The 288358-nt window shown below is 40.0% G+C and overlaps 5 protein-coding genes, 1 long non-coding RNA gene, 1 other non-coding gene and 1 pseudogene across 8 annotated transcripts; 5 read left to right on the plus strand and 3 right to left on the minus strand.

Moving 5' to 3' along the window:
* The first annotated feature begins 37455 nt into the window (after positions 1 to 37455).
* Positions 37456 to 43880, plus strand: LOC121393633 (protein kinase C delta type-like). Its single transcript, XM_041562657.1, has 8 exons — positions 37456 to 38326; positions 39807 to 39913; positions 40023 to 40184; positions 40647 to 40801; positions 41207 to 41345; positions 42759 to 42950; positions 43056 to 43184; positions 43531 to 43880. The coding sequence occupies exons 1-8, from the start codon at positions 37678 to 37680 to the stop codon at positions 43642 to 43644; spliced, it is 1647 nt and encodes a 548-aa protein (XP_041418591.1). The 5' UTR covers positions 37456 to 37677; the 3' UTR covers positions 43645 to 43880.
* Positions 43881 to 56553: 12673 nt separating this feature from the next.
* abhd12.L (abhydrolase domain containing 12 L homeolog) lies at positions 56554 to 127374 on the minus strand. Of its 2 annotated transcripts, none has more exons than XM_018262874.2 (13): positions 127244 to 127374; positions 86272 to 86396; positions 83176 to 83281; positions 78458 to 78577; positions 76413 to 76443; positions 74572 to 74617; positions 67606 to 67735; positions 66741 to 66778; positions 63923 to 64002; positions 63328 to 63410; positions 62772 to 62850; positions 60231 to 60358; positions 56554 to 58170 (listed from the first exon to the last, which is right to left on the minus strand). In XM_018262874.2, the coding sequence occupies exons 1-13, from the start codon at positions 127270 to 127272 to the stop codon at positions 58140 to 58142; spliced, it is 1026 nt and encodes a 341-aa protein (XP_018118363.1). In that variant the 5' UTR covers positions 127273 to 127374; the 3' UTR covers positions 56554 to 58139. The 2 variants fall into 2 exon arrangements, with proteins under 2 accessions (XP_018118363.1, XP_018118367.1); XM_018262878.2 differs by lacking the exon at positions 127244 to 127374 and adding an exon at positions 103836 to 104076.
* uqcc2.L (ubiquinol-cytochrome c reductase complex assembly factor 2 L homeolog) lies at positions 116456 to 127259 on the minus strand. Its single transcript, NM_001085916.1, is given in 2 exon segments — positions 116456 to 117185; positions 127244 to 127259. A coding segment is annotated over 1 exon segment (375 nt). The 5' UTR covers positions 117077 to 117185; positions 127244 to 127259; the 3' UTR covers positions 116456 to 116701.
* Positions 127375 to 127489: 115 nt separating the features above from the next.
* Positions 127490 to 135445, plus strand: LOC108716619. The gene is made up of 4 exons (XR_001935718.2): positions 127490 to 127755; positions 130365 to 130461; positions 132869 to 132929; positions 134738 to 135445. It is a non-coding gene; the product is annotated as an uncharacterized LOC108716619 (long non-coding RNA).
* A 2822-nt stretch (positions 135446 to 138267) lies between these two features.
* On the minus strand, positions 138268 to 219233 carry ninl.L (ninein like L homeolog; the record flags this gene model as incomplete). The annotated part of the gene is given in 29 exon segments (NM_001092955.1): positions 138268 to 139991; positions 140436 to 140549; positions 141204 to 141416; positions 142341 to 142454; positions 143795 to 143908; positions 147246 to 147320; positions 147442 to 147726; positions 148119 to 148370; positions 150533 to 150817; positions 151963 to 152032; positions 152493 to 152597; positions 155690 to 157006; positions 161985 to 162331; positions 165185 to 165303; positions 166108 to 166173; positions 166257 to 166416; positions 169740 to 169826; positions 170530 to 170640; positions 170775 to 170949; positions 172044 to 172184; positions 173079 to 173215; positions 174534 to 174701; positions 175456 to 175602; positions 175953 to 176143; positions 179555 to 179621; positions 186474 to 186652; positions 187580 to 187676; positions 195678 to 195882; positions 219127 to 219233. Coding segments are annotated over 28 exon segments (5511 nt in total). The 3' UTR covers positions 138268 to 139799.
* Positions 206507 to 206693, plus strand: LOC121393976. Its single transcript, XR_005961437.1, has one exon. It is a non-coding gene; the product is annotated as a U2 spliceosomal RNA (small nuclear RNA).
* A 22384-nt stretch (positions 219234 to 241617) lies between the features above and the next one.
* On the plus strand, positions 241618 to 249806 carry LOC108716108 (annotated as a pseudogene).
* Positions 249807 to 252305: 2499 nt separating this feature from the next.
* tmem87b.L (transmembrane protein 87B L homeolog) lies at positions 252306 to 279839 on the plus strand. Its single transcript, XM_018262879.2, has 18 exons — positions 252306 to 252816; positions 257693 to 257753; positions 259092 to 259183; positions 259986 to 260126; positions 266125 to 266218; positions 266705 to 266766; positions 267440 to 267623; positions 267707 to 267806; positions 268751 to 268844; positions 269880 to 269951; positions 270445 to 270553; positions 270886 to 270944; positions 271373 to 271476; positions 273408 to 273475; positions 273575 to 273642; positions 273761 to 273813; positions 274729 to 274759; positions 276895 to 279839. The coding sequence occupies exons 1-18, from the start codon at positions 252700 to 252702 to the stop codon at positions 276934 to 276936; spliced, it is 1551 nt and encodes a 516-aa protein (XP_018118368.1). The 5' UTR covers positions 252306 to 252699; the 3' UTR covers positions 276937 to 279839.
* Positions 279840 to 288358: the final 8519 nt, after the last annotated feature.

A 288358-nucleotide genomic window follows, 5' to 3' on the forward strand; every position in this document is an offset into this window, starting at 1 on the left:
GGGGGGGCCAGGTCTACTTCCTCTGTACTTTCTCCCTTCTGCTCCCTTACCCTTGATTTCCCTTCTTCCTAATCTCTAAACAACACCCCAAACTTCTGTTTCTCCCTTATTTCCTTACCTGTGATGGCATAACTATAAAGAAAGCAGACCCTGTGGCCGCGGGGGGCACTGGTCTACTTCCTCTATACTGTGTCCTCCTTTTCCCTTTCCCCTGATTTCCTTATTTACATTTCTCTCAATCCCTTTCCCTATTCCCAGCTTCTTTACCATCCACTTTTAATCCCTCCAGGTTTTCTTCCATACCTTAACCCTAGCACTTCCCATACCCATGCCCTCTTTGTCCTCTCCCCAACTACTCTCCCAACTCTTCTCTGTGAGTGTGTGTGCTCTATGTATTTGTGTGTGTGATTGAGTGTAAGTCAGTTTAGTCATTTGAAATGCTCACCCATTTGTTGAACAGGAGAACACAGATATATTTCTTATTATTATCCACTAGTATTTCTAGGTGCGTCTAGAGTCATTTTACTTGCAGTCCATAGCCAGTTCAGAGGTCACTGTATTTGTAGAGCTTGCATTAATAGCGCAGCAGCTGCTGACTGTACTGCAGGTGAAATTGGCTTAGAAAATGCCCCTGTGTGTATCATCCTTACTGTTCTCCTGTTCAATGAATCAGTTACCAGTGCCAGGATATTTTTATAACCTGGTACTTTCCCAAATGTATGCCGATACTGAACCAACCCATATGCCCTGAAGGTAGCATTGCACTTACTGTACAAAGCTACTGGTTTTAGTAGAATTAGGAAACCATTGATCCAGGGATTATACCGATTGCCATTTTGGAGTCAGGAAGGAATTTTTTCCCCCTTCTGAAGCAAATTAGAAGCTGCTTCAGACGGGGTTTTTTTGCCTTCCTCTGGATCATCTAAAAATTAGGTAGGATTTGTTTCAGCAAAAGGTTGAATTTGGACACCTTTTTTCAACCAAAAGATCAATGCCACACCTGGCTGAGAAAGCTCCCATTCACTCCATGGTATAAGTGCACTGACAGTCATGGAACAGATTTTGGTGTGAAAATGTATATTTATGCTTCTCTGCACCAAAATCCACTCTGTGTGTATCAATGCACTTACACCATGGAGCAAATGGGAGCGGATCTGTTTTTTCACGGCCTGGTGTGGCATTAGCCTCACTACTAAGTAACTGTGTCAGTGCACATAAGATAATTAAAATCACCATTAGAATATAAATTAAACCAACTAAAACAAAATCTCCTAAAAACAAAAGGGGTACTAAACTGAATCAAATAGGAGGGGGTTCAGTGCTGGCTTTTTCAAGCCGGCAATTGGCTACATATGAATCTAGGATTAGGGACTATTCCAGCAAACCACAGCAATTATATTAACTTTAATATACCAATAGCTCACTATGTGATTTGCTTTAATATGCATGTATGTTGTATGGCTTTGTGAGACGTATGAGCATTGTAAAAACAAACCCAAGATATTGAGGGCTGTGTCTGGCATAAAATGCAGGGAAGAGCTTGATTAACCAAAACGCTGCCTAGGCACCACCTGTTTTGTACCCCCAAGTTTGAATAATTTGATCTGCTAAATAGGGACATCATTAGTCATTCACCAGTATTTATAATCTAAAATCCTTACTGGTTAGGGGAGTATTGCAGCAAACCATATGGTTAGCCAAACAGCAGAGGTATAAATCCCACGTGCTCTATGCGTCTCAATGTGATTTTACAAAATAGTCAATGTATGTGTGATGAAAGTCAGTTTTGTGTCTGAATGTGAACTTAAAAAATCCCAGTGAAGAGCTTTAGGGACTAAATAGGGAATCATTGCAGCAAGTCATATGGTCAGCAAATCAGTGAGGATTTCATCCTCCTTATGCCTATGATCACCAGCTGATTTGCTCCAACAAATAAAATTAGCTAGCGTATGTTTGAATGAAAGCCAATACGTGTATGTGGGAATATTTAGCTTGTGCCTCTCAGTCATTACTGAGCAGGAAAGGTCCCATGACGGTTTGTCACTCAGTGCTGGACCAGCTAGGGAACTATTGCAGCAAATTATAGGGTGAGCCATTTGCTGCAATAAATGGACAGTAACAAGAGTTGAAGCCTTGACGTGGCGTTACTGCTCACATGGGTAACCATGTGCCAATTCAACCATTTATGAGGCTGTGATAGTGATTGTGGAGTATATTTAGTATTTAGACTATTGAACAATTCTTCATTTTACTGAAAAACGAATCTTACGCTTACATTTTGTTTTCTAAGCTATTTTTATTTTAACTGAATCTATGTAGAAAAAAAGGAAATATACAGTTTGCAAAGTTATTCAGTTCCCACACTTTAATATTCTGTAAAGTTGTCTTTTGGCGCAATAACAGATTGAAGCACTTAAGTAAGCATATACCAGCAGGAGACTTGGACTGCCAACAAAAGGGACTGGGCTTCCTACATAAGGTGGGAGGCTGGTTAGGGTCAGAGTTTTGGAGGATGAGGGGATGGGATTGAAGGATCAAGGCATTTCCAGGTGGGATTGAACCCTAATTGTAGGGCAATTATTACAGGAAAATTAAACCTAAACTCATTAGGGGTGGCAAAACTTGAAGTACCCCTGTTTTATGACAATCTGTAAGTTTTTCTCTGAATTGACAAGTTTAACTTTCTATATATGCCGCAACCTTTTTCCCAGATTTAGACTTCTGCCTGCACAGTAGAGTAAAATCAGTCTTTCCTGATGAAAAGCAGCTCTTTAGGAAGGACCAATTCCGTCATTGCTGCACTCTGCTTATAGGGAGTGGAACCAAATGGAGCATTTCTGATTGGTTTGTCATTGATAGCATGTGCCGTGGATAGAGTGTTTCCTACTCTATTTTTGGGACATTTTTACTACCTGTTTTCTTAGTATTTCATTGAGCCAGTTAACAAACAGAATCAATTTCTAGGCAACTACAAGAAACAGCTGCTAATCTGCAGGTTTAATATAAAAACCTTCATGAACTTCTTCCTCTGATTCTACCAAAATATTTATACAACCATTCACTATTAAATTCAAGTTATATAAATTAATTGAAATCAATCTGGACCAATCTGTGTTTGGAGCTTATTAATGGTATTCACAACAAATATGTATAAAAATAATTTGCTGACCTCAAAGCAAGTGTCAAATTGTGATAATGAAAGGTCAAAACACAGCACTCTACTTTTCTTGCCTCTCTTTCATTACTAGCTTCATATTAGGGGTGGGTTGATTATTACAGTAGTTAAAGGGTTTTTTTTTAACCTTTAACTTTTAGTATGATTTAGAGAGTGATATTCTGAGACAATCTGCAATTGGTTTTGAGTTTTTAGTATTTCTTGTTTCTTGAGTTATTTAGCTTTTTATTTAGCTTTTTATTTAGCAACCTCCAGTTTGCAATTTCAGTAATCTGGTTGCTAGGGTCAAAACTATCATAGCAACCATGCACTGATTTGAATAAGACACTGGAATATGAAGAGGAGATGGCCTGAATGGAAACATGAGTAATAAAAAGCAGCAATAAGAAGTAGAAAGGGAACTTCAGGTTGGTTTGAAAAACATGCAAAGTTTGCATTAATATTTAAAGAATGGTAGGAGTTTAAATTTAAACCAATGAAAGTCTATAGGTTAGATCTGATTGGCAGTTGTTGGTTCCGCCCACTTTTCTAACCTTGAAACCGTAGTCACCCAGTGAGTGACTGTGCAAAGTTTGGGAACCCAGGCACAAATAATGTGAGAATGGGAGTGTTTTAAATGTAAAACAAGGAAATTCAATGGATGAAATCTGATTGGCTGTTAGTGGCTTTGTCCACTTTTACTAACCTTGACCTGCAGTCCACCAGTGACCAACCGTGAATAGTTTGGGGACCCTGGTGTTAATACTGTAAAAATGGCAGCAGGTTCAATTCCCCCATTGAAAGTTAATGGGTGAAATCTGAATTGCTGTTTATAGCTCCACCCACTTTGGGGCATCCAACAAAAATAATCTTTTCATTCAGGTTGACCCCATGACTATTTGATTCCAGTTTTGTGTAGCTTCAAAGATGTAACACTGGCAGCAGTTTAAATTTCTCCATTAAAGTTAATGGGTAAATTTGGATTGGCTGTTGTTGGCTCCTCCCACTTTGGGTCACTGTTTCTTTCATGATTATGTGATTCAAGTTTGGTGAGTTTAGCGTCAAAGCTGTAAGAGTGGCAGCAGCAAATTGGGGTGTTCTAAGTGGCTGAAAATATACAAAATAAACAAATTGTTTAACCAGTATCTACTGCATTTGAGAAGGTTTTATATGAGCTTACGGCTGTAACCGTTGGGCCCGGCTGCACATGCCCCAGACCTTCAGCAAGAGGAGTCAAACACCAGAAAAACTTCAAAAGAGACTGGCACAAGCCTGGACCCACGAAGTAGTAAAGCCGGAGTCAAGTTGTAAAAGAGTTAAAAAAGCTTACATTTTATTTTCCATAATTAAGAAAACAGCCCTGACGCGTTTCGTGTCTACCAGGGACACTTACTCATAGGCTAAACATGAAACAAGTCATTATTCTCTATAGACTGTTGTACACAGCTGATAGACACGTACATAGAGAATAATGAATGTGGCAGAAGCAGGAATGAGGTGAGTGTAGCGCAAGACTTGGAGTCCAGGCCCTTGGGGCTCTACAGTCGGGCAGGATAATATTATGGGATGTGTATTTCATGGGGACCTGACAGAACGCTGTGGAAGGCAGTGCAGGCTGCAGTGACACATACACAGAGAATTAGGGATTCCTGGGTAGATGAGAGCAGAATGCAAGACATTTGAAATCATTTGCCCCTTCTTTGTGCACGGACAGTAATTTCCAGCTGGGGCAGCTCAGAGCCAGACACTGACAGTGGGAAATGATTTAGCAGGCCCGGGTGGGATTAGAGCGGAGACTCTTTCTCCTCACACAGTCCTTCTCTTTCCCCTGTCACGGGAGAGGGAGGGCCGGAGCGGTTTATGTTGTTCACCCGGGGACCCGACTACCTGCGGCAGATCACAGTGCCTGGGGGCCCTATTATCTATATTATAGACTAGAACGATATGGAGTAGTGACCCGGAGCCCACACAAGACACACACCTTTAGTGTCACAATCACACTGTGTATAGTGTCACACTCCCTGGCACAGATGTGATAGTAACACAGAGTGAAACACAGATGCGCCTCTAATACAGCAGCAGCGTTAGCATTGTGAGAGTGGAGCGGGCGCAATACAGTGTGGAAGAAGACTCTGGGGAAGCGAGGTTTGTCTCCCCCGGCTCCGGAGCTCTTCCCTGGTATGTGGCAGTGCAGGAGTGGGAGGCAACGGAGAAGTTGGCCCCGTGCTGTGGGGGTGAGGGCGATGCACTCAGGCTTGGGGAAAACTTTGCCAGTTTGGAGCATCAGTCAGTGGCCAGCAGGATCCAGCAGCAGAGAGCCAGGGAGGAGAAATCGAGCGCCGCTGGATGGATGGTTGCCCTGTCGCCTTTTCTGAAGAGGAGCGGAAGCTGAGTCATTTCTTAATTAAGACTGCAATTCTAAAGTATAATTTGTCTTCGTGTTATTTATTCGTTGTGTACTAACGAAATTTTTTTAAAAAAATTTGATGTTACTGGTCCTTTAACAACATCAGTTATGACCTTTAATATAACCTCATCAAAAATGCCAATATTCCTTCCTTAGGTAATGTGTGATTAGCTTAAGGCAGGAAGAAACTATATTGAATATTTCTTATGTGTTTGACAATAAATGGAGGACAATTCTACGATCAATTTTGTGTAAACATGAACTTGTAGTTTTATTCATAAGCTTAATTGTATTTTATTAGCAGTGAGCAGTGTCAGCCACAAGTGGGAGACATTTACGTTTCTGCTCAAACACAACATACATCCAGCTATAGATGCAATATACATTTTAGCTGCTTTTTTTAAGAAATTGGGAGAGCGTATTTAAATGGAAAAAAATAAATCAAATCTATTCAACCCTGAGTCAAAATAATGATTAATCCAATAGTGATGCAGTATTGGAAATAACAAAATGCTAAAACGCTTTACCTACACTTTGAGTTGGCACGTATTGCACAGCATGAATGCCAGTCCAGTCAAATCATGTTTAAATGGCCACATAAACCATGGGTAATTAGCATTAATTAATCTGTAAACATGGTGAGTATTAGCTGACAATATTCTTGGTCAAATGTGTGTATTTATGATTTGTTCATAAGCTAGAATGTACTGGGAATTTCAGAAAAGAAAATCCAGCTCCATAAATAATTAAATAAAGCTATACACATGCATAAGGCACATTCTGTATATGTAATGTTTGTTGCACAAGTGATTTCCCACGTGCTGCATTGCACTGACCTTGTATGTGTTCATAGAGCCACCAAATGAGAGAATGAGTTCGGAGCATAAGTGCATTTGGTCACTGTGCTAAGGTGACAGTTTGTCTTTGCTCAAGGGGCCAGCAATGCTCTCTCTGTTCTCATTATAAAGTCTGGGGAATAAGCTGAGAAACCATAGAACAGCATTGTGTTTGTGTAAGCTTCTGGCTCTAATACAGAACTGTTATGCCCTTGTGCTATTGTGCCCCCTGCACCTAATGGTTCATGTGAGGCAAGGCAAAGAGAATTATGCAGCATAGCCCTGTACTTAACAACTGCCAGGTAATGGCCAAGTCCCACACATGTGCTGCCCCTCCTGTATGTGCAGGATGGGGACAACTCTTTGCACTTCATTCAGAAGCAGCTGCTTTTAAACCCCATGAGCTTGCTCAGGGTCGGACTGGGGGGCCCGGGGCCCACCGGGACTGCTGGTCCAGGGCCCCCGCCCCCTACTGCGCCGCACCGAATTCGGCCGCTGGAACGCTGCCATGCGCATGCGCGATCGGCGCTTCTCTTGCGCATGCGCGAGTGGCGCTTCTTGTGCGCATGCGCGAGCGGCGATGCGCATCGGCGAAAACTTTTTTTTCCCGAAAATTTCTATATGTACGGGGGTCTGGCCCGGCGGGGGCCCACGAGGTTCGGGGCCCACCGGGTTTTTTCCCGGTGTCCCGCCGGGCCAGTCCGACACTGAGCTTGCTGGACACTTGCTGCTATATCCAGTAGCAGAGTCGAGGGGACTGGGGGACACCATTCTCTTCTGCGACTGTGCCAGATGCAGACTGTCCTGTCCTTCTTTATATTGCTATAACTGAGTGTAAATATGTTACGTTTTACTACTGGGATTTTGTAGTTAAATGACTGTTCACACATTAAATTATATTAAATATAAATATTGTGATGTCCGGGAAATAAATAAGAAGCATCAGACTGGGATAAAGACGCTCAGAAAGGTTTGTTCATTGAGAATGGGTGTGGGAGAATGTGCCTTATGTTGCTTCATACAGTGCTGGGTGTTGCACTAGGAGCCCACGGATGCACCTGAAACACAGGACACCTCTCATTTGTTGTGTTTGCTTGTCTTGTATTGCTACTGTGGAACTGAAGAATTGCAAAGGCAGAGGGGTCAGTCTATTAGTATGCAGGCCATGTGCTGAACTGTATTGGGATTCATTCCAAGTGGGAATTACCCAGAATTTCAATTACTAAACCATTTGTGCTTTATTCAGTTACAAGTTGGCTAGAAGATGGAAAGGTTTCCAAGCGCCTTCGTTGTTCTGTCTGTCTAACTATGCTTTCCTTGTGTCTTTCTAGCTAGACGTTAGCAGTCAATTGTGGAGTGTCCTGTTGTCTGGTAATAACACAGCTAAACTAACAATGTTCCCCCTTATTTGTGCTACTAGCCAACTTTATACAAAATAAAAATATTTATGTTACCACTGGTAAATGCCCCTAACTCTTTACTTACTCCTTGGTGCAGATTCAGGGCATCGGAATTCACGGGCGCCATCTTCTTCTCTTCAGTCTTCTTCAGGAAGTAAGTGCTGTATCGGCGCATGAGCAGTTGGAGCAGTCTTCTGGTTTTTGACAACTGCGCATACGACGAAATTAAAGCGCCGGAAAAAGACCCGAAGATTAATGAAGAGAAGAAGATGGCGCCCCGTGAACTTTGATGCCCTGAATCTGCACGTGGGGTAAGTAAAGAGTTAGGGAAATTTACCAGGTGTAACAGCTAGCCTGGGGGGGAGCAGGGAGGGGGTTCTATGTAGGGTAGGGGGGTAGGGTTTGTTTTTAATGTTTAAATTATTTTTATGTTATGGAGATCCACAGAAAGAACCCTTATCTGGAAAACCCCAGGTCCCGAGCATTCTGGATAGCAGGTCCCATACTTGCACTATATATTGGGTGGTCAGCTGGTATTGTCTTTGGAAGTACTAGCCTCCATTCTCTGCCTGCCAATAAAGCTTAATAATATTCCTTTTCATTTGTACATTTTTAATAGCATAGTTTTGCTTTTATAATGCCTTTACCTAAAAAGTTTCAACCAGGTTTTTTAAGGTTCAGCAAATAAATCCCTAAAGGATTATTCTGTCTATTTTTCAACACAGCAATCTACAATCTCCCCAAAACAAAAATAAAAGTTAATATAGAATGTTCAGGGTCACTCAGACAATGAAGAGAGTTGAGAAACTTGTCTCAGGCGGCAGCACCCCCCTGGTTGCCAGGGGCAGCAAATTAGCTTCTCCTGGTAAGTTTAAGAGCCAAATTTCCATTTTTCAACCAGGAAATTCTGCTCCTTTAGTGTAGCGAGTGCAACTGCGCTCTTTGCACTAGTGACATGGACCCCCCGACCCCCTCCGCCGCTGAAAAGGTGAGTGCCGTGGGGAGGGACGGCAGAACAAAATGGCCTGGATCGCCCCTGACAATGTTGATCTAGACTTCCATATAGTTTAGCTCTTACGGAGAGACACTACATTAGCAGTGGAATGGGGACCCAAATAACTACAGTGTCTAGGGCTATTCTGTTGTCTTATAAATTAAATTGACAATTTCACTGATTAAGACCAGTAATTAAGAATACAATTTCAGGTTCCACTGTAATTCAGTAAAATTCCCATGGTTGAAGTGCTCAGTGTAGAATTAAACAATACCTCATACCTCATTAGTGAATGCAATGTCACTTGCAATTTCCAAACCTGCTTTATAAGAAAAGACGTTTCTGGGCACCCGATAGATTGCTCAGTAGGGATGTAGCGAACGGCGGAAAAAATGTTCGCGAACATATTCGCGAACTTGCGACAAAAATGCGAACGGTTCGCGAACGTCGCGAACCCCATAGACTTCAATGGGAAGGCGAATTTTAAAAGCTAGAAAAGACATTTCTGGCCAGAAAAATGATTTTAAAGTTGTTTAAAGGGTGCAACGACCTGGACAGTGGCATGCCAGAGGGGGATCAAGGGCAAAAATGTATCTGAAAAATACATTGTTGACACAGCGCTGCGTTTTGTGCTGTAAAGGGCAGAAATCACACTACGTCACTCAGGTGATGTTTCTGGACACGGAATGTGAAAAAGCTCACACAGCTAGGTGGCACTTGGTTAAAGACTGGGCAAACAATGCCTGCAAGGGCAACGTATACAGTAGTGGGTACGGAATATATTATTGCTGCTGTAAAAACATCACTCAGGTGATGTTTACGGACACGGAATTATTATTGTTATTTAGACAGAATGTGAAAAAGCTCACACAGCTAGGTGGCACTTGCATACCTCCCAACTGTCCCTCTTTTGACCACTCAACCCCCTGTCCCTCTTTTGTACTGGAAAGTCCCTCTTTTCTCTGAACTAACAGTTTCTAACTTAATTAGCTTTTGGCAGAGAGCTCAGAACAGCTAACAGGTGCAAATAAGATACTTTGTAACAATTTTGACTCTGGTTGGTGCTGGTAGTGGTGAACTACTAGGAGGAGCAGCACACCAGTCCCACTCCCCAACACAGCTAGACTAATAGCACTGGGCTCTTATAGTAGCAAAGTAAAAAAACAAAAAAGAAAATAAAAGCAGTCCTTACAAGGACTATTGGGTTATTACAGTAGTCAGCAGATGAGATCAGAAGCAGTGCCCACTGCAGCTACATACAGAGCACTGCAGTAGAAGGTAGATTACTAGTCAGCAAAGCTAACTAACCTAAACTCACTGTCCCTCAAATCCCTGCAGAGTTCTGTCCCTACAATACAGAGCAGTATCAAGTAGATTACTAGCCAGCAAAGTTACTATCAACTGTCCCTCAAATCACTAAACAGCTCTCTCCCTACACTAGCTCTTCCAAGCACACACAGGCAGAATGAAAAAACGCTGCAGGGCTTCAGTTTATATATGGAAGGGGAGTGGTCCAGGGGGTGTGGGGGTGGTCCAGGAGGGAGAGCTTCCTGATTGGCTGCCATGTATCTGCTGCTCTGGGGTGAGAGGGCAAAAATAAGCGCCAGCTAAGGCGAACCCAAATTGGCGAACGTCGCGCGACGTTCGCGAACATTCGGCGGACGCGAACGGTCGATGTTCGCGCGAATTAGTTCGCGGGCGAACAGTCCGCGACATCCCTATTGCTCAGTACTTAAAAGGAAGAAATGCCGGAAATGTACATAAGATGTGAAATATGTTTTATAAATTTTGTTATGAAACTTTATAATGTGGACCAGGTGTTGTAAGAACCCCATCAATTATCAAAAATGCACCTAATGGTTCACCATATTGCAGGACATGTAAGGACGAGTGTGTATATAAAAATCCAAATTTATTTAGAATTTTCCAATAAAATCATTGCATGTGGACAGACAAATAAAGCAGGCAGTGGAGATCAAGGCTTAACTCGTTTCGTGACTGTGCTAGTCACTTCCTCAGAAGCCAGTGCGCCCTCTGCCGAAATAACACCCTTATAGCCACATATATAAAAGGATTGGTCTAAAGGCTGTTATACACAGTCACATAAAGCGATAGAAGTCATGATAAATACTGTGGATATCGTAAAATTAATTATTATCGCTGTACCATACCCTAATTAATATGTAATAAAACAGCAATAGTTATTGCAGTAGTGAACAGTCAAACATACTAAATGGAGCTATAAATATTGCTATAAATACATATAGGTAAGAAATCCAGGCAAGGCAGAAAAAATATAAATATATATATATGTACATGACAATTTGCAGTATCCTCAATGTGGATTGAAAGGAATGGGCAAATATGGAAATTAAAAAAAAAAAAGTTAAAAAGAGTTAAAAGCATTTAAAAATGTTTTTAAATGTAAATTGATCTGGTATAAACGTGTTAAGGGATTACAGCATATATAATAATTTATTATACTGGTCCCACCTAGATCCTACATCGACCTAAATGCCCTCAAATTATATAATGTGTCATGGGGATCACGGGGGGAGTATATGTATAAAGAGGAGAATATAAGGAAAAACCATCAAGTTAATACATAAATGGCCACGTTTATAAAATAAGGCTGAAAAGAAAAAACAATATATAGTTTACAGATGCAGCCAATTAAAATCTCTTAGATTATTTCTTGCCGACCCCTTCACAGTCTCTCAACTGTATATAAGTCCAAAATCAAGCGTATATATACTCCCAAAGGGGTATGTATAAGAAGAGATCAGCGCCTGTGGCAACAGAAGCTCTCCTGGACGATCTGGACCCTACTACACCCAGAAATGCAAATGCACAGGCACATACACCCCAGAAACATACAGATCTAATAAGTAAAGTATGTCAGATTAATTGCACAGAAGACAAAGCAGGGACCTGGAAGGAGCGGCGAACCCTGAAGGAGGGACCAGAAAGGGCTTCTCGTTGTATGCATAACACCACAGCAGTGGTTTGTAAGTAGGCATTTTACATAGAAGGTGGAGGCGCTTCACCCCTGGAATATATTTCAGTTAACAGGAAAGGCATCGTCTTTTCTTCACCTCTATCGCTAATTTATCCCCCCATTAACAGTCACCTGAAGGGAAAAGGGGAGAATACACCTATTTAACATCTAGTGTATGCACGGGGTGATATCCCATATTATGAACGTATTACGCTATGCTTGTTTTTAATTTCTGTTGCCACAGGCGCTGATCTCTTCTTATACATACCCCTTTGGGAGTATATATACGCTTGATTTTGAAAAGAAAAAACGTTGATAAATTCATTATTATACACCCAAATTAATCAATTAAGCCATTAATATCCCAATCTCCATGAAGCCCTCCCAGGGTAACTGTGCCAAGCGTGTAAATCCAAAATGCTTCCCTCTTCAAGAGGGATTTTCAAGGTCTCCTTTCCTAACCCCAGGGGTATCACCCTGTCTATCACTTGAAAGGTGACACGTTGTTTTCCACCATGTTTTTCTATCAAATGTTTGGCAACTGCTGAGCTCTTATCCCCCCTAGAGACACAGCTCATGTGCTCAGAAATACGTTTTCTCACCGGTCTGATCGTTTTACCCACATATTGGACCCCACAAACACAAGTAATTCGATATATTACCCATTTTGTACTGCAATTGGCATAAAATGTCATCATATATGTATGAGAGCTATCCCTAGAGGCAAGTTGTTGTATTATTCTTTGTAAAAGGGGGGTGTCCTTTGAGTATGTAGTAATTATACAGGGGCAAACTGGATTGGCCTTTGCGGGTATATGTCCAGATGAAATAGATGGATTCAAACAAGAAAAAAAAGTAAAATGTCATCCTACAATGCAACAAAATCCCACAAGGTTATTTCTTAAATAAATACAAATAACTAAAATGTAGCTCTTTGTAGTTGATGCCTATATGCTTGATAGAAATTTCAAATGCCTCAGACCAAGTTTCTGGAAGTTTTGGTTTAGTCTTCGATTTATAGATATAAGAAACAGACCAGGAAAAGGCAGTACTTCAGTCTGCAAACACCCTTTATTGGTGTATTCTCACTCACGACATGTTTCGGGAGCTAGTCCGTTTTTCAAGAAGGAACTTGCTGCTGACTCCCTTAAACACCCCTTGGCTGTCCAGCCCACCTTCTGGCTGCTTAACCCTCTGGTGTTTCTTAAAGGGAACATTCTTAATGGATGGCTCAGAACCTAAAAACCGGGGATACATATCTGCCATCCACTATAAATCCTGTCCAGCTTATATAACATCCATTGAACTTTAACTTCCTGCCGTATGCTAATTAGGTAACGCTAGCGAAACTTTGCTTCGCTTGGCACGGTAATGCTAGCGCAACTTCTCCAGCGTTCAGGGCCCTGGACGCAATTTCGGATTTTAGCGAATTAGCGTTGTCCTGGCGAATCTACACTTGTCGAAGAATTGCATTGTGAGCGAAGCCGTAACTGGTGAATTTTCGGAGTTTGCCGCAAATTTGCCCCTTTGCGTGTTTGAGCTCTGTCTGTAATTTGTTAACACGATGTTTGATGTTATCCAGCCCTTCAGCTATATCCACATCAGCTTCCCGTTTCAGCAAGGTGGCCATAGAGCCAATCTCTCCCCGATATGCCCACATTGAAGTTGGCGATATCGGGCTGATCCGATCGTTGGAATGCATTCGAAACGGGCAGGCGGATTGCGGGACCTCATACACTCAATAGATGTGGCTGCGCTCCAACGGTATTTTTTACCCTGCCCGATTGAGATCTGCTCGACTCTCAGCCAGATATCGATCAGGGAAGCCCGTCGGATAGCCTAACACACGGACTCGGCCTGTTCGCAGCTTTTATCGCCCCTCCCCCCCCCGTATAGCTTATCTAGTGACTCGGCCAGCTTTGGGATCCCTGTTGCAAGCTGGGATGCCCACTCCGGGATGTCTTGAGCACTGGAAGAAGAATTGTCCGTGGAAGTGCTTGCCGTACCCAGTCGGAGGGTCTGTTGTACCTGAGGAGGAGCAGGCCCTGCGGGTTCTGAACCCAGCTGGTGGTTTGCAGCTGGAGCAAATGGGGTATTTGTGCCCTGAGAGCAAAACATTTACGGCATTTGGCACGTGCCAAAAATTTACTGGATGCTGTAGAAACTCTCTCTGCTGTGTCCCTCAGACATGGCTAGGCAGTTTAGGTCAATAGGTGACCTATGGATAATGTGCCTCTCCTATAAAAAGTGCTAGCCGTGTTCTGAACGTGGCCTGTATAGGAGGAAATAGGCAGCCTAAGGAGCAGAGCAGATTTGGATTCAATGACTCACGGTTGCTGTGTCTGCTGTAGAAGGCGCAGCTAGACCCACCGTGCGCAGTGTGACCTGATCCGCGGTGCGTTAGGGAGGTTTGGCGCCACAGAGTGATTTCCTGCGCATTATAGTGTGTGACGTGCTTCCGGCTGCGAGGGGACTGAGGCGTGCGTAACACCATATGGCACCAATTTGAATTTTTCGCCAGCAACGTACACCCCCCGATGCGACCCTGTTTAATACTGGGAGTGGTGCGGTAATGAATTTAGCCCTGTTGCTACCTCATCCTGTATTGCAGGATCAGTGCAGCTAAGTGGGTTGCCATAGCAATGGTTCTATTCGGAGGAACTGTTTGTAAGGTGCCTGAGTTGTTCCTCTTTTTAAAAATGATGTTTCTGTGTCCCCTCTGCTTCCCTTAAGCTGGCCATAGACGCAAAGATCCGATCGTACGAATCGTGGATTCGTACGATTTTCGGACCGTGTGTGGAGAGTCCCGACATTTTTCGTCCGGCGGAGATCGGTCGTTTGGTCGATCGGACAGGTTAGAAAATTTCTGTCGCCTGCCGATAATATCTCTGCGTGTATTGCCGATTGTACGATTTTCAGAGGGAGACTGTCACTAGTGTTGTCAGACATAAGTATCGTACGATTGCTGTCAGGGGCAGAGCATTGGGTGATCTGTTCTTATTTGATCGGAATGACTTTGATCTGAATGGTTAGTGGAGGGTCGGGAGATGGGAAAGTCCGATCGTACGTTGATTCGTACGATCGGATCTTTGCGTCTATGGCCAGCTTAAGTCAGACTGTAGAGCAAGGCTGTGGCAGGTATAGGCAAGCAGAGGACATAGGGGAGAGACTAGCATACTTACCTATGCCAATTTCCTCTCCCTGCATCTCATTTGGCCAGTCAATTCTCCTTCTGTGAATGGATGGAGAAATTAGTGGCATTAGTCAGTGGAAAAATGGACTAGTACCGAGAAAGAAGGAACTGCTGGAGAGAGTTAATAGCGTCGCACAATCTATAACAAACTAAATGTAAATTGACTGTATGTTGCTGGAATAATGTGCAAACTTGAAAATCACCAATCAGTGTAACTGATTCACTGTGGCCTCAATTAACAAATAAATTCATTTTGTGAAAACCAAAATTCTGTGTCATTTTTAAAATTGTTGTGAGAAAAGAAAAATTAGAAAAACTTAATTGATAAATTCATGTTTAAAGTGCGGATAGTGCTTAATTATTGGTTGGCAGTTCGCAATCCACTACTAAATTACCCAATTAAAACGTAACATTTAATAGCTCCTTAAAAATATATATAAAGGAAAAATTCATGAGTTAAAAGCATTTAAAAATGTTTTTAAATGTAAATTGATCTGGTATAAACGTGTTAAGGGATTACAGCATATATAATAATTTATTATACTGGTCCCACCTAGATCCTACATCGACCTAAATGCCCTCAAATTATATAATGTGTCATGGGGATCACGGGGGAGTATATGCGTTGCAGTAATTACAGTGGTTAATGTTGTAAAAAGGAACAGCGGAAAGACCATTTTATAGAGTATCAAATCCTTAAGTAAAAATCACTCCAGACATTATATCCAATATGGTGTGCAAAAAAGGACCTCCAAAAAGTGCGGGAGGGGATGGCGGCCTTGGAGCAGAGAGTTAGATCGATGGAGGATCTATGCCATCCAATCCCTAACCAGGTCCAACAACTAAATCAGGCTGTCGAAGCATGCACATTAAAGGCGGATGACCTAGAGAATAGGCTCTGCCGTAACAATCTCCTGTTTATTGGTTTCCCTGAGAGAGCGAAGGGAGCACTTCATATAGACCTGTCTAATAGAGCAATTCAACTTTCACAAGTTTTCACGGTAGAGCATGCTCACAGAATACCAACGAGACCACCTATACCCCGCAGCTCCACCACATCCATTAATTGCCCGACTACTGAGCGCCAGAGATAGAGATCGAATGTTAGCTAAGAGAAAGGATACCCTTACCTTTCAGGATGCCCGGATTTCGATATTCAGTGATTTCTCATCCGAGGTACAACAGCAAAGAGCCAAATACCAAGACGGAAAGCGGCGCCTTTGGGGCCTGGGATTACAAACCGCTATGCTATATCCGGCAAGGCTGCGTGTGGTGACAGATGGATGGCCAGACCCGATTCTTCACTGACCCACAAGATCTCAGCCGCTGGCTGCACACGCAGGGCAGACCACCAGCTAACCCCTAACCGGATGGAAGGAGACCGCAACACTACCCTGTGACCGTTTGCGGACCTAGGCCCCAGATCTGCATAAACTGGTAAGCCTGACCTGAGCTACTCCCCCCCCTACAACCTTGCTGGGCCCAATACCTGTTGACTAGTAAAGACAAAATCGGAGCCGCTGGGTGGCCTCAACACGCAAAACAGGTACCTCATCCGGTGTAGGGGGCTGCACTTCTCCCGCAAATTAGTCTGGCACACACACAGGGAAAACATGCACCCTTCGACTTTAAGTCTTAGCCCCCTGAAACTGACATCACCTACGCACAAAACCCAGACCAGGGACGGTGGGTTCAGGTTGGGCTCCTGTCTACGACACCCTCGTCCACCACAGGACAAGTGGCCTAGTGATTGTTGGCACCCCCATAGTTTATTATGTGTTACAGGTTGAATTCTGCCAAAATTCCGGGCAGAAAGGGAGGGCTATGGAGCTTAAGTTGGGGGAAGCTCTAAGGTTAAATGTTACATGTTCATCCTAAAGCAATTTCAGGTACATTACATATGAAGAATGCTACATATCCAAAGCCTAAGGCAAAAGCAGTAACATATCTGACATTGTATTTACTACTGTATATAATAAGAGATTCATGGCTGCCAGCTGGTAAAGGTAAAATGCGCATGATGATGGTTTTATATCCAAAATCTAGTACATGTTATTTTATTCATAAATGTATGCAATATGGGACTTAAGGTTGTAAGCTGGAATGCTAGGGGTCAAAATGATTGCATAAAGCGCAAGCTAGTTCTGGAATTTCTTAGGAAAACAGTGGCGAATGTTATCATGCTCCAAGAAACCCACCTAGCGGGATGCAAAACGCTGGCCATAAAACGCCCCTGGATAGGATGGTATTACCACGCACTGTACTCATCTCACTCCTCAGGAGTAGTGGTGTTAATAACTAGAAACACCCCCTTTAGAATGGACTCAATAAAAACAGACAGTAGGGGCAGATTTATCTTTATTCATGGCTACATTCAAGCGCAAGAGGTTATACTGGCTGTCTGGCTACTATATACATACCCCCTCCATTTAAAGATGATTGTCTGGTGCAGCTAATCAGCTTCATGGCTCAGTATGAACATGCAGTGGTTTATGCACTGGGGGACTATAATACAATCCTAGATGCCACACTGGATAGGCTAAGATTGACAGCCACTAAAGGGCAGGAGCCTCCTATCAATATAAATGAAATTACATAAGTGGCTGGGTTAACTGAGGCATGGAGGCACTTCAACCCCGCCCACAAACAGTATAAATGCTTCTCCAGCTCACACACTGTGTTATCTAGGATAGACCACTGCTTTGTTAACCAAAAGGCTCTGACACAAATCAGTAGAATTAGATACTTTCCCAGAGGAATATCGGACCACGCCCCCATTGAGCTTATTCTCACATTAGAGGAGAAGCAGAATAGGCCCAAGTGGTCCATTAACCCAACTTGGCTGAACCTACTAGATAACTATGATACCCTGGCAGCTGAGATCTTAGAAATCACGAGAATATGCCATGAAGGCTTACTTGAGGGGGTGTTGCATGCAGAAATCTATGTATAAGAAACAGGCTTCAAGGGAGGTAAAAGGAGTAGAGAACTGAATTACATCCCTAGAAAGTGAAAGTCCTGAACCCTCAACCGCAAAAGTTTGAGGAGCTTATAAAAGCGCAAGAGGATTACTCTCGATACATGAATGAAAGGACCAAATATAAGCACTTATTTGGGAAAATTAATGTACTGGAGTATGGAGAGAAAGCTGGTAGAATGATAGCCCACCTCAATAGAATACACTCACCACAGATCCACAAGAAATCCAAGAGAGCCTAACTAAATTTTATGAGAAACTATACTCCTCTACACTTCAGGGTACTGAGCTAAATACTATAGATGTTTTCCTAGAGAACCTAGACTTGCAACAACTACCGGAGGACTATCAATCATACCTAGACTCAGAATTAACACTATTGGAGGTGCAGGAAGCCATTGACTCGTTTCCCAGCGATAAGGCGGCAGGGGCTGATGGGCTTCCTATTAAGCTATACAAAAGACATAGCAAAACAATGGGGCCCATGCTTCTAAAAGTGTATAAACATACTATACTAGCCACAGCCCTCCCAGGCTCCATGTAGGAAGCTGCAATAGCCTTAATAGCAAAACCTGGCAAGGACCCCACAGAGCCAGAATCATATCGTCCCATATCGCTCCTCACAGCTGATGTTAAAATATTCGCCAAAATAATAGCAAACAGATTAAGAAAGGGAATACACAAACTGGTTAAGGACGACCAACTGGGGTTTATGCTGGGGAAAATGACTGCACTCAGTGTAAGGCGTCTTCTTCTTAACCTCACCTTACATCATGAAAATACTGGCTCTAGAGCAGTGGCAGCACTAGATGTTGCTTTTGATCAGGTTGAGTGGGCCTACCTTTGGAGAGTGCTGAAAGCAATGGGGTTTGGGCAGGGCTTTGTCGCAATGGTGCAATTACTCTATGCCAAACCAATTGCAGATCTTAGGAGTGTCTGAGTTGCCAAGCCTAAGTTTGCTCTGACAAGATACACCAGACAGGGCTGCCCATTGTCGCCTCTGCTGTTCTCTCTGCCAATAGAGCCCTTTGCAGCTGCAGTCAGACAGAACCCCCGAATAAAAAGGGCTGGAAATCTAAATAAGGGGTTGATAAGTCTTCTTGTTTGACAGTCTAAAAAATGGTCATACATAGGCCAATAAGACAAAGTCAGCTGCTTACAGGCCTATGTATAAAGCCCTTACAACAGCCTTCCCAACAAATATCTTGCCAAAATTGAAGATAGCGATCTGGAAGGTTAGAAAATCCCATGATGCAAAGCCATGAGCAGAGGTCAACCAGGTTATTCATTCATTTTTTTGTTATCCTGAGTGGCAAATAGAAAGTAACCCCTTCCTCTCCTCATATCAGTACTATGAGTCTTGCAGCAGTAGATCCAATTTTTCTAATTTAAGGCCTCTTAAAGGCAGGGACCTCTATTATATGAATAAGGTTGACATGGCACATTTGGTTTTTTTATGACAATTTAAGAGGTGTAATTAATTTCTGCAATCCAGTAGGAAATGACTCAACTCACTATACAGAAATATCAGGAATACATAAAAGAGTAGCAAAAAAATGGCTTACAGTATGTCCAAATTGCACATTCCTCCCTGACTTTTCTATTCTGTTCAATGTTTTAAAACAGCAAGTAATTTTGTAATATAAAATCTTGACAGATCAGATGTTATATTGGTCCAGGAAGAGCTTCTACAAACTGATATGAACCACACAGCTCCACCAGGGCCATCTGATCTGGGTACAAAAATGTACAGAAGGGTATGCTGACAGTTTAGCTCTTTCTTAACCGCCACTGTTTAACAACAGGATGATGAACTGGGGGAACATTATGTATGAACAATAAAAGTGCAATCATGGATAACAATGTCTGCAAATTAGAAGCCTACCTTGATACAACGTTTTTCCAGAAAAATATTTGCTTTCCTTTGTGCTCCACTGTATGCAGACTGATGAACTCTTGACTCAAGTTTACCCACTTCTTCACTGGCTTCGTATCCTATCACGATAGATAAAACAATAAAACTCAACAGTTTATTATGCATCCGATATAAGCTTGTTAGGACAGACGGTACAATGTGACTTTATACATTCAATGTGGCCTGTAGTGCTATCCCATAGTAGCCAGACTTGCTACATTTTGGCTAAGAATTAAGTCTTATAGGGATCTAGGCAGTTTTTATTGATATATGTAGGCACCAGTAGGGTTAATTACCCTCCGTTGTTGAGAACATGTTGGACTGAGCTATGGGGTTTCCCAGGGGCTGGACAATGGGGCCAGAGTTTTTGGTCTTGCTGCTGACTGTTATTTCACTGAGGAGAAAGTGAATCTAACCGGCAAAATGTAGGCTAAAGTGGAGTTCAATAGGCCTGCCAAGGCTGAGGCAGGATCCTCCAATGCCTAGAAGCTTAAACATGCGGGTTTCGAGTTTGGAAATGCTGGTTTGTGTGCTCACACTACAGAGAGTGTTGGGAGTTGTAGTTCAGCAATTGAGTGCTCGCGCTATAGACAGTGCTGGGAGCTATGTCTGGAGGATAATACAAGCTTCATATGTTCATGGAATGGATTCATCGCTGTGGATGCCTGCTCCAGCTCTGGGTGAGCCTACCCGTCTGAGCGAATTCCCAGGATGAGTGATGCCAGGGGAGGGTAGAAAAAGAGAGGATCCAGCAATATTCCATTTGTGATATGGGCTTTGTTTATGCCTGCCACGAGGGAGAGGTATTTGGGCCGCAAGTACTACTTGGGACCTATTGTACTCATCGGGGATAAGGGACTGAGACTCTGGCACTGAGGGCCAGGAAATGGACTGCCGCAGGTTCCCAGGGGAGTGGGTCATTATTGTATGATGTAAATTTCGTTTTACTTACCCTTTAATTTACTCTCTTTATATAAAGTTGATGTTTTTATAAAAGCAAAGGGTGTGTTGAATGTTATTCCTAATGGTCATCTATCAAAAGAAAAGCACCCAACACTAACCTCTTGAAAGCCATCTTGAAAATGAGGATTTGGCCCTTTATGTAAACCTCTTCCACGCCATTTAAATTTTTTCTGGTTGCCACGTCCTTGTTCATAAGAAAATCCTGTCTGTTGTTCATGTCCTAAAATTATTTATGTGCATTGTGTGAATTGTGTAAAAATTAATTCTGTAGTGTAATTTTTGCATTAAATCAAACCTATGTCTGCTAGAGATATGTTGGCACGTCATTGTAATTTAAATTACTGCACATTGTGAGCCAATTTAAAATAATCCAATCCTTTCGCTCCCGAGCCAATGATGGGATTTTAATAAGAGCCTATGCAGACCTGCTGGAAAATGCCAGAAACTAGCTACTGCAAAAAACAACTCAGTTCAATCCCCTGCACAGTCCAATAAGCTACTGATTCTATCTGGAGGGACTGAATCAGCAGGTAAAAATCATGTTGCCCCTTAAAACACTTAGCTTTTTGAGGATGGGGCACTCCTCTTTCTGAATACAAATTAATTAACAAGCTGAAAAACATTGACTTGTAGTGAAAAAATCAAAGGGAAAATGCATCTTACCCTGTGTTTCTCTCGTCTGTGACAGTTTCCTTTCTTTTTTTACCCTTTGTTTTCTCTCTTTGTTGACTTCCTGTGTGTTTCCTTTATTCCTCGAGGCTTCTCTTCTAAACCTAAATCTTCTATTTCACCATCTTCCAATTCCCCGTCTTCTCTGTAAGATAAAAAAAAAAAATTATAAAAACATATAATTCATAACAAGATCTGGGGCCAACTCACCAGAACTTATTAGAGGTAAACCTTGATTTAAAGCAATTCTACTGTGTGTAAGTATTATTGGTAGAACAGGCAGATCAAAGGGTGGCCTACTGAGTTTTTTATAGCACCCAGCCTTGACAAAAGTCACTATGATAAAGCAGTATTTAAGGGGTTCAACTAGGAAAACTGCCTACAACTCTACCCACATAATAGGTACAGCAAGGACTAACATTTCTAGAAGACCAGGATGACGACTATTTATATCTATGTTCCAAAACTATGGCCCTTCAGCTGCTGTCAAATTACAACTCACAGCACCCACCCACAGTCTTTGAAGTACTAAGAGCTGCCATTCTACAAATTATGAAGGACCACAGATTCAATAATTTTACTATATATAACGGGGGCACTGGTGGACTGGATTATACGCCCAGAGAGTTTGGCATCTCTGAGAATTTATGCCAGGCCAGGGGTAGGTTAGCCAGGCCTGAACTAACAGAACAGAATAATGTGTCCATTAATATAAACAGTATGGTAGCCATCTATTCAGGCACAGAAACACTGTTTGCTATTGATAAGAATTTGGCAATATAATTCATATTTGACAGTTTTGGACACAAATCTGCCTGAGCAAAACAATACATGGGCCACTAGCCTAACATAAATAATGAGCTCAGTATAAGCAAACAACTCCCTTCTCACAGCTGCAAATCAGGCTCTGAGATAAGGAGATGCTCATTATACAGAGGACTTATCTGAGGCCTGGGTCATTTATTGGATGTAGGCTTTAAGTTACAGTAACGGCAAAAAAAAAATTTAAGCGTTTTAGTGATTAAAATATAATATACAGTTGCTCTTCACTGGTACAACTGGTGTATTTGCTTCAGAACTTCTGCTATATTTATATAAACAAGCTGCTGTGTAACCACGGGGGCAGCCACTGAGAGCTGAAAAAGGAGAAAAGACAGAGGATACACAGTAGATAACAGATAAGCTCTGTAGTATACAATGGGATTCTTCACAATTTATCTGTTATCTACTATGTATCATGTGCTTGAAATGCTGCCCTCGAGGCTACACAGCAGCTTGTTTATACAAACTATATTAGGGTTTCTGAAGCAAATACACAGTTTTAACAGAGAAGAGCAACAGTACATTTTGTTGTTGTTTCTTTATAATACTTTAATTTTTAGATGTTACTGCTCCTTTAAATGGAAGGAACAATAAAAAGGTGGCTACACCTTGTATGGTATCCATCCTTTTATACAGTCGGCCAATTGGTTATATACCAAAGAGTATCAGCCAATGTATGGCTACCTTTAGTACAAAACATAGAAATTTCATTGCCCCTTTAACTCCATTTTCCACCATTGGGTTTACAGTCAACTGCTTGTCAACACAGGTAAAGGCAGTTTTTGGCCTGACAATTTGACCATTTTTGAGCCAAACCCCCAGCTAAATTATTAAATTAATACATTTAATATAAAATTAGCTAAATTATCCATTTAACAAACATGAACACTGGTGGATTTAGGTGTTTGTGCAGCAGCAAAAATAAAGGTTAAGGTCACAATTTGCGCTTTTCCTGCTGACTCGTTAATGCCAATAACATCAAATATGGCTCTGCGTCTGTAGGGAGTGTCACTGATGGGATTCTCCTATCGCTGCACATAGGGTGGATTTTGGCAGGAAAAGTGTTCATTTGTGCAGTTATGCCACAGTCTACTGACACAGTTAGGCACTTGGTGGTTCTCTGCCAGATAAGTCTGACATTGACTACTTTATGAATTTAAGCCATTTTTTCTCAGAGTGAATAAAGAGACATGATGCCAGGAATTAATTTAAACAACTTCTCATCATAGGTAATAGGACACAATTGGGGTTATATACATACCTCCCAACTGTCCTGTTTTTAGAGAGACAGTCCCTCTTTTCACAGCTCAACCTGCAGTCCCTCATTTGTACTGGAAAGTCCCGTTTTTGTCTGCACTGAACAGTCAGAAAAAGAAACAAAGTTTCTTACTTAATTGGCTTTTGGCAGAGAGCCAAGAACAGCCACAACAGAAGATAAGATACATTTGTAACAATTCAAATGTATCTAGATAAGCAAACTAGCAAATAAGTAATTGTAACAAGATAAGATAACAGGTCCCTTGGGAAAGGTTAGACTCACAGCTTAAAGGGCAATTCACCTTCATTAGCACAACTGTAATAACTGGGGAAAAAACGGGGGGGCGTGGCCAACTACTGATGTGAGCAGTCGCACGCCGTCGGAGCTCCGCTGATTTACCGCTATCTCCGGTATTTATCCTGACTTACCCAGCCTCTCTGTGACTCAACAGTTACTTTACCTTGTTTCCTCTACGCTTATGGGGAAAAAGAAGCACCCGGTGGCACAATCCCCTGATATTCGGAGACATTTGCGAGACTCTGTGAGGCCTTCCAAAATGGCGGACGAGCCGCGCCCTGAGTCTCCTAAGGAACAGCGTGTGCGGCCTGTGCACTCACCTCCTGCCTCGACTCCACACTCTGAGGCGTTAGAGACCAACGATGCGTCCTCAGCGGTGAGTGCCCCTGCTTCTTCACCTCACGCTTGTGGACAGCCCTCGGGCCTTACTGGCGAGGAAGACCTTACCCTGGCGGAGGTAGTCGCGACCCTCCGCTCCACTATCCAATCCTGTCACGTGGCGACGATGGCTAAAGTGGACGAGCTCCGTGTGGACTTTGCGATCCTGCGACAGGACCTCCAGCGGGTCCGGGATCGGACCACTGAGGTGGAGCGCAGGGTGAGTGACCTTGAGGACACCTGCAATCCTCTGCCTGAACGCATTGATTTATTGCACCGGAGGCTTGAGTCGGTGGAGGCCAAATCCGACGATTTGGAAAATCGCCTCAGGCGAAATAATGTCCGGTTTGTCGGGTTTCCTGAGCGATCGGAGGGACCTGACCCTGCTAAGTTCTTGGAAAATTGGTTGAAGGCGGAATTTGGCGACGATACATTCTCCTCTGCCTTTGTTATTGAGCGGGCGCATCGCATCCCTGCTCGGCCGCTGCCACCGGGCGCACCTCCTAGGCCTTTGATAGCCCGTCTCCTGAACTTTAGAGATAGGGATGCGGCTCTGGCCGCAGCACGGAAAAAGGGTGAGCTACGCTACGAGAATGCAGTTATCTCCCTTTACCCGGACTTTTCGAATGATCTTCGGAAACAACGCCAACAGTTCATGGGTGTGAAGCGGCGCTTTCGAGATGCTGGCATACAGTATGCTATGATGTACCCTGCGAAGCTGCGGGTTTCCCTGGATGGCAAATCCCTCTTCTTCAGTTCTCCTACCGAGGCATCTCAATGGCTTGATCGACGTCCTTGAGAGAGTTATGGAGGGTACTCTACACCGGGCAGGAATGGCCCACTTTGCCTTTGTTACTAATGGCTTGAGGATCCATTGGTTTATGTGCCACCCAAGTGTCTCCTTGGGCTCGTACCCTACCTTTGAGCCACCCTTGCTCCCTCTGTTTCAGTTTAGTCACGGTGACTTTGCTGGGGGCTTAATCCGCCATAGCGGTGTCAGGGAATTACGCTTTGGCATCTGTTTCCACTTTCCTGGCGGAACACTATTGATCATTTGCTCCCAGTGATCACTACACATATCCTTTATTTGTTTGTTCAGTTGTTATTTACTTTGTACTTATTGTTGCGTGTGCTCATTGTTTCGGCGCACCCCTCGAGAAATTGTTATGTTTCGGGCTCCAAGCTTCTCCACTATGGGAGCAAGTAGGGTGGGAAATTTTGGGATTGCTTCTCTCCTTCTTCTCTTTCTCTCTCTTCTCCCTCTGTTCTCTCTCTTTACTCTTTTCTCTACCTACCCTTGCTATGGGGGGGGGGGACATCGACAGGTATTATTTCACTTTGTTTTATGTCAGAAATCACAGCTATAACGTGGAATGTTAGAGGGCTGAACTCCTCCATGAAGAGGTCCCTGGTATTAAACTTCTTGCGAAAATATTCCCCCCATGTTATTTGTCTCCAGGAGACCCACCTTTCCAAAACCTCTAGCCCGCAACTACTCAAAAAGTCCTGGATAGCGCATGCCTATCACGCTGTTTACTCGAATTATGCCAGGGGCACTTCCATTTTAATCAGCAAGGCGCTTCCATTCCAACTTCTCAGTATACAGAATGACCCTGATGGGAGGTTTACAATCCTACATGCATCCCTTGCAGGAACCCCTCATATTATAGTAAATGTATATATACCTCCGCCCTTTCAAGATGATATTCTCTATCACCTGTTACAGCTTCTTGCTGCTCTGAATCCCGACCCAGTACTGATTATGGGCGACTTTAATGCGGTCATGGACCCCGAGATGGACCGTCTCTCGCTGTCTTCTACACCGAGATTGGGTCCATCTGCACTAAAATCGTGGGCGGATACTTCGGGGTTTGTTGATGTGTGGAGGGCTCGCAATCCTAACAAACGAATGTTTTCTTGCTATGCACGGGGTTCTATGTCTAGGATTGACCTCGCCTTTGCCTCGCTCGATCTGTCTCCCAAAATCCTCAAATCTGAGTTTCTCTCCAGAGGCATATCTGACCATGCCCCTTTAGTAATATCTTGGCGTATGCACTCTAATTCCGTCCACAGATTGTGGAGACTTAATCCTTACTGGATTACTCATCCTGACATTCAGAAAGAGATTCACCAGACAATTGAATCATATTTTCAGGTTAATTTGGACAGTGCCCCTCTCCCCTTTGTCTGGGACGCCATGAAGGCTGTGCTTAGAGGATCTTATATTGCCAAAATAGCTTATGCCAAGAAACTGGCGAGACGATCGATGTCTGAGCTGGAGGATGGTCAGAGAGAGGCGGAGGCGCGGTACATCCAATGCCCCAATGAACAAACTAAGCTTGAACATGTAGTAGCGCAGCGGAAATTTGCCCAGGCGCAATGGAAGGTGGCCCACAAGGGACAACTCTATCACAAATTTGCACTGTATGAGAAAGGCGACAAAAATGGTAGGATGCTAGCTCTCTTGGCTAGGGATGAATACACTAGGCCAGCCATTCACGCCCTAGAGAATACTGATAAGGAGCTCATCACCTGCCCGTTTGCAATCAATAAGTGTCTAGCTGATTTCTACACGGAGTTGTACTCCTCCAAACTTCAAAAATCACCCATCGAGATTGCGGAATACTTAGAGACCCTTGATCTCCCTACTCTCCCTCTGGAATACAGGGCTATGTTAGATACCCCTATTCAGGAACAGGAAGTATTAGAGGCCATATCAACTTTACCTACAGGGAAAACCCCGGGCCCAGACGGTATCCCCAATCTCTGGTATACCACCTATGCCCCTCTGTTAGCCCCGCACCTCACTGCTGTGTTCAACCACACCCTCGCCACGGCCCAACTCCCACCTTCCTTTAAGGACGCCATCATAGTGCTTATATTGAAGCCTGGGAAACCCTCGCATTTAAGTGCCTCCTATAGACCTATCTCGCTTATCAACTCTGACTATAAGATTTTGACCAAGGTTCTCGCCAGAAGACTTAACCATGTTATCACTTCCATAGTGGCCCCAGATCAGGTTGGGTTCATACCCCATAAAGCTGCGGAACTTAACATCAGACGCCTTTACACCAATTTAACTATTCCCCATGACAATATGGGCTCCAGGATTATAGCCTCACTCGACAATGAGAAGGCTTTTGATTCTGTTGAATGGGTCTACCTTTGGGAAACCCTTAAAAAATTTGGCTTTAGAGAAAATTTCTTAATATGGCTTCGGGCTATCTATACTAATCCCATGGCCAGAGTCATGTCGAATCTGGATATCTCCCCCCCTATATCCTTGGCTAGGGGGACCCGTCAGGGGTGTCCTCTCTCCCCTGGTCTTTTTGCACTGGCTATGGAGCCCCTGGCGTGCTTGATCCGGTCCTGCCCAGAGGTTCGGGGATTTGAGTTTGGCCAACTCAGGGAGAAAATATCCCTCTTTGCTGATGACACCCTCCTCTACCTCCATGATCCTGGTCCCTCCCTAAGAACGGCCCTTCAGCTAATTAATTCCCATACCGCCTTCTCGGGCCTCAAAATCAACTGGGCCAAATCCACCATTCTCCTTCTTGACCCGGACGCGGTGGCCCTCCTTGACCCAGACCTCCCGTTGCAGCAGGTTCCTGTTCTGAAATACTTAGGTATCCATATCCACCCCCAAATAGGGAGATTCATGGAACTCAATATAGACCCGCTTATGGCCTCCCTACATAAAGCAGTTGATAGATGGCTTAGGCTCCCACTTTCCATAATTGGCAGGATTAACCTTTTTAAGATGAAGTTTCTCCCTAAATTTCTTTATTTGTTTCGACAATCACCCATTTGGCTGCCCCCTGTTTTTTTTAAGCATCTGCGCTCCTTGCTCATCAAACTTTACTGGTCCCCCGGGCCGGTGAGGGTCAAATACTCGGCACTGCTCCCCCCCCTCACTGCAGGTGGACTAGCAGCCCCTGACATGCTGGGTTATTTTATTGCCTCCCAATTATTACCTATAAAAAGGTGGCTTGAGTCTACCCCAGAGGACCCGGTTACTCTCCTTGAGGCCCAAATAGTTGGCTCTCTGGAAGGGCTTAGGAACTTTATTTACAGGGATAAGCTCCCTCTGACTTCATGCACATCTATGATGAGAAATGTGGCTAGGGCCTGGAAACAGGTGCACCCGGGGTGTTCTAACTCTGATGTAGCTCTTTCACCGTTCACTCCGCTATGGTGTAATCCGTATCTTGACCAACTGCTCACTATACCTGACCCCGCTATTTGGGCACAGTTCAATGTTAAATATGTCAATGATGTTTATGCAGATAATGTGTTACTCACTTTTGATCAGCTCAAGGACAAATTTCACCTTCCCAACAGAATGCTTTTCCGTTTTTTGCAATTGAGGCATGCCCTCACCCAACAATTTCACTCCAAAACCCTACAGATCAAAACTTCCCCAATTGAAGACCTACTTCGCAAGCAGCATCTCTGCAAACCTCTCTCGACTTTATATGGCCTGATTGGTCGAGCCAAGCCCTCATCCGCCCAAGGTCTCTACGAGAAATGGATTGTTAATATCCCTGACCTCACCATTGAGCAATGGACTTCAATCTTGCAGGATACCCTCTCTCCCCTTATTAGGTCTCGTGACAGACTCATTCAGTTCAAATATCTTCATAGGGCATATTATACGCCCTCCCTGCTCCACAAAATTAACCCTGCTATACCTGATCAATGCAACAGATGTAAGAGTTCACAAGCTGACTTTTTCCATATGGTTTGGTCTTGCCCACAGATACATCGGTTCTGGACTGATATTGTTACTTATCTCACACAGCTCATGGTCTTGCCTATAGAACATCATCCAACGGTCCTCCTTCTCAACTATCTCGCGGACACTGTGATCTCACGATCAGAAAGGAATCTCCTTCTTTTTTTGCTTTTTCAGGCTAAAAGGCCATTGCTATTAAGTGGAAAGAGGAGCAACCGCCTACAATACCCTTTTGGATCAGTCTGGTGGAACAAACCCTGCCCATTCTGGAACAAATTTATGCAGCCAGGGGATGCCCATCTAAATTTACTAACACCCTGGTCGCTGTGGATTTTACATAACAACTCCTACTCCAATAGACCTGGAGACTCACACTCCCCCCACATTGACTGGCTTCCACCAGACCCCTGATAGCCGACTGCTCCTCTTTCTTATTTCTTATTTCTTATTACTTATTTGGGCTGAACGGACCGAGGGATGTGCCTCGCGGGTCATGGATCCTTTAGAATGTTTGTCTCCTAGTCTATATGTGCACTTGTGAATGCACGATGGTGAATACACTGCCCATCTATTTATATCTCGCAATCTCCTGTAGCTGCTATTTAGCTCACTGTCTCCCTCCCTCTTTTCATTTCTTTTCTTCTTTTCTTTTTCTTCCTTTCTTCTTCTCCTCTCTCCTTATCTCACCTTTTTTCTTATCTCCTTCTCGCTGCTCTCTATATGACCTTTCGACTTTCCCCGGATGCCTCTTTGCATCCTCTTTGTTTTCCCAGGGGTTTAACAAAAAATCTTCCGATGCGTTGCCAATTGCATTATTTGTTTAATATGCTGACTATGCTACTTTGTATGGCTTTGTATAGGACTAATAAATAAATCTTTTAAAAAAAAAAACTGGGGAAAAAACAGAAATATGTGCAAACTTTTATAACCTGCGAAATTTTGTAAAATGAACATGGTAATTAGGGGGTGTGATGACTAAAATGGGTGTGGCCAAAAATATTTTGCGAGGCTACATGCAGCAACTTTTTTGTCCCTCTTTTTATTTCCAAAATGTTGGGAGGTATGTATATAATAAATGGCACTAAGTTTGCCCAGGGGCAGTTACCCATAGCAACCAAACAGCAGGTAGAATTTATTAGTCACCTGTTTAAATGCAAGAATTTTATTGGTTGCCATGGGTTACTGCTCCTGGGCAAACTTAGTGCCATTTATTATATAACCCCTTAGTGCCTTATATTACATATGAGGGATATGATTATAATGTAGCTACAGTGCCACCCGCACTACAATCACTATTATCTAAAATGGGAAACTATATGAGACAATTCCTCTGTGGATTTTCAAAAGTCCTTTTATATTTTTTTTTTTTTTTTTACACAGTTACACAATTCCATTGATTTGATTAGTGATAACATGGAACAATAGATGGTGAAGATACAATGCTAAACAGCCTCTGGTAAGATTTGCAAACACCTACATATACATTCAGATATGTTATTAACTTGATCAACTTGTTATTTTTAGGATTTTTGTGACCTTTTAAACACTGGTGGGTAAGAAAGGGAAGGGTTAAACTATTTGCATCTATTAATCACAGGGAGGAGTATGGGAGAGACTCGTATCACTACTTGCCACCAAAATGAATGTGAGCAGCTCTGCAGCTCTGTGCTGTCCCACAAACACACATGCATTTTCTTATAGATAAACACGAGTGCTTGCAGTGTACAAATTCCCCACTACTTAGAAACAGTCAAAAGCCCCCCTAACATTTCTCCCCTACAAGTCGTTTTGTTTTACACTGAGGCGCACACACTGCACCAAAAAGAAAAGGCTGCATCCCCCACACAACTTCCAACAATTTCCAAGACATGAAAAATAAAGAGAGAGAGAACATTACTGGACCTTTCATCCCCTGCATGCTCACAGTCTGTCATGTTTTTGTCAAGGGCTGGGTTTGGGGGTCTGGATTAGAAGCTTTCAAAAGCCATGTCTGATGGATAATGACAGGCCCTTGTTTCGTACTTGCTTCTTGTGCAGCCTATATAATGATGCCACTGTATTTTACCTGAAGAGACGTCCCCGTATTAAAGGGGCTTTCCCTGGATCAATTTTGTCCCATAAAGTCTACCCGTTACGCCTGTGAGTCCAATTAAAACCGGGGCCGCCATTTTGTTTGTTTATGCGCATGCTCCCAATCTAGGCGCGCGCATGACGTCAGGGCGCACTAAAAGGAAACGTCGCCGCAATAGTGGGGAACCTCCCGCTCTTGGTTTGTTTAATCCGCCTTTACTGAGGGAAAATGCGGTGATTGAAGTATCGCGTCAGAGATAGACAGAAAATGACTGTATTGCGGGGAGATGATTAAACTGAAATGGCAGGGACTCGGAGGGTCTGACAGGGATGGCGGCTCTTACAGGAAGGTGAGGGCGATGAGGGAGCGCGTCAGGGATCGGCACAGGTGGATCAACAAGGGAGATGGTGGAGGTGCCTGAAATACTATTGGCAGGAGAAATGTCGTATAAAAGGTCCAATATGGCCGCTATTAGGGTAATTACGGTAGACAGGGATGTGATGGACGAAGCTGATTATGTTTTCAGGGGACCATATAAACACATGTAAAATCCATGGAACGTGTAAAATCAGGGAAATGCATTATAGATTATTTATTAGTAAGACCCACAAAAAAAGAGAGTAAATTGAGGGAAAACTTAAAATGAGGGGATGTATTTTTAAATTTGTGAGGGAAAAACACAAGTGATTTGTGCCAATACCACAGATAAATATTTGTCTGGAGATTCCTGACTTGTATGGAGACTCACAGATTCCCAGCAGAACACTACCAAGCTTTAAAGGCACAGCAACACAAACTGCCATTGTTTCGATTGCAAGGCCAAAAATTCAACTCGTAGCTTCACCACAGGACATTCCTACAGGTCTGGACTGGGATTTAAAATAGGCCCTGGCATTTCAAGTACACAGAGGCCCAAACAGGCCCCCACCAGCCCAGCTGGCTATTGCAGTTTACAGCAGCCCACACATTGCCAGTCTGGGCCTGACACCCTATATTTTTGGATAGTACACTTTCTGACAAACAATGTTACAATTTCCATTGGGTAGCAGGATAAAACACCCTAAATATGAACACTAGGGGGCACATTTACTAAGCTCGAGTGAAGGATTCGAATGAAAAAACGTAGAATTTCGAAGTATTTTTTTGGGTACTTCGACCATCGAATAGGCCACTACGACCTTCGACTTCAATTCGAACTAAAAATCGTTCCACTATTCGATAGTCGAATAACCAAACTGTATGTGTTGGGTTGCCACCTGTCCAATCAAAATGATTCTTGAATACAATGTTATTAGTAGGGATGAAACTGTGTATGTGGCATATACAGACACCCAAAATAAAAGTAATGTATATGAATTATCATGGCTGTGACTTTTATTATTGGAATGATTCAATTTATTTTATACATGGTGACAACAGCAAATCGTAAGGTCACTCCAGAAAACCTACATTTTAATATTCTAATAAATGTAAAATGGGTAATTATGCTTTTCTACTCCTCACAACCAAGCTCCAAAGCTTTGCTAAACATGGAGACATATTTATTAGTGTTTGAGCAATTGGTTATAGACAGCGCAAGTGAGTTTCTGAAGTGAATCGCATTTTCTATTATTGATTACTTTGGCTGATTATTAAAGAGACAAACATGCTGGGAAAAAGCTTTATTTATTTTACAATCTGTTTGCAATTAAGCTAATGGGTTATACCTTCTATAACCGAATACTCATTTATGGAGGCTTGAGCAATAATAATAAATATGCTCTTTGAGATTTTTGTAAAAAATTCTGAAAATTGCCTCATATCTTGCAATTTACAGCAACTCCCACATGTGCTCCCACAAACAGACTAATTCCACAGTTGGGATTATACAGCATTCATATCAGGCCCTGTCCCAATAGAGCTTGCAATCTATTTCCAATGAACTATCCAACCAAAGATTCGCCTCACGTTGTAACTGTCATGAAATGCTGTGGGGCCACACAGGTGTGTTAGTGGGTGTGCCATTGAGTGGGGATTGTTTTATGCTTTTCTTTGAGCTCTCATTCCAAACATGTGGCTCCTGTGCCTACTGATCCCCCTTCCAAATATTATTGATCCTGGGATGCCAATACATATTTGATGCTACTCACCTCATGTGTTTTGTGTCCATCTTAATATAATAAAGTAGTTACATAGCAGTTGAGTTTGAAACATGCAACCGTCAAGTTCATTCTTTTTATCAAATACACAATTCTCAAACTTCTGCTTGATCCTGGGGGAAAGGTGAAATACATCTGTAGCTCTTTCCAGCGGAAAATCCTTTCTGAAGGCAGCCAGTCCGACAGTATCCAGCCAACAATGCAAGACTACTTTTAAGAGGTAGCTTGTATATTAAGGGTACTTTTGCTATTTCCACATGAAGGGGCAGATTTACTAAGCTCGAGTGAATGGTTCGAATGGCAAAAAGTTCGAATTTCAAAGTAAATTTTTGGGTACTTCGACCATCGAATAGGCTATATTTGACTCTTCGACTTCAATTTGAACGATTCGAAGTAAAAATAGTTCGACCATTCGATAATCGAAGTACTGTCTCTTTAAAAAAAACTTCGACTTCATACTTCGCCAAATTAAAGTGCAATGTTAGCCTATGGGGACCTTCCACAGCACTTTTCTAAGTTCTTTTTGGTCGAATAGAAATCCTTCGATCGATGGCTAAAAATCGTTCGATCGATCTTTGTTGAAAACTTTGAATTCGATATTCGATGGTCGAATTTCGAAGTTTTTTGTACTTCGAAATTTGACCCTTAGTAAATCTGCCCCCAAGAATGGCTTTAGCAGTGCTGAACTTCATCCTAGCTCTGGATACTGATAGAACATGTCACATGCAGAAACATTAGGAACCCCTTAGTCTCCTTAAGAATCATTAGTAAAGATATTCCAGCAACAAGTAAGTCTCTTGGCTGCACTTACTGCTGACACCAATATGGCACTGGACAGGGGTCTTCTTTACTAACAACAGGTCTTATTAGGCTACTGCTCCTACACTGAGCCTTGTGTTCTATAATAAAGACAACAGGTCGGGAGTTGGTTATCTTTTCATAATAAGCAGTTGTACAGAAGCACTATTCATTGTATTTTGCAAAATAACACATTGGGATTCTGCCATACTCATTTTGGCTCAGCTTGGTTTTATTTTGACTTTAGTTTGCAACCTATAGTGCAGTAACATTTAGCAACCAATCAGACTTTCCCTAATTTTCCTAAATCTGCTATACTTGTCAAACTGTATATTTATATATTTTTATATTATTTTTAGGTAACAGCAAAATAAAGTGTTGCCATGATGATATTGATATGGCCATGTTACAGTCCCTTCATACATGCTGTCTACACTGTCTATTTAACAACACGTACAGGTATGGGATCTGTTATCCGGTTGCCCATTATACAGAAAGCGACACTTTTTTTGCTGGAAATTCTCTCACCACAGTTCCCTAGATGAATTTGACAGTTTTGACCATAAAAAAATTCCAGACTTTGAATTTGCCACTTAGGGGCAGATTTATCAAGGGTCGAATTTCAAAGTAATGGGAGATTTTTTGAAATGGTCAAAGTCGAATTTTTAAAGACACAATACATGCTGAATTTCGATATTCGAATTTTCACATTTTCACATTTCACGAAATTGGACTATTCCCTAGTCCAGTACACAAAAATAGCTCTAAATTCCCCCACGTGTCCTTTGACCTTTTCAGCAGTTACAATCCATCCCAGAAACTGAACTTGTAGCTCTTGTAAAATATAATGTGTGAGATTCTTAAGGGTATTATCTTTTATCTATATAGCAGTGATCAGATACTTATCCCTTTTCATTACAACTTATATGCAATGTAGAAGTCAGCAGTTTCTGTAGGAGGGACTAGATCCATACAGAATCCCTTCATTGTATGAGAGCTGTTCTCTTCTTTTTTCATTTGGTTAGGGGATGCTTTGGCATATGCACACTGAATATAGAACCTCTAAGCATAAAAATATGGCAAACTTTGTGCACTTTACACCTGATTTTTCTCACACCTAGCACTAATGCAGCCATTGCCCCTGTAATGTGAAAGAGGCAAAATGTGCGCAAGAATTCAACTGAGCCCTGTACTTTACCTTTACCTGCGAGTAAGGGGACAGGGAGTAGGCAGACAGGGTTCAGGGAGTAGGCAGCCATCTGGCAGGGAGTGGCAGGAGGGCCATACAGAGAAAAGGGGAAGAAATGACACCATCTCAAAAACACCTTTTTATACATTATCCCATATGTCTTGAACATTTCATGCGTTTTTTTCCATTACTAAGCAGATTTCTTTGTTGCAAAATATTTCAGTGGGTGCAATTATTCTGAAATTCAGGGTAAAAATGCAACATTGTGAGGTGGACCAATTTATTACACTTTGAGGGCCCTGCTTTGTATATACGTATATGCCTGGATTTTGGTGCTTTGAAAAAACCCAGACAGCTTAAATTTGTTTGTACCAGAAGCTCTATTATACATGATAAATATACCTCTATGTGCCTATGAAACTGAGGCATGGAGTCCTTGGGTAAGATCACCTATGTATGTGAATATATACGGAATCCTGCATAGCTCCCAATTCTGCCCTTTTTGTGGGACAGTCCGGATTTTGAGCACACATCCCGCTTGTGTCCCATGTTGCTTGGTTCCTCTTTTGTTCTTCCTGGCCAGCACTTTGCTTCCTGCATCTGAAGAAAAAACTCAAGCTGGCCATGGGTTCCACTGTGGAAGACTTGGTCATCTTCAATATTTTAATTCCAAAGCAGAAAGTGGAAAAGAGGGAGCCAAACCGTGTGGAAGTTAGGAGAGAAGAACTTTGGTCTTGGCATTCTTCTTGTGCAAGTGTAGGGGAGATGATGCTTTCAATCTATCCTTTTCTACAGTGATCTTACTGGCATGTCTGGTATTAATAGAATCCTCACTGGCCATTTTGGCTGTGATCTTACTGGTTTGTCTAAATAGGTGTGATAAAAAATAGGTGTGATATGTAGGGGCATGGTCTTAAAATAATGCCACCAGATACCCTTGTCTCTCTTTCTCAAATGTTTCTGAAAACAACTTGCTGGGATGACAGATCTAGACTTATGATGTGATAAACTATCCTCGTATCCCTTTTCCTTCCAATCTCACCATAATAAGCTTGCATTCTACAAATATACTTTACTTTATTGGAAACTCTTTCATTTCACACCTTTATTATGGTACCATACATTTAGAAAAAAAAGCTGTACAATGAAATAATGAAATGTTTAATATATATATATATATATATATATATATATATATATATATATATATATATATAAAATAAAGAAGAGACCAGCAACACCAGGGTTTCTGTGAGTAAAAAAGTGTTATTGCATATGATTATTTATATGCCATAACAGTAGCTTTTAAATGGACACTCCCACGTGTTTTTAGGATATTTTATTTTTTATATGAATTAAGCACTTTATTGTTATCTCATACCAACCAGATGATGTTGATGTAAACTGTTTATTATGAAAGCACTAGCACTTTTGCACATGGAGCATTGTTTGTTTTTATATGCTAATTACTGAAGGGTCACTTCCTGTCTGTACTTGGGAGGGGAGGGTATTTATTCAGTGAATTGTTTGGCACATGTTTCACCTTGAGAAAGGTCCCAATAGGGACCGAAACGTAACGTCGGTTACATATGCAATAACACTTTTTTACTCACAGAAACCCTGGTGTTGCTGGCCTCTTCTTTATTTTGTATACTAATCTTACCGAGCACCCAGGTAAAGGACTTGGAACGGAGTGCTGTCCACTACAACAAGATATATATATATATATATATATATATATATATATATATATATATAGATATATACGCAAAAAGAACCGCACACACAGGTCTTTTAAGTGAAAAACAAAAATAGTAGGCTTTATTACAGTAATAAAGCCTACTATTTTTGTTTTTCACTTAAAAGACCTGTGTGTGCGGTTCTTTTTGTGTATGGATTACTGTTTATAACCAGCACCTAGGCATTAACATATAGTGACTGGTGCACCAGCTTTGAACTATATATATATATATATATATATACACATAACACACACACGCATATGAATATGACTTTTGGCACTGGGAGTTACAGCAAAGCATTTTATCTAAAGAAGACAACCAACCAATAGCACCAACCAGTATATATTTTAGCAGTTCAGATTTAATCAATATTATGGGATACCTTACAAGAACTCAAGCTTACAAGAAAACAAGTTTTGTTATTACTGATCTTTTATATACTTTAATGTAGAGCAGCGTAAGTTGTATTTTATTTGAGAAAGGTTTGTAGTGCCATAGTAATGTCTTCTGCTCTCAATTGCATGCTTGTTGCTCCATGGTAAACCCAATGATGCCCGCATGCCACTGCTGGTGGTCACATGACACACCTAGCTTAACTGTTACTTGCTGGATCAGACCAACCGCCGTTTGGACAGTGAGTAGGAGAGAGTAGGAGTTTCTGATCAGCGATTGCTAAATTTATCCAAACCGTGAGTAAAAATAAAAAACCGTATAGGAGGAGTAGTATAGGAGTAAAGACCAACATGGATTTGAGTGAGAGAAGGAGATGTCCGGCTGGACAGGTAGTGAAAAGCTGCATAGAAGGTAAGACCAACAAGGATTGGATCAAGGAGTCAGGAGAAAGAAAATCAGATGCAGCAAATAATAAAAAGATTTGCAGAAATGCACAGACAAGTCTGGATAGGAGCATTAAAAGGAGATGGAGAGTAGAGAAACAGACAGAAAATAAAGAGAAGACCATTAAAAGGATAAAAAATGAAAAAAGACAGATTGAAAAAGAAAGCCAGGCAGAGAAAACCAGTGAAGATGAGAAGATTAAAAGGAGAAGATTTGAAGAAGGAGATATAGAAAAGGAAAGCCAGGCAGAGAAGAAGACCAATGAAGGTAAAATGATTAAAAGGAGAAGATTTGAAGTAGGAGAGGAGATAGAAAAGAAAAGCCAAGCAGAGAAGAAAACTAGTGAAGGTAAGAGCATTAAAAAGAGAGCAGTTGAAGAAGGACAGTTACAAAAGGAAAGCCAAGCAAAGAAAAAGACTAGTAAGCTTGAGAGAATTAAAACAAGTCAGGTTGCTAAAGACGATAAAAAAATCAAAGAAGACAACAGTAAAGAAAGAAATTTAGAGCAAAATGAAGTGAATAATAGAAGATCAAGACCAGAAGACCTATTAGAAGGTAAGGAAATGACATTACCCTTGTTGTATGTATTTAATAGAAGCATATACTGTAGGTACATAATCACTGAATGTGAAATTGCTCAGTGCCGTTATAAGCACTTTTGCTAAGTCCCTATCACATTACAAGCATGGGACCTGTTATCCAGAATGCTTGGGACCTGGGGGTTTTTCCGGGTAAAGGGTCTTTTGGTATTTTGGATCTCTACACCATGTCTACTAAACATTTATTTAAACATGAATTAAACCCGATATGATTGTTTTAGGTCAAAAAAAGATTAATTACATCTTAGTTGGGTTCAAGTACAAGTTACCTTTACCTTTATTTTTTTAAAATATAAATTATTTGATTAAAATGTCTATGGGGGATGGCCATACAGTGATTCAGAGCTTTCTGGATAATGAATTTGTGGATAACTTATCCTATACCTGTATTATCCATTAGGATGAACATACACATTTCTTCAATTCCTAGCTGAAATTGAATCTAAGTCCCCAGTACTACAACTGTTGTCCCACCATTAATAGTATATGGGCTATTGTAAATTGAAAAAGTGCTTATAATAGCAGGCTGCGCAATTTTACATTGTACTTATGTACATTTTATGTCCCCTTCAACCTATCCCCTCACTTGCTAACAAACAGCAAACTCAACTGCTAATTTCCCTATATAACTTGTGCTGGAAAATTCCCATTGATCCTTATTGCAACACTGACAAACGTAGGCACATCCATTTCTGGATAAAGAGAGAACGGCACGACTCCATTTTGGGCCCTGTGAACAGATTTGGAGAAAGTAGAAAAAACATGGCACTTTGCAGTACAGCTGTTTTCTACAATTTGCCCCTCACATTTGTAAATGAGCCGTTGGGTCATAAAATGAGGTTGCGAGTGGCCATACATATAAGTGGGTAGGTATCACCTTCTCAATTATATGTTATACTGTAAATAAGTACCTGCCAAGAAACCATTTATACATTTAAAAAATACATTTAAAATACATTTAAAAAGTTTGTTTTGATTTTCATATGTATGTTTGTTTTTTAACATATACTATTATGTACATTTTATAAGTTTTTCACTAAAAAAATTGAAAACTGCAGCAAAATTAGCCAAATGGCGAAAAATTTGCAAAATGCATTACAGTCTATGGGTCACAGCGACTTTTTGTTAGCAAAATATACTCTAGTCCAAATGGGTGTTTTTTCTCACTCCAAGTGCATTGTCAATGGGTGTTTTTTCTTACTTTAAATCCATTAAAGCCAATGGGCTTTTTTTCAAGTTTTTTCTCACTCCAAATGCATTGAAGTAAATGGACGTTTTTTTTGATTAATTTTGTCGTGGCAAATTTTTGCTGCAGTTTCTTGAAAAAATTCACCATTGGCGAAATTTCATTACAAATCCATGTGTGTTTAAAAAATTGGCTTATCACTACAGTTTGTGGTGTGATCTGTTAATGGAATTTTTTTCTCTTTAACAAGGTGGAAGCATACAGAAGAGACCCCGTCTGGACATTGAAAGACCTGCTCCCCTGGATAGTAACAACTACAAGTTCCACACTGTACTGGGACAAGGAGGCTTTGGCCAGGTAAGTGAAGGATTTCCCAAGTCATGAAGCATGTTTGCATAGCAAGTTACATTGTTTCTGTCTCTACGAGAGACCCTATGATATGAATCTCTTTTCTTATTTTTATTAGGTGATGTTGGCTTCTTTTAGACCAAATAAACAACTGGTGGCAATTAAGATCTTGAAGAAACAGAAGAACGACTGCTATTCCATCGCTAAAGAAGCTCGTGTATTGAAGATCAGCAGAGAATGTGCATTTTTATGCCATTCTTATGCAACTTTTCAGTCAGAGGTAAAGCATACTGATCCTTATGCACAATAACAGGTTAAAACAGCACTTTGTATGTGTGTCTGAGATTTAATTCTTGGCACTCCCAGTCCTTATTGTCATCTAGTACTAACAGCATAATCTACTTGGTCATTGTCAATATATTCTTGTTGGTATAGAGTGGTGGTACCTTCATGGGGTGTATTACAGGGGTACTTATTTAAGATTTATATATGTTAAACAAAACCTATTGATATGACTTTGACTCACTTCCTGAAATGCAACCACACAGCTCCCAATACTGCCCTATTTGCCCTGTTAATGTTGATGCAGTTGGGGAGGGGGTATGAGATCATTGCAGGGGGCCCAAGTTACATAGATGGTTTTGTTCCCCTTAAACAAGTCCCTTTAGCCCTTCTTTTAACCAGCTCTATTTCTGTATAGTAATGTTTCATGTCTCACATTGTTCTAACCTGCACTTACCAGCTTGAAGCCTTCTTTGTCCTGGAGTATGCCAGTGGGAAATCTTTATGGCAAATGATTATGCGTGAAGGAGGTCTGCCAATGTCGACAATCATGTTCTACACAGCAGAGATGGTGGTTGCCCTCCAGTTCCTGCATTCTAAGGGAATCATTCATCGGTCAGTAAAATCTCAGTGTATTGTGTTTGTGTTCTTTAACCTTCTAAAGTTCTTTGAGGTCAGCTAATAAAATACAGTTTGTCTGGGGGGGATTAGATGCGGCTACTTATCAACTATAAGTTGCAATCGTGTAGAACACTCTATTATGCCCTCAATCAATCAAGAGCAGTGGCACACAGTGGGCTTTGTTGTACGCTTAATTTAAATTAGTTTATCACCTTCTTTTGTGGTTCATTTAATTGAGGTTATTTTTAACAACAATTAACTTTCTTAAATAGAAGGGAATGAAATATGTGATCGCATTTAACTTACAAAGACTTCACTTATGTGATAAAGCTTGACCTCTTTCCCAGAATTCTTTCTATATTTTTCTGAAAGTAAATTGTTCTTATGTTTAACCTACAGTGATCTGAAGCCGGACAACATATTAGTGGATAAAGACGGCCACATAAAGATCTGCGACTTTGGCATTGTAGAAGAGAACATCTTTGGCCAGAGGAAAACCTACGGCTTAGCAGGAACCCCTGGATATCGGGCACCAGAGGTAACATAATTTGTTGTAAAATATTTACAATATATGCATAATAGCATATATATTAGAAAGAAAGGTGTGTATAAAAAAAAAATGAGAGAATAGTATCAACATCTTTGATGATCCCATTCCCATCTATCCCAATCTATCACCTAACAAATGCTGGCACAATGCCAATTCAAGCAATTTAGTTTCTTAGAATCTATTAGGGTCCAGTTTAGATGTTAGAATTTTCACTGATCTGAACCCAATGTGACCTTTCCATGATTACAGGTATGGGATCCGTTATCGGAAAACCCTGTATCCAGAAAGGTCCAAATTACGGAAAGGCAGTGTCTCCCATACACTCCATTGTATCCAATTAATCCAGATTTTTAAAAATGTCCTTTTTCTCTGTAATAATAAATCAGTACCTTGTATTTGATCCAAAATAAGATTTAATTGATCCTTATTGGAAGCAAAACCAGCCTATTGGGTTTATTTCATGTTTATATGATTTTCTAGTAGACCTAAGATATGAAGATCCAAATTATGGAAAGATACATTTTGCCAGAAAACCCCAGGTCCTGAGAATTCTGGATAACAGGTCCTATACTTGTATTGAAATGAAAGTGAAACTGTCAGTCCCAATGTTATAACCTTTAAACTTGTATCAGAAAATAGACCAACTTTGTACTATTAACATTTAAACATGCCATACTTCAATATATTTATTAAACAACAGGTTAACACTACTTCCCACCTTAAAATCACTGGTGGCTAATATAAGGCACCCCTCCTGTTGCAATTAAACCTTAATTAACACAAAGCATTCTAAATGGCATTTAATACATTTTATACAGCACAGAAATGTTAGTTATAGCTACAAAGTCTTATATGGGATCTTAGTATTAATATGTACTTTGTAACTGCAGAACTGTAACTCATCCAGCTGCTCAGGCTCCTACTGTGGAAACACATTAATCCACTAGTAATTCCTGTTGTACATCCAGAACTCCAGTGCAAATATATCTAAAGCTTGTGTGATTCAGTTTGTTAGTTGTCATAGAATGTTAAATTGCAAATTAAATTAAATGCGACACCCCTGGCGTCTTTTTCCCATTCTCATGTGTTCCTCCTAATTACCCGCCAGTGATTTAAGAGGTCAATTAAATTCTTAGGCCTGTTGCTTAATAAATATATTTGTTTTAATATTGAAGTAAATTGTTAATATTACATGTAGTTAAATTGTTAATATTACATGTAGTTAAAATAACTGAGTCCATCCCTTTTCTGATGTAGTTTAGACGTTCCAATATGTTGCAAACAGACATGTCAATGTACCCTTGTAATTAACTTTCAATGCTTGGATCTCTTTACTACCACAAATATAAGGCATAAAGTTGTTTGTTGCTATAATTCATTTTATTTTTTTTCTTTTCAAAGATTCTATTAAAGGAAGACTACAATACAGCCGTGGATTGGTGGTCTTTCGGGGTGACAATGTATGAAATGGCCACAGATGAATTGCCATATTCAACATCAGGCAGCATTTTAAGGCAGCGCTATATGATTTTGAACAAAACACCAAAATATCCATGTTATATGAGCGAGGAAATGCTGGACCTCCTGCCTAAGGTAAATAGATATACTGGCATACTGCTTATGTGCCTGCCAATAATGCAGGGAGTTCCCTAGTATAACATCTGCAAAACTCTAACATATGACTATGTTTCTCTTTAGCTTTTGGAGATTGATAACACCAAACGAATTGGACTGAATGGGAACATCAGGGAGCATCCTTTCTACAGCACTATCAACTGGGATGATCTGGAAAATCGAAGACTGAAGACACCTTTTAAGCCAGAAATGGTAAATAAATGTGATGGAGCAATCAATGTCTTATCAATACTCTTTCATGAAACAGTAGGGCAGAGGTCTTCTGACTTATTATACATGTATGATTAGTATGAAAACATAGTCATAAGCATCACTCTCCCACTGCATAAGACCCCTGCTATTATTGGGATGGAGGACAGGTCAGTTGCATAATAACACCAGGCAACTGAGTTCATCCTTTTGTTCCTTGTAGTTAGGAAGCCCTCAGTGACTAATAAGATGTGATAACAAATTACATTTAATCACTAGTGAAATTAATACAAAATTCTGCCGTGTGAAATGTTGTATAAAAGGTTAAGTTCTTTTTCTTTGTTCACAGCCATCTGCGGACGACTTAGATGAATATCCGCTAACATTCTCCCCTCATAGTTGCGATGGAAAGAATTTGAAAGATTTCTCGGAAGTTGATCCCAACTGGAATTGGCAGGAGTAAGGCATTACCTCTGTTCTAACATGGGATACCATCATTAGTTGCTGCCTGTAACAACCTGAGGCCTTTAACATCTGTGGCAAGCTGCACCCCTAAACAACCAATCCACCTGTTGTACCAAACCTAAATCATCTCCTGTGAATGTCAACTGGTTCTACCATCAAAGCCAGCACCAGACGGGATCTCTGACTGTAGCTTCTAAAGGATGGAAAATAGGAAGGTACTATGGTAAGGTTACATCTTGAAGGAAAATTGCTAAATAAAAACAGGTTAACCCCACCCTCCCCCAAACATCTGCCTCCCTCCTATTCCCTTACCTGTGATTAACCCCTATCCTAAGTGGCCCACTCCAGTGGCATAACTATAAAGGAAGCAGACCCCATGGCCGCGGGGGGCCCAGGTCTACTTCCTTTATACTGTCTCCCCCCTACTCCCTTATCCCTGATTTGCCTCTTTTTTAATCACTAAACCACACCCCAAACTTCAGTCTCTCTCTTATTCTCTTACCCATGATTGACCCCCTTCCTAAGTGGGTCACACCAACAGCATAACTATAAAGGAAGCAGACCCTCTGGCCGCGGGGGGCCCGGATCTGCTTCCTTTATACTGTCTCCCTCCTACTCCCTTATCCCTGATTTGCCTCTTTTTTAATCACTAAACCACACCCCAAACTTTAGTCTCTCTCTTATTCTCTTACCCATGATTGACCCCTTTCCTAAGTGGCCCACTCCAGTGGCATAACTATAAAGGAAGCAGACCCCATGGCCGCGGGGGGCCCAGGTCTACTTCCTTTATACTGTCTCCCCCCTACTCCCTTATCCCTGATTTGCCTCTTTTTTAATCACTAAACCACACCCCAAACTTCAGTCTCTCTCTTATTCTCTTACCCATGATTGACCCCTTTCCTAAGTGGGTCACACCAGCAGCATAACTATAAAGGAAGCAGACCCTCTGGCCGCGGGGGGCCTAGGTCTACTTCCTTTATACTGTCTCCTCCTACTCCCTTTCCTCTGATTTCCTTCATTCATAATCACTTCACAATACCCCAAACATCTGCCTTACTCTTATTCCCTTACCTGTGTAACCCCTTTTCTAAGCAGTGGTGTAACTATGAAGGAAGCAGACCCCCTGGCCGCGGGGGGCTCAGGTCTACTTCCTCTATACTTTCTCCCTTCTGCTCCCTTACCCTTGATTTCCCTTCTTCCTAATCTCTAAACAACACCCCAAACTTCTTTTTCTCCCTTATTTCCTTACATGGCATAACTATAAAGAAAGCAGACCCTGTGGCCGCGGGGGGCACGGGTCTACTTCCTCTATACTGTGTCCTCCTTTTCCCTTTCCCCTGATTTCCTTATTTACATTTCTCTCAATCCCTTTCCCTATTCCCAGCTTCTTTACCATCCACTTTTAATCCCTCCAGGTTTTCTTCCATACCTTAACCCTAGCACTTCCCATACCCATGCCCTCTTTGTCCTCTCCCCAACTTCTCTCCCAACTCTTCTCTGTGAGTGTGTGTGCTCTATGTATTTGTGTGTGTGATTGAGTGTAAGTCAGTTTAGTCATTTGAAATGCTCACCCATTTGTTGAACAGGAGAACACTGAGATATATTTCTTACTATTATCCACTAGTATTTCTAGGTGCGTCTAGAGTCATTTTACTTGCAGTCCATAGCCAGTTCAGCGGTCACTGTATTTGTAGAGCTTGCATTAATAGCGCAGCAGCTGCTGACTGTACTGCAGGTGAAATTGGCTTAGAAGCACCTTCAAATGCCCCTGTGTGTATCATCCTTACTGTTCTCCTGTTCAATGAATCAGTTACCAGTGCCAGGATATTTTTATAACCTGGTACTTTCCCACATGTATGCCAATACTGAACCAACCCATATGCCCTGAAGGTAGCATTGTACTTACTGTACAAAGCTACTGGTTTTAGTAGAATTAGGAAACCATTGATCCAGGGATTATACCGATTGCCATTTTGGAGTCAGGAAGGAATTTTTTCCCCCTTCTGAAGCAAATTAGAAGCTGCTTCAGACGGGGTTTTTTTGCCTTCCTCTGGATCATCTAAAAATTAGGTAGGATTTGTTTCAGCAAAAGGTTGAATTTGGACACCTTTTTTCAACCAAAAGATCAATGCCACACCTTGCTGAGAAAGATCCCATTCACTCCATGGTATAAGTGCACTGACAGTCATGGAACAGATTTTGGTGTGAAAATGTATATTTATGCTTCTCTGCACCAAAATCCACTCCGTGTGTATCAATGCACTTACACCATGGAGCAAATGGGAGCGGATCTGCTTTTTCACAGCCTGGTGTGGCATTAGCCTCACTACTAAGTAACTGTGTCAGTACACATAAGATAATTAAAATCACCATTAGAATATAAATTAAACCAACTAAAACAAAATCTCCTAAAAACAAAAGGGGTACTAAACTGAATCAAATAGGAGGGGGTTCAGTGCTGGCTTTTTCAAGCCGGCAATTGGCTACATATGAATCTAGGATTAGGGACTATTCCAGCAAACCACAGCAATTATATTAACTAATATACCAATAGCTCACTATGTGATTTGCTTTAATATGCATGTATGTTGTATGGCTTTGTGAGACGTATGAGCATTGTAAAAACAAACCCAAGATATTGAGGGCTGTGTCTGGCATAAAATGCAGGGAAGAGCATGATTAACCAAAACGCTGCCTAGGCACCACCTGTTTTGTACCCCCAAGTTTGAGTAATTTGATCTGCTAAATAGGGACATCATTAGTCATTCACCAGTATTTAAAATCTAAAATCCTTACTGGTTAGGGGAGTATTGCAGCAAACCATATGGTTAGCCAAACAGCAGAGGTATAAACCCCACGTGCTCTATGCGTCTCAATGTGATTTTACAAAATAGTCAATGTATGTGTGATGAAAGTCAGTTTTGTGTCTGAATGTGAACTTAAAAAATCCCAGTGAAGAGCTTTAGGGACTAAATAGGGAATCATTGCAGCAAGTCATATGGTCAGCAAATCAGTGAGGATTTCATCCTCCTTATGCCTATGATCACCAGCTGATTTGCTCCAACAAATAAAATTAGCTAGCGTATGTTTGAATGAAAGCCAATATGTGTATGTGGGAATATTTAGCTTGTGCCTCTCAGTCATTACTGAGCAGGAAAGGTCCCATGACGGTTTGTCACTTAGTGCTGGACCAGCTAGGGAACTATTGCAGCAAATTATAGGGTGAGCCATTTGCTGCAATAAATGGACAGTAACAAGAGTTGAAGCCTTGACGTGGCGTTACTGCTCACATGGGTAACCATGTGCCAATTCAACCATTTATGAGGCTGTGATAGTGATTGTGGAGTATATTTAGTATTTAGACTATTGAACAATTCTTCATTTTACTGAAAAACGAATCTTACGCTTACATTTTGTTTTCTAAGCTATTTTTATTTTAACTGAATCTATGTAGAAAAAAAGGAAATATACAGTTTGCAAAGTTATTCAGTTCCCACACTTTAATATTCTGTAAAGTTGTCTATGGGCGCAATAACAGATTGAAGCACTTAAGTAAGCATATACCAGCAGGAGACTTGGACTGCCAACAAAAGGGACTGGGCTTCCTACATAAGGTGGGAGGCTGGTTAGGGTCAGAGTTTTGGAGGATGAGGGGATGGGATTGAAGGATCAAGGCATTTCCAGGTGGGATTGAACCCTAATTGTAGGCCAATTATTACAGGAAAATTAAACCTAAACTCATTAGGAGTGGCAAAACTTGAAGTACCCCTGTTTTATGACAATCTGTAAGTTTTTCTCTGAATTGACAAGTTTAACTTTCTATATATGCCGCAACCTTTTTCACAGATTTAGACTTCTGCCTGCACAGTAGAGTAAAATCAGTCTTTCCTGATGAAAAGCAGCTCTTTAGGAAGGACCAATTCCGTCATTGCTGCACTCTGCTTATAGGGAGTGGAACCAAATGGAGCATTTCTGATTGGTTTGTCATTGATAGCATGTGCCGTGGATAGAGTGTTTCCTACTCTATTTTTGGGACATTTTTACTACCTGTTTTCTTAGTATTTCATTGAGCCAGTTAACAAACAGAATCAATTTCTAGGCAACTACAAGAAACAGCTGCTAATCTGCAGGTTTAATATAAAAACCTTCATGAAATTCTTCCTCTGATTCTACCAAAATATTTATACAACCATTCACTATTAAATTCAAGTGATATAAATTAATTGAAATCAATCTGGACCAATCTGTGTTTGGAGCTTATTAATGGTATTCACAACAAATATGTATAAAAATAATTTGCTGACCTCAAAGCAAGTGTCAAATTGTGATAATGAACGGTCAAAACACAACACTCTACTTTTCTTGCCTCTCTTTCATTACTAGCTTCATATTAGGGGTGGGTTGATTATTACAGTAGTTAAAGGGGTTTTTCACCTTTAACTTTTAGTATGATTTAGAGAGTGATATTCTGAGACAATCTGCAATTGGTTTTGAGTTTTTAGTATTTCTTGTTTCTTGAGTTATTTAGCTTTTTATTTAGCAACCTCCAGTTTGCAATTTCAGTAATCTGGTTGCTAGGGTCAAAACTACCATAGCAACCATGCACTGATTTGAATAAGACACTGGAATATGAACAGGAGATGGCCTGAATGGAAACATGAGTATTAAAAACTAGCAATAACAACTAGAAAGGGAACTTCAGGTTGGTTTGAAAAACATGCAAAGTTTGCATTAATATTTAAAGAATGGTAGGAGTTTAAATTTAAACCAATGAAAGTCTATAGGTTAGATCTGATTTGGCAGTTGTTGGCTCCGCCCACTTTTCTAACCTTGAAACCGTAGTCACCCAGTGAGTGACTGTGCAAAGTTTGGGAACCCAGGCACAAATAATGTGAGAATGGGAGTGTTTTAAATGTAAAACAAGGTAATTCAATGGATGAAATCTGATTGGCTGTTAGTGGGTTAGTGAATTGCTGTTTATAGCTCCACCCACTTTAGGGCATCCAACAAAAATAATCTTTTCATTCAGGTTGACCCCATGACTATGTGATTCCAGTTTTGCGAGTGTAGCTTCAAAGATGTAACACTGGCAGCAGTTTAAATTTCTCCATTAAAGTTAATGGGTAAATTTGGATTGGCTGTTGTTGGCTCCTCCCACTTTGGGTCACTGTTTCTTTCATGATTATGTGATTCAAGTTTGGTGAGTTTAGCATCAAAGCTGTAAGAGTGGCAGCAGCAAATTGGGGTGTTCTAAGTGGCTGAAAATATACAAAATAAACAAATTGTTTAACCAGTATCTACTGCATTTGAGAAGGTTTTATATGAGCTTACGGCTGTAACCGTTGGGCCCGGCTGCACATGCCCCAGACCTTCAGCAAGAGGAGTCAAACACCAGAAAAACTTCAAAAGAGACTGGCACAAGCCTGGACCCACGAAGTAGTAAAGCCGGAGTCAAGTTGTAAAAGAGTTAAAAAAGCTTACATTTTATTTTCCATAATTAAGAAAATAGCCTTGACGCGTTTCGTGTCTACCAGGGACACTTACTCATAGGCTAAACATGAAACAATTCATTATTCTCTATAGACTGTTGTACACAGCTGATAGACACGTACATAGAGAATAATGAATGTGGCAGAAGCAGGAATGAGGTGAGTGTAGCGCAAGACTTGGAGTACAGGCCCTTGGGGCTCTACAGTCGGGCAGGATAATATTATGGGATGTGTATTTCATGGGGACCTGACAGAACGCTGTGGAAGGCAGTGCAGGCTGCAGTGACACATACACAGAGAATTAGGGATTCCCGGGTAGGAGAGAGCAGAATGCGAGACATTTGAAGTCATTTGCCCCTTCTTTGTGCACGGACAGTAATTTCCAGCTGGGGCAGCTCAGAGCCAGACACTGACAGTGGGAAATGATTTAGCAGGCCCGGGTGGGATTAGAGCGGAGACTCTTTCTCCTCACACAGTCCTTCTCTTTCCCCTGTCACGGGAGAGGGAGGGCCGGAGCGGTTTTTGTTGTTCACCCGGGGACCCGACTACCTGCGGCAGATCACAGTGCCTGGGGACCCCATTATCTATATTATAGACTAGAACGATATGGAGTAGTGACCCGGAGCCCACACAAGACACACACCTTTAGTGTCACAATCACACTGTGTATAGTGTCACACTCCCTGGCACAGATGTGATAGTAACACAGAGTGAAACACAGATGCGCCTCTAATACAGCAGCAGCGTTAGCAGTGTGATAGTGGAGCGGGCACAATACAGTGTGGAAGAAGACTCTGGGGAAGCGACGTTTGTCTTCCCTGGCTCCGGAGCTCTGCCCTGGTATGTGGCAGTGCAGGAGTGGGAGGCAACGGTGAAGTTGGCCCCATGCTGTGGGGGTGAGGGCCCTGCACTCAGGCTTGGGGCACATCGGGGAAAACTTTGCCAGTTTGGAGCATCAGTCAGCGGCCAGCAGGATCCAGCAGCAGATGAAGAGTCCTTGGACTCGAAACATGTTGTGTATATTGAAATAAACAAGACAATGGTTTTAAGGTTCTCCAGGGTAAGCTTTATTCATTGATCCAGCAGCAGAGAGCCAGGGAGGAGAAATCGAGCACCACTAGATGGATGGTTGCCCTGTCGCCTTTTCCGAAGAGGAGCAGAAATTGAGTTATTTCTTAATAAAGACTTTGCAATTTTAAAGTATAATTTGTCTTGGTGCTATTTATTCTTTGTGTACTAACAAAAAAATTTTGAAAAAAAATTTGATGTTACTGGTCCTTTAACAACATCAATTATGACCTTTAATATAACCTCATCAAAACTGCCAATATTCCTTCCTTAGGTAATGTGTGATTAGCAGGAAGAATCTATATTGAATATTTCTTATGTGTTTGACTTCCAGACTATAAATGGAGGACAATTCTACGATCAATTTTGTGTAAACATGAACTTATAGTTTTAGTCATAAGCTTAATTGTATTTTATTAGCAGTGAGCAGTGTCAGCCACAAGTGGGAGACATTTACGTTTCTGCACAAACCCAACATACATCCAGCTATAGATGCAATATACATTTTTAGCTGCTTTTTTTAAGAAATTGGGAGAGCGTATTTAAATGGAAAAAAATCAAAGCTATTCAACCCTGAGTCAAAATAATGATTAATCCAATAGTGATGCAGTATTGGAAATAACGAAATGCTAAGGGGTTCTATGTAGGGTAGGGGGGTAGAGTTTGTTTTTAATGTTTAAATAATTCTTTTAGTAGACTTAAGGTATGGAGATCCACAGAAAGAACCCTTATCTGGAAAACCCCAGGTCCCGAGCATTCTGGATAGCAGGTCCCATACTTGCACTATATATTGGGTGGTCAGCTGGTATTGTCTTTGGAAGTACTAGCCTCCATTCTCTGCCTGCCAATAAAGCTTAATAATATTCCTTTTCATTTGTACATTTTTAATAGCATAGTTTTGCTTTTATAATGCCTTTACCTGAAAAGTTTCAACCAGGTTTTTTAAGGTTCAGCAAATAAATTCATAAAGGTTATTCTGTCTATCATTTTTCAACACGGCAATCTACAATTTCCCCATAACAAAAATCACAGTTAATATAGAATGTTCAGGGGCGCTCAGGCGAGTTGAGAAACTTGTCTCATGCGGCAGCACACGCTGGTTGCCAGGGGCAGCAAATTAGCTTCTCCTGGTAAGTTTAAGAGCCAAATTCCCATTTTTCAACCAGGAAATTCTGCTCCTTTAGTGCAGCGAGTGTAACTGCGCTCTTTGCACTAGTGACATGGACCCCCCGAACCCCTCCGCCGCTGAAAAGGTGAGTGCCGTGGGGAGGGGCGGCAGAACAAAATGGCCTGGATCGCCCCTGACAATGTTGATCTAGACTTCCATGTAGTTTAGCTCTTACGGAGAGACACTACATTAGCAGTGGAATGGGGACCCAAATAACTACAGTGTCTAGGGCTATTCTGTTGTCAGATAAATTAAATTGACAATTTCACTGATTAAGACCAGTAATTAAGAATACAATTTCAGGTTCCACTGTAATTCAGTAAAATTCCCATGGTTGAAGTGCTCAGTGTAGAATTAAACAATACCTCATTAGTGAATGCAATGTCACAATTTACAATTTTCCAATAAAATCATTGCATGAGGACAGACAAATAAAGCAGGCAGTGGAGATCAAGGCTTAATGCGTTTCGTGACTGTGCTAGTCACTTCCTCAGAGACAATTCCAATTAGACCGCACTTACTGAGTAGACCAATATATCATCGGGTGCACGTCATATGGCCTGTTCATCAAGGCTCCATTGTTGTATTAATTCTCTCCCAGTAGACAGCACTCCAGTTTTCGTAAAACCGTCTTTATTGTGTATGGGACAGCAGCATAAAATTACAACGTTTCGAGTGGCACTCCACTCTTTGTCAAGTATAAAAAACACACATCACCACCTGACCTTAAATACAATGTATCACAGTGCCCCCTTGTGTCAAGACATAAATACATAACATACTTTTAGTGATTAAAAGCTTTTCATATGTATCCAAATAACTTCAGCTGTACTTATCTTTCAATGTATCCATCAAATACAAAATCATTGAAGAATATCGTAGTTACATCCCACTCCCAGGAAGCGGATACAAATGTCCATGTAATAACCTATAAATAAATAAGATCAGTAGCACATTAAAAACTATTTCAATAAAAATGGATTCAGGTCATACTCATGGTTCAACCCATGTGGGGATAGAGTCCCCAACCTCCTGATCCACTGAGCTTCCTTACGTAGTAATTCTTTGTCCCGATTATCCCCACGTCTCCTTCGTGGAACTGTATCTAAGACTTGGAAGCGTAACTGACTAATAGTGTGGCCACTTTCATTGAAATGTTTCGCAATAGGCTGGTTTAATTTATTCCTAATAGCTGACTTGTGCTCGGTAAGTCTATCCCTTAGACAGCGAATAGTTTTTCCCACATATATTTTCCCACAGGGGCATTTAATACTGTATACAACAAATGTGGACATACAAGTAAAAAAACCCCTGATGGGAATACGGGTACCTTGTAAGGGATGATGAATCCATTCTCCTTTTAGTACATTGCTACAATGACTGCATCCACAACATGGAAAAGTTCCATTTTTAGGGGTTTTCAAATGGGTCTGTACGTATTCTGTTGATGAACCTAAATCTGCCTTTACCAATTTGGTTCCTATTGTTTCTGCCTTTGAATAGGACATCACCGGTGGAGATCGGAATATCATTTTATCTGGAAAATTTCTAGTTAATAAACTCCATTCCTTCCTTACTATTTTAGAGATTTCCCCACTCAGTACATTATATTGGTTAACAAATGGTATTCTTTTCGAGATTCGCTTTGTTTGACGTTCACTGTTTGCTGATTCCCCTTCAGTCACCCTATCTATTCCATCAAGGATTTTAGATGGATAACCCCTCGTTCTAAATTTATCCTTCATTTCCTCAACTCTATCTGCTTGTTGTTGTTCATTTTGGACAATGCGTTTCACTCTCATCACTTGAGATCTAGGTAAAGATTTTTTTATATGTGAGGGATGAAAGGAATCAAATCGTAGTAACGTGTTCCTGTCAGTTTGTTTAACAAATAAATCGGTGTCTAAACGGCCATTCATGGTATTTTTGACCAACACATCCAAATAGGGTATACTGATCATATCACAATGCATAGTGAAACTAATAAAAGGGGAGCATTTGTTCAATCCATCTATGAAACCAATGAGCTCAGAATGTCTACCCGTCCAAATCATGAAGATATCGTCTATGTAGCGATACCAACATTTACAGTTCTGTAGAAATTGGCAATTATTGTATACAAATGTAATTTTATGCTGCTGTCCCATACACAATAAAGACGGTTTTACAAAAACTGGAGTGCTGTCTACTGGGAGAGAATTAATACAACAATGGAGCCTTGATGAACAGGCCATATGACGTGCACCCGATGATATATTGGTCTACTCAGTAAGTGCGGTCTATTTGGAATTGTCTCTGAATCCAGGATTCGGCCTTATTCAGCAGGATTCAGATTCAGCTGAATCCTTCTACCTGGCCGAACTGAATCCTAATTTTCATATGCAAATTAGGGGCAAGGAGGGAAATCGAGTGACTTTTTGTCACAAAACAAGGTAGTAAAAAATGTTTTCCCTTTTCCACCCCTAATTTGCATATGCAAATTAGGATTCAGTTCAGTATTCGGCTGAATCTTTCGCAAAGAATTCGGCCGAAACCAAAATAGTGGATTCAGTGCATCCCTAACCTAAACCCACCCAACCCACGGGTCCTGTAGGTATTGGGCCGGAGAAATAACAATGGTCGTATGCCTAAACACAGATATGGGGTCTTGCTTTTGAGACACAGGACGGTAGAAAGTGCAGAATAATGTGCAGAAGGCTCCCTCTTTTACTATTCATAATATTATGGGGCAATTGTATATTAAAGGGATGGGTTACATTTAATTAACTTTTAGTATGTTAAAGAAAGGCCAATTCTAAGCAACTTTTCAATTGGTCTTCATTCATTTATTTCTATAGTATTTAAATTATTTGCCTTCAACGTCTGGCTCTTTCCAGCTTTCAAATGGGGGTCACCGACCCCATCTAAAACCAGATACTTTGTAAGGCTACACTGTTATTGCTACTTATTATTCATCTTTCTATTCCTGCCCATTCATAGTCCAGTTTCTTATTCAAATCAATGCATGGTTGCTAGGGTCATTTGGACACTAGAAACCAGATTGCTGAAATGACTACTACTAAAAGTACTAAAAGTGAATTGGCATTGGGCTGTGAATGTTTGTCAGCAGCTCTGCCACAGCCTCATTGACTTGATTGTAGGCTCAATGGTTTAAAGGACAAAGAAAGCTTAACTAAAGAAGTAGGTAGAAATGTTGTACATTATGTTTTTGGCTTCTGTACCAGCCCAAGGCAGCCACAGCCCTTTAGTAGTAAAGATCTGTGTCTCCAAAGATGCCCCAGTAGCTCCCCATCTTGTTTTCTGCTGATTCACTGCACATGCTCTGTGCTGCTGTCACTTACTGAGCTTAGGGACCCACTCACAATATACAGTACACATAGAATAGAAATGTCACAATATAAGGCTGATTAGTAATTACTACAGATAATAACTAGATGGCAGCACATAAACCAGTGAAACTAGCATCAGAATTTAATAATCAGCCCTGTAGCATCAGCTTATATTACAGACCAACCTTATTTTCTGATAAATTTGCGACGACCCCTAAGCTTAGTTCAGAGCCCACTGAGCATGTGAGTGTTGCAGACATTTTCCAAGATGGTGACCCACCCCCCTGTGACAAGTTTGAAGACCTTGATCATTGCTGCTATTGACAAACTGAAACTTTAGGCTGGTGCAATAAGTGCAGTATATAAAATATGGCATTTTTAGCGACATTCATTTTTAGGGTTTACTTCTCCTTTAATGCTGACTCCAGCCTCCATTCCAATGTACACCCCAACACACACATGACTCTCTGCATTAACAATTCAAAGAAAAGCAAAGGCAACGTGGCTTGGGCAGAAGTTTTATTTGGAACTACATATGAGTCGAAGACTTCTCTGCACCCGAACCAACTCACGAGAATAAATAACAGAATGTGTCCATGCGTTTCATGACCAAACAAATAATAATAATAAAGGCAATTTGATCTGTAGGGTTAGTAGAAGCAGCAGCGAGACATGGAATGTCAGGAATAGAATATGTACAAAAAATATATACAAAATTATCATTTTAGGATTTGAGCCTCTTTACCCACTGCTCAGCATGTCTGTTAGGGACGAGACACTAAGGAGCAAAGCTGAAGGCAAAGCAGTTGCTGACAGTGTTCCTATTGGGTGGGATTGTGTCTGAGTAGAATGGAATGGTTTGTGTGTATTCTCAGTGTGAGTGCAACCTAACTCTTCTGAACCTCGTAGTTGAGGGGACAAGCAGCGGATCTGTAGTTATGACTTGATCTCCAATCACAGATCACTTCTTGTGATACCTTAGAATAGATTGTAAGCTCCACTGAGACAGGAACAGATGATACTAAAAGGCTGGGAAGGCTGTCGGCTCAGTGCCTGGCTCAATACCATTGATTGGCTTGGGTTTCTGACATGATGTTTAGGGGTCAGAATCTCAACGCTACTTGGATGATGCCACTGAAGTCTTCTTCTAGCCCAAGCCTTCTGTCATGCACTGGAGATTATTTCATGTTTCAAGTTTAGAGATACATTAAAGGAATTGTTCAGTATCAAAATAAAAACTGGGTAAATAGATAGGCTGTGCAAAATACAATAAGTTTCTAATATATTTAGTTAGGCAAAAATGTAATGTATAAAGGCTGCAGTGATTTGATGTCTAACATAATAGCCAGAACACTTCCTGCTTTTCAGCTCTCTTGGTTTCCACTGGCTGGTTACCTGGCAGTAACCAATCAGTGACTTGGAGGGGGCACATGGGGACTGTAACATAACTGTTACTTTTGAATTTGAGCTGTATGCGAAGAATCAATTGCAAACTCACTGAACAGTTATGTCCCAAGTCGCGGACTAACTCAGAGTTAGAGAGCTGAAAAGCAGGAAGTAGTGTTCTGGCTATTATGTTACACATCCAGTCACTCCAGCCTTTATACATTACATTTTTGCCTAACTAACTATATTAGAAACATTTTTTATTTTGCACAGCCTATCCATTTACCCAGTTTTTATTTTATACTGAACTGTTCCTTTTAGGGAAAATATCCAATGGGTGAGCAGCATTAGGATGAGCCATAGTCAGGCTACTTATAAATTACTTTTACATCTCCTTCTTCCTTCTATGTCCTGTTGGCCACACTGCTCCCTCTAATAAACTAGAGTAACACACATATACTCCTCTGTCAGTCCAGTAACCCAGACACAAGGGAACACAACGCAAATAACCCACAACAATGAGATGGAAATGAACAGGTACAAAATATGCAGAAATGTGTAGTAGGGAGTAACAGTGAATTCTCATTAATTCAGTGCAAACAAACGAAGGCAACGCAAGACAAATGTGCATGATTAAAACATGAAATCCCTCAGTGTTAAGGTGGCCATACACGGGCCGATAAAAACTTACGACAAACCGAGTTGGCAGCTTATGCTATCATGTGTTTTGGGAATGTCCCCTGATATGAGCTTTTTGGAGGCAAGCAGGGGCGTAACTATAGAGGAAGCAGACCCTGCGGCTGCAGGGGGGCCCAGGAGGTATAGGGGCCCCACGAGGCCCTAATTCATATACAATTTCAATAAATATTGGAGAAACAAGTCAACCTCTAAACATTTTGGGGGCCTGAAAAATAATTTGCTGTGGGGCCCAGTAATATCTAGTTACGCCACTGGAGGCAAGTGTTGACATACAAAGAGCAGACACTCAATCCCCCTAATATTCTATCCCGCAGCCTGTGCCTCCTGGGAGTCTTGGGAGCGCTACCTAGGGGCAAATACACCAAATCCAGCTATTTACAAGTGTTCTACTTTGCAAAGAAAGCGATACGAATGCAATGGAAATCGTTGGCCCCACCCACACTGGGTTTCTGGAAAAAATGTATTACCGACTCCTTTGCTAATCAAAAACTGGTTTATATGGCTCGGGAGTGACCTGGAGATATGGGGCGCTTGGTTGGAACACTCCAGGGCTTAATCGGCCAACCATACCCAGTTAGATTCCAGTGACTGGCCTCAATATGACCAACTGGGCTCACTTCTTCTTTCCTTTTCTAACTTGCTTTTTATGTAATGTTGTTATTAGAAATGTTAAATAAAAACTTGAAAAAAAATATATAGTTTGGAATATACCCATAAGTTACAGTGCAGGTACAGTATATGCATATATTTTTAATATTTTATGCTTTGGGCATGAAAACTTTTAAATAGGTGTGTTACTTGACCAGCAGAACATGGCTGTTGTATTCTGGGTAAAAATCCTGCACAGCCTCCTAAAACCTAATATCTTATGTTTATCCCATGCACCCCCAGTGCAAATAAATGGAGCTACTGCTGGGACACTTGTGGACTTACACTGCATATGGACCCACCTGTCCAAACCCTGACAAAGGGACGCCACTATCAAACAAGCATCCAATGTGCCCAACTAGCAAACAAGCATAATTCCACGGTAGAGTGACCAATTGCATGGCAGAGATGCCCCAATGACATTTGTTAATGACAGCAGATGTATCAGTTTGGTTCCCTCACAGTCAGGCCATGTATGTTGCAAAGCTTACAAATAAACAGTAATAAAGACACTCATCCTGCAGTGGCCCCAGAGACAGTGGAATTGTTTGTACTCATGGTATTATGTGTGGACGGGGAACCCAAAGTAGCAGCAGTGACTCCCAAGCTCTGGGGTTTATTTGCTGACTGCAAAAAAGTTTCATAGGCTGCTGGTCCATAAGTCTTCATGCTAAGGGACAGCTGGGATGTCTGGTTTTTGGTGTATTTATTGCTGCTCTGTGTTTCCCAGGAAATCCCTGCAAAAACAAAAGGTGTAGTGGGTGAATATCAGGCATATCACAGGCTCATCAGAGACACCATAAATCAAATAGACTCAAATTCTATTAACTTTATTTAGCCCACCTCCTTCGTGCAATGTATTTACCCCCATTCTGTCTGTTTTATTCCCAGTAATATAAACCCCCATTTTAGCTCTTCCTAGTTGATCAATTCTCTTTGCTTTTCTTCATTCTGCCCCAGTGTATTACGCTCCCTTCCCATTCTCTCCCAGAATACGATGGAATGATAATAACAATGGATTCACAGATATGGGAAAGGGCCAGTTTTGACTCTGACTAGGGATTAGGGACCCTTCTATTTTGCTGAAATGGAAACTGCCCGACAGTCCATTGGCTGAGAAATGTCAGTATTTGGCATTTTTCATTCATGTTAAAGGGAGACATTAGGAGCAGCCCTCAAGCTTTAAAGGGGACCTGTCACCTTGAAAAATAATTCCAAACCCTTTTTATGATTTTAGTCAAAATAAACTTCACTTAACCTATAAAAATGTGGGAGTGTGAATGTGGGGGTGAAATCTAGAAAGTGCAGAATCAAAGTGAAAGTAATGCCTGCCCCGCCCCTATACCATAGAGGAGGGGCAGGCAATATATGATTGACATCTGAGAATTTTAAAGAAGTTTATAACAGGTATGGATGTTTTAACAATCGAAAGAATTCGGTTTTCAGGTTTAATTTGAAAAGAACCTTTTTTATACAGGTTTTTGTGTCCAGGTGAAAGGTCCCCTTTAATGTCCTCGGTGTGGTGGGTTGTATTCTATTTCAAGGTTTAGCAAACAAGAGAACAATGCAGCCTTATCTCTGAACTCTGCACAGGTCCAGCTTGTAGTACTTATAGCAAGTCTTTCCTGGGCTCTCAGCAAGAAGCATTGTGTACATAAACTTGCTGTGAAGTCTCCGAGTGTCTCTAAGTCAATAGCAGCGATTGTGTTAGAGCAGAAAGATTACAAGTGGCCGTGGCACAAAGAGACTTTTGTGCTGTAATGTAATATACACGCCAACTAGTGTACATTGTATTTGTTAATAGGATTTTGCTACTCCGGTGCTTGTTTGTGCTATTGAAGTAATACATTAGCCTATGTATATATCCCATTTTTACAAAAATCAAGATTTCTCTAGGCACTTTTTGGTCTACCAGTGGGGCCATGTACTTTGCAAATGTTAATTAAAGTGGACCTGACACCCAGACATGAAAAGCTGTATAATAAAAGTACTTTTCGAAATTAAACAAGAAATCCAAATTCTTTTTTTTTTTTTAATTTAAGCATTCTTGGCTGTTGTAAACTCATTTAAACTTCTCAGCTGTCAATCAAATATTGTCTGCCCCTCCTCTATGCCTTAGGGATAGAGGCATGGCAAGCAATTACTTTCACTTTCCATTCAGCACTTCCTAGATGTCACCGTACTCCCCACATTCCCCTTCACCATTTAATTGTGTAACCAGTGCATGGGGATGGACATCAGGTCCCCAGTTCTGGTGCACAAACAAGATTCTGAGATGATACAAGGCTTGCCTTAATAACAGTGTCCACAAAATGGCTCCTGCCTGCTTGCTATAATTATGAATTCCCAGACTGAAGGGAACAAAATTCAAATAATTTTTAGTGTAATTAATGTTCATTTTGCTTGACTAATGTGATAAAATAGGATTTGGAATATTATTTTTGGGTGACAGGTCCCCTTTAAGGATTTTTTTCCCTTCATTACATATTTGTACCTGTTTCTGTTTTACTTTTGTGAGAACACTTGAGAAAGGGCTTAGATCCTCCGAAACATAGTGTGGAGATCTCAATAAACCAAACCTATTCAGCACATTTTGCATTCTGATTCCCTTCTTGTTCTGGTTATGTATATATCGCACAGAATAAAGACTATGTGAGTGAGGGCAGAACAGACATATTACAGGACTATACTGAGCTGCCCATTCAAAGACCATTATTGTCTGTCACTACTTTGCAGCTTTTTTAGAGGGTAATGGTGCTAAAAGGACATCGGCCCAAGACAGGTGAAACTGCTTTACCTCAGTATCTGGCGCAACTCTGGGCTTCGGTATATGTACTTGTGCCTGTATCCCAGATCTTTGTGGAATGGAATAAACTGGACTTTGAAGTCACGTAAACTTCGTGCCGGGGCTGCAATGTTGTAAAGCTGCAAAGGTTTAAGAACACGGCCATGAGTGAAACATACACCTGTTGTAGGATCAATTTAGGAAGAGAGCAGAGGCATCCACATGAAAGTTTCCGGGGAGAGTATGAGAAAACGCTTTTTAGGACATTGTCAGGGGAAATCGTTATCCTGCATGTGCTGTCCTAAGCCAGAGGAATGCAACATAGCAAGCTTTTTTACTTACCCATCCTCAAAGGCAGACCTCATACCTCGCTCCTCCCTCCTCAGTCATCAACTCTTGCTCCTCACTCAGCCATCCGTCCTGGGTCCTCGCTCCTCACTTCTCAGCTCTTGCCCCTCACGGTGTGCATATTCAGCCCTGTGCCCTGATTATAGTTACTTTTTTCCTGGCGTGTTTTTTTTTCATGTGATGCCATTTCTTTTAGCCAATAGGCGTTCCTGAGGAGTGAGGAGCAAGAGCTGGCAGCTGAGGAGGGAGAAGCGAGGACCCAGGACGGATGGCTGAGTAGGGAGGAGTAAGAGCTGATGGCTGAGGATGGAGGAGCGAGGACCCAGGACGGATGGCTGAGTAGGGAGTGAGGAGTAAAAGCTGAGGAGGGAGGAGTAAAAGCTGATGGCTGAGGAGGGAGGCGTAAGAGCTGATGGCTGAGGAAGGAGGAGTGAGGAGTAAAAGCTGATGGCTGAGGAGGGAGGAGTAAGAGCTGATGGCCGAGGAGGGAGGAGAGAGGACCCAGGACGGATGGCTAAGGAGGGAGGAGTAAGAGCTGATGGCTGAGGAGGGAGGAGTAAGAGCTGATGGCTGAGGAGCGAGGGCTCAGGACGGAGGATGGGTGAGTGAAAAAGGAGGCGACGTTGCATTCCTCGGACATAGGAGATTGCATACAGTACAGCGATTTTGCCTGAGGATGTCCTAAAATGCTATCCTAGGGTCCCGCCTGCTTACTCCTTCCTCTCTCTGCTTCACACAATGAAGGTGCGTCTCGGGGGGGGGGGGGCAAGTGCCCCCCCTTGCCCCTATGTGCGGACGCCCATGGAAGAGAAATGCACTTTGTGGGACATAGGCACTGATCAGGAGCACTGCTCATACCTTATCATTCTCACTATTCCCTGATAACCTGGACATAAACTGAGGGCCATGCGCTGTAATAATTACAAACAGGCAAGTCGTGTGGAGGACAGAGAACATAAAGGCAGAGTTCTATAAAAATAAACTGTAATATTAATGATGGAGTTGTGCTTTAATAAATAGTGGCCACTCACAGATGAGTCATCAGCTGATGGCACAACTACTTTATCTATACATCTAAAAGCCAATTCTCTGCTTAAAGGAACAGTAGCACCAAAAAAAGAAAGAAAAATATAATTTACTGTTGTGCTTAACTGGTAACACTCATATGCTTGCATCAGAAACTCTACAATAGTTTGTAAAAACATGCTGCTGTGTAGCCATGGAGGCAGCCATTCAAAGCTGAAAAAGGAGAAGCAGCACAACATACTCTATTGTATACAATGGGATTTTTCAGAGCTTATCTCTTATCTGTTATCTGCTGTGTATCCTGTGCTTGAATGCACAGCAGCTTGTTTATATAAACTATAGCTGTGTTTCTTAAGCAAACACACCAGTTTTACCAATGCAAGTCCACAGTACATTATATTGTCATTCTGTGAAAACAATTACATTTTTGTTGGTGTTACTGTTCTTTTAATAGGCCAAAAACAGTAGAAACGATATAGGGGGAGGTGTAAAAGATGGAAGTGTGTATAAAGGGAAATAAACTACAAAAACAAAATTCTGAACAAGTAATTGATAGGCAGAAGCGAGCCCAGGACCAATACAGACATTGCATCCATTTTCCGTAAATAGGGTTGCAACCTTTTCTTGAAAACAAATACCGGCCTTCCTATCGTTTTATGGATTTTCTCTATTAATAACATTGGGATCAATCTTAATTTTTACCGGCCAGGCCGGTAAAATACCAGGCCGGTGGCAACCCTATCTGTAAACTGGTTATCCAAAATGGGGGATGGCCATCTCCCATAGACTCCATTTTAACCAAATAATCCTTTTTCTCTGTAATAATAAAACAGTAACATACTTGATCCCAACTAAGATATAATTAATCCTTATTGGAAGCAAAACCAGCCTATTGGGTTTATTTAATGTTTAAATAATTTTTTTAGTTTAATTCAGGTATGGTGATTCGAATTACGGAAAGATCTCTTATCTGGAAAACCACAGGTCCCAAGCATTCTGGATAACAGATCCTATACCTGTATATAGGATATACTTGGACTCTTTTTGGACATTAAAACTGCAAGAGGTAAAGGTAAAAATAGAAAAGCCAGTGTTTACATAATGTCAGTGAAAGGTGTGTCCTTTAACTACGCTTTAAAATACTGTTTTGTAAACCTTAAAACATTTCGTAAAAAGTACCTTTTTTCCGAGATGAAATGGAATGACAGGATCGTCTTCTGCGTGTAAAATGAGCAGGGGGCAGGAAATATACTTCACGCTTGAGAAACAGAACAGACAAGAGGCATTTGTTACTTTGCAATAATTGTCTGGAATCTATAAAGCAGAATGAAAAGCCAGAGCACATTTTAATTATTTAAAGCAAAGAGTTTAAAATAGGGGAGAGAAACATTACTTCCCTTTAATTCCCGCTTACTCAGCATGGCTGCCGTACAATAGAGGAGGACCTGTTTATGCGTGTACATCTTATTATTTCAGTCCAAACTGCAGCTGATGAACTACAACTGCCAACAACCCAAGACAGCTGTAGCTGTTACTGCTGTGAGCTGGACTCTCTTGTTAAGTAGAATTTTTTTTAAAAAAAAAAAAAAAAAAAAAAGCTTGCTTCCAAAGGAACACTGTTTTCTGTTACTGGTAAGTCATCATATCCAGTTCTCTACAGACAGGCCAGCCAAGACAAGTGTCAGCTAACAGAGGCAGAAAGACCTTCTCAGGTGGAGGCATCATTTTCACTTACTTGTCATCATTAGCAAACTTAATGCCACTTGCTGTGATGGGGTCTAAGAAAAACCAGTCAAAACCTGGGAAGTATCTATATATCTGAAAGAGACAAGAAACAATAGCATTATAGATCAGACTATAATGACACCACACCTCTCCGCAAGCTCTATCCAAAGGCTTTTTATTATAAAACTATGCACACTTCTTGCTGGTTATGCAAGGGACAATTTAATGCTAAACATGCTGAAACCTGGCCCATAAAGATTATTATGTAGGTCTCCATGTTATTCAGGGTCCTATAATTCTATAGGTAGCCATAGACACAAAGATCCTATCGAGGATTCTTATGATTTTCGGATTGTGTGTGGAGTGTGCCGATATTTTTCGTCCGGTGGAGATAGTCGATCTGACAGGTTTGATTTTGACCCGACCGATCCCGCCGGAGCCCATTGCGTATCGTAATCAGATCGTTCGGCGGTATGGCCGAACGTTCAGATTACCCCCCCGATATAGTCATACTCGTTAATGGCATATCGTGGAAAGATCCGCCAAACAAGCGGATCTTTGGGTCTATGGCCACTTTAAGTTGTATCAGCACAAGTTATACTTGCCACAGAAAATGGATGGCTCTTTGCCTCTTCCCGAATATTGGTAAATGGAGATTCAAGGATCAGGGCGCCAGGAGGAGTTTCTGCAAATGTGAAAATAAAAGGGACGTTATTTAACAAGCTGAATGTAGGCATTGTAGGAATGTAGAAGATTATGCCTAGAAATGCTGTATTTTAGATATAAAACTAACTGTCCCAGCCCAGAGGCAGTAAAGAGCCATGAACACAAAGGGGCAGATTTATCAAGGGTTGAATTGAAAATTAGAATTTTCTAATTTTTTTATGGTCAAAACTGTCAAATTCGACTTGGGCTTTTATAAAAAAATTTAATTGGATTTTCGAGATTTATCATACTCTGGCCCTTTAAGAACTCGAATTAGACTATTCACCACCTAAAACCTGCCGAATTGCTGTTTTAGTCAATGGAAAAGGTCCAGGGATTTTGGAGTTGTTTGCAGCCTTCCTGACATTCAAGTTTTTTTTCGGGTCGATTTAATCCATCAGACTATAGAAAATTCTATTTTTTTTTCTTATAAATTTCGATTGGTTGAATCTCGAATTTATGGGAGTTTCGTGGAGTTTTTAAAAACTCTCAAGAATTCGGAATTCGACCTTTGATAAATGTGCCTCGAAGTGTGCCGGTGACACTGGATATGCTCAGAGAGAAGCTGCTGATGATCTAAGTTTAGAAATATGTTTAGAAAAATGAACATTAGAAAGGTTGCTTCTGCTCTAAAAGCTGAAGATAATGCAGAATGCATTGGTTTCTACAGTGTCGCATAATGTGACTTTTAATCAAGAACTTTAGAGACTATGGGGGTTATTTACTAAACAACGAATGCAAAAATCCCGAACAAATTCGTAATTTTTTTTAGTATAAAATCGGACTTTTAAAAAATCAAGAATTTTCTGAAATGTATTAAACCCAGAGGATGTAAAAAATCAGAATCAGAAAATCCGGCATCTCAGACCTGTCGAGGTTGCATATAAGTCAATGGGAGAAGTCCCAATGTTTTTTTGAAGTGCGCTGGGTTTCGTGAAAGCCCCGAAGATTTCGGAGTTTTCGGAAAAAAGCATACAAAAGTTTTCAAGGTGGAAAAACCGAAAAAAATGGTGAAATTCAGATTTTTTCCCGCAAACGACATTTTCGAGGAAATCTAATAACAAATAAGCGGAGAAAAAACTGTGCGGATGTAATCAGTGTTTTTGGCAGAACATGTTGTGATTAATTCGGACTCTGATAAACAACCCCCTATGTATACAGTATATTTTATGGGTTTATACCTAAGCTCAGGTAAGTGACAGCAGAAAAGAATACGGGCATATCTTCTGGAGGCACAACTCATCAGTGCTTTATTTCTCTTATAATGCAAGTTCAACAGGATTTACCAGACTAAATCTCTTGCATTCATCAAAGCGTATCTCTCTGTATAAAAGTGAATCAATAAAAAAAAAAAAAAAATATTGTGTACTTATTTGTACTGTTTATCAGAGGGTGCAGAAGGTTACATATTTGTAACAAGAGAATTGGATCACTAAGTCAGTCGCACCTTTTGTACTCAAGAGTGTGTTTTTAAAAATTCCTGTCCGAATTGAGTTAAGAGTTCAGGCATTCCGACATGAACTATGCCTACCAAGAAACTATTCAATGGTAGGGAGATATTTGAAAACAATGCACAAGTCCTGAGATCTCAGGAGTTAAGGTGGCCATAGACAAAACAATTCCAAGAAAGATTGTTCATTTCAATACACACGTGTAGAGCTGAATTTCAGATATACAGATCAAAACAATAGAATTCTACTTGTATCTGACGATTCAGCACTAACAATGGGCGATATTTGGGTGTCTTTAAAGGCACCCAATATAATTTTCAATCCAGCCTAATCTGCCTATATTGGTTGGCTTTTTTCCCCACCATACACGCACCGAAAATTTGTTTTGTATGATATTATCTGTGCGTCTATGACCACCTTTAAGACTTGTGCATTGTATTTACATGGCATTGTGGAAACCATTGCATTCTGCATCAGTACCCATCAAATACCCTTCCAAGTTGTCAGGTGTGGTTTTTTTGTTTGAATAGGGAAAAGAGTCGGGATCATTTACAGCTGCAACCGCATTGTTGCAGAAATCTATGGCTTTCATGAAAGGTACCTCTGTCTAAAGCTGTTACTTGAATGCTTATTGCTCATAGAATTACACTCAGGCGTCATGATGGGGAGCATAAGAAATTATTAAAACCTGACCCCACCAAAACACAATTGTGCCAGGTACAATTCCCCCTGGTGGACAAAATGATGTTGGAAATTTGAAGATAAACTCTGCCTTCTGGGTAAAAACATGGCACCCAAAAATTAACTTTGAACAGTGCATTTGCGCTCGTAAATGAAATGTACCTAGTGTTCTGGTAGGTGGGTATAAGGACTTCTTTGTTCCATTTCGAATAAGTGTGTGATATGGACATTTCCCATTCAAATGAATGGGAAGGATGTTTAGCAGTGAAGGCTGTTATGAACAAGTGATCCATATTCACAAGGAGGGAGGGAACGAGTGGAACTGCTGGGGAGTAAAGAGGAACTAATGCAACAAAATGTAAATAGGACAAAGGTTGAGATCCAAATAGTGGTATAGAGTACACAAAGGGTGCAGATGGAGGCATTGCAGAGATTTTGGACAGCAAGGGCTGTGGTTAAGTGTTTGGATCCATATATCCAAACTTAAAACTACAAACACAAAAAGACAAAATCTAACAGCCACTGCAGTGCAACACCAGTATCCAATTCATGTCAGTAACACATGGAGACAATATTGGAGCTTTACCTCTTTCACAAAGTCGTCTTACTAGATTGGTTGCAACCCTGAAAGTAAGAGCAAACAGTGAGTAAAATCTTCATCATAACGTTCTTTAATTTTATAAAAAGTCTCATTGACTCAGGGATGAAATGAGCCCCAGCACACTAACCCATAACAGCCAATCAGCAATTTCCTTCAAACAGTCAGCAGCAGTTAAAATAATGAAAGTAAAGGAATACACGGGCAGATATAAACGACAGATTAAGTCAGCAGTTTATTCAGCAGTGTATAGGGGCCCTCCGACAGGCTTCCTCAATCGATATCTGGCCAGATGTCTATCGGCAGGTTTAAAAATCCCATTGGATCAAGGATCGCATCAGTTCATTGATGTGGTCCTCGATCCGACTGCCCATATTCTCCTCATTGTGATCCGATCATTGGGCCCTAGGAAACAGATTGGATCAGATCAATATCACCCACCTCAAGGTGGGCATATTGGGGAGAGATCCGCTCGTTTGGAGAGGTCGCCAAACGAGTGGATCTCCATATGTATGGCCAGCTTTAATCTCTAACAGTTGCAATGGGTTACACCACACTGGGGAAAACATTACTTATATTTGTCCCAGTGGTATAACCCATTGCAACTAACTGTAAATGCTTTACTGATGGCAATAGTGTAAATCGCTAACTGGGGTGTGGAGATGGGAATGTTGAAATTTTTGTTAAGTTTTCACACTTACCTAAAATGCATACATTTGTACAATGTCCACACTAACCTTACAATTTGGTTCATGTGTACTGAAACTTCAGAGCTGTGTTTATTCCTCCCCCTCCCTCATTTCCAAACATCTCATATATCTTTTAGGTTCATTGTTGGAGACTGACATCTTACCCTGTGCCTAATGAGTGTCCCCATATGTAAACTGGATTGTCTCCGCTCCGTGCCTTTATCCAGTCAAAAGCGTGCAGAGCATCATAGGTCATGCCGCTCTCTGATGGAGAACCCACAGAATCACCCCATCCTAAAAGAGAGATTTTTTTCCGTTAGATTTGACGTTATTTTACTCTGTCAGGTTACATAGTTCAAGCAGATGTTAAACTGAGAAAGGGTTGAGGTGATATCCCCAATCTTATACCGAAAAAATGTCAGATAAAGCTTTGCTCAAGCACAGAACAGTGGGGGTCAAAATACTGGTAATTTCCTGTAACCACTTCCCATAGAGTTGTATGCGAAATGTCCTGTCTGTGAACATTCCTGATGCCAACATTTGAGTGGTGGTCCACCTATCACTACAAATATTAGCAAATCATTTCCTATTCATTTCTACAAGATGGGTGATCAGGGGCCTTTTAACTGCTACTACGTTCAACCTGAGCACAGAAGAGGTGAAAATGCTCTACACGCTATAAAACGAAACCAACCTAATTTCTAGATCCTTTCATTTCCTGGCGTTATTAGGCTATCTGGGAAGATGATTGTATGCTATCATAGTACAAGTATGGGACCCGTTATCCAGAATGCTCTGGACCTGGGGTTTTCCGGATAATGAATCTTTCTGTAATTTGGATCTTCATACCTTAAGTCTACTAGAAAATCATGTAAATATTAAACAAACACAATAGGCTGGTTTTGCTCCCAATAAGGATTAATTATACCTTAGTTTGGATCAAGTACAAGGTACTGTTTTTTATTATTACAGAGAAAAAGAAAAACATTTTTAAAAATTTGGATTAAATGGAGTCTATGCAAGACATTCCTTAATTCGGAGCATTCTGGATAACAGCTTTCCGGATAATGGTTCCCCTACTTGTACTACTGTTTGTCAATTGAATTGGTTGTGATTCTACTAAATGAAGGAAATTCACAGGTTTCCCTCTTGGGGTGCAGGAAGATCATTTGCAGGATACAGAGAATAGGAACCATAGAAACATTTAATATTCCAGCATTAATATTTAACATAATATCTTGGCAAGACACTTTATGGAATAAAAATATTCCTCTGTTTGCAGATTTAACTCCCTGCCTGCTTTCTTACTGTCTGTTTGTTGGGGATTATGGAATTATTGATGATATAATGCTTAAGATTACTGGAATATCTATATTTTCCTGCTTATATATGAAAAGGACAAATCAATAAATACACCCCTTTTATAGCCATGGAAAAGCATGGATGAAGAGAGCTGGGCAATATGTTGGCGCTCTATAACTACATTTTAATAATAATAAAGAGAGGCTTACTGTGTGCATAGAAAATTCCTTGTATGTATCTTTATTGTACATAGCTAAAGCATCTACTGTACCTACAGGACATCTCATGGTCCAATTATATGGCATCTACATAAAACAGCTTGTCCAATATCACAAATCCAGCAGTTGGCCCTGGTGTATAAACTCAAACAGGCAGAAGGAAAGTTATTTGCAAAGCCCAATCTAAGTCTTTTAAAGGGGTTGTTCACCTTTAAATTAAAGTTTAGTGTGATGTAGAGAGTGATATTCTGAGACAATTTGCAATTGGTTTTCATTTTTTATTATTTGTGGTTTTTGAGTTATTTAGCTTTTAATTCATCAGTTGCAATTTCAGCAATCTGGTTGCTAGAGTCCAAATTACCCTAGCAACCATGCATTATTATAAATAGGAATAGGAGAGGCCTGAATAGAAAGACGAGTAATAAAAAGTAGCAATAACAATACATTTATAGCCTTGCAGAGCATTTGTTTTTAGATGGGGTCAGTGACCCCCATTTGGAAGCTGGAAAGAGTCAGAAGAACGCGGCAAATAATTCAAAAACTATGAAAAATGAAGGTCAATTGAAAAGCTGCTTAGAATTAAGCATATCATAGCAAAAGTTAACTTAAAGGTGAACCTCCCGTTTTTAAGATAAAACTTCTCTAATAAACTGGGTTCTATTTAAGCAGATGCTTTGTGACCTATTGCTTGTTAGTTACATTGATTCTATTCTGCCTCAGACAAAGACTAATCAGTCTTAAGATTTACTCAACATTTTTATTGATAATTGACACAGTTATTGCTTCCATGGTGCAATATGATTTCAAACCAACTGGCCCAGGGACTGATTAGTCACATATTGTGCAATAGGGTCACATGTACTGGGCCAGTTACTGATATCACTCTGCAGGTGTGACCCTAAAATATTCGTGGATTTGACGATTTTTACTATTTTACTATTTTGGATGAGCATCTTTAGTGTGATCCTTCCAAATACACAAAAATCTGTTGTAAAACCCGTCACTAGACGTGGCCACGCTATAAATTCACACTATATCTGCCTGCGTGTATATATATGAATATATTTTTTCAGCCTACTAATTGCTAAAGGAAAAAAGATGTAGTAGCTCAATCTGAATACTATTTATTAGAATACTTCAGGGGCAAGTCTACTTAAAATGTATTTAAATTATCCCAATAGGATAGTTTTGTCTCAAATAAGGATTCATTTTATCGTAGTTCGAGATCAAGTACAAGGTACTGTTTTACTACTACAGGTATGGGGCCTGTTATCCAGAATGCTCGGGACCTGAGGTTTTCCAGATAATGGATCTTTCCGTTATTTGGATCTTCATACCTTAAATCTACTAAAAAAAAAATTAAAACATTAAAGAAGCCCAATGGGCTAGTTTTGCTTCCAATAAGGATTAAGTATATCTTAGTTTGGATCAAGTACAAGGTACTGTTTTATTATTGCAGAGAAAAGGGAAATCATTTTTAAAAATTTGGATTATTTGGATAAAATGGGGTCTACGTGACGGCCTCTTTCTGTAATTTGGAGGTTTCCGGATAACGGATCCCATATCTGTAAAGAAAAAAGGAAATAATTTTTTAAAATTTAAATTATTTCATTAAAATGGAGTCTATATAATAATGGATCCCAAGTGAAAAAGAATAAAACGTTTAGGAACGATTTAAAAGTAAAAAAAGAAATATCAGCGGAGGATGAGTGTTCCAGCATAGGCTAATTGAGCTCAGCGGTACTGAATCCTGCAGGGACAAGCCTTCACATACAGTAGCTAATAACAGAATATGTTTCTCATTAAATATAACAGATTAATAGCTCATCAGATAGTTTCCCAGCCTGGTTATTCTACTGATCATGCACCCCCCCCCCACACACACTATATACACAATACTGTGCAAATTACACAGGCAGATGTTTTCTTGCTTTTTATGTAGTTCAATTCTTCATATGTAACAAAAGGCACTAAGCGGATTGGTTAGCAAACCAATGGTAAATATTGCACCTTTTATTACATTTCTGCCTATTTTAACCTTATCTATCTATATGGGATAAGGTGAATTCCTGCTCGGTTTGAAGCAGTGGTTGATTGAATCACCAAATCAGTCATTACACAACACTCCTATCATATCTTTCACATGACTCCGCTGTACAATATGATCCCGGCTGAAGGATTCCAGGCAATACACCAGGTTGCATTTGAGGACTTAAATTTTACTTCATATCCTGTATCTGAAAACTGCAGAGAAATGTCACGTACAGCAGGTTAATTGTATTCAAATGTCCTGACAGTGTGTGATTTGTACAGAAGAGGCCTTGCTGAGTCAGCTCTGTGATCAAAGCCCAATTCTGCACAATAATTAGGTGGCCATAGACACACAGATCCGATCGTACGAATCGAGGATTCGTCCGATTTTCGGATCGTGTGTGGCATGTGCCAACATTTTTCGTCCGGCGGAGATCGGTCGTTTGGTCGATCAGTCAGGTTTGATTTTGACCCGACCGATCCCGCCGGAGCCCATGGCACATCGTAATCTGATCGTTCGGCCATACGCCGAACAATCAGATTACCCCCGATATAGCCATGCCTGTTAATGGCATATCGGGGAAAGATACGCTCGTTTGGCAACATCGCCAAACGAGCGGATCTTTGCATCTATGGCCACCTTTAGATGGGGGACTTTAGCCATGGAACAGGCAGAATGATATGCTGGGCTGTACAAGACACGTATTAGAGAGGATTTCAACCCAAAATGTGTTTTTCTGCATAATGAAAGAAAATGTCATTTGTAAATGGAATTGCTACCAAAAGCGATATTTGTTTAGCACTTCCTGTTCTCCAGTACTGACCCTTGAAACAGTACACTAACAGAAGTCAGTTCTCCCGCTGGCTTCCGCTACATTGCTTCATGAGTCGGATCCATAGTGCAGACAATATAAACAGCCAGATGGATAACACATTTGTCAAAATGTGAGTTTACAGCTTAATAAATAAAAACTCACCCACGTTCTATTCATTCCTATGGGATTTTTAGAATTATATTCATTAGGGATGCACCGAATCCAGGATTCAGTTCGGGATTCAGCCTTTTTCCAGCAGGATTCAGATTCCGCCGAATCCATCTGCCCGGCCCAAAACCGAATCCTAATTTGCATATGCATTTGGAGGCATATGCAAATTAGGGGAGGGAAATTTGGAAGTAAACAAGGAAGTAAAAAATATTTCCCTCTTCCCACCCCTAATTTGGGATTCAGATTCGGTTTGGTATTCGGCCGAATCATTAGCAAAGGATTCAGGGGTTTGGCCGAATCCAAAATAGTAGATTCGGTGCATCCCTTGTATTTATCAAAGGGTGAAAGTTGGAACTCAACTTTTGATAAATACAGTTCTAAAAATCCCATAGGAATGAAGAAAACATGAGTTTTCATCTGCATAAAATTTGCTGTCATACTGTTATCATTTGTTTAACATGAAAATCAAATAAAATATTTTCAAAATAAAAAAAAAACATGAGTTTTTATTTATTGAGCTCTAAGCTCACATTTTTATAGATCTGCCTCTAAATGTTCAATAGCAATTAAATTTAATATTACTATAGAACTACCAAAAATTTTAAATTAATATACTTTGGAAAGCCACGAATTACATTTTCTGCATTGTACAAAACAAATCATTTTTTGGTGGTGATCCCCTTTATGAAAAAGCCACAACAAATAAAGGGCAGTCACAATGTAGTAGAATTAGAAGAGTGTATTGGTACCTGTAGATCAGTGCTGTCCAATTTATATGGTACAGAGGGCCGGAATTTTTCTAATCTACATGGTGGAGGGCCGATAATGGAAGCCAATGTTAACCACTCCCTGGTTTTAGATCACACCCACTTTAAACCACACCCATGTTACCGCAAGACCATGTCCACATTAATAGCACAACAAAAAACCAAATGGTTGGTGCTCACTGCAGGAATCAGGGCTGGAACTAGGGGTAGGCAGAGTAGGCGGCTGTCTGGGACGCCATCATTGAGGCGCACACTTTTAATGGGGGTTTTTTTTTTTTTTGTCAAGCGTTTATTTAATAATTTGTTTCAGTAATCATGGTCACTCTGTCGGGTGGAACCCCCTCCTTTACCTTCTCCCTCTTGCCGGCAAGTAATGGCTCCTTCTGTGCGGTGCAGTGTGACATGCATATACGCGTCAATGATGTCACTGATGTGTTGAATGACAGAGAGAAGCAGAGAGCTGGGGGGCTGCTTGGTGTGGCTCTTGCTGCTCTCAGCCTTGCACAGTTGCGCTGAACTGAAGACATTCTTTCTATTACCGTAAAAATGTAAAGCTTCCTGCTGGCACAGCCAGGTACAGATTTGGGCCGGGCCATATGTTTGCTGTTGCTGCTGGGCGCTGGCACAGGTACATAAATACTTGGGGGCAATTTATTGTGATCAGATTTATTTTTGGCTGCTGCTGACACAGGTAAAGATTGGGGGCAATATGATGGCTGCAGGAGGACTGTATGATGGATGGCTGCTGAGTTTGCTTGTACAGGTATGGGGGGTAGTATAATGGATGGCTACTGGTACAGGTATGGGGGTGGGTAGTATAATGGATGGCTACTGGTACAGGTATGGGGGGGGCAGTATAATGGATGGCTACTGCCACAGGTACAGGGTAGGCTGTATTATGGATGGCTGCTGGTACAGGGGGCAGTAATATAAATGAAAAAGTGTTGTACATTTTCTTATGTTAAAAAAGTTGTCATATTAAGACATACGCTTAAATCCATATACCTCCTCCTCCCCTGTGTATAATACAGTACCCAGCATTTGATTAAACAACATACGGGCCCCTAACAATAATTTTCAAAATGCTAACAAACCCCCAGAACAAATACCAGGCTTGTGTTCCATAGGGATCATAGGTCAGGCAGAGTATGGAAAAAACAGGGTGCAAAGAGCAGGCAAAGTATGAGACACACAGGGAGCATAAGGAAGGCAGAACAGAGCAGGAGACAGGAGTAAGGACCAGTCTAATATGTACTACATACAGTGACACAGTGCTGGTGCTCCATTAGCATTTTGAATAAGGTGAACAATGTGGGCAGTTTCAGTCTGGGTCTCAGGTGTGAACAGTACAGGGCTTTAGGATGTTTGCAATAGAGGTGTCACAAGTGTGAACAATACAGAGGGATTAAATGTGTGAACAATACAGGGGATTAGTCTGAATTTGATGTTTAAACAATGCAGGGGGCAGTTAATCTCTGCAGTGATACCTTTTAAAATTTACAAATGGTAAACAGACACAGAAGGCAGACTTTGATGTGGAGGGCCACATAAAGGGGGTCGCGGGCCGCCAGTTGGACAGCCCTGCTGTAGATCATTATTGTAAGTAAGAAGCCTTAGTGTATTTCTACCTGACAATACAACCAATCAATCTGCTGGACCAGCTCTTGCTGGAAATGAAATAAGGGCAATTAGTTGAAAGACTGTCCCAGAATGACGGAAGAAGGGATGTGATGCTGATCTCTATCTGATCACAAGACTTTCCATGTCATTGTGCTTTTAACTGCTGTTAACCAGAAAACAACAAAGCATGCTTTAGAAAGGCTCACCTCTGTAGTCAAATGAAATGACGTGGTAACCCATGGAACTGAGCACCTACAACCAGAATACAGTATTGTTATTACAGAAATTCATTATCATCATCTACAAGAACTGAGTGAAACTTGTAAAAGGTCCGTCATCTGCAAAGTGCAGGGATGGGTGCAGAGTGCAAAGCAAAGGGCACAGACATCTTTTTTCCACCATGTCCTGCACTATTCACCACAAGTACAGGTCTTTGCACTCCAGGGGATAGTCTCTTCTTAAATTGGCACCAAACAAATAATGTGGTTCTGAACTGTGTTGCACAAGGCAGGGTTATTTCATTTTTTTTGGCGACAGGATGAAAATCCTAGCTATGGATTATAACAGGAATGCTCCTTGCTTTGCAATTAACATCGTAAGTTAGGTTGAAAAAAAGACACACGTCCATCAAGTTCAATCTTTTAACTCTATTTTAACTTGCCTAACTGCTAGCTATAAGTGCATAGCTTTAAGTTTATCTATTTATTTTGTTCCCCTGCTGAGCAGCTCTGAGGAATATTATAGCAGCATTTTAAGGGTCAGGGCACACAGGCAGATTCGGGGAGATTAGTTGCCCAGCGACAAATCTCCTCTTCTTTGGGGCGACTAATCTCCCCTGCCTTCCCGCCGGCGGGATGGCACTCGGAGCAATTTGTTTTCCGTAGTCGCCCAAAGTTTCCTCGTCAGGCAACTTTGGAAAACAAATTGCTCAGAGTGCCATCCCACCGGCGATTTACATTTTAACCGTCGGGAAGGCAGGGGAGGCAGTTCGGGGAGATTTGTTGCCGGGCGACTAATCTCCCTGAATCTGCCTGTGTGCCCTGACCCTAAAAAACCAATCCAAGCAGATTAACTCTATGCTGTAAGTACACTGATAGGCATGGTTTTGGCCTGTGAGCAAACACACAGCAGATTTTGATATGAAAATGCATGCTTTTTATATTTCAGCTCCAAAATCTGCTCCACGTGTGTGCCCACAGTCCAACCACATTGCACATTGCAGTGCACTTACAGCAAGGAGAGTATGGGTTTTTTTCCTCCACTTGAGTTTCTACTCAAAAAGCCTGGTGTGCCTCAGCATTTTCTATCATGCCTAAAGGGATAATGCTCCGTTCAGAGCACACATACTAAATGTTCCCTCCCTTGTTTCTATAATACACAGGGAAATCATGAGACTGGTAACATTGAATCATAAGTGAACCTGTCTGTCTGGATACATTTATGCTAATCTGTAAACAGCTCATTGAGGCTTGCCCTCAAGCAGACATTCATTGTAAGGGATGAATTGTCCACTTAGTATTCTGCAGCTTTTCTCTCAGGAACCTCTTCATTCCTCTACCAGCATCCACTGTAATGGATCAGCACAGTTTTACCCCAACAACCCTGTAACGTCTTTCTTCCCTGAATGCAGGGCTGCCATCAGTAATCAGGGGAACCATACTATTAACTTATCAGTGCCCACCAGCTGAAAACCCCAATTATTTGCTTGTCACACACCTTGGCCCCCTGGTTGATGGGCCCTGCCAACAAATAGAATGGGACCCCAATTAAAACAAAATGACCCACACATGCCACTAATCCATCAAGCTCCACCCCTTTATAACAAAGTCCTGGCCACGATCCTCTCAAACACCACCTAATCAACTAATTCTTTGTGACCCATGAATTGTCCCTTTGAGTCTCTTGGAGACCCATCCCTGGCTGGAGTACCCCTGTTCCCCCTTGATGGCAGATGATTAGCACATTGTTTACAAATGATCTACCTAATGACATGAATGTCCAATGCAACCCTACACAGAAACAGTGAGGGAAGCAAGACAAAACATACCTTATAAAGCTGCACTCTGTGATCGCCTCCTCTGTGGGGGAAACAAAAGTGAAAAGCATTTAATTGCTTCTGTAATATGCTCATATTAAATGCATCATATGGATTAGCTGAATCTCTATCTGCAGTGCATGATAAATAGCTACATTTACATGTTCTAAATACAATAGAATGACAGAATCCTGCCAATTAGTGGTACAGGTATGGGACCTGTTATACAGAATGCACATGACCGGGGATATTTCCGTAATTTAAATTAGCCTTGAGTCTACTAGAAAATCAATTAAGCATTAAATAAACCCAATAGGCTGATTTTGCTTCCAATAAGCATTAAATATATCTTAGTTTGGATCAAGTACAAGCTACTGTTTTATTATTTGCGAGAAAAAGGAAATGATTTTTAAAAATTTGGCCTTTCTGTAATTGAGCTTCCATACCCATAGCTGGAGATGACACAGAAAAAAGGACAGGCAAAAAGAGCAAGAAATAGAAGTAAATGATGAATGAAAACAAAGCAACTTTTTTTTACCACCCGATAAAACACTACAAGTGCTGTCAGATTCACCAAGCTCTTTCCCTGCTGGAACAAGAACTTTGTCCAAATTATTAATTTGATTAACACGTATTGCCTTAATTTTAAGACAACGCTCATTTATTTTTAAGGGTTAACAGTTGAGCGGAGTGTTCAAGCGCAGCGCTGCTGCTAAACTCTATCACCCAAAATAATGCACAATAACATACTCACTGATCTTCTTTGATAAGAGTTTCAATTTACTGAATCAATTAACTAATGTTTAGTAAATCTGGTCAATTCAAACTGCTGTGAACTGCACCAAATTCTTCTCCCCTAATTCTGCCTTGCTGTGCACCCACTGTAAAAGCACTGTTGTACAGATGTGCTGTGTGATCTGAATGTGAATAACTAAATTCAGAAATGAGGATACTCCAAGGCAGTGATCCCCAACCAGTAGCTCGTGAGCAACATGTTGCTCTCCAACCCCTTGGATGTTGCTCTCAGTGGCCTCAAAGCAGGTGCTTATTTTTGAATTCCAGGTTTGGAGGCAAGTTTTATTGCATTAAAACCAGGTGTATGGCCAAACAGAGCCTTAATGTAGGTTCACATTCCACATAGGGGCTACTAAATGGCCAATCACAGCCCTTACTTGGCACCCTGGAACATTTTTCATGCTTGTGTTGCTCCCCAACTCCTTTTACTTCTGAATGTTGCTCACGGGTTGTAAAGGTTGGGGATCCCTGCTCCAAGGGAACAAGCTCTATTCCCTCCACCGTGCTATGTGAGGAGTAGATGATGGTCAGACTGAAAAGTTAGTACAAGGGGCTTTTATCTAATTTTTTAACTACATTTATCTAATTTAGTGAGTACATTAAGATCAGTCTTAGGGACTGGGTAGTGCTCTGCATTAAACTCCCTGAAATTATTCCAACATGGGGAGGCCCATTTATCAAAGGTCAAATTCTGAATTCATGTGATTTTTTTTTAAATTTGTATATATTTGACTGGGAGGTTATTTAAGAAAAAATTAGAATGTCTAATATTCGATCGAATGGTTCCAACCCGAAAATTTGAATCGTATTCAATTCACACTAATCAAATTTTTCTCCCAAACAAAAAAAACAAACTCTAACATCATGAATACTATTAACATCTCCAAATGGCTCAACGGAACTCGGCCATTGACTTGTACATGAACTCAGCAGGTTTTAGGTGGCGAATGGAATGAGGACTGTTTCCGGGGTCGAGGGGTGATAATTCTCAGATTTGAATTTACCTTTGAATAGGGGGATTAAAATTCGAATGAATTTTAAAACTCGAAAATTCGAATTTACCAGTGTATGACCTAAGTGTTAAGAGTCTGGAAATGGGTCCATTTTCTTCTTGATTATCCTCTTATCTGATCATTCCATGTTCTCTTCTACACAGAATGGCACTCTCTCTGCCAATTCTCCCCCCCCCCTCCAATTCTCACCTGTTTTGAGAAAAAAGTTAATTTCTAGTTACAGTTGTGGCTGGCAATATAACCACTTACCGTGTGCCGGCATTTCCATGCAGATAGAGGATCACAGGGTAATTTGTAGATAAAACCTCCTCATACCACTCTAGGTGTTTTCCCTGAGCTTCTTTCCATAAAACTGCAGGAATGGTGTGCCTACAATATTATCAGATAGGAATTTTTATTTCAAGAAGGCATGAGATGTTTTAGGATGACTGATTATAATTAGAAGCAGTAACATATTTATAAAGTGCCACCATATTCAGCAGCACTGTACAATAAATGGGTGTATACACTGAATTTACAGATTACATGCAAAAAAAATTTTATAACCAATATAAGAGGTAAAGAAGAGCTTACATTCTAAAAATCGACACAATCAACTAGGGATGCACCTAATCCAGGATTTGGTTTGGGATTTGGCATTTTTCAGCAGGATTCGGATTCGGCTGAATCCTTTTGCCCAGCCGAACTGAATCCAAATCCTAATTTACATATGCAAGTTAGGGGCAGGGAGGGAAATCATGTGACTTTTTGTCAGAAAACAAGGAAGTAAAAAATGTTTTCCCCTTCCCACCCCTAATTTGCATATGCAAATTAGGGCTCGGATTCGGTTCGGTATTCGGCCGAATCTTTCACGAAGGATTCGGGGGTTCGGCCGAATCCAAAATAGTGGATTCGGTGCATCCCTACAATCAACTCAAACCTTCTACCCTTAGAGGCACAATTATCAAAGGTCGAATTTCGAATTCATGTGAGTTTTTAAAAACTCCCCTAAAATCGAAATTTGACAATCGAAATTCATAAAAAAAAAATGTTAAAACTTGGATGAATGGAATCGACCCGAAAACTCTAATAGAATTCCATTTAAATTTTAAAAACTCGATTCGAGTTTTTTCTCTGAAAAAAAGCTTTAATGTGAGGAAGACTGCTGCAAACCACTCAAAATTGATCCCTGGACGTCTCCCACTGACATAAACAGCAATTCGGCAGGTTTTAGGTGGCGAAAAGTTAAATTTCGAGTTCTTAAAGGGCCGGAGTATGATAAATCTCGAAAATCGAATTTGATTTTTTTAAAAAAAAAAACTTGAATCGCATTTGAATAACTCCCTAGTCGAATCAGACAGTTTTGACCATAAAAAAACTAGAAAATACGAACTTTGAATTTAACCCTTGATAAATCTGCCGCTTAGTGAGCAGTAAAGAGAGAGCAATTAATGTAACTATTTCAACAGAAAAGGAGGGAATATGAGCTTAAAATGTAACAATGCAGTGAGTCATGGCAGTCTCTCGGATCAGAAGTAATAGATTGCTCCACAATTTCTCAATAGTATCGAATATTCTTTTCCCTTATTTTGCAATAATGTTTTAATCAGCTGGGAGATTTCTACAGCAACCGACATGTTTTGAATGTGAGATACAACTGTCTTAAAGGGGTGGTTCACCTTTAGGTTAACTTTTATTATGTTATAGACTGTTCTAAGCAACTTTTCAATTGGTCTTCGTTATTTATAGTTTTTGAATTATTTGCAGTTTTCTTCTGACTCTTTCCAGCTTTCAAATGGGGGTCACTGACCCCATCTAAAATCAAATGCTCTGTAAGGCTACAAATGTATTGTTATTGCTACTTTTTATTCAGGCCTTCTATTTATATTCAAGTCTCTTATTCAAAACTATGCATGGTTGCTATGGTAATTAGAACCCTGGCAACCAGATGGCCAACATTGCAAACTGGAAAGCTGCTCAAAAACCATAAGAAATAAAAAATGAAAACCAGTTGTCTCAGAATATCACTCTCTACATCATACAAATTTAATTTAAAGGTGAACAACCCTTTTAATAAATTGGACCTTAAATGAATGATGGCCTGATCTGCTCACAACATGCTCCTACTGTGAGAACACAAGATCCTTTTGGAATGACACAGCATGCTACTCTGGGAACAGACAACTAAAATATTTAGCAAGGTTACAGCAGCAAGGTCTCAAAGCCATACAGGCTGTGCATCAGAGACATGCCTACTATAGGAAGAAGTTATAATCTGCAATATACAGTGCATGTTAAAGGAAAACTATACCCCCCAATATGAATACTTAAGCTACAGATAGTTTATATCATATTAAGTGGCATATTAAAGAATCTTACCAAACTGGTCTATATATTTAAGTAAATCTTGCCCTTTTACATCTCTTGCCTTGAGCCAAAATTTCATGATGGTCTGTGTGCTGCCTCAGAGATCACCTGACCAGAAATACTACAGCTCTAACTGTAACAGGAAGAAGTGTTGAAGCAAAAGACAGAGCTCTGTCTGTTAATTGGTTCATGTGACCTAACATGTATAGTTTGTTTGGTTTGCTTGTGTGCACCATTAATCCTATGATCCTAGGGGGCGGCCCTTATTTTTTAAATTGGCAGTTTTCTATTTAGGATTACCCAATGGCACATACTACTAAAAAAGTATATTATTATGAAAATGGTTTATTTACATGAAGCAGGGTTTTATATTTGAGCTGTTTTATGCAATAAAATAATTTTATGCTATACGGGGTGTATAGTTTTCCTTTAAAATATAGTGCATCTGGTTGTCTTTGAATGAGTTTCATTCTGTGTTACAGCCACTGACAGTTTAAGAGATGTTAAACACACTATTGAGTGCCACGTGGGAAACTTGATCATCAGCCTTGTTGGTAGGATCTTCCTAGTGTCATCTTGCTTGAGAAATTACCTCTTTTGTTTGAGAAATTACCTCTCTTGTTTGAGAAATTGCCTCTTTTGTTTAAGACACTACCTCTCTTGTTTAAGAAATTACCTCTTTTGGGCTTTGGACTGGGGTTACGGCCTATATAAAAGGTATATAAAAACAGCAGCAGCCAAACTTTATAGTGTTGTCAAAAATGGGCCAACACTTAGGGGTCTATTAACTAAAACTCAAATTGATTTAATTAAAACAAAGTCGACCAAACTCCCTTCCACAAACTTAACTAATTTATCAAAATTTTTTCTTGAAAAAGTCAGGGCGAAAAAGACGGTGCAAGAAAATCGAGCGTCTATTCATATAGTACAATGGACGTTCCGAAAACTCGACTATCGAATTGTCGACTTTATCAGATTATCCAGCGCAGATAACGATGTCAAGAAACAACTTCAGGGACATCTGCCATCGACTACATATTTTCGGATTTTTTAATAAATCTCTAAAATTTCGAGTTTTTATTTTTCCAGAACTATCTAGACCCTAGACCAGTCTATTTTATGCTACAATAAATGCTTGCAATACTTATGCTGTACGGAGGCTCAATGTACACTACCTTCCCTATTCTTGTTTCTTCTTACCTGTTCTTGTAAAAAACGCATTAAAATAAAACCTTTAAAAAAAAAAAAAACTTGAGTCTTCCTCCTAAAAAAAACTCGACCAGAAAAAGTTGAGGTTTAACAAATGAGCCCCTTAAAGTGGACCTGTCACCCAGACACAAAAATCTGTATAATAAAAGTCTTTTTCAAATTAAATCCAATTTCTATTTTTTATTAAAGCATACATAGCTGTTGTAAGCTCATTTAAAAATCTCAGCTGCCACTCCTCTATGCCTTAGGCACACATTCCCTCATTCTCTTTACCATTTAATTGTGTAACCAGGGCATGGGGATGGACATCAGGTCCCCCATTCTGGTGCATAAACAAGATTCTGAGATGATACAAGGCTTGTCTTAATAACAGTGTCCACAAAATGGCTCCTGCCTGCTTGCTATAATTATGAATTCACAGACTGAAGGAAACAAGATTCAAATAATTTATATAGTGTAATTAAAGTTCATTTTGCTTGACTAATGTGATAAAATAGGATTTGGAATATTTTTTTTGGGTGACGGGTCCCCGTTAAAGGGATTCTGACACTAAAAATTTAATTTTCAAAATATTAATCTGCTTTAGAAAGCTGTGGGTCTCACAATTAAATCATTAAAAGGATAAACAACCCTAGAAGAAAAAAGGGATGCGGCCTTTTACAGCAGGATACAGATTCGGCTGAATCCTTCTGCCCGGCTTAACTGAATCCTAATTATCTTTTGTCAGAAAACAAGGAAGTAAAAAATGTTTTCCCCTTCCCACCCCTAATTTGCATATGCAAATTAGGATTCGGTTTCGGTATTCGGCCGAATCTTTCACGAAGGATTCGGGGGTTCGGCCGAATCCAAAATAGTGGATTCAGTGCATCCCTAATATATTTGGAGCTTACAAGCAATAATAACTGGAGACATAATATAGTGAATAAAGTACCCCCTTTTGTAAAATATAGGGATATTATAAGTTACCGAGGAGTTTCATGACCGTATAAAAACACGAGGCCGAAGGCCGAGTGTTTTTATACAGGTCATGGAACTCCGAGATAACTTCTAATATCCACATATTTTACAACCGGGGGTACTCTATTTATTATAATACACAAATTTCAATGAGTCATGTGACAGAAATGACATCAGAACTCACTGTTTATAACTGATGACATCAGAACTCACCGTTTATAAGAATATAATTTACAGGATATTCATGGCTTTTGTGTATTATAAGCAAATATAGAATGAACATTCAGTTTTGAGATAAACCCATAGGGAAAATAAACAGCGCAGTTATACTTGGGGTTGTGGTATTACCCAGCAACTAGCATGTGTAGCCTTGGTTTTGCACTAAATTAACATACAGCATCCCAGGAGTTCCATATTCTTTTACTGAAAATAAATCTTCCTCCAAACTAACTTACCAAACTCCAATGGAGACATCCTCCTCTGGCTGTAAGTAAAAATTACACGTGTGATTTAAGCCTTGATCCTCGGGCCTCTTCAAGTCAATAAAATATGGAAACCTTACTGAAAGACAGAACACACAACCAAAGGGTTATATACATACTGAAGAAGGAGTATCAGATCATGCAGTGTTCACATATAAAAGGGATCCTGTCATGGGAAAACACGTTTTTTTTTTTTACAAAAATCAGTTAATAGTGCTGCTCCAGCAGAATTCAGCACTGAAATACATTTCTCAAAAGAGCAAACAGATTTTTTTAATATTCAATTTCTAAATCTGACATGGGGCTAGATATTTTGTCGATTTCCCAGCTGCCCCTGGTCATGTGACTTGTGCCTTCTCAATGTAACTGAATGTGTCTCAGTGAGACATGGGTTTTTACTATTAAATGGATTTCAGTGCAGAATTCTGCTGGAGTAGCACTATTAACTGATCTTTTCCGATGACAGGATTCCTTTAACTAAAGGGGGAACAACCCCTTTAAAGGAAAAGGAAAGCTACGGAGGCATTTTATTGCCAATAGATCAGCTGCAATAGTGCAAGCTAGAATGCTATATTTATTCTGTAGAATGCTTTACCATACCTGAGTAAAAAGCTCTAGAAGCTCTCTGTTTGTTTAGGATAACAGCTGCCATATTAGCTTGGTGTGACATCACTTCCTGCCTGAGTCTCTCCCTGCTCATTTATAGCTCTGGGCTCAGATTACAGCAGAGAAGGGGGGACGGAGAGAGGAGCAAACTGAGCATGCTCACACACAGGGCAAGGAGGTTTAAGCTGAAGGCAGGAAGTCTGATAGAGAAGCCCATGTGTACACAATAGAAGGAAAGAAATGCTGTGTTTCTTTTGACAGAGCAGCATTACTTTGAGGGTCTACTGATGTATTTCGGTGGACCTTTTTGAAGGCTTACTTGGTTTTAACCTTTCCTTCTCCTTTAAAGGGGTGGTTCACCTTCTGGTTAACTTTTAGTATGTTATAGAATGGTGATTTCTGAACAACTTTTCAATTGGTCTTCGTTATTTATTTATAATCGTTTTTAAATTAATTATTTAACTTTTTTCCTTCTGACTCTTTCCAGATTTGAAATGTAAGATCACTGACCCCAAAAACAAATGCTCAGTAAGGCTGCACATTTATTGTTATTGCTACTTTATTACTTATCTTTCTATTCAGGCCTCTCTAACTAGAGAGCTCCTGAATTAAAAGTTAAATAATTAAAAAACCACAAATAATAACAAATGAAAACCAATTGCAAACCATCTCAGAGTGTCACTCTCTACATCATACTAAAAGTTAATTCAAAGGTGAACAAGCCCTTTAAATGTCTTGTATGGCTTTCAGTTTTTGCTGGCTATTTTTTGTTACAGTTTTTAGGTGGAGGACACCTTTGGGTGTTTAAAGTAGACCTGTCACCCAGACACAAAAATCTGTATAATAAAAGTCCTTTTAAAATTAAACATTTCAATTTCTATTTTTTATTATAGCATTAAATTCATTTGAAAATCTCAGCTGTCAATCAAATATTACCTGTCCCTCCTCTATGCCTTAGTATTATCTACAAAGTGATAGCTAATGAAAGTCTTCATTATCTATCTTTGACTTTTTTAATTCTTTAATCTGCTGTTCTTCATCCATTCAATTTACAATAGAGCTTTCTGAATTTAGAATCCAGGAAGCTCCAAATTACAGGATGGCTGTCTCCCAAAGAGTTCATTATAAGCAAATAATTAAAAATTTTAAACTCCAAATACCAGGCATTCTGGATAATATATTCTATACATGTATCTTTGTGTTAACTCACCCTAGCAATTGGAACACTGGCTTGAGTGACAAACTTAAAGATAAATGATATGGTATCTGAATAGAAACATCAGCTATTAAAATAATAACAAAAATGACAATTAATAAAAAAAAGACTCCACCGCGGGATTTAATGTCTGGCAGTGGGTAAAAAATTTACTGTACCTGAAGCTGCTGTCACATGCCCCCAAGAGCATACACAGGTATGGGACCTGTTATCCAGAATGCTCAGGATCTGGGGTTTTCCCGATAACGGATCTTTCCGTAATTTGGATCTTCATACATTAAGTCTACTAGAAAATCCTTTAAACCCTAAATAAACCCAATAGGCTGATTTTGCTTCCAATAAGGATTAATTATATCTTAGTTTGGATCAAGTACCTGGTAACAATTTATTACAGAGAAAAAGGAAATAATTTTAAACAATTTAGTTTATTTGGATAAAATGGAGTCTATGGCAGATGGCCATCCGGTAATTCAGAGCTATCTGGATAATGGGATTTTAGATAACAGATCGCATACCTGTATAGGAAATTAAAACTGGGTGTATGGAAGAGTGCAATTTGTGTACAGAACGTTGTTTTGTTATAACTGTAGCTAAAATGTATGATTAGATCATTATGCTTTCAGTAAATCCCACTTCAACTCTGCGCTTACTTACCCATACCGCCTTATTCATGCAGAGAGAAAAAGTGATTTTGTCAGCACACAGCGTATCCAATTGGCTTAAAGGGGACCCGTCATCCCCTAAAAAAAATATTCAAAATCCTATTTTATCACATTTGTCAAGCAAAATGAACTTTAATTAAACTATATAAATTATTTGAATCTTGTTTCCTTCAGTCTGGGAATTCATAATTATAGCAAGCAGGCCGAGCCGTGTTGTGGACACTGTTATTAAGGCAAGCCTTGTATCATCTCAGAATCTTGTTTGTGCACCAGAATGGGGGACCCAATGTCCATTTCAATGCCCTGGCTACACAATTAAATGGTAAAGAGAACGGGGAAATGACTATGCCATTGGCTTAGAGGAGGGGCAGACGATATTTGATTGACAGCTGAGATTTTTAAATGAGCTTACAACAGTTATGAATGCTTTATTAAAAGATATAAATTGGATTTCATGTTTAATTTGAAAAGGACTTTTTTATTATACAGATTTGTGTGTCTGGATGACAGGTCCACTTTAAGGGAAATGCATTATTTTCTTATCAAGCAAACTGATGATAAAATAAATTGAAATAAAACACTTACCTAAATTTAAAAACACCAACTGAGTTTGAATGGCAGGGCATATCTTTACAAGGAATGGAATAGCTATATACAATCCAACTATAAAGAGTAGAAACATTCGGAGCCGGGACCAGAAACCGTAACGCCTATAAGTAAAAAAAAAAAATCAATAAATAAATAAAATAACCTAAAATGCGATAAAGACAACATTTCCATATCAGTAAATGGCATATATAACATTAAATTCCCTTTAGGGCAATAACATTATTTGTCATCGAAGATTTGCAGCAGCTACAAAAAGCCTGCCATAGATACCCTGGCAAAAATACCCAGCCATAGACAATGCTGAAACACTCAAATTGCGTAAGAGCTTAAAAATGCCTTTGCATGAATCTTTGAGCAATTACGTGATTGACTTGTAGTCAATGCCATTTTTTAAAAATGGGCAAAATAAAGAAAATACATACTCTTGGTAAATCAGCACCAGTCAAACCCCAAAAACGACAGGCTTACTGCCAAAATCAAGTTGATAAATATTTTTCCACTCCTAACCACAAAGCTTTGCTTAAGGTCTTTTTTTATATTTCTAAAAATTAACTCAAAGCTTACATTTTACTGCACTTTATCTCCTTTATCATTACTTACAAAGGTATAACATCAAGGGGCATTATTTATAAATGCTGGCCAAATTTGTTCCTGGGCAGCCAATAAGATGCTTGCTTTCATTGTTCTACCTGCAGCTGGTTAAAAAATGCTAATCATTAATTGGTTGCTATAGATTCGTGCCTAGAAGCAAATTTGCCCAGTGTTTATACATGAACCCCGATTATAAATGTGCGAGGTCTTCTAGACAGTCTGATGCCAAAAGTATGAGCCATGTAGAGGCTCCTTAATATAATAAATACTGGAAAAAAATTCAGGCAAAAAAAAAAAAACAAGTAATCAAGAACATTGTAGAATACAATAAAAATCACAAAATAAAAGATTATAAAGCTATTTAAAAATAAATCACAGTGAAATCAGTGGTTGAACCCCAGTTACACTAATCTCACTGTGTAATGAATGTTTAAGGGGCACAAACAACAAAATTACAAAAAATGTCATAAAAAAAAAAAATGCAGAATGTCCCAGAAAACTTTCTGGGTGGTATAAGCCTTTAGGTAACAATGGTGGTGGGAGGGTTCACAGAATGAAAACAAGTAATGGGAAACATAGAACTAGCAGGAACCCCAGAAGGAACTCCCATGTGCCAATCACAATATCTATGATAAGCAAAGGGTGACCCAAAAAATATAAAAACTTAAATAAAAGCCAAGTAACTGATAGAGAAGAAAATCACTGCTCTTCTTTTATATTTCCAGTTGCATGTTTTACAATTTAGCATAGTGAATTTTAATCTGCAAAGGAACTGAAAAACCGCAAATATTTTTATTTGTTTCACATTGGAGCAGAATGTATTTTAGCTGCAGCCAGTATTTTACAGGCCTGGCCAGTCAAAATGATGGTTGATCCCAATGTTAATTATAGGGAAAAAAGATAAATATATAGGAAGGCCGGTATTTTTTTCTAGAAAAGGTGGCAACCCTAGCTACAGGTGTGGGTGGGTATGCCAAGAGCTGGCCTGTAGGTGAATATTATAATCTGTGCCCATCTAATTTAGTTGCTTCTTACTGATCAGAGTATTTAAATATACCCTCCAAATGTCATTGTAGTTATACTGAAAATAATGCCTTCTTTATTACACTGAAAATAATACTTGTGCAGGAAATGAACTGTGCTATTAATATCCTACCTGGATAGAAGTGCCTAGAGGCATCAGTACTTCACATTCTCATCCTTTCCTGATAGCTTATTATAAATTGTAAGCTCAGCTAAAATGTACTTTAAAGGGACAATAAAAGTCTTTAAGAAGGGCTGCAGAAACAGAATCGACCCTCTTGCTTATACCAAAATGTTATAGCCCAAACTGAGAAAACGGTTTAAGAAAGGAGAAGCAGACACCTCCCTTCCCAATTCTTGCACTGGACACGGACACCATATTTACTCAAGAGTGCCTACCTCTGCCCGTCCATTGAGCTCTGGTGCCATAATTTATTATATGCTGCAATGTCAGCTCTTAAAGGAGAAGTAAACCCAAAAAATTAATTAATTTTTCGTGGCTAAAAAAGCCATGTTTTATATACTGAACTTATTGCACCAGTCCAAAGTTTCAGCATCTCAAAAGCAGCAATGATCCAGGACGTCAAACTTGTCAAAGGGGTCAACATCTTGGAAAGTGTCTGTGACATGCTCAGTGGGCTCCGAGCAGCTAACAGCAAACATTTTCTGGAAAAAAATTTGTTAGTATGCTATGAAAAACAGGGGCGCGCCGCCAATGAGGCGAGCTGAGACGCTCGCCTCAGGCGGCAACGCCGGAGCGGTTTCCAGGGGCGGCAAAAAGCCGCTCCTGCACCTTTAAGAGCCTAATTTCCGGTTTTTAAACCAGAAATTCGGCTTTACGAATGCGAGAGAGCGCAATTGCGCTCTCCGCATTAGTGTTCCTGCCTCCCCTCCCGACAGGTAAGTCGGCAAGGGGGGGCGGCATTGCAGGAGCCGCCTCAGGCGGCCCTAAGGTACGAATCGGCGCTGATGAAAAAAAGACACCAACACATATTAAACTTTTATGTCGATAAGTCTTTATTAAGAAATAACTTACTGAAACTCTGCTTACGCTCCTCTTCAGAAACGGCGTCAGGGTGACGATCCATCGTGCAGCGCCTGATTTCTCCTCCCTGGCTATCTCCTATAAGGAAGGCAGGGAGGAGAAATCAAGTGCTGCACGTTAGATCGTCTTTTCGGTAAGTTATTTCTTAATAAAGACTTATCGACATAAAAGTTTAATATGTGTTGGTGTCTTTTTTTCATAGCATACTAACGAATTTGTTTTACATTTTTTTTTTCCTGTTACTGGTCCTTTAAGAAGATAAGCTTAGGGGTTGTCGCAAATTATCAAGCAGAAAATGAGCTTGGCCTGTAATATAGGATGATGCTCAAGTAGTAAAGCTCTTAAATAACATTGCTTTACAGATTATGCAAGCTTGCTATAATTGTGAAATCCAAAATTACCCAACTGGCATGCAATTTTATAGACATTACTTGCTGGGAGGAGAAACTGGATCTGGTGATAGCTTCATTCTAAATTCAATTATTTTACTTGTAAAGCTGATGGCACATGGGGTTGGGGGAAGAATTTTCCAATTTAACTCAATGGAAGGAGGGTATCTTTCTTGGGGGGGGGGGGGGGAAATCACAGCCTAAAGCTATAAAAGGTAACAGTTGCTTTAAAGCAGTAAAACCATAGGAATCTAAAGCTGGCCATAGACGCCAAGATTTGATCGTACGGATATCCGTTTCGTACGATTTTCGGGCCGCATGGTCGTTCAGTTGATCGGACAGGTTAGAAAATTTCTGTCGATAATATCTCTGCATTCATTGCTGATTTGACGATATCAGTGGGAAACTGTCACCACCTTTGGTTGGAAATAAGTTTCGTACGATTGCTGTCAGGGGCAGAACATCGGCTGATCTGTTCTTTTACTACTTTATTTGATCTGAATGGTTAGTGGCAGGTCGGGAGATGGCATTGAACATTCGTCCGAAGTAAATCTGCATGTCTTTGGCCAGCTTTAGTTCCCAAATAAACAATGCATAATGCACAGGGCATACAGGATACAAGCTGAATGTGTTCAATATTAATATCTATAAACAGGATGGAAGCAGACATTAAACCCCTCTGGACTCCAGTTATCTAGTGGAATAGAAAAATGCCCCGATGATAATGCAGATTTCTCTGGGTCGATAACTAACAGCTTGGATGGCCGCCATGTTGTCCATATATTTACAAAAATAATTTTGTCAAGGGGATTCATTAATATATCTATATCTGAAACATTAAGGAGTAAAAAAAATCAGGTCTCAGGTCACAAAGATAATGAAGGAAAACTGTGCTTGTTTTTTTATGATCAGGTAGCTGGTAAGTTTGGTGATAGCTCATGTGACAGTAGATTTTGCCACCCGAGAGCTCATATGGCACTGAGTTACAGGGATAGCTTTTGCCATCCTATGTGCAACTCCCCACCAGGCCCGGAGGAGCTACTATAAGGTGCCATAGAAAGTCAGTATTTAGTGGGCTGGTGGGGGCTGATTGGGCCTCTGTGTACCTGAAATGCCAGGGCCTATTTTAATTCTTAGTCCGGGCCTGATCCCCACCACTCTTCCTTCAAGAGCAAACAAGAGAGCTCAATCCAGATGGCATGCTGCAGGTCTCTGCATTCTGTAAAGAGCAAACATAATGGCTGATTGCGGCCTATTTTTGCACAATGTATGTGAGGCGCGTCTCTCCTCGCCTGTTGGTGCGCAGGCGCGCTCTTCCGGGTTTGTGTCCTATGTGAAGCGGGCAATTGACGCTGAGCGTCATACAGAGGCGCCGGTTTTGAATTTTTGCCGCCAAGACTCTTTTAAAAGGCCAGTCTTCCATTTTTTCTGTGCCCAAGCTGGTTCCAGTTTACTGATCCTGCTTTAGCATTATTTGATATTGAATTCCTGGTTTTTGACCTTTTTGCCTGACTCTCGACTACAATTCTGCCACCCACCTTGATCCTTTTGCCCGACTTCAACTATGTCTTTTCTTCAACCCTGCCGGTACCTCGCTAACAATTTTTCCACGCACTTCATTGTTGGATTCCGCAGCAGAAAGCCCAGTGAACACAGGGTTCACCTGTGCGTCCACAGGTACTTTCGCTAAACAAGGTTCCTGATAACGTGGTCGTTACAATGTATTGAATATACCATGTAAATGAAGCCTAAAAGCTGTGGTTATTTCCCTGCTGCATGTTAGATAATGATGGAACAAACATGTTTTGATCCTTATACCCATTGATACATGCCCATGGCACCTGGCCTGCAGTCTGTATATGTCAGCATTCTAATTCTGAAAACATTTGTCCTGGAGTAGTTGATAAATATTTCAGTGAAATTCTCTGCTTTTAACACAGGGAATGTGTTGTCAATGACTAATATAAGACATCTTATGAAATACTGGGTATGGGGAAGTGAGGACAAGGACGGTAAGTCATTTTGCTGTGTGGCACCATTATCATCTATCACTGAACCGTTTCTTTGAATAGTATCATCAAAAAAAAAAACTTTATTACAGGTATGGGTCCATTATCCAGAAACCCATTATCCAAAAAGCTCTAAACTATGAAAAGGTCGTCTCCTATAGACACCATTTTATTCAAATAATTCAAATTTTTTGAAAATAATTTCCTTTCTCTCTGTAATAATAAAACAGAACCTTGTACTTGATCCCAACTAAAATACAATTAATCCTTATTGGAAGCAAAACCAGCCTATTGGTTTTTTTAGTAGACTTAAGGCATGAAGATCCAAATTACAGAACTGTTATCTAGAAAACCCCAGGTCCCAAGCATTCTGGATAACCGGTCCCAATGCCGGCTTACTTTTCCAGAATTTAGACTTGTCTGCCCCGCCCCTTTCATGACATCACTGTGGGGTGGGTGCGGGTCTATAAATAGAGGAGAAAAGCAGGTCGGGACAGGGTCTGGTGAGGGAAACTTGACCAGCACATCACTAATGCATGAATCTCTGCTAACTTTTTATATTGCTAAGGAAAACACCACATGACTGAAGCCTTAAAGAGGAGGTTCACCTTTTGCTACCAAAGTGGTAGGACACTGTAAATATTTTTATTAAACAGGAATCAATTGTTTTCATTGTAATAGTAATCCGGGGGAAGAGCAAAGACTGCAGTGGGTATGAATCTCCTGTTTGAACAATGTTTTTGTTCTTTACTACTGCTGCGCATGCCAGGATGACATTCCATTGATCGATTTGGCTGCCAGAGTCTTACTCGCTGTCAATCTCTGCAGTTATGATACAGCAGGAGGTCAGCGACCCCCTTCTGCAGAGGGAGTGTGAGTACTGAGTGAATGCTACCTTTGTTTATAATTAAAATGATAACAATAGATTTCTGCTTAATAAAAAGATTTGGAAAAGTACCTTTTCTCTATCTCTTAGGTGTGGGTTTGCAAAAGGTGAACATACCTAATCCAAAAAATCCTAAGCATCCTATACCTTTAAACAAAATTCATCTTTAATTTAACTTTACAGGGGATCAGAGAGGGTATCTGCAGCAGGCTGTAACACCGTGCCTATAACACTAGTTCATTACTGCACTTTCCATGCAGCCATATTCTTTTATTACTTTTATCATTATCCAGATACACATAATTAAGTAAGCTTTATCAGAAAGGTCTATATAAATACCCCAGTAAACCCTCAACGTTATGCTTCTCTGAGTCCTCTGTCCTCAGAGTAAAAACTCAAAGTAATGCTGCTCTGAGTCCTCTGTCCTCAGAAACACCGCATTTCTTTCCTTCTATTGTGTATACATGGGCTTCTGTATCAGACTTGCTGCTTTCAGCATAAGCCTCGGGGCTAGGGCTTGAGCATGCTCAGTTTGCGCCTCTGCCTCTCCCTATGAGCTATGAGTGAGCAGGGAGGGACTCAGACAGGAAGTGATGTCACGCCAAGCTAATATGGCAGCTGCTATCATACACGAACAAAAAGAGAGTGCTTCTAGAGCGGTTTACTCAAATATTGTAAAGCATTCTGCAGAATAAATATAGTGTTATAGCGTGCACTAGTGTGGCTAATCCATTGGCAATAAACTGCTTTGGCAGCTTTCCTTCTCCTTTAGGGCAGAGACACACAGGAAGATTTGGGGAGATATAGTCGCCCGGTGACTAATGCCTCTTCTTTGGTCGACTAATCTCCCCGAAAAGCCTTCCCGCCGGCTAGAATCTAAATTGCCGACTGGATGGCACTCGGAGCACTTCATTTTCCGAAATCGCCCGAAGTTTCCTTGTGAGGCAACTTCGGAAAACAAAGCTCTCCAAGTGCCATCCCGCCGGCGTTTTACATTGTAGACAGCAGGAAGGCTTTTCAGGGAGATTTGTCGCCCGGAGAAGAGGTGATTATTTGCCGGGCGACTAAATCTCCCCGAGTGTCTCTGCCCTTAAGGCCATAGCACACAGGGAGATTTTTCACCCACAATAAATCTGTACTACCACAGGCGACGGATCTTCTGAAAATGCTTTACCGTCGGCAGTAATGTAACTCAGTGTTAGGAAGACATATATGCAGATTAATTTTTCCAAAATCGCTAGAAGTTTCCCTTGTATTATTGCTGGAAGGAAAGCATTTTCGGAGACAATTTAACACAATAAATCTGCTCCAGTGCGGGCATGTCATCATCCTTACTGTAGATCTTCACTCTAGCTAATAATTATTGAGGGATTTAATATCCCTCTCCTTTATTCCCAGACACTAAATGTACTTGCCGTTACACTAATTATGTTATCAATGCAGGACACGGGTCAATAGGCCCATGTGAGTACGGAGTCAATAGGCCCATGCACTGCCCAAGATAACAGGGAAGAATGAAACTATTACTTCCTGGGCTTTTCATAGACCATTCTGCTGACACATTACTAAATTGGCCAAATAGAGCAATTAGCAAGAGAAAAAGAAAATGATGTGTTGTGTGTCTGCTTTCTTAAGCACATGATTTTGTTCAGCTTTTATCTAATGGGTTTTAGTCAATGTTGCCAGAAGTTTTGCAAAGTCAATTTGAATTAGAATCATGCTCTAAGCAGCACGGAGAAACCACATGTATTGACATGTCGGCTGTAAATGTGTTTTAAAGGAGAAGAAAAGGCTAAAAATAAGTAAGCTTTATCAGAAAGGTCTATATAAATACACCAGTAAAGTAATGCTGCTCTGAATCCTCTGTCAAAGAAACACCACATTTCTTTCCTTCTATTGTGTACACATGGGCTTCTGTATCAGACTTCCTTCTCTCAGCTTAAACTTCCAGGGCATGGGCTTGAGCATTCTCAGTTTGCTCATCTCCCCCTCCCTGCTGTAATCTGAGCTCAGAGCTATGAGTGAGCAGGGAGAGACTCAGGTTGGAAGTGATGTCACACCAAGCTAATATGGCAGCTGCTATCCTAAACAAACAGAGAGCTTCTAAAGCTGTTCACTCAGACATGGTAAAGCATTCTGCAAAATAAATCTAGTGTTATAGCTTGTACTATTGTGGCTAACTGCTTCAGTAGCTCTCCTTCTCCTTTAAGTGACTCGCATTATTTAATAGGGAGTATTGGAAGAAAAAAAAAATAGTAAGAACAGTTTAAGAAGTATTATACTGGCCAGTTAAGGCAAGAAGCCTAATGTTTTTCATCACAATGCATCCATCAGAATGAGATTTAGTCCTGAGAGCGATAACAGATGCTACCATTTATAAACACAAAATATGTAGCTAATACTCAGTGAGAATAAGCTATGTCTGCGTGTTCCATTGAAGATAAAGTTAATCCATGGTGGGAAAACATACTAGGGTTGCCACCTCACCGTTTTTTCCCCCGGGTGGTTTTCCAGGTCAAAACTGCCCATATGGTTTTCCAAAGTAGGAAGATCAAACAGGACTTCCATTGACTGGTGTGACAATGTCAATAGTCCCGCCTCTATCGCCAGCTGCCACGCCCCTGATGTCATCTGTCCCGTGACATCACCACAATGCCATCATCTGAAGGTCAGACAACCACAGTGAATGGATACAACCACCATGCAGAATGGATATAAGCAAAATGGTACTTTCAGATAGTTGCTGAACTGAAAAAAAAGGTTAAGTGAAAGTATTTTAGCTTTACAGTAGATTTAAAGGAAGGAGTATTTTGTCATTAAATTATGGATCCATGGGTTCAGAGATTTGGCTCTTTTAGCAGGATTCAGATTAGACTGGAACCTTTATTGATCAGCCAATCTGAAGTGAAGGTGTCAATTCTTTAAAATGCAGTTTGGGGATTTTACTGGAATGGAAATACGCACATAAGGTTTTGGCTTTTTTTCCTGGAACAAATATTCTGAAAATGATCAACAATCGTGGACCCGTCTCATGATATTTAGTCATGATGTTATTAATCATACAATATGGTTCAGTTGTTTGCAATAGCAGTACTAATTCCCTTGCTACCTATCTTGCACTGTAAGCATGTAGCATCATGAAAATGATCTTTGTTTGGAACCGGTTCCTCATTTTGTTGCTTAAATTATAAGGAGATTTGAGGAGTGGTTTAAGTCAGAGGAAACTACTAAGGCAGACGTGTTTCTTGTTCCCAGAGATGAAAGATCAATGTTATCGAGTTCCCTATGGAGTATGCTAGAGCCCTGCAGGTTAAGGTATTGAAATGAGGGAAGAAAATAGACCACATTACAGATATGCTATTTGCATATAGTGCAGCTGCTCTCATAGAGCAATGTTATGTAGGGCCCCAGCCATACTAATTGTATTGTTTCTTTAAGAGTAATGGTACAGCGGAGCAAACACTCCAAATTGCCCTTCCAAGCACATAGTGCAGTTTCGCTTGAAGATTATCACTGAAAAATTTGTATCATTACATTAAAGCTTAGCTAGTATGGCTTTCACCAAAGTCAGCATTTATATCATGGTGCTCCCCACTGTTGGCTGCATTTCAGCTTTAAAAGAGCTTTATGCACAAGGGCAGACTGGGCATTCTGATGTAGACTAATACAAAAAACTATATATTTTACAGCTTGTCCAATTTATGTTGTCTAATCCCTGACCTAAATACCTACACAGCACCTGATCTCAACCACTGACCGACCTTAGGAGCATTTTTTTACCACTTTGGAAGCACAACCTACAACAACTTTACACACAACCCAACACACTACAGCCAATCCCTCAGTACATGGAAGTTTAGATCGTTATTCATAAATATGATCATCATCTAAGAGCAGGCAGATGCCCAGTTCTGAACCAGGCTGCAATGTCACATAACTAACCAATGATCTCACATAAAGGGTTTGGTGAGCAACACATTGCTTTTGAGCCATTAGTTGGGGATCACTGCTCTAGAGCTTGCTGTAAATTACAAATATATATTACAAATACAAACACGTATTTGTAATTTACAGCAAGCTTTAGAGCAGTGATCCCCAACCAATGGCTTGCAAGCAACATATTGTATCGCAAGCAACAACATATTTTGGATTCCTGCAATAGAAAATGCTGGACAAGGATGGGATCCCCATGGATGAGGTCAAATGTGGCGTACACGTAACAATTATGATCTTTCCTGCAACCATTGGTCTTTTGCCAATATCAGTCTCCTCATCTCCCACCATACACACACTGAATACCATACGAAACAAATATCTGTGAGTGTATGGCCACCTTAAGTTTGTGCAGTAATAGATGCAAGCAGAGTTATGCTGGTCATACAATAGACAACACTAGCTGTCATCTGAGCCACTACAGATACTATACAGACTGAAGCTTTTTGGCCCATCTGGTGAAGACTGCATTTGGGATGCTGCTGCTGTCCTCTCCTAACTTATCTGCATATGCTCCTATGATGAACTGATTCTTGGTTAAGTGATGAAAAAACATCAGATCAGCCAGATTTGGTCTGCTACCTGGGTGGTTACAGTCTGCTAATTTGGCATCAAACCAAAAAAAAACAAAAACGAAGTGTATGCTACGGAGCCAAACAATCCTAAGAACCTTCAAGGAGGATTAGTAGAACTGGTACTCATGGCCCCTATTAGCTTCTTGAAAAAAGGCAAGTAGAACATGTTGTGATAGCTGTGGGAGGTAACTATAGCAAGTGCAGCTCTTTGCTTTGAATCCATAAACAAAGTCATTCCACAGATCGTTTGTTGAACAACGTTCGTCCGTACCCGAAGGAACTTTCGGCCACAAACCATCCATCGACGACTAATGTTTTACATCACTTCCTGTATGCTGTACATCCTGCTTCCGCCACAAGTTTATATCGCATTGTACGTTGATGTATAATCTTTCATTTCTTTTGGCAAACTATACGATTATATCTGTTCATATAATTGTTCTCCGTGGATGGCATATCGTATGGTAAAACAATGGTCAGACAATCGTTTAACGATGCGATCGTTCATCGCAGAACGATAAAAGTATGCCCGTGTATTGCCACCTTAAGATGGTAGAATCCATCCAACCCAAGATAATGCCAGATTTGGCAAGGCTAAAATCACTAGCTATGTGTATGGTTATTTAAGTGAAGTAAGGGGAAAGCAAACGACAAATAGTTATGATTTCATATATTCACTTTACATTAGAAAAGAACGAAGGGAAAATTACGAATCAATGCCCTTTAAATAAGCAACACAATTGACACTTGGCTGAAATGATGAAGAACACTATACTTTGCATCTGAGTGCTGTACATTACATAACCTGATCCTAAATTTACACTTGCACTTCAAACACAGTACATCGAGTGGATTTATCACAATGGGCAGCTCTTGTTACAGTTACTGCTGATCTGCCATGTATTATATTTCCAATGTGCTGTCAGTCTGCATTATAATTATACTGCCCTTTCTGTTTCTTTCAGAATGGTGTTAAAATGCCAAAAACACAATTCAACTCATTATTACAACTGATAAAAAGGGCTGCATTAGGATTACATTCCTGTAGCTCCTGCAGCTGAAAAACCATAAATGGCCTACAATGAGCAGGATGGAGAACCATTCTTTTATTTATTTATAATCTTTATGGTGCCCCCTACGATTATATTCATTTGTTCTCAGTATCTAGGCAAGAGAAATAATAATGGCACAAAAAGATGAAAAAGTGATCTGTGATTCTACTACCCTGCACTCCGAAAACAAATCACATGGACTGGGAATTGATTTTGATTCCTACAGCACATTTGGCATCACAGTTACTGATAGTTTTACCAGTTGAATTTGAAGTGACAGAATTCTTAGGTGCTCATCTCTGGACATATTCATTGCCAACCACTTGCAGCTCACTGATGGGCTACAAGAGAAAGAGAAATAGTAGCTACTGCACATTAATCTATTTTTGTACATCAAATATCCACAGCCTTTTTGGTTACCTTGTGTATCTGCACAGAAAACTGCATGTTATCTTTGGGGTGACAAGTCAAGCAGTACACATGCTTTTCACACCATGTACATATACTTCTATGGTACATCAGCCATTTCATCAGCCTTATAAACAGCTACCTCTGACATAAAGGAAGGAATTAATAATTTAAAGGGGTCGTTAACCTGCTTATCTTTGCAAACAGTAGGCAGCCTCAGCTACAACACTACGGGGCAAATTCACTAACCTCCGAAAATTCGTCAGCGACGGCTTCGTTCACATCGCAACACTTTGCCAGGCATAGATTCACCAGGACAATGCTAATTCACTAAAATTCTAAGTTGCGTCCAGGGCGCCAAATGCTGGCGAAGTTGCGCTATCGTTACTGCGCCAAGCAAAGTGCACTAGCGTTGCCTAATTTGCATACGGAGGGAAGTTATCGTTCAATGAACATATATGTTGCAGCAAATGCATTACACTACACAAGCCCAGGAAACCTTAATAAAATAAAATAGAGTTGTTATATTGCCCTACACATGAGACCTGTGTATAGTTTATGTGCCATGTGTTAGGAAATGTAGGGGGGAAGCTGGTTACCCCAAAAAAAATTTACGCTATTCTTCAGCCTATCACCCTGAAAAAGGAAAAGTCGCCAGCGTTTTTTGGGATTTAGAAAAATGTTCACCAATTTTTGAAGGAAGCCCTATCTACTCTATTGCACTTCGCCTGGTCTGAGGTGGCGAAGGCAAGTCTGGCGCAAGAGGTAACGTTCAGTAAAATCCGCATCTTAGTGAATATGCGCAGTTACGTCCATTCGCCAGAGTGCAAATTCGGTAGCCATTAGGGAGCGAAGTACCGATAGAATATATATCCTTCGCTAGCGAAGTTACATAAATCGGCTACGTACCGCAATGACGTCATGCTGGCGAAATTTTGCCTGCGTTAGTCACTTCGCCCTTTAGTAAATTTACCCCTACGAGTACATTTAAATTAAATAATTAAGCCTAAAGGTAACCATATACGGGTTGATGAAAGCTGAAAACAGACCAAGTCGGCAGCTTATTGGCCAGAGTATGGGGCCATCCTACAGGCTTCCCTGACCGATATCTAGCCAGAAATCAGATGTCAGGTTTAAAAATCCCACTGGATTGAGGACTGCATTGGTTCGTTGATGTGGTCCTCGCAACGGCTGTCTTCATTCCTGACAATGGTTGCTGCCAGACATGTCCCATTTCTGGACGTCAGAACAAGGTGGGCCAAGAGGGCTGTGTCCTCTCAGATTTTACCCCCACCACCTGTTCCAAGTGTTAACACTGGCCACTGAGGCGGAAGCTTGAATCCCCACACAGCACCCTGTTGCAAGCCATCTTCTGTAATTAGGGTTGCCACCTTTTCTGGAAAAAAATACCGGGCTTCCTATATATTTATCTTTTTCCCTATTAATAACATTGGGATCAACCATCATTTTCACCGGACCAGGTGGCAACCCTACCTGTGGTGCCAAGTGCTCTAGAGCCTTTTCATTCCAGCACTGCTCTGGCACTAAAGGATCATTAAACTGTTCTCAGACCTTTATCTTTGATTCAGAAGCACATTTTGCCTGCTGGCTCGTTTGTGCAGATGAAAAACAGCACATACTGTATAAAATACACAAAGTTGCGCTCAAGTGTAGAATGATACCGCGTATCTCGAAGGATCCTATTTAAAAAGCTGTGTCAATATCTGGTGCAGAATTACAAATGACCTTGCTGCATCTTATATTGTGGTCGACTGTGTAATAGCTTGGCCACTCTACTGCAAAAGGACGCTATAAGTAAAAACAACCATCTGAAAAAAAAAAAACTTGCTTAAAAAACCTTTAAAAAAACAATGAAAAAAAATGTATTATGACCCTTGCGGTTTCCACGGATTCTAACAGACTTTGTCAGTTCCACAATGTGCAAAATAATGTCATAAACACACACATTATTTTGACATACAAAATTTGTATAAACAAAACTGGCAATTGTATATAAAGACTTTAAAGCAGGGGTGTCCAACATGCAGCCCCCAGGATGGATATGAATGCGGCCCAGCTTGAAGGAGAGAGAAAAGGAAGAGAAGGGGAAAAAAACAAAGAAATTAAGAAATAAATTTATGGAAATACAGAGAAAACGAGAGTGGAATAACACTTTGTGCTCTCTAAATCCAGACACATTAACCACCTTGTCTTTTTAGGAACAGGCTTACCGGTACTTTGCCAGGTTGTAACAATGTGGTGACCTATGGAGTAGGGAGGAAGGGGGACTCTGTCCATTTCCCAGTTAGTAATAATAATATAATAATAAGTCTGTTTAATATCCAGGTGTCCCATATTCCAATGTTTGGCTCCATCTGGTTATCTAACTGGTATTTTAGTTCTTTTCTGTGTATTTTCTTTAATTTTCCAAATGAAAAGTGTTTGTGTATTTCATGTGTGGCCCCAGACAATTTTTCTATTTCCATATTTGTAACTATGCAATCAATGTTATTCTATTTTGTCCCATGTTCAGGTACGGAATCCGTAATCCAGAAAGCTCTTAAAGGAATAGTTCAGTGTGAAAATAAAAACTGTGTAAATAGATAGGCTGTGCAAAATAAAAAAAATGTTTCTAATAGTTAGTTAGCCAAAAATGTAATGTATAAAGGCTGGAGTGAACAGATGTCTAATAAAACAGCCAGAATCCAACTTCCTGCTTTTCAGCTCTATAACTCTTAGCTAGTCAGCGACTTGAAGGGGGGCCACATGGTACATTTCTGTTCAGTGAGTTTGTAATTGACCCTCAGCATTCAGCTCAGATTCAAAAGCAACAGATATGACCCATGTGGCCCCCCCCCCTCAAGTCTCTGTCAGTGTAAACCAAGAGAGCTGAAAAGCAGGAAGTAGTGTTCTGGCTATTATGTTACACATCCAGTCACTCCAGCCTTTATACATTACATTTTTGCCTAACTTACAATATTAGAAATATTTTTTTTATTTTGCACAACCTATCTATTTACCCAGTTTTATTTTTACACTGAACAATTCCTTTAAAGGAAGGCCAGACTCGAGATTTTTTAGAGATCATTTTTCTTTCTCTGTAATAATAAAACAGTACATTTACTTACTCCCAGCTAAGATACAAGTAATCCTAATTGTAGGCAAACCCCTCCTATTGGGTTTAATGTCTAAAAAAATTTTTTAGTAGACATAAGGTATAGAGATCCAAATTACAAAAATATCCCTTATCTGGAAAACCCTAGATCCCAAGCATTCTGGATAACAGTTCCTATGTCTGTATAAAATTATCATTGCACCTTTATCCAAAGGTTCCTAGAGATGATACTACATGATGTTTGAAACAGGATAGGGCTGTCCAAACTAAAGTACAGTTCTATGAACCACATTCAGCACATCTTTTTATGTGCCAACGGACACTGGAACTTTCCCAGGGGTTTCAAACCATTCACCACTAACTTCTATGGACCCATGGCCTGTCCACATGCTTTTAAGACCTTTTTATACAATATCATTACTTTAATATAACCTGGCCCCCACAGACATGTCTTTAATTATACTTGGAAAAAGTTAGACAGTAATAACATAGAAAGAAAATTGCTACAAGTTAAGATACCGTAAGACTAGTCATATAATACAAAATACACACACACCAGGTAGTTTAACCTTCAGCCAGAAAGCTGCTCTTAAATAAACAGAAACACCATAAAGAAAAAAAAAATATTTATATACAAAGGTTGCGTTTGTTCAGCACCAACAGATAAAACAGCCTATTGGGTTTATTTAATGTTTATATGAGCAGACTTAAGGTATGAAGATCCAAATCTGGAAAACCACAGGTCCCAAGCATTCTGGATAACAGGTCCCATACCTGAACTGATCGCTGTACTAAACACAGAGGAAAACGATGAGCCACCCGTACAACTAGGAATTCTGGGAGTTGTAGTTCGCTACTACCTGGAAACCTTAACCTTATTTTTTGGGTCAGGCATTGTGGCCAGTCAATTAGAGGGATAATGTAAAGGGTAATGTTAAATATAAACCAATAACTTTATATAATAATAATAATGTAATAAAATTATCCACATCTAGTTACCCATAGCAACCAGATATTTGTTTTCAAACAGCTAACCGGCTAGCTGCTTATTGGTTGCTATGGGTTAGAAGATATGTTGCTAACCATTCATTGTGCAAACTAAATCCTTATTGGTAGCAGAACCAGCCTATTGGGTTGATTTAATGTTTGTATGATTTTTTTTTTTGTAGACATAAGGTATGAAGATCCCAGTTAAGGAAAGATCTGTTATCCGGAAAACCACAGGTCCCAAGCATTCTGGATAACAGGTCCCATACTTGTACTATTTTTATATGGGAAAGTATTCATCCCATAGCAGGTGCACACCAATTAACCACTGTCTGTCTTCGTTTATGAAACATTAATGGTGGTTCAGTTGCTATTCAGCAATCGTACAGTATGCAAAACAGTAAACAATATTAGATATTATATTAGATCTTTGAAAGCAAACACACAGTGTTTATCAGTGCAGACCCAAAGGCCGACAAGTCTGATATACATATGGAAACTGCTGAATATAGGGGCTGGGTGGGTGAACCCTGGAGGCAATATTAATGTGTAGTTATTTAAGAGGGGTGCCTGGGATAGTCACTGAACTGTGTTCCATCTGTAGACTGAGCTGAGTACACACAAACACGGCTGCTATCCAATAATTTGTTTGAATTGCTTTGCATAAGGTGCCGTTCTAGATGGGGATGCACCGAATCCAGGATTCGGTTCAGGATTCGGCAGGGATTCAGCCTTTTTCAGCAGGATTCGGCCGAATCCTTCTGTCTGGCCGAACCCTCATTTGCATATGTAAATTAGGGGCGCGTAAGGAAATCACGTGATTTTTCGTCACAAAAGATTTTTTTCCACTTTTTCCTTTCCTGACCCTAATTTGCATATGCAAATTAGGATTCGGTTCGCTATTCCGCCGAATCTTTCAACCAGGATTCTGGGATTCGGCCGAATCCCAAATAGTGGATTCGGTGCATCCCTAGTTCTAGAATAACCAAAACAACCATGAGAGCAAAGTTTTCAGTTATTTGAGCTGAGAAGGTGATGGCACAGAGCCTATACTCAAGCCTATACTAAAAAATTCTAAGATGAAATGAAGCAAAATGAAGTCAATGTTCCCTCAAAGTTGTGCTCACAGCACTCACAAGTAAACAGGGGCTGCACAGCAGGATGATACTGTTACACAAGGGATTTCCAGCTGGGGGTCCAGCCAGTAGCATCAGAGAGGGACTAGTGAGGGGCCCTCATACTGAAAAGTCTGCATCAGTCCCAGCAGAGACTATATGGGGAATATATTGGTGGACTGGCCATGCCAATGAGCAGACAATGAGTGGCAAGCTCAGCAGGAGAGGGGAAGGCTTGGAGGTGCAGTGCAGTGTATCCGTGTGGGATCCAAGAGACTCTATATAAACCACTCTGACAAAAAGCCAACAGAACACAAGCACAAGTGTGTGACAGCCCTTGCCCATTCAGTACCTGCCGAACCTCTTCATGCCGTTGCTGTCGCAGTCGGAGTCGTGTGGAAAATGTGCCTTTGTGCCGGCGATTGTCAGTTTGTGCTTTATACTGCACTCCCTGTCCAGTGGGGCCCTGACAAAGTTCTCATGTTCCGGGGCCCCCGGCTCGCCTCTCTTTCTCATCCCTGGGCAGGTGAAGGGAGCACGGCTGACAGGCTGCGGCAGCTCCAGCACACAACTGCTCTTTCCCCGCTCCCCCTTCCAACACTGATGAGAAGCAAGGGCCCCTCCCCTACACTGTGACCTGCTGCCGGCAGCAACCAATCACGTGAGAGAGGCGGGGGGGGGGGGAAATGCACGGGAACTAGAGCAGGGGCTGCTGCTGCCGAGACTTCACTTCACCACCATCCAAGTCCCCAGGAACTAATCGCTGCTAGGGATGGGTGAATTTGACCTGTTTCGTTAAAAATTTGCCACCGGCGAAATGTCGCAGACGCCCATTAAAGTCTATGTGCGTCTTTTTTTTTTGGACGCACAACGCCATACAAGTCTACGGGCGTAATTTTTGCGGCGAAACAAGGTGAAAAATTTGCCCATCCCTAATCGCTGCACCAAACACACAGGAAAACGATGAGCCTCCAGTACAACTAGGAATTGTGGGAGTTGTAGTTCGGGTTGCCACCTGTTCGGTTTTGACCCGAACACTTTGTTTTTTGGAAGGCCTGTTCGGTTTTCAGCCTTATAAAACCCGATCGATAATCTGGCCAATACATAAAAAGCATTTAAATACTGACATCTCACCTCAACATGGCTTAGTTACTATCAAGTACAGTTCATTTCTTATTATTACAGATACAAAAAAAAAGCAAATCAATCAAAAATAATGGTTTTTTTTTTCTAAATTAGCAATGCTGTATTTCAGAGCTTTCTGGATAACTGATTTCTGTATAATAGATCTCATTCCTGTAATTAAAGGATTGGGCTTAATCATCAAGCAGAATATAGGGTTGCCGCCGGTGTAGTTTTAAACTGGGCATCAACACTTTAAAACATTGTGATAGAAATCCAGCCAGTTGCATCTAAGTAGGGAATCCACTATTTTGGATTCGGCCGAGGCCCCGAATCCTTCACGAAAGATTCGGCCAAATACCCAACCGAATCCGAAATTTGTATATGCAAATTAGGGGTGGAAAGGGGAAAAATTTTTACTTCCTTGTTTTGTGACAAAAACTCACGCAATTTCCCTCCCAGACCCTAATTTGCATATGGCCGGGCAGAAGGATTCGGTCGAATCCTGTTGAAAAAGGCCGAAACCTGAACCAAATCCTGGATTCGGTGCATCCCTACATCTAAGTGATGCAATAACATTTCCCTGGTGTCATAACTCCACCAACATCATTGTGTCCACCTCTGATGTCATCATGCTGGTTCCTGCATCACTGCCCCACCCCTAATGTTTTCTGTCCTGCCCCCCGTGTTCGGGTTTAACCATCAGCAAAGGTGACAACCCTAGATAATGTAACGGGTAATGTCAAATATAAACATTACATAACAATAATGTAATTAAATGCTTACCAACGTCTAGTTACCCATAGCAACCAGATCATTTGTTTTCAAACAGCTGACCTGCTAAGCTGCTCTTGGTTGCTATGGGTTAACAGACACGTCGCTAACCATTAACTGTGTTACCCTATTTGCATATGTAAAAAGAATGGCTTTTAGCCGGCAGCAATGTACAGTCACATGACAGAGCCACATTTAATTTCAGCCCAATCCTCAGTACATCCCCAGCGGTGCATCCAAAATGGACGCTGGGGCGCCCCAATTGGACACTGACCCCTCCGACAACCTCCCCGACCCCTCCTGACAACCTCCCCGACCCCCTCAGACAACCTCCCCGACCACCTCCCGACCGACCGGTCCTTGGGAAAAAAAGTTGGGGACCCCTGTGCTACTGTACATGATAGTGTTTCTTAAAGGGGACATTCTATCAAAAACAAAAATGAAATACATGTTTCCTATATAGGAAAAAAAAGCCTTTTTACAACTTACAGTAATCGACAATGATGTACAGGTATAGGACCGGTTATCCAGAATGCTTGGGACCTGGGGCTTTCCAGATAACAAATCTTTCCATAATTTGGATCTTCATACCTTAAGGGCAGGGGGCACAGGGGTAGATTCAGGGAGATTTATTTGCCTGGCGACTAATTGCCTCTTCTTCGGGACGACAATCTCCCCAAACGGTCTTCCCCCTGCTATAATGAGAAAACGGCGGTGCTTCGATTTCCGAAGTTGCCCAAAGCTTCCTCGTGAGGCAACTTTGAGCGACTTCGGAAATCGAAGCGCTGCAAGTGCATTGCTGCCGGTGATTTTAGCTGGCGGAAGGCAGTTTGAGGAGATTGTCGCCCAAAGAAGAGGTGGTAAATCTCATGGCGACTAAATCTCCCTGAATCTGCCCGTGTGCCCCTGCCCTAAGGGGCTGTTCACCTTTGAAATAACTTTTAGTAAGATGTAGAGAGTGATATTCTGACATAGTTTGCAATTGGTTTGCATTTTTTATTATTGAAAGTTTCTGAGTTATTTAGCTTTTTATTTAGCAGCTCTTCAATTTGCATTGAAAGCGATCTGGTAACTAGGGTTGAAATTAATATTTTTTTATTTATATAATATTCATTGATGTAAATAATAGACTGGAATATGAATAGGAGAGAGCCTGAATAGAAAGATGAGAAATAAAAAGTAGCAATAACAATACATTTGTAGCCTTACTGAGCATTTGATTTTTAAAAGGGGTTAGCGACGCCCATTTGAAAGCTGCAAATAACTATAAAAAATAAATAATGAAAAGTTGCTTTGAATTGGCTATAGAATTCTATAACATACTAAGTTATCTTAAAGTTGAACCACCCCTTTAAGTCTACTAGAAAATCATGTAAACATTAAACACACCCAATGGGCTGGTTTTGCTTCCAATAAGGATTCATTATATCGTAGTTTGGATCAGATTTCCATAATTCGGAGCTTTCTGGATAATGGGTTTCTGGAAAATGAATCCTGTACCTGTACCATTGTTCATCAACCTATAATGATTGACAGTTCTCCCCTCTTCTCTAAGAGTTTTCGATCATAAAAGCGCTGCTCTGGGTTTTGGATCACAGGAAAAAAAAAATTTATCAATTAAGATTTTGATAAAAATTGGAGAAAATGTTCCAGTCGGGGCTGCATTGCATTTATATAGAGCATGATATTCTGAGACAATTTGTAATAGGTTTTCATTTTTTATTTGTAGTTTTCGAATTATTCAACTGTTCGAATTTCGAGCTAATTTTTGTGAAACTTCGAATTTCAAAATTTATCATGTACTGTCTCTTTAAAAATTCAACTTCGACCATTTGCCATCTAAAACCTGCCGAATTGCTGTTTTAGTCTACGGGGGACCTCCTAGAACGTATTTGGAGTCAATTGGTGGGCTTTGAAAAATCGACGTTTTTTGGGGGAATAACTTCAAATTGTACAATTCGAACGTGCTATTACTTTCCTACGATTTGAATACGATTGAGAACGGACCTATTCGATCGAAAAACTTTTTGAATTCGAATTTCGAAGTTTTTCAAATTCGACCCTTGATAAATCTGCCCCTTATTGTTATAGAATGGTCAATTCTAAGCAACTTTTCTATTGGTCTTAATGTTTTCTACTTTTGTTTTTATAGTTTTTGAAATATTTTCCTTCCTCTTCTGACCCCATCTAAAAAAGACAAATGCACTGTACGGCTAGGAATGTATTGTTATTGCTACTTTTTATAACTCATCTTTCTAGCCAGGCCTCTCCTATTCATATTCCTGTCTATTATTCATGTCAGTGCATGGTTTCTAGGGTAACTTGGACCCTAGCAACCAGACTGCAGAAACTGAAAACTGCTGAATAAAAAGCTAAATAACTCAAAAAACACAAATAAAAATTTAAAAACAATTGCAAATTGTCTGATCATACTTCAACAGTTAATTTAAAGGTGAACAGCCGCTTTAAGGTAAAGCACTGCATACCTTGCTAGTACTATATACATAAATGACGATAATAATGATATGCAAGAATAAACATGCCTGCTCATGTGTGTACTGAGTCATATTCCTACCAGGGCCACTATCAGAAATCATGGTGTCCCATGGAACTATGTTAGCAGGCCCCTCCCAACAGGGAACCCCAATTAATAGTCCATTGGCAAGTTTATAGTCTTTATATGCCTATAGGCCTGGATCAGCTACATGCAATGAATGTGCCCTTAGCACATAAACACAGTGGGACTCATTTATCAACACTTTGCAAATTTGCCCATGGGCAGTTACCTATAGCAACCAATCGGTGATTAGATTTTTAAAGCCAGCTGCAAGTAGAACAATGAGTGCAGCAATATTATTGGTTGGCATGGGTTACTGCACATGGGCAAATTTGCCCAGTGTTGATAAAGACCCCCAGTGAAGCCCTGTTATAGTCTCAAGGATATCCAAATAAAAGCAAACATCAAACCAATCAAGAGTTTGTCCTTCATATGTATATATTTCACAGGCATAGTTAAATCCGAGCAACACATTGCATACAGACATAGAGCTGCCTCTGAAAGACCAACGTTTTACTTACTCAAATTCTTATGCAGTTTTTAGATAACAGAAAATACAAATCTGACAGTTTAAATGGTATTTATTTCCCATGGTACAAACAAAGAATTTTTCCACTACTTCATTTTCATATACAAGTACAGGTATGGGAGATGTTATCCAGAATGCTCGTGACCTAGGGTTTTCTGGATAAGGGATCTTTCTGTAATTTGGATCTCCATACCTTAAAGGGGACCCGTCACCCCAAAAAATTTATACAAAATCATATTTTATCACTTTAGTCAAGTACAATTAACTTTAATTACACTATATAAATTATTTGAATCTTGTTTCCGTCAGTCTGGGAATTCACAATTATAGCAAGCAGGCAGGAGCCATTTTGTGGACACTGTTATTAAGGTAAGTCTTGTATCATCTCAGAATCTTGTTTGTGCACCAGGATGGGGGACCTGATGTCCATCCCCATGCCCTGGTTACACAATTAAACAGTAAAGAGAAGGGGGGAATGTGGGAAATGCAGTGACATTTAGGAAGTGCTGAATGGAAAGTGAAAGTAATTGTCTGCCCCGACTCTATGCCTAAGGCATAGAGGAGGGGCAGGCAATATTTGATTGACAGCTGAGATTTTTAAATAAGCTTACAACAGCTCTAAATGCTCTAATAAATAATAGAAATTGGATTTCATGTTTCATTTGAAAAGGAATTTTATTATACAGATTTGTGTGTCTGGGTGACAGGTCCACTTTAAAGGAGTTTGAGATAACTTTTAGTATGATGTAGAGTGTGATATTTTGATACAATTTGCTATTGGTTTTCCTTTTTTATTATTCAAGGTTCCAGAGTTATTTCGATATTTATTCAGTAGCTCTTCAGTTTGCAATTTCAGCAGTCTGGTTGCTGGGGTCCAAATTACCCTAGCAACCATGCATTGATTTGAATAAGAGACTGGAGTATGAATAGTAGAGGCCTGAATACAAATATGAGAAATAAAAATTAGCAATAACAATACTTTTGTGGCTTTACAGAGCATTTGCTTTTTAAATGGGGTCAGCGATGCCAATTTGAAAGCTGGAAAGTCAGAAGAAAAAGGCAAATAATTATAAAACTATATAAAAAAAAAAAAAAAATTAAAACCAATTGAAAAGTTGCTTAGAATTGGCTATTCTATGATATACTAAAAGCTAATTTAAAGGTGAACCATCCATTTAAGTCTACTAGAAATCATTTAAACATAAATTAAACCCAATGGGATTGTTTTGCCTCCAATAAGGATTGATTATATCTTAGCTGAGATCAAGTACAAGGTACTGGTTTATGATTAAAGAGAAAAGGGAAATGGTGCTTAAAAATTTGAATTATTTGATTAAAATGGAGTCTGTGGGAGTAGGACTTTTTGTAATACAGAGCTTTCTGGATAATGGGTTTCTGGATAACGGATCCCATATCTGTAATCATAAATAAATAATGTACTTGAAGGGTGCTGCCAGTGTGCACATTAAATAGTGTGGTGTGCTCAAAATCATTGCTGGTCCAACAATACTTGGAATCCTACGTCCAAGAGATGCTCAAAATGAAGCTACCATACTTCTACTAGCCCTAAGGAGAACTGTGGCACAGTGTATGCTCACCGATTATTTTTGTGCCCAGTCTAAAGTACTGAGAAACAGGTGCCCAAAACAAAGCTGTAAAGGCAAGCCACCCAAATACTGTAAACTTAAAGTTTGAGCATACACCTTGTGCAACTATAAATGGATGCCCAGCACAAAAGGGACTCCAAATTCCAAAAGACAATGAAGACAATATAGTGAGTGTGCGCTTCCTAAATGGACAATAATACAGAAAAGGCTCACCAAAGTTATTTAAATCCGGCCCGTTCCCCACACGCAGAGTCTCTTTGGGAACACATTGTGTCTCCTCTGAGGAAGTGAGATTCTCACGAAACGCGTTAGGCCGAATGTTTCAGTATTAAATGTAAGTCTGGATATTTGTAATAATAAAGCTTAACCAAACCTTCTGAGCCCTTTCTTTGCCCCTTGAAAACGTTTTCCAGCCCACAGAGTTCCGTGATTGATCCCCCTGGAGACCCGTAGTTTATCTGAAACAACCAGAAAGTGAAGGAAGGATCGTGGGCAAGTGGAACAGACAGCAGCAGACTGCACTACGAGAGGGAGAACCCGATTCCTGGGAGCTTGTTTGCCTACATGATCAGTGGGATCCTGCGAGTACAATCTTTAGCAGGGATCTGCTCACTAACATTGCAGCACTACACCAAGTATTCCCTTTCTTGTGTCTTTGAGGATAGTGGAGGAGTGGGAGATATGAGGAATTAATCGATATTCAAAGACACAACGTGTGGGGAACGGGCCAGATTTAAATAACTTTGGTGAACTTTTTCTGTATTATTGTCCATTTAGGAAGGCACCTAAATAAACTGCCACATGTACTGAATATATATATATATATCTCAACATGAAGGGCATTTTCTCCTTGGCTGGAAACGCATACAGTCTGCATTTGACTCGATAAACAAAGTAGCAATATAACAAGCAATACAAAGACAATAATAAGTGAATGCTAGAAGCTGCAGGGTGGAATGCCTGGATATAAAGTGTTACAAGAACCATGCCAGGGAGTCACAGGTTGGATTGTCAGTAATAGGCCCCAGAGAGGATAATTACCAAGGGCGAAGCAAAGACTTGAGCAAAGCCCTGCTTGTATGATGCCAACTATTATGGCAGAAATGTGATTTTTTGCTTGGAATGTGAAAAATAAATACAGTAGGTCACCGTCTGCCACTCATAGAATATGATGCTCTCTAGATATGTACCGAGTCACTGAGGTTTGATGTTCATTCATTCACGCTAAAGGAACGCAGAAAATTAGGTGGAACAAGCCATGCACAGGACACATTAGAAAATAAAAGTTACTATAATATATCTTATTATTTATAAATTAGTGATTTATCACTATTACCCATCAAAAACAGACCAGTAACCAAAAAAAAAAAAAGGAATAGGAATAGAAATTGTACATTTATATTTAAGCTGAAATAACATTTCTAAACAAACATATGAACAAGTTGAAAAAATAATATAACCATTTAACATATAGTTCTAAACATAAATGAGGTAATGAGGGGGGAAAAAAAACAGTTTTACAGGTTTACCATATGTTGAAAAATAAAAATAGTGATTAGGGGCCTGTGTAAAAAAAAAAAAAAAAGGGGCAATCAATTACACACATTTGTGTAAACAGAAGCAGTCATTTAAAAATGCTTTGGGAAAATACATTGCATTTTTTTTTTTAACTTTTGCATTTTCTTACAGAGGAACCTCAGTCAGAATTTACTTGTTGCTTAAATTTTTCTCACAGACTTTAATGGATTACGTGAGGTCTGTAGTGGTGTAAAATAAAGACGTCAATTCCAGCAGTGTAAAATAAAACATACACCTTCTTAATTCACCATTTGTTTTATACAGCTTTTACACCAGGTTTCTAGCATTTTACACAGGCTCCTGATTGCAATGTTTTTGAGCACAGCTTAATGAGCCCGTCGGTGCAGAGGATTTAATGTGGCCCTACAACAGCAGCCCATGGGAATTTCTGTATTTAAAGTGCACATAGAACATTGTAATCAGAATGGTTTTAGTTTCTTACATTTTTGTTATATTTAAATATATTTTGAAAGTCAATTGGCCGTTGTTATAAAAATCTTCATTATTTGTTTAGGCAACAGAATTATTCATAGCTGAAAAATTATTGGTTTGAGGTAATCCCGAATTTCCAGTTATATAGAATTTCCAGTTATGTGTGTGTATATATATATATATATATATATATATATATATATATATATATATATATATAAATAAATATATATATATATATCTCTATCTCAATATACATCTATATCGATCTTTATCTATCCATCTATATTGATCTTTATCTATCCATCTATATCGATCTTTATCTATCCATCTACATCGATCTTTATCTATCCATCTACATCGATCTTTATCTATCCATCTATATCGATCTTTATCTATCCATCTATATCGATCTTTATCTATCCATCTATATCGATCTTTATCTATCTATCTATATCGATCTTTATCTATCTATCTATATCGATCTTTATCTATCTATCTATATCGATCTTTATCTATCTATCTATCTCGATCTTTATCTATCTATCTATCTCGATCTTTATCTATCTATCTATCTATCTATCTCGATCTTTATCTATCTATCTCGATCTTTATCTATCTATCTATATCGATCGATCTCTCTCTCTCTCTATATAGAGATATATTTCTCTCTCACTCTCTCTCTCTATTTATGAATAGTGCATTATCTCACTTGCTCCCCCACTTTATTTCATCCAAGTATTATGTAGCTAAATAGAATTGAAATATTTACTTATTGGGGAGGGAAAAAAGGTTTAGTGCAAACACCAACAACTCCAGCCCACTACTTGTAATTATTATACAATGCCATTCTGATCAGGGGCAAAGCCTAAAGCTGACATTGAAATACATTTTTGCCCCATGCACTATATAGTCAACACTGGTTTGATGGTGGTGAAATCTTAGGCTAGGGCCAGACATTGCGGATCTCAACATGCGGAGAAATGTGTTTCACCACCAAAATCCACCGCGTCTGGCTGCACCCGAGCCAAGGCAATTTATTTGGGTGCAGGTACTTGGAACAGCAGATGAGCAGTGGAGAAATGCAGGCCGAGATCCGTAAGGTCTGGCCCTAGTCTAAAGGAGTCTAGCTCATCCACCCATGTATCAAAGACGAGAGCATTTTAAACTATATTTTGCTAGGAAAAAGCGGCAGAGAAAAAAAATGCAAAAAAAAAGAAAAAACAAGTTCAGGTTAGGCTAAATTAGTGCTGTAGTCACAATGCATTTCTCTGAGGGAATAGGAGTTGGCAAAGATGCCGTTGATAAGGTGATGTAAACAAGCACACCATAGAGAAAAGCTGCAGTATCTAGGGAACACCCAGACACAAAGTATGCAAGATGTTCCCGATGCTCAGCTATTTGGAAATACAGTGAAACCTCAAATATTCATCCCCTGATTTTGAGTTTTCCCACATTTTACATTGTTGTTTTGTCACCTGCATTATTCATTCCATATAATAAAAATTCTCAGAAACAAAGATATCCGTGTGGGTTTATTAAAAGAGTAGTCACTTCAACTGTAACATTTTGGGGGACAATTCCTAAGGTTAGAGTTGTTTTTTCCACGAAAATTCGAGTTTTCAAGTAGTCTTTTTTTTAGGCAAAACTCAAATTTTCGGGTTGAGCCAAAAAAACTTGAATATCCAAGATTTATTATACATTGACCCTGGTAATAGCTTGAATGCAAAAATACACCACCTAAAACCTGTCGAGGTCATGTAGGAGTCAATAGCCTTTTTTCCTGAAGCGTTTTGCCTGAAAACTTGAATGATTACAGCGTTTTGAGGGTTTTTTTGACTGAAGTTTTCAGGATAAGGGACTCAAACTCTCATATTTGGGTTTTTGCCATTCAGGTTTTTTTTTTAAAAAAAGTTTTGGAGTGCATTCGAGGTAAAGAAAAAAGTCTCTAACAGTCGGCCTATGATAAATAACCCCCTTCATGTACAGTTACAGTCCCCAAAGTCAGTGGGTCATACGATAATTGCCAAAAGGCCTTGGGTAGCCAAAACATTATCTATTATCGCTGTAATAAATATAGGAGCACTCCACAAGAATTAACTCATCCATCAGGCCGTGGTTCTTTTTTTATTAGCAAGTGATGTGTTTTGGCTTGAGAGGTCGTCACTTCACCATGAACTGACTTGGTTGGTACTCTCCGCATTATACTCCTATACATCATCCAGGGATTCCAGATTTTGTTTTTTAAGTGTCTTAATATCTCCAATAATAGAAGATTGTCCAGTTGTGACTTGTTTAGCAACTGAAAAGTTTTGGGCAATGCATTTCCATGGACATTTATGTCCACCAGAGATCCTTTTATTTAGGAGAGCCACTTCTGTTTTTTTCCCCAATGATAAACCTGTGACATCCAAAACCAAGTTGTTTTCAGGCACTCCCACCATCATTCACAGTTCCAAAAACATACTGGAGATGACAAGGAATACCACTTATTCCGAGGAAAGTACCACTGATGAATCATATTTGATTTTGATTCAACAAACGGAGGGCTTCAGTTTGTCTGAAATCAATTCAAACCCATAATATCTTTAGATGACTTTAGACCACTCAACAACTGAAGTGGACATTGTTTTTCTCATGCTGAGTTTTTTGGTAAGGACTTTGATGATTTGCATATGCAAATTAGAGCTTATTCAGAATTCAGGTGAATTTGGTCTTATCCAGCAAGTGTCTATAGATTATAAATTATAAACCTATGGATTTAGCACATTTGAGGTATTGAATTTAAAGGCATGATCTAATTACAATATTTTTTCTATTTAATTAAATGTATTTTAACAAAATATTAAAATATTGCACGTGTGTGTACATGACAGGTATTTTAAAACACCAGCATCCTTCATGCACAGCATTGTACTTAATGGGGCCATTGTCATAAAAGCTATTCAAGAAATAGGACCCTCAGGAAGGCATTAAAGCAACAGTAACACCAAAAAAGGAAATTGAAAAAAGCTATATGGCACAGGATAAATAGTGGATAACAGATAAGCTCTGGAAAACATAATGGGGTTATCTGCTATGTGCTATGTAACCTGAGCCTTTTCTCATTTGAATGGGTACCCCCACTGCTACACAGCAGCTTATTTAAATCAACAATAGTAGTGTTTATGAAGCAAACACAGCAGTTTTACCAGTACAGGGCATCGCTTTTACCAGTACAGGGATTCTGCCTACCTCTTGTGCTGGCCCTAATAAATATATTTTGCCAAGCATTAAACAGAAAATGGTAAACTTTTAAATGGTTCCTTCAAGGCACAATAAACTTGAGTCAGCTCTGATGCTCTAATCGATGAATCTGGATAGTTTTTATGGTATTTGCTGGAAAAAGAATGATAAAAAGCAGTCATAAAAAAAAGCACCTCACTGAGGAAGACACATTCACAGCCAGGATAATCAGCTGGACCACTGTGAGTCAAAACTGGTGTAAAGTCAGCCAGCTACTTGATCTGAGGCTTAATTTTCCATCTGCTTCTATTTAGTGTTTCCAAATATTATTAGTAGGCCCTCATATAACCAGTTGCTGTATTGCTACTATCCAAGATGGTTATCCCAGCAAACCAGTAAAGGTGGCAACACAGTAGGTCAGTGCAATGTACAGGTACTTGGCCCTGGGTCCAGGTTTTTATAAGCAAACATACTGTATGCACATGGTGGAATATCCAAAAGTTTTCTTTTTTGGCTACAGTGCCACTTACTGTTATATATTTTACTAAAACCATCCAGTATATAGTTTTCTGTTCATCAATTGTTGCAACCAGTTCACAGGTTGGCAGTATTGTCACTTAGTTACTAGGACCTATGGTAACAAAATTTGAAGTAGCCCCAAAATGTTGAGCATAACCCAGTCACATATTCTACCATTTTTATGGCAGTTTTTATTATTAGCTTAATGGGGTACATACAGTAGCTCGTAGTCAATGCAAATATATCTATTTATGTAAATAAGATTCTTTTTGCAGAATGAACTATGCCACTCTGTCATACTGAACATATTTATATTTTGGTGGACATAAGTGGTCTGCAAAATACATGAATATTTATATTCTAGGTTAATAATGTAAATGATTACATCCGTTTGCACTGATCATTTACATAATAAACTCCAATAAGCAGGGCCCTCTTTGCCTCCAGATACGAGCAGTGTGTGCGTAACTTGTATTTTTGCTGTCCATACATTTCTTTGTACAGCACTTTGGAACAACAAAAACAATAATAATGCCACTGACTGATTAAAGGGATCGCTGCAGTGAGGTAAGACCTGGACATAAAAATAAAGGTCAGAATTGTCCAAGGTTACTGCGTTTTCTGAAACGTTTTGTTTGCAAACTTTAAAATTTATTGGCAAACCACTAAATACATTTCCAGGTGTAACTTGTACATGTCAATGTAAGGGAGTTGTCAAATTCAAGATAAATACACCTACAGCAACACCAAGGCCCTTCCATGTTCCTATAACATTATTCAATAACTTGAGTAAAACTTCTGGGAAAGTGCCTGTGTACTGGTAGATTCTTTATATGTGGTAGACGGCAAATAGATAGGAAGTGGATTTGTGCTTTTCAGTTATTCTCCTCTGCGGGTTTAACATTAAACTTATCTCTAAGTCTCTTCCACATTCCCTTTTTTATCTGTTCCATCTGTTTCAGGTTGTCAGATGCCAGCACCATTCGATATTCTTCCGCTGTGACCTCAGTGAAGCTTGTATCTTGAAGCCGAGGATACTTCTCTCTGTAGTGGTTTGTATTCATTCTGTTCAGACTAGCACACATTTCATCGCAGGCATCTGAATTATACACCTGGGTGCGCTCGCCCTCACGAAAGGCTTGCGCTACCCGTTGTCTTATATACGCACCCAGGTCCCGGCCAACTCTTGTCTCATCCACTGGCCATTCCTCGCATAATTTCAAGAAACTACGGTACCGTAAAGACGCCATCTTCTCACGGCCTTATTTTATGGATATGAAAGCTGGATGATGAAGAAGCAGGGCCAGAAAGCAGTACTGTTGCCTCTAAGCTTTCGAGTTAGTGGAGGTTTTGCGAATACTGCAGACGGGAAGGAAAACAAATTAATCCGAGACTTAATCAAGCCTTACCAACTAGAAGAACAAATGACCAGTGGTCTGATTTAGGACCTAGTAAGAAAAGTTCCAGTTAATTGGAAGATGATTATATTTGGAAATGATGAATTCAGAAGATAGGACGTTCTGGGAAAAACATTATTCATATGGACCACCAAAACCAACTTGACAGAGAGTAATAATTATGATACTGTGTTTTTAATAGCAGGAATAAAAACATCTTATAGTTACTGGGCTTTGTCCTATATTTCTGGCACTTTTCAGTGGTTACTGCAAAAGAATCACAACTGACTGTATATGAGAATTTCAAGGATACATTTCAAGGACTTGATTTGTATACACAATCTAGAACTATAGTATCTGCCTAGCCCCAGCGATGGGCCCTAGTGGATAACAACAGTTGTAGCTAAATAACAGGCAAAGTTCAAACAATAGTACAGAACCCCACTGAAAACATGTTAGGGCAAGGTCAGACGTGGCGTTTTGCAGCGTTTTTATGTTGCGTTTTTAAAAAAGAACAGCCAGGCGTAAATACACATAAACTGCACTACCACTGAAACAAATGGAAAACGCACTATGGCAATTCACACAGGGCACTTGCAAGCTGAAATCCACCACAGGACACCAGTATTGGCGTTTTTTAACAGAAACGCCAATACGTCAAGAAACTACCAAATCAATAGACTATGGGATCTGCACGTTTGAAACCACACTTTGCGTAAATACGCAGCGTATTTTAAATATGGCGTCCAAATTCTCAATGAGAACAATGATAAGTGCATGTTGGGAAAATAATCCTACGTGCAGAAAAACGCATGCTGACGGTCGCATGTGGTTTCAGTGGCGTATTTACGCCTGGCTGTTTTTTCTTCTTCTAATTCATTTTAAACTTCGAGAGTAATTTCGCTTGGATTTCATCGACTAGGCCCTAGGCATCAAGTGCAAACTGCTCTCTTGAAGCAAGCCAATGGGGGGAAGCACTATTAGTCCCTTTGCTTTCACTTTCCAACAATGTACGCAAGGTGGATATGTGAGTAAATTTAAAAAAAAGTTTACTTCTCCTTTAAAAGCAGAATGCCAAAACAATCATTGTGGGCCCAATATGTCAAATGGCCTAGTGCTCCCTGACAGCAAACATTTACCTGCCATACCTCACTAAGCATCAATTATCATAGTGTCCTGTGACTACAATGGTGCATTACCAGTCCTGCTGTGTAGAAATAAAGACAAACAGAATTAATAGCAAATGGAGAGCACACCAAATCTTTCAAAAAGTAATATGAGAATACCCTTGACAATGGCCTTGGAGCCGAAACGTTGGGGCCATTCTCATTTTGCTGGTAGGTGTATCCGCTCCTTGTTGATGTTTTGCTTGCTATGTATAATTAACCCTTTAAGTGCCACAGAACGTAGAATCTACGTTCTGTGGATCAAAGGACCAAAGTGCCACAGATCGTAGATTCTACGTTCTGCAGCACTTCCGGGTTTGCGAGCGGAGGAGCGGCTGTTAGAGCCGCTCGCTCCGCTCCTTCACGATCCCCTGCCCCTAGACAACGAGCAGAGCAGGGGATCGTGTGGCCCCTGGGGCGCGATCGCCCAGGGGCCCCAAAGCAGCAGCAGGGACGCGTTTCCTATGCGTCCTGCTGCTGCCTGCGCTGCACTTCCGCCCAGCTCCGCCCCCCATGGCTGCTGACCGTTGGAGCTGGAGATCTGCTGCGTGGGACCCTTTCTCATGGATCTGATGCATCTACCCCAGGTAAGTGTAACATTTACACACAAAAACACACAAACACACCAACACACACTTATTACAGTAATATACACTTACATTCACACTTACACACACTCACACATAGATTTTTGGGGATTGGGGGGGGTCACACACACTCACAGCACCCATGTACACTTGCACACGCGCACACGTGCAAATAACATGCAATTTACCCGTTGTGCACACGCATATGTACATATATGGCTTTGTGGCTTTTTTTTTTTTTCTTATCGCATCGTCTCTTTTTGGGCTAAAAAAAATGTTTTATTGCCGTTCCGAATAGCGTATTCGCTAACCGTACTGTGCAATAGTTTTTGTATGTTATTTTGGTGGTTATATTGCAATTTTGGGTATTTTGGTGCATTTTTAGCCATTTTATTGAATTTTTTGCCATTTTATTGCATTTTCAGCTCTGCATTTGTGTTGTTCACTTGTTTCTGTCCGTATAATCGATTTGGCCCAGCCACAATATTCAAACGGTAATTCTGGTAGCCGATTACACTAGTGTGGAAAAAAAAGCATTGATTTTTGTGGTTTTATTAGTTTTTGGTAATTTATTTGCATTTCACACTGTTCTGTGTTAGTTTGTTTTGCCTATGTAAATTTTATCTACTATATATCCATTTGTGGGTCTCTGTGCGCCACATAGTATGGTATATCTATGCATATTGGGCATCAAAGTGTTCAGTAGACCCCTGTCGTTCATATTTAGGATGTTTTATGCTGATACGTTACGAAATGTGGGGCATATAATGGGGTAAAATTCAAGCTTTGTGACGATTTTCAGAAATTTGATAAAAACCGTTATGTTCAGCATTGCTTTGTAGTTTGGCAGTTTGCAGTAGAAACACTTATTTACGCATTTTGGATTCGTCAGAATGTGTACTTTCTGAAAATATATGGTTTTCTGGGGTCTCTGTACTGTTAGGGGGGTCTAATGTCGCATATTACACACACCAGGTGCTTATATTGCAGCAGCCAGCGCGCGTCAGCCGTGAAAATGTATATACACTATTGTCATTTGGGGGTCTCTGTGCGCCACATAGTTTGGTATATCTATGCATATTGGGCATCAAAGTGTTCAGTAGACCCCTGGCGTTCATATTCAGGATGTTTTATGCTGATAAATTACGAAATGTGGGGCATATAATGGGGTAAAATTCAAGCTTTGTGACGATTTTCAGAAATTTGATAAAAACCGTTATGTTCAGCATTGCTTTGCAGTTTGGCAGTTTGCAGTAGAAACACTTATTTACCCATATTGGATTCGTCAGAATGTGTACTTTCTGAAAATATATGGTTTTCTGGGGTCTCTGTACTGTTAGGTGGTCTAATGTCGCATAATACACACACCGGGTGGTTATATTGCTGCAGCCAGCGCGTCAGCCGTGAAAATGTCTATACATATTGTCATTTGGGGGTCTCTGTGCGCCACATAGTTTGGTATATCTATGCATATTGGGCATCAAAGTGTTCAGTAGACCCCTGGCGCTCATATTTAGGATGTTTTATGCTGATAAGTTACGAAATGTGGGGCATATAATGGGGTAAAATTCAAGCTTTGTGACGATTTTCAGAAATTTGATAAAAACCGTTATGTTCAGCATTGCTTTGCAGTTTGACAGTTTGCAGTAGGAACACATATTTACCCATATTGGATTCGTCAGAATGTGTACTTTCTGAAAATATATGGTTTTCTGGGGTCTCTGTACTGTTAGGGGGGTCTAATGTCGCATATTACACACACCGGGTGCTTATATTGCAGCAGCCAGCGCGCGTCAGCCGTGAAAATGTATATACACTATTGTCATTTGGGGGTCTCTGTGCGCCACATAGTTTGGTATATCTATGCATATTGGGCATCAAAGTGTTCAGTAGACCCCTGGCGCTCATATTTAGGATGTTTTATGCTGATAAGTTACGAAATGTGGGGCATATAATGGGGTAAAATTCAAGCTTTGTGACGATTTTCAGAAATTTGATAAAAACCGTTATGTTCAGCATTGCTTGGCAGTTTGGCAGTTTGCAGTAGAAAGACTTATTTACCCATATTGGATTCGTCAGAATGTGTACTTTCTGAAAATATATGGTTTTCTGGGGTCTCTGTACTGTTAGGTGGTCTAATGTCGCATAATACACACACCGGGTGGTTATATTGCAGCAGCCAGCGCGTCAGCCGTGAAAATGTCTTTACATATTGTCATTTGGGGGTCTCTGTACACCACATAGTTTGGTATATCTATGCACATTGGGCATCAAACTGTTTAGTAGACCCCTATGTTTATATTTAGGATGCTTTATGCTGGTAATGATACATGGACAATACGATGCTGGAAAGTTGAAGCTTTGAGGCAATTTTCAGAATATTTTACCAAAACCGCCAAATTTGGCAAAGCCTTGCGACTCAGTAGTTTGGGGCAGAAAGGCATGGGTACCCATTTTAGATTCGGTAGAATGTGTACTTTCCAAAAATATATGGGTTTGGGGGGTAAACATATATTTCTGTGTTTTTACCCCACAAAAATGCAGTCAATGTGTTGATTTTTCATTAGCTGAAGTTACCCACAGGACAATTTGTATGCGCTAACTTCATTTTGGGGCCTCTAAATGCCATATACTTTGGTAAACCTATGCACAGTGGGCACCAAACTGTTTGGAGGACCCCTGGCAATCACAATTTGGGTGCTTTTTTGTGTTACGTAATGATACATGGGCGATATGATGCTGGAAAGTTGAAGCATTGAGGCAATTTTCAGATATTTCACAAAAACCATTAATTTTGGGAAAGCCTTGCGACTCAGTAGTTTGGAGCAATAAGGCATGGGTACCCATTTTAGATTCTGTAGAATGTGTAATTTCCAAAAATGTATGGGTTTGGGGGGTAAACATATATTTCTGTGTTTTTACCCCACAAAAATGCAGTCAATGTGTTGATCTTTCATTAGCTGAAGTTACCCACAGGACTATTTGTATGCGCTAACTTCATTTTGGGGCCTCTAACTGCCAGATACTTTGGTACACCTATGAACAATGGCCACCAAACTGTTCGGAGGAACCCTGGCAATCATATTTAGGGTGCTTTTTTTTGGTGCGTAACGATACATGGGTGATATGGTGCTGAGAAGTTGAAGCTTTGAGGCAATTTTCAGATATTTCACCAAAACCGACAATTGTGGGAAAGCCTTGCGACTCAGTAGTTTGGAGCAGAAAGGCATGGGAACCCATTTTAGATTCGGTAGAATGTGTTCTTTCCAAAAATATATGGGTTTGGGGGGTAAACATATATTTCTGTGTTTTTACCCCACAAAAATGCAGTCAATGTGTTGATTTTTCATTAGCTGAAGTTACCCACGGGACTGTTTGTATGCGCTAACTTCATTTGGGGCCTCTAAATGCCAGATACTTTGGTAAACCTATGCACAGTGGGCACCAAAACTGTTTGGAGGACCCCTGGCAATCACAATTTGGGTGCTTTTTTGTGATACATAACGATACATGGGTGATATGGTGCTGGGAAGTTGAAGGTTTGAGGCAATTTTCAGATATTTCACCAAAACCGACAATTTTGGGAAAGCCTTGCGACTCAGTAGTTTGGAGCAGAAAGGTATGAGTACCCATTTTAGATTCAGTAGAATGTGTACTTTCCAAAAATGTATGGGTTTGGGGGGTAAACATATATTTCTGTGTTTTTACCCCAGAAAATGCAGTCAATGTGTTGATTTCTCATTAGATGAAGTTACCCACAGGACTATTTGTATGCGCTAACTTCATTTTGAGGCCTCTAACTGCCAGATACTTTGGTAAACCTATGAACAATGGCCACCAAACTGTTTGGAGGAACCCTGGCAATCATATTTAGGGTGTTTTTTCTTGGTGCGTAACGATACATGGGTGATATGGTGCTGAGAAGTTGAAGCTTTGAGGAAATTTTCAGATATTTCACCAAAACCGACAATTGTGGGAAAGCCTTGCGACTCAGTAGTTTAGACCAGAAAGGCATGGGTACCCATTTTAGATTCGGTAGAATGTGTACTTCCCAAAAATATATGGGTTTTGGGGGGTAAACATATATTTCTGTGTTTTTACCCCACAAAAATGCAGTCAATGTGTTGATTTTTCATTAGCTGAAGTTACCCACGGGACTGTTTGTATGCGCTAACTTCATTTTGGGGCCTCTAAATGCCAGATACTTTGGTAAACCTATGCACAGTGGGCACCAAACTGTTTGGAGGACCCCTGGCAATCACAATTTGGGTGCTTTTTTGTGATACATAACGATACATGGGTGATATGGTGCTGGGAAGTTGAAGGTTTGAGGCAATTTTCAGATATTTCACCAAAACCGACAATTTTGGGAAAGTCTTGCGACTCAGTAGTTTGGAGCAGAAAGGTATGGGTACCCATTTTAGATTCAGTAGAATGTGTACTTTCCAAAAATGTATGGGTTTGGGGGGTAAACATATATTTCTGTGTTTTACCCCACAAAAATGCAGTCAATGTGTTGATTTCTCATTAGATGAAGTTACCCACAGGACTATTTGTATGCGCTAACTTCATTTTGAGGCCTCTAACTGCCAGATACTTTGGTAAACCTATGAACAATGGCCACCAAACTGTTTGGAGGAACCCTGGCAATCATATTTAGGGTGTTTTTTCTTGGTGCGTAACGATACATGGGTGATATGGTGCTGAGAAGCTGAAGCTTTGAGGAAATTTTCAGATATTTCACCAAAACTGACAATTGTGGGAAAGCCTTGCGACTCAGTAGTTTGGAGCAGAAAGGTATGGGTACCCATTTTAGATTCAGTAGAATGTGTACTTTCCAAAAATGTATGGGTTTGGGGGGTAAACATATATTTCTGTGTTTTTACCCCACAAAAATGCAGTCAATGTGTTGATTTCTCATTAGATGAAGTTACCCACAGGACTATTTGTATGCGCTAACTTCATTTTGAGGCCTCTAACTGCCAGATACTTTGGTAAACCTATGAACAATGGCCACCAAACTGTTTGGAGGAACCCTGGCAATCATATTTAGGGTGTTTTTTCTTGGTGCGTAACGATACATGGGTGATATGGTGCTGAGAAGTTGAAGCTTTGAGGAAATTTTCAGATATTTCACCAAAACTGACAATTGTGGGAAAGCCTTGCGACTCAGTAGTTTGGACCAGAAAGGCATGGGTACCCATTTTAGATTCGGTAGAATGTGTACTTCCCAAAAATATATGGGTTTTGGGGGTAAACATATATTTCTGTGTTTTTACCCCACAAAAATGCAGTCAATGTGTTGATTTTTCATTAGCTGAAGTTACCCACGGGACTGTTTGTATGCGCTAACTTCATTTTGGGGCCTCTAAATGCCAGATACTTTGGTAAACTTATGAACAATGGCCACCAAAATGTTCAGAGGAACCCTGGCAATCATATTTAGGGTGCTTTTTCTTAGTACGTAATGATACATGGGTGATATGGTGCTGGGAAGTTTAAGGTTTGAGGCAATTTTCAGATATTTCACCAAAACCGACAATTTTGGGAAAGCCTTGCGACTCAGTAGTTTGGAGCAGAAAGGCATGGGTACCCATTTTAGATTCTGTAGAATGTGTACTTTCCAAAAATATATGGGTTTGGGGGGTAAATATATATTTCTGTGTTTTTACCCCACAAAAAATGCAGTCAATGTGTTGATTTCTCAGTAGCTGAAGTAAAGTCCTGAACAATTTGGATGTGCTAACTTCATATTGGTGTCTCTAAATGCCAGATACTTTGGTAAACCTATGCATAATTGGTGTCAAACTGTTCAGTGGACCCCTGGCAATCATATTGCAGGTGCTTTTTCTTGGTACCTAATATAGTTTGGGATATGCGGAGCAGCAAAATAAAACCTTTGAAATGATTTTTCAAAATTTTGAATTTTATTTTGAAAAACCGCTATGTTCAGACAAGCTTTTCTGTTTGGTAGTTGGGAGTAGAGAGACATAGTTACCCATTTTGTAATCGGCAGAATGTGTACTTTTCAAAAATGTATGGTTTTCTGGGGTAAACCTATGGTTTCAGGATTTTTTGCCTTGGAATCTAAAGCATGCCGTTTTCTGCCTTAGTGCTTTCAAAATTCAGTAATATACTGCCGGGAGTTTTTGCTGTACAGAAGTCCTAAATCTCCCTAAAACTATACATATCTGGTATTGGCACGTTCGAGAGACATAAGGCTTTCCAAATCAGTTGGATATTCATCTGTAAAATGAAATATTTTTCTGGTATAAATTGATATACGATGAAAAATGGTAATTTTTCTTTTTTTTTTGGTATTTAGCACTATAAATTTTTTTGCACAGGTGGAAATACATTTCCTAGGAAAACTATAGGTTTCCCCTCAGAAAATGCCCTTAAAGTGAGAGAGCACAAAATGCTTAAAAACGGCTGGCATTTCGCGTAACCAAAATGTGAAATTCTGCTGGCACTTAAAGGGTTAATGGGTGTTAGACATTGTTTATTGTTTTTGATGTTGTACATATTATGGCATTTGTTCTATGGCGTTGTTTATGTGAATTTTTTCTGCATAAAAGTAAAACAAAACTTTTTTAAAACCACTCGAGTTCGCTAAATTGTGTTTTTTTGCCTGTGCGAACATATGGACAAATTGCATAGAAATAAAGAACAAGCCAGTTGTCCAAATCAATCCACACCAGACCAATACCAGAATCTAACGGACAGATCACACCCTTATCAATAATGCTGTGCAGGGCTTCCTATGAGGATTACAGCCCTGTCCCACCAAAGAATCAAATACCAAACGCCCAATGTCACAAGAATAAATAAATAATCAAACTACAAAGGTTGCACTGATTGCAATTCGACTTAAAGGGGTTGTTCACCTTTGAGCTAACGTTTAGTATGATGTAGAGCAGGAGTGCCTGTACTTTACTAATGCGAGGTGTACTTTTAGTCATGATTTCCCATTATGATCTACCTTATGATCATCCATAAAAGCATTGTTAGCATTCTGTTCCATTGAAAATATTACTTAAATGTTGATTAAATATCTGAATGAAAAGCATGAAATGTTTGATGACAGTGCCTTGAGATCTACTGTAAATGCCGATCTACCTTTTGGGCACCCCTGATGTAAAGAGTCATATTCTGAGACACCTTGCAATAAGCTTTCATTAATTATTATTTGTAGTTTTTGACTTATTTAGCAGTGACTTATTTCAGTAGTCTGGTTGCTAGAGTCCAAATTACCATAGCAACCATGCATTGATTTAGAATGAGAGACTGGAATAGGAGAGGGCCTGATAGTAACAAAAAGTATTAACTAAAACATACTAAAAGTTCACTTAAAGGCGAAACACCCCATTAAATACAATCAGTGCAGGCAACTAGTGATGTGCAGGTCAGGGTTTCCCTGACCCGCACCCGACCCTAACCTGCCCTAATACCTGCGGGTCCTTTTATAGACCCACACCGCCAATGGCATCACAAAAGGAGCTGGGCGAGCAGAAGCAACACTATAAAACCGGAACCCGGAAATCAGATGCCGGCATTTGAAGGTGGCGGGTGGGGAGAGCAGGAGAAAAGCTCAACCCGCACCGCACCACACCCCGCGAGGAGCACTGCGAGGTCGACCCGAACCCGCCCGACCCTCAGCCAACATTACAAGTCCCTGAATTTTCAAGCGGTAACACTACTGTAGCCTTCTCTGAGATAAGTGAGCAAAGCAAATGTTTAGAAGGGTGAACCCAAAAAGTTAAAAGTCTTCTGTTCTGGAGAATGCAAATCTTTTCATTCAACAATAACACAAACAGGCAGCTTTATCAAAATGCAAGATTAGCGTTTACCACAGAAAAGCTCACCCACTTTCGATTCATTACTATGGGATCTTTATAAGTGTATGTATTAATGGGTGAAATGTCACCATTTTATAAACATGCACCTAAAAAAAACCCATAGAAATGAATGGAAAGTGGGTGAGCTATTCTGTGGTAAACCCTTGTCTCACATTTTGATAAATCTGCCCCAACAGAGTATCAGGCAAGTGATAAGAGCCTTGTCACATCACTGTGTGTGTAAAATATAAACCTTCTCACAATGCAAGTGACTTGTGGCCCCAAAATCCCTATGTAAACTCTTATCCAGGTTTTCTTGGGGGCCAGGCCCTCAACTACAAGTGTTGGAATATGTCACAGTTAACATTCAAAGCATCAACACGTTTCCAATTCATGGAATAAGAATAACTATTCCCCAGAGTTGCTCACCTGCCAATTCTAGAACAGTAGCCACGCATTGAAGCCACCAGTTCGGTCACACGCCTTTACATAACAATTGTCTCCCCGCAGCAGCCGTACGCAGCGGTCTGTCTTTTCATTGGTGGAAAGGTATTTCGCGGCCGACGCGCATAACCTTAACGTTGACAGACTCCGCGGCCATCTTAGATTTGGGCAGCCGAAGATAAAAAATCAATTCTGTATTAAAAAAACAAACAACCGTAAATAAGTGACACAGCTAATGGTAATTATAAAGAAGAACAATGCGACAATTAGTGTTTTAAAAATAAAAAGGCCCGTTTACTTTGCCAGACTTAATAATGGCCGCTCTGGGAACTCTTGTATGGATCACTTGTGAGGATTATTTTTACTTGCCTTTACCCGGGAAGAATTGGGTAGTTTGGAATTAGGAGAATTGAGTGATCTCAGAGATCATGTTCTGCGAGAAAGCCATTGAGCTGATCCGGGATTTGCTTCAGATGGGCAGCTCCCTGCATTTTAATGTGAGTGTTACTAATAACGTGAGACTCACAGGGACATCTGTATTGTATAATCATTTAACTACAATTGCAGGTGGTGGAGTTTAGGGTACACGTATGCATGCCTCCCAACATTTTGGAAGTAAAAAGAGGGACAAAAAATTTTTTCACGCACGTAGCGCAGCAATCTTTTGACCACACCCCTTTCTGTGGCCACACCCCCTAATTATCATGTTTGTTTTACAAAATTTGGCAGGTTATGAAAGTTTGAAAATATTTCTCCTTATCTAAACTGTGTTTTTGTGTCTCAAAATTGTTAAAAAGTATCTTATTTGCACCTGTTAGCTGTTCTGGGCTCTCTGCTAAAAGCCAATTAAGTAAGAAACGTTGTTTCTTTTTCTGGCTGTTCAGTGCATAGAAAAGAGGGACTTTCCAGTACAAACGAGGGACTGCGGGTTGAGCTGTCAAAAGAGGGACTGTCCCTCCTAAAAAGGGACAGTTGGGAGGTATGCACGTATGAACAGCAGGGGGATCCCCAGCCATGCAGAACTCAAGCAGCTTTGTTTGTTTGTTTTTCTGTAGAGCAGTCGGCAACTGTTATGAGGTTTGTATTGGATTTTATTTTGGCTTTACAACCCCTTTACTGTTTCCAAATCCAGCTACAGGGACAAAGATCATGGATCCAGATTTAAACAGATTTGGAGGATTATTTTGCTGCAGCTACTAGTTCTGCAGAGGTGGAGAAAGTTTGTATTGAACATTACAAAAACTATAAAATCCACATTAGATTACATGACAACACAAGACCCAGTGCAGTCTGTATATTCTGATTATCTGTCTTGCTGTATTAGCTTCTGTCAGATATTATTTGACTTATGCTGTTTTGATAATTTATGACGATCCCTAAGCAGCCCAGACCACTCTGAGAATGTGCACAGTCTTGCAAAGATGTTTAACAAAGTTACAAGATGGTGTCCCCTGTGGCCAGCTTTGAAAGCATAAATCATTTGTTTGATCAGGCTTGTGGTGCAGTAAGTTCATGTTTATGTTTAGTATACAAAATACAGCATTTCTAGCCTTATTCTATGTTAGACTTTACTTCCCCTCTAATAAGCAGTATTCTTTCTAATAACAATCATAAGTAGTAGGGCTGTGAACCCACAGACTGGATATGGGCATCACATGACAGAATAGAGAAAGGTGTGGGGCAGTTTCTGGTGGTATGGTCTAGGGACAGTTGAGTTAAACGGGCTGTGCACCTTTGATTTAACTTTTAGAGTGATATAAAGAGTGATATTCTGAGACAATTTGTTTTCATTTTTTATTATTTGTGGTTTTTGAGTTATCTTTTTATTCAGCAGCTCTCCAGTTTGTAGTTTCAGCAATCTGGTTGCTAGGGTCCAAATTACCCCAGCAACCATGCATTGATTTGAATAAGAGACTGGAATATGAATAGGGGGAGGGCTTGAATACAAAGATGATGAATAAAAAGTAGCAATAACAATAAATTTGTAGCCTTAGGGCAAAACTCCACGATCTGATGTGGTGCGCTTGGTCGCATTGCGAGGAAATGCAGCCAACCAGTCGGAGGGGCAGAATACAATGTAAGTTAACAAAACATCGCAGCTGCAAACTACATGCATCCGACTGTCTGATGCAAACAAAATGTAGTTTGTAGCTTTGTTAACTTACATTGTATTCTGCCCCTCCGACCGGTTGGCTGCATTTCCTCGCAACGCGACCCAGCACACCACATCAGATCGCGGAGTTATGCCCTTATAGAGTATTTGTTTTTTATATGGGGTCAGCGACCCTCATATGAAAGCTAGAGACAGTCAGAAGAAGATGGTAAAATTTAAAAAACTACGAAAAAAAAGACTGATTAAAAAGTTGCTTAAAATGAATCATTTTATAACATAATAAAAGTTAACTTAAAGGTGAACCACCCCTTTAAAAATTTTGTGACAGTTTCTGTTCTTCCATTTTCATCACTATAACCCCCCATGCAAAAAAGCAAGTCCCATACAGAATGGGTTTGTTCAGGGTTGGACTGGGCTGGCGTTACACAGGGAAAATCCTGGTGGGCCCCACCAACCCAGATCCGCACGCTTCTTCCTGCCGCGACCTCCCTTTTTTGGGCGGTCACAACAAAAGTAACGTGAGCACATACGTGGCGGAGCAGCAGGGGGGACTGGAGTGGGGGCCCTGGGACAGCAGCCTCGGTGGGCTCCGGTCCCCCCAGTCCAACCCTGGGTTTGTTGATATTGGAGTGAAAGTACTTTTGTGACCTGCACAGAGCCCTAACTTCTACCCAACTGAACACCTGAGGGATAAATTGGAATGCTAACTGTGAGCCAGTCCTGATCCACAGCATCAGTACCAAAGTGCACTAATACTTTTGTCATTTAATGGAATCAAAGTCTGCCAACAATGTTTCAAAATCAAAAGGAATGCCTTCCCTGAAGAGCAGATGCACATTTGCTGATGTCCTGGCAAGGACAGAATCATAAAATAAAATCAGAATAAAAAAACATGATTTGTGATGAGTGCAGAGAATGGTACCAGTAATATCACCGTCAATTTTCAAATTCGGTACCAAAAATGTTTTGATTTGTTTATGTTCCTCCCATTAGCAATGAAGCAAAAACAAGGCTGGAGTGATTTAATACCAACAATTAAGTTTCGTCACTGTTGCTTCCTAAGAAATCGTCGCTGCATTGCTGCTGATCTGTAAGTTGTTTTGCTTCTTACTCCAAACTAACTACTACATCATCTAAACCAGTGATCCCCAACCAGTGGCTCAGGAGCAACATGTTGTCACCAACCCCATTTATGTTGCTCTCAGGGCCTCAAAGCAGGGGATTATTTTTTTAATTCCTGGCTTTGAGGCAAATTTTAGTTGCATAAAACCAGATGTGCTGCCAAACAGAGTCTCCTGTAGGCTGAGAGTCCACATAGAGCTTACCAAATAGCCAATCACAGTCTTTATTTGATACCCCTGAAACATATTTCACGCTTGTGTTGCTCCCCAACTCTTTTTACATTTAAATGTGGCTCACAGGTACAAAAAAAAGTTTGGGGACCCCTGTTCTAAACAATTCAGGCTCATTTAGTGATAGGGTGTAGTTCTGATCCTGTGCTTCCCACAGCAACTTGCTCTCACCTTCCAAACACTTTTTTCAATTCAGTTGTTTTTAGATTGTTCCCCAGAAATGAAGACTTTTTTCAATTACTTTCCATCATTTATTTTTTACCATTTTTACAAAGTCTAAGTTTAAAGTTGGATGTTCGTTTCTCTGGTGTTTGAGTCTGGCAGCTCAGTAATTCAGGTGCAGACTCTGAACTGTTACAATTTTGCAACATTTAGTTGATACATTTCTCAGCAGCATCTCTAGAGTATTAGCAACTATTGTATCAATTCTAACAGCTGCCTGTAATGAAACCCAGAGATTCTGCTCAGCAGGGACAAAGATAAGAAATGTATCAACTAAATGTATCAATTTATAACAGTTTACAGGGTCGACGACTCCCCTCTAAGGGCTAGTCCACACGGGGAGATAGCGACGCGTCGCTATCTCCCCGTGTGGAATAGCCCTAAGAGATGCTTACACTTCAATATTAGAAAAACGGTCACACATAGAAAATAGAAAGTCATTGGAAAAAGTTGTTATTTCTTGTGATCTATTTGAAACCAACTAGTTGTTTCAAGGTGAACCCCCCCCTTTAATAATAACAAATACGGGTTGCTATGGCTTAGCGCTATGGATATTGTCAGGGATGACTAAATCTAAATCTCTGGCCATAGATGTAAAGATCTTTAAAAGATCTTTTCGTTATCGTGAGACCACCATTATCTCGAAACAATTGTTTAAATGAACCATTTGTCCATCAACTATAAAGACCATTTCAAACAATATTGCCGGGAAAACTGAGGGTAGCTGCCTGCTTGGTCCTGTAAACATAGATAGATTGCACTGGGACCGATACATTTTTTTTAACCTGGCCGATCAATTTTCTGACAGATGTCGGACGTAAAATCATAATATGTACGATCGTTCGATTCCCACTAACTTCACGATAATTTGACGAATTGGACGGATTGCACTAAAATCGATCGTTCACCGATGAAAGCTCTTTGCATCTATGGGGACCTTAAGCAAGCACTATAATAAAACAGCTGAATCTGCTCAGCACAGCTACCTAGTTCTTTTTATCTGCAGAATTTGGGGCTGTACACTATAGAAAGGCAGAATTTAGCACTGTAAATGGGAAGTATTATTTTTTGTATAAGATTCTCTTTAAGCCTTTGTTTTTGCAATCTATATATATGACCGTTTGCTTCGGATATGTGCTCTCCGATGGGAGTATGGAAGTGTGCTCCCTAATGCTTTGAGGTTACAAATGTCAACAGAAGAGGTTTTTTTCCCCTTTTTTGTTTATAGGGCATTTTTAACACAACCCCTCTCTCTTCAGCTGTTTGGGTCTCAGTTGGTGGGAATGGGTGGAACACACACATTACGTTTCATAGCGGCACTTCATTATGTATTCCACATCACAGGAATGTCTGCCATGTCTGTACCACACTACAAGAGGGCTGATTCTGAAGTCTGAAAGTTGCAGGTGGTAACACTTACATATTGTAACATCAAACACCAACTAGACCAGGGGTCCCCAACCTTTATTACTCGTGAGCAACATTCAGATGTAAAAGAGTTGGGGAGCAACACAAGCATGAAAGTAAGTGCTGTGATTGGTCATTTGGTAGCCCCTATATGGGCTGTCAACCTACAGGACGCTCTGTTTTTCCGTAAACCTGGTTTTTACACAACCAAAACTTGCCTCCAAACCAGAAATCCTAAAAATAAGCCCTTGCTTTGAGACCAGTGGGAGCAACATCCAAGGGGTTTGTAAACTACATCACTAAGATAGAGCGATGTCTTCAAATATAGGTATAAAGCATTTCAGCAAACCATTAAAGGCACCTTGTAAATCATCATATGGGCTCATTTGAAAGATGCACTATTTATTAAGCTTATTAACATCTCCCAACTGCAATAAAAATATACTTGTGGGGAAATAAATGTAACGGAGACTGATTGACAAGCTTTCTAAGGACAAACCTTTTAACTTTGAATAGGTCCGTTGTTTAAGAGACTGGTGAATTTGAAATTGACGATGGCACAACAATTCTATCAAAGGTAAGAGATGGCGTGACTCCGATTACTGATGTAAAACACAATTGGTGTAGTTCAATAGATTTTTCTTTATTGCGGCAAGAGACAAAGTCCATCAAGTTGTCCATCAAGTTCATTTGGAGAGGTTGAACTTGATGGACTTTGTCTTTTTTCAACCCAATTTAACTATGTAAATACAATCTCAGCCATTTTTATTTATAAGCCTTGGTAGCAAAATAATGTATACTTTACTGCATAATCCAGTGATAAAAATGGGACATATTTATCAGTGCTGAAACAGAGCTTGCCATAGACCATTACAGTGAAATGTCAGCACTCTCTTATCATTTGTTAAAGATCTTTGGATTTTTAAAAAAAAAAAAGGTGAATACTATACATGGGAAATGTGTTTAAAGCAGCTCAAGATTGACCGTTTCCTTTCTAGGGGTGTTTTGTAGTTCAGCCATTGGATCTCTTATCTGCAAATCTAATATTTAGAAGCCTCTGAATTATGGGAATGCCGTCTCCCATACTGTTCTTTTTAAAGGATAAGTAAACCTTTAAAATAAGTGACAATCTGTTCAGCAATGTGCATTCATATATTTTTTTTAAGTCCAAGATTTTAAAGGATACGTGTATCAACATCAGTGTCGGACTGGCCCAGCGGGACACCGGGAAAATACCCTGTGGGCCCCAACCTTCAAAGGGCCCTGCTGGGCCAGACCCCCAATCGTACTGATAAAAAAAAAAAACGTAGCCGGCGGGACAACACCAAGGGGGGAGCGCGGCGCTGGCGCCCCAGCAAGGGGAGGCGGGGGCCGGGTGGGCCCTGGACAGCAGTCCCGGTGGGCCCCAGGCCCCCCAGTCCGACCCTGATTAACATGAATGAATTTTGTTATAACAGCGCCACCTGCTGGTCAGTTTCTGACCACCAAGTAGTCAAGGAAGTTGTCAGGAGAAAGAAAGGCTGCTCTGATAATCTTCTCGTAGGAAAGGTTTGAGAAAGGTTTCTTATTTTTTTCCTAACCAGAAGAACATCAGAGCAGCCTCTTTCCTTCTCCTGACAACTTCCATGGCTACTTGGTTGTCAAACTGGTCCGAAAATGACCAGCAGGTGGGGCTGATGTAACACAGTGTATTTATTAACAGTACATGTATGCATTAATATCTTAGAATTAACAAAAAATTAATGTGCATGGCAAAAGTGCTTAGAGTAGCACCCTCATCAATTTTACATTTCACTTATTTTAAACATGTACCTGTTCTTTAAGCAAATAACTGAATTTTGTTACGAATCAGTTATCGGGAAACCAGTTATCCAGAAAGCTCTGAATTATGGAATGGCCGTCTCTTGTAGACTCCATTTTATCCAAATAATCCAAACTTTAAAAAATGATTTTTTTTTTCTCTGTTATAATAAAACAGTACCTTGTACTTGATCCCAACTAAGATATAATTAAAACCAGCCTATTGGGTTTATTTAATGTTTACATGATTTTATAGTAGATTTAAGGTATGAAGATCCAAATTACAGAAAGATCCGTTATCTGGAAAACCACAGGTCCCGAGCATTCTGGATAACAGGTCCTATACCTGTATTTGGTTTTTCTCTGTAATAATGGTAACTAATATGCATGAACAATCCTATTAGGTTAATTTAGTGTTAATTTATTTTCAGCAGATATGGTGATTTAAATAATGGAAAAGCCCATGTCCCAAGAATTCTGCATAATAGATCCCCATAGCTGCAATTCTAGAGACTCTGGAGAAAACATGTTTTTCTTTTTATGGAGTACAGTTGATTCATTTTCTTACAGCTGTTTTTTTTTCAGCATTTTTTGCCACAATGGAAATGCGAGAAACTGATCCGACAAAAGGTTCTAGAGCACATACTGTCTTAATCTGTAGGAGCATTGATCTAATTGATCCGTGCTTTCTTTCCCCTGGGTTTCGTGAAATGGATTTGGATTCCCAGCACCAACTCTGTATGCCGTGCTTCTAATAATTGTAAATACTTCAACCCTTAAAAATATACACTTTCAAAATATTTTTATATCCATTTATTTAAAAAAAATTGTATGAAATAACTGGGTGTTAATTTGTTGGTAACCTGAGATTTATGAGAGTAGGCTCACTGGATGCAAACTCCAATAAAGACTCGGCTCACTAGAGGCTACAGTTGAAAGGAAGTTAATTTCTGTGTATAGTGTGTGGCGTGGACCAAACTAGACATTTTAGGTCTCAACTGTAAAGTTCAAAACTGTTGACAGACCAAAAAAAAAAGGAGTTTAATCACTTCTTGAATCTCTGCAGTTTGGCCATTGACACCCAGGGGCATATTTGATGAAAGGTGAGAAACGCTTGTCGCTTTTTAATCAAAACCACCAAACGTTTATTTTTGGGCTCAAGTAAGAGGTTGACAGGCAGCTTCGATGGTTCACCTTTCAGTTTACTTTTAGCATGTTATAGAACGGCTAATTCTAAGCAAGTGTTCAGTTGGTCTTTTTTTTCTTTTTTATAGTTTTAAACGGTTTGCATTCTCGTTCTGACGCTTTCCAGCTTTCAAATGGGGGTCACTATGACTCCATCTAAAAAACAAATTCTTTATAAGGCTGCGAATTTATTATTATTACTTTTTATTACTCCTGTTTTTAGTCAGGTCCTCTCCTGTTCATATTCCATTCTCTTATACAAATCAGTGCATGGTTGCTAGGGTAATTTGGACCTAGCAACCAAATTGCTGAAGTTGCAAACTAAGGGCTCTTACAGACGAGCGTTTTTACCTGCACTCCCCTGCGTTCCGTTTTTCTGCGTTCAGCCGCAGGGGAGCGCAGGAATAGACGCATTACATTTTTTCCAATGGGGCTGTACTCACACAGGCGCGTGTAGGCGTCGAACACAGGAAAAATGCAGCATGTTGCGTCTCAACCTGCGTTTGGTGCCTACACGCGCCTGTGTGAGTACAGCCCCATTGGAAAAAATGTAATGCGTCTATCCCTGCGCTCCCCTGCGGCTGAACGCAGAAAAACGGAACGCAGGTAAAAACGCTCGTCTGTAAGAGCCCTAAAGAGCTGCTAAATAACTCAAACCATCTTGCGCTAACGAGATTGTTCATCTTTAAATTAACTTTTAATACAATATATAGAGTGGGGGATGCACCGAATCCACTATTTTGGATTTGGCCGAAACCCAGAATCTTTTGCGAAAGATTCCACTGAACCCGAATCCTAATTTGCATATGCAAATTAGGGGCAGGGAAAGAAATTGCATGCATGCAATTGCAGTAAAAAATGTTTCCCCCCTAATTAACATATGCAAAATAGGACTTTCGCAAAGGATTCAGGGGTTCGGCCAAATCCAAAATTGTGGATTCGGTGCATCTCTACTCTAGATCATACTAAAAGTTAATTTAAAGGTGAACAATCTCGTTACTGCAAAATGACCAGCTTTGTTGCTGTTTTCTGGCTCAAAATGCTGGTGGAAAATGTGCCACATGAGTGTAAGCTCTTGGGCCAAACAATCTGATCTCAAAGCTGGCAATGCAGCCTTTCGGAACAAGGTCCACCTCAATGACGTGGTTCTTGCCCCAACTGAATTTTGCCCTTAATCTTAAAATTGAAAGAACGTACTGATAAATACATGAATCAATATTTTCTAGGCAACCAGATTTTTGATGTATGAGGTGCAAGGCAGACACCCAGAAAAGCAGGGGGTCTTTGCCATGCTATAGCCGAGGATGAATAAAAACGGAAGAATACTCCAGCTATGTTATCATTTCATTATAAATATTGCACTCTGCTATAATATGTTGATCTGGAGACACTTCATGCTCAGTGTAAGTTGTCTTGGATCTATGTACCTGCCATGGATTTATGGACATTAGTCTTGTTCCTGGTGCATTATCTATTAAAATAGGAATTATTCTTCCTAAATGTGGTGTAAAGTGTCACAGCTTATCAGCCATTGTGTTCAATAGATATTTTTTTATATATAGTTTATGAATTATTTGCCTTCTTCTGACTTTTTCTATCTTTCAAAAGGGGGTCACTGACCCCCTCTAAAAACAAATCCTCTCTACAGCTATACATTTGTTATTGCTACTTTTTAGCAATAATTTCTGTTCCGACCCTCCGCTATTAATATTCCATATTCTCATTCAAATCAATGCATGGTTGCTAGGGTAATTTGGCCCCTAGCAACCAGATTGCCGACACTGCAAAGTGGAGAGCTGCTAAATAAAAAGCTAAATAACTCAAAAACCTTTAATAATAAAAACGAATTGCAAATTATCTCTGAATATCACTCTACATCATGCTAAAAGTTAACTCAAAAGGTGAACAACCCCTTTAAGGGGGTTATTTATGAACTGTCGAATTTCAAATTGATGTGAATTGTTTTTTTTTTTTTTTACTCTAATAAATTTAAATGTACTCAACTCGAATGTGAGGTTATTTATTTATTTTGTTATTAGTACCGATATGCACTAAGACAGTTGGGTCATGCCCAGCCCCACCCAATAATTTCTCTACCCGATCAACCACATGCAGAACACTGGTTCGGTTGAAGCGATCCCGACGACAGATTACCCTATCCACTTTCCTAATAATTGAATCCCCTACAACCACAATCTGCTCAGGCCTGACTCTACTCTCCTCCCCACCCCTACTAGAGAAATTGGTCTCCCGGCTGTTAGAGATCAGCCCCATCTCAAAAACTAGTTGTAGTTTTGAGATAAATCAGTTCTCCATGAAACAAAGCAAACACTTTGTATGATCATACTCCATATATAGCTCTGTACCCATATGAAATTCCCCTGTATCCCCATTGCCCTCAGTTAACGGAAGCCTTCTGGGCTCTATACAAGTTGATAGAGCTTGGGCCACTGGATCTCCTGCTTAACCAGAATAAGCCTAAGGTTTGGCACACTTTACAGCTGGCACCAAAACACACTTTAAAATGGCAGAACCCCTGCAATCCCATCTTTCCTTAGATCCGGAGAATCATGCAGTTGAGGTAATGTTTGACAGAAAACAAACCTTCCTCTGAGACAGAAGGCTAGAGCTTTCAGACAATGAAGGACATTATATAGATGTCTGAGCGATGTAAATTGCCAAAACCAATCCATGTACCATTGTCTCAGTACAAAGAATATGTAGGGTCTGGCCACACAAGCAGATTCAGGGAGATTAGTCACCCCAGCGACAAATCTCTTCTTCGGGGCGTCAATCTCCCGATCTGCCTTCCGCCGGCTAAAATGAAAATCGCCTGGGGGAAGGCCCACACGACTAATCTCCCCGAATCTGCTCGTATGGCCAGACCCTTAGGAAACCAATAGGTAGAAATAAGGGAACAATGAAACCAGTTTTAGGAAAGACTTGTATTCAGATGTGTTGTTTGTACATAAAATCAAACTGGTTCAATTTATCAGTTTTTTTAGATACCTTAAGATCAGTTGATGTTTCTCAGTATATAAATATATACACATTTCATTCATGTATACAAACAACTGTACAAATGCCAAGTGAACTGTACAATAATCACATATATATATATATATATATATATATATAAAACGGAATCCATTGCTAGAATGATGTACCACATTATATGAAGGTAAGAATTACTAGGGAGGCCCAGCGATGCAGCCCCAGCTCTAGTACAACTTCCATTCTCTAACTGATGCACTATGGGACGTTTAATGCAACAAGTTTTACATTTTAGAGATGACTGGGTTGAAAAGGATGGAACCTGATCTTAAGCCACCATTTTCAAACAGAAATCATACTGAATCCACCACGGAGGTCACAGAGAGTCAACCAATGGTGGCACAAATAGTTAAAGGCGGCCATAAATCTCCAGATTTAGTTGGGCAATTCCCATGTCCTGTAGCTTGCTCCTTTCTTGTACCAGACATTAGAGCGTAAGTGCCCATGTGCATTATAAAGCTAGGAATTACATGGATAGGTGAAGTACACAGTGAGCTGGTTCAGCTTATGGACAAAGGTAAACTGGCTGCACTGACCTGGGGTAGGCATTAGCATGTACCATAACAAAAGTAATTTAGGGGTATTAGGGTGGGGCTCTGGCCTCGCTTTAATCAATTGTACAAGCCATTGTGCTGTTCTTATGCTAGTGTTACATGAGCAAGACTACGCCTACCACGCTATGGTCAATAATAATAAATACAACAAAATATTTGGTTGATTTCTAAAAGGGAAAACCCCTCCACATTTAGCCATAGGCATTTAGTGCAAATTGAGCATCTGCAGGACTATAACAAACAGCACATCACCTTTCTACCCTGCTCTACGGATTGCTACACTCAGCTTGGACAACACATTGGTACAGCGAAACATATATTACACGGGCTAATACACATATACAGAGTGAAGATCAAAATATCCCAATTGTTTACTTAATCTTTTGAAGGACTTTTAAGTGTTACAAGACTGGCTTTTTTTAATAAAAGTTACAAAAGATTTTTCAATTTATAAAAACAAATAAAACAATTGCACTGATGTGTAAATATTCTCTTTTCTCCCATGGACTCATATGGTTGGTTCTTTTGGTGTAGGTAGTCGTTCAGACAGCGAGTGCATACATTAGATCACATGCAGCTGTCCAGCAGCCGCTAGTATGTCAACTACTTACAGACAGTGACTGCACCCACAGTCTCTCAGACTTTAGCAGTTCATTGTTTATTTTCATTGGGACTCTCTACAGTAGACTTTTAACTCAGGCATGATGCACAGGTCTTGTGTTGGGTTCTCAAGCCAGAACTAAGAGGTCTCATCTTCAAATACCAGGCCCTACACCTCAGTGCAGATTCTTGCTGAGCCCCAACTTTTACACAGACTGTGCTGCATTGCACCACCAGTTTGGAATGGGAGACTGTCAGACTGCAAGAGAGGCGGGTGCAATTCTCCCAATCACTTTGTTCAGTGCTGAAATTTTCTCCTCCAGGAGGTAATTCTTCTTCTCTGCACTCTTCTGCCTTTGCTCCGTTACCTGAAGTGCTTTCATCAGCTGAGCATTCTCTACGTAGAGATCTTTTAATAACAAGCCAGATTTGGCATTCTTCTCGAGCTGTCAAGAAATATAAGTGACTGTTACTAAAGTGTCTGACATCCTCATATGAGAACATGGAAAGACTCAAAAAGGACATCCTCGTGCAACAGTTTCTCAACATTTCTCTTAACAAAGGTTATGCCACAGGCAAGACACACAAAAATGCATTGTCAAATAATAACCTACAACAATCAAAGGGTATACTAACAACTAGCACCCATAACAGAGGAAAATATTGGCTACCAACTCAGCAACCCTACTAGTCAGAAAAAATATCCACTCCATAATAAATAAAAGTATCTGATGGGTGATCTGGTCAGGTATGTACTGGGAAAGGTGGTGAATCCCACTGGCCAATAAGTACATCCAATCATATTAGTAAATTTATTGTATGACCAGCTTTAGTCTAGCACAGGGCTGTATAATTGGAGGCCTATGGGATGCTAAGAACCTACTACCAACCTGCTCCTTTAGCTGATTGACTTTCTCTTGAAGCATGAGCCGCACATTCTTCAGATCCATTTCCACCTCCTCCAACCTCTCTTCCATCCTACGCAACAGCTTCTCGTGCTCCTCCTTAAATAGTAAATTATAAATAAGTAAATTATATGGGGGACAATCTCCCCGAAATGCCTACCCCCTGCTAAAATGAAAAATCGACTGGGCCAATGCACTTGCGGCGCTTCGATTTCTGAAGTCTCCCGAAGTTTCCTCGTGGGGCCACTTCAGGCGACTTCGGAAATCGAAACAACGCAAGTGCACTGGAGTTTTCTTGTAACAGGTGGAAGGCAGTTCAGGGAGATTGTCGCCCAGCAGAAGAGGCGATTAGTTGCCAGGCGACTAAATCTCCCTGGATCTGCCCGTCTGCCCTAATCAGAATATCTACACTAAATGCCGTGCTTTCTGATCAACACTAATTCTCCACTTCATGCTGTTAAAAAGCAATGAATGGGTTATGGGAAGGCCTTCTGATAGAATCTTGTCTGTACCCCTCTTCCACTAGTATGGTGCTTCTCCAGTGTAGTAGATTCAACATTTTGGGGTGACAAACTGTCCCCTAGCCAGTGTTTCCTAGCAAAGGGAGGCTTTGTCCCCCTGAAACGTTAATCTACTACACAAGTAACGCAATAAACTGTTGCAATCTATAAATCTGATAATCCAGAAGTACTATCCTCCCCATAGAATGTCTATGCTGTGCCAGTACTGCATGCTCCGTTCCCCAGTGTGTACCTGCTGCATGGCCAGTAGCCGGTTTGTCTGCTCAGCATGAAATCTCATCTTGTCCTGCAGCTGCAGACTGTTCTGCTCTTCCTCCCGCAGTCTGTTCTGCAGCTCAGTCACCTGCTCCATAGGAACCGCACAGCTGACCTGTTCTTTTAACTGCTGCACTTGCCGCATATGCTGTGACTGTTCAAGAGTAAGTTTGCTATTGGCTTCCAGCAACTGCATATGAAAAAGGAAAGTCCAAGGGATAAGAAAAAGATTTCAAATATGGTTCTTTGTTTATCAGTGGGGTACTGTTGCTGCCATAGATCCATACTTTAACAATAATTAGGAATAGTTAGTCCTTCAGAATAGCTTTTTCCTGCCGTTCCTTTTCAGTCTCAGCTGCATGCAAATGTCACATAAAAAGTGCATAAAGCAAACAAAAAATAAACAAAAATATGGTGTAGTATTTTAGGTTCTTTCTGGAGCACCATGTTTCCCCGGCGGCTTGGTGTGACGTCACTTCCGCCTGACGCGTTTCACCGAACCAATAGGTAAAACACGTCTGGCGGAAGGGACATCACAGTAAGCTGCGGGGTAACACCACGAGGGAGAAAGCAACGCCAGCAAATCTTCTCCTTTGGGAACGGACTGGTAACACCTGCTAAAGACTTACATGTTTGTGAACAAGACTCATGGAAATAAATATGAGTTGAATATTTTGAAGTTTTTTAGCATTTTAAAAATAAAATATTAGATGATTTTTGTATCCTTATGTTGGAGGATAACAGTGGCCGTGGAGAAGGGGAGAATATTGGTGACTACAAATACATGTGTTACTTACTACAACCTTGTAAGTCGGCATTTTAGCCAAACTTGTTGAAGGTCTCTGGAAAAACGGATTTAACTATATACACATCCGGAACAAAAACGAAAGTTTCTTCTAAAGGGGAACTCACACTAGTGACTTATACTTCCAGCACAGGGTGCTCCAGAAAGAACCTAAAATACTACACCATATTTTTGTTTGTTTTTTTCTGTCTCCGTTTGCTTTAGGCGCTGATCCAACATTTTTTATGTGACAGATCCATAATTATAACCTTTTATAAAAATGTCATTTCGAAATCCCTCACTAAATGGATTCTGTTTTGTTCACTGTACCTGATCCTGACACTCAGCCAGGGTCTCTCTTAATTGTGCCTGATTCCTCTTCAGCGTCTGGCTCTCCTCATGAGCCACCTTAAGGTCACGTTCCAGCTTGTGCATCTTCATGACCTGTGCCAACAGAACAGACAAAACATATAAATGTACTAATGTGATACCTCTAAAAGGAATCAATTATACTGCCATCCGAATTACGGGAAGGCCGACTCCCATAGACTCCTTTTTAGTCAGATAATCCAAATATTTAAAAAGTATTTCCTTTTTGGCTGTAACAGTAAAACAGTACCTTGTATTTCACCCAAATTTAGATATAATTAATCCTTATTGGAAGCAAAAGTAGCCTATTTGGGTTAATATTTTAAGGATTACCTAGTAGACTTAAAAGGCCAGTAACAATTTTTTTTAAAAAAAAAAAATTTGTTTCTTTTTCATGAAAAAAAAACCCACAAGAACAGTTTTAACTTTTAATTCGCAAAGCTTTTATTAAGAAATGACTTACTGATTCTCTGCATACGCTCCTCTTCAGAAACTGCGACAATCCATTGAGCGCTGCTCAATTTCACCTCCCTGGCTTCTATAGGAGATAGCCAGGGAGGAGAAATTGAGCGCCACACAATGGATCGTCACCCTGTCGCCATTTCTGAAGAGGAGTGCATGTAGAGAATTGGCAAGTAATTTCTTAACAAAAGCTTTGCGAATTAAAAGTTAAAACTGTCTTGGTGGGTTTTTTTTTCGTTAAAAACAAACCAATTTTTTTTAAAAAAATGTTTGTTACTGGTCCTTTAAAGGGCTTGTTCACCTTTGAGAACTTTAAGCATGTAGATGTACAGTAGAGTGATATTCTGAGACATTTTACAATTGGTTTTCATTTTATTATTTTAGGTTTTTGAGTCATTTGGCTTTTTATTCAGCAGCTCTTCAATTTGCATTTTAAGCAATCTAGTAGCTAGGGTTCAAATTGCCGTAGCAACCATGGATTGATTTGAATAAGAGACTGGAATATGAATATGAGTGGGCCTGAATAGAAAGATTAGTGATACAAATTAGCAATAACAATACATTTGTAGCCTTACAGAGCATTCGCTTTTTAGGTGGGCGCCCATTTGAAAGAGTCAGAAGAAAATGGCAAATAACTATAAAAAAAAATAAAAAAATAATGAATAATCCAGTTGAAAAGTTGCTCAGAATTGGCCATTCTATACCATGCTAAAAGTTACCTTAAAGGTGAACCATCCCGTTTAAGGTATTAAAAATTTAAATTGTGGAAAGATCCCTTATTCCCCCTCGAGCATTCTGGATAACAAGTCCCATACCTGTAATATGCACTTTATAGTGTTATCCTTGTTTTCTTTTTCCTCTTGTGATGCCTGGTAACCAGGCAATGCCTACACTGTCCTGCACAACATATACAGCCCTAGGAAGTCTCATCACCAAAATATTTGACATTTTACCTGGGCAGCGACATCCTTGAGTTGAGAGGTTAGACTGTGACATTGCTCCCCTAAAGACTGCTTCTCTTGCCTCAGAGATGTAACCTCTTCCTGGAGAGAGTCCATAATAACAAGCTACAAAAAAGGCATAGTGGCATTTTTAAATAAATGTATTTAAAGAAAGATCATGTAGCAGTACTGCAGTTTTAGCATCACAAATGCAGCCTTAGAAAATATAACAATATAAGGATAACTAAAGCTTAACTAAAGAAGTACCTAGAAATGTTGTACATTATGTTTTGGGCTTCGGTACCAGCCCAAGGCAACCACAGCCCTTTAGCAGTAAAGATCTGTGTCTCCAAAGATGCCCCAGTAGCTCCCCATCTTCTTTTCTGCTGATTCACTGCACATGCTCTGTGCTGCTGTCACTTACTGAGCTTAGGGACCCACTCACAATATACAGTACGCATAGAATAGAAATGTCACAATATAAGGCTGATTATTAATTAATACAGATAATTACTACATGGCAGCTCAGAAACCAGTGCAACTAGCATCAGAATTTCATAATCAGCCTTGTAGCATCAGCTTACATGACAGGCCAACCTCATTTTCTGCTGGATAATTTGCAACAACCCCTAAGCTTAGCTTCTCAACAGCTGTTCAGAGCCCACTGAGCATGTGAGTGTCACAGACACTTTCCAAGATGGTGACCCCCTGTGACAAGTTTGAAGTCCTGGATCATTGCTGCTATTGAGAAGCTGAAACTTTAGGCTGGTGCAATATATATAAAATATGTCATTTTTAGTTATATTCATTTTTAGGGTTTAGTTCTCCTTTAAAAATAACTGCAATTGCTATATGCAGAACAGAACCATTTGGGCATAGCCACTCTTTTTCCTGAGAATTATTGTAGTCCAAGTAAAAATGGGACAGAAGAGGATATCTGTGCATTAAGACAGCAAGGCCCAAAATGTACTTTCTAACGCCTTGGCTTTGGTTAATTTGTGATAATTAGGGGGCAAAAGTGCTGGGAAACGTATGTGTTTTGTGTTTCATAAATATGTACACTTCTATATTAGAGGATAAGGCATATGAAGGCTGAGTAGAGACTGTCTGGATTCCTATGAAACCGAGTGAACACAGAAGTGCCAGTAATTTTAACCTAGGAACCAAGGGTTAATGCTCCCTCTAAGCCAGGGGTCCCCAACCTTTTTTACCCATGAGTCACATTCAGATGTAAAAAGAGTTGGGGAGCAACACAAGCATGAAAAATGCCCTGGATGCCAAATAAGGGCTGTGATTGGACATTTATTAGCCCGTAAGTGGGCTGGCAGCCTACAGGAGACTCCGTTTGACAGTACACCTGGTTTTTAAGCAACAAAAACTTGCCTCCAAGCCTGGAATTCAAAACAAAAATGACCCTATTTGAGGCCACTGAGAGCAACATCCAAGGGGTTGATGTTACCCATGAGCCACTGGTTGGAAACGATGCCATAGCATTCTTCCATTTAATGTTCACATACTAACAATATACACAGTGTAGAGGCAGAATTTCCATTCATTCACTTTGTTATTCACTTTATTATTTTTCACATTCTGTTAGACAAAAACCATATACAGGTACAGGACCTGCTATTCAGAATGCTCAGGACCAGAGGTTTTCCGGATAACGGATCTTTCTGTAATTTGGATCTTCATACCTAATGTCTACTAGAAAATCATGTAGATGGCCTCTCCGTAATTCGGAGCATTCTGGATAATGGGTTTCCGGATAACGGATCCCACCCCTGTATTTCTAAATAGGGATGCACCAAATCCACTTTTTTGGATTCAGCCGAACCCCCGAATCCTTCATGAAAGATTTGGCTGAATACCGAACCGAATCCAAACCCTAATTTCCATATGCAAATAAGGGGTGGGAAGGGGAAAACTTTACTTCCTTGTCTTCTGACAAAAAGTCACGTGATTTCACTCCCCACTACTAATTTGCATATGCAAATTAGGGTTCGGATTCGGATCGGCCGGGCAGAAGGATTTGGCCAAATCCGAATCCTGCTGAAAAAGGCTGAATCCCAAACCGAATCCTGGATTCGGTACATCCCTATTTCTAAATAATGCTACAGTGCCATCCCAAGGATCTGATGGATATTCTGCACATTCTCCAAGCCATTTATTTTCGAGGCTTCACAAAGCACATGCACCTTACATGATTGCTTAAGGCTAATGCGATGTGACATTTTTTCTGCCGGTATAAATACACTGCCAGAGAAAATGACAATATACTGTTCCAGCCAGGATTACCAATGCACAGTTTCCAAGACAAATGGCCTCTGGTTACGGCCTCCCTTTGATCATTATATAGTGAATAAAGTACCCCCTCTTGTAAAATATAAGGATATTATAAGTTACCGAGGAGTTTCATGACCATATAAAAACACGAGGCCGAAGGCCGAGTGTTTTTATACAGGTCATGGAACTCCGAGGTAACTTCTAATATCCTCATATTTTACAACTGGGGGTACTTTATTTATTATAATACACAAGTTTCAGTGAGTCATGTGACAGAAATGACATCAGAACTCACCGTTTATAACTGATGACATCAGAACTCACCGTTTATAAGGATATAATTTACAGGATATTCATGGCTTTTGTGTATTATACATCCATATAGCTAGTAGTGCTTACATCTAAAGGGGACACCACTGAACTCCCGGAGTATTTGTCTGTTATTAGTCATACTGTAACACTAGTCTGCTAGTTACACATATTACAGGGTTTATATCAAATAAAGCAGCAGCACTCCGGTATTGTTGAAAAAGTGAAAAACTTTACTCAAATGCCATAGGCAACGTTTCGGGCTACGCAGGCCCTTTGTCAAGCCATTCTGGCTTGACAAAGCCAGAATGGCATTTGAGTAAAGTTTTACAGTTTTTCAACAATACCGGAGTGCTGCTGCTTTATTTGATATATGCATATTTTGCCCTGGCAGGGGGTACGGCTTGCACCCGGGGCTGCAAGGAGCCTAATCCCCTTTTGAAGCACACTTCAACTACATTTACTACACATTACAGGGTTGTTCCTTATTTACACTGCACAAATGTGGCAAGAACTGCACAAGTAACATAATTATACATCTTTGTAATTCAGGTTCATATATAAAACAAATAACAGTTAAAATTGCAAAAACTGTGGGAATACCGTGGGTTTGCTACTGATAAAACAAAGTTTCTGCTGTGCAAGCCTGCTTCCAGGAGGGCATATTTTGTATGATAAGAAATATAATAAATACATCGTCTCAGGAATCTGAAGCAAGCTTAGCTACAGTGTATATCAGCAATTATACCCTGTATCTATACAGCTGCTGCTCAATAAGGAATGTCAGCATCTTCCCGTTGCCAATGAAGAGGGTCGATCTGTTGCCTTGTCACAATGGGAAAATGCTGAAAAGCGGATATAACATTCTCACCTGTTTGTTGCTTTCATGTAACCCACTTAGGAGCCCTTCCTTCTCTCGCATGTGCTTCTGCGTGTGATTTTCCATCTGCCTCACGCATTAAAGAAATAGAACATGGAAATGATTTGTGAATGTGATGTAACAGAAAGTACCTTGGGTTCTGTCACTTTTATTTGATACTTTATAATGAAATGTGGAATGGTTTTACCTTTTCATTAGAGGTGCGCAGCTCCTGAGCCAGCTGATTTCTCTCTTGTTGCCAGGCCGCAAGATGCTGGAGTTTCTCTCTCTCCAGAGTATTTAACACGTCTTTCAGTTGTTCCACAACAGCCGCTGCATCTTCCTTCTGCTTGGTCACCTCTCTCAGCCTGTTGTTGAGCTGCTGAATGACCTCCTGGTTCCCAGAATGCTGGACACTCAGATCAGATACTGAAGAGCTCAGTTGCAAGCTCTGTGTATTCAGCTGGCGCAGCTCCTCTCTGTATTTCTGGCACTGAAAGGGAGGCATTTATGTATCAAATCCATGTTCCATTGCTACGGATATCATTTATCTTTATGTTGAGTACTAGCTTATTATGAAGAGCCTCTTATTTTACCCCTCCACCATTTATTTAATCAGACTGATGACTGATCCCCAAACAAATGCCATGTACTAGAAGCCCAGCTCAAGCTTAATGGACCCACTGTATAAGTCAACCAATCTTCTCACCGCTAGTTTACTCCTAGGACCACCCAGTGAATAGAATAAACAGATTACACAAAATGGACATGTTCAGAAGCAGATATCTGTCCTCGGCTAAGGCTGCAGTATAACAAGGCAGATAAAGAAGTCCTAGGATTAAGGTACATTAGTTCTATAGTGTGTCCTGCTGTTATGACATGTACCTCCTCTTTGGACACATCCAGCTCATGCTCAAGCCGATCCTTCTCTCTCTCCAGAGCACTGAGTACTTTGTGCAGTCGTGTCCCTTCAGCTTGTTCCGCTTCTTCTCGCTGCGTCACGTCTCTAAGTTGGCTGGTTAAATTCTGCAAGGTCTCCTGCTTCTCCATTTTCCATGCACTCAGATCCGCAACAGAGGCGTTCAGTTGTAGGGTCTGTGCATTCAGCCGGTGTAGCTCATCCTGGTATTTCTGATTCTGAATGGGACAGTTATGAATATGGCTAAGAAAATTAATTTTGCAAGCGTCTTATTTCTGAGGTTATTTCAAATATCACAAACTCAACAACGAATGCCCTTTTCTCCCTAAAGCCAGTCTTATAATCATGATATATACAAACTCTAATGCCTTTTCCCATGCTGCCAGTGCACATTGTTTCAGTGTTAGGATTCCATGTTTCTCCCTGTAAATTAGAATCCCTCAGAATGTGCAATAAGACAGATTAGTGAACACATGACAGCCCGCTATGTAACTTTCACTATATGTATATTGAGGTTTAAAAAGTGACTAGACAAATAACTTTATATATGGAGAATGACAAAGACGGTCTTAAAGGGGTTGTTCACTTTTAAATTATGATGTCTATGAAGTAGAGTGTGATAGTCCAAGACAACTTGCAATTGGTTTTCATTTTTTTTTTCACTATTTGTGGTTTTTGAGTTATTTAGCTTTATATTCAGCAGCTACCCATCTTGCAGTTGCAGCAATCTGGTTGCTACGGACAAAATTAACCTAGCAAGACTGGAATATGTATAGGAGAGGCCTGAAAAGAAAGATAATAAAAACGTAACAATAAATGTATTGTCTTACAAAGAATTTTTATTTTAGATGGGGGGGGTCAGTGACCCCCATTTGAAAGCTGGAAAGGGTCAGAAGTGCTGTTATATCAAAAATAAGGGTCAGAAGAAAACAGCAATTGATTCTAAAATTATAAATAATGAAGACCAATTGAAAAGTTTCTTAAGGTGGCCATACACGGGCCAATAAAAGCTGCCGACAGACTGAGTCGGCAGCTTATTGGCCCGTGTATAGGGCCCCCCCGATGGGCTTCCCCGACTTTCGAGCAGATCTCGATTGGAAGGGACTAAAAATCATGTCGGATCGCGGCTGCATCTGTCCGTTGATGCGGTCCCGCAATCCGACCACACTTTTACTATTCGTTAGGATCCGATCGTTGGGCCCTAGGACCTACTCAAGGTGGGCATATCGGGGAGAGATCCGCTCGTTTGGCGACATCGCCAAACGAGGGGATCTCTCTGTGTATGGCCACCTTTAGAATGGGGGGGTTTGTGGATGCACACCTAAGGCCAATTTCAAAAAGTATAATTTCAAAAAGTATAAAGCCCTGTTATTATGTCTCTCATTTATTTCTTCTTTACATTCTTTTATTCTATGCTTTCTTACACATATACTCCCAAATACACATACACTTTCCCTTACCACTACCATACATACTTTCACTTTTCACTTACACATGTATACACACTATTGTGCAACTGCACATATCACTCTACCTTGATTTTAATTACAACACCTGATTTCTACTTTTCTAAAATGGGCGTTGGTTAAGGCAGTCTCTCCCTCTTAAAAGCCGCTCAGCAAGTTGGCGGGGGAGGATCTAGCACAGAGTTGAAACCAAGGCACAGGAGATGTTTATACAAAGAATTGCTACTACAGAGAGGTAATGTACCTTGTTTACTATGACTAAAGATAAATAAGTTAGGGACCACCATGTGGGGTTTTACCTTGACGTGGTATGGTGGCTTATCAATATTATGATCATAACTTTGTAACAAAAAAACCCTGTTTCAAAATTAAATGCACTGGCATATTTACTTGAATTACTTAGACAGGGCTTTATACTTTTTGAAATTATACTTTTTGAAATTGGCCTTAGGTGTGCATCCACAAACCCCCCCATATTGACACCTTTAGAATGGGTCATTCTACAACAAACTAAAAAGTAACTTAAAGGTGAACCACCCCTTTAAGCATTATGCTTGTCAAGAAGTGGGGACATACTGGGGCTCATTTATCAACACTGGGCAAATTTGCCCCTGGGCAGTAACCCATGGCAACCAATCAGATTGCTGCATTCATTGTTCTACTTGTAGCTGGCTTCAAAAAGCTAATCACTGATTGGTTGCTATAGGTAACTGCCCATGGGCAAATTTGCCCAGTGTTGATAAATGAGCCCCAGTGACTGCAAACACAAGTTTCTATATGTAAACATATCCCAAGCAGTGAGAAAAATGTACCTTGGACAGAAGGAGGTGTTAGCTTTGATGGACTTTGCATGGATCAACACATAAATTAACAATTCTTATAAACTTGAATGTTTTTGTTTGCATTTCCTTTACCTCATCCTTAAACCTCTGCAGATCTTTCTCCAGCTGATCTCTCTGCCCCTGACTCTCGGCCTCCTGCTGAACATTTGCTTGCTCAAGTCTGCACATCATTTCTTGCAATTGTGTCACAGAAGCAGCGGCCTCTTCCTTCTGCTGGGCCATGTCTCGCAGACTGCTGGACAACTGCTGCATTGTCTCCTGGTTCTGTTTGTTCTGAGCAGTCAGATCCAAAATGGCATTACTCAGTTGAAGGCTCTGGGCATTCAACAGGCGTGCTTCCTCTTGATATTTCTGACTCTGAATAGAAACAGGGAATTAACTTAGAAAGGATGATTTCATATGAACAACCTATGTTCAACTCCCCACAATTACTTTAATCATATTTACCATATAACAGGTTTGTTAATGAAAAATTTAAATTGGAATGCTGGCATAAGGTTTATGTCCCATGTCATCATGTATATATGAAATGTCACACTGCAGACAGTAGCTATTCACTAGGACTCAGTGGAGGAGCCTGCCATTAGTACTACAGGTATGGGACCCATTTTCCAGAATGCTCAGGACCTGGGGTTTCCTTAGAATGTATCTTTCCATAATTTGGATCTTCATACCTTAAGTCTACTAGAAAATCATGTAAACATTAAATTAAACCAATAGGATCATTTTACCTCCAATAAGGATTAATTACACAAGGTACGGTTTTATTATTACAGAGAAAAAGGAAATTATTTTTAAAAGTTTTAAATTTTGAAAAGTCTAAAGAGAGGACCTTTCCGTAATTCAGAGCTTTTTGGATAACGGTTTATGGATAACGGATCCCATACCTGTATTGGAAATCCACCTATCACCAGTGTTGATCAGAAAACTAGTGTTTTCTGCCACACCAACTAGTTCCCATTAAAAGGGTGGTTCACCTTCAAGTTAACTTTATAATGGCTAATTATAAGCAACTTTTCAATTGGCCTTCATTTTCACTTTTCTCATTGGCCTTCTTCATTTTTTCTTTTTTATAGTTTTTGACTGATTTGCCTTATTCTTCTGACTCTTTCCAGCTTTCAAATGGGGATCACCGACTCCATCTCAAAAAACGCACGCACTGTAAGGCTACACATTTATTGTTATTGCTACTTTCTATTACTCTCCTTTTTTCAGGCCCTCTCCTATTCATATCCCAGTCTTCAAATCGATGCATGGTTGCTGGGGTAATTTGGACCCTAGCAACCAGCTTGCTGAAACTGCAAACCGGAGAACTGTTGAATAAAAAGCTAACAAAAAAACACCAAAAAAATACAAAAACAACTTCAAAGTCTCAGAATATCACTCTCTACATCATAGTAAACGTTAATTTAAAGGTAAACAACCCAATTAAAATGAATGAGCAGCTTCTTGACAGTGTATGGGTGTTAAAAAGATTTCTTCGACACAACAGAATTGCCCACCTGTTTGTTAAGCTCCTCCAGCTCACACACTAGCTTCTCTTTTTCTTTCTTTAAATGTTCCACCTCCTTCCTGCAAATAAATATAGTACTTATATGAGACCAAGGAGGAAAAAAGCACTTATAATTGATTCCGTCTAGGGTCTAACAAGAACCAGACTGAAAACAGGAAAAGCCGCGCACACTCTTAACCCTCCCTCTGCTGGATCGCCCGGTGCACAATGTAAGAGGGTACGGCAATCCCCAATGCTTCAATGGAAATAGGTAACACTGGCACTGAAGGCAGAAGAATGCAGGGTTACCCCTTGCTGTTTATTTCATGCGAACGTGCAACGTTTCGGGGCAAGCTTGATAAAGGTGATTGCCCCGAAACGTTGCATGTTCGCATGAAATAAACAGCAAGGGGTAACCCTGCATTCTTCTGCCTTGAGTCCAGTGGTTCCTATTCCCATCTAACAAGAACCGCCAATGCAGGTAAGTTGGTTGCACTGACCAGCACTTGCCAATGAGGAGAGGAGATCTTCTGTTATTACCTGTGTTTGTTAGCTTGATCTTCAAAGTCATGAACCTCTTTCTGCAGCCCTTCCAGTTTGTTTCTGAGTAAGCCGTTATCCTCAGTCAGACGGCAGAGCTCCATCCTACATAAAGAAATACTCCATTAGGCAACTGTGAAATGTAAGTGATAAATGCTTCACATACGTATGCCGCAAAATGGCTTAAGTTCAAGATAAAGAAATAGAAGCCAGTAATGGACTATACTTACCAGGACACAACCAACGAATATCCTGAAGCACATTTTATATTTTATCACAACTAATCTCCATGAAGTTCACTACTTTCCCCCCCCCCCCATTTTGTAACATCATCAAAAAACACCCATTCCCAATTGATAAAATAAATTTATAGCTACTTCTGTAATCCAAACTTTTTTGCCACTCGTGAAGGATCAAAAAAATAGAACAATGTCAGACTTGAGCCTCCTAGGGCCTGACATCCAGGGCCAGTTAGAAGGAGACAATGCCAAACTGTATAGAGGTTATTTAGGTTTATGGTGGAAATCAGGCAAATGGGTATTTTCCCAAGACTGGGGCCCATTAGCAATTGGGGCCCTAAAAGATCTTCTAGTATGCTGGCAGGCCAGTCCAACCCTTGCTATGTAACTTTCAGAGGCAACTAACTTTAAGCATATTAAGAGCAGCAGTTCCTAAATTGCAAAGCTGGAGCTCCTAGTAGAGTGGCCACCAGTCTGATAGTAGAAATGAGGTTTGATGTAAAGGTTATTAACACGCAATAAGATAAAAATGTAAGAAGGTTGTGTTTTTTTCATATAAAACCCTAGCAACCCTAGCTCTTGGGGGGATGGGGCCTGAGCAACACTGAAGGGGGTCCAGGCTGAAAAGTATGACGCGTATTTAAGTGCACAATTGGATCTAAATGCATTTTCTTGCCCCCTAAAAACGCTCGTACTCCATATGGGCATATGGGAAAAACAACAGCTTTTGTGCAGAAATAGGCCCATGCTGAAATCTGCACTTCTACACAAGGAGCCCACGCCAAGCTGGATGGCCATACTGGGGCACATTCATGCACATAGGTCTCCTGGTTTACATAAAAGGCACTTGATGTTGAATGGGTCAACCCACACTGAGAAAGCAGGATCACTTACTTATGTGTATGCCCCAGCATGGCCTATTTCAGATCAATACTTTTGTATGATAGGTGCTCTTTATTTAAAGAAGGACTCCACAAATGTTGTACTCTAATGATGGAAAGCACAAACCCAAAAAGGTCTGAAAGAAAAGGTTTCATTTTATAATCAAAAGGTATGGCATGCATTATCCAGAAACTTTAAAGCAGTTGTTCATCTTCCAAAAACACTTTTCTCAGTTCACTTTCCAGATTGTTCACCATAAACAAAAGACTTTTTTTCCCAATTGCTTTTTTTATCTTTTACCATTTTCCCAAAATTTAAGTTAAAAGTTGTGATCCAGGAGCATTCTGAACTGTTACAATTTGCTCTATTAGTTGATATATTTCTCAGCAGCATCTGTGGAATATAAGCATAATGTATCAAATATAACAGCCACCTTTAATGAAACTCAGGGATTCTGCTCAGCAGGGACAAAGATAACAAATGTATCAACTGAATGTATCAATTTTAAACAGTTAAAGAGTCGGCGACCCCTCCCACCAGAGCTGCTTTAGAAGGTGAAAAATGAAAAGTCTATTTCTAGTGAACGATCTGAAACCAACTGAACTGGAAAAAAAAGTGTTTGAAGGTGAACAACCCCTTTAAAGTGAAGCTCCTGGACTAAAGTTCCTGCCATAAAATCTCCAATTTAACAGATTTAATATCTAGAATTATCAGGACCTCAGGTTTTATGGGTAAGTCAATAATGCTTCGCAAAATTACTTAATGCTACTAAAAACATTTAGGAAAGTGCCAGACGCTGATGGATCTCGCCTGAGAAGAAGTATAAAAGCTGCTGCTAAATGTACCTGCGCCCGATTACATTTCGTCAGCTCAATTGCCGACAGACATGGCGGATTTCGGCTTCGAGATTTTGCATTTCGCACAGAAACCGCTACTCCCACCTGCTCCCAAGTCGAGGCAATGTATTCAGGTGCAGGCACATCGAACAGCAACACAGGAGCAGATTCCCAGCCTGTGTATCCCCGCAGCCCGGGATCCATGAACTAAAGGATTGTTTTGCCACCAATATTGATTCATATAGGTTAGTTTCCATCAAGTACAAGCTACTGTTTATTACAGAGCAATAGATTTTTAAAAAAAGGCCAAAAAAAAAATTTGTATTCCAATATTTTCAAAGCTTTCTAGATAAAGGTCCCATACTTGTATCATTCAAAATGCTAAAAAACCGATTATAAATGGAAGCCTTACACCATATTTGTAAAACAGATATACAAATACATTACATTTCTTGACTATCGTACAAAACAGTGTCATTTGTTATAAAAAGCTTAAAAAAATTTAATATAATTTAACAAATTAATTATGGTTAAAACCTTAAGATTAAAAACAGTATAAAGTGCCCCCCCCCAACAAACATTAAAGGAATCTTATTATTTAAATTATTTGTTAGAGCGGAACCTGTGCCATTTGTTAGTAGTATTAAGATGCTGCAGGGTGGAGCACAATGGCCGATAAGAGTACATGACCAAGTGTATGAAATATCAATATTTATCAGGGACACAAAAAGGCCAGAACAAGGACGGTATTAAGGAATACAATCCAAATTAGAAAAGTATTAAATTAGTATGATCTTAAGGGTCAAGGCACACGCTCAGATTCGGAGAGATTAGTCACCCGGCGACAAATCTCTTCTTCAGGGCAACTAATCTCTCCGAACTGCCTCCCGCCGGCTAGAATGCAAATTGCCGGTGGGAGGCAGTTCAGGGAGATTAGTTGCCCCGAAGAAGAGGAGATTTGTTGCCGGGCGACTAATCTCCCCAAATCTGAGCGTGCGCCCTGATCCTAAGACATTACAGATAAACACTCTTGACACAGGTAAGTGATTAATTTGTAGAAAAGGTGCGGTTAGTGGGTAAAGGAACAGTCAGGCAAGTGTTGTAAGTGGTGACAGCACTAAGCAAAGGATTCTTCTCAGAGGAGCAGTGCTATCTGCTGGGTGTGCATGGACTCAGATCATTTAGTGGCTTAATAGTGATTCATGCCATTTCATTAACATGCAAAAGGTATTTTTCAAACCTGTCATCTTGACTTGTTTCGGTTTCTCTCTCCAATTGCCGCACCAAGTCTTCCAGCTCAACAAGCTTGTCTATGACACTGTCCCTCTCCTCCTTGTTCTCCTGATTTGCATCAGTTGGGTACTTAATGGCCTCTATTTCCAGCTCCTGGAACTGTCTGACCATTTCGTTCATTTCCCTTTGTAAGACGTATACTTCTTCCTCTTTATTGCTAAGCTGCCGAGACAACAATGTATTTCTAGCAAGGAGCTCTTCCATTAAGATGCCTTCATTTGTAGGATCCCCATCCTGTGTGTGGCAGACATTTTGTTCTGAGCTTACTCCGTCAATAGCTTCTGAGAGGCGTGCTGTCATCTCCTGATACTTCCCACTGAATGCATTCAGCTTGTGCTCCAATGCCACCGCCTGTCCTGTTAGCGCCGCCACCTGTTTCTCGAGTTCCTCATTGTCCTTGGAAATGAGCTGGAGCTTGGAATCCTGCACTTTGATGTAGTCACATTTTTCCCACAGTTCAACCATTAGCTGATTTTGTTTAGCCTCTGACAAAAGGCGCTCTTCCTCCATGGCTTCTAACTGCCGGCTTAATTGTGCTTTTTCTTCCTCCAAGTAGCCATGCTTTTTCAGAAGAGCCTCGGTTTCTTTTATGTCATCCAGCAGCTGAGCTCTTAATGAGGAGACCACACACTCCATCTTGTGTAGCTTCACCTCAGCGCTCTCCTCTGTCCTCTTCAAAAGAGACAGTTTTTCATCCACATCCTTTAAACAATATAAAATCTGAGCGCACTGAGGATTTGGGGTCTCTGTAAGCTGCCCAGTTGTCTCTGATAGTTCATCTTGCTTTATAAAATGAACCACTTCTGTCTTGTTTGAATGGTCTTTATCATCAGAGTTCAAATTCAAATATTGACCAGATGGTCCCCTGTCTGCGGTCATGGTGCTGTCATTACCTCTACTTTCCAAGCATGAACTTAAACTCTTAATTTCCCTGTTTAGCCGATTCATCTGTATTTTATATTGACTTTCTATCTCTTCCTTCTCAATAGCAAAGGTTTTGCAGATATGAGCCTGCTCCTCACTGTGCTTTTCCTCTTGTTTAAGCTGTTCCTTTCTGCATTGAGCCAGTAACGTCCTCTCTCGCTCTTCCCAGAGATTCCTCTCCCGGAGCTGCTCCTCTCTCCATGATATTTTGGCCAGTTCATACTTTTCCAAAGCCTCGTTCTTTTCGTTGTAGTGTTGCTGCAATAGGTTCTGCCAGTGTTCAGCCCACTGAGCTTCGCTTGCTGCCAGCTTTTCATTCAGCTCCTCTTCTGCCTCTTGCCTATAGATAAACAATGTGGAAGTTCACCTAAATTAGATTTCAATTCACGCTTCATCTTTTCAACAGAGGGGTTCGGCACACACCATGAGGAGAACTTGAATTTTATAATAAAAAGGTCAAATCTACCGGACAGGTTGAAAATGATTTCTAAATATTCATATAGATGAAAGGGATTTAAATACTTGGGAAGGTACAGTAACTCTGCTCTGTTATTTCTTTAGAGCTTAGTAGTTTGAGGTTTACTGGTTTGGGCTATTTGTTGGACTTAATCTTTCAGAATGTGTGCCATAACACCCCTTCTGTGCTTTATGTTTTACCCTTATTTTTTGTTCTTTGTTATTTGTCACATATAATACAAACATATATAAGCAGCTTGTGAGTAAGAGAATTTATTGGCCAACTAAAACCCTAGTGTGTATGAACCCAGCAACCCCTATGTTGATGTCAGACTCTCCTAAACTTAGCCGACCACCTTCCTGGTAGCATTTCACTTTCACATGCTTTGTCCATGCCGACTATTGAACAACATTTACAAATGCAGAGCTGATGGCACAACAGGTAATGTGTCATCCTTGTGCCGTCAGCCCATATTACTATATACTTCATGAGTTTCTTAACAACATACTGAGTGGAATGTGTGAGGTAAGCAATGCAAACATTACAAAGGGAAGAAAATGAAAGGGGTAAATATTTGTGTCAAGACCAAAGCCATACAAATGAATGCACTGGTTGAATTTCTGCGGTTTTACTTCAGTATCGAAATGGCATCATCAATCCTTTAGTGTTCCGTGTATTCATTTCTTAATGGAAATATAACAGGTGCAAAGCTCTTGCTACAAGTCTAGTTACCCTTGGTAACCAATTTAATATTTGCTTTCAAACATAGGCTGCTAAATGGGTAACATGGATTACTAGTAATGAAACAACCCTGCCCTGTACATGTGCTTATTATTTACCCCACAAAAAGAAGAGCACAGGGTACCTATCACTTTGCAGGGGTGGGATAGTGGGTCAAATAGAAGGAGGTGATGTAAACTACAATCACATAATGTGCCCTGCAGGGTAGACTGGCTGGTATCAAGGGTAGATTTATTGTTCAGTACAGGTATGGGACCCGTTATTCGGAAACGTGTTATACAGAAAGCGCTGAATTACAGAAAGGCCGTCTCCCATAAACTACAGTTTATCCAACTACTCCAAAATTTTAAAAATAATTTCCTTTTTCTCAATAATAATGATGATAAATAATAATAATAATAATAATAATAATAATAATAATAGTAAAACAGTACTTTGTAATTGATCCAAACTAAGATACAATTAACCCTTATTGGAAGCTCAACCATCCTATTGGGGTTAATTTGATGTTTACATGATTTTCTAGTAGACTTGAGGTATAAAGATCCAAATTACAGAGAGATCGGTTATCTGGAAAACCCAAGGTCCCAAGCATTCTGGATAACAGGTCCCATACCTGTATTTTGTTTACCTACAAGTGTTTCATTTATTCTCTGGGGCATTTTTCCCCCATGGGATGGAATCACCTATGCAACACTACCTCGTCCCTTCTTGATGTACATTATATTTGATTCAGCTTTTTACATAACCACACAAATTAAAGTTACTACACACCAGTGAAAATCGTTCTGCCACCCTCTTACATCCAAAGACATTGAATGATACGAATATATATATATATATATATATATATATATATATATATATATATATATATATATATATATATATATATATATATATTTTTTTTTATATTTTTTTGAATAAAGTACCACCTCTTGTAAAATATAAGGATATTATAAGTTACTGAGGAGTATCATGACCATATACAACACGAGGCCGAAGGCAGAGTGTTTTTATACTGGTCATGGAACTCCGAGGTACAATATATAATTGTGTTATATATACACACAAACACAATTAAAATAATACAAAACTGTTATCTCCAGCTTTTTGTCATCCCATCTTTAATTCTAAAGATATCAAGGCACCTTCTCTTCAAAGGGCAACTATCTTCAGTTGTACTAAGGACAATTTTATGGGACGTAAAATACATTACACATTTTATAAAAAATAAAATGAAATTATAAATCCCTGCAAAAAGGTATAATTATTTTAATATTTTTAATAGGGATGCACCGAATCCAGAATTCGGCCTTCAGCAGGATTCGTGTTCGGTCGAATCCTTCTGCCAGGCCGAACCCGAATCCTAATTTGCATGAGGAAAATCGCATGACTTTGTCACAAAACAAGGAAGTACAATTTTTTTCCCCTTCCCACCCCTAATTTGCATATGCAAATTAGGAGTTGGTTCGGTATTCGGCCAAATCTTTGACGAAGGATTTGGAGGTTCGGCCAAATCCAAAATAATGGATTTGGTGCATCCCTCAGTGTTGGACTGACCCACCGGGATACCAGGAAAAGTCCCGGTGGGCCCAGGTGTCAGTGGGCCCTCATGCTGCTAAACATTTGGCCTATTTCATGGTCATTCCCAATTTCTTTAAGAAAAAGAGACTAAATAGATGGAATAATGGATTATAGTATGTTAAGAAGAGACTAGGAGAATAGAGGTTGAGTGAGGAAAGGAAGAATAATAGTACTGAGAATGGGCCCCTAGTCTAAGGTTTTTGGGTGGGCCCCTGGTGTTCCAGTCCGACACGCCATCCCTAAAGGGCTAAATTGTCTTGATCACCCATGCATTTCAAAGGCAACTGATTGACCCCAAAAATGCAGCAAAACTGCTATTTGTGTGGCCTAGTTCCATTTACAAGTTATAAAAATAGCACTTGGCTTCCAGCCTGCAGCCACACAAGCAAGCGTCAAATGAGATGCCTAGTGTCTGTAAACCTGTTTTTTTGTATTACTTTTACACCAGTTTTTAAAGTATATACAAGCTTAAAGGACAAATATACCTAAACTAAAGTTTATTGGCATGCAAGAAGGTATGTACTGTATATCTTTAACTTGAATTTAATATTTACCACAGATGACCACCAGATGGTGCTAGTCTATAAACATCAATATGACTCAAGCAAGGTATGGGTCCTTCTGTATAAAAGTGGTTGTACATAGGGATGGGCGAATCTGAGCCGTTTCGTTTTGCCAAAAATTTGCCGCCAGTGAATTGTCGCCGACGTCCATTAAAGTCTATGGGCGTCAAAAAAATTGTCGCGCGGCAAAATTTTTGACGCACACCACCATATAAGTCTATAGGCGTCATTTCCGCGGTGAAACAAGGGGAAAAAATTCGCCCATCCGCCATCCCTAGTTTTATAATGTTTTGGGCACATTATATGTTATTCTCTCATTGGATATGGGCTAGTGACAGAATATTTACTTGTCTTAAGGTACTGTATTAGTCTCAGGGACTGGGACAAAATATTCAGTGTGGGGCCTATTTATCTGAATAAAATCTTCAGCTTTCCACCTGTCTCCAGCAGTCAGTAAATTAAAACTCCCATCATCCCCTGGCAGCCTGCATCACAATATTTCTCAAACTATGAAGCCAAAGTGAGTGCTGCCCAGTTTGAAGGTCATATAGGGAGGATACCCAATTGCACTTTTGGAGGCCCAATCTGATGGTCAGTGACTTATGGCATGATTACTTACGGTTTTTGGAACTGCGGCAGTAGAACTATATATATAAAACAATGTTTCAGTATATCAGTAGGATATATAAGGGGTGCCTATACATATATATTGAAACCCCAGATGGGCTTTAAGCCAAAAAAAATAAAAAACTTAAATTAAGGAGAATTTATGCTGGCGTCAATAACAAGACCACTCTGCACTATGTAACAATAAAAACCTTTCCTAAAAAGTATGGACCCTGGTTGGTCATCCTAGAGTCAGCTGTTCTAGTTAGTATATCAGACATTTAAAAATGTGAGAACACAAAAGCAGTGGAAGCCAAAATAGATGATCAGCCTTAAAATTTGTTTAATGACAATGAAACCAAATATATATATAAAAAAAAAAATAAGTGTATGGGGCTTATGTACAGGAAATCACAGATTTCAAAAGCAGTTCCATCATAACATTCTCAATAAAGGTTAAAAATGCTTGAACAAGCCTGACACCAATGTTACATTTTGTGCTCTTAATAAATATAAAAAGGCAGAAGTTCCCAAACACACTCCCAAAGGGCTCAAAAAGTCTGGGCTCATTCTGATAGTGGGTGTCTGGGTTTAGTGACGGGTGATTTACAATAGGATAAGAGGACATTATCAAGTCCTTACAAAAAAAAGTGAATAAGAAGGGGCATTTTTAACCCATATTATACGTCTTACAAAGACAACTGTACAGTTTTAAGGCAACATCCCAGCAGACAAAGACAATGCCATGCAAGACCATTCCATGCAGTACATAAAGGACTCATACCCATGGGTGTTTTACCAGAAATTAAGGCAAAAGGAGTTCATATATCCAGCAGCTACAGCTGGATATATTATTTATTCTGAAAGGTGAAGGTCATTATATTCTGACCATATTGTAACCACAGCAATGAATGCATCTGATACACTCAGGTTTTTCTAGAGATGTGCATATAGAACCTAGGTAACAGCATTCGTGATTATGTATTTAGAATCCGGCAAAAATCCATTCCAATTCTCTGGATATGCACTCCACTTTTTTTTTTTTTAATGTTTTTTTTTTAAATGTTCAAGGCATGAAAGATACGTTACTCGCCACACCTTGATCACTGGTAAATACACCAGTGGGTACATAGCCTTAGAGGAAAGACATATTGCTCTTGTAGAAGCATAGAAAGCAATTAGCATGGCATTTTGAAACCCCGTTTGCCAAATTAACCCCCTTTTTCTTAGAAAGTGCAACAATGCAATGAAGTGCAAAAGAACAGTGGACATTTGCATGCCTAAGAAGGAGGAGACCAAGCACACAGCACTGTAACTAGTATACCTACTCTAAAGTACCATAAAGTAAGTATGTGATATCAGACCTCATTGACTGCAGTTCATGCTGATGAGTCCTCCTAAGCTCCTCCTCCAGTTGGTCCTTCTCAGCAGTCAGTCGCTGACCAAGTGCAGATATTTCCTTGGCATAATACTGTTCCAGCTCAAATTTCTCCTCTTTAAACCTCTTCTCCATCTCTTGGCACTGAGCAGATTTTGAGAGCTGAACTTTCAACCCATCAATGACCTCCTGATATTTTGCATTTAGTTCCTCCAGGTCAGCTTTCTGCTCCTCCAGCTCACTGATCTCTAACTTGAAACTGTGCTCAGTTGCCTTTCTTTCTTTTTCAAAGTTGGATTTCATTAGCTCCACCTCTCGCTCATAATAGTTGACCTTATTAAAAAAAAAAAAAAAAAGTGTCTATGAAGATTCTCATTTATGCAGAAGTTATGATATACAGTATCTAGTAGAATTAAGTCAAACGGACATTGAGCTTTGTTTTTCCTTTGAAAAGGTTTCACCACTCATCTGAGTGACTTCTATAGTTCAACTGAAGTGGTAGGGAATTCCCAGGGATTTAAACCCTTGAGGGTAGTAAAGTCACAGATATCTCTAATCACAATGGTTCCACTGAACTTCAGTAAGGTGTTGGCTAAAACTCAAAGATGGGTTAAGCAGTGGTCCCCAACCAGTAGCTCGTGAGCAACATGTTGCTCTCCAACCCCTTGGATGTTGCTCCTAAGTGGCCTCAAAGCAGTTTTGGTTGTATAAAAACAAGTGTACTGCCAAACAGAGCCTCAATGTACATTGACAAGCTACATAGGGGCTGCCAAATGGCCAATCACAGCCCTCATTTGGCACCCCAAGAATATTTCTCATGCTAGTGTTGCTCCCCAACTCCTTTTGCTTATGAATGTTGCTCACGGGTTCAAAAGGTTGGGGATCCCTGGGTTAAAGTGTGATCCAGTCACAATGGTACCATGATTTTCATTGAGGCAGGTGTTAACCTTTCAATGCACATGACTGGAAGTGTGAATTGTTGTGAAGCTGCCGGGGTAAGGAAGTCAAAGCCTCATTGTAGGTTGAGGACAAGCTGTGTTGCAGACCCCTCTTCTGTTCAGGGATTGTTTCACCACTTTGGCATAAATGGCTTCTTTTACAGCTCTTTAAAACCTCTTTCTAACCATCTGTCCTCTCTATCCAAAATGTGCGCATTGCTGTCCTCAAAATGACTGCCACTTTTCCTTGAAATGTAGATAGACTGCAGAGTCTAGTCCTGAGGATTTAGCCTTTCTATGTTGGGCCATTCTCTTATAAAAGCAGTTTTGTCTCCCCAATGTATAGATCAGAGCGCTCTTATACACTGGACCACATTGCTCTTCGTGTGCTTTGGTGTTGAGTCTTTAGGGTGCAACAACTTCTCTCTTAAGGTGTTGCTGCAATTAAAATACACAGGAACATGATGTTTCTTGAATGTTTTTCGGATGCTCCGGCCACATATGGGATGACTAGGTTGCTATGCTCCTTACCTCTATTTTTTGGTTTGGTTTTTTTTTGGCTTAGATTTTGTTTTGATAAAGGACCAGTTTCGGGCAATCAGTGCAGAATTGTAAGGGAAAATAGTACCAACATCTGAAAGAGGCTCTGAAAACTTGTTGATACCCAGACTGGACCTTTATCTCTTTGTGAGAGAATGGTCCAACATAAAAGGGCTAACCCCTCAGGACTAGACTCAGCAGTCTACCTACATCTCAAGGAAAAGGGACACTACTTTGAGGACAACAATGTGCACATTTTGGATAGAGAGGACTGATGGTTTGAAAGGAGGGGTCTGCGACACTGCTGGTCATCAACCTAAAATGCCGATATGACATCCTTACCCGGCGGCTTCACAACAATTCACATTTCCAGTCATGTACATTGAAAGATTAACACCTGCCTCTAGTTGTCCAGTTGCCTTCTACTAGATCAAGGGTCCCCAACCTTTTTTTATCCTGCATTGAGGACACGGAGAGCAACAGGTTGCTCGCGAGCTACTGGTTGGGGATCACTGTACTAGATAAAGAAAAAGCTGTCTTTTAGTTTGACAATATTACTCTTTTCCCTCATGCAATGTAAAAACTTATTTTACATATGACTTAACTACCCCACTTAGTCCTATATGAGGACAAAACTGTTGGATCGATGTTGGTGAATTCAGATTTGGGTGGTGGTGGTGGTGGTGGTGGTGGTGGTGGTGGTGGTGGTAGTGGTAGTAGTAGAGGAGAGCAGTAGTAGTAGTAGTAGTAGTAGTAGAGGAGAGCAACAGTTGCTATTTCAAGCATTGGGACTTTTCCATGCCTGAATTGCAACTGTTGCCCAAATTGTTTGAAAGGTCTGGTTAATTATCATCACTGAAAGGGGATGCCCATGAAAACATATGGTTATTATACATGTTTAACATCTATTGCAGTTTATATGTTGGGCAAGCTACCTGACCAGTGAAGTAGAGGTTGAGAGTACAGCCATAAGTGGAGCAAGGCCATGTTGGACAACTACGTTTCCTAAGCGGAGGCAGGGAGGTGATAGAATCAATGAGTTGCTCAGAAGGGAGGCTATGTGGATCCATTACCTGGAAACGTGGACACCATATGGTTTAAATAAGCAATGCAACAACATGCCATTTTCAATAGTTTTAGATTTTAATTGTGGTTTTATCCTCTTACAGATACTTTTATTGTGGTTGGACATGAATCAGAGGAACAATAGGTGTTTGCTCTGGATGTAACTTTTTTTTGTAATAAATATAGTTACACGTGATTATACAATTTTACCATTAGATGGGACTGCATCTTGGTCTTGAAAAAAGGCCTGTTGCAACCTGAAACATTGTTTTTGTTATCCAGAGGTTTGCTATGATAAACGTTTATTTATTTGTTTTTTTTTTATAGATTTCACTCGTTTGGTGCCGTTAATCAAATATCTATGCTTAAACTGGCTATACAGTACATGTCAAGATCTTCTGGATTGGTGAGGTTGCCAAACAAGTAGATAGTGATCAGACCATAAAATAGGCCTCTCTGTCAGTAGGATCACACTCACCTAATTTAGACACATACAAGACATTGTGGTTGTGGCCCCAACCGGAGGTCTCTATGTGAAGGAGCCATATGCCTAATACTTTGCTTATTGTTTAGTAACTGGATATGTTATTCCTTTTGGTACATTTAGTGGGCCCATTAAAAAGCCACTGCATCATCAACTTACCTTGGTTTCTAACTCAATTTTTAGATCCTGTATTTCCTGTTGCTGTTCCTTTAGCTGCTGTTTAGTGAGCTCTGCTTCTATATTAACTGGAGGTGGTTCTGGTTCCATGGCCACTGGTCCTGAAAAAATATTTCTAGTTGATTTTGGGACTTTGCAAAGTTATCCTTAAAATATCACGTAGAAAGGACAGGGCAAACTCAAACATACTACGGCCTTTGCAACAACTTGTCAATTAAGGTACTGTGTTGTCAGCCATATACTTTTAACAAATCCTCACACTGCCACAAACAGAATAATTGGGTTGCATTATGTTTGTGCAAATATGACCATCACCAGCAAACAGTGTGCAGGGCTACAATCAGGGGGAAAAGGGGCAGTCAGAAGTCCTTGCTAGTTGCAAAAAGGCAGGTCTTGTGGATTATTGGGCAGCAGTTGTGTAGATCACAGGTGGGGTTTTACTTTAATTAGTAAATAGCCAAAGTGGATAAGAGGGGTGACCATGCAAGCGGTCCCATTTTACTTTTTTGCAGGGTCCACCGCTCAGGGGACCAATGCGGCAATAATTGGAGCCCCTGGAGGGCTTTGCTAACTTAGTATGGGGGACGCGTGATTATTGATGGCAGCCGTGATCACATGTAATAGAAAGTAATGGCAGATGAGCAAGGAGATTTAAAAAGGGGGCTGCACTTGCAATAAGTTATTATGTTTGTGGTGTTGGGGTCATTTGCCCATTTATTAGTACATTGAGGGCACCTTTATAAACCAGTTTTCACAGCTAAAAACATAGATGTTGCTTTAAAGCAATGTACAGCCAAAAGAGGGCAACTTATATACCGAGTAATAAGCTGTGGCCTGTTGATGTAAGTGACCCTTATATACAGTCATCATTTCAGGCACATATAATTTTGGCATAGTTAACGTACCATTTGCACCTGCAGCTGACGCACTCCTCCTCAGCTTAGTTGACATCCCTTTCTTTCCCTGTGACCCTAAAAGAACATCAAGATTCCAGTGATCAATGATGGAAAGCAACCATAAGTGCTTGGGTTAACCTTTTCCTCTTTTCACTCACCATTGCTAAGGCTGTTGTTGTGAATCTTTTCCTTGGCCTTCAGGTGCAGCAACTTGTTGTCTTTAATCCTGGCCAACAAACGTGAGTATTTGCTCTCGCTGAGCTGGGAGCGCAGAGTTTCCAACTGGATCTGCAGTTCATCATTCTGGTCACGAAGTTCCTGTAGAAATATATCATGTTAAAACACCAAATATCATCATCATTTCATCATCATTTATTTATATAGCGCTGTCAAGATACGCAGTGCTTTAAATATATAAATATACTGTATATTCATACACAGCTGAACTCCATTTGATCTTGTTAGGTCAATGAATGCAGGCAAGTATACATCTAGAGTGACCTACGGTTTACATTCAGAGTAGGTGCCCACCCCTGTGGGTACAGGCCCTCACCGTGTAGGTGCCCCTACAGGCCCAGCGTGATATTACTTACTGAATGCCTTGCATCAGGTAGAACTACCCTACAAATATGGCTTGGTACCAAATATTAATTAGCAGTATAATACTTGATTCTTGCTTCTGGATGAGATTTGACCACAATGAAAACCTTTTTAAAAACTTAAATTTTTGTAACTGTGTATTAGCTTGAGGACATTGTGTACCGACTTACACTTAAAGCTGACACGTGCATCTAATTTTTAACCAGTGAATGCCGTAAAAAGAATTATATAAATTATATTTCACCAAAATATCAAAAAAACCATATATGCTAGGATAGGTATTCTCTTGTAAATGTCAGCATGAACATTCAGTTCTTGAGAAGCAGCAACGTTTAATTATCTGAGAACGAAACCCCTAACAGAATTTTCAGTGTACAGGTATGGGACCAGTTATGCAGAATTCTCGGAACCTGGAGTTTTCCAGATAACAGATTTTTCTGTCATTTGGATCTTCATACCTTAAGTCTACTACAAAATCATGTTAACATTAAATAAACCCAATAGGCTGGTTTTTCTTCCAATAAGGATTTGTTATTTGGATCAAGTACAAGGTACTGTTTTATTATTACAGAGAAAAAGAAAATTTTTAAAAGTTCGGATTATTTTGATAAAATGTAGTCTATGGAAAACAGCAATTCTGTTTCTGGATAACGGGTTTCAGGATAACGGATCCCATACCTGTACCAGAAAAAAATGACAGCAGAGGTTTTGTGGACGGCACGTTTATATCTTCAGTCTGGTGACGGATGAAAATATAGCAATTCGCTTAGCGGTCATTTAAAACTTTTTTGTTGTCCAGAAATACTGCTCAATTGGAACACGCAGAAAGTAAACAAAAAAGGGAAAACAAGGCAAAATCCAGCATGCAAAAATATTCACAGCACACAGATAATAGAATACTCGCTATCAGAATGTTAGGGTTAAAAAAATGGACTACCTTTATATAACTGTTTTATATGCATCATTCAGCACATAAAATGTGAAAAAAGGAAAAGGAATGACTTATGCCCATAAAAAAAAAGTATATATAGATTTAAAGTCAGGCTATGTCCATTTATCTGTGGTCTAAATGTAGTTGTCTGATTCATGGAATAGGAAGCAAAGTGCACCCCACTCCTAATTATGTTGGTTACAGTAGTTTAGGGTGACATGACATTATGAGTACCCAGACACAATACAAACAACACAATGTGAACCAGGATTCTATCCTATCCCTACTGGCAGACCATGAATAAATCTGATTACCTACACCAGGGTTGTCCAACTGGCCCCCCCTCATGTGGCCCTCCACATCAAAGTCTGCCTGCTGTGTCTGCTTACCATATGTAAGATTTAAAAGGTATCACTACAGACATTAACTGGCCCCTGCATTGTCTAAACGTCAAATTCAGACTAATGCCCTGTATTGTTCACACCTGTGATCCTTCTGCATTGTTCACTCCCCTAAAACCCTGTACTGTTCACACCTGAGACCCAGACTGAAACTGCCCACATTGTTCACCTGTTCACACTTTATAGAAAATGCTACTGGGGCACCAGCACTGTGTCACTGTATGTAGTACATATTAGACTGGTCCTGATTCCTGTCTCCTGCAGCCATCATATTGCCCCCAATCTTTACCTGTGCCAGCAGCTGCCAAAAATAAATCTGATCACATCATATTGCCCCCAAGTATTTATGTACCTGTGCCAGCGCCCAGCAGCAACAGCAAACATATGGGCCCCAAATCTGTACCTGGCTGTGCCAGCAGGAAGCTTCACACTTTACAGTAATAGAAAGAATGTCTTCAGTTCAGTGCAACTGTGCAAGGCTGAGAGCAGCGAGAGTCACACCAAGCAGCCCCCCAGCTCTCTGCCATCACAACATTGACGCGTGTATGCACATCGCGGTGCACCGCACAAAAAGAGCTATTACTTGCCGGCAAGAGGGAGAAGGTGAAGGAGACGGATTCCACCCAACTGGGTGACCATGGTTACTAAAACAAATTATTAAATAAACGCTTGAAAAAAGTGCGCCCCTCAATGATGGCCCCTATATAGCGCCTACTCTGCCTACCCCTAGTTCTGGCCCTGATCCCTGCATTGAGCACAAACCATTTGTTTTTTTTGGTGTGCTATTAATGTGGACATGGTCTTGCGGTAACATGGGTGTGGTCTAAAAACAGGGAGTGGCTAGCACTGGCTTCCGTTATCGGCCCTCCACCGTGTAGATTAGAAATATTCTGGCCCATGGTACCATAGAAGTTGGACAGCACTGACCTACACATTAAGGTCAGCAAAGTAAGAGGTTCCATACTGAACATGTTTTAAATTGATATATCCAGAATGCATCAATGGAAAATTATCTCTGAAGAAGTTAGACATCTACAACTGTGGCCAAGTCACACTGCTCAGGAACAAAACAAAGTCTGGCAGGCCACAATGCAAATGCTTAAAGAAGTCATGCATGGAAACACATGCATATCACTGGCAGAGCTCAAGCTCACCTTTACTCTCTATAGGTCCATACACAAAATAAAAACAAAAACACAGAGGTTAAACAAAACATATCACAGTAACATCTGTACGATGACCGGCTAAATATATTGAGCAATCGCCGTAACCCACAGTGAGCTTTTGTACATCTGTAAGAGCCGGACCTGGAGATAAAGTGAATAAGTGCAATAAATCAATTAAAAATGAATTATGTTACTCTAGTGAAATGCATGTGACAATAATATTCCGTTACACTACAAAGTATCAATGTATTGTTTTGCCAAAGAAAGAAATCCAAAAAGTGCAATCTCTAAAACTGGATTAATTGACCATGAAGATTTGTTAATGCACAGAAAGAAAAAAATGCTTAAAATGTTCATTGCTATCTACCTTGTTCTGTCTTGCTGGTGGCCAGTAGATCACAGCAGCCCATTATTGTCCACAATTAGATCCAAATCAGATGCAAAACTCTCTGATTTCTTACATTATAATGTTACATTATAATGTAAACACATAATGTTGCCTATGGCGCTGTACCACTTAAGGGGACTAACTCAAAAACTTACCCTGCATTGGATTTCATATTCATTGATAATGTCTGCAAACCGTTCATCCTGATTACAGAACTCCATGTGCGGATGATCTGATTGTCTCTAATACAGGGAATACAGCCAGAGAAGAAAAATTTAGTAATTTGGTTACTGGATACTGAAAGCTTGTTTTTGTTCCTCATAGCAAAAGTTTATACTGTAAGTTATGTAAAACCTGCTAGGTGGTTTAATATACAATCCAAAGATCTTATCAGATGGGGAATGTTATCTACCTGACCATTTTTATAGGAAATTGGCTTTACCAGTAGAGGATCTGGAGCAGGGTTGGACATACTGAACCCCCAGAGAGGGGGATAACGACAGAGGAAGAATATATATATATATATATATATATATATATATATATATATATATATATATATATATATATATATATATATATATATATATATATATATATATATATATATATATATATATATATATATATATATATATATATATATATATATATATACACATATACACACACATTTTTTTTTCAAAGGTATAGAATGTAGAGATGATTATATTTATACATTTAGAGATTAATCTTACTTTTTTCTGCTTTTGTTTTCATCATAGGAAACTGGACAACGGAGCACATTTTTTCCCCACTTGAAATAATTGTGTTTAAGCATTATAGTAAGCATTATATACCTACTATACCTATACCTATTGTCTAACAGTATTTTTTACAGGGGGCAGGGGCATACACACAAGCTACATGCAGTGTGCTCTGCTATGGAATAAGAGTTTATTTCACCTTTCCTTTCAGCATATCTTCTACATTGGTCTGTAGTGTCACAACATCATTTTCTGCTTCAGACAATTTTTCAACAACTTCAACCATTTCCTTTTGTAACCTGGAATTTTCCTAAAAAGATTTAAATGAATACAATGTTTTTTATTCCAACTATTTCAATTGTATAGAAAGACTAGACTAATGTCTGAAGTTTTAGCAACAAATCACTCAGCGCATATTGGATGTTGGAAGGCCCAAAGGCTCACCTTTACAGATAAATTAAGTCTCTCTCTCAAAGCAGCTTCTTCAATCTTGAGATTTGCCAGGTCAGATTCTAGCTTGGTCTTGTGTTGGTCTGCTTGATGTATAAACTGCTCCTTCTCACTCTCCAGCTCAGTCCGTAGTACAGAAAGCCTCTGTCTATATTCCAGTTCCAAGTCCCTGCAATACAACATACCAATAGAGTGCTACATGGTACCAAACAGCTTTTACAGGTTGTGTTTCAGCTAAACAGACTGACAACCAATCACAATGTTTAGAGTTAATTCTGTAAATTAGATATTTTTGATTTCCGTTTAATGTTCTAGTTTTAGATGTAAAATGCCAAGTTACATTTCAGCAACAGCTAGAATCTAACTGGAGGATATCTCAGATGTAACCATTGAAGAAAACACTAGGAATCGTAACAAAATGTGTCTTTATTCCCGTATAAGGTGCCCTACCTGGGTCAAAATTCATTGACTTGCAATGCTACAATAAGTTTTTGTTTGGTGCAATGTAAAAAAAAAAAAAATGCAAATTCTTATTCCAAACAGAAGCATTGCATTTGGGTTATACACATAATCCTTGTCTCGGCACACACAAGTAGGTAGATTTACATTCTCAGAGAATAGAATAAGTAGGTATTTCTAGATATGAAGGCTTACAGTAAATCGATATATAGGAGGAGGAGCAGATAAGCCTCCAATCATAGTTGAGAGATATTTTATATAATTGCTTCCCAGCTGGAAAACTTGGGGCCAGAGGCAATGCAATAAGGTTTTGTGAACCCCAGCTCCATAGACATATAAAACACCAATTTAATAAATTCCGGCAATTATGATAAACAGCATACTCAGCCCATTTAGACCACAGCATGGAAAAGCTATGAGGTAGATATGATATTATGAGACAATGCGAAATATTTCTGTTTAAGTTTTTTTTTTAGCCAGGGTCCGAATTACCTGAACAACAATGATTTGAATAAGACTGGAATATGAGAGGGTCTGAATAAAAAGAGGAGTAATAAAAAGTAGCAAAAACAATACATTTGTAGCTTTACAGAGCATTTGTTTCTTAGATGGGGTCAGTGACCCCCATTTGAAAGCTGGAAAGAGTCATAAGAAAAAGGCAAATTAAAAAACATAAAAAAAATAAAATAATGAAGGCCAAAGAAAAGTTGCTTAGAATTGTCAATTCTATAACTTAAAGGTGAACCACCCTTTAATACAGTACTATATTTAATAGCAAGTGGTTCTCTCTGCCAATGAGCTTACTTGATTTTGCTTTCATTGAGTTGCTCCATTTCACTGTTGTGATCATCCACCTCATTGGCCAGCTGCAGGTTCCGTTTCTCTGCTTTCTCAAAATCCTGCTTGACTTTGTCCCTCTCCCTGGTGACCTGTTCGACCAGCCCACTGCACACAGTTAGAAAAGGATATGCAAGAATTAAGGGGAGCAAAAACATTGTTTTGGAAAAACAGTCATTTTACCTTCATATCATAAAAATATCAATAATGCACAGCAAATATGCCTACAATATCCAATAATTGATAAACCATGCAGTATTCAATTGACTAGAATTAAAGGCATATAAATAGATCCCCATACAGTGTTACCTATTTTTCCAATTCAAAATCACAGTCTATCAGGGGTGCAAAAAAAAACAAACAAAAAAAACAAAACTGCACCATGGGTACATCCATCTTGGAAAATCTTCTGCTAAGTATATAACCCAAGATTTTACTTTCTGTAATGTAAGATATGTATGATTATTCATGAAGATTTAGTTTAAGACTTCCCTACTGTCCACAAGGTTTGACATTTGTACAAACCCAGTTTTATGTTTGCCCAATATGACAGTTCATTAACATATTAATCCTGATCAACAAAAGACTGCGTCAAAACTGGGGGGCCCCACTGGGCCTGCAGCCTCAGGGGTCCCCCAGCTGCAAAGTCCTCTCTGCCGCTACCCCGTCTTTTGTTGATCGGGAGAGTGCAGGGAGTGAGTCTGGGCCAGCAGGGCCCCACCAGGTTTTTACCCCAGTGTCACTGGCCATGATGCTTTAGTTCCACCAATGAAAATTTGCAGCATGATTCTAATCATCAAGATGTGACACTAGCAATTGCATAATTGATGAGATTTTTAGTGCTCGCCCTTCATCTGTAGTTGTCAAACACCAGCCATAATAAAACTGGTTTGGTTTTTTCTTAATTAGATCCTTAGGGGTCCACAATGTAAGAACACATGCAAAAACCTTGACGTAGCACTTGGCACCTAAGCTCTGTGCAAGTAAGAAGTAAAAACTTACTGTTGGTGATATAGCTCATTCTTGTAAGAGGCTAGTGCAGCCATGTGGATTCTGTTCTTGGTAGCAATCAGTTCATTGTCTAAAGCTGTTGTGAGATCCAGAAGGTTCACTCTCTCTCCCAGGCTGAAATCCAGGCTCTGCACAGAGGGAGGAAAAGCAGAAGAGTGCAAAACTGGTGAGAGATTAAGATTAAGATCCTGGTTTAGGCTTGGCTTTAACAAGGAAGGCATCAATGAGAAAAAGTATGTCATGAGAGCCCAGTACCATACACCAACAAAAGAGCCAGACTATTAGCAAACCAGGGGTCTTTAAAAGAAGAACTTTCAGGCCCACATTTGTATGTATCAGGGGGGAAGATCATTGTGGACAGCCTATGGGTTCAGCATTTTGAAAACCGGCTCTGAGAAAGTTGTCGTGTTGAAAGGGTTAACATTCTTAAAACTGTGTTTTCCTATGTGTTGTACTACACTTCCTCTCCTCTTCTTCGGGCGACTATATCTCCCTGAACTGCCTTCCCGCCGACTAGAATGTAAATCACCGGCGGGATGGCACTCGGATTGCTTCGTTTTCCGAAGTTGCCTCACGAGGAAACTTCGGACGACTTCGGAAAACAAAGCGATCCGAGTGCCATCCCACCGGTGATTTACATTCTAGCTGGCGGGAAGTTAGTTGCCCGAAGAAGAGGCGATTTGTCACCTGGCGACTAATCTCCACGTGTGTCTCTGCCCTTAATGATTTCGGGAGAGAGATGGGATTATCCGGGTACTGTCCAGTGCCTCAAAAACCAACCCAGGCTATATTTCTAATCAAATAAATTAACTGTATGTCATTGTAAGACATGTTCTAATTTTTTCATGGCAACAATGTAATCATTAGCCCCTACATGAACATTGTATGCCTTTCACCTTTTCCCTTCCAACAAAGTTGTTGGCAAGGAAGTCAACATAAAGCCAAATATTTTAAATCTATGATTTCACCTATTTAACTGAATAGGAAACATCACTTGAAATTAAGCAGTAATATTGAGGAACACAATTCATCCTCACTTGTTTTTAATTATTTTTCAATCATTTAACAATGCTTACGTCTGTAACTGAATTGGTTAGGTGGTTGTTAGAGGCCAACTTAAAGGGCCGGATTTACATAGCGGGCGCGCTAAGACCACTGCAGTTTATCGCCCCTGTCCCCTCCCCTTTATTCATGCAAATTTTCATCATCGGGTTTGGAGCAATGGGGATATACGCGTAGGAAATGTAAAAAATTATATCTCCTGCACATCTGCAGTGAATCTGAAACAATGTGGGAGTGGTTGGGCAGCATGCCGCCCTAGGCCCAGGTGGCCTCTCCACAAATCCAGGCAGTTTTTGAATGACAGGATGGAAAATAAATACGTATGGTATATCAACAGCACATACTCAGAACAAAATGAATGAACTGCATACTAAAGATTCTAACCGTTAAAATTTCTTTGCCATCTTCTATTCCTTCTTCTTCCCAGATAATCATAATCTGCTCAGGACTTCCAAAACCAGTTCCATCATCAATAGTGGAGAAAAGGTGTAATCCACCAAAAGCAGACAGCAATGAGTTGGTGGTTGTCATGCGGCTGCTGTCTTCCACAGGCTGTAAGAAACAACAAGCACAAATTTGCATCCCCTAAAAGTTGCTTGCACCCTGCACCTCATTAACTTTATGATACAAGTATGGGACCGGTTATCCAGAATGATCTTCGGGGGCCCGGCTTAGCTGCACACACTCGAGTGCACACGCCCGATGACTTCTCCTTCAGAACACACCGACATCTCCTGTCCCATTGGAATGCCTCAGCTCGATTACTTGCGGCAGCAAACAGTGTGCAGGGGATTTCAGTTCAGCAGACCCCTTGGTCCGGGCCCCCTTGTCCTCTAGCGACCGTGGGGTCTGCTGTATTATAGTTACACCACTGCACAGAGGAGGATGAGGCATATGGATTTAAGGGTATGTTTTAATATGACATTTTTCACATATGAGGGATATCCCTGCAGTGAGCACCAACCATTTGGTTTTTTGGTGTGCTACCGTTAATGTGGACACGGTCTTAAGTTCTTGTGGCAACATGGGTGTGACTTAAAGTGGGTGTTGTTTAAAAACAGGGAGTGGTCAACACTGGCTTCTATTATCAGCCATCCACCAAGGCCAGAAAAAAATTGGCCCACGGCTTGAGGAGTTCATTCACCCACAATATGAATCTGACCATAGGCAGGAGACATATCTTTATTGCTTTCAGCCAAATATTTTGCAGTCTATCAATATATAGAATCCAAGGAGAGAACCAGGGAAATATTAAGATAAAATAAAATATATTTTGTAAAGATGAGAATGGCCTGGAGATACTTACCTGAAAACATGCCCATGGTCTTCTATTCTTTAGAGGAGTAGAGGAGATGGGCACAGGAGCATGGCTAAATAAGCCATCTTGGAATTCCTGAAAGCTCACTCTGCCATCTCCATCACGGTCCAGCTTATTAAACAGGTCCTCAAGCTCCTACGCAAAACATATACATAGATATGACCTTCAGATATGGGCCATGCACTGCAGATGTAAATCAACACATAGTCTGCTTATAAATGAAAGCTTATATATATATATATATATATATATATGAAAGATATACAAAAATAGGAATTTTAACATTTCGCAAAAGTCCAAAAATATAATGTGCAAAAACATAATTTAAGGGGTAAAGACCAATACCAAAAAATGAAACAGCGTTCCATGCAATTAAATATACGTATGAGCACAAATATATTGAAGAAAGAATCGAAAAGATGTTTACTTTGACTCTCTCTCTTTTCAGAAAAATATTACAGAGTGAAGCAGTGCATTTCCCATACCTCCTTACTAAGATCTTTTAGTCCGATGTTCTTACACACAGTGGCAAGCTCTTGCTGGTTGAGGTAGCCATTATGGCCTACACCGAGTTCCTCCCAGATGTCCCGCACCTGGTGTTCGGTCATATCTGAGCATGGGCTTGAATTTCTTCTTCGCCCATCAAAGATCTCTGGGTTCCATGCCCTTAGCTGGCCTGTGGCAAAAAAAAAGATACTGGATGATTGGAAACAATACCATATACTAATTTTATTTTTGTACCCTTGCTATGCATCTTAGGTTTTATTTACCAGATTCTTTTTTTTTTTTTCTTTCTTATTGTTGCCTTGCACTTAGCATCCTGAGGATTCTGGGAATTGTAGTTTGCATAGTTGGGGATGCCAGTCTGATGGCCTTTTTAACATGCAAAAAAATGCATATGTTCTGTAATCAACAATAAAACCTGTATCTGGGAACATCTTTACATGCTCCAATGCTAAATTATATTGTTGTTTAACTGTCATATCAAGTATCTCTACCCTAAAGCTTTAATGATATGACAGAATGACAATCTCTAATACTAAAGCTATTGAAACATGTAGGGAGTTTTCATTCTGCTACAGCTACCAATCAGATATAAATGCTAGTCAGGGCACCTTCCATACACACTGTAGTAAATCCACCTGTAATATGGGAAGACTACAGTGCTTTGACCACATGGAAAACAGCCAATCAAATTACAGAAAGTTATTTTGTATATAGCGCCAGTTGTGTAACTAGATGTTACTGGGCCCTACAGCAAATTATTTTTCAGGCCCCCAAAATGTCTAGAGATTGACCTGTTTTACCAATATTTATTGAAATTGTTTACAAATTAGGGCATCATGGGGCCCTATACCTCCTGGGGCCCCTCTGCAGCCGCAGGGTCTGCTTCCTCTATAGTTACGCCCCTGTATGGTGCTGTTACAGTTATAGCCATTACTTTCATCACTGGCAACAGGTGCTTTTTGACCAGAAATTGCACATTTTAGCATTCTGCTTTCCATTATAGTCTGTGTTGTGGCAGAGTTGGATTTGTGCACTTTTCCATTGGCACATTGCTAGTGGAGAAAACTGCATTTGCCTTCAGATTTTAAGTTGACCTTCAAGTGCAGCATACAAGATCAGAGAAGTCTTCAAAGAGGTTTTAAAGGAGGAGGAGAGAAGTCTGTTTGCACTTGGGGTTGCTAAATGTTAGGCACCCCCCCCAAGTGATTGTATTGACTTACCTGAAACTCAGGGCCGGTGCTCCTATCAGCAGAAAACTGCACAGGCCCAGGGTTTTTCTAGCAAACACCACCGAGATCTTCTGGCGTCTCTTTCATCAAATTTCCCGGGGCAAACGCATGCACAGTAGAATGAAATGGCCGACTTTTTAGTTAAAGTTTGGTTTTTCATTCTACTGCGCATGTGCAACCACATGAAGAAAGAGGTAGCAGGAAGAAGATCTCACCGTGGTGCTCACTGGTATAACCCCGGGCCGGTGCAGTTTTCTGCTGATAGGAGCACTGACCTGGGGTTTCAGGTAAGTAAATACAATCACTTGGGTGTGTCTAACATTTGGCACCCCCAAATGAAACAGACATTCCTTCTCCTTTAAAAGGCACAATATTCTCTGAATTAAGCTGGCCATACATGTAAAGATACACTCTTTTGAAGAGGTCCCCAGTGAGCGGATCTTTCACCCATATGCCCTCCGAGTAGGCAATTTTGGGATATAGTAAACAACTGCACCTGTTGTTCATTTACTTGTCTTTCACATACATAAAGCCAAAATCGCAAATGTTCTGACAACAATAATCAGTTTAACAGATTGAAAATGCCTTACAATAGCAGTTTATAGCAGAAAATGCCTTACAATAGCAATTTATGCAATCATAAACAAGACATTTCTCATAACAAAAAAAAAAGTTTTAATCCTTTTTCTCCATTAAAACTCCCACAGCCTCGTTATAATCCGTTTCCTTTCATCCCCAGTATGACATTGATTATCGAGTTATAGAATTAGAACATAGAATAGGACATTGATTATCGCGTTATAAAGTACAGAAATACGTACAGAGCATTAAATGAATCCCATGACCTAAATGTTCCTGTTTTTTATGCTTCAGTAACCCTTCGTAGCTCAACACTACTTTTGTAATGTGGCCACCAACCCCGATTGACTTCTCTTTGTATCGGGAGCCATTAACTATTCCTATACTTACTGGACTAAACTGGATTCCGTGCCAAAACTAGCTGTGTGTAGCCAAACTGCAGGTCCGTGAGGAGGAATACCTGAACTCAGTTACACTCCCCTGATGTTAATCTGTGTGTGACCATCAGGAAGCATTACTACACTACAGCCTATCCTACAACCTCCACCTCATCCCTTTAATCTCACACACACGTCAGCAATATTTACAAGAGTCTAAAATGGAAAGCAGCATTAAGCATAACAATTTTTAGCAGCTGGAGATTATATTGGCCTTGCCTGCAGGTACATTTAAAGGGAGGGGGGCTAAATAAAAATTATAAATATTGACTATGGTGGAGCTAATTTTTTTTTATTGTTAATTATTTATCCTTTGTTGTTCTGTAGTTTTGGGATGATTACTTGGTTGCTAGGGCATGACACCCTAGCAACCACAAGCAAATTTGAAAGAATAGCCAATTTACAAGCGGGACAAGAAAGAAAATATAATAAAAGTAATAGTAAAAATCCTTCCTACAGAATGAATTTGCTCTGGCACTGCTGGGTGTCATGGACATCAGCAACCAGACTCAGCAATTTTCATTAATAACACGTTTTTTTTTTTTTTTTTTTTATGGTGTCAAGTTTACCTTCCAATTACAACTTTTATGCGTTTGAAGTACAGGTTCTGTTTAAAAATCACACACACATCTGTCAGAATAATTGATGACAATTTTTGACAGCAGGAAAACAGTTTAACATCAGATTCGGAAAAACTGGTACAGGTATGGGATCCGTTCTCAAGAAACCTGTTATCCAGAAAGCTCTGAATTACGGAAAGGCCGTCTCCCATAGACACATTTTAAATGATTAACTATTTCTTTGTAATAATAAAACATTACATTGTATTTTATCCAAGCTAAGATACAATTAATCCTTATTGGAAGCAAAACCAGCCTATTGGGTTTATTTAATGTTTATATGATTTTCAAGTAGACTTATGGCATGAAGATACAAATTACAGAAATATCAGTTATCTGGAAAAAACCAGGCCATGAACATTCTGGATAAAAGGTCCCATACCTGTAATGTTACTCCAACTTTTGAGTTTTAAAAAAAAAAAAATTTTTGGTCTTACAATAAAACCTTAGTTTAAGCCATAAAATCATCTACTGAAAATTCCACTTTTAGGTAAACTTCACCTTTTACAAGATAAGGCATTTGGCAGGTGCAGGGAATACAGCGCCTCTCACTAGGTGAAAAAGAATGAAGCTGCCCCCAGAGAAAACCCTCCCTCTGATTTCCCCTGAAGCACAGCAACACCCTAAGGGGCAGCAGTATCCCTTTAATAAGTGTCCAGTTTTAAAGAGACAAAGCGTTACCCCCCAGAGTTCATGAAAAAAGTCCAGAGCTTACCTTGTGCCTCAAAGTTCTCGTTCAGAGGTTCTTTGCCATTCTCTGCTTCTTCATCTGACTTTAAGCTCTGCAGAAGGAGAGCACATGTGAAACAGATTTATGGATAAATGATCCAAGATGGAAATCCGTTGGAGAATGAGCATGAATGTGCCAGGCAGGGGCGGTGGGGGGAGACAGAGGGTGGGAAGACTTTTCTCAGTGTATGAATATGACTTGAATTCTCAGACGAACCTAGAGCCAATGTAAACATGCACAACCTCATGGCTCGTTCACTCTGCATCTCTTCATCTCAGCTGAATCCTAACTGGCCCCAACTCATTAAAGGCTTTAAGGCCCCGCCTGCATTCAGCTGCAGTGAAACATTAAACAGGACTGGGTGCAGGTTTATTTAGCTTTCAGTTTTAACCCATCCCATATTTCAGCAAGACAATCCTGCAAGATATTAAATATTTTTATTTTGGTTCAGGTCTGAGAACATCGGATTATATTTTTTAACATGGATATATAGGTAAGTTTTAAAAAAAAAAAATATTTGGGGGGGTTGCAGATGTTTTGCTCTACAAACCATAATGTTGGAACAATACATGTAACTTGGGTCTACAAAGCAGACAGCCCAACTTTTAGGCTGGAACTACCGTACACGGTGCAAGACCTTCCGATCCGACGCGATGTTAGGAAGCGCAGGCATTCCGTCAGATGCGCCGAATTTAATGTAAGTAACACAAATGTCGCATCTACAAACTGATTGCATCCGACACGACAGTCGGATGCGAACACTGCACGCTGTGTCTTCATCCAACAGTCGTGTCGGATGCAATCAGTTTGTAGACCTTTGTATCAGGGCACTTACACACTGTTTTTACCTGCGCTCCCCGCATTGTGCTTTCTTACGTTCAGCCGCAGGGGAGCGCAGGAGTAGACACAGTCAATTATTTTGAAGGGGGCAGAACGTTGCACTGCACATGATTGTGTATAAAACTGTCCATGTCTAATAGCACTTAAAGGGATTGTTCACCTTTAACTTTTAGTAGGATGTACAAGTAATGGAACAACTGGGCAATAGTGACCATAATGTGATCTTATTTAATGTCTGGTGCAAAAAACAAATATATACCTGGGGGCAACAAAAACCCTGAAGTGGTTTTTGAGTTATTTAGCTTTTTATTTCACAGCTCTCCAGTTTGCGGTTTCAGCCCTCTGGTTGCTATGGCCCAAATTAACCTAGCAACCATGCATTGATTTGAATAAGAGACTGGAGTATGAATCGAAAGATGAGTAATAAAATGTAACAATAAGAATACATTAGTAGACGTATGGAGCATTTGTTTTTAGATGGGTCAGTGACCCCCATTTAAAAGCTGGAAAGTGTCAGAAGAAGGAGACAAACTATAAAAAAAAATTAAGACCAATTGAAAAGTTGCTTAGAATTGTCCATTCTATAAACATTCTAAGAGTTAACTTAATGGCGAACCTCCCCTTAAAGATGGCTAGCTGCTGCTCAAATGAGCCTCCGATAAAGAACCTAAAAGTGGTTGTTAGATGCTTTCTATAAATCTCTGCAAACCCACAGAGGTTAAGAGCTTACACAGAGGTGTTTTATGTGTTTGGCACTCATTAATCATATTATGGGGCTGAGAGATGCATCCTCAAACTCACAAATATGTACTTACTTGTCCTTTAAAGGCTAAACTTCACAGGAGATTTTGTAGGATGGTGTTGAATCGACAAAACTCATCTGAGAAGTTGGATGCAGTCGCGTGGGTCAAAATATAATGGGACGGTTACAAAAATCCATCCAACGCTACACAACTGTCAGATGAGAACGCTGCATGATGCATCTTCATCCAACAAGATAAAAAAAAAACTGATAACTAAACAACTTTTTCATTGACTGTCTGTTGTAGATGCATGAACAAACTATACCATCTGACTCTATCTGATCCATCTTTACATTCTAGCTGGGGGATCAGATTTCACAGAATCCTACAAATCTTGTGGTGTTACGTGCAGCTGCATAGCAAGATCAGATAAAATCTGACCCAGAAAATCTGATCAAAATCTCCTGTGTAGTTTTACCCCAAGAGACATTAAAGGAGGGCAGCTACCAAGGCAGTATATATATATATATATATATATATATATATATATATATATATATATATATATATATATATATATATATATATATATATATCAAAATTAGCCACAACAATGCAAGCTAGAACACCATTTTTATTCTTTATAATGTTTTTCTATACCTCAGTACAGCTCTAGACACTGCCTGTGTTTGTTTAGGATAGCAGCTGCCATATTAGCTTGGTGTGACATCACTTCCTGACTGAGTCTCTCCCTGCTCACTCATAGCTCCGGGCTCAGATTACGGCAGGGAGGGGGAGATGAGCAAACTGAGCATGCTCAAGCCCAGCCATGGAGGTTTAAGCAGAAAAAATGAAGTCTGATACAGAAGCCCATGTGTACACAACAGAAGGAAAGAAATGTGGTGTTTCTTTTGACAGAGGACTAAAAGCAGCATTACTTTGAGGGGGTTTCTGGTGTATTTATAGGGACCTTTCTGATAAAGCTTACTTAATTTTAACCGTTCCTTCTGCTTTAAGATGTATCCAGCTGTTGCTCAAATGAGCATTTGATAAATAACATGTATTAGTTGCTGATGCTTTCTATAAATCTCTGCAAACCCACAGAATGTTGCTCTTAGTTTTATGCTCATTAATAATATTATAGGGTTGAGAGATGCATCCTTAAACTCACAAAAACCTACTTACTTGTCCTTTGAAAAAAAGTAATACAGTACAGCTAATGACAAAATACATTTGAGGTACAGCTGCAGAGACTTGAGGTCACTTCTGCACTTCTTATTAAAGTTAGGCATACACTTTAAGATCGGTTCATTTGGCCACCCCATTGTAGACTAAATAGGGGTGACCTGATGGTATGGCCCCTGGATCCAATGAATAAATCAGAATGGGTGGCTATGGTGTTCCGTTGGAAGAGGGTAGCATTAACAAACTGATGCATTTCCCAACCAATGATTTGTAAACCTGCACAATATATATCTGATGGTCCAACTGGGAGGGGCCATACATGGGCAGATAAAATGCCAACTTGGTCTGAAGAGGCAGCTTTCACCTTTAGTGGTTCACCTTTAACTTTTAGTATGTTGTAGAATGGCCAATTCTAAGCAACGTTTCAATAACGCCTTCATTACGTTTTATAATTTTTTTTATTTGCTTTCTCAGCAACTTTTCAATTGGTCTTCATTATTTATTTTTTCATTATTTCTGTCTTCTTCTGACTTTTTCCAGCAGTTAAAAGGGGTCACTGACCCCATCTAAAAACAAATGCTCTGTAAAGCTGGCAATAAACGCAAAGATTTGATTGTACGAATCATCGATTCGTACGATTTTCGGGCCATGTGTGGAGTGTCTCGACATTTTTTGTGCCATGGCGATCAGTTGTCAGGTTAGAAAATTTCTGTCTGCTACCGATAATAACTCTGCATGTACTGCCGATCTGAAGATATCAATGGGACACCATCTTTGGTCGGACATAACATTTGTACGATTGTGGTCAGGGGCAGAACATCGTCTGATCTGTTCTTTTACTACTTTATTTGATCTGAATGGTTAGTGGCAGGTCGGGAGATGGCACTGAACAATCGTTCGTCCAAAGTGAAGGAAAATCTGAACGTCTATGCCCAGCTTTAGGCTTCAAATGTATTGTGATTGCTACTTATTACTCACATTTCGATTCAGACGCTCTGCTATTTATATTCCAGTCTCCTAATCAAATCAATGCATGGTTGCTAGGGTAATTTGGACCCTAGCAACCAGAGTGCTGAAATTGCAAACTGGAGAGCTGCTGAATAAAAAACTAAAGAACTCAAAAATCACAAATAAAAATAAATGAAAGCCAATTGCAAATTGTCTCAGAATATCACTTTCTACATCATAAAAGTTAACACCCCCCCTTTAATGACAATTTATTTCCAATAATATTTTTAATACCACTTTTGTAAAGCCCCCCCCCCCCAAAAAAATTAGATAACAGTCCAGTTTTGTTGGTGCACAAAAGAAACTGAGGACCTGTGCTTCTTTTCTTGTCATCTCAGGAATTCTACAGAAATGGGTATCTGGCCCACAACACATTTTTTGTGTAAATGAATTCTTACACACACATTTGTATGTGGGCTTGGCATTGGCAAATATTTACAGGTAAAGTAGTAGATATTTAGTATGGTAAAGGGCTAACACCAAAACAGGTAATGTCCACTTTTAAATATTAGTATGGTCAGCAAATAGAAGGGAACTCAAAAATTGTCCTTAAACTAAATAAAACTGCAACCTAAATACTGCCATAGTTATAAACACTGATGGGGGACAGAATAGGGTTGCCACCTTTCCCCGCCATTAACTCTGGGGTAGTGATGTTTAGAGGATGGGCCGGTGGGCGGAGCTATGACATGTGATCAGCAATTGGTTGATAGCCGCATCAATCTTAGGAAATCCTGCCCGGATCAAAGCCCCCTTTGGGGCCCCCCAACCCTCCTACAACCAGCCCTCCCAAAAACTGGGCTGTCCTGGTCAAAACCAGACAGATGTCAACCCAAGGATAGAGTGTCCACAAAGGGTATAATGAATGAATGAATGAATGTTTGTTTATCCATTGTTGGGGGTTATGTAATAAAAGGTGCAAAGTTTGCAATAGGTCAAGTCAGTTATAGCAACCAATTATAAGCTTGCATTTACTTGTCATCTGTTTGGTTGCTAGGTGTTAATGCACCTGGGAAAACTGTGCCTTTTATTACATAAGGGTTATATTACTTGTAGCTATGCTGGGGGTTGTAATTCAGTAAGAGAAGAAGCAAATCCAGGATGCTGAGACTCAAGTTCAAGAACAGTGGGACAGCCTTAAACTGTAAAATTCCTGGCCATAACCCAAACAGCCCATCAGGATTATGCATACGTGGAATTCCCTTTCAGCTGAATGAACACGGGACTTAGCCCTAGGGCAGTGATCCCCAACCAGTAGCTCGTGAGCAACATGTTGCTCTCCAACCCTTTGGATGTTGCTCTCTGTGTCCTCAAAGCAGATGCTTATTTTGGAATTCCAAGCTTGGAAGCAAGTTTTAATTGCATAAAAACTAAGTATAGTACCAAATAGAGCCTCTTGTAGGCTGCTAGTCCACATAGGGGCTACCAAATAGCCAATCACAGCCCTTATTTGGCACCCCAAGGGACTATTTTATGCTTGTGTTGCTCTCCAATTCTTTTTACATTTGAATGTGGCTCACGGGTAAAAAAAGGTTGGGGACCTCTGCCCTAGGGGAATACTGATCTTACACACAGCACTGCACAGTTTATTACAGAAAAGCTGAAGTTGCACATTTGTAAAGATCTTGAATGAAAACCGCATTGCAATTAAAGTAGCAGCATGGGACCGGTTATACAGATGTAAAAACATTCAGATGTAAAAAGAGTTGGGGATCAAAACAAGCATGGAAAATGTTGCTGTGATTGGCCATTCCTTATCCCCTATGTGGACTGGCAGGCTGCAGGAGGCTCTGTTTGGCAGTGCATCTGGTTTTAATGCAACCAAAACTTGCATCCAAACCAGGAAAAATAAGCACCTGCTTTGAGGCCACTGGGAATAACATGTTGCTCACAAGCCACTGGTTGGAGATCATCAGCCTAAACCATAAGTGATTATGGAGATAATTTACTAACCCAGGTGTAAAAATTGCACCAGTGCAGTTACCAATACCAACTGATCAGACATTTGCTACCAAAGATGTTTGAAATTAATGAATGGTTGCTACTGGTACATGATCTAGGGTTGTCTTCTGACTCAACAGTGATGTCAGTGGGGCAGGGGTGAGGTGATGTTTTGTCCAGGCTCATAAAAGAACAGGTGGCAACCCTATAGTGACAATTAGGCTGACCTGAAACCCATTTGTTGCATGGGTTCGAGTCAAGATGATGCATAGATACAGGTTTGGGTGGATGTTGGGTCAAACCTCAAGCAGGGCCCTTCAGTTTTGGTGCCCTGTGTGTATTTCTTTGCATCAGGGAACAGAGAAGGTGAAAATGTAGAAAAGGTTGCAAACACCAGGGAGCAGCAGTCACCAGGGAGTCACAGACTCTCATTTAGTTGTTATGGTGAGCAGTTACTCGAAGGGCTGTTACACAAGGTATTTTTCAAATGCATACTGTGAGTGTAAAAGCAAGTATATTGTGTTTATATGCTTTTATATTTAAATGCAACTAAGTATGTTTTTGTCCTTTCCAAACACAACCCGAAATGTTAGTTCCTGAACACGTGTTAAGCACAAGAAAATGCAGCATGTCATAAAATGCGAATGGAGTAAAATGCAACTCTGAACGCTCATAAGCACAACCAGGCAGAATATAAATGGAATCATGTAGCTAATGTGTTTAGGTGAGTTCAAAGCTGCGTCTTAAAAGCGCATCAAAAGCATTTAAAAATGCCTCTGTACAAGAGCCCTAAGGATGGGTGGGGGGGGTGAAGGCTGCTGGAAATGATTCAAAAGACCCCTGGCCATTTTCTTTAGGACACAATGCTTTACAGACCCCCATACTGTTCTAAATTTAGAGCTATTATTAAGATAAACAGTCCTGCCAGCATGGTGGATCACATAATCAGCGTGACACACAGAAACATTCGGAAAGCGCTGCTTTAAGCTAAAAAAATAACTGCTGGCTGCAAAATTCCAGTCCAGTCAAACATTAATTTAATTTAATCCCAGACACAGAGAAAATGTCTGCAGGAGTGGAGGGATACTAGTCACATGCAATACAAATATGTGCTCTCACTACAGAATGCAACGGATGTGATGCAAGCAGCGAGAGTTTAGAATACTTTGCTGATGAATCATTTCTACCTCCACACTCTCCAGGGATGAAGACCTTTTCAGCTGACTTTTCCTCTGGCCTTTGACTTGGTGCTGTTCTTGCAGACACTTGTTGGCTTCATTTTCTGCAGCCTCACGTTCCGGCTGTGTTCGTCGGCCATATCTCTTGGTGCCTTTCACATACTTTGGTTTCACTTCATCTGGAATTACTGAATGCAGAGAGAAAAAAACAATGAAGGATAATAATGACAAAAACAAATGAGTTGAACTACAGTTCCAGCACACACAGTGGGACTTCTGTTATCAGAGGAATGCTGGGAGATGTAGTATAATCAAAGTGCTGCTAGTTTCTCATTCCTTATTTACAATGCTAGAAGGAATATTATACTCTGACATGGGTAGAGAAAGACTAACATTCCAGTTACCATGTTCAAAAGAAATAAACAGGTATTGGACCTGTTGAGAAAACTGCTGAAGACCAGCAAAACGTGAAAACAGTAGCAATAAGGATTATAAAATAAATTATAAAAATAAAATAATTTATTAAGACAAGCATAGCCTAATGCATTGCGCCTCTTGGGGCAAGTGCCCCAACAGGCATGAAATGCATTAGGCTAAGCATTGATTGTCCTAAAACTGATGCAGTGAGACCACATGCTATCACTCCCTAACCTTTTTGTATTGGAAGTGATTATTTTTTAGAGCACAATTTTGTGCACATCATTCATATATGTTTATCTATGGGACCTGTTATCCAGAATGCCCGGGACCTGGAGTTTCCAGGTCTTTTCTTCAAGTCTATTAAAAATTCATGTAAACATTAAATAAAACCAATAGGCTGGTTTTGCCTCCAATACGAATTAATTATATCTTAGTTTGGATCAAGTACAAGGTACTATTTTATTACTACAGAAAAAAAGGAAGGATTTTTAAAAATTTTGATGATTTGGCTAAAATGGAATCTATGGGTGAGACGGCCAGAACAAATAAGAATTTGAGATCAATGCGGAACTCATTACACAAACATCCTGTTGCTCTGCTCAGTCTGCCCACTCCCAACCCCACAGCAAGAGTTCTCTTACAATACTTTTTGCCTATAGGTAAGTTGGACTCACTTTCAGGTTTTTTGATCTTACCTGGTTCTAAATAACTGCTTTCATCTTCAGAGATGCTTATGTCAATAGTAGAGGACAGCACAGCAACAAATCCTTCTTTAAACTCCTCAAAATTCACCTAAAGCAAATAAAAATAAATTAGATGGCATTAAAACTAGATCAAATACAATGTGCAAATTATTCAATATTTACATTATCTTTATATTACAAGAGTTTCCAATGAAATCCCCCAGTGTTACCTAAGGCTGGCCAAGCATGCATAGATATGTTTGGGCAGTTAGGCCAGCTTCTGCCTAACCATCTGGGCAAGGCTGAGACAGACCATTCTGCAACTGTGTAGGAACATAGCTGATCCAACACTTTTGGAGCTTTTTTTCCCCACTAAAGGTACTGGTATGGGAACTAGTGATGTGCGGGTAAGGGTTTTCCAGAACCACACCCGACCTTAACCCGCCCTGCTGCAACCCGCTTCCGGGGTCCTTTTATAGACCCGCGCCGCCAATGACGTCACAAAAAGGGCGGGGCAAGCAGACGCGAGACTATAAACCTGGAAGTTGGATGCTGGCATTTGAAGGTGGCAGGCGGGGAGAGCGGGAGAAGTGCTCAACCTGCACCCGCCCACCACCTGCGAGGAGCAGTGCGAGGTCGGCCCGCACATCACTAATGGGAACTGTTATCCAGAATGCTCAGGACCTGGGCTTTCCTGGATAAGGGATCTTTCTGTAATTTGGATCTTTATACCTAAAAGCTGGCCATAGATGTACAGATATAATCTTAAGATTTCATACCTCCCAACATTTTGGAAATAAAAAGAGGGACAAAAAAATTGTCATGCAAAGCGCGGCAATTTTGACCAAACCCCTTTTGTGGCCACACCCCCTAATTACCATGTTCATTTTACAAAATTTGTCAGGTTATGAAAGTTTGGACATATTTCTGTGTTTTTTTTTTAATTACAGCTTTGCTTAAAAAACAAAAAGCTTGTGTTTTACTTCAGTCTAACAGTAAATAATTCCTACTCGAAGATTAGATACATTTACCGTAATGGCTAATGCACACAGAGCATTTCAAAGGACCAGTAACACCATAAAGTGAAAAGGAATTTGACTCATGTTAATCCGTCTGCGTTACATGTCTTTTAAAGAGGTAGTTAACTTTTAGCATGTTATAAAAAGGCCAATTTGAAGCAACTTTTCAATTGGTCTTCATTATTTATTTTGTATAGTTTTTAAATAAATAATTTGCCTCCTTCTTCTAACTCTTGCCAACTTTCAAATAGGGGTCACTGACCCGATCTAAAACAAATGTTCTGTAAGGATACAGATTTATAGCTACTTTTTATTACTCCTCTTTCTTTTTGAATAAATGCATGGTTGCTATGATAAGTTGCACCCTAGCAACCAGATTGCTGAATTTGCTGAATGAAAAGCTAAATAATTCAAAAACCACATAATGAAAAAATGAAAACCAATTGCAAATTTTCTTGGAATATCACTCTCTACATCACACTAAAAGATAGGTTACAGGGATTTTTATGATGTATTTTTTTTTTATTTCTAAATTACACTGTTTACACTGCAAATAATTCACCCTGCAATATACCTTTATCAGCAAGAGTATTTTTTTAAGTTGTAATATTGGTGTGTAGGCAGCCATCTCAGGTCATTTTGCCTGGTCAAGTGCTTTCAGAAAGAGCCAGAACTTTAGAATGGAACTGCTTTCTGGCCGGCTGTTGTTTCTCGTACTCAATGTAACTGAATGTGATGCAGTGGGACCTGGATTTTACTATTGAGTGCTGTTCTTAGATCCACCAGGCAGCTGTTATCTTGTGTTAGGGCTCTTACAGACGAGCGTTTTTACCTGCGCTCCCCTGTGTTCCGGTTTCATGCGTTTGGCCGCAGGGGAGCGCATAAGTAGACACACTGAATTCTTTTCACTGTGACTGTACTCACACAGACGCATGTAAGCGGCGAACACAGGTTGGGACTCGGCATGTTAAATTTTCCTGCGATTGGCGCTTACATGCGTCTGTGTGAGTACAGCCACATTGAAAAGAATTCAGTGCGTCTACTCCTGCGCTTCCCTGCGGCTGAACCCATGAAACCGGAATGCAGGGGAGCGCAGGTAAAAACGCTTGTCTGTAAGAGTCCTTAGGGAGCTGCTCTCTCGTTACATTCCCATTGTTCTGTTGTTAGGCTGCTGGGGGGGGAGGGATATCACTCCAACTTGCAGTACAGCAGTAAAGAGTGACTGAAGTTTATCAGAGCACAAGTCACATGACTTGGGGCAGCTGGGAAACTGACAATATGTCTAGCCCCGTGTCAGCTTTCAAAATTAAATTTAAAAAAATCTGCTCTTTTGAGAAACGGATTTCTCAGCAGAATTCTGCTGGAGAAGAACTATTAACTGATGCGTTTTGAAAAAAACTTTTTTTCCCATGACCGTATCCCTTTAGAGGTGAAAACCCCCTTTAATAGCTACATAAACAGGCCAGGGTCATTGTGGGTTGCTTCCCACTTATTGTGATGATACTTTGATTGTGGTTCAGTGAAAAAATAGCCACAAAACAATCATTGAATCTCAGGGAATTATCCCCCCCCCAAAAAAATCTATAAATAGGCAAAATCATGCTTTTGTTCTCCCCTTTTAAAAGGGGTCTGAAAAAATTTCCCCTTCCCCCCGTCTGTGAGGGTTTGCCTGCTTTCTCCCACACCTCAATTGCAATCAGACATGTAAATAGCTTCCTGATAAAATTTACCCTAGTGTGAATGCAATAAGGACCTAGAGTGTAAGCTCCAATGGGGCAGGAAATGCCTTGCAGCCATTGGATCAGACACAACAATTAAAGAAGCTAAAACTACTCCTAATTTCAAACTGTGTATACGTATAAGGAACGTGACACAGGCTTTCCTTCTCCTTACAGAAAAAGGGAGGGAAGGGGAAAAAATAAATAGTGGAGTAATAATGTATTTAGTTACAGCCACAAAAGAGTAATTCAACCCGCTCCTATACAGATAGGCGCCTTACCTGCTTAGATCTTCACAAAGAGTGTGTTGCCAAACAAATGGCTGAAGAGTAGGAAGCTTTTGTACTTTTTTGAGTAGAATGATCCTTTAATGATGGTTGTGTGATATAAAAAGTGTATATACAGATATTTATAGTTATTTAAAGAGTTGTCTTTCTTGAGTGTTATATTTGCATTGGAACATGTGAATCCCTGTACAATTATACACTATATCACTTTGTCCTTTCTGTATAAGCTTTGCTGTTATTATTTGATTGAATAAAGAAAACATTTCATTTAGACACACAGATGATGTACAGTGTGATATTCTGAGACAATTTGTTACCGGTTTTCATTTTTCATAATTTGTAGTTTAAGTTATTTAGCTTTTTATTCAGCAGCTTTCCAGTTTGCAGTTTCAGCAATCTGGCTGCTAGGGTCTAATTTACCCTAGCAACCATACACTGATTTAGATAAGAGACTGGAATATGAGTAGGAGAGACCTCAATTGAAAGAGGGGTCAATAAAAAGTAACAATACAGTTGAAGACTTACATGACATTTGTTTTGGGGTTTTTTTTAGATGGGGTCAGTGACCCTCTCTTAAAAGCTTAAACGACTCAGAAGAAGAAAGCAAATAATTAAAAACCTATAAAAAATAAAGAACAACTGAAAAGTTGCTTAATCAGCTATTCTATAACATACAAAAAATGTAAAAAGGTTAAAACTAAGTAAGCCTTCTCAGAAAGGTCTATATAAATACACCAGTAAACCCTCAAAGTAAGCTGCATTTCTTTCCTTCTATTGTGTACACATGGGCTTCTGTATCAGACTTCCTGCCTTCAGCTTAAACCTCCTTGCCCCGGGCATGAGCATGCCTAGTTTGCTCCTCTCCCCCCCCCCCTCCCTTCTCTGTTGTAATCTGAGCCCAGAGCTATGAGTGATCAGGGAGAGACTCAGGCAGGAAGTGATGTCACACCAAGCTAATACTGCAGCTGCTATCCTAAACAAACAGAGAGCTTCTGGACATGTTACTCGGGTGTGGTAAAATATAGCTTTCTAGCTTGCACTATTGCAGCTAATCTATTGGCACCATGTATTACATAAGCCATGACATTGTATGAGATTGTGGACTGCAAATATTATTTTGTTTAGATATTAATAGTATGGCAGCCAGAAACCATAAAATCAAGAATAAAGCACCTCTAGATTGTCCAATGTTACTAACAAATATTTGCTCTTTTCAGTAAATCACCCAAGGAGTTGCAAGACACTAAATTTTATTGTGCTTATATCACAGTCATGTACCTACCAGATATAACTATATGTAATACAAATTGGTCACAGGCAGATTTAATATCATTATTTAATATGCACAATTAAATTGTATCAATTCATAAAAAAAATTGTTTTTTGCTAAAAGTTTTGTTCATAATACCCTTTGCAAAGATGAACAGCACAATTTAAAAGGTACTTCATAGGACTCCATGATAATTCAATGGTTGGCTCATGATCACATCAGTCCAATTTGGCCTAGAATGTAGGTGACCTCACCAAACAAGAGCAACTTGTGTATGCCCAGCTTTACGGTGATTGCTGCCAACATCAGTTTACTTGGAACTCCCCAAACTAATCAGCCCCTTAAAGGAGAAGTTTAACTAAAGAAGTAGGCTAGAAATGTTGTGCACGAAAGCAGATGTAGTATCATGTCATGGGATATATTATAAGATCTTAAATGGGAAAACATGTTTTTTTCAAAATACATCAGTTAATAGTGCTACTCCAGCAGAATTATGCACTGAAATCTATTTTTCAAAAAAGCAAACAGATTTTTTTATATTCAATTTTGAAATCTGACATGGAGCTAGACATATTGTCGGTTTCCCAGCTGCCCCCAGTCATGTGACTTGTGCTCTGATAAACTTCAGTCACTCTTTACTGCTGTACTGCAAGTTGGAGTGATATCAACCCCTCGCTCCAGCAGCCTAACAGGTAACCAGATACCAGCTTCCTGGTACATATAAGAACAGCACTAAATAGTAAAAGCCAAGTCCACTGAGACTGATTCAGTTACATTAAGTAGGAGAAATAACAGCCTGCCAGGAAGTAGTTCCATCCTAAAGTGCAGACACAAGTCACATGACATGGGGCAGCTGGGAAACTCACCATATGTCTAGCCCCATGTCAGACTTCAAAATTGAATATAAAAAATCTGTTTGCTCTTTTGAGAACTGGATTTCAGTGCAGAATTCTGCTGGAGTAGCACTATTAACTGAAGCGTTCTGAAAAAAACATGTTTTCCCATGACAGTATGCATTTAAGTAGGAGAAATAAAAGTCTGCCAGAAAGTAGTTCCATCCTAAAGTGCAGACACAAGTCACATGACTAGGGGCAGCTGGGAAACTCACAATATGTCTAGCCCCATGTCAGACTTCAAAATTGAATATAAAAAAATCTGTTTTGAGAACATCATTTGAGAACTGCATACCTGCCAACTGTCCCTTTTTCGGAGGGACAGTCCCTCTTTTGACAGCTCAACCTGCAGTCCCTCATTTGTACTGGAAAGTCCCTATTTTCTGCACTGAACCGCCAAAAAAAGAAACAAAATTTCTAACTTAATTGGTTTTTAGCAGAGAGCACAGAACAGGGAACAGGTGAAACTAAGATACTTTGTAACAATTTTGAGGCACAAAATAAGGAGAATTATTTTCAAACTTCCATAACCTGACAAATTTTATAAAATGGACATGTAATTAGTGGGTGTGGCCACAGAAAGGGGCATGGTCAAAAATTGTGCTGCGCTACGTGCGAAAAAAAAAATTGTCCCTCTTTTTACTTCCTTAATGTTGGGAGGTATGGAACTGGATTTCAATGCAGAAGTCTGCTGGAGTAGCACTATTATCTGATGCTTTTTGAAAAAAAAACATGTTTTTCCATGACAGTATCCCTAGGTGAAAGGTGAAAACAAGACGCTACCAGACAAGAAGTCACGAGTGAGTCAAAAAAAAAATCTGATCCTAACCCACGCATTTACAACCCCCCTTCTCCATTCTAAACCCACCAGGAATGGTACAGAATGAAGGGAAGTAGTAAAAAGTTAAAGGTTAGAGAAGAGAATGTGTAGTAATAAAAGACCTTTTAAAATTAATCATGAAACCATTTTTTTTATTAAAACAACCATACTGGTTATAAACTCATTTAAAACTTTCAGCTGTCAATCATATATTGCCTGCCCCTCCTCTATGCCTTAGGCACAGAGGCGGGAAAGGCAATTGCTATCACTTTCCTTTCTGCACTAGATCTCACTGCTCTCCTTACATTCCCCCTCCGTCTCCAACATTTAATTTTGTAGCCAGTGTACCGGCATGGGCATCAGGTGCCCCATTATGGTGTATAAACAAGATTTTGGCAAGATTTTAACTTGCCTTGATAACAGCGTCCACAAAATGGCTGCTGCCTGCTTGATGTGATAGCGATTTACAAGACTAAAATAAAGAAGATTGAAATCATGTATATAGTGTAAGTGAAGTTTATTTTGCTTGACTGACATCATGAAACAGGATTTGGAATTAATTTTTAGGATGACTGTTCCCCTTCAAAGGAGAGCTAAAGCTAAACAAAAGAACTAGGGTAGAAATGCTGTACATTAGGTTTTGGGCTTCTGTACCAGCCCAAGGCAAACACAGCAGGGAAGATCTGTGTCTCCAAAGATGCCCTAGTAGCTGCCCATTTTCTTTTTTGCTGATTCACTGCAAATGCTCAACCATCATTTTTACCAGCCAGGCAGGTAAAATACCGTCCAGGCGGCAACCCTAGGCACAGGTTACATAGCACATAACAGATAGTGGACAGGGCTTATCTGTTAAATGCTATGTAACCTGTGTTTTTTTTGGTGTTACTGTTCCTAATGTATTTTCCATGTTGATTAAAAAAGTACACAGTATACAAAGCATTTTATCACTGGCAAATCCATCCTTTGGTTATTCTAAAGCAAAATCAAAGTTAAACAACATAAACCAAAAACAATTGGAAAACCTAAAACAACTTATATATTAATTGAAGCTGGCATATAGCTGTAGAATAGCTGTTAAACACAATCCAAAATTAACTAAAGTATTGTTCTAAGAAACAGACTTGCTTCTGCCGTATCCTCCTTCATAGAAGCTCTTAAATCTAATTTGATTATTTTCAGCATCGGAGTCGGTACATTTTTGGGACTCCGACTCCAGATACCCAAACTCCACAGCTCTGGTTCCCTCATGTATAATTAACAGTTCGACTAAACCTGTTTTTTTGGGTGTGCAGCAGAGATGTTAATTAACCCCATTTCATGAGTGTGATAATGATTCACTTTGGGTATTTTGAGACCTTATTTCATGGAACCATTTAGAATAAAGAGGAATTCGATTTAAAATAATTCCAGAACTGGATCCTTATCACACTCATGCCTTGGGATTAGTTGACATCCCCAAAAAATAGAGGCCTTCCTATATATTTATCTTTTTTACTATTAATAGGGGAAAAAGATAAATAAATAGGAAGGCCGGTATTTTTTTCCAGAAAAGTGGCAACCTGTGTCTTTTTTGGTGTTATTTCTTTTTTCCAGCTTGAATGGCTGCCCCCTTAGCTACACAGCAGCTTTTTTATATAAACACACCAGTTTTACCAGTGCAGAGCAACAGTACATTACATTTTAATTACTTGATACACTTTCAGTTTTTAGTCTGTTTCTTTAACAGTCGGAGGTACCATAAACCGAGAAGTTGGAGTCGAAGGATTCATGTACCAACTCGACAGCCCTGGAGGGAACTATATGATGTACATTAAATCTTGCCTTACAACAATATTCTCTCCATATACTAGTGATGCACCAAATCCAGGATTCATTTTGGAATTAAGCCTTTTTTTAGCACGATATGAATTCATGTGATGAGCCTTTTCATCACTTAAACAAGGAAATTGTAATTTGTTTTTCTTTTTAACCCTGCCCTTACCCAAATTTGCACATATGCAGATTAGGGTTCGGAATCAGCCGAATCAATCATGAACAATTCAACTAAATCCCAAACTAGTGGATTCAGTGCAACCCTATCATATACAGAAGCCCATGGCTTACCCTAGCAAAGATGTCTGTCCCAAGGAGCGTCTGTAACAGCAGAGGGAGTTGTGCATCCAGGTGGAGCTTGTGGCAGAGGTCTGTTAACTCTTCTTTGTCTAGGTACCCAGTCCCTGTAGTGTCACAGCTGTTAAACACACCCAGGAGTTGGGATACATATTTATTCTCTTCTTCCTTGTCCATCCCATAGCAAAGGACAGTAGATCTGCATGTAAAGCACAATAAGCATGATCATTATTTACCTTCTCAAAGGAGGTTCAAGTTTAATTCTAACATACTGTCTGATTATTTCGGATATTTTCTTTTGGATGTTCTTAAGATAATGACAAAGATGGATAAGAGAGAGGAAGAAATCAGGACTGGCAGAGATGGATTAGAGGCTGAGTGGCAAGACAAGACTAGAGAAGATCACTTATAGTTCAGAAAAGGCAGAACTGAGGGGAAGGTTTTTTTGCTGTCCTACATAGTAGAGACCCAAATTCAGTGAGGTCACCAAACATGCCCAATTTGATCACTTTGCCCCACCAGGACAGCAATTGCATCATGATTGAGTCCTGTGCACATCCAGTGTTTGACTGGGGCCTGATGACCCCCAACAAAACCTAACATTAACCCAAAAAGGAACCTGACATTGAGGACCCACTCTAATAGCAATGAGATGTAGGTAAGGCTAAATGTAATTGGTGTCATATAGCCTTATGGTGGAAATAAGAAAGGGCTGACTGGGAATTATCTCAGCTGGGGCCCGATTAGGAGATCATCTGGTACTAACTCTCTAAGGCCAGTGTGATATTGTGCAGACCCATCACAAGAAGACTGCATCAACACCCAACATAATACTTTAAAACATACCCAAAAGATATCTGTCCACAAGAGTGATCAGGCAAACCATAACTTGGCCAAATTGACACTGATCAATAAGTTCACTAGCCAGTGCTAGCCCATGTGTAGCCAACTTTAGAGTTGAGGAACGTCAGGATTGCATTGGAGTGGAAGAAAGGCAGTACTGGAAGACAAGGGGTAAGGGCAAGGCATGACTGGATTATATAAAATTGCAGAGAGAAAGGCAGAACTGGGGGAAATGAGTGGTAAAGCAGAAAAGAAGAGATGGATTAGTGGGGGGGTTTGCAATGCTGGACTGGAGGAATTAGAGGAGTGCCCATACTTTACTAAGGTCTGCTTTTAGTGATGTTGTCCCATTATGATCTACATCCTTAAAAGCATTGTTAGCATTCTGGAAAATTACTACTTCAAATGATTAAATTAAATTAAAATTATTACTTCAATATTGATTAATAGGAAAATGTATATTGCTTTATTTAACAAACATCTAGCTCTTATGTGACCATAACATAATAAATAACTGAATGAGAGCATGAAACAGGAAGGTGATTTAGACAAGCTGTTTGTTCACAGAGTTTTGAGATCTCCTCATCACCAGCTAAAGGTTGGGCACCTCTGAATTAGAGGCTGAAAGGTAAGACTTGATTAAATAATATAGAAAGAGAAACTGTTGGCAAGGAGGAAGCAGCTGACAGATTTGATCTGAAATATGCACCTTGAAAGCTACACCACCCCAGCCTTAACAGCTTTATACAGCCCTAAGAATGCTAGATTCTATTCTTTGTTCTTTTATGAATAGCATCCATCTTTCATTTCAGTACATACAAAAAAAATGTTCCTGAGATTTAGTATTCTGTTTACGCTAACATAACCAGGCCTCTTGAAACACGTCCAAACAAGAATACAAAAACAGATAAAATAACGTAAGAAATCCAATCATATACACAGTATGTAAATCGACCAGGAGATGTACCTGAGAAAGGTTTAGTACCGATATCCTATTCTGCTGCATACAGGGTTTTAAAAGTAATATACTGAAAATAAATGAAGTCCATTCATTTGATCTCAGTTCTTTGGTTGCAGCTTTCATTAGCTATTTCACAGGTTACCCAAACCTGATTAACTGCTATATTAACAAGTAAGATGACACTGCTAACCTGGTCACGCACGCCAATATGGTTGGGCAGTTCAGGCAATTTCCAGTGAAGGTCCCTCGGCAGCATCTGAGTGATGCCATCTTATTATCCCTCTGGGGGGCAGCCAGTATAGGGAGAACATTACTTTTATCCAAAAATAACGGAGGCTACTTCTTTGTGCTGTATCCCTTTAGAATTGTTCATTCTTCCCAATGGTCAAATAAGCAAATCAGAGGACTTTGTCCTTCCATGTTTGTGACCAAATTATCCATGATTCATTAGTTCAGTCTGCAGTGCATCACTAGGGAACCAGGCAGGACATATCCAACTAATGTCAAATTATAAAATAAGCACCACCCTATCACAAACACCAATTTAGAGCCAAATTACGCATAGGCCATCTCCTGTTGACTTCATTTTATCCAAATAATCCAAATTTTCAGAAATTATTTCCTTTTTTTCTCTAATAATAAAACAGTATCTAGTAAATGATTCCTACTAATATAAAATTAATCCTTATTGGAGGCAAAACCAGCCTGTTGGGTTTATTTAATGTGATTTTCTAGTAGAATTAGGGTATGAAGATTCAAATTATGGAAAGTTCCATTTATATTTTTAACTGAGAGGAAAAGGGCATTTCATAGCACTAATGGGAAGGAATATGTACAGCTACTGTACCTATTATCTAGAATGTCTCTATAGTAGGTTTACACTCATTAGCCACACTTTTTGTATAGCCAGACTATGTGTTTCCCTGGAAGCTCCGTCCCTGGCCTCCTCTTATAAATCACAATTTTGTCGAAGTATGGGAATCACACGCTGTAGGCAGAATAACTGCATTTAAGATTTATTAAATTTCCACACAACATGTTTCGGGCACCAAGGCCCTTTATCAACACTTCATGTTGTGTGGAAATTTAATAAATCTTAAAGGCAGTTATTCTGCCTACAGCGTGCGATTCCCATACTTCGACAAAATTGCTATTATCTAGAATGCTCTGGACCTTGGGTCTACCTGTAATTTGGATCTCCATATATTAAGTCTACGTAAAATTACAGTAAACAATAAATAAACCCAAACAGGACTGCTTTTCCTCAGATTAATTATTTCTTAGTTTGGATCAAGTTCAAGATATGGTCTCTTTATTACAGAGAAAAAGGAAATCAATTTAAAAAATCTGAATTATTTGATTAAAATGTAGTGTATGGGAGACAGCCTTCTCGTAATTCGGAGCTTTCTGGATATTGGTTTTCTGGATAACGCATCCCATACTTGTATATAATTTTGCTGCCTGGGAATATAGTATTATTCATGGGAATTGTTTTTGAACACAATTGCTAAATTGCACCAGTGCAGTTGCCATTAACAACCAATCCACAATTGCTTTCCGACAGTCTACTGCAAGTAAGAAAATAAAAGCAGAAATCGGATTGGTTGCTATAGATAACGGAGATAACTGCTCTTGTCCAAGTTGGCGCACAGGAAAACTTTTCCCAATGAGTTACTTGAACAGACACAGATTTTAGGTCCCTAAACCTTGGGAATAAAGCTGGCCATAGATGCACAAATTTGATTCTTTGTGCAATGAACGCTTGTTTTTTCTGTCTAACAATCTACCATTAAACATTAAACTACTTAAATAAAGTAGTAAAAAGAAAAAAATCAGACAATGTTCTGGCCATTAATTGACAGACAGCAATCATACGAAAGTTTATGTCCGACAAATAGTAGTGAGTCTCCCACTGCATAAAATGCAGAGATATTATTGTTAGCCAATTTAAATCTTTTAAACCTGTCCAATCACTATGGTATGAAAAATGTTGGGATATTCCACTTCGGAAGCAGACCGTCGTTTTCAGGCACATGCGCAGCTGGAGTAATATTCCGGTCCCAAACAACTACGCATGCACTGAAAAATTACTTTTGGAAATCACCGTGACTTTCATGCATGCGCAGTTGTCCGGGAGCAGAATATTCCTCCAACTGCGCATGCCCCGAAAACGACGGTCTGCTTCTGAAATTTAACGAAGAAAAGAAGATGGCGGCCGTGAACTCCTGAGGACAGAATCTGCACCGTGGGGTATGTAAAACGTTAGGGGCATTTGCCCCGGATACCAGGTAGGTTGGGGTGGGAGGAGGGAGGGGGGATCTACGTAAGGGTAGGTGGGTAGGATTTTTTATGTTACGGATTGAATTCTCCTTTAAGAACTGTTTACAAGGGTTGTTCATCTTTAAAATGACTTATGTATGTATGTAGAGAGTGCTATTTTGAAACAATTTGCAGTTTTTCATTTGATTACTGGGGTTTCTTTTGTAATTATTCAGCTTTTGCAGCTCTCCAATTTGGAATTTCAGTAACCGGTTGCTAGGGTCAAACTTATCCTAGCAACCAAGTAGTTAGCTCTCGTAGCAACCAGTTTGAATGAGAGAATGGAATATGATTAGGAGAAGGCCTGAATAGAAAGGCAACATAAAAACACAACCTCTTGAAATTTCTTGAAATGGTACTTGTTAGAAAAATAAAAAACTTGTTTTCAAATTTTGTTCAACATATTGAAGTTACTACAAAGAGAGCTACAAAACTAGGAAAGTTACCTTTAAACAGACTTTACTGAGGGGGTTAACGTATTTCATGCTGCCTCAGCAGATTTTTCCCCCTGCACACCACCAAATCTTGGTTTAACTTACTATAAACCCACAGACCCAATATAAACACTGGGCTCCAACAAGAGGACGGTGTGGGGGGGAGGGTGGATGGATTTAAAGTAAAATCGCTCTCTGCTAAACGCACGTCTATGCTATAATAAGCTCTGTACAGCATCTCTTAATTCAAAACGGAGCATAAGGGACAAACAACAGAAACATTCCTCACATTGTGCTGCGGTGAATGGAAAAATGTGATGGATGTAAGTTAGGGAAGGAAAACTGCAGCAAAGAAATGAGAGAAGAGTTTTCATGCTTCAGTTAGTCACTAAAGCAGTGAAAATAAGTCAGCCTCATCCCAAACACAAATAAAGCACCCGTGCTCGAGGGTAACCTTTGCAGCCAGGCAGTAGGCGCCGGAATATATTACCACTCACATGTACTGTATGTCAGATAAGGTTTAAAAGCAGTTATTTTTGTTCAGTAACTTTGCAGTTTGGAGTTCTATCGGGGTTGCTAGGGTCCAGTTTACCACCAGGCAGTGGTGTGAATCAAAAACTTGAAGATGAATAGGACAGGCCTGAAGAGAAAGATAAGTAATAAAAAGTAACAATAAAACTGTAGCCTTAAAGGGATACTGTCATGGAAAAACATGTTTTTTTCAAAATGCATTCGTTAATAGTGCTGCTCCAGCAGAATTCTGCAATGAAATCCATTTTTCAAAAGAGCAAACAGATTTTTGTATATTTAATTTTGAAATCAGACATGCGGCTAGACATATTGTCAGTTTCCCAGCTGCCCCCAGTCATACACTGGGCAATAAGCTGCCGTCTTTGTCTTTCAGCAGCTTTTCTTGGCCCATGTATGGCAATAGCAACAAAGCAATAGCTTTTTGGCTGCAAGGGTCAGAGACCCCTTCTGAAAGTTGAGAAGAGGCTGGAAAATAACTCAAAAACTATGATAAATTTTGTAAACAATGAAGACCGGTTAAAAAGTTCCTAAGAAAAGGCCATTCTATAACATACTAAATACCTAAAGTATAATAGGACTAATAGGGTTGTTTCAGTATCAGAAAGGACCTTCCATCGAATTTATTAGAGCAGAAAGTCAATTCTGCTACAGGGCAATTCTCCATAGGTTGGAGTACTATTTGCTTTTGTACCAGGGAGGGTTGTGCTAATGTTTTCAAAAACAATTGTTGGTTCTTCTTAAGTAGTGACACCGACACAATCTTAGCAACTAAAGGAGCAGTCAGTATCACTTAACCCATTCCCTGCCAAAAATTAAGAATCTATGCTGCTTGCAAGGAAGTGACATCGTGCCCACAAAGCAAATTTAATAAAATGTAATGTTTACGGGTTATATTTAAAGGGGGTTGTTCACCTTTGAGATATATTTTAGTATGATGTAGAGAGTGACATTCTGAGGCAAAATTGCAATTTGTTTTCATTTTTTATTATTGAAGGTTTTTGAGGTATTAAGCTTTTAATCAGCAGCTCTTCATTTTGCATCTTAAGCAGTCTGGTAGCTAGGGTCCAAATTACCCTAGCAACCATGAATTTATTTGAATAAGAGACTGGAATATGAATAGGAAAGGGCCTGAATAGAAGGATCAGTAATAAAAAGTAACAATAATAATACATTTGTAGCCTTACAGAGCAATTGTTTTTTAGAAGGGGTCAGCAACGCCCTTTTGAAAGCAGCAAAGAGTCAGAAAAAAAGGCAAATGAAATAACTATAAAACTATATAAAAAAATAAAATAATGAAAACCAATTGAAAAGTTGCTTAGAAACAGCCGTTCTATAACATATAAAAGTTACCTTAAAGGTGAACCACCCCTTTAAATGATTAAGGAAAAAAACACACACTGCCCTGTGGAAAAGGGTTAAACTCTTTATAGAGAAGGGCTGTGAAAATGCTGTCCATAAGGAGCTAGTGCAGGGACACAATAACAAAACACTGAGTTACAGTCGTGTTAATCTTCAGAAGCCAAAAGAAAAAAAAAATGCATAAACCAAAAAGCCCCTTGTCCCATCTGTTGTCCATGACTAAGCCAGAGCCAGATCAGCGATCAACTCATTACACCACCATATTAATTCCAAATGATTTTTGCTATCTGCTGAATAAACTATTTTTATTTATGAAACAAATGAGAAACCTTCTACAGAGATCAAACTGTGCAATATCTGCCCCAAAAGAGTCAACAAGAACATTAGCAATGTCATAAGCCCCAGCTAAAAGCCAACAACAATACTGCTGCTTAGATGTATTTAATGTAATGAGGAGCTTGTTCCAATTCTGATGCAGACTATACATCATTGGGGCTAATTTATAAACACTCTGCAAACATAGATAGATTGCACTGGGACCAATAAAGATTTTTTAACCTGGCCGATCAATTTCCTGACAGATGTCGGCCGAAAAATCGTACGATCGTTCGAATCCCACTAACTGCACGATAATTTCAAAGGATTGGTCGGACTTCGCTAAAATCGGTCGTTCGGCAAGAGAAATCTTTGCGTCTATGGGGAGCTTAACACCCAAGAATAGCCCAGAATAGAGTTTGCCTACTTAAAACAGTTTCAAAAACTGATACATTACTGAAAGCAGTAAATGTTGAGTAGAATTATACTGGGAAGTAATGTTTATTTTCCAGCTGGCTATTTCATAAATTTCCATTTGCAATTACACATGCCATAATCTTCTAACAAATATAAGTGGCAATACTGATGCAAGTGACTTTATTATGTTATATGAATGTAATTGGAACCTTAGATTGTAAGCTCCAAAGGGGCAGGGGCTGGTGTGAGTGATGTATAATCTCTGTAAGGCACTGAATAAACGTGTCAGTACTATATAAATAAGGATATTAATAACAATAAGCTTCTACTGAATGGCATCATACGGACAGTCGGCACAAGCTCACAACAGGTGAAATAACTTGGCCCCCAGCCCAAATAATAGGCAAGCTTTAACTTGCCCAGCAATTCATTTAGGAAGAAAATTCTCTCCACATAAGGATCATTAACTTGTCACCGTGTTGCCACACATCATGATGGCAACAGTTACTTATTAAGCACTGCTCTGTTTGCCTGGGCTTCTCGTTCCGTAAAAGATGTTGTTATAATAAGCTTTTTATGTATTCAGCAGGAAATTAGAATACAATTGCCCCATGCTGAACAAGTTGACCCTTGTTCTTATGTGTATCTCAATCTGAATATTCTGATTATTTTCCAGTTCTGCCAGAATGAATTTAAAGGTTTAGTCAACCCCAAAAATTATTTGTAAAAACAATTGCTATTGAAAGCAGCATTTGCTTAACTCCTGGTTTTTAATTTTTAAACAATGTTGAAAAAGTCTTAGCTCCCCAGACAGGTCTGTTAATCAGCTGCCTTGTCTATTGTATCAACAGTCTGAGCCATCCGGAGAGAAAATAGAAAGGGACAATCACTGCTTTTAATAGCCATACATATATAAATAACTTTCATAGAACTTAGAATTCATAGAACATTTATAAAGAATGTATATTCGAAAGTTGCTCAAAATTATGTTTTCTGTTATTAGACAATTTTTTTAGGGGGGTTGACTTGCCCTTTAAAGGAGAAACAAACCCGTACCTTGCATAGACCAACCTCCCTCCTCCCCCACAACCTAACTGCCCCCCTGGGCAAATGCCCCTAATTTTTTTACTTATCCCTCCATGCAGATCTGGCCTCAGGAGTTCACGGGTGCCATCTTCTTTCTTTGCGCAGTTGGAGCAAATTTCCGGTCACAAACAACTGTGCATGCGCCGAAAGTCACGTAAATTTCGTTTGTGTCGGGAAATTTACTCCAACTGCGCTTGTGCCGAAACTCTGCTCAGATTCCATAAAAGACCGAAAAAAGAAGATGGCGCCCGTGAACTCCCGAGGCAAGATCTGCACTGAGGGGTAAGTAAAAAATTAGGGGCATTTGCCCAGGGGGGCAGTTACGCTTACTGGAAAGAGGGAGGTTGGTATACGCAGGGTAGGGGGTAGGTTTTTTTTTATAGTACGGATTTGTTTCTCCTTTAATGAGAGTAACATGCACCTTAACAAACTACTACTTATATCCTCTAGTTTCCTCTAATTTTCTTCTCTCTCTGCCCCTGGAAGCATTGTTTTCGCTCTGATACAGGCAGATGTAGCGGATTTAGGTGCAAAAATGCAACATTTTGCATTTTACACTAAAATCCATCTTGCCTGAAGAAAAGAAGGATTCTCAGCTTGTGGAAAATCAGCAACTGTAGCCCTCATCTGGCCCTAGGCTAATCTTCCCTGCAAATCACTGAGTTGCAATGAGCAAGACAGCCATCTGCAAATTGACTTAGATACAATTAGGAGGTTGGTAGAATCAAAAGGCTTCTAAAATACCATGAAAGTGACAGGGGACACTTCATAAATGAAACAATAAAGCTGGCCATAGATGTAATGATTTTTAAAGATCCAATTGTCATCGTGAGACCACGATTATCTCGAAACGATCATACGATTGTAAGAATTGTCCATCAACTAAAAAGACCAATTTGCCAGGAAAACAAAGGGTAGCTGCCAGCTTGGCCCTGCAAACATAGATAGATTGCACTGGGAATGATAAAGATTTTTTAACCTGGCCGATCAAGTTTCTGGCAGATGTCAGCCGAAAAATCGTAAGATGTACGATGGTTCGAATTCGAACTTCACGATAATTTCGAAGGATCGGTCGGACTTCGCTAAAATCTTTGCATCTTTGGGGAGCCGATCATTTTGAACATATTTTGCCAGCAAGCAACTAATCAATGTTTTCCTGCATGCTGTTCTGCAATTACACTTGGGATAAGTATACTTTAGAAGTATGACAAGCTTGTCCTTTTGTACTTAACCTGGAGAGCAGATATAAAAATTTGCATTCTTAAGCTGGCCATAGATGCAAAGATCCAATCATACGAATCATCGTACGATCTGACTTTCCCATCTCACTAACCATTCAGATCAAATAAAGTACAAAAGAATAGATCAGCCGATGTTCTGCGAAAGTTATGTCCGACAAAAGCTAGTGACAGTCTCCCACTGAAAATCGTACAATCGGCAATACATGCAGAGATATTATCGGCAGCCAACAGAAATCTTTTAACCTGTCTGATCGACCAAACGACCGATCTCCGCTGGACGAAAAATGACGGGACTTTCCACACACGGTCCGAAAAGTATGGCCAGCTTTAGTTTCTTCATTGAGTAAACTGGGATTACTAACCCAGTTAAGCAATATTCTCTTGACATGCTGAGAAGTTATAAATATCACGGTAATGACAGAGCAAACGTTACAGCAAACACATCATGGAAAGTTGTCTGGAAGTACATGGTACTTTTTTAAGAAAAAAGTGAGAAAGCCGACTGCATGGGGCTGTGCAATGTGATTTACATTGTAACAAATTAGCAACAATTCCCAACAGAAATGCGTAAATGTAGCCATGACCCTGTCTATATGAACACTCCAGTTAAAATAATTAATCTTTATTACAACACACAATAACAGACTTGGTTAAAATTAATTAAAACACAACGTATCCCCCAGAAAACAGTGGTGCCCAAGCTCCCCACTCTAAAGGTGGCTATAGACGCACTGATAATATCGTACAAAAAAAATTTCGTACAATATTCGGCGCGTGTATGGTCGGAGATGAGCTAGACGATATCGGCAGAAGACTTGGATATCGGTCAGCTCTTTGATCCAGCCAGGTGGAAAATTTGGATCGGGCACTTGTAAAGGCACCCGAACATCGCCCATTGTTAGTGCTGAATTGTAAGATATAGGAAGAATTCTATTGTTTATACCTGTATATCTGACAATTCAGTTCTACACGTGTGTTGAAACAAACAATCTTTCTTGGAAAGATATTTTTAATAAATAATTTTTAATAAATAATTTAATTAACCTTAAGCACTGCTGATTTTCCTGTATCGGTCCAGAACCAGTTGGTTCCTAGACACACAGCTGTATCCACATGCACCCAAATTATTATTATATATGTACATATTCACCCAAACTGAGTGTTTAGGTGTATCTAGGACAAAAGGCCAATACATCCTAATTCTCATCCTAACTAGCCTTCAAGTTGATCCCCCCTCTGTCATTCCTATAAGTTCCCCCAGGGAGGACAGCGCAAGATTGGGAAGCACTGCCCGTGAGTGTGTGTAACAACAGCAATATTGCTTCTTGGCCTTTTGGCCAAAATCAAGGATACTATGAGTTCTTATCAGTTTAACATTGGAGATAACGCCAACCTCACTGATGGTACAATAAAACACTTGCTTGTGTGAGTCGAGTTGCTTGCATTAAAGTCCAAGCTTTTTTGCACCCCAGGATTTGCACCACTGGGGTGCCGAAATTCACAGGACTGCACCTTTTTTCTGTGATTTTATGGCACTATGCACACTTTTATGCAGCACTTGCTCCTTTAACCCCAGACTTTTGGCAATGGTAGTAAGGACATTTTTAAAATCCATCCAGTGCCATAGCCTTTGGGTTAGATGCACGGAATCTAGGGGGAAATGTGTGGCCATTAGGCTCCTTCTTCCCTCGCCATGGGAGCATACTGATTTGGGACCTATTCAGAGATCTACTTGTTATCCTGCCCCCTTATAAGCCTTTTGGCTGGAGGGGAAAGGAAAAAGGGACCCCCTAGCCTTGAGGTGAAGGGGGGCTGAAGACCACTGCGCCCTGTCCATGTCTTTAGGCCTGGGGGTAAAAGGGTTCCACCTAGCTTCAGTGAAGGGGAGCTTGAAAATTCAGGATCATTTTTGCACCTTTTGGCCAGGTGACCCGGAGTTTGGACTTAGCCTTTTTTTATGTGTAAATAACAGCACCGTTAATGCACTGTGTATTTGAACTTTTTGCACTTTAAGTGAACGAAACACGCTCGGGCTTCAATCGCTCACTTAAACCCTCATAACAATCCAACTGGAAAAAAATTGAGGTGCACAAGCATCCAACTATCCTGTACAATGAACCAATTCTTCCTGAAATAATTGGCCCAAATCAATCCTGAATAGTGAGTTAAGCTGGTATGCACTTACCCCAAAAGATCATCACCCTAATAAAGGGCTGATCCGAAATGCCACATTGTTGTTGGAAGGGGTGTTAAAAAAAACCTATCCTTACTCGCCCCAGGTGCAGTTATTTTTCCATGTGCTTTTTGGTTGCCTGCTTCCCTGACAATTCAAGCACCTGGCCTTAACATCTGTTTATCAGATGCAAATTTGTTCTAGAAAGATGGAGGGATAACAGGTGCTGTCATTTCTGCATGCACCATTGGAAGAATACAGTCAGTGTCACTGCAGAGATATAAGTTAAAGAAAGAACTCAAACAACAAATTGTCACTTACAAGGAGCTAGAATGAGATCTGTTAAGTCTCGGAAAACCACATAGACTGGAAGGGACATAATTTAATCTCTAAATCAGGGATCCCCAACCTTTTGAAGCCGTGAGCAACATTCAGAAGTAAAAGGAGTTTGAAAAATGTTGTTGGGGTGCCAAATAAGTGTTGTGATTGGCCATTTGGTAGCCCCTATGTGAATTGTCAACCTACATTGAGGCTCTGTTTGGCAGTGCACCTGGTTTTTATACAACCAAAACTTGCCTCCATGCCTGGAATTCAAAAATAAGCTCCTGCTTTGAGGCCACTGGGAGCAACATCCAAAGGGTTGGAGAGCAACATGTTGCTCACGAGCTACTGGTTGGGGATCACTGCTCTAAATGAATCCTATTTTCCCTTTAGGGTGGAGAAACCAAAATGTCAATATTCATTATGCTTAAGTTTCATAATTTTATTTTTTTCAGGTTTAAGCAGAATTTGAATGCTTTTTGGGTTCAAGTCCCTTTTTTTGTCCAACATTTGCCCTAGCTCACCTGTAGCTCAGAACAAAAAAGATTGTAAGCTCATTTGGGCAGGGCCATTTATAGCTCTTGTATCAGTTATTGGTTGTTATTATACATAAATCTGCATGTTCAATGTATACACCCATTTATTGAAAAGAGGTATGAAATATGTAGGCACTTTATAAATATGTTATGGGGTGGTTCACCCTTATGTTAACTTTTAGTATGTTAGCATGGCTAATCCTAAGCAACATTTCACTTGACCTTTTTTTTTTAATCATTTCTTAATTTTCTTCTTTTCATCTTTTAAATGGGGGTCACTGACCCCATCTAAAATAAATGTTATTAACCTATATTTATGCTTGCTTATTTCCATGTATATATGCACTTCTTTCTTTCAGTCGTGTGTGATTCTAGCTCTGTCTTACCCAAAAAATATATATTTTCTTCCATACCATAACACAGCAGTGTGCCTTAACATTTGGCACCCTCGTGGATTTCCTTCTCCTTTAACACTATGAAATTAATATTATGAAAACTGGATCATGTGGCTATACTGGTAATACATGTTAAAAAAAGGAATTATTTCCCAGTGCTATTTTGGGGGGATGATTATGTCCCTTTACAATAGACCACAAACGATAACTGAAGGTTTGCTTACATGGGAGTTAGTCAACATAACCAAACCATTGTGTCTAAATAAAGCTGTGCTTGTAGCAGTTCTGATTAATAAGACAGATGGGCACCTTTATATTTTCTTCACAAAGCAAGAGTTTATCAGCTAAACCAGCAACCAGCTAAGTACTGCACGCTGGAAAGGAACAAAGTAAGAGAGACAATGAGATTGCCTCTAGTTTTATTAGGCTTATTTTACAATTTGGCTGCCCTTTTCACTAAAGACAATAAGAGAAACCGTAGTATCTCAAAAAAAGAAAAAAGAAACCCAAGCCAATAAGCCGTGCGCTCACTGTTCAATCACTTTAACGAGACTAACGAGAGAGAAAAAAAACTTTAAAACATAGGAATAAAGTGAATCATGCACTAGGGATGCGCCAGATGTAGGAAGTGGTTGGATCTATTTAAGCTGGCCATAGATGTGCATCTAACCATTCAGAATAAGTAAAGTAGTAGTAGTAGTAGTAAAAATAACAAATCAAATGATTTTCTGGCCATGAATTGACGGACAGCAATCTTATAAAAGTTATATCCGACTAATAGTTGTGACAGTCACCCATTGATATCATCAGATAGGCAGCACAAGCAGATATTATCATTAGCCAATCTGATCAACTAAACGGCCGATCACAATGGCACGAAAAATGTTGGAACGATCCACACACGGTCCTAAAATCATAAGAACCTTTGCTTCGTATGGCTATATCTTTGCGTCAGCTTTACATTCATTGAAATCACGACTTAATCAATTTGATCCCCTCCAGCCTTTTGCAATCTGATTTTTCTAAGAGGAACAATTGGTCGTTGCAGTACTTTTTATTTTTCCAATATGCTATGATTTGTAGCCTGTGGTAAATCTGTGCTACTGTAGGCAACAAATCTTTTGAAAACTCTTTCCCCCCTGGGAATTATGTAAATTGCCGGTATGGAAACACTCGTTACTACGTTTTTCTCCATAAGAAGCAACTTCTAACGATGCATATGCTTTCCCACCGGTGATTTCCTTTATTGATGGTGGGAAAGCATTTACAGGAGATCTGTCACCCGCTGTAGAGCATATTTATTGAGGTTAACAAATTTCCCCATGTGTTATCACCCTAAAGCTGGCCACAGACGCAAAGATCCGATCGTACAAATCAACCTATGATCGGACTTTCGCTCTCCCGACCTGCCACTAACCATAAAGATCAAAGTCTTACCATTCAGAAGTAGTAAGAACAGATGAGCCTATGTTCTGCCCCTGACAACAATCTTATGATAGTTATGTCCATGTGACAAAGCTAGTGACAGTCTCCCTCTGAAAATCGTACGATCGGCAATACACGCAGAGATATTACCCGCAACCGAAAGAAATTTTCTAACCTGTCCGATCGACCAAATGACCGTTCTCCGCCAGATGAAAGATGTCAGGACTCTCCACTCACGGTCCGAATATCGTACGAATCCTCGATTTGTACGATCGGATCTTTGCGTCTATGGCCAGCTTAAGGCAGTGGTGTAACTTAACACCAGCGCATCCTACACCCTGTCCCCCACCCCCCAGATCTGGCTGGCGTGCTGCCAGCATTGAAAAATTTTCCCCTGCCCTGACGCCCATGATAAGACTTATCGCAACTCCAGCGGGTCCTTAAGGTGTGCGGGCCCAAATGTAATCGCCACTGCCCTAAAGCTTTTGTCACAATTTTTTTGTGACAAAAGCCTTTTTTTGTGACAAAAGTGCCGGTCTCATTCCGAAGATTACTGTAACCGTACCGATTACCGGCTGAAGATGGCGCCCATGAACTCCGCTGGACAGAATCTGCATGGTAGGGTAAGTAAAGAGTTAGGGGAAGCTAGTATATGCAGGGTAGGGGGTTTTTTTTATTAAGGGTTTGTTTCTCCTTTAAGAAAATAAAAGCAAACTGTCTGGTTGGTCTATGCATTTAAGCACCAATTTTAATCACTTAAAGCTGACCATATACCGGTATATGGAAATCCATTCGTTTGGCAAGGTTGCAGATTTCTCCCTTATATGACCACCTTTCGGTGGGCAATATTGGGCTGATCTGATTGTAGGCCCTAGGGTCCAACGATCAGATCATAACAAGGAGAAAACGGGCAGTCAGATCGAGGTCTGCATCAACGAACTAATGCAGTCCTCGTTCTGACTGGGTTTTTAAGCCTGGCTGACCAACACCTGGCCAGATATTGACTGGGGAAGCCCAAGCTTCGGAGGGCCCCATATACTGGACAATAAAATGCCAAGTTAATCTGTCTGCAGTTTATATCTGCCAATGTATAAGGGCCTTAAGTCAGAAAAGTCAAGTTTGTGTAAGATTTTTTTTTTGTTAAGGATTTTTTTTAAATGGACTGTTTCTGTGTTGCTTGTTAAATAGTTATAATATAATTAAGCAAGGTTCTAACCATTTCCTGCAAGGTATTTAACCCTTTTCTTTGATCTATGAAACCTGTTGGCATGTAAACAAATGCACGGCACAATCAGCTATCTGAAATCATAGACTGAGAAAAATAGAAATGTTGCATCATCAAGTGCTTGTCCCCAAAATGTTTGCTGGGATCTCGCTTCAATAAAATAGAAAGAAGTTTTCGGGTTTTTGCAAACGCCTTGTGTGGAGTGTGCCTTTGTATCTATTTTTTCGAGTCTATGGTAAAAAATAATCATTTTCAAGGGGGGTGGCTCTTTAAAAGTTGTTCTGCTTTAAAAGGGTGGTTGATCTTTAAATTAACTTTTAGTATGTTATAGAATTAATAACTTTAAGCAACTTTTCAATTGGCCTTAATTTTTTCTTTGTTATAGTTTCTGAATGATTTGCCTTCTTCTTCTGACTCTGTCCACCTTTTAAATGGGGGTCACTGACCCCATCCATGGTTTGACTACAGCTTTCATCCCACAAACCCTTTGCTCCAGAATCAGCCCCTTCCAGCATGTGGATTCCTGCCAGTTAAAATAACACAGCAGCATTTCATTCCATGTTCTGTTTTCTGTCAGCTTCTTAATATATGACGGCAGAAACCTATGCATGAAGCAGCACAAGATATAAAAAGGTGCCTTAGGGTATCGGCACACGGACAGATTCGGGAGACTAGTCGCCCTGGCGACAAATCTCCTCTTCTTCGGGGCGACAATCTCCCTGAACTGCCTTCTGCTACCTTCCTGCAAGGCTATAATGAAAAATCGCCAGCAGGATGGCACTCGCAGTGCTTCTTGTTCCGAAGTCGCCTCACGAGGAAACTTCGGGCGACTTCGGAAAACGAAGTACCGCGAGTGCCATCTCCATGGACTCCATTTCAATCAAATAATCCAAATTTGAAAAAAACTTTTTTTTCTCTGTAAAAATAGAACCTTGTCCTTCAACTTAGATATAATTAATCCTTATTGGAGGCAAAACAATCCTACTGGGGTTACTTACTGACTAGGGATGTGCGGGTCAGACTTTTCCCGACCTGTACCTGCCCGTCACCCGCGCCCGACTTCTGGGTTCCTTATATAGACCCGCGCCGACCTGACCCGTCAATGAAGTCACAGAAGGGGCGTGAAGAGAGGCGCACGTCTATAAAAGTTCAACCCGGAAGTCAGAAGCCAGCATTTGGAAGGTCGCGTCCCGGAAAGGGGGGCCCGAACCCGTCCGTCCGTGGGTATCGTGCCGACCTGCACATCACTATTACTGACTAAATTATTTTTAAGCAGACTAAATACGAAATATCCCTTATCTGGAAAAAAAAAAAAACAGGTCCTGGGCATTCTGGATTACAGATCCCATACCTTTCTCTGAAGCAGGCGACTGGAACTTAACAGTTTAGAGAGGCTGTGACTGAGAAACACCCAAGGGAAGAAAATTAAGCAAAAACATTTTAATTTCTTATGTACTGTATGAAAATCTAGAAATCTGTACATTTTGATATAAAACACATTTTTACATATGTAGAGATTTAATTATATACAGGTATGGGACCTGTTATCCAAAATGCTCTGGACCTGAGGTTTTCTGGATAACCGATATTTCTGTAATTTGTATCTTCGTACCTTAAGTCTACTAGAAAATCATATAAACATTAAATAAACCCAATAGGTCGGCTTTGCCTCCAATAAGGATTAATTATATCTTAGTTTCGATCAAGTACAGGGTTGTCGCCCTGAAGAAGAGGCGATTTTTCGCTGGGGCGACTAATCTCCCCCAATCTTCTTGTGTGGACTGGCCCTTAGGGTTATATGTTTATTAGATAATAATTCATCATTTAAACACAGTAGTTTATATTGATCATTATAGGTTTGCACAGGGACTAGACACAGTCAAGGGAATAAATACAGATGTGGGCAGGGACTGGAACCACAAAAGGGCCACAAGACCTGGACCAATTAAGAAGTTATGGAAAAAAATAGTATGGATATTAAAGAACACAACCCACAATTCCGCATGCAAGAAGAGTTGTATTGGGCAGATACAGGGGTGGCATTAAGAGGATTTGAAAATGGGTTTATTGGAGAGATAACAAGAAATTTTGCAAAAATGCAACATCTAATGCTAAATACATCTCATAGTTTCCTCTGGGTGACATCACCACAATGAAAGCTGCACTTCCCATAACATATGTACTGCTTTAGAAAATTAATCCAGATTTTAGGCTTTTAGGGTCGCATCTTTTATTCCAGAAGAAAAGGGGATTTGGGAACTCAGACAGTCTGAGACTTTATCCTGAATAATCTGGTGGCATCTGGCCCAGCACTGAGTCTGAAATTTGTAATCTACATGGAGTGTGAGCTGTAGGTCTAATTGTAGTACTACAGATTATTTCACTAATGGGAACTTCAAGGTTATGATGCCTTGGTGAACTACCTGGGTACTACCTTTGTTATATCAAAACAATTAAGGGGCACTAGATGAACCTTCAGAATGATGGGAACCAGGAACTTACTCTGGTATCTAGACAAGTCATGAACTCCTTTGTATTCCTGTATCTAGTAGATGTTTCACCATCAATTAGGGAACTGGTCAATGGATGGCTATGCAGTTAAAATATCATCTCTTTCTATCCACCTCCTATAAGTAGAAAAATAATACCAGACCCCGGGTGTCACCTAAAAATAAAACGTAACGCCCTACTGCTGGCAGTAAAGTGGAAAGTAATTTCTCCTACCGCACACCTGTAGTTCACCAATCCTGCAACTGGTGGTGCGTTTCTTCCGTTGACCTGGCCAGGTCCCTTAGCAACGAATGTGTATAGAAAACGGAGCCGCACACACACTGGTTAATGCAGTCGGGGAGTATCCCCTTTTATTCAGCCACCAAACATTCAACGTTTCGGGGGGGGGGGAACACCCACCCTTCATCAGGCAAACACCCACCCTTCATCAGGCAACTCTTTAGCTCTGCCCTTCTCTTTGTCATCTTCTCCTTTCTCATTCTCCATTCTTCTTTTACCCAGAAAATCCTTGTACTCATGTGTCTTCTCTACATTTGTTTTAGCACTTCCTAGACATTAGGGTCGGACCACAACATTGAATTTCAGTTAGTTGAGAAAGCAGATCCTGCCTCAACCAGTCGGGACTATCTCACTTGCGCATCTCATCCACTACTCTTGGAATTGGCTTGTGGGTGCCAACTGAGAAACATTGTACAGTTATTGGACCTGTTATCCAGAATGCTCGGGACCTAGAGTTTTCCGAAAAATGGATCTTTCCATAATTTGGATCTTCTAGAAAATCAATTGAGCATTAAATAAACCCAATAGGCTGCTTTTGCTTCCAATAAGGATTAATTATATCTTGGGATCAAGTACAAGGTATTGTGTTATTATTACAGAAAAAAAGGAAATCATTTTAAAAAATTTGGATAATTTGAATAAAGTGGAGTCTATGGGAGATGGCCTTTCCATAATTCGGAGCTTTCTGGATAACGCATCCTATGCCTGTAGACAGAAAGACCTACAGATGACTGGAACATGTTTAACATATTAAATTTTATTCAAATATACTGTTCTAATCAGCCAATCAGATTGTGCCAACGTATTGCCAAGTGTATCAACTCACCAGTCAAGTCTTTACAATAAATTCTTTGTTTCTGTTAGATGGAATAGGCAACTGGATGAAAGCCCTAGTTGTTTGAAAATACCCATTGTGTACAGTTATCGACCAAGATCAAAACAGACACCTACATAAACAGCGGATACAAAGTAAAGTGAAAACCAGGCGTGGTTCCTGAATTAATTAAGCAATCAATGCCCCATCATGTATAAAAATGCAAGGCATGCATACCTGCCCAATATTTTGGTAACTGTTGCTTGATGAAGACACTTTAGTGACTACAAAAGATTTCTGGAGCAAGTTTAGTGATGAGGACTGTTGAACTAAGGTTTCACGGAGGACAAAGGGCAAAGTGCTGGGATAGAATTCCGACATAAAGGCATCATCACTTAGCTAGTACGGGAAAAACATCCACTCTACCACCATGAATTCTTCTCAACCAGTTATATCCAGTAACCATTTTATATAACCAGTTTTATAACCAGTACAGCATATCTGCAAATGTTTTGTACATTCACCCACCCAACAAGCATGGGAATTTCTACCACTTCAAAAATGTTTTATACAGGAAACCCATTATCCAAAAGGTTCTGAATTATGGAAAGGTCATCTCCAATAGACTCCATTTTAATCAAATAATTAACTTTTTTTTTTTTTAATTATTGCCTTTTTCTCTGTAATAATAAAACAGTACTTGATCCAACTAAGATATAATTAATCCTTATTGCTGACAAAACAATCCTACTGGGTTTAATCAATGTTTAAAAATTTTTTAGTAGACAAGGTATGGAGATCCCCTTATCTGGAAAACACCATATCTGTGAATAATCTCACATCTAAACTGAGCCTTTGGGAGGAGATGAGATATTTAGCAACTTTGCCCCCCATACTGTAATTCTCTTTGTCCTTACATCGGAAAACCATCACCATCATTACTAAACATCTCTGCTCCACACAAGTTCACTGAAACACAAGACACGACTCAAATCAATATTTTAGTGCTATTTGTCTTCAATATTCAGGGTCTCCTGTGACTGACAACAACGAGCACTTAAGGGGATATTCCCAAAAGTGGAAGAAAGTAAAATTGGAGTAACAACGTTTATTGGTGTTAAGTTGTCTTTAAAGGGGTTGATCACCTTTAACTTTTAGTAGGATATAGAGATATTCTGAGACAATTTGCAATTGGTTTTCGGTTTTTATTATTGGTGGTTTTTGAGTTATTTAGCTTTTTATTCAGCAGCTCTCCACTTTGCAATTTCTGTTATCTGGTTGCTAGGGTCCAAATTACCATAGCAACTATACAATGATTTGAATAAGAAACTGGAACGTGGTTTTTTTTTCTTCTATTTTTTTAACTTTCGTAATGAGATTTTGATTTTGTTTATATAAAGATGCAAAATTGCTTTACTCCAGCTTTTTGACTTTAAAGAAAATGTAATTTCCTAAGGTAAGCGTAGGGTGAGATAGAAAAAAATTCAAGCAACTCTAATTTTGTTGTTTAGTGTTTTACGCATTTTAATCCAATTTAACACCAATTTGTCCCTGTTTTTGTTTGCTTTTGTTTCCCCTATTCAATCTCAGAATAAGACATGTGGGCACAATGGCACCATAGGTAAGGAACAGAGCCACCAATGTCAAACAAAATCAGCCTGAGACCCCCATTCAGCAGCTCCTCTGTTCTCCAAGCAAGGCACAGACACCTGGGGTGGGAGAATATTCACATTTCTATTGCCTCAAGGGGAGATTGACCCTTTGTCTTTGAAAAGGAAGCTCATTCTATTGCCTGGACATATTGTCTGCACAAAGTGTAATAAAAATAAATCGAGATCATTTTTTTTTCTTTTGGCGTGAAAAAATAAAAACTTAATCCACACAACCTAAAGGATAATGGTAAACAAGAAATTTATACTTAAAGGGATTCTTCACATTTAAATTAACTTTTAGGGGTTTTTTTTGGCAAATGTTGAATTTTAGAGCTTTGTGAGCTTTTCTAGACCTCAAATGAACTCACAACTCAAATGGTCTCTAATTTAAGAAAAATCTCGAATGTAAAAAACTGGAATCAGTGTTATGTAGTGGGGTGAAAAACTCGAATACTCGAATTGATTGAGTATTCGAGCAAAACCCACCGAAAAAAACGAGAACATCACGAAGGCTATTAACATCTTCAAATGGTTTAAGGGACCTCTGCCACTGACTCCTACATGATCTCAACAGGTTTTAGATGGTGTATTCGAGATTCGAGATATTTCCAGGGTCGGGGGTATAATATATCTCGAAAAATATTTTTTTTAAAAACTCAACTTGACCTTTGATAAATAACCCCCTTATTATAATGTACAAAGTGATATTCTGAGACAATTTGCAGCAGCTCTCCAGTTTGCAATTTTAGCAATCTCGTTGAGGGGTCCAAATTACCCTAGCAACCATTGGAATATCAATAGGAGAGGGTCTAAATAGAAAAATGAGTTATTCAAAGTAGCAATAACAATACATTTGTAGCCTTAGGGCTCTTACACATGGGCGTTTTTTCCTGGGCTCCCCTGCTTACATGGGTCTGTGTGAATACAGCCCCCTTCAGAATAATTGAGTGTGTTTACTCCGCGCAGGAAAAACCGCCCATGTGTAAAAGTCCTTACAGAGCATTTGTTTCTTTAGATGGGAGTCAGCAGGAAAGAGTAAGAAGAAGGCAAATATTTAAAAATCTATAAACAAATGAAAGCCAATTGAAAAGTTGCTTATAATTAGCCATTCCATAACATACTAAAAGTTAACTTAAAGGTAAACCACCTCTTTAATTACACAGAACGTCTCAGTGGGTGCACTTTCACTTTAAGGAATGGCCTAACACTAAATGGTCCGCAGGAGTAAAATGGAATGGTTATAGTGATCTTTCCTATACAATTCTCTATTAAGGCAAATAACCTGAATATGGCGTGTGTAATTATGTGTCATTAATGTCAGGAACATCAACCTTCCGTCACTACAGCTACATGCACCCTTTAACTGCAGTGCTGGAGGCTGTAGTTCAACAACTACTCCAGGGTCACTGGGTGCATAAAACTGCAGCTCATTACAATCCAGAAGATTTGCACCAATTACCATTTCCATTTCAGATAGATGCTAACATTACACACCATGCCAAATGCTGGGTGGGCATTTGGGATTAGCATTTGAAACGTAAAGGGGGTGTCACTAATTAGCCCAATGAAAGAAAAGATAATTGTATGGAACTTCCCGTGGCTTTTATAGGGGATGTGCACCTTTGAGTTAATTTACAGTATTAAGTAGAGAGTGATATTCTGAGACAATTTGCAACTGGATTTCATTTTGTGGTTTTTGAGTTCTTTAGCTTTTTATTCAGCAGCTTTCCAGTTTGCAGTTTCAGCAGTCTGGTTGCTAGGTTCCAAATTCCCCTAGCAACCATGCATTGATTTCAATAAGGGGCTGGAATATGAATAGGAGAGGCCTGAATAGAAACACATGTAACAATACATTTGAAGCTTTACAAAGCATTTGCTTTTACATGGGGTCAGAGACCCCCACTTGAAAGCTGGACATAAACAAAAGCAAATAATTAAAAAACTATAAATAAAAGAAGACCATTTGAATAACAGCTTAGAAAGGTGAACCAACCGTGGGTATGAAGGTTATATATAAATGCAATTGTTTAAAAGGTTTGTGTGTCTGTCCCTGTCTGTCCTGCTGGTAGTGTTGAAAAACAATAGCAGAATACAGGCTGACATGCTTCTCCTCTGGTCTGTTGGCAGCAGCAGCAAAAGATAAACAGATCTTGGCAACTACAATCATCTTTACTAATAAAAGTAACTGACATGAGTTTCTTTCATTTGTTCTCTTTGTGTTAACTTCCCCTTTAAGAGTTTTAGGTCCCAGCATCCTCACTGAGACTTTCACAGCTGCAATTGCTGCAGGTGTCTGGCACAAATATCAGCTGAATCCCCCGAGACACTACTAGTAGGAGAGAAATAAACATCACCTCTCCGGGCCCTGGTCTGACTTACAACTTAACAGTCAGCCTTTGCGTTACTACAGCTCCCAGCATCCCTCGCGAGCCTTGATGAAGTGGGACGCTGGGAGTAGCTGGTGGGTAGCAGCCCCCGTCCCTGCTGGAAGCTCCCATTATACACACTGGGGGGGGGGGGTAATAAATAATTCCTGCTCTCGTCTTGACACCACAGGGCAGGAATGAAACAGAAGAGGAATAAGTGTTAGAGCGAGAGACAATTACCTCTCCCTTTATCCGTGTGTGCGGGGCATCAGCTGGCCGAGCTCATTCCAGACAATAAGATCGGATGCGCCTCCAGTCTCCAGTGTGGCTTCAGACCAGAACCTTCCAACTTTCCTCAAAGAAAGTGTGCGCTGCCTCCCTTCCCCCTGTATTCACTCACAAGCCCCGCGGCGTAGCATTGGAGAGGGAAAGGAGGAGGCAGGCTGAGCTCTTCCCAAAGAAAGCCTGGGACTGGCTATGCCTCCATCTCCTCCTACTACTGTTCATCCTTCTCCTGCTCTGTCTCCCCCACCCCACTGGAAACCTGACACAATGGATATCTGACACCTTCTCCTGCCTGAACCGTTAGCACTGGCGCCCCCTGCTGGTAATAGCAGAATTGCAACCTGGAATTTCCTAGCTCACCTGGCTGGGAGCAACTAGTTGCTAGTGCTGAACCTGTGCAGCCAGGACCGCCATCAGAAATCGCAGGGCCCCATACGAAAAAATTTACTGGGCCCCCTGGACTGCGCCCACCACAAGCCCCACCTACAGGTCTACCCTCCCCACCCCACAGGTCCACCCCCACGACACACTAAAAAAAATAAAAAAATTGGTGGCTATGGTTCCCAAATGTTAATAAAAAAATATTGGTGGTCAGGGCCCCCCATTGAAAAAAAAATTGTGGTCAGGCCCCCCCCATTAAAAAAAAACATTTGTGGTCAGGGCCCCCCATTAAAAAATATTGGTGGCTAGGACCCCACATGTGGAAAAAAAATTGGTGACTAGGGCCCCCCCCCACGTTATAAGAAAATTGGTGGCCAGGGCCCCCCTTAAACGTCCATGTAAAAAAACTCCCCCCCCCCCAGAAGTTTAAAAAAAAAATTGGTGCCCAGGGCCCCACCACAAAACAGGGACCACAAAGGGTTACCTTTAGGGGGGGCTGCCATGTTGCACTTACTTTCAAGTCCTGGTAAAGCTGCATGGTGATTGGATGAGCTGAAGGAGAAGTTTAAACCTCAGCTATCCAATCCCTGAGCAGCTCAACCGGGACTTAAACTCAGTGACCAATAAGCTCCTGCTCTGCCTTCCCAAAGTCAGCGGCTCTCAGAAAGCAGGGGTGCCCGGCTAATCAAGAAAGTGTGGCGTGGCCGGGCCCCCCTTACCCTCGGGCCCCCTACAACTCTCCCCCCTGATGGCTGCCCTGTGTGCAGCTCCAGTATCATTTTATAATAAACAAAAGCTATGCATATCTTATAAATTATATCCTAAACGGTGAGTTCTGATGTCATCAGTTCTAAACGGTGAGTTCTGATGTCATTTCTGTCAAATGACTTACTGAAACTTGTGTATTATAATAAATAAAGTACCCCCCGTTGCAAAACATGAGGATATTAGAAGTTACCTCGGAGTTCAATGACTTTCGGCCTCGTGTTTTTATATGGTCAAGAAATTCCTCGGTAACTTATAATATCCTTATAATTTACAAGAGGGGGTACTTTATTAAATATATAATGTCCTGCTGGAATTGTTACTACTTCATATCTTGCTATAACTCATATCATCCTGCTGTCATTTGCTTTCGTAATGTATAGAGCTGAGTGTGCCTCAAAATAATTAAAACACTCTGTATAGAACAAATACAAGTATTTTATATAAGGACCTTTCCTTGTTTTTTCTGGAAAGAAATCTATGGCCCAAGAGCTTACAGTCACAGTAGAGAAATAGGCATGTTTGCTTGAGAGGTGTGCAGTACAGCTGCCAATTCTACAAGTCAGGGTGACTTAGGGAGTTGAACCAATGATCTATTTTAAAGCATTCTATTTGGAATAAATACAAGTTTTGTATATAAAGACATTTCATTGTTTTTGTTACATCTGGAAACAAATCCAAAATCCAAGATCTTAAAGTCACTAATAATAGGGGAATATGCTTGTGCACTTGAAAGGTGTGCAGTATGGCTGACAAGTCTTTATGGTACAATCAGGGTGGCTGAGTGCTTAACTGTTTTCCTGTTTCACCAAATGGAAGCAATGGTCAGGGCCGGAACTAGGGGTAGGCAGAGTAGGCACGTGCCTAGCGCGCAAAGCTTGGGGGCGCCAGGCAAGTACCTGTCACTGCTGCCTACCCCTAGGCCGACTGAGTGAGTTCCGCACTTCTGCCTATTTTTGTGTGTGCGCGTGTGCGGGCACATGAGGGGAGGGAGGAGAGTGTACCGGAAGGGGTTCACACGGCCGGTGCGCACTCTTCCTGCGGTGAATGGGGCGCCAGGGCTGGCTGGGTTGCCTGGGGCGCCCATCAGTCCTGGCCCGGCCCTGGCAAAGGTTAAAATGCTCATGTGCCATTATCCTAAAGCAGGGGTAGGATGTACCTCTTTCTCTTGGATCCCACTACTGGAGCACAGACCTACGGTCCTATTTTAGATTCCAATCTGGGCATTACCTGCACAATATTTGTATGTTCTTTGTATGTTTGTATGACTTTCCTTCCACACTCCAAATATATACAGGAAAGTTAACTGGCTCTTCATAAAATAACCAGTCACTACTCTAGGGACCTTATACTGTTAGCTCCACCGAGGAAGGGATTGAGGGGATGATCTATAATCTAGTATAACTATGGTACCTGTGCAGTAATTCCTATGTAGATGGTGTGTTTCTGAGTGGTGACACTAACTCAAGGGGTGTGTTCAGGGCATAATGGAGCATGTTGTGTGAAATATTTTTTGCATGTGTACTGTATGTAAATCCTCTATTGCAATTACTTTTTAGCAAAATAAAAATAATTATTGGACAATAAGGAATAATCATTTTTTATTCACATTTCAAAACATCCCCACTCTGCAAATGTCAGCCACAACTTGCATCCAGTCTGTGAACACGTGCAATCAATTGCTTTCATTGGGACACATCAGGCGCAATTGTGGTGGCTGCAGCTCTCCGGGCAGCCACAATTATGCTGGAATTTGGGATTTCTTCAACCATACAATTTTTAACTAAAAGCAGGCCCGGACTGGCAATCTGTGAGTTCTGGCAAATGCCAGAGGAGCTGCTATAAGGTGCTATAGAAAGTCACTATTTAGTGGGCTGGTGGGGCCTATGTTTGGGCTGATTGGACCTCTGTGTACCTTAAATGGCAGGGCCTATTTTATTTCTCAGTCCGGACCTGACTAAAAGACATGACATTGCTGAAGTTCAAGTTTGTTATTATTGTTCAAACTCTTATTCAAAATAGGATTGGGCACGCGTGTATGTTTGAATAATATCAATATTTATTCAACAGTTGAAAAACCTATAATACAGAGTATTTCTTGTTGTAGAATTGTGTTGAACAACTAAATAGTAGCTAAATCTACCTGAATACACACCTAACCTAATTTTTTTAAAAATGTAGAATGTTTGGTGCATTGTCTTACAACCTGACATGTAAAGAAGAAATTCACCCAAGACAAGGACCTTGGAGTCCTTGTATATAATAAACTTCTCTGTAGCAAGCAATGCCAGTCAGCAGCTTCAAGGGCAAACAAGGTCTTCAGCTGTATTAAAAGGGGCATTGATTTGTGGGAGAATAGGATCATTCTTCCGCTGTATAGAGCACTGGTAAGATCCAGTCTAGAATATGCCGTACAGTTTTGGTCTCCAGTGCTCAAACAGGACATTGTTGAATTAGAGAGGGTCCAGAGAAGGGCAACTAAGCTGGTAAAAGGTATGAGGTAAGACTGGCCAAGTTGGGGTTGTTCACGCTGGAGAAGAGGCGCTTGAGGGGTGAAATGATAGCTATGTATAAATATATAAGGGGATCATATCACAATTTTTCTAATGCTTTAATTACCAGTAGGTCCTTCCAGTTGTAGCCCATTCAGATTAGAAGAAAGGAGGTTCTGTCTAAATATTTGGAAGGAAAGTTTTTAGTGGGAGATGTGGAATTCTCTTCTGGAATCAGTCATTCTGGCTAATACATCAGATGAATTGGGATTGCGCGCCCCAGCTGAAATGCTTACTCAGGCTGGCACTTACATTTACCCGGTCTATGTTACAGCATATTTTTTTTCACTTCTGTTGTCCTCCTTCAGGGGCGCCATTTTCGTTTGTACCGTTTTCTCCTGCTTCAGTCTTCCGCCTGCACTTTGCTCTTCCGCCTGCGCTTCACTATGAAGTCTGCGAACCACCAGAGTAATTTGCATAAAAGCTAACAGGAAGCAGGCACACGCTAAAGATCAAATGCACATGCGCACATTTCAAAACAGCTGCTACTGCGCATGTCACAATCGGCGGGATAAGGAGAACAGAGAAGGGGAAAACGGTACTGCAGCAGCACATATCAAAATAAATCAGCCTGTGCTGGGGTGGATACAATGCAAATGCAGAGGTATTTTGTGGTCAGACAGGGTCATTTGCCATCCCACGGAGCTGGCTTTTGATGTGGAGGACAAAACTAGTAAGGTAAAAAGAGTGTTGAATTCTCCTTTAAGAAGGTGTTGGATAGCTTTTTAGCAAGTGAGGGAATACAGGGTTATGAAAGATAGCTTATAGTACCAGGGACTGGCCCAATTACCATCTTGGAGTCAGGAACTGCTTTATGAGTATCAATTCCTGTGACATCTAGTGCTTTGTTGGCTTTCTGGTACAGTGAAACCTCAAATTTACATCCCCTGATTTCAAGTTTTCCCACATTTTACATATTTGTTTTGTCTGTGGTCCCACCAATATGTTATGCATAATACATTTCCCTCATTGTTACACTTTATTTTTACATTGTTTGGCCGCTCTACTATGAGTAACAGCACTGACATTCCTACAGAAGTTTAGTTCAAATATTGACTCCCTTAGTGGATTAAGCACTTTTAACTAATGCTCCATCTAAACTTAATGCCATTGCTCCCATCTAGCTTTAGGCAACTCAACACAAGATCTTGGTGGTGCACTACAGAATACCAAAAAACTTGCCCCTGTCTGGGACATTAATTCACAAGGGACACCTGTAACCAAGGCAGAAAGGAAGATCATACACCCCAGTTGTTATGCTATACACAAGGAGGCTGCCTGTTACATTCCTACACTGTGGGGTTCGGTTACATAGTGGGCACATTGTGAAAATCTTTTTATGTTGATCCTCCATCCAAGTTTTTCTGCTCCTTTTTTTATTCCACTATTTCACTTTAGGTCCTCTAGTCATCACCTTCTTTCTTTTTTTCCTACTGGTGCTCTATTAATTTTATTCTGATTTCCCATTTGTGATGTAGATAGAGGGTACTAAATGGACTGCCTAGAGTTATATAAATGACTAATGCATAGAAATGCTGCCACTACTTAATTAATTTTGGATCCCAAAAATGAACACGTTGTGCAAATTCATAGTTACATAGTAGATAAGGTTGAAAAAAGACACAAAGGGGTACATATATATATATATATATAATTTTCAAAAGGTACTTGCACTCTGTCCATGCTGCTTTATGGATGCTTGGTCAAATAAATCATATATATTCATTCAGGATGGACCAGCACACCATTTTCAACAATCAATACATTTTTATTGCATAATCACTGTGCATCCTAAATTTCAACCCACATTGGGGCCTTTATCATCCTTGATAAAGGCCCCAATGTGGGTCGAAACATTGGATGGTGTGCTGGTCCATCCTGAATGAAGGAATATGAATAAATAAATATATATATATATATATATATATATATATATATATATACACACACACACACATATTTATGATATCGTAAAGGCAAAACCATAGCAACAGTAAAATTCCTGATGCTTTATAAGTTGGTAGAGGACTTTCCACAGACAAACACTATGTGATACTGTATGTAATGTTCATCAGACTTATGCTGCGGTGCCTCTACAGGGGCTTGATATGCCACATCTTTTATGAGCCATTTGTAATAGGTATCAGGGACTTCAGAGAGGGAGTATGTTACTGTATGTGTGTGTAATGTATACAAAAATATCTAAAATTCTTTCCTCCATTCTCCTTCAAGCTTCAGATGCAGAAGGGGACTCTGTGTTCAAACCTTGGATTTTGTTTGTTATTGTGAGAACAAGGTGGCTTGTACGTTGGGTGCACTGGATGATTTTGCTGCAGGGGCATGTATGTGTCTGGGAACAAGGGGACAGAGAGTTTTGGCCTTGGTGTAAGGATGATGGAGGACAACATGAAGTCCCACATACACACACATGTTTTGTACAGTTCACTCAGTTTCTAAACCTAAAATGTAAATACAAGTGAGTTGTGGCCACATGTTACCAGCAAAAGGCAGCCATCCATCTGGTTATCTGGGAATGAATGTAATGAATCAGATCTACTCAAACCTGACTATCAAGAGACGGACACAAATTTATATTTAAGAAAAGGCTTTTTTATTGATAATTCTGCAAAACCTTATATGTTGATCCAGAGGAAGGCAAAGAAAAACCCTCAGCAAAACAGGGGCCAATTAGTCTTGCTGAGGGAAAAGAAATTCCTTCCTGACCCCAAAATAGGCGATCGGATAACTCCCTGGATCAAACTCTATAATATATATATATACATATACATCTATAATATAACATTTAAATATCAATATTTAAATTAAAATCTCTGTAATAATAAATAGTAATGTTAGTATTTAAATAGAAAGTCTATAATATACAGTATATATCAAGATAACTTCTATACTAAAATATATATATACATTATAATGACAAATTCAACATATTATGCTGCCAACCACCCAGGACTATCCTTGAACTCTACTCTTTTCCAATCTTCGTGCCCTCTCTCTTGTCCTGCCACAATCTCCATGTATTTTCCCCTCACTGCCTGCTGTACTACTGATCTCTCTCCTTCCCCATCCCTTATCTGTGTGTACAATTCTACATTCCCATATCAATTTTCCTGCCCACTTTTTACCTCCAATCACTGTGTACCACTCCCTTTTCCAACCCTAATCTCTATATCTTCTCACTGCTCCTTCCGTGCTATCTATGTGTTCCTCTCTTTTCCAACTTCCTGTACTGACGTCTGTGTGTTCACCCTGCTCCTCACCCAGTCTCTGTGTTATGTGTTCATTATATATATCATTAATATATATCAACATAATAAATTTAAAGATAAGATAAATACAAGAAATATCTATAACATACATCTAAATATCAATACTGTACTAAAATACTACAGGTATGGGACCTGTTAGGGAAGGAGAGGGGAAGGGATCAGGGGTATGGATCCTGTTATGCAGAATGTTCAGGACCTGGGGTTTTCCAGATGAGGGGTCAACCTGTAATTTGGATCTCCATACCTTACGTCTTCTTAAAATCATTTAAACATTAAATAAACTCAATAGGATTGTTTTGCCTCCAATTGGTATTCATTACATCTTAATTGGGATCAAGTACAAGCTACTGTTTTAATATTATAGAGAAAGAGGAAATCATTTTGAAAAAAATAGCATTATTTGATTAAAAATTAAATCTATGGGAGTTGGTTTTCTTAAAATTTTGAACTTTCTGGATAATAGGTTTCCTGATAATCGATCCTATACCTTTACTATAGCAAACTATACAATATACTTTTAAATCTAAAACACAAACATATAGAAAAGCATTTAGATTAAATTCTATACAAATATATTAAAATATCAGCATATAAATATAAACTAACATATAGTTAAGCATTTCATTTTAAAACTCTATATGAATATATTTAAATATAAATGCGGGTATGGGACCTGCTATCCACAATGCTCAGAACCTGGTGTATTCCGGATAAGGGATCTTTTTCTGTAATTTGGATGCCCATACCTTAAAAAATATTTTAAACTTTAAACCCAATAGAATTGTTTTACCTTCAATAATGATTAATTAGATCTTAGTTGTGATCAAGTGCAATATACTGTTTCATTACTACAAGGAAAAAAAAATATATTTTTAAAAATGTGAATTATTTGATTAAAATGGAGTCTATGGGAGATGGCTGTTCCATAACTCTGAGCTTTCTGGATAACGGGTTTCCAGATTATGGATCCCATACATGTTCTAAAATATATTAAGCTATAATAAGTTAGCTAAACTCTATAATACAATACTGATGTTACACTGAATAAAAGGATGAGGGTGGTCTTACACATTCTCTTCATCCTCATCTTGAATGGCAACTCCTAGAATTAAAAGAGACATAACATTAGTTCTCCATCATTTTCTTTAAAGCCAAAATTTCAGAATGTTCAGTACATAATCAGCTAGAGAAGCTGATTCTAGACAAACTGTCCTGTTAGTTCATCATAAGTTACTCACTTACTGTTTTCAGTTCTAAGACACCTGTACTGGTTTATTGTGCCACTGACACAGCACATTGCATGAATACACATTTCTTTGCCAATGCATACATATTATGCAAGTAGAATACATTACTGAGTTTTTATGTATGTATATTTTGCACTTTGAAAAATCAATTCTCGGTCATACCACCAACCTGCACCTGCTGGTAAGAGGGCTGTGTCAACTAAGTAGAATGGGGCCAAAATTAAAAAAAGCCTAAGCATGCTCTTGATCCACCCCAACCCCACCCATTATACCCCAAACACACAGCAAACCACCCAAACTCAACCCCCTTCCCTGAAAGTTCTGCCCTCTTTATACCCCTAAAATAGACTTTCAAGTTTCTAAAGGCCCCCTAACTGTGGCACCTCCTGCCCCCTAGATGCCCTGCCCATAGGAAGAACATAATTGTAATTTACCTTGTCTGGGACGGACTTTCTCTGGAGTTGGGGGCTTGGGTGCGCATTGAGAGCAGATGGCTGGGCTGATATTGGGGATATTGAAGTAGAAATAGTCCCTCTTTCTTGCGTGAAACCTGATGACCAAACCATGGTTGTGGTGCCTTTCACGCTTCCCATGCCCAGTGTGTTGGGTTATCTTCCATTGCCTAAAGGAAAAATAAACATAGTTGTTACATTTTTATTAAAAATCACATTTCACATTTCACTCTAACTATGATAAAATTATTACACAGCATTCTGAACCCATACCAATACTATACTATAACTTAGTCTTACATATTGCATTATTGCTTTGACTACAGGCCAGTGTTCAGCAACTGTGCACATTCCTAGTGCCATTTTATTGGTTCTTTTCCAATATGACCCAGTCTGTAAGTTGTTATTATCATCAAGTTGTCTATATGCAGTGTACAATCTCATCTTCACTATTTTTGTCAAATATTTATGAACAGTGCGGTGACATCCATAAATGATATAAAAGGTCTGGAAATGTATATTGTGATTTACAAAGTAATACTCACCTCCTCACAGGATGATCTGCTCACCCAGGCTTTGAAGCCCATCCTCGCCCACAACTCCAGTTTATTGCTCCTCAGCTCCTGCCATTTTACCGGATACTTATCCCCGAGACCCCAGGGGTAAATCAGGTCATGGAAGTCTGTTTCTTCTTCCATTTCGTTGGCCAGAAACCTAAAGGTGAAATACATCAATGTCACATAACAGTCCAAAGCACATTTTAATTTAAAGGAATCATATTCATTCTGTGTGGTAACAAAATATAGAAAATAAAAGGGAACTGACTTTCTATATCCAATTCCCCCCCTGAGTCTGTCAAGTTTTAGTGGCCTGGGTCTTTACTTTAGCCCTACTACTGACATGGTGTGATTAGTTAAGGTCTGTGGGGTATATTTATCAAAGAGTGAAGTTAATAGTGAAGTTCCGCCACTAGAGTGAAATTCCGCCACTCTCCATTCATTTCTATGGGATTTTTATAGGCGTATTTATCAAAGGGTGAACTTTCACTTTCACCCATTGATAAATGCGCCTTTCAAAATCCCATAGAAATGAATTGAGAGCTGCGGAATTTCACTCTAGTGGCGGAACTTCACTCTTTGATAAATTTACCCCTGTGTCTGGCTCTAGAGAGTGAGTGCAAGAAAAAAAATTAGTAGTGCTGATCAAAAGGTTACATGTGCTATAACAAAATATAATAAAAATATTTATCATATTAACTGTTTGAGCAGCACTACCAGATGCTCCCACAACTCCAAAAAATCCCATACAATTAAAGCGAGTCTATCACCTTCTCAATACAGCTTTGTATCTCCCCTAAACATGTTTTTAAAATACCGCTTCCCTTGTGTATATCATTTATAGGCTAAAGGAAAGATACTTACAGGGCTGCAAAGAAGTTCATAGGGGTGTACTCTTCTTCTTGGAGCTTGGCGCGCTGGAAATAAACCTTCACCATAGCCAGAAGGTACTAAAGAGACAGAAATATATTATATTCAGGCCATTTAACATCTCCCACCTTAGCTCAACATATGTAAGGCAGGTGTATTTCATGTATAATTCCCTCCATTCTGCCCTATCACCAAACCTATTTTAAAAGATGCATGCCATGATCACGCTTCTGTGTTCAGTGAATAAATATTTTACTAACAATAAAGTGCAGGGAAAGGTGAAAAAAAATATTATTGACTATAAGTAGCCAAGAATAATGCTGCTCTTGTTTTCTTACTACTGTTGTACTTCTAACTGATTTAGTCTTATTTTGTACATTTTATTGTTATTATTATTATTATTTCTATTATTATTATTATTATTACATAAAATAAACCTTTTATGTATTTAAAGCTCTACAATCGCTTGAAGTCCCTCTGTTGTTTTGACCCACCCAGCAAATTTAATGCATCTTTACAGACATCAACATCATAAATCCCGAGTAGGTTTTCATCTTCCTTATACTCCAAATGTACCATAACCTCTAGATTGCAAGCTCTTGGGCATAGGGCACTCTGATCCGATTATTTTATTCTGTAACACTTATTTGTAAAATGATTGCAAGTGCTGAGTAACTTGCTGATGCTACTTAAATGATGATAGTAGGTGGTGCATAGAGGGACTTCCAATCCCAGAACCCATCACTTCACAGTGGAACAAAGTGAAGGACAGGTCCCTGTGGTCACAGACAGATTATCATTGTTTCCTTTCAATCTGTGGAATCAGATATATCTGCATGTAAACATATATATATATTTATTTATATAATAATTTTTTATATAAGTTCAGTTTATGCACCATTTCTACATATGTCCAACTGACTGAGATAATTAACTTAAACTAAAGTAAATACATGGTCCTCACTTATCTTGCAGTCCATCCCCATGGTAATGTATTCTACAATAGTTACCTTATCAGTAAGTTTCCTGCAGGAGTCTATTCCCAGGCCATGTCCAATCTGCGGATGTTCTACAAAAAATAAATAAAAATGGTGAGCACAAAATGGAAAAAACATATTTCACCAGAAATCAGACTGCTAAAGAATATAAGCTGCATTAACGCTTTGCTCTTTTTTTATTTTATTATGCAACAGCTACATTGTCGTCCTCCAGTATCAACCACAATATTAATGGCACTCACTGTTATGGCTGGAAAAGCAGCAAAGATGACACTGATATAACATAAAAATTCAGAAAAAAGCTGAGGCTAATGCTTTTTTTTTAAATTCAGACAAGTTTTTATTGAAAATAAATTGCAAGTCTTACATACAGTGATCTTCATTAATCATGTTCAGTTCACGGGTAATACAATGTTACATGGTATACAGTTCAGTATTACAATTCAGTGCGACCAGTACATGCATTTAGTTTTGAGTTTGGCCTTTACCCAAAATCCCCCTTCCCCTCTCCCTTTCATATATTTGCTTACTTTTGCTTTTATTTTGAGAGCCCTAAGGTGGAGGACGGTACTCAAGTGTGTTGTCCATCCCCTCTCTGCCATGCCCCCCATATTGCTGTGTGTTTGTCCATACGGCCTGTTTGGGTATACATATATTTTTCTAGTTCACATTGACCATCCATGGAGGTCACCCAGCTCTCATACCTGGGAGACGTGGTGTGGTTCCATTTAGCCGTAATTTGTCTGCGGGCCAGCAATAGAGCTTGCGAGATGTATACCCTAGTAGTGTGTGGATGAAAGTTCTCTGGTATTATACTTAAAATGCAGACCATAGGGTCTTTTGGTATTTCTTTTTCCAGGCTGATTGATATTCTTGCCAGCACCTTTTCCCAGTACACCTCAAGTTCTGAGCAGTCCCAGACCGTGTGAAGCAATGTTCCCTCTCTTCCCCCGCATCTCAGGCATAGTGGAGAGGATGTGGGGTATATCAAATGGAGTCTATGCCTCGTATAGTAGGCCCTATGTAGCATATAGAGGTGCATGAGCCTGTATTTAGGGGAGGCTGATACCAAAATTGGGGACGCTAGGGCTCTCTCCCATTGGTAGTCTGTGAGATGTTCAATATCATTCTCCCACCCTCTTCTACTTTTCAGTGGGACTTTCCCCAGTTTCCCGTCCAGTAATAGCTTATAGGTCTGAGAGATTTTACCTTTAGATTTGGTACTGGATATGATTTGTGCGGTTTTAGGGAGACCTACTACAAGCGGTTTATTTTTCTGGAATGCCTTCAAGGAGGCCTGGATAGCAAGATAGGTTAACCATTGTGAATTCGGTAGGCCCTGTCGGGTTTTCAGGTCGCTGAAAGGAATCATCCCCGGTCCAGCCCACACATCCTCTAGGGTCAGTGTATTAGTTATAGTCCAGGCAGGTGGAGGGGTCTTAGCTACTAATCTGGGGAAAAGTTTGTTGTCCCATATCGGGGTGTTAGGATGTAAGCATTGGTCTCCTATGAGCTCCTGTGCTTTATACCACGTTTTGCTACACATATTTATAATAGCATTGGTCGGCTTAAGACCTCTAGCAAGGATGGCCTGTATAGGTTCAGGCCTCTCAGGTGTGGCAGCTCGCCAGACCCTGTATAGAGGTTGCGCTGCTTGGTCCGACAGCATTGTAGGGATTTGGGCTAGTTGAGCAGCCAGAAAGTACACCCTCATGTCTGGCAGGGCCATGCCTCCCTTGCCCGCCCTCCTCGTCAATGTTGTAAGGGAGAGCCTGGGTCTACCCTTACCCCAGATGAAGTTTTTTGAAAATAGTGTCCAGCCTTTTGAAGAAGGAGTCTTCTATCCAAACCGGGGCTTGCCAAAGAATGTATAAGATCTTAGGCGCCAGAATCATTTTAATTAGTTGGATTTTCCCTGCTGGACCTACCGGTAGGTTTTCCCATGCGCTACACTTGTCCCCTACCCATTTCAGCAAGGGGGTTACATTTAGGTCAAGATAGCTACCACAATTCCCAGGTATGTAAACCGATCCACCACCTCAAATGGACATTCCGCAAGGTTTTCACCTGTTTGTAGGGGATCAAGTAGAAACAACACTGATTTTGTTAGGCTGGTCTTAAGGCCTGCTACCTCTCCGAATTCTTGAGTGATTGTGATCAGCTGCTGGAGGGAGGGCCCCCTGTCCCTAAGTAGATAAGGGTATCATCGGCATAGAGTTGTATCTTCTCTTGTGTGTTGCCAATTCGAAAGCCCTGTATCTGGGGAGATTCTCTTATTGTCTGAGCAAATGGCTCGATTGCTAGGGCAAAGAGGAGCGGGGACAGGGGGCAGCCCTGCCGAGTGCCTCTATGTAGTGCAAAGGAGGGAGTAGCACTCTCGTTTACTCTAACTGATGCACAAGGTGCGGCGTATAGCAGCTTGATCAGGGATAAGAAATGGGGGCCTATGTTAAATCTTTGTAGGGTTTTCCACAGGAAAGGCCATTCGACAGTGTCGAATGCCTTTGCTATGTCAAGCGCCGCTACAGCCCTAGTGGAGGAGCCATCTGATTGTAGGGATAGATTGAGGAACAGTCGTCTGATATTGTGTGCTGTGGTTTTGTTGGGTATAAAGCCAGTTTGGTCAGGGTTTATCAGCATCGTAATGACCTTCCCCAATCTAATGGCCAATACTTTTGCCAAGATTTTCACATCTGCGTTTAGAAGGGAAATGGGTCTGTAGGACTCTGGGAGGGTGGGATCTTTCCCTGGTTTCCCTATCAACACTATGGAGGCTTCGTACATTGATGTTGGAAGTCGCTGTTGAGTTAAAGCAGTGCGGAACAAGGTTAAGAGTTCCGGGGCTATTACCTTGCTATGTCTCTTGTAGAGTTCAATGGGAAGTCCGTCGGTACCGGCGGCTTTCCCCCTGGGAAGGTATTAATTGCCTCCGTTATTTCTTCTATCGTGATTGCCTCTTCCAGGAATTGGTTAAATTCCTGTGGGAGCTTTGGGAGTGTAATATTGTCTAGAAAGTCATCAATAAAGCAATGTGAGTCTGGTAATCTGGAGGAGTATAAGGTAGAGTAAAATTGCCGTAGGCTCTGTCTAATCTCATCTGGATCTGTGGTTTTGTTCCCTTGGTTAGTCTGTAAGACTGTGATTGCAGTTGGCGGGTTTTGGGCTTGGGCTATAAAGGCTAGAAGTTTTCTTGCTCTCTCCCCTTGTTCGAAGACTCTGGCCTTGGTAAACATGTTTTTATGTTGTGCTTTGTCTCTCATAAATGTGGAGTACTGCTCCTGTAAGGTTCTTATTTGTTCTGCCGCCTCTGCAGATGGGTAGGCTATCGCCTCACTTTCTTTAGATAATATTAGCTGCTCAAGATGTTTTTGTGCTTTTTTGGATTGGGTTTTTAGTGCCACTATTTCTGCATTAAGGGCGCCTCTAATGTAGGCTTTAAAGGTATCCCAAATGATAAGCTGGTCTGCACTTGATCTATTTAGCTGGAAAAATTCTGTAATTATTAGATCCAGTTGTTGTTGATTGTCCAGCAAGTTTAACCAGATGGGATTAAGGGACCATCTGGCTGGTCGTGGGGTATTATTGAGATCCAGATTAACCACTAGGGGTGAATGGTCAGAGATCCCCCTCGCTCTGTAGGCAATATGGCTCAGTAAGGGTAGGGTTTTGTGTGACGTTAAGGCCATGTCTAGTCTGGACATGGTGAGGTGTGAGGCTGAGAAGCAGGAGTACTGCTGAGTAGTAGGGTGCTCATTCCTCCATGCCTCCACCAGTCCCATAGTGTTGACGAGAGTGCTAAAATTTGTATGGAGTTCCCTGTTGGCAGTGCCCTGTCTGTGCCATCTGTCCATTACTGGGTCTAGAACAGTGTTGAAGTCACCCATCGCCAACAAAAATGCTCTAGGGTGGGACCCTTGAAATTCCGCGAGGTGTGTAATCACCTCATCTGAGTACGGGGGAGGGATATATATTGAGGCCAAGATCAACTCGTGTTTAGCAATGTACCCATGAATAAATACATAACGCCCCCTCGGGTCTGTGCGTGCTTCCACCAACTGAAAGGGGACTGTTTTTGCAATGAGGATTGCTACCCCTGATGAGTGTGAAGAGTGGGTGGCGTGGTAATACCACCCCACCCATGATTTCTTAATGGACATGGTTCTAGCTCCCTCCAGATGTGTTTCCTGGAGGCAGATTACTTTAGCATTTTCCTTTTTTACATAGTCCATCACTAGTCTCCTTTTGATCGGGTCGTTTAACCCTCTCACATTCCAGCTTAAGATTTTGTACGACATTTCTGACCCATGAAGAAATTTTCCAGAGGCTGTGATTGCTCCCCGGCTAGATCACCGCAACCTGCACATCTTTGCAACAGAGTATTATACATTACTTTGCCTGAATAAATTTTAACTAACCAACACTTAACTTCCCCGTCCCTTTCAACCCTCCCCATCCACCCAGACCCCAACTTTGGGTAGATTTTGATCCCTTTAGGTATTGTAACTAGAATGAGTGAGAGGCTGGCTCAACTGCTGAGTTACTACTCGTGAGTTGCCCTTTCCCTTTTGCTCCACACCTCTCCTCGTGCCCAGGCCAGGCTAAGAAGAATAAGATTGCAATTCGTATTTACAGTCAACATGCTAATGCGTGTGGTCGAAAATATATGGGACATGTATATATACACATATATATATATTTTTTTTTATTTTTTTTTTTATATCTTTTTTTTTTTTTTTCCCCCCCCTCCAATTGGCTTTGACACTCCCCCATACATATTTAAAAGAAACATAACTCAATGAACCGGTCAAACAGCTGATAAGTATACTTGCCCCCTTGGGTCACCGTGTATGTAATTAGGTTACAGTGCCTGCAGAGTCTTGCTAAGTTAGTTATATATTGTGCATACCAGAGCCCAGTGCTGGGGTTCAGGGGCGAAATGTACCGGATTGGAACTGCAGGGGGGGCAGAGGTTCCTCGATGGGAGCATATCTGACCAGGATGACGACCGATGGGGTGAGTCAGTGTTTGTAATCCAACCTTGTTTTTCTCGGGTGGTGGGTGTTGCTAGGGGGTGTATGACGGTGCTTCTCCTCTCAATGCCTGGTGTCCATCCAGTTGTTGACCTCTTGTGGGCTGTTGAAGAAGAGAGTTTTCCCATCTGCTATGACTCTCAGTTTCGCTGGATACATCATGGCGTATTCCAATTTGGCCTCACGCAGGCGCCTCTTTGCTTCATAAAACTTGGCTCTCATCTTCTGCACTTCAGTGGAAAAGTCAGCGAAAATCGAAACCGTGTGTGCTTGGAACTTGAGGGGACCTTTGATACGGGCAAGCCTCAGGATGCTGTCCCTGTCTTTGGCGTTTAGCAGCCTAGCTATGAGAGGCCTAGCGGGGCCCCCTGGGGGTGCGGGCTTGGAGGGAATCCTGTGGGCCCGCTCTATGGTGAAGGTTGTGGATAGGTTTGATTCCCCCAGTGTCTCCTTCAGCCAGCCCTCCAGGAAGCATTCTGGGGCCGTGCCCTCCTCCCTTTCAGGGAACCCCACAAACCTGAGGTTGTTGCGTCTCAGCCGATTCTCCAGGTCGTCAGCTTTGTGCTGACAGTCTGCGAGGGCTTTTCGTAGGTCCTGTATGTCACCTGGTATGGGCCTCACTGTGTCTTCCACCGTGGACACTCTGTTTTCCAGGTCGCAGGTGCGCTCTCTCAGTTTCTGCATGTCCTGCATTATTATAGAGAGATCTATTTTGATTTCCTCGGTTTTTCAGGTAATAAGTGAAGTGCATGCATCTTTAGAGGCACGTATCTCCTGCAGTAGATCATTCATTGAAGGTTCAGCCGGCGCTGGCGATCCTGCTCGGGAGGTCGCGCCATGCTGTGCTGGGTCAGGAGGATCGTCGCCATCTTGGAGATCTCTGCTACCGCGCGCATATCTTTCCAGCTTGTTAGCTGATTCAGATGCGCGTTTGTGAGCGCGGTTTTGCCCCATTATGGTCCGCTGTGGTAGAGGGGCTCTCTGTGTGCAGAACTGGTCCGTTTTGGCTCTGTTGTAGCGTGTTTTTTACAGGGGTTTCGGCCTGGGCACTGGAGCTTTTAGGAAGTGCGTCTCCTCACATCGGCTGTTGGCCACGCCCCGAGGCTAATGCTTTTTAGTGGTCTACTTTATATTGAACCACAAGCCTTACATTGAAGGAGAGCAAGAAAGCGTTGCTTTAAATATTTGTTACCACACAGGTGCACCACTGTAGTTACCACTAGCAACCAGTAAAAGGCCTCATTTACAATGTTCCGGTGCAGCTCTAGGTGCAGGAACTGGCCCAATGCCCCTGTAGAATCTCAAAATATAAAGAAATAGTGCAGTGCCTTTTGTGCCCACGTGGTTGTACCAACCACACACACACTATTGTGCCTACTTACTATGCACTTAGTTGCAGTGAATGACAATACTAGGGCAATAGAGCCCAGTACTTTTAATTTTGTGCCACCTAAATCACATACAAATGGGGGGCATGCGAGTTCCCATATACAGTAGTTGCTAATGTAATTTGATCAGTTTAAAAACAGCCACAAATATATACGTATATACAGTATATCAGAGCCAGCGTAATTAAAAGAAGGGTAATAAAATAAATTGCACCATTTTTGCCACTTGCACCTTGTGCACTCTTTGCAAATGAGACCCCATATAGTGGTCACATACCTCCCAACATTTTGGAAATCAAAAGAGGGACAAAGAGTTGTGACCAGGCCCATTTTTGTGGCCACACCCCCTAATTACCATGTTCATTTTACAAATTGTAAATAAGTAACACACACATACAAACACACATACAGATATATACGCACACACAGTTACACACATGCATACAGTGACACACACACACAGTGACACACATACAAATGACCAACTCCCCTGTTCCATAAGGCGCAGTTCGTACTTGATTAATGTTATAATTTATGACCCACAACCATTCCTATGTTATATTCCCTGAGCAAGCCCACTTTATGCCATTGTTTGCTGAAACTGCAGCTCTTGAATTCCTTCTCATTAACTTGGGTGGTTTGTGCATGGCGGCAATGATAGCTGTGCAGGCTGCAGCATAGCAGGAAGTGGCGGGGGCGGGACTTATATGAGTGACACCTTCATTCTCTCTGGAAAAGGGAGAGCCATGGCAAAGCGGTGAGCTGTATGTAGCGCCACCTGCTGGTCAGTACATAGGAATATATAGTGACAAGTGTGAGTATTGCTGCTCCTGTACAGAACCAGCCAGGGAGGAGTCGCCTGTGTCTTCTTTATATCTATATATCCATATAACACAGGTGCAGCAGGGGCAGAGGAGCTAACAGTTTAATTTGCCGCAGGAGAAGGAGGAGGAATCCAACAGCCGGCTGAAGTTAGGACCCCGAGGTGCATAGAAGCTGGTGACGCGATCACGTGTTTCCAGGAAGTGATGTCACAGGCGTCCTTAGAGCACCAAGATGGCGGAAGGGGAGCGGGACATTGAGTCCACTATCCGGGACAGCGGGACAGGGGGACAAAAGCGGGACTGTCCCGCCTAAAAAGGGACGGTTGGGAGGTATGTGGTCAGAACTGTTTCCTGACTGGTTGGTATAGATCAGTTCATTGGGGAGATTTAGCAGCTATGTTAGCAAATAAAGCAACTCTCGCATAAATTCTAATATTTTGTGTGGATATATTGATTGTGCTTCTGCCTCCATGTTAAAGTGAAAGTGCAGAAGAATATCTTACCCAGCAGTTGGTAAAAGTCGGTGCTGGCGGCTGCATCTGGTTCAGACCTGAAAAGAGGGTAAAAAATAAAGAGGTGAATGTTACAAATGAACTTTATGGAAAGTAGTCCAAAAGTCCTCGCATACCCTGGTCTTCACAGGAAACGATCCCCTGGTGTAAAGCAATGGAGGAATCGGCTACCTCTCTTCCCAATGGCTACAAATTCACTGGCACACAGGTAATGCTGGCAGGATAAACCTTGCTTTAATTTATTGCAGAATGCAATGAAACGTTGCATGCTGCTATAAATTTAAGCAAGTTTAATCCTGCCAGCATTACCTGTGTGCCAGTGAATTTTGTAGACAAATCAACTTTATGCAATGAAATAATGTAATTTTCCATAAGTGCTAATAATGTTGCAGGTGTATGAAAGTCTTTAAAAGATGAACTAGATAAAAATCATATTAACATTATTTGTTTCCACTTTAGCTTTAAATGCCCCAATGCTTGAGTTTGAGGTAAAATGGTAATGCACATCTTTCTAGGGTAACAGTTGAGAAGAGTTGCACTTGATGGGCTTATAAGACTTATAATGTAATATAGCAATATAAAGGGTTGTGTCCTTGTGTCCCCTGACAATACAGCTGCTTTACACTTCTATCTCTGCAAAATGTGCAAGTATTTTTCATCTACTACCTGCCAGAATCTTCAGGGCTCTCACTGGCCTCTTCGATGCATTGCTTCTTCGCCGGCACGTCCAGGTTGGGTGACAGGGCCTCGGTGTTCATCCTTTTCCTGTCTTCCCTACAATGGAAATATTCCATGGTTAAATCATTCTTTTGCATTTCTATCCCTAGCTGTTTTGGGTTATATGCATTATGCAGCTAACTAGAAATAGTGACACACAAGTAAGGATTTGGGCTACTGTCTATTGTGCTTATTACTTGCCCAGAAATACTAGTGACTTTATCCAATTCTCATTGGTGTAAAAAGAGAAAATCAATATGCCCTTATGAAATCCCTGTGTGCCATTGCACTAATGGACGTGTGTTCATCCCTAGATATCCCCTTGAGGCTTCCAGTGTGTGCTAATTTTTGCTGCCAGTGCACCTAAAGTTTTGAGACTTTAAGTTTTCATGTACTTGATGGCCTTATAAGACTTATATATACAATATATAAAGGCTTTATGTCCAGTTGTCCCCTCACCTCCACTATCATTTTTACAAAATGTAAGAATATTTCCATCACCTACCTTTCAGTATTTTCAGGGCCCTCTGTAGCCTCCGTGATGCATCTTTTCTTCACCGGCACTTCGAGGTCAGGTGACAAAGCCTCGGTGTATGTCCTTTTCTTCTCTTGCCTAAAATGAAAATATTCCATGTTTAATTTTATTTTTGTATTTTCATTAATAGTCATTTTGATTAATAGTCATTATGAAGGTAATTAGAAAGAGTGGCAGTTACATAAGACACTGAGCAGTTACATAAGAGAGAATGGCGTAGAGAGGGAGATTTTGGCAATTTCCTTCAATGTATTTATTGCTACCAAAATACTAGTTATTTTATATGATTCAAGAGAACAAATTTAGAACTTTGGAAATTCCTCTCTGTGCCATTGCCCTAATGGACAGTTTGGTTCATTCCTGGACATAGATTTACTGGTCTGACATATAAAAGTACTAAAAGTCACAAAAGTTTGTTTGGTATAAATTAAAAGATCTGATTCAAACTTTGTGACATATATTAACCCACTTTTTTACTTGACCCCTAATTTTAAAAATTTCAGGCACCAAAAATGTTTATAGTTTTACTAAAAGCTGCAAAAGTTTGAATCAGGTATACATAGCAGTTACTGGTCATCTGATGGTTGGTGTGGATTAATAGACTGGATTCAAATGTATAAGATTACCCCCACCCAATACAGCAACCAAGTATTCTAGAGGGTTAAATACCAAAAATGCATTATAACCTACAGTATATGGGACTTTCTATTCTGGAAATGCAGTTATGTAAATTGTGTAGAATTAATTGTGTTAAATAAGAAATAAGACATAAGAATGTGACCGTTTCTATGGACACAACAGTATTTGCTAGAATGAAGGCCAGTTTGGCACATACTGAATCATTTCTTCTTATTTCTTTTTTAGTAAGTGCAATGAATAAGACTTGTGCTGAACATGTAGTTTCTTGCACTACACAGACCACCTGGAATAGTTACATTCCATTTCTACATTCTACTTCCTGATTCATACCATCAGCAGTCCACAGAGAAGCCTCTGTATATCGAGATGCTCCTTATCTAAAAGCCTGTGGAGAAGTGAGGGGTTTGTTTATACTGAGGCTCTTCAGTGATTTGTTGATTTGTTCAAGCTCTGCTTGTATGGGCAGAAAGTAGAATGCGACAACAGTTATTCGTTACATTGGGCTAATGTGGAAAAAGGGGGGTTTACTGCCCCTTTAAGGGCAGAGACACATGCTCAGATTCGGATGATTAGTTGCCCGATGACAAATCTCCTCTTCTTCGGGGCGACTAATCTCCCCGAACTGCCTTCCGCCTGCTAGAATGTAAATCACTGGCCGGATGGCACTTGGAGCTCTTCGTTTTCTGAACTTACCTGAAGTTTCCTTCGTGAGGCAACTTCGGGTGACTTTGGAAAACGAAGCTCTTCGAATACCATCCCGCTGGCGATTTACGTAATAGCAGGAGATTAGTAACCCCCGAAGAAGAGGAGATTTGTCACTGGGCGACTAATCTCTCTGAATCTGACCACGTCTTTGCCCTAAGAGAACTACCAGAATTTTACTCTGGAGGTCCTTCTTTGCTATGGCAGACTCGAGGATTTGTTGTATCAGCGGTACAGTTGAAAAGTTGCAGGACGAGTTCCTTTGAGTACAGAAAGAGCACTCGAGGGAGATTAAATATAGGCATATTGTCCATGAGCAGAAGAGAACGTCTGTACTCTTGAGTTTTATTTAAACGAACAGTAACGTCAAAAAATAAGTGTTTTAAAGTAATGAAAATATAATGCAGTGTTGCCCTGCAATGGTAAAACAGGTGTGTTTGCTTCAGAAACTCTACTATTGTTTATATAAATAAGCTGCTGTTTAGCAATGGGGCAGCCATTCAAAGGAGAAAAAGCTCAAGTTACACAGCAGATAAACTCTGTCTGTCTAAAGGTGTTATCTGTAATCCATTAGTTAACCTGTGCCATATAGCTGTTTTTCAATTTCCACCATTGCTCCACAGCAGCTTGTTTATATGAACTATAGTAGTGTTTCTGAAGCAAACACATCAGTTTTACCAGTGCAGGGCAACACTACATGATATTTTCATTACTTTAAAACACTTACATTTTTTGGTGTTACTGTTCCTTTAAGTAGTGTACTTTAATTTTCTAGCATTGTGATATGTGTGAGTAGTGCAGAGGTAATACTGATGGATAAGCAAATTATAATTTGCAAATAAAAGTATTTATAAAGGATATTTTGATTGCAAATTGTTACAGTTCCTTTAAGGCCATTGCCACAAAATAAGCAGTTTACTGTTTACGGTATTCAAATTATATGCAAGCACATCCGTTCTCAGACTTTAGGGCAAATCTAATTAGGGGATCATGAAGAAGTGGATTGGGGACCTAGCCTATATACAGATAAGGATAATTATTGTTCTGGTTAGTCCTAGTAAGGTGACTGTTGTGATTGATTGTATATCTCTAATCTTGCTATGGTTTTATAGAGGCATCTGACCAGATGTAGGATTGCAAAGTTCCCTGCTGCACAGGGAGCTCGTTTACTAACATAGATTCTATGAGCTTTGTTGGTTGGTAATAGAATAAACAGCAAAAAAATAAGTGGTTGCTATGGGCAACGGCAGTAGCACAATTTAGTGCCTATATTAGTAAATCAGCCCCAATGTGTTTGCAACATGTTGCCTTATACAGAATGCACAGCCCTGTATACTTTCTAATCACTAGTTTTACTGTTTGTAGGATTTGAGAAACCATCAGCTATTTAACAGCGGGCAATCAAGCAGATTATCAAAGGAAGGGATGTGATTGCACAGTAAGTAGAACTGTAATTATAGATTTATTAACATAGAGGTCTTCAGGCAAAAACCTGTTTCATTTAGTAGAGGTTGTTTATCAACCCTACAACTAGATAGCAACCCAAGGCTGTTTCATAACTTTGTTTTTCCTTCAGCTGGCTGTAAAAAAGCAAATAACTTCACTAGTTGCCAAGGGTTATTGTCCAGGTGCAAATTTGCCCAGTTTTGATAAATGAGTCAAATGCATAATAGTGTTTCTGACTGTTTGGCTTCATACAAGGAAACAGTCTCTTGGGGATGAGTCCAGATGATTAATACAAATCTGTCATCTACGTTAAATGTGCCAAACAGATCCACAATAACAGTGCAAAATACAGCATGGTTCATATAAAAGTTTAAATACAAGCTCAATATTCTAAGCCTCACAGTGTCCATTTTATTTTTTTGTCCCTTGTGGAGGTTTGTAGTTGAACAAGAACAAAGCGAACTGTGTGTAGACAAATATCCATGCAGTTGTATTTCCAGAACCTTCAGCACCAAAACTTGCTATACAAGAAAAAAACCATAAAACCTCAAAAATACTGGTAAACAATCCTGTATTAAGGGTAAGGGCACACCTGGCGATTCAGGGAGACTAATCGGCTCGTCTTTGCGGCGATTAACTCCCTGAACGCCTTCCCTCTGTCTAGCGCCGGCTATAATGAAAAGTCACCTGCGACATGGCACACACAGCTCTTCGTATTCCGAAGTTGCCTCACGAGGAAACTTCAGGCGACTTCGGAATACGAAGCGCTGAGTCTGCCATGCCGCATGCGACTTTTCATTATAGCCGGCGCAAAACAGAGGGAAGGTGTATAGGGAGATTAGTCACCGCAAAGACGAGACGATTAGTCGACAGGCGACTAAATCTCCCAGAATCACCAGGTGTGCCCTTACCCGTAAAGGAAACGGTGGGGAATTTACCTTTCCCTGGAACAGTCAACATTATGTAAATCTAAAAGAAAAAACACTCTGTAGTTGGAAGACATTACAAAGTATACCTCAAATAGTTAACAGGTAAGTCTGGACGTTTCATTTAACCCCTTAGGGTTTTTTTTTCATCTGTGTTTTTACAGATAGCTCCTGCTATCTGAGTTGGGAGACCCTATGCCCTCATAGAAATGTCTGTCTGCTTTAATGTTTTTAGTCTCCTTTTTGTTGTTTTTGGAGATGGTTTATAGGTTTTGATGGCAGACTTGTGCTCATTCAACCGAATTTTAGGAGGCCTACTCCTTTGCCCAGTATATGCCAGTTTGTGGTATCAAGGCAGTACATTTAGGCAGGCTCCTCAGGAGCATGGCCAAAATGTTCTCATTTCGAAAGGAAAATTTGTAGCTGGGTTATGTTTAGAATTCCCAGCCTGCAGAGAATGACTATTCTATACTTCTATCATGGATAAATGTGGAACTCTACGTATGTGCTTACATTTTGTTAGAAGTGAAATATCAATCTGAAAACCTTCACAATATGTTTCTAGCCTTGTTTCTGCTGTTTTAATGTAAAGTTTTTGTTTTTCTTTAGATCACAGTCTGGTACAGGCAAAACAGCAACCTTCTGTGTTTCTGTGCTTCAGTGTTTGGATATTCAGGTAATTGGCTTTCACTGAACTCTTCATATCATTCTTAAAGCAGAAAGAAGGGCTAAAATTAAGTAAGCTTTATCAGAAAGGTCTATATAAATACACCAGTAAACTCTCAAATTAATGCTGCTCTGAGTCCTCTGTCAAAGAAACACCACATTTCTTTCCCTCTATTGTGTACACATGGGCTTCTGTATTCGACTTCCTTCTCTCAGCTTAGACCTCCAGGGCACGGGCTTGAGCATGCTCAGTTTGCTCATCTCCCCCTTCCCTGCTGCAAACTGAGCCCAGAGCTATGAGCTAACAGGGAGAGACTCAGCCAAAAACTGATGTCATGCCAAGCTAATATGGCAGCTGCTATCCTAAACAAACTGATAGAGCTTCTAAAGCTGTTTACTCAGGTATGGTAAAGTATTCTGCAGAATAAATATAGTGTTATAGCTTGCACTATTGTGGCTAATTTATTGGCAATAAACTGCTTCAGTAGCTTTCGTTTCTCCTTTAAATAATTTTTTTATATACCAAGCTTGTAGTTTCTTCTCTGTTTACCCTAAATACTTAGAACTGCGATCATTTATTGCAAAAGCCTAATTCAATGTTATATTTTTCATTAGGTCCGTGAAACCCAAGCCTTGATTTTATCACCGACCAGAGAGTTAGCAGGGCAGATTCAGAAGGTAAGCTCTCTTAATATTCTGTAGATCAGTGAGAAATTGTTGTACTCCTCAGATCTTTGTTTGCTTTGCTTGTTGTATTAGGGTTGATGACATATGATGCTATGATAGATTTTTTGTATTTACCTGTTCTCTTATTTGCATTTGCTCATTTGTTTAGGTGTTGCTTGCTTTGGGGGACTACAAGAATGTGCAGTGTCATGCGTGCATAGGAGGCACAAATGTTGGAGAGGATATCAGAAAATTGGATTACGGACAGCATGTTGTTGCTGGTACACCAGGATGTGTTTTTGGTGAGTTTTACAAACTTTATTGTGTCTCAGTGAGGCCAAAACAGTTTGCTACATTCTCTGTAGCGGTTTTTTTTAACAGGTATTCTTTTTATTGAATTTTTAACATGGGGGGGGAATACAGAAGAGAGATAATAAAGGGGGGAGGGGAAACGTATACAGCAGTAGTTGTGACCAACCATATGTTATTGACATTTTCATTAAAGCATCACATGAAATCTCATTTATTTCTATGTTCATATCATGGAAACATTTGTAGGTCTGCCTCCAACTAAGAACCCCATATTCTGTCAAATTTGTCGGGTTGTCCGTTGGCCTCATACGTGAGGTTAATGAGTGGTAACATTCTATTAACGTATTCTAGCCAGGCTCCTTTCTTTGGAGGTATGGGGGCCATCCATTTCTTCACTCTTCAGTGAGCTTTTTGGCATAAAAGAGAAGGGACCTAACCAGTGTACTTTCTTGATTTGTAGGCAATAGGTTATCTATCAATCCCAGTAAACATATCTCTGAGGAATGAATGTATCCACTAAGTGCTTTGTTATCTTAGCCCAGTACCTCTAAATCATAGGGCATGCCCATACCATGTGCCAGTAAGACCCATCTCTATCTCCACACCTCTTGCACAGAACTAGGAGAATTTGTCCCATTCGGTGTAGTCTATTCGGGGTTAAATAAGTTCTCAAAAGAAATTTTATATTGAATCAACCTTTCCCTTGAGCTGATAAGAAACTGCTATAACTTATCGGTTGCTTCCTCTCACTGATCTGCATTCAGACCAGGGATGTCCTGCTGGCACCTACTGAAAGCAGTTTGGAACGGAGCTGGGTCAGTAAATTGGATCCGCGCGTATAGAACTGAGACCATCTTAGAGGTATCCTCTTTTACCAGTTGTGCCAATATTGGAAGCTCCACTAGTCAAATCCTCTAACGGTTTTTATTTTATGAATTTAAAATGTTCAACAAAGAAAAGCAAAAAACAAAAATGAGATAAGAAAGAGAAAAAGTGCCCTAGCTCACTATATAACAGATCTTTTCAAACAATTCTTTCATACCAAACTTGCCCAAGCAGTCACTAGCCAAGTAGGTCCATTTGTAGGCCTAGTGTTAGACTGCCTTCAGCCTTTCTTGTGTTTGGCCCATAGCTTGTCCACTTGTGAGTCACTATTCTAAAATAAATCAGAACACTATTTTAAAAATTCTCTTACCACTGAATTTTTGAGAACCACAGTAGTAAAGCCTCTCCTTATTTTGTGTATTACATATAGGAAAACACCCCATTTTTGGCTGACATTTTATGTTTTGTTAATACAAAATAATTTTTATGCAGATATGATTCGACGCAGAAGTTTAAGAACTCGGGCCATTAAAATGTTAGTGCTGGATGAAGCTGATGAAATGTTGAATAAGGGTATGTCATTCTAATTTCTTCATATGAATTATAAAAATGCTTTATCGTCAATCTGAACGTGGGACAAACTGTACTCTTTTCTGTCAAGTCTGTTGAAGCTGACCACTAACTCATTAAAGGAACATTGACATCAAAAGTGTTTTAAAGTAATACAAATATAATGCGGTGTTGCCCTGCACTTGTAAAGCTGCAGTTTGCTTCAGAAACACTACTATTGTTTAAATAAATAAGCTGCTGTGTAGCAATGGGGGTAACCATTCAAATGAGAGGCTCAGGTTACACAGCAGAGAGCAGATAAACCCTGTACATAATAGTGTTATCGGTTATCCACTATTAAACCTGCGCCATATAGATTTTTTCAATTTACGCCACTGCTACACAGCAGCTTGTTTATATGAACTATAGTAGTGTTTCTGAAGCAAACAGGTCAGTTTTACCAGTGCAGGGCAACAGTACATTATATTTTCATTATTTTAAAACACAATTTTTTTTTTGGTGTTTCTGTTCCTTTAAAACAGGGCCTCAATTTAGGGTCAGGTTTCATGTCACACTGTGACCTGACTGAATCCAGACTCCTTTACTATTTAAAACCCACCCTAATTCATTTTATTATCTGTACAATTGATCTCTTATCTATAACTTCCTAATTGTATTTTGCCAATATACAGTAGGTATGACTTCTACAATACTTTTTTGTATTTGTTTTTATTTATTTTTGCTACTTGGCACAGTTTTTGTTTTGTACATTTACTGGAAATATCCATCTTTTGATAAACGGGCAATTCTATTCTGACTGCATTTCTGATCTTTTTAATTATTCGTCACACTGCATTTATTAAGGCTGTAAATCCTGCAGTGATGTGAACAATAATCGTGTTTACCATTCATTTATTAACATTATCAACATTTATGTATTTTTCTTCGTAGATATGTAGACATTTCTAAAAACAAATCTATCCTTAAATATATTTCAGGTTTCAAAGAGCAGATTTATGATGTCTACAGATATCTGCCGCCTGCAACGCAGGTTTGTTTAATCAGTGCCACACTGCCACATGAAATTTTGGAAATGACCAATAAGTTTATGACTGATCCCATCCGTATCCTTGTGAAACGGTGAGTAATAGCTGATCTTAAGCATCTTTCTTGCTTTTCATAACCGTTGCCTAGCTTGTATTCTTCAGTTTACTATAGGGGCATGTCAAATAGTGTCTGTAATATATGTTCCTACCGCACACTCGCCTTTCCTCTCACTGCGTTGGTGGTGCTGGTTTCTCCGTCGACCCCGGCCAGGTCCCTTAGCAACAGCGAACAAGAAACGGATCCGCACACACGCTATAATCAGCAGTTGGGGGGACACCCCTCTTTATTATATCACCTCGTGATCACGAGGTGATATAATAAAGAGGGGTGTCCCCCCAACTGCTGATTATAGCGTGTGTGCGGATCCGTTTCTTGTTCGCATGTCAAATAGTGGCCTTTTCATCTCACAGTGCCCTGCAACGTGTTGTATATGAGCATACTTGTTATTTTGTTTGTTTCCTGTTTGTAATGTTACAATTTTGATTTTGTACCTTATCGTTAAAAATAAAACCTTTGGGTAACTTTATGTGAAATTGCTTCCTTTCCCTCTAGTGATGAGTTGACACTGGAAGGCATTAAGCAGTTTTTTGTGGCAGTGGAGAGAGAAGAGTGGACGTTTGATACTCTGTGTGATCTATATGACACATTGACTATTACACAAGCTGTAATCTTCTGCAACACCAAAAGAAAGGTATGAAGCTAATATAACTGTCTTTATAACTCCTTCGTGCAATAGTGAAAATCTGGTCCGTTTCTTAATTTTACCAAAATGATACAGACCAGATGGTTTCAGGGTATTAAACTGCTTCATTTTAGTTAGCTTAAGCGTAGTTAGCTTTTTTTTTTTTTTTTAAGTGCTAGTCAAAATACACCATGTTTGTCTGTTGTACGTTTGATGACCTAACCAGAGAGAGCTGTATGCATAATTATTGCTATAAGACAAGAATCTTTACAAAACGGGAATTTATAAATACAAATAATCCCAGAAAAACACTCTGGGAGACCCATTTTATTAGGCATCAGGGAACTTAAGCATGTTTGTTCTGTACTTACAGGTAGATTGGTTGACAGAGAAAATGAGAGAAGCAAATTTCACTGTTTCATCAATGCATGGTGATATGCCCCAAAAGGAGAGAGAGTCAATCATGAAAGAATTCAGATCTGGTGCAAGGTAAGGAACAATTTTCTGACAGCCAGGAAAGTGTTAGATTTTACACCATAGAACATTATTCTGTGGGTTGTTGCAGCACTGGGCTTTAACACCCATCTACATTCTATATCTTCATTGCAAACTAATGTGGGATTAACAATTCAAACATAATTATTAATGAAATATTTTTTTCTGGTGCAGACGTTTGTTAATCAGATATAACATTTTTCACCTATAGGTTAATATAAAAATACAGAATGCAAATAAATTTGCTACTAAATCATATTAAATTCAATTTAAATAGACGCTGCACTAGCCTGTAGTTATATAAAAATGCTGGATTCTTTGTAATTGAAAGTTCTATTTAAATGTGGTCAGTATTGATTTGTTTGCAAAAATGTCTGATAATTTCTGTTTTTTATAGCCGAGTCCTCATTTCAACTGATGTCTGGGCCCGAGGATTGGATGTGCCACAAGTCTCTTTGATTATCAACTACGATCTCCCCAATAACAGAGAATTGTACATTCACAGGTGTGTGCTACGTCCGTCTACAATGAACAATGCCTCTCATGCCCTTGTTACGAGTGAAGGTGTCAACTGAATATTTAATCATTTGTATTTGCTTTAGGCATGTATTGAATATCTGAATTCTCACAGGGATTTGGCCAAATCCAGATATAGGACTGTTTCCATGAGTCTTCACAGGAATTCAGAATATAATGCTTAGACGATGAAATATTGATGACTGGAATAAATGTGCTTTAATATGAATAATGCTTATAGTCTGGTACCCCTACACATCTTATACGGAGAATCTAACAATTGGCGTATGCATGATTTGATGTTTGTTTTTTGTTTAATATAGAATTGGCCGATCTGGACGATATGGAAGAAAGGGTGTTGCCATTAACTTTGTCAAAAATGATGACATCCGTATCCTGAGAGATATTGAGCAGTACTATTCCACCCAGATTGATGAAATGCCCATGAATGGTATGCACAAGTCTAGCTTTATCTTGAATCTCATGTGGGTTGGTGGTTCTGTTTCTTATTTTACTACTTTTGATTTCTTATTAATAACTTGTGTATTAAGCTGAGAAAACTGGCTGTAGAACACGATCCAGTGTCTGTGCATGGAAAGTGCTGGGTGTTTCACAACAGCGTTGTGAATAGAGACTCAAATAGTTGCCTGATGTTTTTTGTGCAAAAGTATCTGGATACATTGGCATGTCAAACTTCAAGTATATTTTGGGTAGCACATGAATGGATGATCCCTAATTAACTAATTAATTTATTTCCCTGTTTTAGTTGCTGATCTCATTTGAAAATCTTAACTTTATAAAACTTTTTATGGAAAAAAGGAGCTACAAGGAACGGATTTCACAACATTACATATTTCTTTTCATTACTGCTGAAAGTTTTATTTTGTGGACTTCTTACTGTCTTTATTTAACTGTTTATGAAATGCTGTACCCAATCCATTGTAAACCCTGTAAATAGTGCATTTGGTGTCTTTTCAATAAAAATCCATAAATTCACTTGTGGTCATATCTGGAATCTGTTCTTACCTGAAGCAAAGAAAAGGTGATACATTTGGAGGCTTATAGAGCAGGTTAGTGGCAGTAATAAAACCGCTGAAGATCTGACCGTTTAATTTCCTTTATCTGGCAATGATTCATACTCTCCATTTTGCTATAATTTCAATGGTACTGTGATGTACATCATAGGTTTTAGATAGAATTCATGATTTCTGTACTGTTTTAGAGGTTGCTGGAATCTTAGCCAATTGAAACAAGGACGACTTATTCAAGCACAAAAATAATTTCCTTTCAAAGTTTTCTCCAACATGTACATTTTTTTATATTCTGCTTTTCCAGACGAGTTTATAAACTGCTAATACTGTATATGTGAAATGTTAGGGCAAATACAAACATTACAACATGGCATAAGGGACAGATACATCCATTGCAGATATTAGAACACGGATGCATATAGATCTCAAGATGAGAGATGTAAAAGGGCAGTTTTTACTTAAATATATATTCCAGTTTGGTAAGATTCTTCCATATGCCACTTAATTTGATATAAACTTTGTTTTTTTTTTTTGTTGGCAATAAGATATATATTTATATACACACATACACACACACACACCCCCCACCCACCAGGATTCTGTTTTCCTTCCAGACAAGGCCACATTCAGGAGGGGCATTGAGGGGCTCAGCTTGTGTGGAATGGGCAGGGTTCGGTCAGGCGTGCAACATAGATGGGCAAGTAAGGAGTGTCGTGTGTAACAGGCTTGGTGTTTAATTTTTTTTTGTTTTGTAACAAATTTTATTTAGTTTTAGTAAAATATTTCCATATTGTAAAATAACATGCAAAAACGTGTAAGAAAAGCAAAACTAAAAAGAGGCAAACAGAAATTGTCCCTTTAAGTCTTGCAGTCATCTCCTCCATCAATTTCATCTCTTCTACACGAGTAAAGAGGTTCCAGTGTCTTCCAATTACAAGTGCTTGAAAGTCTAACAGCTGTGTATTGGGCTATTAATTTTTCCACTCCTGACTGGCATAACTCCCAACTGTCCCGTTTTTAGAGGGACAGTCCCTCTTTTGTTCCTGTTTTTCTCTGCACTGAACAGCCAGAAAAAGAAACAAAGTATCTAGCCAATCTTAATTGGCTTTTGGCAGAGAGCCCAGAACAGCCACAACAGAAGATAAGATACATTTGTAACAATTCAAATGTATCTAGATAAGGGTTGCCACCTTTTTCTACTTTTCTTACCGGCTGGTGGGGGGACGGGAACAAAAAAGGGGTGGACGTGATGTAAAAGGGGGCGTGGCCACAACACGGAAGCTTTCAAGACGGAGGACAAAAGATACGTTTACAGGAGATTGGGGGGGCCGAGGGATCTTTTTAAAGGAAAAGGAAAGTCACAAATTGAATCCTACTTCATTGCGTTCCCCACCAGGCCCCCTCCTGAAACGCTATAGTAAAAACTCGCATATCACTGCTGCATCTGTGCACTTACATTCAGAAGTTACGGCGCTTGTAACAGTTTGGCGCCGCTATTTTCACATAGGGGCGTCACTTACGCCCTGCGCTCAATTGTTAGTGCGCATGCGCCTCCTTCAGGACCCCATGACGTCACCATACACGCATTCTGTATCTGAATGCAAGCAAGGCGCCAAACCTAATAATATTAAAAACAATCCGTCTTTTCCTTTATGAATTTACTACAGACCTCAGACAGACAGACCCGCTCGCTGGCTTCCCCTTCTCAGCTCCTGCGCTCGCTGACAAACTGTGAATAAAAACCAGAGTGAGCGCAGGAGCTTCATAGCTTCCCTTAGTTGCTTATTGGAAACTTAATGAATGGGGCAGGAGCAGAGAGGTCAACGATGACGACAGGATAAATAACGTGATCACAACGTCAGCAATAAGCAGGGATCTCCAAGGATTCTAATGTGCATGCACAGGGCACTGCTGATACCTACTGCGCATGCCGTATTCACCGCGATTTCTCGACTGCAGACAGGGTATGACTTTTTATACATGTTCATACTTATTTCAAAATCGATTGCAGCAAAAATACTACTGGAAAAACGAATGAGGGAATGCTTGCTGTCACAGATACATAATTTTCATTGGCAATAATTAAGAGCTTCATTTCATTTTTGACTTTCCTTCTCCTTTAAGGGTATTACAAATTTACAGGCAGCTACATTGCAGGTAAATTTGTAATACAGGCCCCGGCCTTGGCAGGTGTTTTACCGGCTAGGCCTAGATAATTGTAACACTATAAGATAACAGGTCCCTTGGGAAAAGTTAGACTCGCCGCTTAAAGGGCAATTCACCTTCATTAGCAAAACTGTAATTACTGAAAAAACACACAGGAATGTGTTTAAGCTTTTATAACCTGCGGAATTTTGTAAAATGAACATGGAAATTAGGGGTGTGGCCACAAAAAACACAACCCACACGTTTTATTTCCAAAATGTTGAGAGATATGGACGGGGCCCGGGGATTATTGATACCAGCCCTGATGTGAGACCTCCATATACTCAATACTAAAAGCACTAAAAATAACAGCTTTCGTGTTGCGCCTTAGCGGAAGCGCTGTGGTAAAACTAGCAGCCAGGAAATGGAATTCCAAGCAAGAGACACGATTTGTACAGCGCCGCCTCCTTTAGTTTATAGCACACGTGATCAGACTACGACATTCTTCAAGGCCCTAGTTGGCGTCACCTCTGAATGACGTAAACAGGAGGTGAGCCTTGTCGTTCCTCCTCCTCCTTCCCAGGTGAGCAAGTGATGTCACTGCCGGGCAGGTGAGCTGTCGCCTGTGGTTGGCGAAGGACAGCAAGCAGCTTCCACCCACGGAAGAAGAGCGAACTTCACTGTGGGCGTCAGTAGCCGCTCTACCATGGCCGCCGCTTCCCTCCAGCCCTTGAAATGTCTATTGCTGTGGATCTTTCTCGTTGTCTCGCCGCCGGTGAAGGCGGTACCGGAGCAGGGAGTCTGGTCAGTGCCCCTTGGCAATGTAAGTGTTTATATGGGAAAGGGGATGTTGGAGGGAGTGTCACGTGACGTGTCGTCAGGCAGTGGAAGTGTGGCGCATGAATACCGATACAGTGACAGTCAGAGATTGTCATTAGTCAACTAATAGTGGGAACTGCTGCAAGGTTTTGTACTGGACACTTGTTCCCGTCACTGCTGTCTGGGGGACGTTTGTGTAGTCTCTCTAGTGTAATACTGTCAGTCTCCTCACACTGTAGCCTGTGTTGAAATGGCACTGCCCTGGGTTGCCAGGTCTAGTTTTCAAAACCAAAATCAGCCCAAAACCAGCCAAGAGTCACTTCAAAAGTAACCCAAAAATAGCACATGTGCAGTGGAAAAAAATTCGAAAAAACCAATATATGTAAAAATACGTTTTTTTGTTTACAAATTTTCACAGAATTAATTAAAATGGGACAGATTCACCCGTCACCAGGGGCGTAACTACAGAGAGGGGGCCCAGGAGGTATAGGGACCCATAAGGCCTAATACATCTACAATTTCAATAAATATTGGTAAAACAAGTCACCCTATAGATATAGATTTTAGCCCCAAAATTGTCTGAAATTGAGAAAATTCACCAGAAAACGCGAGAATGCTTAAGAGTGACAGGAGAGTGGGGTATAGAGCCCAAAGTCTGCTGACTCCTACACAAGCCCCGTTGCATGCTGGGCATTGTAGTCTTACAATAAACATGACAGTCTGCGAATTGTTAAACAAAAACTGCATTACCCAACATGCTTTGGGAGACACAGGCTTCACACATTAGGGCAACCAAAAACTTTGGCTGGTTTCCAAAGTACAAACCAGCTAAAGGCCCAAAAAGTAGCCCAAATCCATATTTTGGCTAGTTTGTACTTTCAAAACCCGCCTGGGCTTTAAATTAGTAGCCCAATTTGGCTGGAAACCTGGCAACCCTGGGCAGCATGAACTTTTATGTATGTTTAAAATATCAGACCATTCTTTGTAAAGGTTGCCTTGCCAAGTGACTTTATGCTACTGTATGCTGCTTAGGTAAAACAGGACTGGTGTGTCAGGAAACACCTCCGCCTAATAAAGTCCCTAAGCAGTTTCACTCTGCAACAGTGTTTCTCCTTAATTTACTGATGCTGTGCATAATATATGGCTGTGGTGGAGCCTGAAGGCAATTGAGCGCCATCACATAGCTGCCATTCGATAACTGTATTGGTTTCTACCGTGTTGGGACCTCTTCGGAGGTCCATTGGTTCCGGGTCTCTTTACGCTTTCGGGCAGGTGAGAGAAGGATAAAGGGGTTCCCCTAACCTTGCTGCGAAGGGAATCTGAAGACCCTTGCCCCCCTGTCCGAGCCTTTTAGCCGGGTCGGTCATGGATAAATGGTTCCACCCTAGCCTTCGGGCGAAGGTGGTTCAAAAGAATCCTGTTTATCCCTGTCGCCTTTTGGGCCCGATAAGCTGGAGATTCGGGACTTAGGCTTTTTAAAGACTTAACGCCCCCATACACGGGCCAGTAAAAGCTGCCGACAGACCGAGTCGGCAGCTTGTTGGCCCGTGTATGTGACCATCTGACGGGCATCCGCGAACGATATCTAGGCCGAAAGTCTAGCAGATTAAAAAAAATCCTGTCTGATCACTGCAGAATCTTTTCGTTGATGCGGTCCCGTGATCTTACGGCCGCCCGCTTGGCCTCCATTCTTATCCAATTGTTGGGGCTTCAATGTGCGCATATTGGGGAGAGGTCGCCAAACGAGCGGATCTCCCTGTGTATGGCCGCCTTAAGTCCAATTTCACCCTAGCCGTGTGTGTGCACTTTTGTGACACAGCACTTAGTGTGACTGAAGCACGTCTCAAGCTTCAATAAAATTAAAATAAAAAACGGTTTTTACTTGCTAATTGTGTGTTCAGGGGTATTAAACCTAAAGACGCCACTGTATTCGCACTTATTGCATGTAAGATTTGCCAGTTCACACCCCTGGATAGTTGTATAGGTATCTGTAAAACCTGTTTTGTTGGTCAGCTCTTATGAACCCATGATAAGGCAGATCAGCAGTAAAACGGATGAACCCATCTCCATTTATCATGGCAATACACAATACAAGATTGGAAACATCTCCAGCACAACATATTCATGTAGTCTTATTACTGGCAATACATTGAAATAACATTTCATGTCTCTTTTTCATTGTTGGAGAATATGATTATAGCTATGGTGACCCACTAGTTTATTGTAAAACAAGTGGGTAGGACAGAATTTAAGTAAATTCAGAATTTGTCTTGCAGTTGGGCATTCATCTCTTAACCCTATGACCCTGCTTTACCTGTGTAAATATAAGACCTTCTGTGTTATTGGGCCGGATCTCCTTTTCAACAGATCTTTTGTTCATCTAGAATTACTGATGAAATACTTATTCATGGACAGGCTCTCAGACACGGAAACTAGCACAGCTGTTAAACTTTAATAATTTCAACAAAGTCCTTTTTTTTTTTGTTCTGCTGATAGTAGACATTTGTGATATATGCAGTCATTGGGCCCTGGTTACAGCCCGCCTTTCCTGCATGATTCAAGTGACTTGACCACATTTTCCTAACTTTCTGCTTATTGGCAGGAAAAACTGGTTGTGCTTGGCATCTTAAGGCTTGCCTATGTTTTGAGCACATATACATATCAAACAGACACACAAGTCATACAAGAGATCTTTGGCTTTAGGCCAAATAGTTATAAGTTGATAAGCAAGTAATTTAATAGAAACAAAACTTAATTTTGCAGGAAATTTTATAGACGCTACACTCAAGCTGGTTTTGGGTATTATGTTGTTGCTTTTTTTTTTTTTTTTTTTTTTTTTTAACCATGCTGTCTTCATAATTCTATTTGACGTTTCAATGGCATATTTTGAAAATCTGACGGCTTCCGAAGTTAGAGGCTGCATGGAGCCTGTACAAGGAATTAATCCCAGATCTGTTCCATCCATACATCCATTATCACAGATAAAGTGATTTGCCAATCAATTTTAAAGAACTTGGTCTGGCTAAGTGATACGGTGGCCATACACTGGTAGATCCTGTATGGTATCCAACTGGACTGCCCAGCATGAACATACTGAAAATGTATCTCTGAATTCTTGCCAGCATCTCATGATTATAGCATAGCACTGGTATGTGCTGCTTCTTCCCAACCCCAATGATCCATCCTTTTGCAATTAAGTCCCCATCCAGTCGTACCCAAGGTATTTGCCTCTGTTACCTGTATCTAGTTCCGGCACTGATTTCAAAACGAATGCAGGGACAAAAAGCTAATTGTTTTATAAAGAGTAAGTGGTTAAAGGCTAGAAACTAAACACATTGGGGGTAGTTTATCAACACTGGGCAAATTTGCCCATGGGCAATAACCCATGGCAACCCATCAGATTGTTGCATTCATTGTTCTACTTGCAGCTGGCTTTAAAAAGCTAATCACGGATAAGTTGCTATGGGTAACTACCCATGGGCAAATTTGCCCAGTGTTGATAAATGAGCCCCATTATCTTTCCGTCTTGTACACCACAGCTAATTAGGGCAGAAACTTTTGCGGAAATTGTGGTTGTAACTGTAAGCAGTTAATTGCGTTCCTGTGTTTGCTCTCATTTTTACTACTAGAGGCAACCTGTTTTTCTTAAACTGTCAGTGTGCTGCAGGTAAAATGAAATACCGAAAGGTAAATACCTGTATTTCCATATAATGAATGGCTCTGTATTCTGTTACTGTGTGTAACCTGATGCATAGAACTTGATATATGATACAGCTCCTTGATCATCACTGTTCCTCCTCGCTTTCTCTCTTGACTTACCTAGCAGGCAGTGGTAATAGTGATACAGAGAAATGTAGTACTGCGAAAGGTAATACCAAAGTTAATTGACGTTGGACTACATACTATTAGTCATTAACTAATTTTTGAAGCTGTGCATATTTACATTTTATATATAGAAATATTAAATATAATATTAACAGGTATTAATTATTCACTGGGCCTGTTTCACCTTTGTAGTCCCATGTCTGACCATAGTAAGAACCGTGTAGCTGCATGGTGTAATAGTTGCAGTGTAGAATAATATCTGTATTAATGTAATACCATGCGTGCAAACATTTTTTTAATCAAGATTGGTAATACAGGTATGGAATCTGTTATCCAGAATGCTTGGGACCTGGGGTTTCCGGATAAGAGGTCTTTTCTGTAATTTGGACCTTCATGTCTTAAGTCTACTAAAAAATCATGTAAACATTAAATAACCCAATAGGCTGGTTTTGCTTCCAATAAGGATTAATTATATGTTCATTTGGATCAAGTACAAGGTACTATTTTATTATTACAGAGAAATAAAATTTGTATTTTTTTGATTGATAAGGAGTCTATGGGAGACAGCCTTTCTATAATTCGTAGCTTTCTGGATAACTGGTTTTTGGAAAACCGATTCCATACCTGTATAGTTCATACAAACTTCAGACTGTGATTTGTTTAGAGCTGCAGACCATATGTGAGTACAGGTATGGGACCTGTTATCCAGAATGCTTGGGACTTGGGGTTTTCTGGATAATGGATCTTTCTGTAATTTAAATCTTCATACCTTGTCTACTAGAAAATTATTTAAATATTAAATAAACCCATTAGGCTTGTTTTGCCTCCAATACGGATTCATTGTTTCTTCGTTGGAATCAAGTAAAAAGTACTGTTTATTATAACAAAGAAAAAGGAAATCATTTTAAAAAATTTGAATTGTTTGATTATAATGGAGTCTATAGGTGAGTCCGTAATTCTGAGCTTTCTGAATGACGGGTTTCCGGATCATGGAACCCATACCTGTACTATACACTTATTAGCTGTGTAATAAATAACTGTTTTATTTTTTCCAGATGGCAGGTTCTCTGTTCTTCAGGAAAACTCTCTATAATTCCACAAACATTAAATTAAAGTGTGAGTATGTTTTTGTGTACTTGCAAGCTTATTGCCTTGCTTCAGGTAGCCCTTGGCCAAGGGAGTTAAGAAGCCACACTCTGCAACTTGAAGAGCCAAGTTTGTTCTTTTTTTCATAGCTTTTATTTATGCTTTTAACATGAGTTACTAGAGAACATGAAATATTAACCTGTACATTATATAACGATCAGTTCTGCAGGGTATGTTCGCATATACAAGCATTTATCAGACATAGGGGCAAATTCACTAAGATGCAAAGTTGCGCCAGGCGCAACTTCGCCGCACTTCGCCGCACTTCGCCAGGCGTAGTTTCACCAGCGCTTCGCAAATTCACTAAAATCCGAAGTTGCGAACAGGGGTAGCGTAAGGTTGCGGAGTTGCGTTAGCGTTGTTTCGCTATATAAAGCGAAGTTGCGCTAGCGAAGGCTAATTTGCATACGGCGCGAAATTCAAATTTCAATGGAGGAACACGTATCTGCACTACAAATGCCTAGAAAACCTTCAAATCTGCAGATAAAAATTTTATTTTGCCCTACACATGTGCCCCCTGTCTAGGTAAGTTGCCATGAGTCAGGAAATGTAGGGGGGAGGAAGGGGAGCCCCAAAATTTTTTCGATCTTTTTCAGCCTATCAGCCATCATGTAGAAAACACGCCAGCGTTTTTTGGGACTTTTTTTTAAACAATCCATATCTACTCTATTGCGCTTCGCCAGGTCTGAGGTGGCGAAGGAAGTCTAGCGTAAAAGGTAGCGTTCGCTACACTGCGCAAGTTAGTGAATTTGCGTACTTTCGTCGCTAGCGAAGATTCGCCTGGCGTAAGGTTGCGAAGTAACACTAGCGAAACTACGCCAGCGTTCGTTAGTGAATTTGCGCAGTAGCGAAAATGCCAAACGCTAGCGAATTAACGCTAGCGTTCGGCGCTTCGCGCGTTAGTGAATTTGCCCCATAGTTCAGTGGTTAGCATTGGAAAGGATGTGTGTGTGTGTGTGTGTGTATATATATATATATATATATATATATATATATATATATATATATATATATATATATATATATATATATATATATATATATATATATATATATATATATATATAATTTATTCACTATCGCTACAAAAGTTTTTTGTTTTCATCCCGTGGAGGGGAGAGAAAACATACTAACAAACTACCACCTGATAGTATCTAGTAGCGGTAACGCTACAGCAGTCTTGTTTTATTCAAACTCACATGGAGATCTAAATTTGGGCTGGGCCTCCTTGATAGTTCAATCCATTTGAGATAGTCATTTGTTGTTCTTTTTTTGTGTTCAGTAATTTGTTTTTTTTCTCTGTTTCAGTTACTGCACCTAATTGTCCAAATCCAGTGAAACTTACTCTAAAATGGTATCTGAGATTTCACCGGTGCTACAATCAGTTTACCAACCTTGAAGTAAGTGTGTATCTATCTTTCTTTCTATCATCTATGTTTTTATATAATTTCCAAATGACCAGCAACTCCAGGATTTTAATACTGAAAAAAATGTATTATAAATGTGCAGTTACAACTGAAACAATTTTTTCAGCAGTAAAATCCTGGAGTTGCTGGCCATTTGGAAATTTACATGAAGTTTTGCCGTGCACCCGGGTATTATGCCATGAAGCGGTGTGCCACCCAGACGCAAGAATGAATTAAAAAAACGCCGAAACGTCAGACTGATGTTCTGTAAATAAAGACCAATTTTATTCATCTATAAGTCCTGAGTGCGGATTCTTTCGGGCCAACCCGATACCCGGCGGGTCGGGCGGGTTCTGGTTGACCTCGTACTGCTCCTCGCAGTGCGTCTGCTCGCCCCTTTTGTGACATCATTGGCGGGGCGGCGTGGGTCTATAAAAGGACCCCGGACGCGCGGGTGTGGGCGGCAGCAGGGTGGGTTAGGGACGGGTGCGGGTCAGGAAAACCCTGACCCGCACATCACTAATACACACGTGTAAGAAATAATATTGTAATGAGAGGAACTGGAGGAAAAGTGAAAGAAACGAGCACTAATTTACAGAAAATTAGTAAATACAGTGAGCATGCTTTTTATTGGTTTCAAAATTCTGATTAAACCCGAATGAATTTTCTTCAGACTCTTTCCTATCCTTTCAAATATCCTCATTTATATGGTGATTTTTAGCATTTGAGTTTAATGTGGTGATTTAGAGCTTGTCTTTCTCGCATATATACAATACTTGGAAATCTTCTGATACAGGAAGTCGTAATAAGACACCACACAAATTTGGATACAACTGACAATTTTTGTAAAAACGTTTCTAAGCCGGATTTCTGTGACAAAAGTGAAGATAAGAACATTGAGTGCAACAAAGACACGCACGTATTTCCTATGTTAAAGGTAAGACAATCTTTGATAATAAAATGTATTATTTTTAATTAATATGCACCTTTGGTATAAATGAGCTCATAAATAGGACTTGTGTTGAAAATGTGTTATGAATTATGTCTGTTCTTTAAAAATAGAATTCAAATACATATTTTCTACTCTACGCTAATACATTTTGCAGTTTTTGTTAGGCTTTGAGAAAAAGAGCAGCTAATTATACAGAAAGCTTATCTATGGACTGATAATTTGCGATCAGCTCATCTGCTCTGTTTACTGAAAAAATATTTTAAAAACCGTAGATATTTCTTCATTAAAAGAATAGGGAAAAGGATTACAGTATGTTAATGATTCTTTTCATTCCAGGTCAGGTCAAGACTATTCACCTGACCTAGAATTAAAGAGATGTTTGCTTAAATTGTTTATAAAATCTCAATGAAGCTGGTTTATCTAGGTTATTTTTTCCAGAGTGCTACTGTATATTTATCATCATCATAATTTGTGATCATTCTTTTGATTGGGAGCAGTCATGGTTGCCTGTAAACAAACAGTGCCTCCTTGTGCCTAATTTTCATGAAAAAGGTTTTGGAACTAATATTTGCTACTAAATGTAGCATTTTAGTTTTGCAGAACCACACATTCCCTATAAAGTAGGCATTGTTTTCATTACTTGTAAATAGCCTAAAAGCATTTGAGAGCTAAGAGCAAGCAGCATATATTCTGTCCTGAAGGGCAGTCACCATCCAACTGATATTGCTGTTCCTTAGCTAGCAAATGAAGCCTAAAAGCACTCCTTTTATTTTTAAATAGATAATAAAGTATATACAAACAAACTTTTATTTTGTAAAGTACATATTTATTTGTCGGTTTCCTTAGTTTTATATGTTTGAAATTCAGATGAGTAAACTTGATCTAAACACTTCTCCGAATAAAGTAAGTACTATTATATAGGCTAGATTTATTTATCTTGTAGCACACACTAGCATATAACATGGTGAATAGATTAAATTCACCATTTATAAGCGAGACATTTGGTGATATGGGTCTTTCACTGTCCAGTGGCTGTTGCTGAAAGCTGCATTAGAGAGTAACAATATTTGAAAGTTTTTTTTTTTTATTATTGCATGCCACCCACACAAGCCAGTCCAATTGCAGCTTAGTGGTGCCACCTTGTATTCTCAAAATCACAACTTAAACTATTTTACCTTCAAGTTAACTTTTGTACAATATTTTTTATTGCATTTTTCATTTATATTCATAGCTTCTTGCCTCAATGTCCTAATTTGTAAGCAAATGTTCACAATATATAAATATTACAAGGTTGCTTATATGAGCATACAATCTTGTGACAATTTCAATTTTGCTATAATAAATTGTAAGTTACAAAGTAAATAAAATATAAAAAAATTAGGAAAAGTACAAACAAAACATAAATAAATACATACCGAATATACCCGAGTATAAGCCGAGTTTTTCAGCATCCAAAATGTGCTGGAAAAAATCTACCTCGGCTTATTCGGGTCCCCACCCGAATAGCTGAGATTTCAGTCACTTTTAATCATTCCTATACCAACAGTACACTTGGGGAGAGACTGCAATATCCCACAATGCCCTCTGTTGGTTATATGATAGAATAACAGTGCGCCCTCTGTTGGTTATATGAAAGAATAACAGTGACTGCAATATCACACAGCACCCTCTGTTGGTTATATGAAAGAATAAGTGACTGCAATATCACACAGCGCCATCTGTTGGTTGTATGAAAGAATAACAGTGCGCCCTCTGTTGGTTATATGAAAGAATAACAGTGACTGCAATATCACACAGCACCCTCTGTTGGTTATATGAAAGAATAACAGTGACTGCAATATCACACAGTGCCATCTGTTGGTTATATGGAAGAATAATAGTGACTGCAATATCACACAGTGCCCTCTGTTGGTTATATGAAAGATTAACAGTGACTGCAATATCACACAGCACCCTCTGTTGGTTATATGAAAGAATAACAGTGACTGCAATATCACACAGCGCCATCTGTTGGTTGTATGAAAGAATAACAGTGCGCCCTCTGTTGGTTATATGAAAGAATAACAGTGACTGCAATATCACACAGCACCCTCTGTTGGTTATATGAAAGAATAACTGTGACTGCAATATCACACAGCGCCATCTGTTGGTTATATGGAAGAATAATAGTGACTGCAATATCACACAGTGCCCTCTGTTTGTTATATGAAAGAATAACAGTGACTGCAATATCACACAGCGCCCTCTGTTGGTTATACGAAAGATTAACAGTGATGGCAATATCAAACAGCACCCTCTGCACATGGTAGTGGGACAGTGGGACAATGCACACAGTAATCCGTTTGGCAATTCTCTGTCACCATCAACTTTGCAAAGAAGTCCGGTTGATCGCTGTGGGGGTCGCTTTGGCAGAATGTGCGCTGCTTGGAGTGCTGTAGTTGTGTCTAGGCTTATACTAGAGTCAAGTTTTCCCAGTTTTCGTAGGTAAAATTAGGTACCTCGGCTTATACTCGGGTCGGCTTATACTCGAGTATATACGGTAGGTAAAAATAAACCGTTGCATCTTTAGAATGCTTTTGTTACGTCATTTGCCTTGATCTCCCACGCTTCTGGGAAAGTTGCTTGAATATAATCTTTAGATCTTTTCTATAATAATAGATATCTGGGGATGATACCCTGAAACTTATATTCGATCCATAGTTGCCAAGTCTGCTGAAAGTTAAGATGTCTATCTCTTAATATGCTCGGTAACTTCTCGTTACAAAGGAATGGAATGCTTCTAGAAAAAGGCCTTTTAGCAAGTCATTGGTTTTTACACACTTTCTCAGGGCTAGCCCCCCAGAGAGAGCTACAAAGGGGTCATGTTTTAGGTTAATATGTAAAATAGAAAATATCAAATTGTACAGTCGTATCTAGAAACAAACCACCTTGGGGTAGGTCCACCAAATGTAGGCCATTGTCTCACAAGCGAGACACTTCCGGAAGCAGACTTTCCCATATCTGATACCACTTTTCATCTGATAACATTTTAACGAATCAGTTTCCCAAGATACAGTATGTTTTAAATCAGTTAGGTTTTCAGGTGTGTTAAACTGTATATTAATGAAATTGCACCTATGTGAGCTACACTAGCCTTGCACCACCTTTCATTAAATGATGATTGTGTCATGTAAGTCTGAGGAAGCCCAGCAAGCTGAGATAAAGTGTAAAACTTGATAGGCTCAAAACTTTTCATTAGGATGTAGGGAAAATTTCTCTGTTAAAGGCCCTATGGAATATGAACCTTTTGGTGTCAATAAGGTATGTACTGAAGTGAGATTTTTTAAGTTCCCACTGTTCAAACTGACATGGAGAGATACCCAAAGTAAATTTAGTGTTTCCCAATATGGGAGCTGCTGGTGTGTCTGCCGTGATTAAAGGGCACCTATCACAGTCAAAATCAAACACATATTCACAATCTGACCAGTACAACCTAAACACGTTTAATCAAACTACATATATAGTTTTTTTTTTAAAAAAAACCCTTGCTTTATCAAATGGGTTCCTTCACTGAGGGAGTCCATACTGAGACTATAACATGCAGATTTCAGGAGCATGCTCCGATTGTAGCACTGCCTTTAGTATTCTAGCCAGAAAGCCTTGTTTTAGTAAACGCCTCCTCTAGAAGTATCACGAGATTTCCCTATCTTATCCCCTGCTGGTGATGTTATTATGCAAATGAAGGGCACACACTAACTTCCAGAAGGTGGCAGCAATACTGAACAGCAGCTAACACACATATAATTTTGTTTACCTCCTTCTGATTCTTTCCAGCTTTCAAGTGGGGTTCACTGACCCTGACAGCCCATAAACTATTGTTTTGTGAAGTTAGTTTTATTTATATTTCTATTCAGGCCTCTCCTATTTATATTCCAGTCTTTCATTCAAACCACAGCCTATGCGCTAGCGTAATTTGGATCCTAGCATTCAGGTAACAGCTGAACAAAAAGCTAATTAAACAAAAAACACAAATAATAAAAAATAAAGACCAACTACAAAATGTCTTCTATTATCACTCTGTATCATACTAAGGGGCAGATCTATCAAAATGTGAGATTAGAGCTCACCACAGGAAAAACGTACCCACTTTTCTATTTATTCATTCATATAGGAATTTTAGAAATACATCTATCAATGGCTGAAAGTTCACCATTTGATAAATATGAGTCTAAAATTCCCATAGGAATGAAAAGAAAGCGGGTAAGTTTTTCTCTGGTGAGCTCTAATCTCACATTTTGATAAATGTGCCCTAAAAGACACAAAGAGCACACAGAGCTACAAGTAGCAGCTACTTGTCATAGGTGCAAAATAGACAATAGTGATAATTGGCTTTGCAAAGACACTACTTGGGCAATTCTCAGTATTGTCTACGGCAGAGTATTTTGTTGCTACAACCAGTAGCTCGATGTTTCTGCATGAATGCTTGTTCTATCTCTGTTTGTAGACTGATTTATCCGGTTCCAATTCTCCATCCATCCTCCGTCTGAGGAATGGCATTTTAATTTCTGTCTTTCAGACTGCCAGTTCTATATCCAAAAACCTTTGAACAAAATCGTGAGATTTACAAATAGATTATAAGCACATGCAGTAGTTCTAGGATATAATGTGTATACACAAAACAAGCACATTTGTAGTTTTATTTCCATTAAATACAGCTTTAAAGTATTTTTTTATATAGAATTGTCTTCTATGGTATGGTCATGTGTCCCAACATCATGAACAATGTGCGTTCCCCCCAGTAAACATGCCTAAAAGCAATTTTAATACCGCAGAGGGAAAGTCAATTACTAATTAATTTGAAAGTCTTTTGTATAGCTTATTATATAGAGGTATTTCATGTGTAGATAAACACCTATATTACTCATATTAATATCTGAGGTATTGGAAGTCTGTTGTATCGCATTCTGTATAACTATGATACTTTATTATTGATTACCAGATATACCCGAGTATAAGCCGAGTTTTTCAGCATCCAAAATGTGCTGAAAAAGTCTACCTCGGGTCAGCAGGCAGTAGCTGAGATTGCAGTCACTTTTAATCATTCCTATACCAACAGTTCACTTGGGGAGAGACTGCAATATCCCACAATGCCCTCTGTTGGTTATATGAAAGAATAACAGTGCGCCCTCTGTTGGTTATATCAAAGAATAACAGTGACTGCAATATCACACAGCGCCATCTGTTGGTTATATCAAAGAATACCAGTGACTGCAATATCACACAGCACCCTCTGTTGGTTAAATCAAAGAATAACAGTGACTGCAATATCACACAGCACCCTCTGTTGGTTATATGAAAGAATAACAGTGCACCCTCTGTTGGTTATATGAAGGATTAACAGTGATGGCAATATCACACAGCACCCTCTGTTGGTTATACGAAAGATTAACAGTGATGGCAATATCACACAGCACCCTCTGCACATGGTAGTGGGACAATGCACACAGTAATCCGTTTGGCAATTCTCTGTCACCATCAACTTTGCAAAGAAGTCCGGTTGATCGCTGGGGGGGTCTCTTTGGCGGAATGTGCGCTGCTGGGAGACAGGGCTGTAGTTGTGTCTAGGCTTATACTAGAGTCAATAAGTTTTCCCAGTTTTCGTAGGTAAAATTAGGTACCTCGGCTTATACTCGGATTGGCTTATACTCAGGTATATACGGTACTTATGCTTTGACTTATTTAACCGTGATAGCAATAAAGGGAGAGGAATGCATTATTTCTTGCCATCCCCAGCTAGTCTGAAGTCCCTCACGTTATACTCTAGTAACCTAAGTCTTCAAATATTATCAAGTTCTATAAGCTAGGTCTTTGAATATTTTGCATGCACTATAGCTAAAAAAAAATCAGTGCCGCTAATGTCACCCAAATAAACCATATGATTAATACTTAAATCTTTAAAGAAGAAAGTATAAACCAACGCATATATTACATATATTCTTTTTAGGTCTTTGATATTGTGACTAGTACACATCAAGATGGCCCTTACCTCTTTGTGCTGCAAGTAAAAGCAGGTGAAAAAGAAGAATGGAATGTTACAGGTATGACTGAAAATATCCTTTCAATTAATTGTTGTCAGAAAATTAATAGTAATTGGTTTGTTTTGAGCCATAACTTTATACGGCTTAGTGTCTAACCATCACAGTCACAGGAACTAGAGAATATGGGCAGAAGACTATGGCTCTTTTCAATGTACCAATTTAAACATAGCATGTGGAACCTTGCTTTTGTGTCCCTGGATTTGGTTTTGCCAGAAATGTTTATTCATGGTCCGGCTCAGGCAAGCTGCATTTATTTATTTACCATTTTATGGTTTCCTTAATTTTACTCCCGTTTTTTTTTTGGTCACTGGGATAATGCAAAAGCGGGGTTCCACTGTAGCACTAATTGTCCTTTGGGCTGTACAGATAAAATAATATAACAAACAGGGTGGTAGTACATTAAAGAGATACATACACTTTAATTGCAAGTGCAAGTAAAATGTTTCACCCCTAAATTTAGAGGATCATTTTTCTTTGTTGTTCCAGTTACTGTATCAATGAAGGGCCCTCATGGGTTCATCTCTGCCTCTGATTGGCCACTGATGATTGTAAGTAAACTTTCTCTGAGTGATAATCACAGTATCACAGTTAAACATATTAAATATTTTGAAGTGCAGCTTAATATTAATTTGCAAACGATTGACTGTGAAGAGGAACTGCATAACTTCAAAAAATGGTATGTTTCAGGTATGGGACCTGTTCTCCTGAATTCTCGAGACCGGGGTTTTCCAGATAAGGGAACTTTCTGTAATTTGGTTCTTCATACATAAGTCTACTAGAGAATCATTTAAACATTAAATAAACCCAATAGACTGGCTTTGCTGCCAATAATGGTTACTTAGTTTGTAAAAAGTTACAAAGAAAAAGAAAATCATTTTTAAAAATTTGGATAACTTGGTTAAAATGGAGTCTATGGGAGACAGCCTTTCTTTAATTCAGAGCTTTCTGGATAACAGGTTTATGGATAACAGATCCCATACCTATAAAGCAGTCATGAAATATAACACTGACACCATAAGTAAGCAGCTTGGTCAAGTATATTAGGAGGTATAGTTTTGCCTGACATTCTTGGCCTAGTTTTTAATTGAGCATCAAAAGCCATAGCTGGAGTGCCATAAGTTGGGCATTTCTGATCTAGAAGTAAAACGCTGGGTTACGAGAGGCTAGAGAGAAGATGGGTTCAGTTCCCAAGATCATGATCTGTATTTCTTTACTCTACAGTTTTACATGGTGATGTGCATAATGTATATACTACTTGGACTACTTTGGTTCATCTGGTGTGCTTGTTACTGGAAAGACCTGTTGCGGATCCAGTTCTGGATTGCTGCTGTTATTTTCTTAGGCATGTTGGAAAAGGCTGTTTACTATGCTGAATATCAGAACACAAACAACTCTGGAGTTTCTTGTAAGTTGAGTGTTTTTTATTGTGTGTGTGTGTAATGGCCTGTACCCATGAGATCTAGTTCTCACCTCTTCTTTTATTTATAGCACATGGTCTGCTGATATTTGCTGAGTTGATTTCTGCTATTAAAAGAACATTGGCAAGGTTGCTGGTGACAATTGTCAGTCTGGGATACGGCATAGTTAAGTAAGTGAGTTTTTTTTTTTTAACCTGCATAAACTAGTCTGCACAGTCAGCAATCTCTTCTTGCCCATCTACGAAAGGGAGCATCTCATAAACTGACCAGACAAAGGCTAACACTGCTGTACCATATTTAGTAAGAAAACTGGAGAGCTTTCAAATAGTCAGTTTTCGTTTATTGAAGCATTGTGCTTCAATAAACTAACACTGACTTTATTTGAAGGCAACATATGGTACAGATGTGGAGGTGGCTACTCCATTAACTTTGGAAGAGCCCAATAAAAACTTATAAGACTAGTGGAGGATCAGTTGGAAAGTTTTGACTTGTATTGGCTAACATTGCTGCCTCAGCTGCTCTAGCCTGAGTTTTTGACCCATGCATGGGCTACCGAACCAATATTTGGCCAGAGAACGACCAGACATTTATTAAGAAGATTTTAAAATCCCCTTGTACAGTCAGGCATCTAAAGTTGTTCTTTCTATGGCTCTACTGATGTCCCTATTGTGCTCTGATCTAGCTTGCTAAAACTAATTTTGCAACCTAACCCAACAATCAGATCTTTCGGTATATGGTCATCTTTAGGCTTTGATTGATACTGGAGGATATTGGTATAGCTGTGGCAGCAGATAGCATTTTCTGACGACAGTCACAGCCTGCTGCAGCACTGATGCTACCTGCTAGAACATAAACATTGCAATAATGTATTGTGCATTATAGCTGCCTACATTTATCCTTGTTGGTGAGGCAAATAAGGTACAATTTTGGTGGTTGGGCATGAGGCAATGTATAATTCCTTTTTACAAACTGCATAATAAGGATCTTCAACAAATCGCTGCAATGTTGGCAAAAATGTGTTCAAATTGAAGCCTAAATAAATATATGATAATTTAAAAATGTTCTATACACCCCACTTGCTTATGTTGATGACTTTTTCTCATTTGTCTCCCAGACCACGTTTAGGAGCTGTTATGCACCGTGTAGTTGGAATAGGGGTTCTGTATCTTGTATTTGCCGCAGTGGAAGCAATAATGAGGGTTATTGGGGTAAAAAACTTTTTATTATTCTGCAACTCAACTATCTAGTCTTGTTGGTCCAGATTTCCTGCTCCAAAAATAATTTTTAATTAATACAGTATGTGTACTACTAATATGAGGAAGGGTCAGGCTGCAACTTGTGAGCCCACAATTCTCACTGCCTGCAGTCTGGTACTCCCATTCAGCAAGAAATGTTGTGCATGAAGTGTTAAGTCTCAACAGTACTTGTTAAATGTTTGGTAAAAATATCCTGCTGTCCTTTCTTGGCCCATACCAAGCTATCAAAATAATCAAGCCAATTTAAGGACACCGGATATTGAGCTCTGCAACAGAACAGATAATGTTATATAGTGTTGTATTGTGCTTAAAAGGGCAAGGAAAGCCCATTTCAGTGGGGTGTTCCAAAATGTTAGCTAACTTCCCTCCCATTGCCAACGAAAAAAAGTAAGTGCTCCACCGCCATTTTATTTACCTTTTCCTTAGCATCCCTAGCATAGCACGGAAGAGTTAAACTGTGCATGCAGAAATGTGCAAACTGAAGCAGCGCTTTTCTGCAGGTTCAGCAATTTTCTCTCGAAAAGGGGCATGAGGAAAACTTTGATTTATTTATCTCCCTGGAGGGTGCCTGAAATAGGCATCAGCTTTTAATACAAGGAGTGTTACACTATGATCTCTACATTTAAGCACAATACTGCAGTATAAGGCATACTCCAGATCTGGATAAGCACTATCCCTGAGTGAACTTGATTGTTCTGAAAGAGTCACACAGTCAAGCTCGTTAGGTGGAAAGAATTGGATGACTGTAAATAAATAGTAGAGACAATGGATCCAAATTTCAGGCTTTTACATATAAGCAGATGAGCCCCTGATTTGCAGGCTATTGCATTTTCTGGCAACAGGAACAGAATATTCCTTATTGGGGAAGATACATTTGTTGCCATCTCACATTCGTTTTTCCATTTGTAATAAAACCGTCGACTCCTCTGCCTTTCTTACTGTATATCATATTTTCTAAAATAATGATGTTCGTCACCTTCATTTTAGGATAAAGAATCTGACCTGGTCTTGTTGGCCAGTATTCCTTTGGCTCTACTGGACTCTGGCTTGTGTTGGTGGATATCCTTTCAGTTGTTATACTGCTTTGCCTGTTGCTGTATGTAATATTTTTAGGAACCACAAAATAAATGTTTCATTGTGAAAAATAGATAATGCATGTGTACATCTCTATCTAGAACCCTGTTAGCAGTGTTCTACGCTTCACTGCCATCTGTAGACTGAGCTCCACATGAGCAGTAGACTGGAAAAGAGCCTTACTTTCATATGGAGGCTTATCTGATATTCTGCCAGTTATGTAACCGCAGCTGAAGGAGGCCAGGAGGAGAAGGGGTCAATTAAAGAAACAGGTTGTCGAGCATAGGTCATGTACATTTGGGGTGGAGGGAGCCTGAGGCCATAGGGCCATGAAGTTACTCTTCTGCTTGCTGTCCTGTGGGATTAAGAAACATAGCATTGCTACATTTTGTGACTATAGGCTTTGATTTTTTTTTAATCTATCTTGTCTCATAAATTACCTTCATTTACATACTACTTTTTCCTGAACATTTTCTACATATTTGTAAGTCTGGCTCAAACAATGAAGATCCTGAAGTTAAGGAAACAAACAGTCAAATATTCTCTGTATAGGCACTTTACAAACACCTTAATTTTTGCTATATTAGGTAAGTCTCTCTCGCTTGCTCTATCTCTTTACCCAGTTACATAGTATACGTATAGAATGTAGTATCTGAATGTATGGAACCTGGAGTTCCATAATTTGCAGCAATATACCTTAGGATACTACAAAAGTGTGTGTGTGTGTGTGTGTAATCACAATGAGTTTTTTTTTTTTTGTTTGTTTTTGTGTTTTGTTTTTTTTTGCCACCAAATTGTTTTATGCTAAAGGTCTCTATGGATAATGTCATTACCATATCTCAGAGGTTTCTGCAAAATAAATCCTGTATCTGAGACAATAATTCTTTTGTAATGTCACCTTTTTTTTTTTGCTTCTCAGCATCAATAATATTTATGATGTGGACAACAAAGAAGTTCCGATTAGCAGATTGTCAAGCTGTGAGTAAATATATTTGTGTGTTTTCTGGCCGTTACTGTAAGAGTAATTCTTTGAAGATAGACCCCATGTTTATGGTCATTGCATTAGTTGGTTACTGGTGGCATACATAGTTGATATTTAACATTTTGATTGCAAAGAGAAATAATATTTAAGATCTGAGAATAATGCATTAGCCACCCGGAATAAGGCATGCCAATCAAAGTAGAGTGATCACCTCCTCTTCTCCTATAATCTCAAAATGGTTAAGAATTTATATTATAATACTGTTCCTCGTATGTTGAATTCTTTGTAGCTGCTTTGATCACTTTTTTGCCTTCAAATGTATGACTTGTAATAACACATAATATCAGTATCCTGGGACTTAACCCAGTTTTGGATTAAAATGTTGGATTTATGTTGAAGACATAAAACCTTTTATGTTTTTCAGGACTGGATGGAACTCTGGGTGGATGATGCATTTTGGAGGTTTCTTTTCCTTACTATCTTACTAGTCATCATGTTTCTTTGGAGACCTTCTGCAAACAACCAGAGGTAAAGAGGACTATACTTTTGATTTTTTTTTTTTTTGGCTTTGTAGATTTATTTCACCAAAAACACAAAGCCTACAACAAACATTGTGTTGGCTTGCTTTAAAGTTTGTCGTGCCATATTGATATTTTCTATAAGCAATAAAATAATAAATGCTGTATTTTAACACCATCACAGTCACAATTTGTCTCTGCAGCACTGCACACAGAGGCAACATGAGGCTTCGGCATGCAATTAAAGAAAGTGTTTTTACCAGGTTCATTGCAGCTATGGTCATAATGCAGTAGATCCCCAAACATTCTAGTCTTTTGAGTTTCTGTCTCGCGTTGAACCCCCACTCCCACAACCTGCTTGAGGAAAGTCAAACACAGTAGTGTCCTTCTCTGGAGCTGTTATTTCCCTGCTGATTGCTTTCTGGTGATGGTAATTGTCCATGTATTAAGCTAAAGGCAATTTGATGCATTTTTTGAACATGCCAGGGGCCCAAAATCAGCCCAATCACCTCCCACTATATCAAATGTCTGACCTCCAGTATTGTACTTTCCAGTCTGAAAATGCTGTTGTTCTTGTTTTCAGTCTGAAACGTCCAGTACTGATGTTATCATTTCTGATTCTAGTCATTATGTGATGTGGGTGCAGCAAGCCCTTATAACTGATAATGTAGTGTCTGTTTTTACTTTCCAAAACAAATAGGCAATGTAAAATACCTTATTAACTGACATTCTTTTAGTTTTCATTCTGATTGCAACTTCACCTTTCAGAAAACAGAACATTTTCAGTTTCATTTTTAATCCAGTAATTAAAATGGATATAACAAGACTATTTATACCGATGATTCACAAAATTGGCCTGTTTACTGGTATATAACTACCTATATGCCCTGCCCTGTTTTCACTATTGTCCTCCAAAAAGTGTTCTCATATCATTGCTATTCTCTGTTAAATGTTGTTCCCCAAAAAATTTTTGAGTCACAAAAGCAACTTTCTCAGATTTATTATGAGCTAGACATTTGCATACAGGTACATAGAGACATGCAGATGAAAAAAAAAAAAAGAAGTTAATTATGTCGAGAGTTTTACCCAAGTACATATCGGACTACCCAAACAACTACCTGACTTGTAGCTGATAAAGTTGAAGCCATTGGCATTGAATGGAAGCCCCTCTTCTCTGGTGTAAATAGTCCCACTCAGGCCACCATAACTCCATAACTGAGACCTTCCAAACTCCTTTATTGCTCTAGTCACTCTTCTCTCTTTCAGTAAAGTTGTTTTGACTACTGAAGACCAAAACTGCACTTCATAAAATAGACTGATCTTTACCAGAGCTTTATAAAGCCTGGGACGCTATACTTGTTATTTGCAGCTACGTTTATAACCCACAACTAGGCTCAGACCCTCTTCAGTAAAGGATTAGGCCATCTTTAGGCAAGGGTGTCAAAAAGGTAGATCGGGATCTACCAGCAGACCTTTAGGTGGTGATCAATAGATCTTCAAGAATCTGTCAACAAACCGCTTGTCTAAATCACCCTCCTGTTGATGCTTTTAATTCAGATATTTATTACATTAAGGTTACATAAATACAGCAATATACATTTTCTCATAAATCAGTATTTAAGTAATATTTTCCATGAAACCAAATGCTAACCGCTTTTATGGATGTAGATCATAATGGGAAATCATGACTTAAAGTAGACCTTGCATTAGTATGGGCACTCCTGCATTAAGGGTACAAGCAACCTTCATATATTTTTAATCTCAAGTTTACACAAATCAGCACAGAATCTGACTGCCACTTGGCCACCAAGAATAAGGAAAGCATTTCCTAAATACAACTTTTGTTTAAAAAAAAAAAAAAAAAAAAAAAAAAAAAAAATCTAATCAACTGATCACATGTATAGAGGTCTATTCTATAAAGCATTTATGTTTATTTTTCAGGTATGCATTCACCCCTTTAATGGATGATTCAGATGATGAAGTTGAATTCCTGGTAACAGATCACTTAGGTGACCTTTCATTTTCCTTCTGAAACTGAGAACTAGTTGGTTAACATCTGCCAATGTTAAACGTCTTCTCTTTTTTTTTTTTTTTTTTGTTCTTTGTAGCTGAAGGGATGAAATTAAGAGGAACAAAACCAGAATGTAACGGTGCACCTAAGCCTCCTGTTAATGGTGTAAGTAAAAGCCTGCTAATTTGATATGCAAATTAGTGTTTAGATTCAGTTCACTACTTTTTACACGACATTGTGAATTTATATTTACTGATGTGGTGCTTTTTTCCCCACTATTTAGGATGAAGATTTAAAGTGGGTGGAAGAGAATATTCCATCTTCATTTGCTGATGCGTAATTATCAATTTTTTATTTTTTTTTGTATTTTTTAAACCATAAATGTACCAGTGTACATTTATAGTTAATGTTTAATGCTGTTTATCTCATGTTTTCTGAACCCTCCAGTTTCTGCTTTGCGATTGATTTATTACATATAAGGGATAATTCACAGAAGGCATTCGTTGGGCTGTATTGGGGAGTAAAGTCACAGCCGCTAACTTTAACATCTTTCAGACTATAAATTAAGGAACCGCAGAAGCCGCAGGCCACAATAGGGCCTCATAGCTGCAAGGACAGTGTTGTCCTGCATTCCCTGATGCTGCACTCTGCACCTAATGTCAGATTTTCAGTCCAGCGCAGCTAAGGGGCACACTCTTGTACCTGCACCCTGGGGAAATGTATTAACCCCTATAGTGTTGTTTTTTTGTTTTGTTTTTTTGCATTAGTTACTAAGAGGCAGGATATTGTAATAATCCTTTAACTATAGTTAATTTATTGATAACATAACCAGTGTTCTAGTATTCGACAATGGTCCACAAGCAGAGCCAAAGCCAATCTTACCTGTTTTTTTTTTTCTGGGACCTACCAAGACTAAAAAAACTTGCCTTATATTTTTTCTTAATAGAAGTTAATATAAATATATCCATTTCATTTGTTATTTGATCAGACCCTATCTGTAAACAGTCTATATGTTCTCCCCATGCATGCATATGTTTTTTACTAGTACTTTTTTTCCCTACATTCCCTTCCACCCTAGTGTATATTAGTGATAGGATCATTCACTTGTGCCACCTCTGGGGCAGGGATTTATGTGAATGATGTATCATTGCTGTATGGCAGAATATGCAAGGCATGTTGCACAAATATAAATATCAAGCAAATACTTGTTTACATTTTGCCACTCTAACTTTATAATTCTTGTTTCTATAGAGCACTTCCAGTGTTAATGGACTCTGATGAGGTGAGTGGCTTTATATATTATCTGTGTCATTGTTCACAAGAAAAAAAGCCCTGTTTTATCAGTAACATTTCTCTTCCCTGTTCCCTTAAAAAGGGCAAAAAAAAATCAAAAAATAATCACAACACCCTGTGTCTTATTTGGCTGCATGTATTTTATGTATGTTTAACAGATTGTAAGTGGATGTTTATGCCGATGGAATAAATGCTAGTATGCAACCATAGGCTACTGAGAAAATATCATTAAATGGTAGGGGTTTAACATCCACTTAAAATGCACCATGCCCCTACCCTCACCTCCAAAAACATTTTTGAAGAAGGACCCAACAAACATAGAGCAGCTTGGGAGAGGGATTTCTAAACAGCACAGCAGCTCCTATTCAGTTTATGCATGATGATTTAGTGCTAATACAAGTGCATTAATAGACTTAGCTGCTAATATTTTTTACCAAACTGTAAGTATCTCAATGGCAGGACCTTGTTTTGATGATTCTAATGCTCTAAAACAAATTTGTAATATTTTGACATAATTTAGTGAATAAAGTACCCCCTCTTGTAAAATATAAGGATATTATAAGTTACCGAGGAGTTTCATGACCATCAGAACTCACCGTTTATAACTGATGACATCAGAACTCACCGTTTATAAGGATATCCTTTACAAGATATTCATGGCTTTTGTGTATTATTATAGTATTATATTAACCCCTCGTACTGGGATTATGGTCTTTTGAGCAAGCAAATAAGGTATCCACGCAAATAAGTGTATATTTAAGTGATTATATTGAATAATAAATCAATGGATTGTTACGATTAGGCTAAAACAATATTCATAGTATTTACAGCTGATTTCTATATTGTACATTATTGTTACCACCAGAGCAATGAAATAGAGGTCCGCTTCATTGTGGCTTCCCTCTGGTCTGCAGTCTTCACATGCTGCCTTGTAACAGGCTCCTCCATCTCTTCTCCTGGCTGTCCCCGACTGCTTCCCCCTCTCTTCTCTCTTGAGCCCACCTTTAGGCTAGGACCAGACGGGGCAGAAATCAGCCTGCCGAAATCCGCAGACTGATTTTCAGCTCCCAACCGCTAGTTGAATCTTCTTGTCTGCTTGCGTCCGAAAGCCTTGTATCTTCTCCGGCACAAACACACTTGGTGGATTTTGGCTCGGAATTTCAAAGTCTTGTGTTTCTTCTCCGAAATTCGCTGAGTCTGTTGCGTATTCCAGCAGATTTATTTCTGCCCCGTGTGGCCCTAGCTTTATACAGGTTTTTGATACCTACCCCCACATCTAACTGCCCAAACGATCAGATGCAGAGACAGATAACACCTTGTTGAGGGAGTTTGTAGCATACACAAATCTCTTAAGGCTCCAATAGCCCCACTACCATTCATAGGAAAAACAATCCTTGAAGCAATACTGATCCGTTCCTATAAAAATCATAGGAACTTGTCCATTATCAAGAAGTTGCTGCATGCGAATTGTTTCCTTTTGGAAGACGACCCCCCGACACTGCTAAATGATCGTCTGTGTCGTTTCAGTGATGCTGGGTTGGGGGTGGCACCATCCTTCCATAGGCTAATTACAAATGAAAACAGGACTTCAGCCTATGGAAGGATCACTCCGCCCCCCCCCCCCGCCCAGCGTCACTGAAACAACACAGAAGATCCATTAGCAGTGTCAGAGGGTCAACTTAAAAAGGTTCGAGGGGCTGGGGGCAGCTTTGAAGGAGGCTTTTATAGGAAACTATCACGTCCTTGATATGGACACGTTCCTGTAAGTTTTATAGGAACGTGTCAGTATCGCTTTAAAGGTACTTGTCCTTCACTTTTGCGAGGAGTGGTTGCCATTTAACTAATAATATACAATACATATACAGGTGTGGGAACCATTATCCAGAAAGCTCCGAATTACGGAATGGCCAGCTCCCATAGTCTCCATTTTATCCAAATAATTTTTAAAAAAATATTTTTTTTTTAACCGTACCTTGTACTGAATGATGCCGAATGCTTTTCTGAAACTTTTGTAGGATTTGATAGCCCGTGTAGCCCTGCTGTTAAATCTGCCAACTATTTTTCATACTGAGATCAATTCCCAAGCTTTAAGCCTGATTGATATCATCTTGTTCTTTGGTACAGGAGATCATGATGACCAAATATGAAATGTCGAAGATTGAATGAATTAGGTGGCTGACGGAACAGTAAAATTCTCCGAACTTCAGTATACACTACTCCATCTTTTTGGTGAGGGGAACAATGATGATAATTGAGTGATATGGAAAGAGCACTTCCAAACCTTGCACATGTATACTTCAAACTAAAAACTTTTAAGCCCTGTTCTCATTCATATCATTTTTGTGTGCTTGTAGTAAGATGATAAAGTGACTTGTATCGCAACCCCACCCCTTCCCTTCTGTACAGTTGTGTTGAATGTGGCCTAAAAATGAAGATTTGGGGTTTCCACTTATATGTATAAGGCATGTCTTTTAAAATGGATATTTGGATGAACATTCTGTTCTGCGTTTCATGCATTGCATTGTCAGATCTTCTTAGATCTTGTTTGTGGCTGTGGAGCCATGATATATACACACAAAATCCTATGAAAGTCCCAGGTCCGGGTCTGAGGTATGCATTTCTAAAAGGCAATGCAAACGTTGGCAATTGCCGTTTGTATGTGTATACGTTGTGATGATGAACATGCTCTTTTTAATATGCTGTTCACTTCCGTTCCTTTTTAACCATTTTTTTTCATGTGTGTAATATTCTTAATGCACATTTTTTTTTTGTACTCTTGTTTTTGTGTTATTTATGGAGAAACATTTTGTACATAAGTGAAGGTTTGAGAAAGGCATACTTGGGGCATGTGTGATCTCAATACAAAAGGTTTACTCCCCTCTTAATTTTGCTTACGAGCTTTAATTATTAAATGCAATAATAGTAATTGAGTTTGTTGCTCTTGAGTTTAGTAAGCTGTATGCAGCTGAATGGGCTTGAAAAACATTTTATTTTGCATCCGTTAAAGTAAATGTGAATAATAAAAAGCCAAAAATCCCTAAAGCGTAATGCACACAGATAAACAGGTCTATAAAGATAAGACAATGATTTGGGAAGTTGAATGGGTATTTGGAGGCCCAACAACTGTGTAAATTGCCTTGGCCTAAAAGGGAACTGCTGGTGAACCTGATTTTTCAGTAAGGGGAATGCTACAAAATATTTGTAATTTACCTTGATTAAAATTATAACCTATGAATTATAGTTTATAGTTCAAAGTAATGGGAGGAAATAAACCCTTAAACTGTCCTTTCATGCTAACATCTTCTCATTTGGGCCGCAGACCAGCGAATTGGATCCTATGCAAGACCCATTGGCTGGACAGGTTCATAATTTACAACTAAACGTGGGTTTTTAGATTACCCAGATAATTTAAAAAGTCATTTTGACAATAGTTTCCTAGTGTGTATATCTCAGACTCCATTTACATTGTTGTAGTTCTCTGTCAAGCAAAAGTCTTGCTGGGAATATTCCTGAAGCTGCCCATACATGCCCACATAGGGTTGGACGGTGGTTTGGGCAATTTTAAATATCGTTTCCAACCATCTGGGCATGTGTAGCAAGACAAATAAGATAATCCTACGATCCCAGTGGATCAGAAATTGCCTTTCCTGGTGGCAAATGTCACCAGGAAAAATGGAGATGACACAGAGCCGCATATACTCATCACTTCTTGCTCTTCAGATGCTCGGCCCAAACAAATGGAATGATAGAAAAATAGCCTTAGCCATGTATTGCCAATCATTAGATATCCATGCATTCAGCCTTTGGGTTGAAGTATCCTATGGGTTGGCCCAAGTATGGCCACCTTGAGTTATAGTTTGGATCAGCTGCTAATTAAAAAAGTCTTTTCCAGCAAAGCTGTAAAGTAAAGGCAGTTTAAAGTATTGAGTTAATGGAGCAGTAACATCAAAAAATGAAAGTATATTAAAGTCATGAAGATTGAATGTAGTATTGCTCTGCACTTTTATAATTGGTGTGTTTGCATCAGAATCACTACTAGAGGTTTTATAAACCAGCTACTGTGTAGCCATCGGGGCAGCCATTGAAGCTGGAAAAAAGCAGAAAAGGCACATGATGATACAAAGCAGATAACCGATAAGCTCTGTAGTATACAGTTGGAGTCTTCAGGACTTATCTGTTATCTCTTGTGTATCCTGTGCTTGAATGGCTGCCCCATTGCTACACAGCAGCTTCTTTATATAAATTATAGTAGAGTTTCTAAAGCCAACACACCAGATGCTGCTTATTTGTTAAGTATTGCTGGTACGTCTTCCGTATCCATTTTGACAGAAAGCAATGAATTCTGGGCTGGGTATAAACATTGTACATTTTGCCCCCCAGCTCTAATTTCTGGGAATAATCCTAATACAAGTATGGGATCCATTAATCGAATACCTGTTATCCAGAAAGCTCTGAATTCATCAGATAATTCACATTTTTAGAAATGAATTCCTTTTTCTCTGTAATAAAAAAACGGTAACTTGTACTTGATCCCAACTAAGATATAATTAATCCTTATTGGAAGCAAAACCAGCCTATTGGGTTTATTTAACATTTACATGATTTTCTAGTAGACTTTTAAGGTATGCAGATCCAAATTACAGAAAGACCCATTATCCAGAATGCTCAGGACCTGGGGTTTTCCAAATAATGGGTTCCATACTGGTATTGTCATTGACTCTTTTTGTAAGTGGGGGAAAAATTATGTATAGATCAATGATTTATAGATAACCAATCATTTTATTTCCATGATATTACCTGCACTATACTGTAAGTATTAGAGAGATTAAAGGAGTATAAGTGATCCAGACTGGGAATGTTCCTGACCCATATTGTAGATAAACAGTAACTGCTGATATCGGAGCTTGAGCTAAAAGCTCACAGATCATTGTTTTGTTTGTTGCTTTCATATTTAAAAAAAAAAAAGACAGAGAATGGTAATCTGAAGGAATTTCTTTACTTGAACAATAAGTCTGTATTACTGTGCCTTATACTTGTATTCTACTTTCAATAAAAATTCTTTCTAAGTATTTTCTTGCTATTGTGTTTTTTTAAATTCTTTTACAGGGATAAGTGACCTTGCTGTGTAACTTACATTTACTTTTAATGTGCCATACGCATTTATATGTACAGGTATGGGATCTGTTATCCAGAAAGCTCCAAATTACGGGAAGGCCAGCTCCCATAGACTTCATTTTATCCAAATAATCCAAATTTTTAAAAATGTTCTTTTTTTTTCTAATAATAAAACAGTACCTTGTACTTGATCGCAAATAAGATATAAAGAATCCTTATTTAAGTCAAAACATTTCTATTGGATTTATTTAATGTTTAAGAGACACACGGGGAGATTAGTCACCCGGCGATAAATCGCTTCTTCGGGCGACTAATCTCCTCGACCTCAGAGCGATTCGTTTTCCGAAGTCTCCTCGTGAGGCAATTTCGGGTGACTTTGGAAAACGAATCGATCAGAGTAACATCCCACCGGTGATTTAGATTCTAGTCGGCAGTAAGGCAGTTTGGGGAGATTAGACACCCGAATTAGAGGCGATTTGTCACTGAGCAACTAAATCTCCCTGAATCTCTACGTGTCTCTGCCCTAAAGGATTTTAAATTTTAAGTAGGGAGATCCCAGAATCTGGAATACCCCTGGTCTAAAGTATTCTGGATAACGGGTCCCTGTACCTACATCTGTTTGTAGGCAAATGTGTAAAAACTTTAAATTGGGTCATATTAAAACCATAAACATTAATATGGATTCTTACAATGCAAACTGTAGAGCTGCTGAATAAAAAGCTAAACTCGGAAACCTCAATTAATAAAAAATGAAAACCAATTGCAAATTGTCTCAGAATATCTCTCTCTACTAATTAAATGAATAACTTTGAACTTTTCAGAATTCGGGTTGACCTGAATCCTGCAGTGTCCCTGACCACCAGTTGGGTGGGTTCAGGTTGAAATGTTGTCAACCATTGTGGGTTAGGGGTGGGTCAGACTGGGGAAGAACACTCCTCCTCTGCTCCTGAAGATTCCCTGTCTTTAAACCATAGGTACTCACAGAAGTAGAGTACAGAGCGAGATGATCCTGGTATGGGTTGGGTGTAGGTCCTACAATAGTTTTTTCCTGACCCACACGTCACTGCTGTATATTAAGGATGCACCAAATCCAGGATTGGGATTTGGCCAAGATTCAGCCTTTTTCAACAGGACCTGGTGGATTCAGCCTTTTTCAACAGTGCCTGGTGGAACCGAATCCAACAAAAATCAAGGAAGTCAAAAATGTTTTCCTCTTCCCCCAATTTACAAATACGAAAATTAAGGTTCCGATTTCGTTCGGTATTTGGCAGAGTCTATTACAAAGGATTCGGGATTCAGTTGAATCAGAAAAAAGTAAATTCGGTGCATCCCTATTGTATATGTAAAGCTGGCCATAGATGCAAAGATTCGAACGATCGGACTTCCCCATCTCCAGACCTGCCACTAACCTTTCAGATCAAATAAAGTAGTAAAAGAACCGATCAGCCGATGTTCTGCCCCTGACAGCAATTCTACGAAAGTTATGTCCGACCAAAGCTAGTGACAGTCTCCATCTGAAAATCATCCGATCGGCAATAAATGCAGAGATATCAGCAGTCAGAAATCTTTTAACCTGTAAGATCGTCCAAACGACAGATCTCCATTGGAAGAAATATATCGGGGCTTTCCACACGGTCGAAAATCGTAAGGATCTTTGCGTCTATGGCCGGCTTTATTCAGCTTTGAAAAAAAAAAAGAAAAAAAAAAAGCTCTTTGTTCTAAATATGTTTGCAATAAAATAAAAAGATAAGGGCTATTATTGGCCACACAGAAGAAAGAGAAGAGAGCCCACAGTTCATATGTAATATCCCGGCTAAGGCATTGGCACACCACCAAAGGCAGCAGGGACAATGGACAACAGTAATGACAGGTGAGGAAGCACAGAGACACAATAGTTAACAATAACCAACATCTAAGGGTGGTGGCACACGGGGAGACAAATCTCCCCAAATGCCTTCCCGCCAGCAAGAATACGAATCACCGACGGGATGTCGTACGAATAGCTTCGGATTGCCTGAAGTTTTCTTGTGAGGCAACTTCGGAAATGTATGCTATCCCCCCGGCAATTTGTATTCTTGCCAGCAAAACGGCATTTGGGGGAGATTAGTCGCCCGAAGTAGAGATTTGTCGATGGGCGAATAATCTCTGTCTGCCACCACCCTAATAACATGGATAGGAGAGCAAGCATTTTGAAGCATTTTTGATTTTGATGATTGGTTATCTTTCTTTAACGTTTTATGTGGTAATTAAGATTTCTAATCTGACACCTTCAAAGCCGTTGGGTCAAGAATTTTCTCTATGGCCCAAAGCAGTGTTTGCTTAAAAAATATGCATACCGCTGTTAACCGCGGGATGTATGCAACGCCTACATTTTCAGCAAACTTTTATTCAAGTTTTAGCCTATGGAGGACTTCTTAGAACCTAGAAAGTCCCTGATAGTAAATGGGTTTATGGGATTGTATTCACTTCCCTTTTCATTCCGGTTATGGCAACACTGTGCCATAGACCAATGAGCTCAAAAACAAACGCAAAGCTCAACTGCAAGTGCAATTTCAGATGCAACAACAACACCAGCAGCAGCATTTTTTCCCCCCACAGTTTCAGTGTTATTTGTGGTCCCATGCAGATTTGAGCCTGGAGCAATGGCATCCAGTGAGTTAAAATGTGCACAAATGTGTAAGAACTCAAAGCAAAATTGTCAGAGTGGGTGCTGCACTATTTCCACAGCTTGGTTAAAATGTTATCTTCGCATGATTGTTTAGGCAATAGCCTGCTGTACCTATCCTGCATCTACAGACGTACTTGTGCAATTCTTCAGAACAGACTGGATGGCCCAGATTGTGTTTGTCTCAAAGTTGTGCAAGTTGGAGGAGTGTATGCATAAGTACAAGTATGGGACCTGTTATCCAGAATCCTTGGGACCTGGGGTTTTCCAGATAAGAGGATCTTTCTGTCATTTGGCTCTCAATACCTTAAATCTACTGAAAAATTATGCAAACATTAAATAAATCCAATAGGATTATTTTGTCTCAAATAAGGATGTTAGACTCAAGTACTGGGTACTGTTTTATTATTACAGAGAAAAAGGAAATCATTTTTAAAAAATTTGATTAAATGGAGTTTAGATGAGATGGCCCTTCAGTAATTCGGAGCTTTCTACATAACGGGTTTCCGGATCCCATACCTGTACCTTTAATAATGAAGGCAATACTTCAATGATTGTGTACATATTTGCACATCTGCATTGAGGGTAGGCTCATAAATTAGCCCATGAGTTTTTCCGCTTTAATGGCAAATACACGCATGGAGATTTGGGGATATATATATAGATTAGGCAACTAATCTCCCAGAACTGCCATCCCACCGGCTAGAATCTAAATCGCCGGCGGGATGGCACTCTGATAGATTCGGCTTAACAAAATCGCCCATAGTTTCCTCGTGAGGCAACTTCGAAAAACGAAGGGGAGATAAGTGGCCCAAAGAAGAGGCGATTTGTTGTGTCTCTGCCCTAAAACTGATCCCGCTCACCCAACAAGTACCTTGCCTTCGACTTTCACATAGTAGAAACTATGTACAAAAATACTTGTGTTTATGCTTTATACTTTTTGTTTATCCAGTAGAGGGCGCCAACTCACTGTGTTAGGATACAGGATTGTGTGTTTTACCAGTCCAGCACATATATAAGCAAAAAAAAATAAATTCTGCATTCACAGGTCTTTGGCAAATAAATCAAATATATTTATTTAATCAAATGTAAGTCCAACGTTTTGGTCACTATTGTGTGTCCTTTCTCGACAACCTGTGTATTCGTAAACAAACACTGAGAAACCACTTCCCCCACACTAATAAGCAGCAGCGTCAGACTGGGGGCTCCAGGGCCTATCAGGGTTTCTATCAGGGGCCTCCACACTCCCCTCCAGGACACAATTAGTGGTTTATATTATTCCACTTATCGTATTCTTCAGAATTACTGTACTTAGAAACCACCTGCAGGGGGATCCTGGAGCTCACTCTTATCCAGTATTGATCGACCGTATCAAGCCCATCAGTAGGTACATCAGACTGACTGATCCTTACTGCCAAGGTATCACACAACATGCAAAGGTTTTTTTCCAGTGGGGCCCTAGATGGAAGCACTTGGAACATAAGTCTTGTTGGGGTGTTACGAGCCTTCCTGTTGGTGAATGATGCAATATATTTAAACCATAATAGGACAAATGACTTCATCCAACAACGTGATCTGCCAATGCCACCTCATATATACATGTACAGAGCAGAAAAATAAACCATACAGGGCAGCAGGGTAAAAATGGGAGCTACGGATACACATAAAATGGCAAAGAGTGTTTGTGAGTGTACTGCCCAGGGCTTAGAATAGGGCTTATTTACCCTAGCAACCAAACAGCAGTGTGGAAATCAGAACTGAAGATGGGTAGTATAGACCTTAATATACATATAAGTAGGGATGCACCAAATCCACTATTTTGGATTCGGCCGAAACCCTGAATCATTCGCAATACCAAACAGAATCCTAATTTGCACATGCAGATTAAGGATGGGAAGGGGAAAATATTTTTTACTTCCTTGTTTTGTGACAAAAAGTCACACGATTGCCCTCCCTGCCTCTAATTTGCATATGGAAATTAGGATTCCGTTCAGCCGGGCAGAAGGATTCGGCTGAATTCGAATCCTGCTGAAAAAGGCCGAATCCCGAACTGAATCCTGGATTCGGTGCATCCCTACATATAAGCAACATAAAAATAAAACCTCAGTTTTCTGGTCGCTAGAGTCAGTGACCCACAGCAACCAGATAGCATCTATAGTTGCGGGTCAGAAAGCGGCAGAATAGGAAGCCTAATAGATTTAAAAATGAAGACTAGGTCATGTCTATCTACAAAATAGCGGAGTGAATTTGACAGTGTTTGTAGTCAAGCCTTGTGCTTGGTATTGGCCAAAAGAAGTAAAGTCTAGCCGCGTGCAGTAGAATATTTCAGGAGTCACACAGTGCATGCCTATACAGGGTAGAGTCCTGGAGCAGCACCCTGCAGGTTGCGGGTAAAATTTCCAGGTGCGGGTTTAAACGCGGGTAGGCGGTTCTGCTGGTTTGTGGGTCGCGGTCCTGGCCGCGGGACTTCTATTTTCCTCATCACGCCTACTTCCAATGATGTCACTTCCGGTTTACAATGACAGCACTTCCTTATTATTGATGGTCAGCGGGTCCGGGTTGCGGATAAGGTACTTGCGGGTCGGTTAGTGGGTCCAAGCGGGTAAGAATGCAGGTTACGGATTGCAGGTTACGGGTACGGGTACGGGTTCCAAAAAATGGACCCGCGCAGGACTCTAATACAGGGCACCTAAAAAGGGATATGATTTATTTAAACATATATTAACAAGATCAATGCAGAAATCATTCAATGAGCACTAGGACAGAAAACCAGGGATGCACCAAATCCAGGATTCAGCCTTTTTTAGCAGGATTTGGATGAATCCAAGTGCCTGGTTGAACCGAATCCTTAAAATCATGTGACTTTTCATCACATGAACAAGGAATTCATTGCAGATGCAAAGTAGGGCTCTGATTCAGTGCGGGATTCGCCCAAAGCCTTCATTAAAAACTCAAAATAGTGGATCTGGTGCATCCCTGAACATAAAATGAACTTTGGCTATTGGAACAAGAGGATCCTGCCTTGTGTGTGTGTAAGTGAGAGAGGTGTGTTAGAGCTGAATGTTATACTGTATATCATGGGAGTCCAACCCACGGCCCGAGGGCCGCATGCGGCCCAGGATGGATATGAGTTCGGCCCAGCTTGAATTTCCGCCAATCCAGGAAACATCATGTTATAATGTCGCACACAGAGATCGTATGTACACGGCCGCTAATTGTGTGCATGTGTGTTTGAAAGTTTACATGGGGTGTGCGGTGTGTGTGGCTTCCTAGAGCAGAAAAAGCAGTTAATAAGTGAGTGTTCGGTTACTTACAAAGGCATGGAAGCATTCAGCTGCGGCATTGCCTGCTATGCTAGGGATATATGCAGCGCCTACATTTTTTAGCAACTTTTTTCAAGAATGAACACTAAGGGGCAGATTTTTGACTTCGACCATTCGCCATCTAAAACCTGCCGAATTGCTGTTTTACCCTATGGGGGACTTCCTAGAATCTATTTGGAGTCATTTGGTGGACTTTAAAAAATCTAAGTTTTTTGGGGCAAATACTTTGATTCAAATTCGATCGAATGCGCTAAAACTTAGATTCGAACAATTCAAATACAGCCCATTCACCCGAAGTTAAAAAGTTTGATTTTTTTTAAATAAATTTCAATTGATTCATAAAAACTCCCATTACTTCGGAATTCGACCCTTGATAGAGCTGCCCCTAAGACTAATTAGAACAAAAATGATCTGATGAGCACGTTGAGAATTCACTGAGAATTGCAACTACTTCCATTGAGCCAGATATTGATACATTCGTTTCTCAAACACAATCCCACTAGGTTTTTGATACCCTCTTTTCTTTTACTATTACAATAAAATAAATCAAAAGCTAGCGTTAGTGTTTGTGTGTATTTCAAGTGTGGCCCCAGAAAATGTTTCTTCTTCCAATGTGGCCCAGGGAAGCCAAAAGTTTGGACACCCCTGCTGTATATACACTGTGTGATGGAACGGCAGTATTGCCACTTCTGCAATCTGATGGGAATTGTTTTATCACCCCAGAAACAAGATTATGTTTTCAGCTGGTTATATTTTCATGTTTACCCTTCTTTGGTTCAACAGTAGAAACGAGTTTGGGCATGAGTAACGTGCGACTGTGTTCAGACATTACATTAATATATAATTGTACCCACACCGGCTGTCAGTCCCAAATAAGTCTAGAGTGGAGAAAATCTTCCCCTGCCCCAGCTCTGTTACATACATGCACATTTGTTTGGCTGTATGTCCAATAACTGATTGGAAGCATTTTTTAGAACCTGCATTTTAACAATGGGATTTTTTTACATTCTGTGGACATTGCCTGAGATTTTCTGAGTCTATTTGCTGTGCAAGCTACAGTTTGTCTAGGGTAAACCCAGAGGTGGAGCTACAGGAGAGACTGTGGGCAGTGCCGTAACTGTATAGGAATCAGACTTCACGGTCGCAGGGGGACCCAGGGAACAGGGGGGCCTGGATCTCAGGGTCAGTTTCCACTAGTTACGTGGAACACCCCCATCCCCAGCCATTATCTTACCTTTGGTGCAGGCTGCTCCAACGCTGGGCGAGAGCAGGTGGGCAGTGGGTGGGCATGAGGCGGGAATGGGCAGTGCAGATGGGTGGGAGGTGCAGACTGGTGGGTGGGTTCGGAAGTGCAGTGCACCAGGCCCTCTGAAGATTCTTTTTGCAGGGGGGGAGCTCGGCACTTTATAGTTATGCCGCTGGCTGTGGGTGGAGCTGCACCAGGCCTTGCAGGGTGGACAGGGTCAGGGCCAGAACTAGAGGTAGCACAAGAGGCACATGCCTAAGGTACAGCGGCAGTGGGGTGGACAACTGTCTTTGGTATTCAATGCAACTTTTTCTAATTTTTTAGACCCATTGAAACTGATAAATTGAGCAATGTATAGGGCCCTTCTTTTATAGTTCTGTCACATAATCCAGGGTAAACACATATCTCCCAACATTTGAAAAATTAAAAAGGGGACAAAAAGATCTGCTGTGGCAAAAAAATTTTGGCCATGGGCATTTTGTGGCCACACCCCATAAACACTGCATCCATTTTACAAAATTTGGCAGGTTATGAAAAGTTTGGACACATTTCTGGGGGGTTTAGGGTCATATTTTATGTGTTATTACAGTTTTGCTAAAGAAGGTGAAATTGCACGTCTCAGACCTGCTTATCTGATTAGTTACAATTGTATCTAAGTGCAGCCGCTGTGTATTCTGGTCTCTCTGCCAGGGGGGGCCCCAGGCAGGGTCTAACTGGGCTGGCGGGACACCAGGAGAAAACCTGATGGGCCCCCATTGTTGTGGGCCCCGTCGGCCGAGATCTGCTTACTGCAACTTTGGTCGCAGCAAAAACACAGTGCGCATGACCGCGTGCATGGGCACACGCGCCACTGGGCAGAGGGGAGCCCTGAGGCAGCAGCCCCCATGGGCCCAGGCCCCCCAGTCCCACCTTGGCCCCAGGGAAAAGTGGAACCCGGACCACAGGGGCTGGCTTCCTCTATAGCCCTAATTCCCCCTTCTTCCCTAAATTTCATATGCGGCCGTGCAAGTGGGTTGGGATGGTGCTGGTTGGGTATCAGCTTGCAAGGGCCGTGCTCCTTCTAAGACGGGGGCCATCGCTTGCTTGTTATGTTGCTGGGGGGTGCCTAACATTTTGCATTAAATTAAATTTTAGTTCTCCTTTAACATTGGTGCAAAGTAGTGTCCATTTTAGCAGGGTACAAGCTGTGGTGCACGCTATTTTTCCTTTACTTGTGTTGAAATGGCATCACTTTCTGCT

This window comes from Xenopus laevis, chromosome 5L, assembly GCF_017654675.1.
Source record: "Xenopus laevis strain J_2021 chromosome 5L, Xenopus_laevis_v10.1, whole genome shotgun sequence".
Classification (NCBI taxonomy): Eukaryota; Metazoa; Chordata; class Amphibia; order Anura; family Pipidae; genus Xenopus; species Xenopus laevis.

Excerpts from the sequence above, each read along its gene's own strand:
- LOC121393633 (XM_041562657.1), top strand. The coding sequence starts at position 37,678 with ATGGATTTGAGTGAGAGAAGGAGATGTCCGGCTGGACAGGTAGTGAAA. Across the intron at positions 38,327-39,806 it reads ACCAGAAGACCTATTAGAAG|GTGGAAGCATACAGAAGAGA; the intron begins GTAAGGAAATGA and ends CTCTTTAACAAG. Across the intron at positions 43,185-43,530 it reads CACCTTTTAAGCCAGAAATG|CCATCTGCGGACGACTTAGA; the intron begins GTAAATAAATGT and ends CTTTGTTCACAG.
- abhd12.L (XM_018262878.2), bottom strand. The coding sequence starts at position 103,999 with ATGAGAAAGAGAGGCGAGCCGGGGGCCCCGGAACATGAGAACTTTGTC. Across the intron at positions 62,851-63,327 it reads AAGTTTGCTAATGATGACAA|CGTGAAGTATATTTCCTGCC; the intron begins GTAAGTGAAAAT and ends CTGTTTCTCAAG. Across the intron at positions 58,171-60,230 it reads GAGTTGCGCCAGATACTGAG|GGATTTCCTGGGAAACACAG; the intron begins GTAAAGCAGTTT and ends TTGTTTTTGCAG.
- tmem87b.L (XM_018262879.2), top strand. The coding sequence starts at position 252,700 with ATGGCCGCCGCTTCCCTCCAGCCCTTGAAATGTCTATTGCTGTGGATC. Across the intron at positions 257,754-259,091 it reads CACAAACATTAAATTAAAGT|TTACTGCACCTAATTGTCCA; the intron begins GTGAGTATGTTT and ends TCTCTGTTTCAG. Across the intron at positions 273,476-273,574 it reads CCTGGTAACAGATCACTTAG|CTGAAGGGATGAAATTAAGA; the intron begins GTGACCTTTCAT and ends TGTTCTTTGTAG.